This window comes from Tyto alba, unplaced genomic scaffold (assembly GCF_018691265.1).
Source record: "Tyto alba isolate M040663 unplaced genomic scaffold, T.alba_DEE_v4.0 Super-Scaffold_38, whole genome shotgun sequence".
Taxonomy (NCBI): Eukaryota; Metazoa; Chordata; class Aves; order Strigiformes; family Tytonidae; genus Tyto; species Tyto alba.
The window spans coordinates 21,797,780-22,086,137 of NW_024881313.1; the positions used below are offsets into that span (position 1 = coordinate 21,797,780).

The 288,358-nt window shown below is 39.0% G+C and overlaps 3 protein-coding genes and 1 long non-coding RNA gene across 12 annotated transcripts in view; 2 read left to right on the forward strand and 2 right to left on the reverse strand.

Annotated features, from left to right (window-relative positions):
• Window positions 1-28,599: 28,599 nt before the first annotated feature.
• PIP4K2A (phosphatidylinositol-5-phosphate 4-kinase type 2 alpha) lies at window positions 28,600-149,769 on the reverse strand. Of its 3 annotated transcripts, XM_042801808.1 has the most exons (11): window positions 149,451-149,537; window positions 84,807-84,900; window positions 81,851-81,948; window positions 80,655-80,751; window positions 63,572-63,724; window positions 49,862-50,008; window positions 47,161-47,199; window positions 37,367-37,480; window positions 33,867-34,110; window positions 32,751-32,854; window positions 28,600-30,933 (listed from the first exon to the last, which is right to left on the reverse strand). In XM_042801808.1, exons 2-11 carry the CDS (start codon window positions 84,813-84,815, stop codon window positions 30,853-30,855), a joined length of 1,086 nt encoding a protein of 361 aa, XP_042657742.1. In that variant the 5' UTR covers window positions 84,816-84,900; window positions 149,451-149,537; the 3' UTR covers window positions 28,600-30,852. The 3 variants fall into 3 exon arrangements, with proteins under 3 accessions (XP_042657742.1, XP_042657740.1, XP_042657741.1); XM_042801806.1 differs by lacking the exon at window positions 84,807-84,900 and having other exon boundaries at window positions 149,451-149,769; XM_042801807.1 differs by lacking the exons at window positions 37,367-37,480; window positions 84,807-84,900 and having other exon boundaries at window positions 149,451-149,768.
• Window positions 149,770-197,087: 47,318 nt separating this feature from the next.
• ARMC3 (armadillo repeat containing 3) lies at window positions 197,088-258,668 on the forward strand. 7 transcript variants are annotated; one of them, XM_042802201.1, is made up of 20 exons: window positions 197,102-197,163; window positions 197,776-197,903; window positions 205,692-205,740; window positions 213,907-214,024; window positions 215,953-216,078; window positions 217,843-217,911; window positions 218,242-218,417; window positions 219,742-219,936; window positions 220,749-220,932; window positions 226,155-226,307; window positions 226,413-226,518; window positions 240,002-240,251; window positions 241,433-241,569; window positions 244,974-245,142; window positions 246,043-246,143; window positions 247,233-247,325; window positions 252,554-252,751; window positions 255,215-255,377; window positions 256,885-257,019; window positions 258,344-258,668. In XM_042802201.1, the coding sequence occupies exons 2-20, from the start codon at window positions 197,872-197,874 to the stop codon at window positions 258,464-258,466; spliced, it is 2,577 nt and encodes an 858-aa protein (XP_042658135.1). In that variant the 5' UTR covers window positions 197,102-197,163; window positions 197,776-197,871; the 3' UTR covers window positions 258,467-258,668. The 7 variants fall into 7 exon arrangements, with proteins under 7 accessions (XP_042658131.1, XP_042658133.1, XP_042658135.1 ...); XM_042802195.1 differs by having other exon boundaries at window positions 256,885-258,668; XM_042802197.1 differs by lacking the exon at window positions 197,776-197,903 and having other exon boundaries at window positions 197,088-197,163; window positions 256,885-258,668.
• A 12,521-nt stretch (window positions 258,669-271,189) lies between these two features.
• Window positions 271,190-280,362, forward strand: MSRB2 (methionine sulfoxide reductase B2). Its single transcript, XM_042802161.1, has 5 exons — window positions 271,190-271,285; window positions 272,318-272,424; window positions 273,417-273,493; window positions 277,475-277,622; window positions 279,286-280,362. The coding sequence occupies exons 1-5, from the start codon at window positions 271,201-271,203 to the stop codon at window positions 279,391-279,393; spliced, it is 525 nt and encodes a 174-aa protein (XP_042658095.1). The 5' UTR covers window positions 271,190-271,200; the 3' UTR covers window positions 279,394-280,362.
• A 2,825-nt stretch (window positions 280,363-283,187) lies between these two features.
• Window positions 283,188-288,358, reverse strand: part of LOC116961268 — an 8,173-nt gene continuing 3,002 nt past the window's right edge. The window contains exon 3 of the long non-coding RNA XR_004406919.2: window positions 283,188-283,370. This is a non-coding gene — a long non-coding RNA (uncharacterized LOC116961268). The remainder of the gene's footprint in view (window positions 283,371-288,358) is intronic.

Sequence of the window (288,358 nt, forward strand, 5' to 3'; positions counted from 1 at the left end):
GATAAAGACCAAACAGGACCTCATATGAAGACAGCATTCATCAGATAAACTCTGCAGCTTGATGTATCTTCTTGCCCACTTGTCTTAAAAAAAAGGTAATCCACAGATGGTGAAAGATGTTTCTCTCTGGAGGGGAAGGTTTGGGGTTTTTACCTGTAGTTTGGTGCACTTCACTTTCATTTTAAAGTAATGGCACAGCTTTTTGTCTCTTGCACTTAGGAATGGCGAGAGTTTCCAGGGTATTACTTTAAAGGATGTTACATCCCTACATGGTCTATTTACCTATGGCCAAGCCCGGAGACTATTTACTCAGTGAACAGCTCTCTTGGTCACAGAGTTCATTGCTATTTGGTTCGAATAAGGTGATAGGTCTGACTTTTTGGAATTCATAGTTATTTTGGAAAAAGGTACTGACTGGGGTTGGTGAGAATGACACTGCAATCAAACGCCAGTAATGAACAAATCAGCTAACATGTAAGGACCTTGGAAAAACAGGAAACATTGAACTTATCAGAAGAGAAGAGACATCAAAGACTTGACTTAACCCAACTACTGGGAATGGGAATCTCCATTACTGTAAAATAAATTGTCTTGAGAGGCATTTTGATAAGTAGAGGATGAAGTTACAATTAGAGATCCCCTTGAAATTAACAGTGAAAAGGAAAACCAGAAAAGAACAGGTTTATATATCTTCTATTTCCATTATTTTAATCACTACTGCACTGATTTAAATCTCACCGTGCTGTTCTCTCTACATTTAAGTAGTGCTTTTAAAAAATGAAACAAACAACCTATGTTTTGTCCATGGGTGTCCCTGATTGAGTCTAGACTATATTGTACCATACTTCACTTTTAAGTGGATTCTGAACAATATGAAGTCTTACTGCTTGACTGTTGTCCAAAAATTGAGGACTTGTTGAGAGATAATTACTCAGATTACAGAGAAAGTAAAAATTGAACTTTCTGAGAAACAGAATCAAAGGAGCATTAACCTCAGAAACTAAATGGCAAAGCTGTTTCATTTTAAAAAACATATTTAAGATCTCACTTAAATAAACATCAACCACTTCACTCATTCAGGCATTCCCTTTGAAGTCAGTGGGATTAGCCATGGATAAAATTCATCCTAAATTCTGTGTAGAAAGACAGGTACAAAGTCAGTGAGTCATTTAAATCCCACAGATTCTCAGCATTAGGCTTAAAAGCTGCAGAGGTCTCTTGTTAGTCCCTTGGACAGGAGTGTTTCATCATCTGGAAATCTGGGGGGCAGGATTTGTCTTCTCTGGAAGATACTTTAAGACTCTCCACCTACGTTCCTCTCTTCCATCGAGCTGCAGTTTCAGCATCCTATTGTCTTTCTCCATGCAGCGCTGATGAGTTTACAATGATGTTGTGATGCCTTTCTGCAGGCAGTGTAGGGAAATGTCATGCAAACTCCATTAATAAATCATCCTATTGGCATAAACTCTTTGAATGGCACAGCCAGCTCTACTAGCAAGACAATATATTTGTATGGTTGGGAGGGGGGTGTGTATATGTACAAAGCTATGCAAGTGTATATACTTACCTTTGAAACCTCAAAAAAATCATCTGCATATATATATATATTTTTTTCCCCTTCGTTGAAAAGGGCAGTTTATTCAGTAAATTCAGATGGCATACAAAAGGGTGTAAGCTGTATAAAGCCAATAGTGACTGGTATTAATGTACCTCTAACTTTCATTGTAAATGATGTAACTATTCACAGCTGTACTTCTGTCTATACTGTCCTTATTTCTAGTTCATGAAAATAAACCACAGATAGTATTTCAATATGGTTACATAATCAGCCAGGGTTTTAAAAGAATTTTTTAAAGGATAAACATAAATAAATAAAGATGGTTTTCTTTAATTTACTGGCATGTGAACTGCGAGTTGGGAATTTAACTGTTTGAAGGCTATACTGCGAGTAAGTGGAAGTCCTCCGAGAAGGAAAACCAAACAAATTATGGCTGCTGACTCCCCATATTCTACTTTAATTGGCGGGGGTTGCCTTAGAGAAAGATACACGAGCTTTTCCCGGCGGCAACATGATTTTGCCACACATAAATACAGGGCAGCCTGTCCGCGCCGAGCCATTCCGTACCTGCAGCACAGGGTCGCGCTGACACCGGGAGCCGGTGCCCGGCCGGGCCGTTCCTGCGGCGGCTCTGACCGCACCGGCAGGGAGAACCGGCGCTGCCCCAGGGCCCCCAGCTGAGCTCGGGACGCGGGACCCCCACCCACCCACCGGGCCAGAAGCGCTTTAACCGCCGCCGGGCGCCGCAGCCCCACCCGGGGAGGTTCCGTGCGTGGCACCGTGCGGAGCTGCCCGCCGCGGGCCCTCCGCCCCGGCCTCCCGTGGGCTCAGCCTCCCGGTTACCATGGGGCCGCCGCCCCGCCGCCCCCGGGGCCGCTCCGCGCTGCGGCTCCGGGCACCGGCGGCCGCCGGCCGAGGAGGAGGAGGAAGAGGAGGAGGAGGAGGTGGCTTTCCCCGCGGCTTGCCTGCCCGGCCGGAGCCAGCTGCTCGCAGAAAGGGCGCGGGGTGTAGGGAGGGGGGAGGGTGGGGTGCGTGTGGGGGGGTGTTCAGATTTTCGGGGTGTCCGCGCTGATTTTTTTTTTTTTTTTAAAGCCTTTCTCCCTCTTCTCGCTCCGAAATCAAGTGGCCGAAATTGCCGGCGGAGTGCCCCCGCCCCTGCTCTGGGTCCCTCGCCTTTGTTGTGCGGAGCCCGGCACAGGCGGAGGCGTCGCTTAATGAATGGTAAATTGTCTTTAAAAGGCGCTGGCAGGTGATGCCCCATCCATGGCGAGCTGGCGGCGGGGGGCGGCCAGCTCCGTGGCGCTGAGACAGAAGAGGCGCCTTCGGGAGGTTTGAAACGCCTTTCTTTCCTCATTTAATCCACTTCCCACCCTAATGTGACTACTTCCCCGGCACACTGCGTGCCGGGGGAGCCGGACACACAGGGTAGTCAAGGGCGCATGTGTGTAATTAATAAAGTAAATTAAAGGGGTTTAAAAATTAATTCTACTCATTTAGTCACCAATCTGTTAATGAGGCATGGAAAGCCCCCGGGATCGATAGTCGGGAGTAAAAACGAAGTAGGTGAAGGAGGTGCCTGCTGAATGGTAAAAGGTTTATAGAGGAAGTATCCGTATCTCAGGCGATATAAATATATATAAAAGGATATGTATAAATCTTTCCCTCTTCTGGCAGGGTCTGGATTCCATCAGCGCTATGGAGGCAGCCGCCGTCTTCCTGCTTGATGGGGCTCCCAACTTTCCCTTCCCCAATACCGCGGGGCTTCAACCTTTGCTCTGCCGCATCCTCCCAGCGAAAGAAGCCTCTGGCTCGTACTATAAATATTAATACCCTGCGCTAGTGCGAGGCATAATTATCTTCCCTTAATTGCAAATTCAACCAAAAATTGAGCCTGCTGTCATTCAGGCACCTCTAAATTATTGTAATTAGGGCTTTTTTTATGTCAAGTGAATCCCTGGGCTGAATGTTAGTCCTTGTATGCAGTAGTGCAACATGTAAACCATATGCTGTGCCGTGCTGCTCGGGAAACCCCACCGGCGGGAGAGGCCCGGCCCCCCCGGCCCGGCTCCCGGGGAAAAGCTCGCCTGGGAGCGAGCCGCACTGCCGGGGGGCCCGGGAGGAGCTGGCGAGCCCTGGGGGAGCCCCACTCCGCCGGGGGACCCGCCCGGAGCCGGCCTGCCCGCGGGGGGCTGCCGCCCGGGGAACAGCGTTCAGCCGCGGGGGTGATGCCGGCCGCGGCTCCGCACCGGCACCCGCAGCTGCCGTGGACCCATTTTGTCCCCGGCCTCCCGCCCCCCAGGGCCGCTGGGCAACCTCTCCTCCGACACCCCCCCGCCCCACCGAGCGCCGTCCGCGGGGCCGCGCTCCCGCTGCCCGCCCCCGGCGCGGCGGCGGGGGGCCGGGGCTCTCCCGGGGGTGCCGTTCCGCCGCTGCCGCCCGGTGGGACGGGGCCGCGCCCGCCGGGCGGGGTTTGCCGGGGGCCGCCCCGGGGCCTTTGTTCGGGGGCCGGGGGGACGCCCCGGCCCTTCTGGGGGCCCGGGCTGGGCTCTGCGAGCCGGGCGGGAGGGGCTGGGGGAGCGCCAGCCCCCCTCAGCGGAGCGTTCAGCTGGGGCCTGGTTCCAGCACCGGTGCTGTGGCCGACGGCTGCAAGTGCTGCCCAAGCTCGGGTCTGTTCCCGTCACCTTTTGGGGGTGAAAGAATGAGTCGGTCTCCTACATAAATCCTTTGACTGGCCTGGCACTGTGTAGCTGAGCTGTAGGTGGGGCTGGCAGAGAGCGCAGCGCAGTGCTGAGGTGTGCAAAGGATGTGTTGTAGTCGTGCCTCTTTCTGTGCTGTCAGAGAAGTGGGCAGAGTGCTGCTCCCCGCAGGCTGGAGCCCTTGCCAGGGAACGGCCCCCTGGGCTCTAGGTCCTTCTTCAGGCTCATAAGATAAGCCTTCTCTTTCTGCCCAGGCTGGTGTAGCTGAGAGCTCTATTCCTGCCAAGGGATGTGCATCTGTCTGGATGAAGCTGGGTTGATGTGCAGAGAGGGATACCAGGAATGTTAGGACAGCAAATAAGAAGGGAGACCAAAATCTGTGCTGAGGACCTTCTGCCAGAACAGAGGGAGCCTGGGGCTCTGTCCCCTGTGAGATTTATGCACTTCACGCATTGTTTCTCGTACAAAATACATAAGCAGCCTTTATGTCAGATGCTAGAACATGTCCGGTTGCATGTGGTCTGCTAGTGCTGCTGTCTGCGAAGCCTTAAATCCAGTGAGCTGCCTTCCAGGCTGAAAGGGCAAGAACTAGTATTTTGTATGGAAACATGGCATCAAGCTTTCAGGGAACCGTTTAAAAACACAAGTTTGTAAATTAGTGCTCAGGCAGCAATCTGCCCCAGCACCGAGTCCAAGAGCCGTGTGAGCAGCCGTGTCATTAGCGGGAAAGGATATGCCGCTGGCTCTGGTTGTGCTCTCACGTTTGGTGGTAGCGCTGTGTAAGGAGCTCTTCCCCTCTTATCTCCAGTTTATTCATTCCTGCCCTTGTGCTGCCTGCTGTGCTGTGCTTGCAGAGCTATTTGTGTGGCCGTGAGTGATGCAGACTGAAGAATTGTTGTGGTTATTTTTTATTCCCCCAGTCTAATAACTCTGAATTCTACTGGGAAATCGTGCACCTCCCTTCTCTAGGCACACTCCTACACTGTATCTTCATTAGCACAAGTCACACAGGACTCACCTGCAGCTTCTGATATCTCAAGCCAGGTGATAGAGTGTGGGATAGATGGAATTATAATCAATGAAATGTTTGCTTTTCATGATGCTTAGTGTTCTCAGTGGGAGTTTTTTCCCTGAGAAGGAAATTCACACAATAAAATACCATCAAATGAATAAGTGCATAAAATTAGTAAATGACAGGATGAAATTTTCCCCTACAAGTTAATGTGGCCTTACTGTAAAGGGCTTTTGGTCCATTTTGATTTTGAGCTTTTACACCATCTTTGCTGCAAGACCCCCTCATTTAATGCAGAAGATGCCTCATGCCCTGCAAGTGAGTCTGCGTTGTGTTTCAATCACATCCTTTCCTCGCGTGGGCTGTGGTGTTGTGTGGGCAGCAGGAACAGGCAGCCTGGGAAGGGAAACCCTGCAGGCAGCAGATCAGCGCTGCTGGGGGCACGGCTTTGCCTCTGCTGCAGAGCTCATCTGCCACCTGGGCTGGTCCTCACAACAAACTTTTCTGAGATGGCCGATCTTGTTTCTGGTCCTCAAAGAGCAGCTGAGACCTGAGCTGAAGGGGATCTGATTTGAGAAAAGCTTCTGTTTAAGTTGTTGAGAGCTACACTGTGAATCTGTGAAGCACTACAGAGTGTGAAGATATCACAAGACACAGCTCTCAGTGTTTCCAGTTGGGAGATCCAAACCTGAGGGCAATAACAGGTCTTACTGTCCCTGCCCAGCCTCACCTGGGGCCTCCCCCACCCTGCCCATGGCCCAGGACCCCACGTCAGCCCAGCCTGCGGCCGTCAGTCCCTGTCCCAGTGATGCTATAGGATGCTGTAGCCCCTGCCCTGCTGACCCCAAGGCAGCAGCCAGCCCTTGTTGCTCCCTTACAAAAACCTTTTGAGAGATGTAGCATTTCAGCTTTAAATTTTGTCTTTCATGGTCTTGCATATACAACTAAGAGAATAATGCCACCTTGCCTTGCAGTGATGTAGTGCAAATAATTTAGTATCTCTAACGAAATGAGCTAGTGAGGTGGGAAGACTAGAGAAAGCCCCGCAAAGAAAATACTAGCACAGTGAGAGGCTGGCGAGTCCCCACTGGAACATGTCAACAGCAGATCCCATTTTAAAGCATCCACACAGGAGTGGAGAACTGGATGCTTCTTGTAGTCTTTGCTGTTGTCCTGAGCAGCTAAAATGCTTAAAACCTAAAATGTCATTTGAAAGTCACCAGGCATGTTAGCTGTTCTGTAAAACTGAAAATAATATTACACTCTGTAATATTTTTCAGTGCATAGCCTGTTACTTCCCTTCTCCCAAAATTTTACTTGCTGAAAGGGGATACGGTGACAGAGATGACCCTATTATGGCCCTACTGAAATCAATGGGAATTTTCCCCTGACTCCATGAAAGCCAGCATTTCACATGGGGCAAAAAAATTTACATTCCTTTGCCTCCTTACATTCAGCCAAGGTCAGTGGGGATTTGATGAGCCCTAAGTGTTACAGAAAGTTGTTTCCTTGAGCCTGCAGATACTGTCTCTGTTTTAGGTAAACCAAATTGTGTTTTAAATTCCAATTTCAGGAGCAAACACAGATGTGATAATTACCCCCTATGAGTGAGAAACTAAGACTGTGTAAATGGGTCAACATGCTGCCTGGGCTTGAGCCAGAGAAGTGTTTTATTTAAGTTGCAGAAACAGTTTGTTTAGAAGGGAAGTTTAAGATTAAATCTTAGTCTTTTAGGAATAGGTATAGTCAGTGACGTTTATGCTATCACTAGTTCTCAATCATTCTGCAATATTATCATCTGCTGTGTATTTTATTTGCTTTGTACATTATTTGCAACAGTGTTAATAACATTGTTTGTGATAATAATATAGGATTGCTGTGAACTTGTGCTTAACTGCGTGTGGGAAAATGATTTAGTACTTATACAGTCAGTAACATATCATCTGAGGATTTGCAGATATTATTTATTAGCAAGTTCGGTCAGAAAGCCCTGCCGTGCAAGTATAATTGCCCTTGCCCTCAATTTGAGCTTTTCCCCAGCAGCAGCATCCCACCCTGATGGGTAGGAGTGCAGCAGGAGGGATCCTCAAGGGGTGGTGCTGGCTCTGCGGGGTCTGGGCTTGCTCTGACAACATGAAAATGACACGCAGGTGTCTCTGGCCTGCTCAGTAGTGGAGGAAGGAGTGAGGGTGAGCTTCCAGAGGAAAGAGGACACTTTCCCTGCAAATACCTTTTTGGGCTGATAAAGAGTCTCCGCTGAGTGCTTTCACAGCAATGAAAAGCAGTTAATGAGCTGCAGGGCTTCTCTTTGCCCAAGCTCTCATATTGTGCTTCTTGCCACAATCCAGCCCTTGGTAGCTGTGCTAGCATAGTCTCAACCCAGACTTTCTTTGGGCTGAAAAAAAGCAATTTTGGTAAGCAAGGCTTGTGCCCTGTAGCTCAGAAGAGGAAGGCGGGAGAGGAACCGTATCCCATGGAAACTGCAGGGGGCACAGTGTCATTGCTAGAGGGCCGGGATAATTAGATGCTGTTAACTTGCCTTCCCTAACGAAACACTAGGATGGGATGTTTAGTGGGAGAAAATAAAGTCCTGGCTTTGGTTACTTACCCATATAAAGGTGCTGTGGTGTGATGCTGAGTTGGTGCTTTGGTTCGTTGCCAAGTGAGAAGTGATACTTGCTGGAATCACTTTTTCGCTTGCAGTGGGTTGCTCAAGGAGCTCGGTGACCCAGGCAATCCTCTGGCCTCACGGTGTGTAGCCCAAGGTGGTACCAGTGCGAGGGTACTAGCAGCTACCGTGCCACGGTGGACCTTGAAGCACGGGCCAGCCGGAGCAGACGGCCACCCGGCCAAGTCAGCATAGTGCCCTCCCGTCAGCAGCCGAAGCCGGTGCTGAACCTGGAGGCAGCTCCACAGGCACTGATGTGAAGTGACGGCCAAGCCTGTCAGGAAACCCCAAGTCATATCAGGGACACAGCCCCTGTCATCCTGTAGCACAGCGTTTGCTCCTGGCCTTGTCAAAAGGGACGCGATGTAGGGAGATTGGCTCAACAGCCAGCGTGGAGAAATTGAGGGAATAGGTTCGCTTCACCTTTTCAAAATGTTAAAAAGCACTGACTATAAAAGAATTATTGTTAATAGAATACTTTCTGGTAATACGTAATACTCTGAAATATATTAGTTTGGAAGCTGAATATATTCAGTGTTACTTTTGGTGTATTTTTCTTACATGCAGCTGTGGGGAGCAGATCCCTTTCACTTGTTCTGCACCAGCAGGATGAAGCACTTGCTTTCGATGTGGGGACATAGACATGGCCATTCAAATGGTATCTTAGGTTTTTTTTCCTGCAGAAATGCCTTGTACAGCTGACTTCACCAGTTCAGCAATCTATGGTGCTGAATAATCATAAACATGTTTGTCCTACTTATTCCCCTGGAGGATTTTTCCACTTAAAATATTTAAAGGAATATGTACTTGCTGTGACATAAGTCTATTTTAGAAGTACTGTCAGATTATACTAATGATAAAGTTCATAGATTTAGTAATGGTTTTCCCACAATTAAAAACCAAAAGGTTTTGCCTGTAGATAAAGAACTATTTACTGGCTGAAAATATTTAACTGTCTAAGCAAAAAAATTTGTTTTATTTATAGAAAACAATCTTCTGATATTAATTATGTATGTGTGAAGAGACTGTTTTTTGGTCTTAGAACTGATAAATTAACTCTAGAAACATTTGTTTCTCAGGTGTGTCTTCTCTGTGAAGAACAGCTGGGTAAATAGGTAGTTTGATACTGCTTGAGAACTTGCTTTTTCTGTACACTTGTGATAGTATTAGATTTTGTAAACCTTTCACCTCTAATACTTGTCTGAAGTGATCAGAACAGAAAATACAGATATTTTTCAAATTATGTAAATGAAAATTAAAGTTAGCAAGAGAAAACCACTAACAATTTTGAATAATAATATAAGGATTTCTTGCTCTTGTGTAAGCTTAATGTTTATCCTTGGGAATAAAGAAGAAAAGAGACCATGGGGAAATGGCGTTTCTACAGCTGCCAGGAATAACTGTTAATAGTTTAATAGAATTAGTTGTTTAATAGTAGTAGTTGTTAGAGTTTCAACAAAAATATTAAGACTGAGTTAACTTCCTAGTTTTTTTTTTATTTGGTACCAGTGTTGCTTGCAGATTATCAGTCAAATAATGTGTCATGATTTATTCGGATACTTTACTACAGAGCTAGTTCATTAAGGAAGTTTGTTAAATATTATCTGAAGAATACTGTTTGTAACAGTATGGTGAGTTGGATCATATATCCTCCTAGTCAAAAAAAAAAAAAAAAAAAAGGATTTTTTCCAAGTATCTAGCACTTCTGTTTATATTGTACAACAGAACAATACATTTCAGTTCCTAGAGATTTCACTTATATTTAGGTGGCTGCGTTTTTAGGTAGCAGACAAGTCAAATGGAGAAGAATCTGCCAAGTACTTTTCATAGATGGGGTTATTTATAATCTGTTTTTCAACCCAGCAGTTTCCTGGAACGGCCGGGAGCTGACCAGAGAAGATAGAGGCTGGTGATTTCTGCAGGTGACGCGTAGCTCAGCATGTAGGGGAAGACAAACTCTTGCCACAGTCTTTACCCTCTGACTTGGCAGCAACACCTTGCCCCGACCTGGCCGGCTCTGTCCCTGCAAGAGCTGGAGCAGAGCCCTGAGGGGCAGTTTTCTTCCCCCCCTTCAGCACCTTTCTGCAGCTGGGGCCAAGCTCTGATATTTCTGAGGAGAACCAAACCAAATAATTCTGTTAATCTGCCTTCACCCCTTCCAGCACTTCCTACAGATTTGTGTTTTGTGATTGACTCTGAGCTTCGAGTGAAGCTTTGCTGTGAGTAGGATATTCATGTGGTGTCTCATTTAGTGCCTATTATCTTGAGGGATGGTGTTGCCACTTTCCCTTGTGCAGGGGGCTTACCGAGTCCCCCTTTCCTACCTAAACTCCTGTTCCTATGAAAATGTGTAGCAACTTTGTAGCTCAAAGCAGTCTGTACTCTGTCAAATTTGGTTAAAGCTGGACAGAGGATTTGGATGATTACTGAGTAATACACATACATATAGACATGGTGCCTGTGCGTCTCGGTTTCCTTATGAAATGAAGTTAAAAATGACATCCGTATCTTTTCCTAAGATCAAAGCCAAATTATTAAATCTGTGTGCATGGGGAAATTTTTCCTTTATGACTCCTGTACTTAGTGGCAGAAAGCTTAAATGCAAAACTGGAAAAAAAGAACAGCTGTCTTCATGGGAAGCTACAAAATTTATGGGCCTGGCCAGTGCCCATAAAAGAGCTGTGTTGAAAAGCAGTTTCAGGATCAGAAAGGACAATGGCTATCCAGCACAACCTAGCCATGCAGTTGTTCCTTCGCTCACACTTTTATGACTTGTTTTCCAAATTTTTATAATTTTTGTACAACTGTAAGGAAGATGAGGGATTTGGAGAAGTGGGCATCAGGACTGCAGATAGTAGTGGTCTCTGGAGTGAACTGTACTGTGGTAAAATCAATTCCTTTCACTCAATATTTCCATTTGCACCTTATGCCACAAGCGTGTGTTCTGGTGCTTATTTGAATGGACTCTTTGGCTTCCCTCTGAGAAGCTGATTTTCAAAGCCATCTTCTGTCCTCCTAGCATCACCTGCATTTCTGATTTCCATTTGACTTTTCTGAAATATCCTGTAGGGCTGTGACCATTTAGCAGAGCTTATAAGAATAACATTCCATTCATTAGGGAAAAGCAGGGATGGAATCTAAGATTCTCAAATCTGATCCTTCTTTTGCAGCCACCAAATAGCTGAGAAGTTTCTGGTGGGTTGTGCCTTTTGTTCCCTTCCAGTGCTGGTCCATGTAGATGTAACAACCTACTCCTGCTGCCAATTGCTTTCTTAACTCAAGCGGCAGATGTGTTTGTGGTGGATCTAGGAATGTCAGCCCCAGTGGTGAGCCCTGTGGTTCATCATCAGTCTCTGTGATAAAATCTCTGGGGTTTTTTGGGTTTGCCTTCAGTAAAATTTATTCATTTGTCATAGAGGTGGTGTAACCTTTATTTAATGATTAAGGTAGCTGAATGATGTTCTGGAGAACTGGAGCTTATCCTTGCCATTTCTACAGGGCTCTACATTTTCCTGGTCAGATTATTTAAGACAAATCTTCTATAGACAATCACTGTTTTCGTGTTTGTGAAATAAGACCTGTGGGAATGCTAGATACTCAAAGGTGGAGTCGAGTGGAGGTGAGCTGTGGAGGAGAGCTGCGCTTCGACTCTATGAAGTCCTGTACAATGTCCAATGCTTTGAAAAAGCAGGCTCCTGGCATCTCAAATTACTATTTACTTTTTGCCCTAATCTGTCTCTAGTTCAGTTCATGGTCTGTAAAATGGAAGTAATAATGGTGTCTCCCATCTGACCTAGGAGGAGAATAATAAAAAATTAGTGAAGTGTTTTGATACAGCAATGAATGTCCGTAAGGAACAGAGTGATTCCTTTTGGCTAGTAGTTTAAACAGCGTGTAAAAATAAACTCTTCAATTACACCTTGAATAACAGGGAGGAAACAAAATGGTGGGTGTCTGTTCGTTAAATCAATGCCGTCTTCTTTGCATTGAATAACATAGAGATCTTGTGGCAGAACAGTGTGTGATCATGTAATCAGAGATCATATATTAAAATCTATAATCAGGTATGCATCTGGAGGCAAATCAAAGTCACACAGAATTTTAGTTCTATTCTTTTCCCAAATCCATTGTCAGTAATCCACTAATGTGTTGAATATTTTATTTCAAGAAACTGCCCGAAATATTATTTATCAGAAAAACAAAGTAAAGAACATCATGAGCTGTTTTGTATGTCCGTGACCCCATACTCCCCTCCCTGCCTGTTGCCATATACACATCGTAAATCCTCTACATTGTTGCTCTCTAAGGAACTGTGCAACTGGTTCATTGTTCATATGTCAGTTTGCATATGCAAATGACACGACACCATACATTTCAGCAGCAGAAAAAGCTGTTTCTATAATCAGGAAAACTAGCAATTAATGAGGTGGGAGTAGGAGCAGGTATCGTTATAGGCAGGAACAGCAGGCTTTTGTGCCATTTCTCCATGAGTTTTTGTGCCTCTGCTTGGGTTTTAAAACTGTTACGTAGCTGAGACGGCCTCTGGTTGCTGTATTTCTTGTTAATTCTGCCTTCTAAGGGCTATTCTTCTGGCTTCTAAGGGCTGTGTAAACATGCAATGGAAAACTTTGACTCTGGAAATGAATTTAAAGGTGAGGAGACTTGATTTGAACAAAACTATGTAAATGAATAGCAAGCTTTTAGAACTCTCGTTTCCTCAACAGATGTGTTGCTCTTCAGGCTGCCTTACAGCTGAAGGTGGGAAAATAAGAAACAGCAACAACTGAGGCAAACTTTCACCAGAGGTGAGCATGTGTAGGAGCTGGGAGATGCTGCCTGGAGGGACTGTGAACAGGAGATGCTGCCTTCTGGACATGGGTTCTGCCATATTTTCTGTATATACTGACACATTAACCTCTGCATTTATCTACTAGCACTCTACCTTGGTATAAAGTAACGTATTTTACAAATGCCTTTGGATTGTAGCATGGTATTTAAAAGGAAACACAGATGTTAGAGAGCAATTCAGAGAGGAAATGAAAAGAGGAAGAGCATATGGAGACTTGAGTCTGGACTGGAGCTCTGGTTGTTGGTTGATTTAGTACTCCTGCATCTTTGCAATCAGATCTGGCCTTTCTGCTTTTGAGTAGGTGCCCCGAAGTATTCCCCAGAATACCTGACTTTGCTCTGGGCATGGGGCTACGCGCCGTGAGAGTTCCAGGCTCTGGAGGAAGGACAGACAGCTGAATTGCTTTGATGCCAACCCCCATTGCAACATTCACAGTCATGAGTTTTAGATCCCTTTCAGTTCTTATCAGCCTTCTGGTAACGATGGTGTCCAGAAACAGTTGTTGCTGTTAAGAAAAGTTTGGCAAAGGACAGTGTCCCAAAGAGAAGGGAGTCTGGGGACTCTTCTCTACCTAAGGGTTTTGTGTTACAGTCACTGCTTTTTGTTCAGGTAAAGCTGGTAAATCTGCTCCTTTTATAGATTTATTAGACAGGCTTCTGAGCATCTGCACAACAAACTGTTACACCACCTGTGGCGATGATAAATATTTTATATGCTGCAGAATTTGTGTCTTAACGAAACTCGTGTTACAGTTACCTGCATGTTTCTGTTGTGCTTGCGTCTGTTTGCTGAGTTTGTGCAGATTGTATCTGTACATCTGAACAGGCTTGACAGAAAATTCTTGTGTTATTCAGCTTCTCTCAGGTTGGGGAATACAAAGGTTGGGAGCAGTTATATGTTGAAAATGAAGTAGAGCAATGGTGCTGTAATTCCATGCTATTTGTTGGGAGGGGTGTTTCCTTAACATCCCCACAGCCCTGTACTTGCTCTGACTCAACCTCTCTTTGTCCCCGGTGAAATGTGAGATTTAATGAACACTAAGGCTTACACACATAGCCAGTCTCTCTTCTGAGCTACATTTTATTATTTAAATAAACATTTTTATATTTTGCACCCTTCTGTTGACTTTGTCAGTGCATACTTCTGGAAATAATGAGTTATCTTTTACTATCAGGGATGTAGTTTATGTCTCCTAATAAGTAATATAGGCATTATCTGTGTTTAATGTAGAAATTTCTTTCTTTCTTTGAGCTTTGGTGCTGTATATTATACTCTGTCTAGGTCTAGTCAAACTTAAAAGCAACATAGAAGACATTTGATGAATATCAGCCTTAAGGTCAGTTCTTTGTTGTCTTTGGAGTTTGCCGCAAATAGTTTGAGGGAAAGGGTAGAATCAGTGAGATGTGAAGGTGCAGGGATTTTTTCCCAGACTTTTTTCCAATTAAAATGATCAAAACACGTTATTAATGTAAATTGTGAAGACAGAAATTTTTTTTTTTTTTGGGTAGTGCTTTCTTCCATTTTTTTCTGTTAGAGGGACATTTTATTCTGCTCTGGGGTATTGACCGTTTTAATCCTCCAAACACACTATTCAAACCTCCTGGAGGTTTCTGCCAATACAGCTAATTTAGGCTCCTAGGACTGCAGCGAGAGAAAAGTATGAGAATACATGCAACACTTGTGGAGGCCAAAGGTATTAAAGGGTTCAGGGAGGGGTAGGTCCACTGAGGGCTATTAAATGTAATGGTCCAGATGCAACTGTGGTGTTAGTGGAGAGGTGAACTCTAAATGCAAACTGTTTGGTTAGATCAGGAGATTTTGAAGTATTACATATGTGGGGTTTTTTTAGTACGTGGCTGTTTTCTAGATAGCAAAATAATGTATGACTGTTGCAAATGTATTGGGGTTTTTATTTTGCAAAGATAGAACATAAAATGCACCCTTTATGAAACTTCCTTTAAATTATATAACATATAGGAGAGTATAATAGCTTCAGTTTTAGGCAAGCTAGACAACGCTAATTTTTGAGTGACTTGTTCTGTTATTTTTGGAAATCCAGTAGAGTTTTACCAACATGTACAGGATTGAGCCTTGAATGCTTAAAAATTAGCAATGCTAAATACATGCAATTTAGATAGCCACAAATTACATATAGTAACAAAAGTGAACCGAGTATCACTAGCAGAACATGTAAGGGAGTGTACATATGGGTTATGGTAAGCTTCAGCATTTAGAGGAAAAATGATGAAAAGAAAGAAGAAAAGCAAAGCTGCTTATGGAAATAATTTTCTGGCTATCCTGGGTCATAAATAATTTGTGCCAAAACACAAAGCACTAAAAATATTTCTTCAATGCAGGTTTGACTGTTCTAGTATCGGACCAAGCAGCTAAGTTTGATCAACTGCTGTGTGCATAGGTTTCATAATTTTTTAAAATTGTTATCCCTTCAGGTATAATGGAATATCTGTCAGCTAGGACCCAGAGAAAAGTTTGCAGCCTTTAACGTTTTACAGAAGAAAGAAGAAACTGCACACATAAAAAAACCCCAAACAAATTTTAATTCCATTATAAAACCAAATGACACCATTGTTGACTCCATGTGAACAAGAACATGTGGGTTTTTTCTTACCCTGCATTCATTGTCTTTTAAAGAGAATGCAAGTTTTGATGATGCCTTTATGCGCCATCGTTCTCTTCATAATGTGAAAAATGCTTTCATGTCTCTGATAGGGAAATGACAATTTGCAATCTTGAAGAGATTGTCATATAAAGGAGATGATTGCATGTACTGAACTGCATATGCTGCACAGATGAGGTAATGTCTGTGGTGCACACTTGAGATTAACCTGGTTGAAGCACAGAATACCATTTTAATGATGAATTAAAAAACAAAGGGAGGTGTATGTGTGTGAACATATTACTTTGGGCAAAAAGGTGAAATCCTTCTCTAAGAAGGTTAAATGTGAGAGAAAAATGATATGCTGCAGAAATGAGCTGGAGAATTAATGCATTGTCAGAGGGAGTTTGGAGAAAAAGAGTATCTTCCCAAGTTGACATATGACTTAATGAGGGGCTGAAGAAATGTAGTGGAGGTGTAGAGGGGAAGTAGATAAAAATAATTCCAGTTTCCTCTTACCATCAGACTTCCAGGTGTTACATGTTTTCTTTGCCTCTGGAGTCTAATAAAAGACTTGTGGGAGTCAATGAAAATATTTTTGTCTCTGTATTCTATTCTTCCCCAATAATAGAAATTTTGAGAAAAAAATGAAACACTATGGTAGTCCAAAAGGCATTTCTTTAGATGATGTAGATTGCAAATTGTTTCCTTACTGGGCAAGCAATGTAATTCTAGATGGTAGTTCAGCTTTTAAATGTTTTGATCTATTTTCATAAAACTAAAGCTTTAAGAAATGTAATTGCCAGACGGTTTCTAAATCAACTTACTATTGCACATGATAAGCTGTGCTGAAACATATTCTTTTGAAAATAATTTAGGTAGGATCAGTGTATATGCTACCTGAAATAAACTGCTTTATATACAAAGTGGGGGAAGAGCATGTTTCATAGATTACCACACTGAAGCTTTAGAAATGTGGCACAGTAGTGAATATCTATATATTTTTTAGCAATTTCTGAGGCTTTGTAGCCTAATAATTGAGAGTTTTTACACTTTCTAGATGTTAGGGATTTCAGTCTATGTTGTGCAAAGAAACTTTCTTCTTTAATTATATATATTTCTTTGAAATCATAAGATGCTTCACTAACATGCACCATTTATCACAGTCTTAAGAGTGCACCTGCAAAAACAGATTTTGTGTAACTGCAGAAGTGGAAAGCAAAGCTGAGAGGTAGTTTTATTAATTGAAGAAGGTTAATATTGTACAGTGAACTTCTTGTGTGGATAATCACAAATCTGAGCAAAACCTCAATTGGCTGCTGATGTGCCATTTCCACTAGTTACAATGAAATACATTATATTAACAGGATGAAGGATTACATTAATATAAAAGTCCTTAGATAAATGTTTATCTGAAGTACAATTCTTGGTAAACAAGTAGAAGAAACAGCTGTAATTAAACAACTGTATATAATGTCAATGGTTTTATGCCAGCCAGTGAGAATCCTTCCCCTAGGAAGGCAGCCAGAAATACCAATAGGAGCATGACTCAGTTCGGTGGACTCAAGGATTGCTGCTTGAAGTGAAGATGCAACTGCCAGTGAAAAGTGAGTTCAGTTAATGCACCTTCCTGCACAGCATCCAGGGATGTGAGTGGAGGGAGGTATTATTCTTGGGTTTGCTTCACATTAGATTTCAGAATATTGGTTAGTCTCCTTGTGTCTCCCAGGCCTAACACCACCGGCAACGCAGCTGCCGTGACGTGTTTCATTTTGGCCGCTGAGTGAAGCCACGCCGTTTGTTGTGTGCAGGGGATTTCCCAGACAGAAATCGCTACGCTTTTACTGTGCATAGCATGTGCAATGAGCCTGAAGCTTCTGGGAAGTGTTGGATTTACTGTAAATGTGCAATAAATTTGGCACTTGTGGAGTGTTTTGGGCTTACTGTGAATGTGTGAATCAGCCGTGCAGTCTATTAATGGCAAATCTGAAGCTTCCAGGCAGCATCTGACTTACAGTGTGTGAACATACAGTTAGTATTGCGGGTTGGTTTGGGTTGAAAGAGACCTTTTGGAGACCATCTAGTCCAACCCCCTGCCATGGGCAGGGACACCTTCCCCTAGACCAGGTTGCTCCAAGCCCCGTCCAACCTGGCCTTGAACCTTCCGGGGGGGGGGGGGGGGCAGCCACAGCTTCTCTGGGCAACCTGTGCCAGGGCCTCAGCACCCTCACTATAAAAACCGTCTTCCTTATATCTATAGCTAAATGTACCCTCTTTCAGTTTAAAGCCATTACCCTTTGTCCTATCACAGTTGATCTGGACAAGAACTTCAGAAACGCATTGCATTTCCAAAAGACAAGTAGCTGGAAAAGGGGTCATATTTCAGGACACCTGGGGTAGGGCGGCTCAGTGCAGATTGCTGCAGAGCAGGGCAGTGCCTGCTGGCAACTGGGGAGACTTCAGGCTTTGTCTTAGGTTTCTTGTTCCTTAAAGTGAAAGTTGTGACGTACTAAACTCCTGTAGAGAGATTAGTGGGCTGTATAAGGTCAGGAAAAAAAAAAAAAGGTGTTTTTTTTTTCACTATGGCTTCACATTATCTTCCTATAAGCTGTATATGAGACAGTGATGGAGTAGAAAATGTGGAGCTCCCAGAGAAGCAGTGTTTGGGGGGGAAGAGCTATGAATGTGAGTCCAGACTGGTTTGCCTCATGAAAGTGAAGTGTGCTGCTGTCTCACCGTTCATGAGCTTTGTCTGTTTTAATAAATCAGCTGGAGAATGGATTTTTGTCTTTTTTATCTCATTGGGAATCAGTTTGCTGCCTAGTCTTGAACCTGGAGGCTATTTTTAATTTTAAGAGGATTTCTCTCTTGATGAGGTGATAACCTAAAATGGCACAGGAGGATCTGATGCAGTATGTTTTCATTCAGGGGCTCTGTTTTACAGTCAAGCCTAGTGATAGAAAAAGGAAGCTTGGAAAGAAATTGTTAACTTTATAGATCTAAAGATGTTCACTTTTCTGCACATGTGTATTTATGGTTTTGAACATTACACAGTAACTTATATGCCAAAGAAATCCTATGCAGTCCTCCAATGGGTTATACATTTCCAGAATCTTATTGCATGTGTAGAAATACACAGATTGTGTAAAGAGCATCTCAGCGAAGCAGCTAGGGAAAGCTGCCCAGCAGAGGACAGGAGGGGATTTGAGGATGGACTCCTAACAAAACACTGAAGAAGATCGGCATTACTTACAAGGTCAAAGCCCAAACAAAAGCAAGAGGGCAGATGGAATATGCACTGACAGCTAACACTGTTGCTGCGGATGGACGCTTCAGGCACAATAGTTGGTAGCTGTCCCAGGACCAGCACAATTGGTGCTTCTGCCCTACAAACAGCTGGTTGTGGGTGGTAAGATTGTTGCCTTAAAATCAAGTCAGGCCACTACCATCCTTTTACTTTTCCCTTACTGTTTCTCTCCAGACAAACTGTGACTTTCAGGGACATCTTTAACAATGTTTCCTTGGCATATGCACTAAAGGTATCTCTAATTTTTTCATTTTGTTACCAGAACAGCTGCCTATTTCTTTCTATTTGCAGCCCCTGCCCTTGCCCTGAGGACATGATAGCAGGCTGTGAGCTTCTGGAGTCAAGAATTAGTCCCTTAACTGCCATAAAAAACCCTAAAAACCAAAAAACTCCGTGAACTTTGGCATATTTTTCTAATTGATGTGAATGAGATGAAAGGGATAGTTGACTTCTGTGACCTCTGCAGGATAATTGTGTATCATGTGTAGCATGAATAAAGGGGTGTGCCATAGCTGCAAAAATGGGAATTGACACCATTCTGCTCTATAACAACATCCATTGGTGTGTGTTGTCCAAGTACATTAACAGCTGTCACCCTTCATTTATCTTCTGCTCACCTCCCACATACTTTGTTCATTTGCATGGTGCAACCCGGTGAGCTAAAATGTTTGATGCTTAGAATTGTTGAGACTCTTGTTCCAACTTATTTTCATAAATGCAAGTGTAATTATTAGTCTGCTAATACTCTTTCTATCTTTATCAGAGCAAGACAGCAGAACAGGGTCAGCAGAACACCTGGGCAGGTTCTTCCTTGTGTTGCTGTATTGGAACCTGTAGGAGTGACACAGGGCTATATTACAGAGAAGATACTTATCAAAGGAATAGATTCTTCAGTGGTGCAAACTGCCATGTACATTGTTAGGACCAAGGTCTGCTCTCCAATGTTTTATTTCAATAACATTATTTGGAGTTGATTTTGTGGTATTTTTGCCTTAATCAAAAATTAGTAGTATTAAAAAGGCTTTGAGCAAAATTGGTCTTATATTATACATTTGTGAAAGAAGTATTACTCCCATATTTTAATTTCTTTAAAGCTTTTGTGTCTGCCTATAAACCAAGCTTCTGCCATGTCTTACTCCTTATGGAGGGTTTCGGAGCAATCTAAGCTGAAGTGCCTCAACTTACTACATCACTTCAGTCAATTCAAAGTGGAAATGTTCATGCTTGTGTTTTAAATTATATATTTAAGCCTCTTCTGGAGTTGAAAAGATGGTCTACCGCAGACAGTATGGGCTTGCTTTCCCTTCCCTTGGTTAGGATAGAGTTATTCTGTTGCATAAAGAAGCTGTATGGTACTAATTATGCTGTAAGAAAGCTAGCACATACTGTGTGTGTGTGTGCTGGAGCTCGACTTGTTCTGCCCTCATCTGGTCTGTGGGAATTTATTTGACAGCTGAAGGGGTGTTTGAGGTGGCTGTTAAGTACTGCGGGAGCACTAGGCAAATGGGACTGAAGATGCTGTTCAGGAGAAGGTCTGTCCAAACATCTGTCTTAATAACTAATTATACTTATGTCATGGTTTGGGTTTAATATAGTTATACTCAGTAAACCTTTTGGTGAGAAGTTTGACTCTCCTTTTACAGCTGCAGTTATGCTGTAAAGCTTTTAGTACAGGTACAGTCATACTTCTTATGGTGGTACAAAGCAGAATGTACTTCAGTAAGCATCCTAAATAACTATTGGAATATAGGCTAACAATAGAAATACTTATTACCTTGATATATTCAGATCCATGGTAAGAAAGACGGGAAATATGAGTTTATGCTGGCACTGTTAAAACAGCAACACCTTTTAATTTCACAGGGACTAATTTGTGTGAGTCACTGATGATGAAAGGGTTATGCTTGAAGAACCTGGTTGAATAACTATTGTATTTAGATGGAGCCTTTCCTGGGCTTTGGATCATATTTTAATTTCTAAGTTAAGGTATTTGTAAGTTAGAAGATATTTCAAATGCCTCTGGATTTCTTTTGATGTGTTGGATGTGTTCTAAAGTGAATAATGTTTGGAAGGAATTGATTGTGCTTGACAGAGTGGACTTCAGAAATAGTACAACTTACTTTTCACTGCTGTAAATCTTTGCTATATGAAAGTCATAGTTAAAGCCAAACCTGATTGTGATTGTAGGGAGGGCAATGCAAGGTGAGACCATTTTTTATTACAGTGATTAAAAATCTGAGCAGTGCACTCTGGGCTGTGAATTAGTTTGGAAATGCAACGTTTCAAGTTGTGGAATAAGCAAGAAGGGGCTTAAGCACTTATTGTGAGCAGCTTGCTTAAACACAACATTAAGATACATGGGAGGTCTGTTTAAAATCGCTTTGTTTAGCAAAAAAAGCAACAATTAGGATTAGAAACAGTTTGCCTGTTAACATCAAAAACTAATTTCCTGGCCGTGATTTCATGGCAATCTCTGTATCATATGAAAGACCTAAAATCAGACATTGGTCAAAAAAAAAAGAGAAAATATCCAGAAGTACATTTGTATGTGATCCCTGGCTGGTTTCTCTGAACTATCTGAACTTTTCCACCTTTCATTTTCAGGATAAGCTGTGAAATGTAGCCCTCCGGTTATGCCTGGCTGTGAAATTACATTTTCTAGCAACTGGCAAGTCCTGTAACCATGCAGACTCTTCTTTAGTTGCCCTATGTAAGGAGAGAATCTATGTTTGGAAACATCCGAGCAGGCTAAGTACATTGGCTTTCCTTCTGACCACTCCCTCCTCCCAGAGCTCTCAGATGCTGCTTGTAGGGTTTTGCTCTAGAGTGCAGCCCCTGTCTTTATTTGGGCTGTGGCTGCTTTGCAAGAGCTATGCCTGCCCTGGTGCTCACCAGGCTCAGCCAGTGCAATTCTCTCTGAGTCGGCTTTCAGCAGGGTTTCTGTCTTGCTCACAGCTTGTGCAGAGTGCAGCAACTCATTTACTCCCTGACTTCAGTTACTGTGATGCTCTTATGTCCCAGCTGCATTCTTTACATTGGCTGCCTATAAAGCACAGATTAATTTTAAACTGGTAGTTTTGATTTTTAAAGAGTTTAACAGCATAAAGCTTGGCTATGCTTGAAGATCATCTTCAGCCTTCACCTTCTGGGCATCTGTGGTTGGGCACAGTTCACTGTGTAATGTTTCCCACCCTCTTTCTCTAAATTGGTATGTGTACTCATCTTTATTACAGTGCAGTCTGCTTTGTTTCTCATCTTTTTGAAAAAGCTTCTTTTTATTTTTAGTGTGTAATGGAATTTGATTACTAACAACAGCTCTGTACCTTCTTTCCCTCCTTCTTTGAAGCCATGTTTGACAGGAATCCAAGAAATTCTGTCTTAGTAACCTTGCTAATAAATGTACAGTGGTTCAGTGGTAATGCAGGGCACAGTGCCTCTGGAGAGGGTCTGGATAATGAGCCCTGCTCACCAACACACAATGTATGGGACAACAGCTCTCCTCTGGAGGTTTGTAAGTACAGAAACCCATTGAGGGAGACCATTTTGTGTTTAAGACATTTGTATTCTAATCTTCCAGAATAGCCACACGTTCAGAGCATGAGCCTGCAACTGCAATATATACAGGTCTGACTGGGTGACTTGCAGGGCACCAGCTGTGATCTCCTTTCACTGCAGCAGTGGCTGCATCTAATGGACTGGTGAGACAGCTGATGCACCCACCCCAAGAAGGCCAGTTAGAGCTTGTTTAATAACCCAAAGGCTGGACTGAGGATCCTAACCTAACCTCCAATTCTTGAGAAGGAAAAGGGTGCTTCATAGTGGACCTAAAGAGAATTACAGTCCTTTAGTACCCATCTGATCTGAAAAAGTTTCTTTCTTTATGGATTAGCCCTCCCTTCCTCCCTCTTGCCCAATCATACCTGGGAAAACAATTATGTTTTAGGTCAGACAATGTAGCATTTTGAATGAAGCCAAGAGGTGTGTTTGTGGGGAGTGTGTCTGGTGAAGAGACTGGGTTAAGAAGGTGGAAGATCAGCAGGCTACATAATACATGACGAAATGTTTCTGGGTCTGTCAGAAGAAAATCCCATCCAAACAGTTTCCACAGACCAGTGTGGGTCACAGAAACAGCTTATTTTGATGATGAAAATGTTCCACATGGCTGTCCTCCTACTCAGTCTTTTCTGTATTAACATACTGCCATATGACATGAGCCCAGCAGTTTGTTTAATTATGTTTTGCATGGCTATCTCCTTGAAGCTTTTATTGCATTGCTTTTAAAGATTTTTTTTTTTTTTTTTTTTTTTTTAATGGGGTGCTATCATTCTGCTCTCCAGGCTGATCAGTTCTCCCCTCTGCTTTGCTATACTTACAATCTTACACTATAGCACCTTTCACATTATTTCAGGTGAGAAGGGGACTATTAGAAAATGCTTTTATGGTGTTGTCAACATAATATTTTATGCCTTTCCTTCTGCATCATAATCTTTATGGTCTGACATTTTTCTCAGCTCCTTAAGAGAAATCCATGTGGGACTGCCCTCCCTGACCCTAGAGCAGCTGCAGTTAATGCCAGACCCAGGAACATGCAGCAGACACCCCTTGCTCAGGGATCTTGCAGAGTATGGTCTCAGGAGCTTCTCTGTATTTTGTTTCTCATTCTCAGCTTTATTCCTCTACTGGCCTCAGTACTGTCTCTTCCTCGCTGCTTCAGGAAAGGTTTTTTGGTTTATGCCTTACCCTAAACCCTTGTTACTGCAATCTGTGTTGTGAGTTTCTTTTCCCCCCTTGAAGTAAATGAATCACTTACCAGATTAGTCCTTCTTGATTGAGCCCTCTGTCAGGTGATGACAGAGGTGCTAGGGGCTCACCACTGGTCCTCCTGGGAAGGTGAGAACTTGGAGCACCAGGGTGGGACACTGCTCAGTGGCTTATTCCGTGTCTGTCAGATGCCGCTGTTCGTGGAGGGCCTGTGCAGGCAGGCAGCCATGTAACAGTGTTGGGGCAGTCTTCTGCCTGCCCTGCATTTGTCCCTAGCTGCCGAGTTTTGGGTGGAGCTGGCAGTGTCTGTGTGTCCATCCTCACTCAATCCTCCCTTGTATCTTCTTTCCCACTCCTCTTCATAAATTGAGTCATCGGAGGACTGACCTGGGTGGCTTTATCTGCTTTTTCCAGTAATTTACTGGCAAACAAGACAGTGACATGTCTACCTGTCAGTGAAAGGGGGCAGGAACAGAGGGATACAAATGCAGACAATAAGCCACATGTGCATTTTCCTGAAGCGTGGGTATGGGGAGTGTGTCTGATGAGGAGAATGGTGTGGGAGATCAGCATACATAACGCATGAGAAAATGTTTAGAAAACAATTAAATCACATGGGGAGACCATCTATTTTCTTCCACTTGCTAATGCCCCAGGAGCCTTCTCTGGCCCGTGACAAACTTTGGTTGTCTCAGAGCAAAAGTTAAGAGGGTAAGCAGGGAGCTGCATTGCAGTTTTGTCAGGCTAGTGGCTGACAGGGGAAGTGCCATGAGGAGCGACACAGGATTTTTAAAGGATACTACTTAAATCCAGGATGCAATTTCAAACACCACAATTCCTCAAGTAACACTAGGTTGTACAAAAAGCACATTTTTCTCCCTCCAGGCTGGGGCCTCCAAAAGCACCACTGAACAGCTGGGTCTGGTTTTGAGGCTACAAATGCATGCTCAGTTTTCTCTCTTCCAACTCTCCTGCACCCTGGGGTGAAAGAGCAGCCCAGCACAGATATGCTGCAGCTTGCAGCATGTGAAACACAACTTGAAAACTTCTGCTGTAGAGCACTTTACAATGTAATCAGATCAAACACTACCATTTTTTCTTCTACACAGAGCTTTGCTACAACTGAAGCAGCAGAGCAGTATTAACTGCTTAGCATGCCTATCATCATGCTTAACTAAAAGCACATTCTTTCCACTGTACCCTAATAAAACGATGATCATAACTGCACAGAGTACAGTCTGATATTTTAACAGCCTCCCACCCCGAATACAAAATCTTTGGTGCAGCCAATGTACAAATAAACTTCTACCTAAGACTGGTTACTGAAGTAAGTGGAAATACCTAAGAGTAGAGCCCTTTAAGACAGAAAATATTTTGGTTTTGTTATGCGATTACACGGGGTGAAGGAAGATAGGGCCCTGACACAGAGTGTAAAGTTCAATTTATCATTATGCCCAGTTAAAGTAGGCACTAATTAATCAGACCTACATGGGTAGAAACGATTCTTATGCATCACTTGAATCAAAGCTGCTGGGATAAGCAGGCACATCTTGGGAACACGGGCCAGAGTTAAACACAACCCTGTTACACTCAGGTGGTGGAAGGCAAACTAGCATTGTTGGCAGTCCACTAGCTGTAGCTAGCCCTTGTATCTGCCTAGGTATGCCAAATATGCTGTAGACATTAGAATGACTGAGATATTCTTGTAACAAAATATTTTTATGCATCCACTTAAAAATACATAGAAAAAAGAGCAGAGTGCTCTGGCCTTGGGCTTCCTACGCAGAGGCAAGGTGAAATAGCAGCAATGGAGAATCATAATGAGTTAAATTACCTTCCAGGCTTGTATGCAAGTGCCAAACCTCTTCAAAACACAAGGTTCTCACAAACGCCTTTATTCCAATAGGATACACATCGCTAAATAAAATGAGTCACTATTAATGAATCAGATTAAGTGGGAACAATGTAGAAGCTCTTTATAGACTCAAAGCATATTGGGCAATAACTGAAATGCCTGCAAATATTCAGAGCATTAGGTAAGAATGAATTTATGCCAGCTCACAAAGAAGTATTTTTTGTATCTTAATACTTACAACCAAATAATTATTTTATGACACATCAACGATGAAGATGAGACTAGAAGCTGTGAAAAGGGAGTAACATTAGGAAAGCTAAGACCATCGTATTGTTTACTTTGGGAAAAGAGAAAAGCAGTTAGCTGTAGTTGTTGCTATAACTGCAATAAAATACTAAGTGGTAGCTGCATGCTCATTTTGAAACTGCATTCTGTTCAAACAGCAATTATTACAATTTTTTTTTATTAGATGGTAAATGGATGGGTAGGAAATTCTCAAAACAGAAAACTGTAAATCCATTTATAAAATGTGACTGAAAATCAAGAAGCACCATTTTAACAGATTTTTTTTTTTTTAAATTAGGCATTACAAAAATGGAATAGGTAATTCTGTCTGGCTTAAACCATTTTGATTATTTTGTTAAATAAGGAAAGGGAATATTCAATTTAATATGTGCAAAAGCTAATATTTACATTGTTCAGTACATAGCAGCAGGATCACATTAAGAGAAACTGAAAGAGAATAAACTGTTCTCAGGGTCCACTATAGATAGAACAAATATTATCGGGCTTGAATTGTAGTAATGTGGAGTCAGCTAAGGTATTAGAAAAAAATCTTATATAGCTACCAAAGCATGGGAAGGGATATCACAGGAAAGTCATGGAATTACCCTCCCTGGAAAAGATTAACCCAATTTTTGCCAATGTTTATCTACAGTTAAACTACTGGGACAGACTATAACTTATCTCTTCAAGTCCTTTCCAGACCTGCTTTCTAACAGTTTTAATAAGGCTATTGTTGGTGATTTTATTCTTCCACATATCGGCTTTGCCACTTGAAGATGCTGCTCCCAGGCTCTTCCTCGATCGCTTTTTCATGCACATTCCCTTGTTGTAGCATGAAAGTAGATCTCTGGTCAGTCTCACACAGGAGTAAACCAGCTAGTTGCCCAGATTAAAGAGAGCACACTGCTCTGCCTGTGCAGCCTCTGCTCTTTGCTGCTGCATTGCATTGTAAAGGAAGGATAGGCTGATTTCCAGAAACAATATCTGCCATAGAGAAATCGGGACAGAAAGGAAGAGATGAAATGGATTTCTCCTTTAAGTTAACTGCTCTCTATTCTTTTTTTTTTTTTTTTTTTTCCATTAAGTATATGAGAGTTTGAAAGAAACCAAGTGGACAGCACATACAGAGCAGACACCAGATAAAGGTGGGTATGAGACTATAGATTGGAATGCAATGATTCCACTTGATGACTTGATGCAGGGACTTGCTAACTAGTATTAGATTGGAAAAGAAGAGGTAAGCACAAGGGAAAGAGCTGGAAATTCAGATGATACATTTAGGTTAATGTAATTGACATAGGAAAATACTGTTTCCAAGACGTTTTAATTTGAGTATTTCTTTGCTGTAGTCCTTGCACTGACAAGCCATTTGGATCTCCTACCTTGAATATCGCCACTGCCTTCAGGTTTTATTCAGGTGAGAGGGAGAGAAAACATTTTATCAGAAAATGTATTATTTTCCTATGCATTGTCATATACACACTTCTACTAAAGACAAGGTCCTTCAGCTGCTTGCTGAAGTCAGCAGTGCATGTGAAGCACAGTGTGCCCTGTAGCAAACTCTACAAAGAGAAATGACAATCACCCTTATCGATGCAGAAGAGGCAGGAGGGAAACATCACCAGCTAGATGGCTTGGGGATGGTTCTGCACAAAGAGCTTGGGGTGAGCAGGGTGTCCACAAGCAGCAGCAGAGCCCTGCAGATCTTAGCTTTGAAGCTGTATGAAAATGGCTCGGTGTCAGCTACAGAATAGTGCTGTAGGGGACAGCAGGAGTAATTCCACTAAGCCACTGCTTCAAAAGACAGGGCTAGCTTAAAACTTAGATGTAGTATACTTACTGGAAAGTTAAATCTGAGCACGTCCAGAAGGCTTAGGGAAAAAGAGGGGAAAGCCCAACTAACACTTCAGCTGTTAGAGCAGAAGCAGAGCAGGTTTTTACATCTGGCACATTTTGTTGGTTTTATGTATTAGAAGCTTTCATTTTATGTTGTGAGGGAGGTAGAACTGAGAAGTTACCTACCAACAACCCATGCGCATCCGCATCTGTATTATAAAAGCAGCGCAAGAGTTTGGAAGCCTGTTCAGAGGGCACAGCAGATGGTTCGTGTGGCATGCACAGAGAACCAGCCGGGCAGCTGGCTGTCCACCGTGGAGAACAAGTCCACACAACTTGAGGAGCATTCCTTGAGCTCCATGTTCATACTAAAGCCTAAGCAGCTGGAGCAGTTGTGTGAAGTGCAGGCTCAGATTAATACTAGAGCCATCATTAAATGAGTAATTAAGAAGCTGAATCTCTCGAATCCATATCATGTCATGTATTTGTAACAGAATAGCCATCTTTCAGGTGGGGAATGTCTACTTTATCATTAATTCTGTCATGTGTATCCTGCAGGTAAGAATATTGCTGAAAATACTGTCGTGCTACATCTGTGCAATAAACTGAAAGGAATTAAAAAGTGACAAATGTATTAATAGAATTAACAGTCAGAATAAAGACAAAAAGATACTTTTCTGCCATTTGCCCACAATGTGCAGCACAGGCTGTATCATGAACTGAAAGCCCTGACAATCAAAGCCTTGAAATTCTAGAACAAAAAGCTCTCCCTCATCCTCATGAATTATCTGGGATCATTCCCAAGTACCTTTTTTTTACTGATTTAGCATAAGATCTTACACGTCAGCAAAATTGTGCCAATCCTTCTATCAATTAGCTATTGTGGATGATCTTCCTGTTTTTGTAGTAATATTAGGATTTAGCCTATAGAATCATCAATTACAAACCTCAGAGCACAGCCTAAGCCCAAAACCCCATAGGCGAAATGTTTCAAGTCACTTAAAGTAAGCATGGAAGAAGCAGTGTAAAAACTAACGAAAAAGTTTTAAGTTACTTCTTACATTTTCATTTGTGTTATAAGCTACACTTTCATTTTAACATCCGAAATTCACCTGTAAGGGATCAAAACCATAGTTGGAACACAAGAACAAAGGATTTACCTAGTGAGTCATCAAAGTGCTTTATTTTATAAAGCTTTGCTCATGTTTGGAGTGTAATCTAAGCACTAACGTATACAATAATGAGTCTTCCTTGCCCTGTCCAAATAAACAGTTTATCAACAAGCATGTGTGACAAAACTGCTATACAGACAAAAAGAACACTTTGCTGTAAATGTCTAAAATTGTCTAAAAATATACACTTGTTGGCCGCAATTAAATATGTACTCCAAGTACGTGTACCTCATTTTTACTTCAGGGTCCCCCTGTGGCCTCATACTTTAAGAAGCCACAGCATGCTTCAGAAAATAAAGCTTGGGTGAGAATGTAGACAACTGGGGTATATAGGGAGGACAAAAAAAAAAAAAAAATCAAGCCACAGTACCAACTTATTTAAATACATACAATACAAAAGTATACACATACATTACAGTGCTGCAGACATCACTAAGTCAAATGTAACAAAAGAACCTGTAGGAAGGGTCGGGGAAAGGAGAAAAAAATTAGCACACAGCAACAGGGATAGTGCCTTTGGCCACTGAAGAGAGTGGAATGGGTTGCTATTGTATAGGCTCCTCTGAAGTAAACCACTACATACATTATGCACAGTTGCAGGCTTAACAGCACTGACATCAGTTATGGAGAAGGCATGCTGGCACTTCTGATCTGAGTTATAAATGATGATGGTGAGCATTTGACTTCTCTTATGTTGCCTACAAAATCTAACAATTTCAATAAAGAAATTTTAAAGGCACAGCTTTAGCACAGTGTATAAGTAGATAAACTTTTAAGCATATGTAAATTTGTCTCTTTCAAGCATGGAGTCTTTCAGGGAAAAATACAAGAAGAGAAGAAATACAATGTTGTTGTTTAAAAATTTTAAACAAGTTAAACATGATCAGCACAGTTTTAGGCAATGTACTATACAATCAAACTTGAGTAAATGGTAGGACAGGTAATTTTGATGCTAAAAGACGACCTTGGGAAAAATCCCTCTGAAATATCCTTTCTTATTTTATTGTAAAAGAGTCTATCACGGAGGTGAACGAGACATTCACTTTAGAATACTACTGCACATTACACCTTGGAAGATGACAAATATTACTTCATTTGTACTGCAAAATAACTTTACATGTAAACTCAAAAGTCATATATTGTACACGGCTCTGAAATTCAGAAATATCCCTGCTTTCCTAATAATGTAAACAGTAAAATTCAGGGTTCATTTTTCGAGGGATAATCTATAATAAAATACCGCTGTATCAACAGTACAACATAAGCATTTAAACTTCAAATTCCCAGTAAATTACAAGGGAACGGAATTCCTATAAATGTGCACATCTTTCATGATGAGTGAAAGATGGAGCTACTATTGCCCAAAACTATGCGCTTCTTCAGATAAGCTTTTTTTCCCACTTGTAACATTATTAGTTCCCATATTGCAAGAATATAAAACAAATGAAAACTTCAGGTAACAAAGTGAAATAAGCAAAGTTTTCCCTTAACATAAGTTTACTGTAGCAAAAATGTACACATAGCATGAATTCCGTTAGCTCTTTGTAAGATAAGAGATGCCGGCTCTCAGATGTCTGAGAGGCTGAAATTCCTGATGCAATGTGCTGAAAAAAAGACAAAAACAGGAGGGAGAATAAAATGGAAAAAACCCAACTGCTAGGAACCAAATGGGAAAAACCTCCGGCACCATGGGCTGTTGCAGCTGATTTTTTAAGAAGTGCCAGTGTGCAGGGTGTAAGTGTAACATTCGCAGTAAGGTTTTCATTATTATCATCATCATCATGAAGAATACTGTCATGTATCTTTTTAGTTCAAAAAATAAACTGATCCACAGTTTACAATTTGATATCAATATTGTAGATTTAACATGCATTTACTCTTCCCCACCCCCACCCCACATCTCTTTGCTCATTTATTCCGTTTCAGCTGGTAGCATCAGAGTATTACTGTCACAGTGCACTCTGAGTAAGCTGTTCTATTTATTTAATTTATTTCAATTTTTTTTTTTTTTTTTGCACACACAAAAGAGTCAGAAATAGCTAGAACTATGCTGGGAATATCAGGCAGCTGTTAAAGCGAGTACTCCACCCCACTTCAGTCATCTTTGCCAGCAGATGTAAACAAAGGGGTTGCTTTCTGCAAGATGAGCGCTTCTCTGAGTTCCTTTTTTTCCCCTACACTTGTAGCCACTGCTGCTGTCCCCAGGTCTTGTGTCTGTCCCATGTAACATGATAGGTTACGTCAAGATGTTGGCAATAAAGTCCAAGAAGCGCTTTGAATACTGTTCAGGATTAACAGTTGAAATTTCTGCGCCAGCCTATACAGAGAATTGAGAGGGGAGAGGAAAGAAGGAAGAACCAGTGTTTTATTTGATACTTTGTCACCAACAGTGTTAATTACTCAATGAATTTCATGTGCAGTCTGAGAGCCAGACATTAGAAACACAAATTGTAAGGGCCCTCAAGCAGAATCTTAGTGATGCATTTTTAAGGTTCACATGAGCACAGTGATACTTGGTGCTTGCCACTGTAACTGTAGGACACCCATCTTCTATTTCTGAAACGTATTCTCTTTACTTTCCATACTACTCTTTACTTTCATTGTACTTCAGTCTCCCATATAATTTCTACTGCATACTTAACCATGCTACCCACTGATTCATCAACAGACTCTGGTCTGTTGAGCAGCAGTGCCTTCATATAGAGAAGACTGAATTATCATACTCAGATCTGGTGTGTCAACACTTGTGTAATGTATATTGCTATCTGAATACTAAATAACCTGGTTTGAAATATATGGTAACAATTAGCAACATTTTTACAATATATATGCATTTAAATCCAGACTCACTGAAGAAGCTGTACAATTGCTATTTCCATGAAGTCATGCTTTCATTCATATTTTTATTCGAGGTTTCCAGAGTCTTAGTCACATTTTTATTTATATTTTTCCTGTTTTACAAAAGGGGAAAATTGCATGCATGCAATTAACAAACAAACTTCACTGTCTGGTGGCTCAGGATGGAGACAGTGAAATAAACAAAATGGTTGTACAAAAGTAATGTTCTGTAGTAAGTTCTAATCACAGTCAGATTTAATAATCACAGCTGTTATTCACAATGTATTTCTATACCTTTTTTAAGCCAGAAGTGTGAGTTTTTAAAGTCTGCTACATTCAAAGTTCATTAATAATTGCCAGATAACGGCTGCATATGGTCTGCATCAACTTTCAGCTGCTCTGAGAGCAGAGAGAGTAATGAGGACATTGTTTGAGAGAGACAAAAAATACCTTCTACAGGCCTGTGCAGGGATTATTGCTGAGGATTCCACATCACTCTAAACTAAAAAGCTCTGAGCCCTTTGCTTAAACTTCCTCCCCAGTGCCCTGATCCTTTAGATACTTAGACAGAGGAGGGATTTTAGTCTCATGAACTCTTTTTAAAAAGTGTATGAATCTGAACCTTAAATCACCATAGGAGTGATAATGGTAAATATAAATCATACTTCTGGAAGATAGAGCTGCTTCATCATGTCTTTTTTGTGGCTGCTGCTAAGCAGCAACTTCAGTCAAAATAAAGAAATTCATGGGAGTCAAACAAAAGCCTTCACTTAATGGTCTCAGAGTATTTAATATGTACATTTTATGCTTAATTTTGCAAATCATACTTTTTTTTAAGTCTTGTAAAGTGAGCCACATTATATTCTGAAGAACTAACCTTCAACAGGCTGTAGCAAATGATGACACCATCACTAGGGCCCTGCATCTGAAATAAGATTCACAACAGCTTTCACAGTGCTGTATACTAATGCAACTGTCTGGTGAACAGCTCTGTTTGCAAGAATAAGGTGCATCTGACAAATTTAGGACAAAGTTTTAAAAAGGCATCCCACTAGAGTTCTTTATGGCTAAGAAAGCTATGCCTACAGCTGAAAAAGGAGATCCACTCCCAGTATATACTGTATAGCAGTTACTCTGTACTTCTGTATTACATATTAAACTAGAAAAAAAATATAACAAATTGAGATCTATTTCCCCTTTCTCTGGATTTCCTGAACTGTGCTGTATTAGTGCACTAAACAACAAAAATCAGAAGTATAAACGGAATCAGAGGAAAAAAACAGCCCAGATACTTACCCCATGCTTTACCGTTTTTGCAGCATGGGCAGCTTTCTTTTTTGCATCATAATGAGTAAGAATGTCAATAATGGCCATAAAGTATACTTCCTTCCTAGGTGCATCTGCAAAAGGCAAACACATGGCAGTAAGAATGACTTCCGAATCATGACTCCTTCTAACAAAGGAGACTTTATAAGGTTCAATCATCAGCTAAGACAGTTTAATGTCAGTCAGAATCACAGATCTGTAAAGACCACAGGCTCAAGCTGTCCTTAACTGAGAGTTTAACTGCATTCATATATAATGCAAAACCCCCTAAATGAGTGTAAAATAAAACACCAGCACACAGAAATAGGAATTACTGCTCACTTAATGTGGATTTCATCTTCCTTTGTGGAAAAACTATGACATTTTATATGAAATGTAAGGCTTCTGTGTCAAAAAATAAGATCATATTTTCTTTATGAATAAAAAAATGTATTTATCCATGTAAACGCTTATTAAAAACAAACAAACAACTTTCCTGCCTTGAACAGCCACAGGTAACTAGTTATACTTAGTTTTACACACTAACATCAAACCTGGTTTCAGGCTTCTTACACACTCCTTATGACAACTTTCTTAGCTGCAACACAGAAATTGGGTATGAGTGCACAAATTTTCAAAAAGCAGCCAAAAAAAGTGAAATATGACTTGGAATGATACATTTCTTGTTCTTTCGAGACTGTTCTTAACAGTGTTATCTTACCTGCCATGAAAAGAACAATCATAGATACTAGATTTCCTGAAAAGGATGAAAAAACCCATGAATTAACTTGGAACTGCTGTATCTGGATAGCTAGGCCAGTATATGATTTCATTGTGTAGTAGGTGAATTATTTAACTGCATCCCCACACACCACAGTATTTAAGAAATATGTTAAAGCACAATATTTAAGAAATATATTAATAACAACGCTGAGCATCACAGGTGTCTTTTGTTTTCTGCTACACCAAGGAGCACCTCATTTCCTCTTCTTTAGAGTGAATTTATATTTTGCAGTTTAGCTTTGGCTTTACATGGCTGTGAAGACTTCAGGATTCTGGTGTAAGAATCAAAACATCTTAACATAAAAATATATTATTACTGCTTACTTTCATGGGATTTTATTCCATAAACATCAATAGTTGGATCAAATTCCCCTGGAGCCAAAGGCAGTGAGCTGTTCAGCGTGTTTCCTGGACTGTCTGGAGGGGTTCCAATGGGATGGGTCCCATCACTTTCACCTTCCTCTTCTCCATCATTCTCTTCACACTCTACTTCTTCCTGTTCAGCTCTCTCAACATCATGAATTCCAACCAGCAAGCTGTAGTCCATGAGTTTTAATTGAGCAAGGAACTAGAAAGTGATAATAAGCAATTTATCATTATCATTGAAAAACGTAAGCTTCACTTATAAACAGGAGAAGTTACACAAATATATCATCAGTCGAGAAAAACAGGCACTTCTAAGAGAGAGCAAAAGGGAGGATTAAGTGATAAAGCTAGCAGAGAGATACTTGAATTTATTAAGATGTAATAACAGCACACAGGTCACTTGCAACAAAAAAGCTGTAGCCCGCTGTCCCAAAATCCTCAGGGAAAAATATTTTTTTCTGTAGTGAAGACCAGTGCCTGTGCAAGCCAATGACTGTCACTCGTGTCATGTTTCAGTTAGGGCTATCCTGCCACCCCACAACGTCCAGCCCAGCCTCTGTGCTACCAGGTGTGCGGCGTGCTACAATCTGGTGCTAAATCCGCCCCCTCATTCTCTTTTAAGCCTTATTTAAAAATTGTGAAAAAGTGTTTAAATATTCTTGCACTGGAAAGTAGTAAAGTTTTACACCATGAAGACATGAAATGTCATATTCTCTTCACAGTGACAGGCTCACATTTTAAATCATGTAAGCAAAACATGAATGTGAATGAAAAGGTGGTTTTGAATAAAGACTGAGGATGGGAATTTTTTGAAAACTGAAAGATGAATACACTTTTTGTATAGACAAAGTATTATTTTAATTGAGGGGAACAGGAAAAGGCAGAAAGCTAAGAGACGAGGATGGAAATAAGTAAGGTATAAAAGCAGGAAGATGGGATAAACAGTTCAAGGGGGTGAGGGGCAGGCAGGACAGCAGTGCTGCAGCCTAACAGCAATACTGTGATTTTGAACCTGTGGAGCCCTTGCTTATGGTATGCAGAGAGGCCAAAAATACAAATTGTTTCAGTTTTTAGAAACCGTAAATGGTTATAAAAAGGAAGTTAGAGCAGGCCATAGAAGAAGGGATTTAAGTCAGACTTCGGAATAGTGATAGTGATGAAAGAGATGAGTATAAAATACTGTGAAATGAGAAACTACAGTTTGCCAAAATCCTGATTCTGAGAAAAGAGAGGAATCAGAAATAACAAAGTGACTGTAAATTCAAGTGCTAGAAGCAATACTATGAGATTGAGAAGAGGTTTTAAGAAGAAAGAAGAAATTGGTTTTTATTAATTTCAATATAATAAAGCAAAAGACTCTTCACAAAACTATAAGAGATCTAAGTTTGAAGAGATGATGTACAGTGATATCCAAGAAGAACAATGAGATTGGCCAAAGTTGACGGGGTGGAAGGACGCCAGGCATATCATTAGGTACTTGATAAATACAGGGTGAGACAGGAGAAAAATCTACCAATAACCATACAAAAAAAGCACAAAAGATAACAGACTCTTGGGAAAAAGACTGAACTGCAGATTAGAAGAAAATGGCTCTTAGGGAGAAAAAGTGTGCTGTCGCTGACAGCAAAAAGACTTAGGTAGATAAGCACTAGGAAAAGATCACTTGATTTAAAATGGAAAAACGTGCTTTTTCTCAGGACATTTTCAATGGAATGAGGAGGCGGGAAAATAGACAAGAGGACATCAAAACAGCAGTAATAGATATTTGGCTGTTTGAACACAGGAAGGGGACATAAGACTCGATTATGAGAGAAATACAGAAACAAAACTTACTTAATGACAAACAAGAATGGATATAAAGTCATATGGTTTAGAATACTACTCCATAATATATTTAACTATAAATACTGTGTGTTAAGATAATCATATGCTAAGTGTTGTGCATTTCTTTTCACTGAAGTGAAATGTGTTTACACATTGGGTACAAAGTGTATACTATCAGTTACCTAAGAAGGGCAGAAGGATGAATGAAAGAAAAATAAGGTTAAAGAACAACTTGCCATTGTTAAAATCAGGTGCTAGATCACTTCACACTAGTGGTTTACATGGATATTTAACAATGCTCTGTATAAATTTCAAAAACAATAAAATAGCCTCTCAAGACATGATCTGGTATCTGCCATTATATTCACAATCCAGTAAATGATGTAGAAGATCACACACAATCCACTTTCTGGGGTAATAAAGTATCTTCCACATTCCTGGCACATACTTAAGATATTGTTTGCAACCTACTTACTGTAAAAGCATTAGTCAGCAACAGCAGTACACATTAAAAGAGCACAAAACTTAAACCCAAACAAACTTATCTCTAGAGCTGTGACATCGGTAGAACAGTTTTCCTGCATAATATTTTAAATCTAAAATAAACACACATTGATATTTCACAAAATATTTATGTTTTCATAATTATCATCACCATAAATTTCTCATTGTTACTATGATGGGAAATTATATTTCCTCAAAAGTAAATTAATAGGTAAATTCTAAAGTTACAGTATTTCGTTTTGTGCAACCAATGAGATTATAGATCTGAAGATCTAAACAAGTCAATTCACAGAGTCATTTTGATATAAATAGCTGAAAGTCTTATTAAGTCACAGACACATTTTGCTATCAGGTCTCTTCCAATAAGGAAAACAAATCTTAGGCTTTGAGTATAAGGGCTGCAAAATATTGTGTTTAGTGGCAATATTTTCAATTGTGGAAACTAAAGTCAAGCTGTGTGAACTAGTTAACCCAATATTTATTTTATTTGCTGAACTAAATCAGTTATACTAAAACAGTACCCTAAATTCACATATTAATACTTTTCTATTGACTATATTTATCCAATTACAAATTTATATGAAAGACTACATTAAGATAGTCATTAAAATTTGTATGCAGCAGGTCCAACTGCTGCATACAAATTAGAAGCACTCTACTGTTGCAATACTAAGGATGATTTAAAACTGGATTACTAACATGAAACAAACAGAACATGCATGGCTGTGAGTAGGGATGCTACATCCCCTGTTATGGGCTACAGTCCGTGTATGGCTTCAGCTCTGGTGTACCTCCGCCTGTAAAATACCACAATGCTCACCTCTCTCTCGGGGGCATCTGGAAATATTAGGTTTGTAAAGTGCTTAAGTACTAAGTAGTACCATCATTTTAATATCACGTCATCAAGGCAGGGACAGTGTATGGCGACTAGCTGTGGCAGCAAGCCATATCACATCAGAAAAAGCAGTGATCAACTGCTGAAAGTTTAAATTGTGTTTCATTTAAACCAGTCAGTGTTTACAATCTTATAAACAAGAGTTTTCATTAATGAATTACAGGTCTGATTTCCTGGGATATCTGTAACTTGCCACACATTTTAATCATGTATAACTGAACACGCACATTCTTACCTCGACATCCTTTTTGAGTTTCTCAAGGAACATCTTTTTGTTATTCTCATCAATATGAATCTTTTGGCCATCATTAATAAAATCATTGTCTTTGAACGTCGGTAGCTCTTTGGCCTAAAATAAACCAAAACTCCTGTAAGAGCAGGATCACAAAGAGGAGCGTGGTGAAGCTGCTGGCCCAGCGCAGCCCCCCCGAGCTGCCCCTCCAGGGGAAGCAGAGGCACCTCCATTGCACATAGCGTTCCGTAACTGCACCCATGGAGCTGTTTCCTTAGTTTATCCCTCCTGTAAATGGCCTAGTAGGTATACGTTTACTGGGCATGCAACAAATGTAGCCAACACAAAATCTCACACCCAATACCTGATTTGCATTGAACCTTGATTGGCATTGAGCTTTTTCCAAGATGTCGTTTGTCAAAGTGACTGGCAATAAGTGAAGTCGAAATACAGTCTATACCTCATAACAAAGTGCTTGCATCAGATCTTATAGATGAAGTCAGATTGGATTGCATTTTATAGCCATTGTGAATGTTCATAAGTGTCTAATACCAAATAATTATTTGAAAGCATCAAGTAGACACGAATTATGAAATGCTGCTTAGAAGTGCCAAATGCCAGAGAAGACCACTGCTTTTTAAATATGGAATTAAATATTCTTGATGTTGGAGCATTAGTTGATTATCTTAATCTTTAACTCTCCCATGAAGTGATTTGCAACAGCATTAAGGAAAGCCAGATAGAGTAACCACCAGATTCAGTACTAAGACTCCTCAAACAGGCTCTGTTTTCAAAGGGCAGTGACTGGAAGTTTACTTAAAAAAAAACCCAAACAAACAGTAAGCCAACAAACAAAAGAGCAGTTCCTTCAGGATATCTGGTCAAGCAAACTAGAAGTAACAGTAGCTTCTGCAATCAGAGCCTTTAAAAAATTGGCCCATTAAGAGAAATGACCAGCCTTTCTTCCCGCCCCCCACCTTTAATCAACAGTAGGGAAGAACAGGTTTTCTTTACAAATAAAACGTTGCAGAACAACTCAGTGCTGCAACCCTCAATAACCATGAACTAATGGCTACTTTGAATAAAATAACTTCCTCTTACTCTGAAAGTCCTTCCACTAGGAATATAAAGCTGCTAACATCAGTCTACTGGAATATCCTCCACAAGTCTAACTAGTCAGACACTGCTTATAACCTTACTGGAGATGTTATTTTTCATAAAGTTTATTTTCTTCCAAAGACACAGTAAGGAAAAGAATCTCAGAGGTTCTTTTCTCTGCTTCAAAAAGTACATATTGGAAAGCACATAATTAAAATGTGAGCACCATAGCAGACCCTGAAATGCCGTTATAGATCTTCACAATGGCCAAAAGTTCTTTTTACTGTTGGGCTGTGCACAGAAGTGGCTGAAATACTCAGTTCCCCAACTGTCAAAATTTATTTTTTGGACCCGGAATTTGTGAATTGCTCAAGATCCCACAATGCTGCTTTTGTTTAGAAAAGTGACCCTTCTCTTCCAATAACTACTCAAAACCACTTAAGCAATTTAATAGTTATGAATCCATGTTAAATCCATTGCATCCTGACACCTATGAACTCGAAAAAAAAAATAAGGTCCTAGTCTGGCTGCTCTGAATTATTACCATGTTGCATATAGAACATTCTGATGTAATAAAATAACCTCTAATAGAGACCTATTTTAATTTAAAATAAAAGGAAAAAACCCCAAGCAGCTGAGATGGAGCTATAACTGTTCATCCGCCCCAGACTCTTTCCATGGAGGAGTCATCCTGCGGTGCTCTACTGCTTTACTTAAAGATGATGTTAGACACTTCTTGAAGTTCACAATGAATCGTTTACTACAGTATGACAGCACAGCACGTATCGATTTTCTTTCTGGCCTACTCAGTAAGTGGCTCAGGATGAAAATGAGCAGGGGAAACATCAGATAAATATTCCAGACTAACAGCTGTAGAGATTATAATACACAACTGAGCAAAGTGTCCCATGGACAGAAACTCTTCTCAGAAAACTCAGAAAACTTCTGTAGAGCCAGCACTGCTGATCCAGGGATGTTGCCAACACCAGAGGATGGAATCCAGTGTGTGGGATGCTTAAGAATGGAGAGGAGATTTGGATGAATTAATTTAAGATGAAACAATAATGAAAGGAATGCAGGAAACTGAGTTCCCTTAATTTCTAGCTCAGTCACACACAAAAAAAATTCCTCCGATTATCTTTCCACCTATTATATCCATGTTATTTATTAAACTAGGCAGGGGTTAAAGTGAAACAAACCCATTAACACTGAAAAAGCCATCTATTAAGGCTGTTTAAGCTGGGGGCTGAGTAAAGAGGAAGGATGTGCTTGTGGTTAAGATGCTGACATGCAGGTTCATCTCTAGGCTCTACCACAGATTTCCTGCAGAGCACAGCATCAGCCAGTTGGACCCAGTGGGCAGGGGAAGCACGCTTCTCCACTGAAGGCAGTTCTGTTTTCAGTAAAAATAAACTTAAATTACAAGTGATGTCTTTTTTGGAAGATGCTAGAGACGGCAAGCCAGTCATTCAGGTGCCATACTCCACTTTAACCTTGTCTCTAATCTATTTTTAATAAAAGCGAGCTAGCAAAGCTGACACAACTGCATCTCTTGCCTGCCATCGCTGGACCCAAGGGGTACACCCAAGAACATTCAGGCCAGTGAATCAGCTCTGCCAAAAAGCCAGACTCTTCACTGCCTTGTGTGCAGGCTCTCGCTGTCCTCAATAATCCCTCTGAGGATTTTTATCTGAGGTCATTTTTAACTCAAATGCCCATAGCTGTGAAGACTTGGCAAGTGTAGAACTGGATAAATTAAAACCCCGTACTTAGGCATGTGAAGAACAAACAAGAAGTAAAAGCAGTGGGTTCCATATACGAAAGTGAAACTGAAAAGCTATGTGCCAGTGGTTGCTCTCACCAATTTGTCTGTATGATGCCTCCCAGCCTATTCTCTTCCTTCTTTCTAGGTGTTATTGGACAAGGATTTTTTGTGTGTGCTAGACATTATAATTCTCACTATTTATTTAATGCTGAATAGCCTAGGATACTGTTGCAGTCCTATATATTACTAATGACAGTCAGCACTAGTAGTGATTCTAGTAGTACTTTAACTGAAATTCATGACTTAAACTTGATTTGTGAATTTAGGAATTAAAATCTATAAAATACGCAACTAGGAGGGGCTCTCATAGTTATTTAGAATTAATAATATATCAGTTCATGTTGAAATATCCTAGTACGTACATTTTCTTCTTATGCACTGAAATAAATAAATACAAGGAAAACCACATTGTGGCAGATTAAAACACAATATGAATGAAAAAATTGAGACTTTGCTTTAATGAAATAATTGATACAGTTAATTTTTAATGAAGTCTCAAATATTTCCAATGAAGTAAAATCCTTGTTGGAAAAAGATCCTCCTAAGAACATATTACTATCATTAAAGACCTAAATATTTTAAGAGCTGCACAGGAGATGAACATCTAGCCACTTCCACTAAATTAATAATAGATTTTCTTTCTCAATCATCTCCATTGTTTTTAATCCTCTACTTAAAGATACAAGAAATGCACAATAGATTTTTACAAATATGAAGTATTTATTTATTAAAAAAACATGTTATTTGCACACAAAGTCTGCCATGGTCACAGAGAATTTTAATGTCAGGAAGATTTCACTGCCTTTGAAAAGGCTGAAAAGCCATAAAGATTTCTTTGACTAAGATGATGGAACACATAAAAGCCTGATTCAAAAACTAAAATTATGGTGAAAGAGCCCACTAACATTGTTTTTGAAAAAAAAAAAAAAAATCTTCAAATGTAAGAACCAGGTGAAGTTTTATTTCTATATGAACATGGAAACAGTTTTTGCAGATTTCTTAACACATCTCAATTCAGCATCCTATCTTAATATGTTGAAATAAATACTAGTGATTTTTTTTTTCCAAAGGGATTTTTCTGCCTCATGACAAAAAAGATTTTTGGTTGGCTAATATTAATGCTGACATTTTGGAAGAAGCTTGCTAAAATAACTGCAGAACAGTTAAATTTCAGAATAAGTCTTGGATTGAAAAAGGAAAAAAAAGTTGTCTTCACAACTTGGAAGCAATTTCTCACCTAACAAAGGCAAAGATTAGGTTGTAGGAGAAGTGTTGCATAGCAGTTTCATTGTTTATTTAGAACTAGCCATGAGACATTATTCACACAGCTAATCATGGCAAAAGTGGGCTTATAGATTATAACTTCTAAAAATGGTATAAAACATATGCCACGAGTGAAGTTCCACCCTGGACTCCTTCTCACAGTGAATGGCATACATACACCTTTAAAAAAAAAAATTAACTAAATTAGATTAACTTTAGACTAAATGGGGTCATCAGCATATATGGAAGGCAGTATTTTTAAAAAAGGGATATAATGCTAAATATAGTTTGCAGTAACTTGGCACAGGTGATTTTGAACTGAATCAAAAGTCTGGAGTCACTAGATCTAGAAGATGGAAGAATAACTAGAACCTTCTTTGGAAGGCTGAAGACTGAACCTTTTTCCCTCCAGTAGTTATGGGAGCTGGGTCCAAACTTGCGCTGTGCAATTTGCCTTGTCCTAGACAGGGGTTTCTAATGAAATGAGGGCCTGCAGCTCCGCTGGGCACCACAGGACTGTAAACAGCAATGGAAATAGAGATGTAATCCCAAAATGAGGTTTGAGAGGGGACACTGGAATGGTTTTAGACAGTATAACAGGCATTTTTGTAGGACAAAAAAAAATTGTGCAGGACACTGCCGATGGATTACGAATTTGGGCATGTACTAAAATAGTAACTGTCTTTTCAATGCACAGGGAAATGCATTCAGAATTCTCCCTAGAGTTAGTGTCTTCCTGCTGCAAGGTGAACATGCAACATATAAAATGCAAGAAAAAGTTTCCCTTTTATATTTTTAAAATTCTTTTAATGTATGGAAAAGCAACTTTTAAACAACAAAAAAAACCTAAACAAAGGCAAACTAGTGATTTATTTTGAAAATCAATAATGGGGTTGGTGTCATGTGAAGGCTAAATGCCAAAACAGGAATCTGAACTCTGAATGTCTATTCCTATTTTTGCAATGTGTTGCACTGTGATGTTTTAATCTCTGTATATGCAACCTTGAGATTTATTTCACAGAGAAATCTAAGGCATGCTTCACGTCTGTTGTGTGAGATCGGCATATGAAGCAGATTGAAATCACTATAAGAAATAAGTAAAGAAATGTTGTTCTGAAATTAGCAATTTTAAATAGGATAAAATAGTTCAGATTTTGGGACGATCTACTTTGAATGAAGTTTTACCTATTGACATCAATGGAAAAAAAACTAATTTAAGAGTGAGTAATCATGTTTCTATGCTCCTATACTAAAATCGTTCTTCCTTTAGTTATAACTATCCTCTCAGAAATCAGTTAATTACTATATGTTGTAATATCTAATGTAAAAAGTAAAGCTAAGAAGTGATTTGCTACATCTAGCAGCATCTTCCAATCTATCAGAGCTATGTTTTTTGCATACAATTTAATGAAGATGTAACATAGCTATCAACTATGACAATTTTTTCCAAAAAGGAACTTGAATAGAAAATCCTTTGTTCAAACATGTATACTGTAATTTTTCTGCATTTATGTTTATTTATGAAACAACACATACCACAGAGGTGGCAATGCAGTCACCTATTAAATTTAGATTAATTTAAAAACATGCAATAATCTCTGAAATTTCTCAAGAAAGATGAAATATGGTGGGCTTTGGTTCAGTTAGGTTTTATTTTTCTTCAAATTTCCTTCCAAGTTGCTCACTCACAAGCAACATGCTTAAGTTCTTTATAAGTACAAGTGGACTCAGCTGTAACTGCTAATTTGATGTTGTACTGTGAGTATAGCATAATTGTAAGCAGGCAGACCACCAGGGGAGTTCTGTATTATCCTGGTTTCACTTAAGAGGGCAAAATTGTCCAAGGAATGAATAGAAAATGCCCACTATTTAAATAATAAAAATAAAAAAATAAAGAGAACTAAAGCCTAAAAAAAAATAAAGGAGCAGCTGTCAACTGTTGACAACTGTTGAAGCATACTGTTCTTTCAAAATTCAAGACATCTGTAAGTGCTTGTTATGATACTTGTTGCCAAGAAAGTGATGTCTTTATTATTAAAAATATCACTTATAATGCAAATGAGAGGAATTGTGTGTTAAGGTGAAATCTAAGGGATGGAGCTTGTCTCCGCACCGATTATCACAAAATATTGAAATGACAGTTTCAGAGTTTCTCATCAATATGTTAGGATATTAAACAGCTGAAGACAGTCAAACAGGAGATAAACTGAAAAGTAACATTCTCAAAGTCATTCCAGACAGCTTTTCTTCCTAAAAACTGATTTTAAAAAAAATGTTTAAATACTAATACTTATTTTACACAACACAACTAAACTAGAAAAATACTTTTTTTTCCTCATTTCTTTTAGTCTATTAAATCTTTGTTTAATGGCCTCTTCTTTATTAACTTAATAAATAACAGAAGAGTAGTTTGATGGGAAAAAGATTCAAGAACATCATAATTTTAGCCAAGTTTGCCATTGCAAAGTAATTAATCTAAAATTTGCAGACTGTATTAGAATGTGACTGAAAGACTTACTTTTCTGTTTCTTGGCTTCTGCAGCTTTAAAAGAAGCTAACATACGATGCTCAATATTCTGAAAACCATTCGATTACTTGAATATTGGCATTTGTAATTAAATATGAATTACTTAAAAGCCCATTTAAAAACTACAGCATTGACAGACATTTTAGCTGTACATTTTAGCCCTCAAAGCTTCCTGTCTTTTATTACTTTTCTGTTTTTCAGATGTGAATATCAGTGGATACCTTTATAATAAGTAATTACATAATGCTGCCATTAATTGAAATTATATTATTATTAATGCCATTTAAGGGTGATATTAATAAATTAATGATTTAGCTTGCCTCTGGCTAAAAATTAGGTAATAAATTACTACACTAGCTAAGTATTTGAGATTGTCTGGTTTTGTTTAATCATTCAGAGCAATTTCTTCTAACATAGGAGACGACAAAATCTCTTCAGAGGATTTGCTGAAATGCCTTTTTTGTTTCTCCCTTTTTCAAGCTAAAATTTTCCAGACTTTTTAACATCTGTAAGATTGGTTTGAGATTCCCACAGAAGACAACAAAAAAAAAGTTTGAAATAGTGACATCAACTTAAGAGAAAACGGAAGTGTAAAAACTTGCCACAGGGCCCTCACTTGCCAGTTACGAATAATAAACCATTTACATAATTATGTCAATACAGTCCTCAGGGTCCTGAAATTAGTGTCATACATGCAGAGACACATCTCATGACAGCAGGTCTTCAGCACTGCTCCATTTCAAAAACAAACTTTCCTTGTCTATTTGTATAAATACACAACCCCCTTTTTATTTAAGCTTAAAAATAGCGTGTTAGAAACACTGCAGTAGCTTAGATGAATAAACCACTGTCATTGTAGTGACTGGTGCAGGAGATTCAGATCGCAGTGATGAGTGTTCTGAACATCAACAATAAAGACATGCGGTAGTGTATTCTTGTGATCCTTTCAAATCAAACAGCAGACTCCAAAACTTAGGCAAAAAGCATGTAATAAGGCAGAATATTATTTTTCCTTTGCTCGAATCCCCAAGAGTCTTGAAGTCTTTGTAAAGTGTTGATCCCTCTATGAACTTAGAATTCTACCCGTTAACTCCCTTTCTTAGAAATGTTTGTTCTGAGTGCTAGCTTGTGGCATTGGCGTTTGAGGGGAACGATGAGTAACAGGCGGCTGTTCTAACAGCCTCAGACTGTCTGCTTGCAACAAAAAGGTTAGTGTAGTTCTGTCTCCAAGAAATCACATTCCTTTGAAAAAAAAAATAATGTGTGAGATTTAAAATTGCAGAAGCAGCATTTGGGGGACCAGGCTTTTTTATATTTCTTTCATAGAAGTACTCAAAATAAAAGGGGAGGTTCTAGATGTGTTGGAGTTGATAGGAATTTTTGTTATTGGCCTTACTGAAATTATGATTTCACATTAAATTTAGAGAATAATTGTTGTATAGAGTAATACAAAACTACACAACTTTGTTTCAACTTAGCTATAATCAAGTTCAATAGTAATTTTGCCATGAACTTACATGGGAACAAAATTAAGGCACCATTTCTTTGAGGTTCTCACTCAATGTATTAACTACAGTATGGGTGTACTATTATTAATCTATTATTACAAGATATATTCCTAAAACTGCTCAAAACTACTGCACTAAATATGCGTATAGTTGAATAGACATAATATTGTTAAGTTTTTCATTATTATTCCAAGCATTAATGTTGCAACCTGAAGTAGTCCCATACAAATAATCTGTCCTCCTTATTTCTATCAGATTATTTTAGTACTAGCAGCAGAGGTTTTCAGTAAGGCTAGGTATCGCTTGTAAGACACTGAAGGGTTAATCCCTCTGCTTTAAAAAAACTAGAGTTGTGCTACCAAACAAGAACAAAAACAGACCACAAGAAAAGGACAAAGACCATTCAAGACATGATCTTGAGGGCCTGGTACAGCAAAAGAGAGCTAATGCTGAGTATCGTAACTGCATTTGGGACACAGTAGTTGCCTAGTGCTGGAAGAAGAATTGTAAGTGTTTGGTCATAACTCAGGATGAAGTGGAAAAACTTGCCACAGAGTTTTTCATGCAGCAAGAACTGTAGCACTGACAGCTACTGCATGTCCCTTACTCCTTATTGCAGTTGTATCTCTAGAAGACTCAGAGAGGCAGGTATGGTACAACTAACACTCAGGAGAAAAACAAATGATCTGAATGGAATTTGGGGACAACATAAAATGAAGTCTTTTAAGTGACTGATCTTGTGTCTTATGCTAATTCAGAAGGAATGTACTTGGAAAAATTAAGAAAACAAGGGTCATGGGTTCCTAGACTTCACCCAAATTTGGAAATCTAAGAAGTCTTAGATGATGGAGACTATGTTCCACCTTCAATTACCTGTAGAATCTCTAGACAAACCTCTCCTAAAGTGCCATCAGGCTATGTCACTGAAACTTCAGAGAAATGTTGATTTTTGAGAACATTACATTTTCCAAATGAACGGAAGTTGGAGATGGAGACAAAGTGATCAATTTCCTTTTAGAGCAAAGTTTCAGCCCAGAATTAGAGGGAGACTGTCTCTCATTATAGCTACATGTACATCTAAGTCTGTCAGTTGTTCGCTCATTTGTATGAGCTTTACACACCCAAAGGTTCTCACAATTCAAGGTTTGGTTCATCTTTGCATCCACTTTAGAAGTGGTGCTACGTTACATCATTCATTAACTGACACGGAGTATCCATAAATCCCAATATTAAAGAACAAGAGAAAGAAGATGAAGAAGCAGGAGGGAAGAGAAGAAAGTCCTGATGTTTTCCTACCACAGGGCAGGCCCTGAAGAAAACAAGAAGAGAAGAGAAAAAAGGAAAAGTAGGAGGTAGAGGATTGGCTCACTTACCTCTGAAATCTCAACACCACTGCAAACCAAAATTCAAAGGTCTGCAGAAAATAGAGGAAAGATAAAGGAGGGAATAAGGTAGAACTCAAGAGGGCAGAATATGACAGAAAACAAAGAAAAGGGGCAGAATGGCAGTGGTTATGTTTGTCCTGAGACTAGCTAGCAGGTTAGATAACTAAAAAAGAAACAGAAATGCACCATACCTTTTCTTTGTCACTGGCTTCTCGAGCCACAGTAGAGCCCTGAAACAGAAAAAATGGATCTAAAAATGTGCATATGTCAGAAACTAAGTTGAAAATGTTACGGTAATAGGACAAAAAGCGGATGAACTGCATCCTTCTGAACTTGAGAGCTGTTTTAAAGAAAGGTGATACAGTAGGTAGCCCAGGGCTGCTGAACTGCTGCAATCACTTGAAGATGATGTATCATGAGAGAAGAAAGATGGAGTAAATCCTCAAATGCTCTACATCTATTGTCCTCCTGACTGCTGGAACTTCTTCGTCATGTCTCATCCTCATTTTGAGACTATCATCCTAGAAGTTCAGTTTACTTGGCATACTTCTCATCATTTTGTGCCAGTTTAGCTGTATGGTTATGGAATAGCCTATTCTGTTTGGACATATGTAATACACATTTGAAAAGGATGTCACACAATTTAAACACATAAAATATTTAAAAGATCACAAACCACAAACAAGAACAAAGCACCTCACAGCAACATGAAGTCAAAAGAAGAGATGAGACCAACTGGGAATTCACAAGATTTACAGTGGTTGCCAAAGGCATTTTTGATATTTTTTTTTTTTTAAATTTATTGTTTAGCTTAAAACTAGTAGGCAATATGATGCTTTCTGAATAAGCTGGAGGCGACAAGAAAATGGCTATATATATTTTCTTGCAAATTTCTTGGAGCAGTACCACACCTTTACGTATCCAGTGTTTGTTTATTGCATAATAGCACTGCAAGAAATAGTAACTATAAACACGATAATAGGACATTGAAAGATGGGCAAATTAGCTCTATTGTTTGCTGGAAGGTGCACACTGTGTAAAGAAGTGCTGGAGTGCAGTCATACTAGTTTAAAGAACACGAGGATTCCCAATCACACTTTTTTATACCATGTTTTATTCTGTTTGTAGAGAGACACTTAGAAAACTTAGAAAATCTGGAAAGAAAAGAGAAATGGGACAGTATGTTTTAGTTATTATGAATGACCCTGTAAGCCTGGATTTCATTGTATTACACTGTTAACCAATAATAAAGCCTGGTAAAAGTCTGACATGTTGGTTTACTGATGGTATACCTTTTATGTTGATTCTGTGCTCCAACAGACTATTGGGCCTGAAAAAAGATCAGCTAAAAACCAAACTGGAGGAAAAAAAGTGGATTTATAATAGTAAAAATTAGGGACATTGCCAAATTTGACATTGATGAAATTCTAATAAAATGCCTCAGTGGCCAGGAAAATACCTTTGAAATCCTATGCTGATCTGTGATCTCTTTTTCTTAGTGTCTACACAGGTAGTCACTTGTGCTACAAGTGAACTCTGAGCTGGTGTCAAAAATATTAATGTACAAAAAAGGACTCTGAACCTACAACCACAGATGCTGTAGCAACGAAAATGAAGAAAAAGTGATTTATAATATATGCAGTGTCACTATAAATCTGCTCAGTGAAGAAATTTGTTTTGAAGAATAATACAATATTGATGTTAAATTTAAATTGCAAGAGAAGTTTACCTTTAAGGCAATTATGTCCAGCTGGACAAACTGAATAGAGAACAGAATCATTCACAGAGGTAAGTAATACCAAGAGCTGTTGACACCAATGCTAAGAACTTACTGTATATCATTTATGTTTCTTTCTGTTGTGCTTTTGTTCCTTATTTTTAATGCATCTGGACATTATGATGCTCTAAAACACATAAAGTTCTCTCAAATTAAAAAAAAAATCTTTCTTGGGTAAGCTCTGCTGCCAGTAATACTAAACACCAAAAGGCAATTGTTGACCATCTGGAAATCAGTTCTTATAAATCATGCTCAGTCAACTATCTAACCAATTGCTAGGTAGATAGATACTTGACAGTAGGCAAGGATAGTACAATACATAGCATTACAAATCTCTTAATATAGGATGGTATAAACAACTTAAAAACAAGTTTGCAGATGCACTTAGTGGTTCAACACATAGAAATTAAATGTATCAGAAAGAAGTAGGTTTCTAAGGGGAGGATTCATGGAGGAAATTAAAATACAATCCCTTAGGTAGAAAGACTAAGACTATATTTGGACATATGTTGTAAGCACTGTATATTAATTATTGGCAAAATTACAATGAGCAGATAAACCTGAAACAAAACTAAAACACACCTTATAATAAAAGCAATAGAAATTTTGTTTATTAAGAACCTTCTATTTTTCTTACTTGAATTATTTTTAAAATCCAGAATGAAATATGAAGCTTTTGTAGTAGTGATGTACTTCGTTAGTAGCATTTTACTGGTTTAAATGATGATGATATTTACTTATTTTATAATAGCCCTCTGCAGAATCAGCTGTGGCTTTCCATAATGTTGATAAAAACCTATAGGAAGCAGAATTATTGTTGTAGTTGTGTGAAGGGTTCTACCTTTAACTACTAGTTACATTTAACAAACATACCTGGTTAAATTGTTCGGTTTAAAAATGCACAATGTAAATAAATTTGTACAATTTCTATAAAACCATCCTCCAGTTTTGCTAAACCTAGATGCAGAATTAAACCAGTTAATGCTGGCTCTTACATAACACAATTTGAAATTAATTAAAATTCTAAGTAATATTCAAGCATCAGCATAATCTAACATTTAAAGCAAAGCGTTTAAAATACTTTGTCAGTTGTTTCATCAGTAGTTATTTCTTACCTTTAAATCATATTTTCTATAAACAGACAAACGATGGCTGAACACATTTCTTGTAACAATCATATATACTTCAACTCCATCAACAGTAAGCCGGTACATGCCCAAAAACTGGGGAAGAAGTGTATTCCCATGACACTCCACAATAAACTGCAGGAGCAAAAGCAAAACCAGAAATGAGGATGAATATGTATTATATAAATATATATTTATACATTTTTAAAGATAAAACACCCAGAAACAGCACATTTATTTGCTGAATATATATTGTGTGGAGACAAACCTTCAAAAAAATCATGCCAACCCCCACCCCCTTTTCATCAGGAGGTTATCCTGCTTTAAAGCCAGTGTTTAAAAATTAAAATCTTGAACTGCTTAGCTTATAATGCTTGACTTCTATAGACAATCTCACAGAAAGAACAGGCTTCATTTGACAGACCTTTCCACTTTCATGGTCCAAAATGCATACCTAATGCAGATAACATTTGGTACTGATGTCAAAAATCAGAAATCATTTTTCAAACACCCATTTGCTGTGTTTTGCACTCTGTTGTCCCAGATTATATTTAATTTGTATGTTTCTCCATTCTCAATATTTGTTTATTATGATAAATGTTATGGTGGTGTCACCAGCAAGGGGTAACATTTATTATTACCAACTTTCTGCTAGTTCCCACGTGATGGTTGCATTTCAGGGTCAACAGAGTTGAGCAGTAAAGTGCAAGATCCCTGTATTTTTTTGTTTATGAACCATTATATTTCCTTAAGGTCACCATATTCCATTACAAATGGGCTATTAACCTTGAAAAGATTTGCCACATGCACCTGAAAACCGTCTCTTTTTTTAAATCACTTGCCTTACAACTAATAGTTCGAGTTTCTATTGGTAAGAGTACTGGAGGAAGCAGAAAAAGTACAGACTACTTTGATGACGAGAACTATTCAAGAATGAATATTTATTTCCAGAATAAAAATGACCATACTGTATTAATCCTAAAACCAATTCAAACACATTCACTCATATTTTGTGGAACCAAGGAAAAGCTAAGCCACAATGATGCAAACCAGAAAAGGACTCACCAGGTTTCCTCTTTCTGTTATTACTAAGTCTCAAACAGAGGAACTTGGGGAAAATTTAAAAATTCAAGCCCCAAATAGGAAACATGAAAACGAACCAACAGTCAGCTTTTAAAGCAGATCAGCTTTTAAATATTCATTGAACACTAAAGCTGCCATTTCTTTTGTGCCAGAGAGACCTGATTATTAGAAACACGTTATTCTAAAATACAGGAGACTTTAGAACAAGTTAACTGAACAAGCCATCTGAATTGTTTAACAAAGGTAATTAGTATTCGGTAATAAATAGTATAGCAAAGCTCTTGGAACCCTGGAGATTTTCCAATTTTGGGCTCCTCTGCTAATTGTAAGGAATTTCTTTCACTAACTTTATACTGGAATCTGTACAGATCACATGCAGACTTTCCTTTTTTAAATGGCAAAATAAAAATAGAAAGATTTAAGAGTACTGAAAACCATCCTGTCCAGCAAGAAACAAAGGGAATGAACAACAAAGATGGAAACTGTTGACTGTGACTTGAACATAATTTCGACTAACAACTCTGACACATGAGCTCTGTTGAATCTTGCTGGCACCGTTTGAGCTGTAAAACTCCTTTCTGTCTGCCCTGTAGCTGTACTGGAGATTACAAGCCCTGAAGCAGAGAACACATAATCATGATGCAGTTGTGCCACTTCATAGTAAAGCATTTTTAAACTCAAGTTGCCTATGAATGGACAAAACATTTTAAACCTCTGCAGAGGCCCAGTGATTGCAAACCAGAACCTTAGGAAGGAAATGCTGTATGCCCCAAAATACAAAAAAGTTTGACAGTAAGAGGCCACAAAAGCAATGTCAGTCCTGAGCAGTGCACAAAGATTGATCAGTGTGCACCTGAGAAGACTTCTGTGTTTAACAGATGCAGAAGTATTGAGTTCTTGAATTAGACGATTTTCAAACATAGGGCTGTTATCAAATCAGTTATAACATGTTACAGGATACATAGCTCATTTTGACCATCAGTAGTTTCTCTTAGAGATCAGATCATAAAGTGAAATTAGAACTATTAATGCTGAAGTTACAGAAAACTTGTCTAAAATACTAATCCCTATTAGTCAAACTACACTGATTATTTTGTTATAAACATCAGGTACTTGCCATATATCCTAAAGGTAAATGCTTTTCTAATGCTTTATTAGAAGGTGGGAAGGGTTGTTCTTATAAACATTTACTAAATGATTAATTCTCTAAGACGATTAGGTTCTGCAAGGATGATAGAAATGAATCCAGCTTGTTTAGTGCCACAGAATTTCAGGCCATTCAACTCTTTAACAGATCTAGCCATTCCTAATTGTACGGCCCTTAACTACAGAATTTAAGTTAAAATAAAATTTATTAATTTCAATTTTCCATATGGGGATCTGAGACACAGAAATTTTATCCAAAATCATACAGTGAGTTTGTGCCACGTGAAGGAATGGCAGCTAGGCATCTTGAGTACCAGACTAATAACCCCCTGCCCTTCCTCTCAGCTGCTAGGGTCACAGTCTTGACACTTAAACCATCTCTTTAACCCTAGCTATTGCTAACTCTCTGATTTTAACCTTTCTGGTCCTGAGTGTCCCCATCTGTAAAACAGCAATGTCTTTAACACAGAACATGTGCAACATATCCACTGTAATAACAAAAAATAACTTCTTTGGTTAGCAGTACACAGCCCCCTCCCAAACTGTTCTGTATTACATAACAAGGAAACAAAGGCAATTAATGAGGGTTGCTTAAGTCCTATTTGTAAGTTAGGGTTAGCCATTTCCTAATGTTGTTGTTTCATTTAATTACTTTGCGAATAAGCCTGCTGAAAGGCTCTTCACTTGATAAAAGGGACTTGGCTTCTAAGAGACTTCTAAGAGACCTTTTCAAAAGCAGACCATCTACCACAACAGTTGGTTCCTACTTGCTGCTGACTGTGGACACTCGTGCCATTGAAATTTAAAATAAAGCCCCTAAAATGGTTTCAGTGTTTCCCATGACAGCATTTCTTAACCTGATGGGGAGACAAAGGAAAGAGGGAGGAATGCCGCTTGCTTTCAGCATCTACAAGGTTGGTCTAGAACTTCCTACCTTTGAAACTATCAATCCCCCATATCTGCATCACAGAGGAGGCAAAACGTGTCATCTGTTTGGGTGGGAGTCCAGCAGGACTTGCACTGGTGACTGCGGTTGGCAGATTTTCAATTTGTCCATCTTGATATAAATGAAGTAGTAATTTAGTCACCTCAAGGTGCTTTTTAGGAATGATTTCCTGAAGTTTCCCACTCACAGCTGGAATAAAAGTGAGCCTAGAAAATAAGCCGGTACATGCTTAACAGGACTGCTAAATTTCGGTGAAAGAAAAGACCTTCACTAAATGTTAACTCATTCTAAAAAGAACATTCAAACAATTCTATCAGGCAGCCTTCCTAAATAAAACTGCAATACTTAGCTAATACATTTACAAGTCGTTATATGCAGTAACAAAATCAATCTTTTTAATAAAGAGTGTTGTAATAAACACCCCGTAATTTTTTGCTAATTCAGACAACTTTAATTTTTCTGCACAGCATGAGGACAATATTACCATTATCAAAATAAAGTATCATCAGCACGTTGACACATTTTATCAGCTGTGCAGCATAGGTTTCATATATGTAATTTTATGAGCTCCCTTGAACTCCATGCTTAAAGCTAAAAATTAGTAAGAAATTCTTTATGAACCTATATTCTCATTAATTTTTGTATAAATACAGCTTCAAGATTCATTAATAAGAACAGAATTTCTCCTATCTCATTTTACATGAAAAGTGAGTTTCTTAGCTTCTTGCTTCCCCATGGTAATGCTAATAAGGTATCAGGATGACTAAAAGATAACACAGTGCATATAATTTATTGGCTAAGAAGTTATGCCATTTTTGGCTCTTTTTGGAAAAACACAGGGTAAAATTCCCATTTCTGCTATTGCTCCTCCTCCCCTTGGAGATAATCTGTGGCATGATTTGACATCACTGAAGACTAAATCCTGAATTATATCTATCTCTGTTTCATGTGAAAACTCAACATTCCTATTGCTCACATGTAGCCCTGTTTTGCAAACATTAATTCAGACATACACAACATACTCATTTTCTGTTATCCCTTTATATAGTATTTTCATGATTTTCTAGATCATGATTAAGGCAATCGCGCTTGAATTATCAAACGCTTATGTGTCAAGTCTATACCTTCATTAGGATACTTTAATTAAAGAAATTTAATGGAAAGTGATATAATTATTTAAAAACATTTTGGACATTGTGAAGGACAAGATGTTGATACTTCTTTTTTGGGCTCAACTTTCTCTTTCAAATCCTCTTGTCTGCAGTCAGAAATATATTCCACCACTGTGTTGTGTGCATATGCATTCACATGTGGAATCACTCCCCAAAAAGGAGGTTGAAAAGTTGTCCAGAGCTGTATCATGTTTCAAAATATTCCAATTATTGCCATTTTCTTAAACCCTAACAATTTCATGGGAAGTTATACATTGGGTACTTATGTGACACATCGAAATAATTAATTAGCTGAACTACAGCACACAACAGAAAGTTATGGATTTGAAAGGCATATAAAGTTGTTTTCTTCTAGCAAGCCATATAAAAAAAGTAATTTCATTTAAAGAAGTGTTCAGTAAATATACAGGTTTTCAGATACAAGCCCTGTGATTCACAGCCTTACACTTCATGTTGTTTCAGACATAGGCCAGTGTTAATTTTACTTCAAAGTACAACATAATCTAAATGTTACCACCACGTGTGACTATTCAGGCTCCAGATCTGCTACCAGGAACGTTATATGTGGCACTGCTACTATCAAATGAGTCACTGTGCATGCTGATTTCTTCTGAAAGTGCTGTGCACAGCATCAACAGCTTTTATATATAAAATACAATAAATATATAGAAAACATCTGCTGGTGAAACGCAGGCCTCAGAGCCAGTGCAGCCAAGCCCATTCTGCCATTTTGTGTAGTTAGATATCTACCTATGAAATGTCACATCTTTCAATGAAAATTTTCAATGCCTTTTTTGGAAACAGTTCCAGCCCATGGTTGTATGGCTCTTTTGCATATTGCCCTTTTGCAAATCCATCTAATGCCCACGCTAATGAGCTTCCCATTTACAAGGTCACCTCTCCTATAGGAAACAGTGGGCCCATGGATGCAAATGAAATGTAGACTGTTCTGATGAGAACATGTATTCTCATCTCTAATTTTTCTGCTTCTCTTGTTTTTTCATATCAAAGCTGCTTTATGAGTCAGTTATCTTAGGACAGGGCAGAGGCCATGTTCTGTGAAGCCTCTTGATTTGCACAAGGAACTGTCTGATGGGCTCTTCTCAACCATGTTTCTTTTGCAAACCTTGCATAAATTTTCACCTCTTACTATCTTAGGACATACAGAGTCAGGGTCACCATTACATGGTATGCATCCTTCTTCATGTTCATTTGTGTTTAAATAATAGTACATTATATTGTCTTGCTTTGCCTTTTTACTTACTCTTTCCCTTCTTTCTGTGATACATACAGATGCAATTCATGAAGAAATAGGAAGGGAGCTGGGAGGAAGCAAGCCATTGATAACCTGTGCAAGTAATGACATGTAGGGAGGATGACACAAACTTAAAGGTACTTCTGCTCTAGCAACATACCAGCTTGACATCAGCCCATCTTAGTGCAAAATTCCTAGACATCTAGTCCCTAGTTTCTTTTCTGGGGTATTCTCCAGCCTATGTCATCACCAATTCTGTGACAAAATTGCTTTTAGCCTACAGTAATGTTTTTCTATTTATGATTTTAATTTTTTCTCCTACTCAATACCTTGTGCTACTCCTTGATTCCTGCACAGCCCTGAACCCTGCTGTTGGTGCAATTTCCCCTTTTTTCATCTTATTGCCTACATTTTTTTTGCCCTTTCATTTGTCTTCCCATGTCTTTCATATATTCTTCCTCTCCAAAAGGTAAGGTCATTTTTCTTTCTGCTTTTGTTTTCTCCTCTATGCTGTCATCTCCCCTTTTTAGCTCATTCTATTCTTTCCTTTCTTCCCATTCACTTCCCCATCACTCCACTGTTTGCTGCCTCCGGTAAATGGGCAGTCCCTCTCCGTTACCACTATTCACTATTTCTGCTGGTTGCCAGGGAGACAAACAGGCAGTGCAATTCGTGTCAGTTCTGCACACAATTACCTGTGCAGGGAAGAGAATGTGCAGTCAACAGGGACAGCCACCTATACAAAACCTAAAGGGTACCTACACTCATGAGTAGTTTAATACTGGAAGGCTTGTACGCTAACAATTCCCTCTTGTTCACCTGCTTTGAGATGGCTTCTCAATTTCTTTTCTTTACTGAAGTCACCTGGGTGTCAGCACTGAGAAATAATAAATCCCTTTTGAAGTCCATTTTAATGAAAAAGGAAAAAACCAGGTATTCACAAGGTGTTGGTTTTTTTGGAGACACTCAAGTTGCTTTAATTTCTTTTTAAAAACTTCTATCCTGCCCATCATGTCTTCTCAAAGAACACAATTTTACACCAATTTACACCAACTTAAGATTTAAAGCAACTTTATCTCACTGGGAAGGGCAGAGTATCTTGATTCAGACATTTCAGGAACTAGAACATCTGCCTGTAGAATTTTTTACTGTTTTACTCAACTGTCACCAATTTCTACTCTTGAAAATCATATTCATAGTTTAGAAAATATCTACATATATACTAATATCTATGATAGTATGTTCTGTATTTTATGTAAATTAGGAACTTTTTGCACAGAACAATACCTCCAAAAGAAACATATAAGCATAGCTTGAATATATGCTGAAATTAAAATTTTTCCTTTAGGAGGAAGCAGGATATACCTGCTCCTTAAACACAGGGTGAAATCCTGGCAAAGCACTTATCATCACAGATGACTTTGCTAAGCTCTCTAACAATGCTAAAGGGAGCGGTAAGTTTAACTCCATTTTTCTGCTCCGTGCTCTTGGGGTCAGGAGCATAGGTTTAAAACAAAACTGCACTAGATTTGGAGGTATTTCAAATGAATATTTGATTTTGCTCTCAAATACTATTAAAGTATTTAACATGAACATGCTTGAATAACTTACACAATTTAAAATGGTCAAACTACATCTGTGAGCCCATACAGCAACAGCTTTTCTAATATTTGAAAGTCTGACCCATTTGAGCATAACAATGGTTCTAGTGCTTTTGTTAAGTAAATGATGTTCAGCTGAAGTAACACCTGAAGAGTAGTGACGAGTTCTACTAGTAACTGACAGTATACCAATAATATAAGCAGCCCAAAGCAATTGTAAATTACCATTAAAATGTGACTAATGCAGTATTTCACACTATGTATCAGAAAATAGTACTGTAGTTAGAAACTGTCTAGCACAGAAATTCACAGCATAAGAACCTAACAAATCATATGTATATGTATTTACTGTAACACTTAGAAACCTAGCTGGTTCATGCTCTGGGCCATTTTGTCTTTAAATGTAGATAGAAGGCTGGTCCACACATGATGGACTTTATAATCTAGTCATAAATAACATGAAGTTTTGCAGCTTTAAATATGGAGAGACATTATTCCCCCTGTTTGATTAGAAGTGGTGGGCTTAGTGGTTTGGTGTTTTTTTTTTTTTAATGTTGCAAGAGAAAATAATGATCTCTAGTGTTCCTACTCAGTACTAAAAGCGTCAGACTCATCTGATGAGTTGACAGAAAGTGTCAGTGTTTAGACTGAAGTGTTCACCATCTGTCTGAGGTTGTGGGCCTGACTGCCACTAAAAAAAAAAAAAAAAAAGCATCATATCAGACAGGATAAACGAATGAATATAACTCATAATTTTGGATAGCAACTATAATTTACAATTGTCAGGACTATTATTTACAATTCGACAGTTTTAATTTGGAATTGCTATGTATACTTACATGTTGTTTCTATAGTAACTTCTGACACTTATTCAAGCCTGGTTCACTTTTAGTTATTCACACATTTCTAGAACGTAGTCTTAGGCTTGAAATTTGATCTTTTTGGTCTTCCTCGATATTTTTTTTTTTTATTTTAAATAGTGGTAATAATACTGTAAATTGTGATGCACCCAACTTCATTACTTTTGTGGAATGACACATAATAATTCAATAGAACTTTACACAGAAAGGAGAAAGACAATGACTCAGTCGAACTAATTTATTTTACTTTCACTCCTAACAAATTACTAGTCATTCTGTTTCCTGAAAGTAACCTGATTTCTCGAAGATGTACGGTCACGTCCCTTAGAACTTTGGTTAATTAAAACCCAGGCAATCTAGACTTGGTATTTTTAGACTTAAAAGTGTTTACAGGCTATGCACAATTCCTACTCCTTTTGTAAATACCGAAGTATATATGTGTATAATAAGAATGTGTAACTATGACCTCAGTTCCTCACAGCTCTAAAGAACAGATGGGCTACTGCACCTTCAGACAGATGAAGAGAGGAAGGATGGAAAGAATTGGATGCATTTGTGGACTATATATCTCCATGATCTCTAGTTACTGATAAAACAACCTTTATGTCTACTTTCCAGTGGCAATCTACATATCTCTTTCTAACCTTTTGGTGACTTCACAAAAAATGACTGGTACCTGGAGTTAGATTTTGGAGGTGTTCATGGGAAAACTGCACTGCTATGTTTCTCTGATGACCACACTCCTAGATGCCTCACTGGTAGCTTTGTAGTTCAAAAAGGGGCAAGGAGAATGACAGCAATTTTGCAAGCATCAGGGATGAAGACTATTTTGATGAATGAAGAACATACCCAGTCTCTCACACTTCTGATTTGACATGGTCCCCTCCCGAGTATTCTTTGTTTAAAGATAGCTGTCCTCTTGTATTTACCGTTAAGCAGTTCAAGCAGTCTTGGAAATTGTTTGATAGGGCTTGTTTGGTCCCTAAGCAAGAACAGAGGTACTTCCAAGGTCTATAATGGTTCTATCAACTTGGAGTTGCTAGCCATAACAAGCAAACAGATGAATAAATATTATGGTTTAAATAAAACTCATTCAGAGATTCAACCTCGGGAGGAAACCTGGAATTAATTTGTAGAGGGGGAAAAAAATGAAGCCTGAGAAAGAGAGAGAAAAGAGATAATCTGTCATAAATGTCATGAATTTCACTCATAATCATGTCAGAAGTAACTGAAAGATAATTACTTCCTTCTTGGGCTGGTGAAAGAGGGTGCAAGACACCAAGGTTTTACAAGTTGCTGTTCATAATGGATAGATGATCTAACTGCTGGTCCCTTGGGGGTTCTTGATCTCAAACAAGGGAGAAACAGGCTTCTCTAAATTCACATGAATCACCTCCCTAGTTTTAGAATCACAGAATGGTTTGGGTTGGAAGCAACCTTAAAGATCATCTAGTTCCAACCCTGCTGCCATGGGCAGGGGCACCTTCCACTAGATGAAGTTGCTCAAAGCCTCGTCCAACCTGGCATTGAACACCTTCAAGAAGGGGGCATCCACAACCTCTCTGGGCAATCTGCTCCAGTGCCTCACCACCTCATGGTGATGAATTTCTTCCTTATACCTAATCTAAATCTACTCTATTTCTGTTTAAAGCCATTACCCCTTGTCCTATCCAGGTTTCCTTCTCCAGCTTTCCTGTAGCTCCCCTTTAAGTACTGGAAAGCCACTATAGTCTCCCTGGAGCCTTCTCTTCTCCAGGATGAACAACCCCAACTCTCTCAGCCTGTCTTCATAGGAGAGGTGCTCCAGCCCTCTGCTCATCTTCATAGCCTCCTCTGGACTCGTTCCAACAGGTCCATGTCCTTCTTATGCTGGCGGCCCCAGAGCTGAATGCAGTACTGCAAGTGGGGTCTCACAAGAGTGGAGCAGAGTGGGAGAATCACCTCAAGCTGCAGCCCAGGATACAGTTGGCTTTCCAGGCTGAGAGTGCACACTGCTGAGTCATGTTGAGCTTCTTGTCAACCAGGTCCTTCTCCACAGGGCTTCTTTCAATCCATTCTCTGCCCAGCCTGTATTTGTGCTTGGGATTGCCCCAACTCATGTTCAGGACCTTGCACTTGGCCTTGTTGAACTTCATGGGATTTGCACATGCACACCTCTCAAGCCTGTCAAGGTCCCTCTGGATGACATCCCTTCCCTCCAGCGTGTTGACTGCAACACACAGCTTGGTGTCGTTGGCAAACTTGCTGAGGGTGCGCTCAATCCCACTGTCCATGTCACCAACAAAGATGTTAAATGGCACTGGTCCCAATACTGACCCCTGAGGAACACCACTCGTCACTAGTCTCCACTTGGACATCAAGTCGTTGACCACAACTTTTTGAGTGTGACCATCCAGCCAATTCCTTATCCACAGAGGCGTCTATCTGTCAAATCCATGTCTCTCCAATTTAGAGACATACCTACAGAAGCTTTTCTTGTTACCCTTGACATCCCTGGACAGATTTAATTCTACCAGAGCTTTGGCCTTTCTAACCTGATCCTTGGCTGCTCAGACAGTTTCTCTGTATTCTTCCCAGGCTCCCTGTCCTTTCCTCCATAGACTTCCTTTTTGTGTTTGAGTTTGTCCAGGGGCTCCTAATGCACCTAAGAAAGGTTATTCCTCCCAGGATTGATCCCTGCAATACATAACTGGGTCTGAACATGTCTGCACCCCATGCTCCCTTCCTTGTAAGGCTGAACCTTTCAAATACAGCTTTGTTCTAAGAGCAGTCTGGTACAGGATATGATGTAAGGGCATGCTATGAGAAGTCCCGAACTAGTCTCAAGCACATTCATACCTGGGCCGTGAAGCACGCTTAGCTGGGCCAGAAATCTTCACATATGTGGGGAGTACTGCTGGCAATCAGTGAACTGAAACTGGAGAAAAACTAACCAAGCACACTTCTCCCTAAAAATCCCATATTTGGTACTTTTGTGTCTAATTACAATTAGTTTTAACTGCAGCAGCAATTACAATTCAGGAAGATACTGGACAGTAAGGTAAGTATATAAATCATTACGGGGAACTTGACACTTCCTCTACTGGCAGAAGAGAGTGTGCCAAAATAAAACTGAACTCAAGAGAACTTGTTTTATTGACAAAGATTTCCACAGGAGTACCAGTGCAGTATCTGAGAAGTCTTATACTACTGCAACTATGCCATCCAACAGAACCATAAAGTTACCAGTTAATTAGGCAGGTCTTGGACTGTTCCCTGGCATCAGTTCTGGTTGGAATGGAATAACTCACATCCAAATTATTAAGTTCTCCTCTAAAACAGGATGCTCATATTCCAACTCCTAAGTAGGAAAAGTAAGTGGCCTGAGTTAATACCTTGAACCTTGCCCGGAATTATTTGGGAGACAGCTAGCTGGCCCAAAGTGAAACCACAGTACGGACCATTAATGAGCTCAAGTGCCAGGGGATGTCATCTGGCATTGCATTATTTACTAGTAGAAAAGTAGTCTAAGGCCAATCTGTGTGAGATGACAGTTAAGAGAATTATTAAAAGCTTTCTACTAGGACAATGGGTTCTAGACATTGTCAAGTAGGTGAAGGTAAGCTTCACTTGCCTGAAAAGCTAGAAAAATGGGAGGACAAGCTACTGTACCCAATGGTTCCAAGCATTCAATTTTCACCAGAAACACATGGAACACAGTATCAGCCATCAGCAGAGTAAGTGGGATTTAATTTAGATTTTCTTTAATTCATTCAAACGATTCTGTTCGGTATATTACTGAAGATACTGAAATCAATTTCATTAAAAATTCCAATTATTAATCTGCCTCTGTACTTGAGTTCCTCTGCATTTACAGCACTTTGTAAAGTGCTCTCAATTTCTGGGACAAAAAGAAATACAAGTCATATCTTTATGAATCTTTTGGAGGCACCAGTGAGAGCTTTCTTACATAGGTGTTTTTCCAGTATAAAGTGAAATTAGACACCTGGTACAGATAACTTCCAGATCATTATCCTTTGTAATCTATCCTATTATGAACCCTGGTGTTTGACAGCATTAATGAAAAAATATTCCAAATTATTATGTTCATTCATGTTAGCACTGTCTTCATTGACACTCTTGAAAGAAGATGACTATTTTGAAAAGCAATATGACTTTTCAGCTGGATTAGGTCTCAAAATCCGGATCATTAACATTAGTTTCTAATGCCAAATATGAAACAGACTAAAACTTTAATTCTGCTGCACTGCTTCACAGATCAAACCCTTTCAGATCAAAGCTAAAATTGTAAGTTTGAAAACTCTAATGAAAAATAACCCCCAAATTACTATTACATAATAGTTTAAAATTTCTCTTTTGTAAAACTGTAATTAAAAGATGGTCTTATGAACATTTCTGATAGTGACAATATTCATCTACATTAAAACAAACACATGGTGGTCCTACATGTTATTTAAACAGAAGAACAACATGCACAGAGAGAAAAGAGTTCATAACTAACTCACTGAAGACTTCCCAAGCTACTCTGGACTTGGAGGGCATCCAGAGATCTCCCTTCAACACAGGAAGAGCAGAGAGGGAGACAACCAAGCAGCACCACAAAGATGGCTGGCAATACCTCAATCCCAAGCACCCCAAAAGCATTCTCTCACCTCCCTTCCACCTCAAAAGATGTCTTTAGAACTGGTTTTACAAAAGTAACAGTATTAAAAAAAAAAAAAAAAACCCAAACAAAAACAGTGCAAGACAAAAAATAAACTACCTACAACAACAAAAAAGCCCCATCCCCAAATGTCTTGAAGTCTACCTGAAATCCCAACCCACGTAAGTGAGCAGGAAGATGGAAAGGATAAAAAACCCCTTATATTGGGTATCATATTTTAGCTGATTTTTAGAAGCTTTTCTGATTTCTGCAGCTTTAGATCTTACTCAGACAGATCTGGGGTTAAGAAAATTAGCACTGATTTTACTAAGGCTTCTTACATTTCCTAAATTCTGCTGCCCCTCTGTGCAATCCACACAAATTATATACTGGCACAGTATGACAGCTATCAAGGCTGATTTGAGGGATCTCCACTGTTCACTCTTGACTTTAGAGTTGTTTATGGAAATTCACATTTGCAAAACCTGTTTTTTTTTTTTTTTTCTTAGCAGGAATTTTACATTAATTATATCCAATTTATAATTTCTCATACAATACAACTATAATTGTTTGAAATCTGTTGCTAGTGAAACACAGAACATTCAGTGATCAGACCAGGAAGAAAGAAGTCACATGCACCATTCACATACATTTACACAGACATCTCCAAGCTAGCCCCAGAATAAAGTAGTTTCAAGCCTGTGAGTCTGCTAGCTGAAAGAATGAGCACCTTCCTAGTAAGGCGAAGGGGCTTATGCCTCCAAATTAGTATCTCTGTATCATGTAGACATGTAATTTACTTAAAGCTAGCTGAGATATTTAGAAAAGTGCAGCCTTATAAGTTGCAGACATACCATACATTGGTCTTGCAAAAGGGAGAAAGTCTGAAGTGGCTTTTTCCATAATTATCCATTTAAACTTTTAACACTGAAAAGTTTGGCACTATAATATTTAAGGAGAGATCCCATATCCTGATAATAATTAGTATATTACCTGATGGTATTTCTTCAGTATGTTGTGCATTTCTGCTACATCTTCACTTGTTATAGTTTTGATGATATATCTTTTGTCGTAAGATGTATGAAAGCGGGCACCACTGCGTGCTTGGGAATCATTGGCAAGGGGTGCACTTCTTGTCAATGAATTCTGTCAATTGATTTAAAACAAAAAAAGCATAAAGTCAGACAAAAATATGCAACTTTTAGCTAGAACAAATATAAGCCATTAACATTTATTTTTAAATCTTTTTCAGTACATCTGTACCAAGCTGAATTCTGCAAAGTGTGTAATCACAGGCTGCCTTATCTTGACAAATCACTTCAAAAATATCTGAGAACAAAAAAGTTTGGGAGGAGATATTGCTCATCAGTGGTTCAAAAGTCATTCTCAATGCTGAATGAGAATTTATTGCACTGTTATGTACACATTATCAGCTTTTGGGAAGAAAACAGTGAGTAACTAAAAATCCAGACGGAACACTGTATTACACCACAATAACTATAAATAGAAGATTCATCTGTAGTAGCAGCATCACTTTAAAGCTGAGCAGAATTTGCACTTGAGACAGTGTGATTTGGTACCTACACAAGATCACAGATAGATTTCTGAGTTCTAGTGCCAGAGCTATACCAATGATTTCATATCTACTGCTAAGCAAATAGTATTATTGTGCAGTACCACCTTTTGTAAAATAAACCTACCTTCCTACAGACTCAAGAGGGAAAGATAAGTTAACGATGGTATAGTAGTTAGAAAAAAACCTGCTAGATATTAACAACCATTATAGACTGAAGCTTGAGACTACCTGCACTTCAACAGTAGAAAAAGAGGCCTTCTGCTTTTTTCAGAAAATAAGTAGTATTCAGATTAGGTTTTTTAATATTTAAAAGCAGTAAAAATAAATTAGACAAAGTATAACAACTTGCTTTTGGCTGGTAACGTCCTTCTTTACCAGTAGGAGTTTATGCCAATTGTTATATATTTGAATTACACCTTTTTATTATTTTTTTTTAAATAACTAGAAACAGCAGCAGCACAGCCACGAGAAAACACAGTGATGTTCTCATACCCCATGTGTACTTCCATAAAAATGGACCATACTCTGAAAAGGTTAAACAAGTTATTTACAGACTGCTAGAACACTTCTATATTTATGGAATAAACTTGCAGTACCTATGTGGTATATCCCTACTGGTAGCAGAAAACACCAGCTCCTGCTGTCCTTTCTCATCATACCATACTGCACAAACAGTTGTTGATAAATTGAGATAGACTTCTCCCCCAACTCTGATCCACACTCACACAGTGTAATGTTCTCCCTGCTAGAAGCAAAGCCACTTTCACAGAAAGTTTTAAAAAAATTTTGTATATAAATGTAAACATTGCAGATTCCTAAACAGCAAAAGTTCAGCTCCAGCAGCTGCAGAATTGAACATGATTGTGTGGTTTGAAAAGGCACCATGAACTTAAGTCACAAAACAGATTTATACTGGAACAACGCTGATGCTTTCAGATAGTAACTACAAATGGGCTCAGTCTACCACAACCAGGTACCAAACCCACATAATTTTATTCTTATAGGAGCTATTCCTGATTTGGAAGTTTTACCATTGATAGATCTGTTCACAAGCTCTATGGATTTCAGCAAGAGCTGGACATGCAGATTCAACTTCAGTGACAAAAGGTCAGTAATTATTACAAAGTAATAACCTCAACCAAGAGATGAGGACAACTATAGCCCCAATTTAAGAAGGCACTTGAACACATACAATTATGTCTCCATGTTTTGGAGCCTGCTTGGCTTCAACAGGCCTTCAGCACAGTTAAATCTTATCCTAAATGTGGCATGCTTTCTGAAATCAGTTTAATATGAAATAAAAACATTCTCCCACAAGGCTACTTTGTTCAAATGAGATACTCAGGAGTAGTAGGAATAACAGTAAATCACCTAAAAGCACACAAATCTATAAGGTCTTATTAAAATGAAAACCTTAATTGTAACATGTAGGAGAAATAACTGTGCACTTATCCCTGTATACTTCTAGGCTTGTGCCAGAATCATTACTAACGTCTATGATAAAAAGCAATGTCTTTCTCCATTATCCTCTCTATTCACTAAAGCAAGAAAGGATGTGGGTATTTTCCTAATGTTTATAAATAAACAACTTTTCTAGACTGATCAGAACAGAGCCTTAGGGACAACTACTGCAGACTCCGTTCCTTCTCTACACTAGCTTTTGGACAGCCAACCTGAACAGATCCAAGTTCTGATACACCACTACTTCACATGGTACTGAATATACAAAAGAAGAGAATTTAAGAATTACTGCAGTTTTCTTTACCTGTTTTCATATGCTTCCTTTTGGAATTCGTTTCCCACCACTCTACCACTGAAATATTTTTATTTACTGATAAAGTCTATTCAGAGAACTGGTATCATACAGATTAAATTTTCTTAATGTGACACTTGATATTAGTACTTCATTAATTTTCAAGTGGAATCATAGATGGAGTTAGTCGTAGAAACCATTCTCTGTAGAAATAATCTCTGTTCTAGAGTCAGGACTTGGCTTGTTTCCAGGGAATATATCTAATAGTTTAAGATAATAGAAGTTTTAAAAAAAATTTTGCAAATTCAGTTACCTTCATCACAAACTAGAAAATATGATGAAACTTAATAATTATTTTTAATTTTGAAAATAGATAAAGTATGGGTTACCATTAGTGTATGTAGAGAATTAAACTACTTCTAAGCTATTAGGCTGTAATTGAGTCAGCAATAATAAAGGCTACTGGGTAATTACCTGTTATTGTTCCCATCAGAAATAGGTGCATTGTTCTGAGGTTAACTGTTTCAATAAAGCAGTAACCACAGTTTTCTGAATGTATTTTTCCCAGAGAAACCCTCATCTTCAAACTGTAAGTCATGTGGTATAAATCTTGAAAGCAATTAACCTGGGGGTAGAATTAAGTTGCTTTGATATAAAAAACTGCAAGAAAGCGTATTTGCTAGTCTGCCACTGAATCTCTGAAGGAGGAAGGAAAGAAGGAAGATGGGAAGAAGGACCTGATCTATCATTATTCTCTAAAATTCCAAATATCCTTATTTTACAATTCTTCACCAAAAGACTAGTCAAATTTGAATGAAATTCAGAGCTGAGAGTACTCAGTATAATGAAATACCTTGCTAGCAATGTCTTGACTGAAATATGACACATAGGAGATGCTTCTTCTCTGGCCTTTTCAGTTACTGAAGCTCAGTTACTAATTCTGTGGTCAGAAAGGGAAAAAAATAACCACTTTTGACTTCAAACCTTCGTAATCCTATTCCTATAACCATCTGCTCATTTAAATTAAATGTCTCCTTTTGTCTTCATAAGCATTATTTGCATAGGAGAACACTTCCAAATGTTAGGCCTTAAAATAAAGTTCTTCCTGCTTTCCAGGAACCTGCTGTCATCCCATCGTTAACCAGGCCTATCTAGTATATATAAGTGTATTTATGTAGCAACTCATCAAAACAAACATAAATTTATTCAGATTTTTATTTTGTCCCAGTCACAAGTGGTGTTCCCCAGGGCTCAGTACTGAGGCCAGTTCTGTTTAACACCTTTATCAACTATCTGGATGAGGGGATCAAGTGCACCCTCGGTATGTTTGCAGACAACATCAAGTTGGGCAGGAGTGTTGATCTGCTTGAGGGTGGGAAGGCTCTACAGAGGGATCTGGCCAAGCTGGATCAATGGGCCAAGGCCAACTGTATGAGATTCAGCAAGGCTGAGTGCCGGGTCCTGCTCTTGGGTCACAACAACCCCACAAAACACTACAGGCTCGGGGAAGAGTGGCTGGAAAGCTGCCCTGTGGAAAAGGACCTGGGGGTGTTGGTCAACAGCCAGTTAAATATGAGCCAGAAGTGTGCCCAGGTGGCCAAGAAGGCCAATGGCATCCTGGCTTTTATCAGGAACAGTGTGGTCAGCAGGACTGGGGAAGTGATTGCCCCCTGTACTTGGTACTGGTGAGGCCAAACCTTGAATACTGTGGTTTTGGGCCCCTCACTACAACAAAGACATCAAGGTGCTGGAGTGTGTCCAGAGAAGGACAACGAAGCTGGTGAAGGGTCTAGAGCACAAGTGTTATGAGGAGAGGCTGAGGGAACTGGGGCTGTTTAGCCTGGAGAAAAGGAGGCTCAGGGGAGACCTTATTGCTCTCTACAGCTCCCTGAAAGGAGGTTGTCATGAGGCGGGTGTCGGTCTCTTTTCCCAGGTAACAAGTGATAGGATGAGAGGAAATGGCCTCGCATTGCACCAGGGGAGGTTTTAGATTGGATAGTAGGAAAAATTTCTTCACTGAAAGGGTTGTCAAACATTGGAACAGGCTGCTCAGGGAAGTGGTGGAGTCTCCATCCCCGGAGGTATTTAGAAGACATGTAGATGTGGTGCTTAGGGACATGGTTTAGTGGTGGACTTGGCAGTGTTAGGTTTACAGTTGAACTCAATGATCCTGAAGGTCTTTTCCAACCTAAATGATTCTGTGATTCTATGATACTTGATGCATTTAAAAATATGGACAGCATAAGGAATAAGAAATTCTGAGTTAAAAAAAAATAACAGATGTTACATCAAGAGAATAAATCAACTAGTACTCCTTTGATTAGGCTTCCTTCATTACAATTCAGAATAGATAGAAAAAATATACAGAAACTAGTCAGATTCAAATAGAAATGAATAAATTTTGTCATATTTTAAATTAACTGGAGGAAACTTTGTAAAGTCACTGACTTGTTACTGATTCTTGTTTTTTCCAGCAATAGTTATTTCTTCCATCAATAGCTTTTCTTCTAATTCTGCTAACTGCTGACTATAATGACAAGTTATTTTGCATATACAATCATACTGGAAATGCTGCTAACAAGAGAATATAATACAACTGTACATAATTATTTAGCACAGACTTTACTGTTTCTTAATGCTTTAATGCGTTAGAAATGGTGATGCATTTATTTTTTAGTAGATGGCTATTATTAGTTATCTATATCAAGCTTAATTAAGAATGCATACTGCTATCATTTTACCAGATGTATATTGTTAGAATAAACCAACGAACTTTATGCTAAGCAGCACATTTCCATATATGCACAGGTAACCCAAATGCCCCGTCTACAATACTCTGACTCTAGTAATAAACTAAGAGTTTAAGATCAGATGTTTAAACATTAAACATGTTTAAGATAAAAACAATCTCTAATTAAACAACCTCTGACACTTTATTTTTACTAACTCTCCAGTCCTGTGGTAACTCTCTCAATATAATGCTCTCTTCAGACACAGAAGGTAGTTCCTCTGAACTCTGAAAGAAGGTGGAACATGGAGGGCATTGTTAATATTACTGATTATTGTGTTATCTTTTGATACTTGCATAAGTTTATTCAATAAGTATGGTTTAAAAAGCTGAATCTAATAATATCATATTGTGCTGATTACTATAATTGCATTACCACTTTCTTGTCCTGATAAATGCATGGCTGAGTTTTGTCCATGGACAATTTTATTTGTAATGTTTAGCTCTCACTTCTGTGAACAGAGAAAAGTTCAAATTCTTTCTAAAGTAGAGCTTCCAGGTACCATGCAAAATACCTTATCTCTCAACTATATTAGTTTTATTTGCTTATAGTTATAATTCAGTCTTCCATAAAATACATATACTATTGCCTGATTAGAACAACAATGAATCTTTAAGTAAAGAGGTGACAAGAATTGGCCAGCACTGTTAAGTCATTATTAGCAACTAAGATCAAGGAATAGCTTCACTGAAAGGATCAAACTAGAATAATTTTGGTGCTTCAAAGAGGAAACACTATGGCTATATAAAATCACTAAGATCCTTCCCTTTTGATGTAGGTGAAGCTAACTTACCTGTTGGACCCAGGCTGTTAAATAGAAATCAAAGCATTTTGTGCCACATTCAACCCTGCCAAATACTAACAAATTAATCATACATATATTAGAAGTGAAGAAATTCTTTGTTGGAAAATGTTTCTCTTGTAAATTAAGACACAAAATGGCCAAGAAGGTCCTGCATTTAAGCCACTTTGAAGCACAACCACTAGTAAACCTACAAGTGGTAAGAAATCTCAGACAAAACACCTACATATGATGTTCAATATGCACTTTAAATCACAAAGACTGTGGAAAGTTTGTGGGGTTTTCTTTTAAAATTAGAATTTAGACATATCTAGATAAGTAAAAAAGTTTAACTTATTCTGAAGTTATCTAACCCAAGTTTTCAAGTCAATCATCTTAACCTTAATGCAGACAATAATAAGAAAGTTATGTAGTAGTGCAAATCTGACTGAAAATATGCATTTATTTGAATCGTACTGCTCTGTAGTTCAGACTATCTGATGCATTGTATAGACTTGTCTCTTGCTGTCAAATGCAGTTTTGTGAGAGTATATGGTAAAACATTCCTGTGATCAAGATGACTTTTGCCAGAACACAGATAAGTTTCAGTAATGGCATGTACAAAAAGTGAGTAAAGTTGTACTATAGACATCTGTGCACAAATGCCTTGGAAGAAAAACTAATCAAAGCTGCCTAGAGAAAGCAGTGTAGGGGTTTTCCTCTGCTTCTTTGATCAGCACTAAACTCAGCTAAGGAAGACCTATCGCTGTCCTCAGCAACAATATCTCCTTCTTAGGTGAGACATCTATAGTGGACTGGGAAGGAAATAAAGCATGAAACTCAAGCATCTCCCTTTTCCAGAAGGAAAATGTATGTGGGGTTGAGGGAGGAGGGGAAAGGAGAGACACTGAGAGATAGATCATGGAAAATGCCAGATTGAGTTCCCTCTGGCTCTGCTTCTTAATTAGGGGAAGACTAAGTGGAATATGAACAGATGGGAAACGAGCCACTCCTCACTTAGCACAGATCTATGAGCCACCAAACAGAATAGGGAGGATATCCTTCAGATATAGAGAAAAAAATGCCCAACTTTTACCCTCCAAAAGAGGCAGGTTTGATGATCTAAGAACCCTTTTCCCAGCACTTACTGCTACTACACAGCACTTCCATACTGTGTCAGGAACCAGTGGAGCATGTATCTAGCTGTTCAACATTGGGGCATTAGTCATAATAAGTTAACAAAAATCACCTGTTTATATTAGAGTGTTAGTGAGCACAAAACTAAAAGAAAGGAGGGTCACAATGCCTTGTCCCCTTCAGATTTTCCCAGCCTTCTCCAACTCTGGCACAGTGTGCCTCGGTCCTCTGGCACAATTAAAACATCTGTCAGCCACACATACCCTGTTCCACTTAACAGCTTCACTTAGCAACTCACTGCAAGTCTCCTGCTCCGAGTGTGCGTGTTCTGCCAATTCCCCATTCACTTCTAATTTGTGAAGTTTTAATCTTGTGCCTGCTGGTATTTTGGTCTCAGGAGAAGGAAAAGGTTTTGTACTTTTAAAGTGTGAATACTTTTATGAGGTCATTTAAAAACCACGCTAAATTACTTGTGTAATTACTTATACAACTGAAGACACATTTAACACGCCAAGCTCAGAGATATCTCTACTAGATAAATACCTCTTTCATATACCTCCCCCTCTCTCCTAAATAGTTTCCCTCTGAGAAATCACTGCCTGGAAGTCTCACTGCCCTTACATAAATCAATATAAAAAAATATCACCTATATTGTACTGAGTAGCAGGCAACCAGAAATGCTCAACTGGTCTTCAGTGCCACAGAGGCTACAAATCACAAAGAACTTGTCACATACCACAGAATTAATTTCTGATAAAATAATAAAAATACAGCTTTAAATATAAACGGGTAAAAGTAACACCATTTATTAGTCAGCACACCCAAATTGTCATCATTTCACCCAAGAACAGCATATTCTTTAGCAAGTTAACCAAAAGGTTATTTAGTTTTACTATAGACCCACTCTCCTCCCTCAGCATCTCTTTCCCAAACTCTCAGTAATCTGTGCAGAGTTTTATTTCCTACAGCAAATATATTTTAAGCAAGGAAAAAGTTTTTGATCCCCAGGTGATCTTAGGACCTGATCCACAATTCTTTCAAGTTCACAAGAGTTTTTCTGGAGCCTTCAACAGAATTTCATAAACTAGAATCCAACACAACTGCTACCCATCAGAAGCCAATTCATTTCACCCAGCTGTTCCTAGACTGAACTCCAATCTCTGCTTTTGGTCAAGGTACAGCTTTCAGAAAGGCAGTTGTGCTTTTTCCAACTTCAAAAGACCAATATTCGCCACTGTAGTTTTTCTAGTATTTAATAATCTGTGTTGCTGAAAAGGTGAGTCTAATTTTTAATTTTAATTATTTCATTTTATGGTCATTCTTATTTATTATTTTTTAAAGTATCTAGTATTGTTTTTCTGCAAGGATACTCACATACTATTTACCTCTCAATTCTAATTTTTGCAAGTGCAGCAGGTCAAACTCTGTCACTCTCACCACAAAGCATTCTCTATGTCCTTACATTCCTTTGACATAATTTTTATGTATTCCTTCTATATCCGGATTTTCAACATCTCTTTTTAAGATGACTAGCACCAAAACTATATATAGTATTAGCTTCAGGTATAAAATAAACAGATGTTAAAGAAAGGTAGAGCTCCATCTGGTTTATATTTTATACCTTCCAATTTATCCACTCAAGGGTGCAGTTACTCCTCCTAGTCAGAAGCTCACACTAGTACTAAATTCTTGTCCTCTTTGGCCTCTTGTTCCTTCTCAGAGCTACTACCTCCCTGAACACAGCCTTCACCTTTGTAGTTCTGCACTCCTTTTTATCCATATAACTATTCATCTGACCATATTAAAAAGCATCTCATTTGGACAGGCTCAGAATGCCAGGCAATCTAAGTGGTTTTTATACAAAACCCTTCTCTTTATCCCACTTTGCCATTTGGATGGATTTTGCATCTTCTGCAAGTTTTCACTACATGAAATGTCAACTGCTCATTGACAATTAAATTCTGATTGTGTAATTTAATAATCTATTACTTACATAATTCTATTTTTTTGTTATAAAGCCCCACAATAAGTGGCATTTTAAAAATCAAAGTCACAAAATATCAAGCTAAATGCTTTCTAAGAGGCATCCTCAAGAGTTCTTAGAAGCCAGTTAACATACCACCTAATGCTTTATCCCTTAGAAGTCTATTTTTACCTTGCACATTGATCAACAAAAATAGCAGCCTATTGTAATTAGGTAACAGTAATGATATTATTGATAATGCTAGTTATACCAACACCAGATATCAAAAAAAGTGAACCAATTTCCAGAGAAACTTTGGTTGTTTCTAACAGCAACACATTAAGCTGTTTGGAGCTATTTTTTCCAAATGAAACCATTTTTGCAAGGAAAACACATGGAGCAGAGCCACTAAAGTACAGGAAAAGCTTGTTCCCCCCCCCGGCTCCCTCCATAATTGCAAACTATATTTATAACTGGAAAAGTATTGCCCTCCTCTTCAAAGACAAACTGCTGGTGAGGCTCTTCCTTCTCTGCCCACTTTGCTTAAAATGTTCACAGCACGGATATTTATCTCCACAGTGGGAGTCCAAGGATTAGCCACAGCCTCCAAGAGGGTGAAGAGATTTAAAGGTCAATTTAATTAGCTCATTCTAATCTTTTACATGTCTAATGTAAATGTCATTGTTTTCTAACTGCTACTTTAGCAGACAAGATTATATTTTAGAAACTTTGAACATGTGAACTATGTGTTGGATGTAATACAAATACTTCATGTAACTAATCTAAAAAGGTAGCCTAACAAAAATTGTCATTGAGTCAGAGCTTTTCCTAAGAAAGAGAAAAAGGCAATAGGAAAATTCTGGTGCTAAAGCATGGAGAACTTTAGAACAGTGGTCTTTCAAACTGACTGGCTTAACAGCTTCTCATTGATTTAAATCTTTTCCATTTCGCGATGTCTGGACAAATGCAAATAACAGTTTCTGGTACTGTGATCTCATCTGAAAGTTGTGGAACACTAAAATGAGCTTCACAAGCCCAGCGTACCCTAAAGACAAATCAGATCCCAGGCTATTTAAGAGTGCTTCTGGGCAAGGTCTGCATGAACTAATAGGCAAAAACAAGTGCACAGATGATGCTCTGTGATGACTGAAATCATAGGTCATTGGAAAAGCCTGGCAGTGGTTCACTGCTGTTAGAGAACTATGTACACACAGGCTGGCTGTTCTGTGACAGCAGTTACAAGCGGTGCCACCTGGCCCATGCACAGCTTCTCATGACGTCAACCTTGTAGCTCCCCCCAACCTTTTTTTCTTTTTACAGCACCTCAGGAATCACGGATATGGATGAATTAGACCTGGATTACTGATTAAGAAATGTAACAGAGAGACACAGTGTCATACAACTGGACAAAGATGCTCCAAGTTTTTCTGCTGTAATTTGAAACAAGCAACCCACTTCTGGGATGATGTTCAAAACAGTGTTTTGCTAGTGATTTCTAGAGTGAAGAAAGGCAAAACACCAGTGTTTTAATGTAACAACAGAAGCACCAAACTCAGAGATGTCTGGTTTTGTCGTACGAGGATGAGTAGGGAAGTCTTTTGGGTTTACTTTGTATGATGGCACCATGCATTCTACCATTGCCATTGAGCAGGTTCATGTCTGGAAACACCAATGAGGAAATGTGAGAAGGAAACAGTGATCTCTGACACTGATGTGTTTAAGAAGTCTGGCATGTACCAAAGCATACTTGTCCAGTAACATACGCTACAAGCACATTCAGTAGTATGACCTCCCCTTGACTTTGGCAGATGTATGGACAATACTGCACAATGATTTCTTGTCAGCATAAAAGCAGGGCTCTCAAAAGTCCTATGTCACAGGACCTCCAAAAGATGAAAACAGGACATCGCTGGTCCTGTGGTATACCTGTCATAAACATTGAGTCTCTTCTGTGATCTTGTGAAGGTATGGATGTACACACTTTGAACACCTATGTACATTTATAAACAAATTGTATTCAGGGAGTGATTACAGTGGTGAAAGATATGAAAAACTTAGACAGACAAAGGCAAAACACCAAATTTTTTTTTTTTTTTTTTTTGCACTGAGCAATCCTTCCAGGATAAAGGTTATGGGTTCCTTGACTTGAATGGTCAAATGAGAGTTTAATGAATAAAACATGTGATTCTTTCCTAAATCAAGTTATTCTATTGACTCTAGGTCTGGATTTGGAGCTGTCAGCTTAAGGTATGGACTTACTTCAGAAAGAGTTGGGGCTTTTTTTCTGGGAGCCTCTCTCCATCAGCTCTGCAAAGCTTGGCTTGATCCCTCACTTTCAATGGCTATCTCCACAATAGATCAGGGAGCGCCTATCAGCTCATTGTTTTGATGTTGTCAGCACATGCTAAATTACTTTACTTTAGTTTGAATATTCAGTTGTGAATGATACTTAGTTTAGGCAAGAAACTGCTGAAAGCAAAGCAAATTAAATGTTTCCTCTAGGGAAAACTAAGAAAAACCAGAAGTTAAATTTTCTGTTGGCACGCATAATAAGGTTAAGTCCCACAGTGACTAAATTCTTATTTGGGCTCACACTTAAGGCACCAAATCCTAGAACATAATGTTCAGATTGCAAACTTCATTTTTTTATATGCTGGAAAGACCACAAATGCCACTGTTTTTGTTAGTGCAGCTAGCTCACCACCTTACTACCACTACTGCCTATGCCTTCATCAAACAAGGTGTCAGCAGTTCTGAACATCTTGGTGCCAATGTCTATTTGGGAACCACAAATGGTAAACTCTGCTACAGGAACCTCATCTGACAGATGAGCTCAAGAACTTTTCATGCACTGACAGATTTACCATGACAAAATGACCAGCACAGGAATTCTCTTTTCAAGATAGTTCTTGCTTTCAGGATTTTTTATGCATTTTTTTAAACATTCAATTAAAATATCATGTCTTAGGAAGAAGATCCAACTCTTAACATAGTTGTTGTTGACATATTTATTGTTGACCTTGTTGTCTGTAGTTTGATGTTAGAGGTGGCTTGTTCCTTCCTAAGCCAAGGACCAATAAATGAATTTCAGTGCAGAAGCACCAGCAGAGAGCTCTGATTAGTATTTGTTTGTCTGAAGAAACGATCATCTTAGATTGTAAAATAGTTTTTAAGCTCTTAATATGATGTTTTAGGATTGGTAAATTACACAAAATGAGCAAAAATATTCATAGGTTGACAAGAATTTTGGTGATCTGAAGTTTAGATACTTAAAAAGAAAATTATATTAAAGGTTGACTTCTGAAAAATTAACCTAGAATTTGCATTACTTTCCTGATGCTGTATTAGGATCCGGACTACAAATCCTCTGTATAAAAAGCTGCGAGAGATACTGAAACGTAAGGAGACATCCATAACAGGAGAAGTGAAAGACACGGAGTTCATATGGTTTGCTACTAGGGAAATTGCTTAAAAGTAGGAGTTCTCAATTTTCATTTTAGATTTCCATCTTTTATATTGAAAAATGCACAGAGACAAATAACAAGCATCTCTAAATTAAGAAGAACTTCTAGACCATCTGCTAAAAGTTCTTTATGAATTCTCTGTCCTGTACAGAGAACCTCTACAAACTGCTTCGGTCAGATCTGTGCATGTCTCCTGTTACACTAAGTACTAAAACATTAAGGGAAATAGTTCTGCTCTCCCCCGTCCCTAGTAGAAGGCTCATTAGGTACACTGGGACATTGGTGCCCTCTGGTATGAGCAACTGTATTTTATTGGGCAAGAACCCAGCCTCCCTCTTTTGCCTAGCAGAATCCAGATGTAGGATTCAGCAATAACTTTAAGCAAGAACAGATGTGTTGGAGCATAGTAAAGTAAGTTTCCCTTTCCAGAGCAATAGCAGCAGAAGCATTTGTAACAGTAGTCGATCCTATTTTTCTAGAGTTTGTTGGGGGGCAATTAAGGTAGCTCCTTGCCTGTTAATCTCTCATAATTTTGCAGTTTACAGAAGCTAGTCTTATAATTCCTGACAGATATGTACTCTTGGATTTCGTACGATAACAAGTTATGCCAGTCAAGTTGAAAAGAAACTCTGAAGTTATACCAGCTACCCCGTTTATTTTGGAAAAAAAGAGGCCTTTCAGTAGAATAACGTTTACAAAACCAATGTCTAAATTTGAGGAGGCATGTAGAAACTAAAAATTAATTTAGGACTGTAATGAGGGATTTACTTTATGACATTTGTTTTCGAATCATTTTTTTTCCTTTCTGCTAGGAACAGTTAATGCTCTCAAGTATTTTCCAGTCAATGTTAGGAGGACCTTAACAGTTAAGGATTTTTTCAATGAAATAAGAAGACACTAACAAAAACCCAAGATAAGATAATTTACCCTATTCAAGGCAAAATCCGTCATTACTTAGTGCTCTGTCTTGTGGAATTACTTTGATACTTCTAAAAATTATCTTAAATCTGAGATTTGTATGTACTTACTTGTAATATCCAACAGCACAAAGCAAAACAATAATCTTGTTCTCTTTGAAAATCTATAGTCTCTGTAAGTGGTTAAAATGCTTTTAAAGTTTTTCCATTATTCAAATGCAATTTTGATTCATACTGACTAATCATCACTTGTGTTTCCCTTTCTAAGAAAAAACAGCTAAATAATTTTTTAATTTGATGCAGTAAGTATCTTAGTTATATATGATCACCAAGAAGGAAGATCGGGGTCTTATAAAAGCCTTTTTTGACATAAGAACAAGGATTATTAACCTAGATTGAAGACTTAATTTGTCATAACAAGTTTCTATAGGCAATCTTTGAATAAAACTCAAGGTTTAACTAACTTCATACTGTATTTTCCACATTGTTGTCCATAACAAAGAATGAATCACCAAAAAAACCCCACTCCGTATTAGCAACCACACATATATCTCCATGAAACTTTAATCCTAGTTCAGTACAAATCAAAATGTCTCTTAGAAGTGCCCAACTGGCTATGAAAGACAGATAGATGTAGGACAGATTACCAATGATGCCTCAAAAAAAGGAGCTGGCTTTCATAATGTGAAGGGGGGGAGTCCATTATCGGAACAGTAATTGCCATTATTAGAAATGGCTTCCTGTAAGGCACGAACCATATACAATTTAAGGAATTCCCCTGACTCTGAAGTCAGACTACTAGGGGGAAAATCCTGTGCTTTATAAGATTTAAATTTCTCTTCAGCAATGAGAGGAGATCTCTGTAAGAGGAGATCCCTATATTAACCCTTCCATGTGTAAACTAAGCCTATGTGTTAAGCAGTCCACAAAATTAGTGTACAAAGTGAATTACAAAATGTCAAAAATTAAAATGAGTATAGCCCAGTAATTAGAGTGTACCCTACCAAATTATTTTAATGAGTTAGGGTATTTTTTAGTATCTCCTTATGAGTAAGTACTATCTGCCCTCTGGAACAACTCATCAAGGATATCTGGAGAATATTTCGAAAACAAAAACATTTAAAACGAATGTTCTTCCTGATTTAAACTGATGTGTCTGACTAATGAACAAGGTAATTGGGTTTATTTATCTAAATCAATCCTATCTTGTTCAATAACGGGAATGACATGGTTCACAATTGATTAGGACTTTCTTCCTGAAAATCATTATATAAGAAAAACTATCCAGAGAAAGCTGTTTGCCCTCTCTTCCATAAGCTTTCCTTTAGTTCAATACTGCACAGGGGTTTTTTCCAATTCATGTTTGGTTCTGAGTATAAGACAATCATTTTAACCAACATTCATTGGAGTAACTTCCTTGAAGACAAAGATTATCTAAAAAAAAAGTGTATATAGTGAGTCTCCTTTTGTCAAATTAGATTCCCTTTTTAAATCACAGAGGGTGCACCATTAAAATGAAAGCAATTTCTACTTTTATTAGAGATAATCCTCATCTTACACATGGGGTGACTTGAATTTTTGTTTATGTGTATTTCTGTAAAATATAATTTTGAAAGTGTGTGCAAAATACATTATTACTTTGATCAAATTAAAAAAAAAAATTATCAGAACAGTCCAGTAGAATAAAAACTCAGAGTGATAAATTGCTTCGATTGAGGAAAAAAAAATAGTGAATTCAGACATTGCCTTCAAAATTAATATTAACTAGCTTCTGTTTTTCGCTAAATATACTTGAAATGCTAAATATCATTGACGATTTTATTCTAACACTTAATTTTGTGGAATCAAAAACCAGGATGTGGTTATATTTTCTTCTTTTGGGTTGTTGTTTGGTTACATTGTCAAAAAACCCAAAACACTTAGCTACAAATAAGTGGTTTTGTTTTTAATCTGAAAATACAACATTTTATTTAGTGACATTCCCTTAACGTTGTTTTATCATTGTTATCATTAATAAATCCAAACAGCAGTATAACATAGTTACAACAGGAATTTCTGTTGTGGAACAGTAATACAGATGGAAACATTTTACAGTGCTGTGGAATACAGCATTTTTGATTATCCTGTTTGACAGTTTTAACTAATGACAGCATCTTAAGTCTTCTAATTTATATTTATTGAAATATAACTTTGATTGCCTAGTAATGTCATCACCCTGTCTTCTAAATGATAGCAAGTATGAGCTGACACCATAATTTTACGTTTAGGAGCAGTCACACGTCCTTCCTCTTTGACACACTGATCTTCCTTTGTCAAGAAAAAGGAAATCTTCATATAAAGGGATCAAATAACTTCCCAAACAATAGGATCCACTTTGGTCCATCAGGTGAATTGAATAAGGAATGCAATTTGATATAATTGCTGTAACTCTTGGTCTGAGTCTTGGTGTACTTCCTCTTAAACAGTTCTTCAGTAAACAAGACAATGAAAAATCATGTGATAAGATCACGACAGCTCTACCAAAGAAAACCAACCCAACACAACCCTCTTCTCCGCCTACTGGCAAAACGTCTTACCAACATTACCACGACCATATACTGGGATCCATAACTTAAACTCCATCTATACTCCTGCAAGCAGGTTTTAATCCATCTATTCATTCCTAAAACATTGCTTGATATTGAAAAGATTGATTTCAGCTGCAGTATTCAGTCTGTTCTATGTAGCAAAAATGCATTTGTACAATTTGTTTAGCTGCTTGAAACCATTATTAAATATATTCTCTTAATATATCTTAGTGACAGGCTACAAATACAATTGCAGCCCACATCAAAATAGCTTAAAAGAGAAAAAGAGCATGACAGGAAGCGGCACTGTGTTACAGACCAAGTGCTCTTTAGGACAGGACATCTTGTGGTGTGACTGCAGAAGGAATTATCCCTGTGACTGAAACAGTGTGCATTAGGAACAGTTAATAGAAAAAAGGAACTGTCAGCAAGTATTGGCAAATCAGACTGAAGCAGAGCTCAAGAACTTTCTTTTGCAAAGACAGAACGAAGCTTTGACTGCATGGAACAACCCTGCCAGATCTACAGCAATTTCTTGGTTTGCTGTATCTGCTCTCTGCAAGCAATTTGTTTCCAGATCCTCTTAACAACAGGAAAAGGAGACATGATGAAGCAGTATGAAGTTGGCAGGCCACAGGTCACTCTTTTCTAAACAAAAAGAGCGTGAAGAAAAACAAAAGGCTGTGGTCATTTCAGAAACCACATCTCACAGAGACACACCAATGAAGCAACTGTTATCTAAGTGACCCAGCTGAATATAGCATCTTCTGTCAGTAGTGCCCAGACAATATTTCTTCTTCCAACTGCAAGAGGTATCACCCTGCAGTTTTAATAACATGGCTTATGACTGAAAGGTACTCTAAAGGGAAACATGGAGGACTAAGGATAGCAGAAGGGTAGGAACAAGAGGCAGCTAGGGCAAGCAAAGATGTAAGCCAGAAATGTTCTGCTTGCAGGTGGGGGAAGGAGCAGAAAGAATGTCTTCTTTTTATCTTAGTTTTCCACCAACTTATACAAAAATAAAATAACTTTATTTCAGCACACTGGTTTGCTTGTTCACAACTGCAGCATTACTAACCTTTAAAATCTGTATGTATCACCAGTATAGGCATTTTGAAAGTGAGCTTACCTGAAAGTCCTGATCATCAATTCCAAATCTCTCTCTTAGATTACGGAAAACCATTGGACAATATTCCTTAAATTTGAAATGACTTGGCATGTTTTCTCTGAAAGAATATAAAATCAAATCAACTTCATTCACCTGCATATGTAGTAAACATGTAGTAAATAACTCCAGAGTATTCTGTCTCAATTCTGTTCATACAAAGCAGGAGATTCACAATCTCTCTTGTAATGCTTTATTTTTTTCAATGAGATTTGGTCTCACCTTGTTATTTTCTTTTTCTTTACAATGTTTATTAAATTTATACATATTTGTCCCTAACAAGCTGCAACATAAGTGGATGAAATAAACACAAACTAGATTTTGATGACTTTGGAAGCTGGACTCACAAGCAGAAAAGAATGCTTTCCCACTGCCTTAAAATTACTGGAAAGGTGAAATTGTAGATTGAATTATACAAGAATTACTATACCATCTGTGACACCAGAAAGTATTGACCATGCCAAAACTTCAGGAAAATTTGACTCATTCAGTACAGGGCTAATTTTAATATCGTAGTGTTAATTTCAGACTTATATGTGAGAAAAGTTATTTTGACCTTCATCACAGAACAGAAGACCCAAGGTAGCAGAATTCTTCCTTTCTCCAAAGATATTCTTGAATAAAATTCAGGTTATACACAAAACAGCATTAATAGTTTTATATGTCTGTACATGCTGCTCATGGAGCATTTGATTTTTAAGAGCCGTAGATATTATATGCAATGATCTTAATACTTTTGGAGCTTCTATATGATTGGTATGATTTTTGTATTATGGATTATAAAAAGCTGAACATTATTCAGCTTTGATATATACTTTAAATTCTCATTCTTGTTCAAATAATAAAAACTACATGCACATGAATTAATGTTTTTAGAAATACCCAAATAAGTGCTTATATCAGCCATAAATAATCACACCAATAATCACCTTCAATATGTAAGATACTCATAAAGCAGTAATAAACCATAGAGGAAAAATACTATCCAACAGCCCTTACTGTTGCTTTTCAGAACAGCACAGATGGTTATGTTTATTGCAGGATTAACTTAATCATCAAAACTTCAGTCCCATGAGCTGGAAAATAACAGAGTTTGTAATACTTCATAAAAATATCACTGCCACTATCCACTTCTACAAATAATTGTTACTTGTACTTACTTGTTGAAGAGGTGATTGTCCACCTTTATCTTTGAGTACGCTTTGAAATCATCTGGCATCAACATAACAGGGATTTGAACATGGCTCAGTTCATTGATCTAGAGAAAACAGAATACATTTAGTTGCTGATGTCTTTGCAAAGATGTTGCATGTGTCTTAATTACAAAAACGTTATTCAGTCTACTGTTTTTTGTGTCTATGTCCTGGGAGTGAATGTAAGTAAAAGAAGAACGCAAAAGGAGTTTTACTCTTTCCAGATTAAATGCGATCACAAGACTGACACTTTGGAAAAGAAGAAACAGCATTCTCTATTTTATAGTAGTTTTAGGAAAAAAAGTGCTTCAAAGCACACCTGGAGTGTACTTTTTATGGAAGGTCAATGAGGATGACAGCAAAATGGTCTTTAATCCCAACACATTGTTCTTGTTTCACCAATTGCTTTCCAAAGGTAATTAAAATTCTATATTTTAAGTAACTATTTATCTTTGAATCTTATGAAGTAGTTTTACATGCCTGTGTCCTGAATTATTGATAGAAAATAAAGTGAAATCTTGCTTACATGTGAATGCACACGCTTTGGGCTCAATAAGCAGAGATTTGTTTCTTATATTAATGCAGAACTCAGCCAGGTTTTTGCAAGTCACAGCATTCAGGCATTTTTTTTGTTTGTTCAAGTTTAACAAACTATATAAATAACTACAGTTTTGCTTAGAAATCAATGAAGATGTAAATTCTAAGGTCTTCCTTATTTTGTTATATTTATGAGGACCATTTATTCTTTCCAGCTTTGAAATAAATACTGTCAGTCTCCTCAAGATTAGAATTATTCATACATATTTGAAATCCACTTCTGACCACATCGTTATTATAAAATGTAGACAGCTTTAACATTACGCAATTTGTAGGTAGGCAAATGTTTTCATTATTGCACGTAATAATCTACCCTTACTTTAGTAAATTTTAATTAAAACATGATAAACATGAGACAGAGAATTGTTAGCTTGCAAGGGTGCTTTCAAATCACAAATGAGGTTCCCATTACAACATCAGTCATCAAATACCAGTGACATTCATTTTACCTATGTTCTTATGGGTCTCTGTATCCTGGTCACGCATCTCGGTTTACCTGGTCAACTCCTTCTGCTCATGCAGAGCACATTTTGCTTCAGCAGTTTTGCACAGGGTTTAGAGGGAAAACCCACTCTATATGAATACAAATGCACACCAGGGGCAGATACAGCAACTCAGGGGTGCTCCTCTGCTCTTAGCACTGCTTATCCAACACTGTTTTCCAACTGGGAAGCTGTTAGTTGCCTGTAAATGCTACTCTGCTTAAGACAGGCTTTTGGAGAAACCTTCACTGAAGCAGCTATAGGTTGTAATTATTGGAGGAGAAAAATGCACTCACTGCAAGCGTGACCTTTTGCAGAACTGAAGTTAAACAAAATAACAAAACAGTGAGGAGTCTTTTAGCTCTTAAACAGAGGAAAGAAACCAGTGCAAACAGGCAGGTCAGGCGGCCTCATCACTTTTCAGTTCTTTCAAGTCCCAGTAATGTTCCCTGCCACGTCTCATTTTTATTATTCAGATCCCTGCAGCCCACATGAAAACTGATAAAATCTGTTGAATTTACTTTATAGAATGCTTCTTCAGAAAGCCCTGAAAAGCTCTAGATAGAGGCATGGTGGTTATATAACGAAGTGGAAAAAGGAAATAGGAAGATGTTTGGCACGGGCTGAATGTGCTCTGCTCCTTGGAGTTCTGGGGAGAAGACTCCTTCTTTCTTCCAAAGGGAGAGAATGAAGAAACTCCAGTAAATTTTTGAAAACACAGCTGTACAAACCTAACAAATCATGCTGATACCTCATCAAATATGACATAACAAAATGTTGATCAAAAATCAGTACATCTAACATACGTGTTCTTTATTACAAGTTGGTGTCACCATACATAAATCTCACCCTGAAACCACAGGGCAGGTTCATCAGTCTGCCGAACTAGTCTAGCTGTTGAACAAATAAATCTAGGGACGAGTAGATCTATTACGCAGAGATATGAAACTTTAGATTTGCTTATACAAAATTACCTACTCTTTTAGATTGCCACATCGTACAACAAATTACACGCTTGAAAGGGGGATAACAGAGACCTACATGCATGTACATTCTAGCCGAAAGTGATCCTAAGAACACTTTCCATTGAATACTGTCAATAATGCTGAGTCCACACATCATCCATTACCTACAATAACAGCAAGTTTGCTTGCACATTTGGATTTTAGATAATCAAAATTGCATTGATCAATTTTTCACATGCATTTGTTTTCTTAATTTGCTGATGTAAAGTTTCTTTGGATACATCTATAGATTTGCTTTCATGCTGCAAATTTTTAAATTTGTGCTATAATGGTACATTTTAATTGTACTTGTAGGCTTAACAAATGTCATCTGCATAGCAGAATAACATAGCCAAAATGTGCTTGTATGTGCATTCTTTAGAGATTCTTTTATTTTAAGCAAAAAAAAATTCCAAAATACTTCTCCTAGGAAGTTCCCTACAAGATGTGAATGTACACCCTCCCCAGCCCCCAAATCAGGCAAAAAAAAAATGCAGACTAACAAAAGGTTTAGGGGTTTTTTGAGGGGTGTTGGTTTCTGTGGTTTGGGGTTTTTTTTGAGATTCATCTGATTCTGAGGTATCTAAAAGTAATTTCCCTAATATTTTAGGGAATTCCTCTTGAGCAGAAGAGGAAAATAAAAAAGCAGGTGATGAACACACAGTAGAAATGACCTTTGGTATAGCACACCAGCTGAGTAATGGCATGTCCCAGTGGCACAGGCCATTAATTAATTTAAACCTTTCAAGTATAAGGTCTGGTTCTTTGTGTAATAATACATTTTTCAGATAGATTTGATGAAGCCAGATTAGAAAGTGCATACAAGACAGAAAGGAATACCTGTGTCATTAGATCTTGGTGGAAACTAGAACCGCATTGCGGGGGGAGGGAGAAGAAACAATATCCAAAACTCCACCCCAAAACTCTTGAAAAGCTAAAAGAAAATGGAAAGGTCAGAGGGATCAATTCTCCATTTTGCCATCACCATGTAAAGAAACAGTCACATCTGAAAGACACTAAGTATGAAACAAAAAAGACAGCTTGAGCCTTCTAACTCTGATGAAAATTTTGCTTTTCTGTGTTTGAAAGTCAAGTGTGACATAAAAACTTTACGTAAGATGCATGTGATACCTTTGCCAAGTACTCTGTGCATCTCTTCATGTTAGCCGTTAAATACAGCTTAGCAATAGCAGATGAAATGTGACTGCGAGGATGAAAGTTCAGTATTCCAAATTACAACAGAAACTATGTTACAAAAGCTGTAATAATTACATGAGAAATAAGAAATACCCATCTTCCTCTAAGGAGTGCTTCTGAATCTAACAAAATCATAAATAAGAAATAATTTCCCACAAGAGATAATCATGATGCATAAATGAAGCCGAAAGAGCTCACTGGACAGAGGACTGACTTGTTGCTGAGGTCTTAGGGTCAAACATTCACTTAATTACTTCCAAGAGAACCCACATCTATAGCACCTCTACAATCAATGCATGTGCATCATACTGATAAAGAAAGTAGTTTTAGTCCTGCAACCTAGATCTGTTAACTGCCCTGCTTTGTTGTTGTCAATGCAATATTTTGCTGCAGTCTTGTCATTTGAAACAGACGCTTACTATATCTTTGAAGAATTTAAATCCCGTATCATAGCCTTAGAGAATGGATTATTTTAAATATGAATGACTAAGATTTTAGTTGCACAGTAACCATGCATATTATGCATAAATACCTCATGTCTATTAATAACATTTGTAAAGTCATGCACACAAGACATTAATAAGTGATCCAGAAACCTCCCTTTAAGTAATTTATTCAAGTATCTTCTGTGATGTTGGTATAAAACCAGGTGATTATGTGAGATGGAGACATCCCCCACAACTTCTGAGCTTTAAGGAAAAACAATTTAAAAAGCCTTAGACTGGCATCACCCCTTTAAACACATGGTGAAAAGAAATTGTGGCTGTAGGAATCTGCTCAGAGCTGTGGCTTGGTCATGGCAGGTGGGAGGGGGCTGAAACGAAAGGAGGCTTTCAGGCAAAAACCGACTGATTGCAACTCATTTTGCTCCTGCAGGTTTAGGATTGAATTCACACTGTCAGGAAAACAGAGGTTGTAATTAAACTGCAAATAAGGGAATAATAAAAGCCTACTGGACATTGAATAAATAGTAAGACTCAGCTGGTAATGATTCTGAAATTAGCACACACAGAGGTGTTCCCACAAAGCCATCTTATATTGGTGACATTTCAAATAAGCTTCTCTAATTTATATGATTTGAAATCAAGCAATGAATATATCATAAATTGTTAGGCATTATTAATGGTCCTTATTTAATTCAGATACATTCACCCTAAACACCACATTACTAGGCCAATGCATAATTAAACATTAGTTTTCATTCTGTCAGAACATAAGCAGCAATAAATTGCTTGTATGCAAAGCAGACAATGAGATATTTAAGCAGCGTATAATAAAGGCAATTTACAGCATATATTGCATGTTTAGCTAGAGGAGCCAGAACAATGATCTTGTTCTCCAACAGATACAAGCTGATGCCTATCACTACGATGCTGCAGCAAGAAGCCTATGTAACACACTGCAGCTGGTATTACTCATTTAAAAAAAAAAAACAACAAAAAATGTACAAAATCAAAGAAGCCATGTACAACGACGTCCAAAATTCCATCCCAAGCACACCACAAATCACATGCAGGCTACATAGCAATGCCTGGTGGTTCCTTTTGAAACTCTCCTCCTATTTAAAGCATTCTGTACCTGGTTTCTTATATTTAGTATCTCAGCTTTAATATACAGCATAGATACTGTTTCCTTTTAATTTAACATATCATCCAGCCAGACTTGCTGGCTATACCTATGGAAGTATGAGGTGTTTTCACACTGAATAGCTTGATAAAACACCTCAATTGCAGTTACAGCTCTTGGCAGTTTCACACAGAGGAAAATCTGTGCTCCTCCTGATGCTGGATGTGGCTGAAGTTGTGCAAGTGATACTTTCTTTTCAGCTCTGTTTATCTCCAAACTCTCGCTCTGAACCAAAAGCCAATTCACAGCAGTCCGATCTGCCGAGACAAACAAGCTACAACTGTTTTGTTACTCTGAGATAAAGTGCATTTTCCACAAATTTGTGTAATTTTAAACACAGACTTTGGAAGAAGTGGGAGTGGAAGAGACTCTGGAAGAACAAAATTACTGATGTCTAAAAATAGAATTGAACTTTTAACACCACCAGAAGTTCTGAGATTTTTATGTTCATGGTTCACTTTCTGCATCTCAGCTTATTCTTTGGCAAGGAAACTTGCACAGAGCTCTCAAAGAAAATAAAAAATCAGATACTACTTTTCATTCAGACATGGAGTCACCATTTTGACAGGGCCACAGAGTTCTTCAATGGCACAGTTAATTCATTTGCCGGTAGGTTAACACTTACAAAAGCAAGCCTATTGGCTTCTAATGGATTGCACTTACAAGACAAGGCTGCAGAACAAGAATCCAACAGAGGAAAACTGTTTGGGGTATAAAATTTTCACATTTAGATGACTATTATCCTTCATTCTTCCAGCACCTTCTTGATAACTGAACACCCTGCAGGTCTTACCAAACACAGCATTTTCCTCATTACTGGAGCACAATCACCTAGAAGATAGAGTTTCTTAATCTTATTCATTCTATTATTCTGTAAAAAGCCATTTCCAAAGCTGCTCCTATTTTGCAAGGAGTAGGGGTTTAGGTTAAAGCACAACGGGCCGGGTGGTGACAGGCAGAGCTATAGGCAGGCATTTACATCCTTTCCTTCCCAGATGTGGAATACGCTGCAGTATCGCTACTAGGACAGTAAACGCCTTGTGTTGAAGTATAAACTGAAAGTGAAGTGATTATTTTACAACTCTTTGAAATCTACCTTGAAGGGTCTGAAAAGGGTGGATGAGGTCAGCAGCTAATCAATTCTGTGGAAGACATTTGCCTGTTACAGGGCAAACCCATCATTTGATAAATGTCATTTGACAGTTTAAATTACACTCAAAGCCATTCTTGCAAGAGAAATAAAAGGTTAAGCTAAGTTCTGCTGTAGAGAAATAAATCAGTTCAGCAAAATACTCCTTAATTTGTTTTAAATGAGGTTTTCATCATTTCAATCACACAAAAATTAATCTTTTTGCCCCCCTAAAAGCACAAGGTAAAAATATCTACCCAGATCCCGGACTTTTTTTTTTTTACTTAACTACACTATGTGCTAGGAGTTTAAATGGCATAGGAGACTTCTCCTATATAAGTAATTTGTGGTTACCTATTCATAAACAAGTCCTGAAATTAAAGCAACCATATGACTAATAAAAACACAGGGTAAAGTATTTAATTTTCTCTGAGCCTTTAGGATCATTTTAATTTAAGGTATATGGAGAGAAAAAATCCCAAACCAACATAAAAGCCCACCTAGCTGCCAGAGTAATAGGCACTGAAGTTTTACATGTCTCAAAACATCTACCAGTAATTGCAAGAGCAGCTTCATGTTTTTACAGTTCAGATGATACCTGTCACTAGATTGTTGGCATTCAATGAAATTCAATAATCTAATGCTAGGAAAGTATGCCAAATTGAATCAAATACAGATATAATGGATATAATGCAGAAAGATATACTCTTCCAAAAGTACTACACACAGAATGGCTGAAATACTTTGCAAAAATATTAAATACGAATAATGGACTTTGAAATTCTGAGAAATTAACACATCAACTACAGCTTATTTACTTTTTATCAAAAAAGTAGCACAACTTCTCAGAAGTCTTATGCTCTGCTTTTGAATTAAAAAAAAAAAAAAAAAAAACACAAAACCAAAACCAAACAAAAAAAAGCTGAAAAATTTCACAGCAAACCCCAGATGTTTTTGTGAGGCTTTTTAGTTGCTCTTTTCAACAGTAAAAGGGTATCTGTGGGGATGGAAGGTCTGTAGTACATGCATCCACATGGAAAACAGGATATTGTGACATACCCGAGAAAGCTCTGAACAGGATATTGTGACATACCAAATACAGTCACAAAACAGAGGGAAAAAAATGTTTTGAAGAGCATTCATTTCTTGTTTCTATCTTTAAATTTGGAATATCAGGGCCCAAAATCAAAACAAAGGATTTTATAGCTTGGTTATCACTCCTGTTCAGAGAGCTTGAAGTGACAGTGTTTAAAGAACCTACAACAAAAGCAACAAAATCACATTCCCTTTACAATGTTTTGATGTGAGTTTTTAAGTCTCTTAGACATTTGCAGTCTAGAAACTCCAGAACATCTGCTGTATACTGTCAGACAAGTGTAAAGCCACATTTCTACAGATTTGGTTAAACTTCTTGTGAATCTGCTTACACCTTTCAATGAGTGCAAAAATTAACACTTCATAATGTGCCAAATAATCAAAGATCAAATATAAATTAAGCAGCTCAGATATAATGTCTGTCATGATAATCCCCCATTCTCCTAAAAAGCTAGGACAAATGCAATAGTACATACAAAGATACTAGTGCACATTAATGAAATGGAAAATAGAGTCATAGAAATGTGATTTACTTGCAGTGGAGATTTTTAACATGCAAAACAGTTTGAGTAGCAAATGCCATACAAAAATAAAGTGCGGTCTCAGTCCAAAAGGAAATTGTAAAGCAATGGAAGTTCACTGGATTTGGATGAGCTGTGGTGCACACAATACAGATGAGCTCATCCTTGTTTGCGAATGTAATGGTTAAGGAGAAAACAAGACAAAGCATACATCTCTGACAGCCTAACAATTTGCAAGCTATTAGCTAGTGGGCTTGCCACAAAATTGATAAAAACATTTTAATTTTTGAGCAAAAATATCTCAAGTAATATTTTTTTAAGCTTAATTTATTTTTTGCTGTGAAGTTGATGCATTTTAATAGAATCTTTCATAGCAATAGGTATCTTCAGTTATTGTTTGAAATACTGATTTAAAATACACATACTTGTCATAAGGTCTGATAGCAATCTGGTCTATATTTTTCTAATTAAGGAACAAAATGCTTATCTGGCAACAGATAAACTTTAATTTCGCTTGGCTTTGTCCTGAAAGTTTCACAAGAGAATACCTAAAAAGAGGAGAATGCTAGGAAGCACCAAGTTTACGACACAGGGAAAGGTTTAACGAAAACAAGTTCAATTCTATATACAAAGTAATACACAACTCACAGATAAATGTTCTGCTGATTTTCTAAATGATCTATTGTGGATTCTGAAAGAAATGCTCAACAAGCAGGAACAAAATGAAATAGAATTACACTTGTATTCTGTGAATCATGTTACTTAGATTTGGAAAACAACTAAATCAACCAACAAATCAACCAACCAGAACACAGATTTAGAGGAGTCTACTAAATAATTCTCATCTCTCACAACAGCTCTTAAGATCATATTTTTCAAGTATAACTCTTTTGAACAAGAAAAATGGGTCTATGCCGTTAAACATAAAATTCCAGTATGCAGTTGAAAAAATACAGAGATGCTGTAGCCTTACCTGACTGCTGTAACTGCAAAATGAAATTCCATAAAAAAAAATTCTCTTAAACAAAGAAAGGCAAAGTATAACGGGAGAAGAAACCTAAGGAACTATTTCACATATAACACGTGCAACTCAGCTGCTTAATAAAGAGGAAGGCTTTAACAGCATCCTGCCTAAGAACGACAAACTGGGATGGCTGCAGAACAAATGCCATAAAGCAACAATTTAAGGCATCAGATGGGCTTCATTATTGTTCAGAAGCACGAATGCAGAAAAGCCAAATGTTTCGGTTATTTTTCCACTGGCATAATGAAGGCAATGTTTTTCACATTATTATTATTATTGTTATTAAGGAGGAGGAATATCAACTTGTAAATAGGCTTTTTGGTGACACACTTTAATGTGCTATCATACATTCCAACCTCACAAATACGTTATTATTTAGGGAACTGTTGACTTGTGAAAAGGTGACATTAAAACATGATTCCTTCTAGCCATTTCTGACTATGGATTAGGTGAAGGCTGAAGCCGTAAGGCAAATTTTCTGAAAACAGAAGCAATACCATTTGCATTATATAAATATAATTTATGAAGTTAATTAACTGAACACAAATGACACCAGAAGCAAGTATACGAAGGTCATACTACAAGTATTTAACTGTTCTGTAAAGCAGCACAGCAGCTGTTCTTGGTAACAGGGACCTTACAGAGTAATTGGAGAGCACGATGTATAGAATGTGCTCTTACCAGCATGCATTAGCCTTCAGCTAAACCAACATTTTTTTAGCTCTCAACCTGTATGCTCCAGGAGAAGCAATAATCTCCTGTACAGTACCATGCAAATTATTGTACTGTAAGTCCAAATGGGTAGGCATTGCATTTCCTTGGTTTAGAGAAATTCCTTCATTTATCTCCCTGATGCATCTTGGTTGCACTGTACTCCTCTTGCATTTAGCATGTAATTTTTTACTTCAAAGCAGTGTAATGCCTAAGGTCAGGCTAACAGGTCTGTAGTCACCTGGGAGGGTCACCAGTCTTCCAGATTCTATCAGGATGCCATCTAGACATTTTTTGCTGCATGAAGCCACTGCATGGGCTCTGCTTATGAAGGTGCTGTCAGAGCAAAAGCAGAAGTTGCTGCTGGTCTGGACAGTGTGACAGCTCCTGGGAGGAGATATGAAGGGCCTTAAGTCCCAAGGAAACCTAGAAGAGCCTGAGCTGAGGGTAGCAACCTCAGAACAGACATTTGGGATTGTTTAAGTGTTGTTTTAGCACTTTCCTGTCTACCTCTTCTGTGGTCATGGAGGCAAGAATCCTTACTTGTTCTCCCATATATAGTTTATAAACATGCATTACTCTCCCTCTCTCACAGATACTAAAATACACATTAATTCATATATATACTCTGCAGCTTCTGGCTACTGAAGCAATGAGTTTACGTGCCAGTTCTTTTCTGTTTGGGAAAGAACAATATCCTGATGTGTTTATAATGAGCTGGGTTTTGCTTCTGCTCTGGATATCCTTTTTCCACACAGAAACACAATTTATTTTGGCAGTAATGCTATATAAAAAATTTCATGGATTTATTATCATTACTTGTCAGATATTAACTGCCCAGATATAACAACTACAATGTTAATTTTGATGCAGGCCAAGAATTTACATTACTGCCTGGTATCTCATAACTCCAGAAAGCCTTCCAGGCCTTGAAGAAGAGGGGTGTGAGAGGAGGGTACAGCAGAGCTGCTGGGGCCTCATCAACTCTCAAGTCCCATCACCCTCCTACTCTGATTACATTGGGAGTTGAAATGATTATACAACTCAAGGTAAAGATCTTTTTTATCCCTTGATGTGAAATAGAATATAATTTGTTAAAAGCAATGCAATATAATTGCACGATCTTTTTCCTCAGTTTACAGGTCAGACTTTTGTTACCGGAGGACTTCACAAGCTTAGAGGGACAATACAACACTTTTAATAGGCAAGAGGACATAAATCCGCTTTCTATTTATATTTGTTATAGTAATAAATAAAAAGCAACTCTGGTGGTTTTAGTGCCATTAATCTGAACATGCACCAGTGTCACGGTGCTTCTGAAAGGAGATCAAACTGAAATTACCAATCTTGTCATTTGGTAAGCATGGTGACAACAAAACATCACTTTTACTGTAAAGATAAGGACAAAAACAGACTGTAAAGAGAAGAAATTTTCTGCTGTAGTTTTTACTACACTATCCATGGTAACACAGTTCTGAATCCAGTCAAAAAGCATTTCCCATGATTAGGCGGTTAATGTCAGTATTTGATCAGCTGCCACTCATTTCCTCTCCTGGACTCCAGAATCACATTTCCAAGACTCAGAGCAGAACCAGCCCACAGAAACTCTCTCTCATTACTGACGTTTGATTCAGGTTATGTATTGTTGATGAACAGTATGAGAAAGAAAATACAGCTTTTTGATTACTTTCATACTTGGAAATCCAAATTAGAAACATTTAACAGATTTAATTTATCCCTTCAGCAAGAATTTCATACACATATATATGCATTTTACACACACATACACATATACACATAAATAAATTAATGAAAAAAAGCCTTGAGCTACCAACAGGCATTTTCAACCATTAACGCTTATCTTAATATAGGAAATACTCCAGTGCAAATTAAAAACAAAAATTAAATAAAATTAAAGAGTTCTGATTAATGCACCCACAGTGAGCACAACACTGCATTTTTGAAGAGTTGAAGTCACATAGTAACAAACCAAGCAATATTTTTGGGACCAGAGGCATGAGCAGACTGCCTGTGCAGTACAAGGGCCAGTTAACTCGACTCACAGCTGCTTTGCATCACCGCTCCAGCACAGGCAATCTGGAATGTGCACCCTTATGCCCTCCACATTCCTCTGCACACACACACTCATTTTGCCATTTTCAGTCTTACTAAGAAATATTTTTTGAAAAACAATGTTAAAACGGAAGCACTATCCTTAGTTTTAATTTGAATATAAACATAAAGAACTGGGAAAAAAAAAAAAAAATTTTAAAAGAGAACTCACAGTAAAAGCTATTGCCATTTTTCTCACAAGAGATTGAGACCAAAAACTGCCATACCTTATAAAACGTATCATAAAACGAGAAATAACAGTAACCTGCACAAATGACTGGACTTCGTGCACGCAAGACAGCCATTAATTTCTACTAGTAATTAAGTCCTACAGTGGCAGAAATGTGGAGTGGCTGAAGGATAAGATGGTGGCCCTCCAAGCCATGAGGAGTCAGAGGGAAGTGCACTTGCAGAAAGTTAAGGAACATACTTGTCGTTTTTTCTGCCATCAGGAAAGATACAAAAACTAGGATGGATTAAAAGTATCTACTTCAAGCTTTAAATGCAGGCCTTTTTTCTTGCATTTGAATTTTTTCCTCCAATTATTTATGGAAGCATTTATGATTTTATACAACTTTTGACTGAAAATGCACTGTTAATTCAGAGGTATTTTTCAGGAAATCTGGAAGAGACACCTCTGCCTAGTTACAGGAAAGGACTCAAGAGGAAAACAGGTTCAGAGAGCCACAGGTGTTTTCAGAAAAACATAGAAAGGCCCATGCCTCAAACAAGTCAGCACTGCCAACATCGCCCCCAGAAGCAGCCCTTCTTATCTTCCCCATTTTCCCCTGCTTTTCTACCATTGTTTTTCCTCTTCTAACCTACATGGGTGTGAGGTCAGTCATGTGATGAACCAAAGCCAAAACCTAAACCAGGCCGATCAAAAAGGATTTTTGCTCCTTTGGATCATTTGCCAATCCTGCTCACTGTGAGGTCGCAGTAGAGCAGAGGCAGCAGAGAAATACTCCTCTGCAATTCCTAAATTTAAAAGATTTGGAACTATGACCCCTCAAGTTGGACATGCTGCCTGCAGTCTTAGAAGTGATTATTACAAGGTGAATAAAGATTAATCAAAAAATGTATTTTTGAAATTTAAATGAGATTTTAACTTTAATACCTTGTAAAATGCATCATAAAATGAGAAGTAGCAGTAACTTGCACTAATGACTGAAATTCTTTCACACAAAAAAATTTGGGCTTTTTTTTTGCTGCCAACATTTAAGTACTTAAGAAAATCAGAGTTTGTTGAACTGCAAAACCAGCTTTGGGTAACTAACTTGTTTTTCAGGTGTACGCAGAATATTTTCTTCATTTCCGCTAATAGAGTTGAACAGATAGGTCATTCAGAGTTGAGAAAACAACTGGGAGTCAAAAAAGCAAAAAGATTTGTTTTCCTTTTCCGGTTCCCTAATTAAAAAATATTATGGAAGATGAGATTTAGTTTTGAAATCTCAAGGCATATTTGTGAGTTGAACTGGTTATAGACTTCAGATAATACTTCCTTTGTTTTAAAAAAATATTACAATGTCAAGTATAAAACTTGGTTTAAGTTATGTTCCACTTTGTTTATCCAGGATATTTAAGGTTGTTTTATTTAACTTAGGAAAAAGAATGCCGGTTTAGTGCATTGCTTTGCAGTTTCTCAGATGGAGCTTGACAAAGGGGATTTAAAAAAGGATCTCTCTGTTAAAAAACAAACTTTTGCCTGACAGCCCACTGTCAAGACTCTTCAGAGGAGATAGGCATGCAGTGGACCTTCCTACTTAGAAGATGGTACTCACTTTGTTAAATACAAATGCAAAACAGAATTAAAATTGATTGCATAACAACAATTAGTTGCTTATCAACTTAAACTTCTGTTTTAAAATTGACTATAGTCTTCTGCCTCAGCTCTACAGGTTCACCTAAGGAGACATGTTTTTGTCTGATGCTACCTTTTGGAATCTCAATGGATGAGATTTCTCTAAGTCCCAAGTAAACAGAATTTTATCTATTCACAGCAAGAATATGTACAACTGCTAAGAAGTTGTGAAGAAAACTAAATAATCCTTAATGCTTGGCTAAGAACTGCCATGCCTAAGCCTCAACAAGACTGAAGTAGTATACATCCTTCAAAAGAAAAGCAGTTAGATTTCTTTCTAAGTCTTAAAATATTGTCATTCTCTAATTCAAGCCTGTATGACAAGTTTTCAATATCTGCACATTTTCCCCAGGTAAATTTACTATCCTAATATAAAAGAAAACTCGATACCAAGTTTTGTATTATTTATCAAATGCAAAACAGAGGTATCCTATCTTAGACACCCAGATATAAGAAAAAACCCCAACACATTTACTCCAGTTAATTTAAGTATAAAAAGAAAAACTTACAGGCTTTTGAGTCTTGTAGGTTTGTAGAACTTCAAAGTGTGAAGCAACAAATAAATTCTGAAGTGCACTCTATCACTGCCTTGGCTTACAGTTGTGGTTATGTATGACCTTCAGATCATCAATACGCTCTTTATCAGTCAGCAAACAAACTTCATATCACAAACCTCAAAATATGAATTCAAACAGCAGTAAAATGAAAATCTCTACTGAATTTTCAGTTAGGAAGATTATCTTTCCAGTGCTCATGTTTTTCTTCCTTAGACTGAAGACTTCACTGCAGGCTTCAAACACAGGAAGTCTGCCAGCAGTGTAATAATGTCTTCTTGTCTGCAGGATTTCTGTATTGTCTTTGTCTTCCTCCCGCTTCTACTGTCTAATAGTAGAGAAGACCAGAAGGCAAGACAGATCAACTAAAGCCCATTTTCAGGAGAGCTGCCCTTGGCACAACATGAGGAGTATGTTGCTTTTGTAGGGTCATACTCCAGGAAAAAACAAAACAAAAAAAAAAAAAAAAAAAAAACAAAACAAAACAAAAAAACAAAACAAAACAAAACAAAAAAAAACCAACAAAACCAAACAAAGATGGAAAGCAAGAAAGAAATAAAAAGGGAGGGAGGGAGGGAGGAAAAGGGAAGAAGGAAAGAAGGAAAGAAGGAAAGAAGGAAAGAAGGAAAGAAGGAAAGAAGGAAAGAAGGAAAGAAGGAAAGAAGGAAAGAAGGAAAGAAGGAAAGAAGGAAAGAAGGAAAAGAGGAGGAAAGGAGGAGGAAAGGAGGAGGAAAGGAAAGAAGGAGGAAAGAAGGAGGAAAGAAGGAGGAAAGAAGGAGGAAAGAAGGAGGAAAGAAGGAGGAAAGAAGGAGGAAAGAAGGAGGAAAGAAGGAGGAAAGAAGGAGGAAAGAAGGAGGAAAGAAGGAGGAAAGAAGGAGGAAAGAAGGAGGAAAGAAGGAGGAAAGAAGGAGGAAAGAAGGAGGAAAGAAGGAGGAAAGAAGGAGGAAAGAAGGAGGAAAGAAGGAGGAAAGAAGGAGGAAAGAAGGAGAAAAGAAGGAGGAAAGAAGGAGGAAAGAAGGAGGAAAGAAGGAGGAAAGAAGGAGGAAAGAAGGAAAATTTTAGACCACAATGTGTAAACTCAGTGGCATAAAGATGACTTATACAACCCTAGCTCGTTCAAGTGACCTCAAATACTAACACAGTTACCATCAAAGAAAACACTAAATAAATACACATTCTAAAATAACATACCCTCTATCTGCCAGTGCTAAAAATAGCCTTGTATTAATTTCTGTTAAAATACTGAATGATGGATAAACAGATGCTGTTGTACTGTGATCACTCTAACCATAGTGCTTACCAGATCTGGGACTGAAGAGACCTAGAAACAAGAACTAGTATTTTGTTCCATGTTTGTACAATGCCTAAGTGGGAAGGTCCTCCATTTCCTCCAAAACAAGGGCCCCTGAGCATCACCTGCAGTGCAAATAGACCATCATGGCATAAGCTCTAGAGGGATCAATGTATAGGCATTCACAAAGAATTGAGGTAACTTATCCCTCTCTATAAGTAGAGGTTTTGTTCCTCAGTGACTCATTAATGAAATAAAACATGTAAAGGAGAACTGAATATGACTAGTTCAGATGAATCCCACAAGGAAAGCAAGTAAGTTTCCTCAACAGCAAGGTGGAATTAAGGACTAGTACCACCCAGAAAGACATATGAGCTACTTCCTTTGGGGTTTTAGTACACATGACAATTGTATATGCAAAATGCTGTATTCTCATATTATTTCACTTTGGCTTACCTCCTGGAAATTATTAGTTTTATCCAGGTTGTAATGAAGTTAGAGCTAGCTCTGCACTTGAAAAGTGTCACCAGTAAACCACAATGTAGGTCTAATTTATGCCAGCAAAAAATTGCACTTTTGCCACTGTAGCTTACTTCACCTCATGCAAGCTAAAGGCATTGGTACAAGATGTTTTGGAAGGAGTGTGGTTTCACAAGCAAATTGAAAACACATAGCAGATCTGTCCATCTGCTATGCTTGTCAGAAATCAGTTCCCATTAGAAGCATGGCTGGTACACCTGTGTCTTCAGCACCCAACCTTCCATGGATTTTTGAGTGGCCACGTTAGAGTACTTCTAGTCTGTTTTTGAGGAATGTCCAACAGAAACAGCTTCAAATTGACTTTTGTTCAATTTGGGGAATCTGACACTCCTAAGAACTAGCTAGATGATGCTTCTAATTGAGGTTTGAATATGAAGACAAACCTTACCAGTGGTGATATACTTAGCTCAAAGTTTTCAAAGTGAAGTAGCATTAATTGCTGTTGAGATCTTTTTCCGATGAAAACTGTGTCAGTTACAGACAAAATAAAAACCCACAACAGATATTAGGCAAACACTTGTGTAAATAAGTCAGCATTAAGTGATGAATTTAGTGTTGACTAGTGGTACTGTGAAAGCCATGATTTTCCTGTAAAATATACAGGTCTTAAAGCCTAAGGAAAGTATTAAAAAGCCAGTGACATAGAACAGGAGCAACTTGAACTTTAGAAAGCATGTATTTTGATATTTAAAGAATCTCCTGATAGAGCAAGCACTGGCAAGAGTGTTATATTAAAACCACTGCTGTCCAGTTTCCCTTTCTGAACCTCTAACACACAAACTGTCACCAGCTGTAAGGTTTTTCTGTTGTTTCTGAAAAAAGGAACAATTTCCTAAAACTAACATCACTGCAATAATCTCTCTTTCAGTCCTGAGACTATATCAGCACACCAGGCATTTGAACTTCGGTTTAATGAGTGCTCTGGAGGAAGTGAAATGTCCAGACCATGAGAAGAGCTTAATGCTCGACTCAGAGAGAGAGAAGAAATGCATTTGCAGTAAAACTATTGAAAATGCTTATGTGTCTCTAACAGCATCTATCCCTTCTTTAGACTATTGGTCATTCACATATTTTTTGGTAGTAGATACTGTGAAAGGAGAGTGCTTAAAGAAAATGTTTCTGACTTCACAAATTACTGTATTTGCTGTTTCATAGAATTTAGTGAAAATTACAAGCGTAATTTATCCTTAAAGCCTCCACTATATTGTTAACACTTTAAAAGTATATTGAAAGCATTTGATGAAATAAAGATGAAAATAATAGCCAAAACATTAAGTAAATTGTTTCAACAAAGAAATTTATATAACTTGCTTTTTACCTTACTATAAGTTACAGACTGCCTTCTTTCCTTATGCTACTGATGTCTCTGAATAGTAGGCTGAATTTGGCAACAAGGTGCTTTTTAACAGTATGCTTAAGTACCCTGCTCACATGAATGTCTCCTGGCATGCAGTAAAATCAAAAGCAAATCTGGCATTCACTAGCTAAAGTGGGGGCAATGCCAAAGGAGTTTGTGTGGTTTTACTAAAAAAGAAACACCGCACCCCCAAAACAACCAGGAGACACTTTGCTAGCATCTATTTACCTTTCAAACTCGTTGCTCTTTCAGTTGCTATCAAACAGTTCCCATCCACAAGCGTAAATAAAATCCAAGATCTGACCTGCCAGAGGCTGTTACCAACTCACAGTTATACCTGGACCAAAAAGCACCTCAAGTGTTCATACCGAGTTGTCACTAGCCTCAATCTCCTGTCTTCTTAGTCCACTCCAACCAAAATCAGCCTGTAATAACTCCTGATTTACTAGGAAATACAGCAGACACCTAAGTAATTTCTCACTTGCTTTACTTCCCTTCCTCCATCCTCATTCAGCAAACTTTGGTCTTCCCCAGACAGAAATTACATTGTTTGAAGGATTTAACTGTAGGCTGCCTTAAGATTCAAGGCAATCATTAAAGTTTTAAGTAGTTTTTGCAACTATTAATAAAGCATCAGAGCAGCAATACTTAAACAAAGCACAATTCAACTGACTATGGAAATACCATGAGCTGAGGCACAAGGATCTTACCAACAACAGAGGACTGACTGATCTTGTCAAGCGTTTAAAACCAGACATAAGATAATGCCCCTAAAGCACATCTTTCTCTGCGTTAATTCCAAGGGGAGCAGAGGGTGACTAGTTCGGCTCTAGACATCTGCTGCTGAAGAGGCGGGGTGGATTTCACTTATCATTCCTTCACTACTCTGCTAATCAAATATTTGCAAAGCACCTACTTACTGGGAACTATTATGTAGTATGAACAATTTTTGGTGACTAAGGATAAAGATTGTTGACTCTTATGCAAAATACATTCCACCTCACAGAGAATATAAATACAGATAGTCACATGAGCAATAGCAAAGAGCACATGCAACGGTGCTAGGAGAAAAAACTCAAACCATCAGTGGTGGAAAGACACACTACAAGGCGGCCTGTGAGCAGCTGCTCTTTTTTGCAATAACTAAACCTGGACAAGCACTTTGAACTAGTAGTAATGCTCACTGCAGGCTGAGGAGAGGGAAGAGAAGGAAGGAAGAAGAGAATAATTGCAAAGCCCCCATTTTCTTTTTTTAAGCTTAATTTGATGCGACTTTTATACATAAACACGTGTCTTGTCAACACACTGCAACATGAAATATGCAGTGTTATTGACAGAAGATATTTTCCTGGCCCTAAAACTACATCTGAATTACCAGTCATTTACACTGTAACAAGCTTGAGATTTGGTCTCCTTTTAAATCAGTCTGTTATGTTTCCTGAACATTTTTATATTTTTCTGATGTTTTGTTATCTGGTTTTTAATAAAAAGGCAGGTAGGGAAAAGGGAAGTCAATAGCCAAAATAATCCTAGACTGGAAGGTGCAACCAGAAAACACATTTATACCACCAAACATATTTATTCATTTCTGAGGTCTTAACCACCCCAGAAGACTTTCCACCTCACGTGGAGGGTGTCTAATTCTTTGATTAGTAATATAATTACTATCATACAACATTTCCATGTAAAATCTTTTATATTTCATGCACTAATTCATTCTTACTTTCACTGTAATTTTATAAAGGCTTCCAAATATTTTAAATATAAAATCCCAGGCACACTACTTAACCTATGACCCCACTGACTTTGATTTAGTGAGATTTTTATGTTCATTAGTTAGGAAATCTGAGTTACAAAAAATGAAGAGTACTGCCATTCAAGGAGAAGACATGTTTTTCTCATCTGTCACTGTCTGGATGAAAATATTTACTTATAGCAGAAGCATTACCCATGAGAAATGGTTAATGAACTGAAGGAGCTTAACCATACCTTTAGGAAGGATTTGACAAGACTCAGATCAAATCTTACAAAAAGCAACATGTATATCTTAAGAGCACAGTGGCAAAAGCCTGCTACCACATTTGTGAGGAGCCATTTAACAACATGGTGATGAACAGAAACCTGGAAAGCAGGCTTAGTGCTAAACATAACCACTGTTTTCTTTCTCTGGAAAAAGCAAAACACGCTCAGCCTCCAGAAGCAGAATTCTATCTTAACAGTAAAGGAAGTATGCAACAACGATAAAGTATTAAAGATAGTTTCTACGTGCAATATAAGTAACTAAATGATAACAGGCTGGATTTGCTCTTTGAGAAGAAAGATCAGAGCAATCCCAGGAGGAAGTTCTGTTCACAGTGCATGGTCACTCACCTCCCAGTGTTACAGCTCCAGTAAAGACCTCTGCCTTTTGGCAAAACAGTATTCAAGTTCAAAAACCTTCATTTCCTTCTCCCTCTCTTTCCCAAAATGTATTCTGCAGGAAGCCTTGCACTGGGTGTGACATATAAATATGTGGTTGTGGACATAATCAAGATGAGCAAGCAATTATTATAAAAAGCCTACAAAAGTTTACAGTCAGAAGAAAGATTCCTCACAAACACTTTTTGGCATTCAAGAATGGGGACTCATCTCAATGGTGTCTTTTTTAAATGCATATCAGGGTCTCTTCCAAAATAATCGCTTGGTTTTCTGCTGAACTACCAGTAATCAAGGAAAGCAGAACAGATTAACACAGCAGGTTTTTTGTGGGTAGCCTTCCCCTCTCTCCAAAATGCCACACCAAGACACTGGATTCAAGATAAAACAAGCGAGTCTTTAAAACAGAAAGAAAATAACAAAACAATGGTATTATCTAGTAGGGAAAAAAAGTCAGTTTTTTTTGCACTATAGAAATAATGCTGATTCAGTTTCAAGACAAACCAACACTGCATGAAACATATGATGTAGGCCAGATATTTTAAAGATAAGAGATTCGAAGTAAAGGTACCTTTGACTGGAGTCTGAAGTTAGGTGCTTGGGCAGGTAGTAGTGCTGAAGACACCCTCAGTGTTTCGGAGTTTCATGTAACTATACCCATGAGTGTCTCAACTAAAATGAAGGAGACTTCGGTGTCTCCAGATACCAGACAGGATGCACAGTCATGTTACAAGCTCCTGCTGAGGTTCACAGGCTTGACTGTCCTTTCAGCCCAAGGCTGTGGATCAAAAATATCTGCAGTGATGTCTATGGAGTTGCCTCATAAACCCCCTGAAATAAAAAGGTGAATCAGACTCTCAGTGTTTGTCTTCCCTAGAGACAAATTTCCAAGAAAATAAGGCCTAGGCTGCAGTATTTGAATGGAACTTCACACTAACATTGACAGGTTAACAGGAAGAAAAGCCAAGAACTGTATACAGAAGCTAAATGAAGGAAAGAGAAACTCAGCAGTAAGAAGAAGGCAAAAAAAATCCAGGCAAAACTCAAGGTATCAGCATGACACAACCCAAACCATCTATTTTTGGGGTTACAAATTGTTCTGGGCACATCATCTGCCCACCTATCTTTGTAATTGTGTATGTTTCTAAATAAATAAACCGATAGAAGAAGGTTACCTGGCCTTTCATACACAGTGGTTTGGAAAGGAAAAGAAAGGAGACTGTTGACTGAGGTGAGGAGCTACAGAGAGCCCAGGACGATCTGGTGCATCCCCACTCTGTGGGTTTCCCCCTTGCTCCCTGCCTTGCGCCCAAGCCAGGCCTCCCCAGGGGCTTTGCTCCTGCTGAGCCACAGGAACAGCTCCTGTGGGTTTTCCTCCTCCTTTCAGTGAGTTAACAGATTGAAATGGCTCACTGCTGTGCCACATCTGCGCCAAAGCCAGCATGAGAGAGTGGGATGGGGTGATACACGGCAGGATGGCAAGCAGTGAATTAAGCAGAATATTACACTGTTGTACAGTATCTCATCTTGAGCATAACTTTGCAGTAAACCTTCAGTCCATATCAAGGCTTTTCATTCATTTATTTCTAGTGACAAGTCATCAACTGGATCTAAACAAGTAGTGTCTTGCCTCAATTTGAGGGAGACTTTCTCAGAAGACTGATGGGACAGGACTGTGACAGTCTAATTTGTTGGACCGTAGTTGTAAATAAGCAAATGACATAGCACACACCACAAAATTTTCAGAAGCTGGAGAAGTTTTCTGAGATCTACTTACAGGTTTCAAACACCGAATTCATAAAACTAATTCTTCTCATACTATCCTGACAATTTTAGTTGGAACAGAATGATAGCAATAGGTTCTAGTAACTGGTTATTCTGGGATCTCTCTGGTTACCCAAGAAAAGCAGGGATGCTTTCCCTCTACATCAAAAAAAACCCAGCCCCAAACAAAAATAAATGCTTGCACCAAATCACTCTATAACCTGCTTAAAGAGGGGTTTTCAGTGCTCTACAGGGGGTATATTCAACTTTTTGCTTTACCTCTTTAGATTAGTTATGTTTATTTGAAAAGATATAGAATAAAAATCTTTATGAACCACATTTACTGGTTGGTACTAAGTTATGTACTAACTCCCATTATACTACCTACAATATAACTATAATGCATGAGTAATACTAGGAAAATCACGCTTTGTTAAACAGTTATGTCTCACTGCCTGATATGGAGTTCAGTGTTCTAAGGCAGCATAACACCAAGCAATATGGAACTGCAGACTCTTGAGTAGTAAGCTACCCCTATTTCCCTGAAAAATACAATGAGAACAGGGAGTCTCATGAAAAATCCTATATTTAATTATAGAACTAATGTTTCTGAAAGTTTAAAAATGTGTTTAAAAGTAACCCCCACCCCACGCTTGAAAATATACAATGTGTTAAAAGCCCCCCAGCTGGCTCAGATCTTACAAATCAATCCAAAACTGGTCTTCAACAAGATACGGAAACACAAGGCCAGTTTTTCAGGTTTACTCCAGCAGCAGTTGGGAAGCAAGTTGCAAAGCTAAGGACATACACACCAGTAATTTTGACCTTATCAGACCTGAAATTTTACTTAGGTCTAGACAGATCCAATAGGGGCTCACACAGGCATATATTTAATTGGCCCATGCAGGAACAGCAGTGAAACTCTGCCTACTTAGAGCCCCACCCAGGCTACAAAACCCACTCCAGGAGCTGTAAACCTTGCACTTCTTGTAAGCACAAAATTATGCATTGCTCCAGCAGTTGCACTACTAACAGTAGCAACAGATCAGTCCGAGTTACTAACACCACTGTCAACCAGAACACAGACGCACCAGTGTCCATAACTGTATTAGAAATCCCTAACCAAGCAAGGAGAAGCATTTGGGCTGAATGCTATATTCCACTGATGAGGTAATCTCAAAGCAAAAAGAATTAGGACAAAAATAGAATGGTAGAGTCTGCCTTCAACTACTGATATTTCATTATTTTAGCACATTAAAAAAACAACAACAAAGCCCCCCCCCCATCTCAAGACATTGAAACTATGCAACAGTTATGTTCTCACAATAAATATTTACCACTGCAAACAGATACAAGAAACTTACAGTGGACTTTTTAAAACAAGTCATTTTATTCTCACTTAATTCAGTTGTGTTTTGTCTTTTCAATAGGATTTTCTCTTGTATGCAAATGGTATTACATTTTTTGGAGATCAGTGAAAAAAATATCATAAATTCAAGCCCAACGTTTTTTTCCAGAACTGCTAGAGAAGATAACAAGCTATTTTGTGCCAGCGTACCAGATCATACTGGCACACACTCTGCCAACTCCTGACTGTTACACATCCCTACTGTGGGTTTCAGTAACTATAGGGTGTTGCAGCAAAACATCTGCAATGACTGAATTAAAGGTTTAAAGACTGCTACTTGAAAAGGAAAAATGCCAAGCTTTACTTACTATCCCAAAGATTTTAAAGTAACAAAGATATATATAAAATTATGAATAGTAAAATCACACCAGAAAATACTCTTCCTGTGTCCTTGCCTGCAGATAGGAGCTAGAGTAGATGTAAGACAGGACTATAGAGGTTGACTGTATTTCACTCAAAATACTGTTCCAAACTAGTGTCTGATAAACAGGAAACAGATCTAAAAAACCTGTATTTTACAGCTTTGCATACATACTGAAGTGCAGTTTATGAAGTTCAGAACAGGCAATATAAAAAAATATTGCAAACCTGGTTTTTGTCCTGTCTTACCAAATGCCTGTTAAATAAAATTAATACCACTTCTGAGGCTCTTTCACACAATTTCTGTTTGATATGGAGAACTAGGCACATCAGATTTAAGAAGCTGACTGTTCATTACACAAATTGTTTCTTCCACATGGAGGAAATTCCTTTATGCCTTCCTGAAGCCCCATCACCACTGCGGTAGGGTGTCCCAGGCTTTTCAGAGCTCACCCCAGTCCCACTACCCTTTGGATGAGTTACCAGCAAGCACAATACAACACAGCAGCAGTTAGCCACTGGTCTCACCATCTAAGGAAGTTGGGGGTTATTCACTGATTGCCCTTTTTTTCTTCTAGGGGAGAAAGAATCATTTTCCAAACCTCTAAGATTACTACAGATGAGATTGCTATTCATCCTACAGTATTGATGACAGGGAAAACACAGCAGTTTGTGCAGCTCATGTGAGGCTGCTGGATGAGGGCAGTTTCGGGAGATTAACTCCTATGCCATCGAGAATTGTGAGCTGCTAGAACAGCCAGGACCACTGCCACTTGCCTTTCTACTCTCTTGCAGCCAGTCTTGGTACAGCAAGAAAGTGAATCATGGCAAGGACAATGACAATATTCATAAATTACCTTAGAAAGATGCAGTGGCTTTTTTTTTTTAAAGCATCAGAGATGAGCATAGGCTAACAGAAGCAGACTATGCTGCTCTGATCAGCGGCTACTGCACGAAGCCAGAATGATAAGGAGCCTTTTTCTTCCCCTCTGCACAATGCTGAGCTGTAGAGATCACACAAAACCGTAAGAATCCCTGTTTTGTTTCATGCCAACTATCATCAGCTGACAGCATGGTAGAAATCAAAGGATCCATTTAATTGCTAACCACTTGTCAGATCAGCTGTAGATGCTTCTCTGACAAGGATGCACATAATACCACAACAGGAATTACTTGATATTTCTTAGGAAGATGACTGCTTGTGTAGGATTTTTTTCATTGACACTACAGAATTTGCTATTTTTCTTACATTCTTCAACCCATATAAACAGAGGTGTATTTTGTGGGCTCTGGTGCTTGATCAGCTGTCACGTTTTCCAAACACTTCTATGGAAAAAATGCAGAACAATAACATTTAAAGGAGCCTTGCCTGCTTTCCTTTAAAACTTTACAGCTCACTAGCAGCTAACAGCAATATTCATATGCTCCAGCATTCCACCTTTTGTCCTTGGAGTCTCCGCTTATGCTCTGTGATCAGATGACTAAAGAGATCTCTTTCCCTGTTATTTGTATCATACCAAGAAACCAACTTTTACAGACTGTGATACAAATGTATGCAAGAGTAGCAGTAGGTGACAAGAAACCAAGAAGCATGAAACTCCTGAGATCTACCTGCAGTGAATTATAACTCCATGTTATCTCAAATATTTCACAGAATATAAAGGGAAAACCTTATGGAGGATTAATCAGGTGAAGGTACAAAGATTCAACTCTCAAGTAATGGGACACCTCCTGCTACAACACAAACTACCACTACTGTGCAAGGTCCCTCTCAGTAAAGCATATTCACTCCTAAAACATCTACTGCTGGTAATGGGAACAGTATCTTTTTTTATTTACATCCTCTTTCTCAACATGCATTATTTTCTGGCAGAATGTGGACTAAATGGATCTTTGGGAGGTGGCAGTCTACATGATGAAGCTCTGATCTGCCTTTACTCCTTCAGCAGTTACTGCATTGCTGATAAATTCCAACTCATTTAGGCTCTAGGGTTAATAAGCAACTTTTAAATATTTAAAGACAATATAAAATAACATCTATTATACATACAAAAAAAAAAACATCCAAAAAGTCCATTATGTTAAGAAAATGAAAGGGGGGACTGAGGCCACACAAGCGTATAAATAATGTAGGGAAGGAGAAAAGGAGGGAAAGCACAGTGAAGAAACTTCTCTCTCCCTCCTTGCATCCTGTATTTTATTATCTAGCAGGAGACATATGGTGAGTAAGGAGGAAAATGAAGAAAGAAAAGGTATTTACAGAAGGAACAAGACCTTTCAGTTATGCTTTTTCTGGTACAAACAATTATATTAATATAGCAGCAAACTTCAGGCAAACAGATTAAGAGATTGAGGGTTTTTTTCTGACTTCACACAAAACCCCTTCACTGATAAAGCTTCCTAAGGAAAGAGCAAAGCAGAACAGATAACATAATTACTGTGATATGCCATTTGGTTAATTAGCATTTTTAACCTCTAAGGAAACAGTAAAAATGGGAATTGCATGCTGTTTCAAGCACAAAGAGAGAGCTATGCAGTAAGTTTTTCTCAGGTGTTTGTTGCTAAGCAATCTCTATCTCCAAGATGCTTAAAAAAGGATGAGAAAACCTTATCATACATGTAATTCAGAAGTAGCCAAAACCAGATATCAGAACAATTAATAACACCATTTTTTGATTATAATAGATATTTAGGATAGGGAACATAAACTCAACCCATTATCAGGACTGCAAACTGACCTACTCACTGGGGTATATCCTGTGAGTAAAGACTATTCAATAAGGAGAGTCTGGGCAGCAAGCTTCTCATCTGGCAACCACTCGTTCTTTTCTTTCTGGAGGTGTTTGAAGGGGTGGGGTGGTGGTAGTGATGCGATCACCTGTTGCACAAATCTAAAATGTTTGATTGCACTCCCATGCGTGCTGTCACAGCAGCATCAATTCGTGCTGCAGGAACCCGTGCTATTTACTACAGAAACAGATTATCTGGAAGGACAGCATACATTCTCTGTGCAAGCAGTAACTGATGTTCCATTCCACTTCCATCAGACTTCAAGTCTCTACAAGCTATTTAACTCTGAATTTCATACTCCCTATGTTTTTAAGTTTCCACAGAAACTTGTGAGCAAATCACTATATTCTGAAAAACAATCAATTTACCGAGTAAAGGTTGTGCTACAGCTGGCTCACTATTGTTTCCTATGTGGCCTCAATATTTAGGGTTTAAAATGAGATTTCAATGGAAATTATTGTCAGTTTGAATTCTTTCAATTGAAATCTTCAATTGCCTCCTTAAACAAGGGTGTTTTTTCATTGGAGCTGGATCTGTACTAGCCATTCCCATCTCGGGAAGAACATGGTGTCATTAACCATCACACAGTACTCTGAGGCTGCATAAACATAGACAAGCTTGTCCAGTTTCTGCTCTTCTTCCATCACTATAGAAGCAACTGTAGGATCTAGACTAATTTATGTGTTAAAATATTAAAGTGCTGTTCTGTAAGCTAGATTCCAGTTCTCCTGTCATACAAGGATGTTTTTCTAAACACTCATCACTTGCAAAAAGCATTTTAAAAGGGAGGCATGATTAAATTGTTACAGATGTTATTTATGATCTGTTTAAAACTCCTGCAATATTATTTTAATCCAAATTGTCCACTGTAAGAAAAATGTGAAGATCAGCTTCCTTTTAATGGCTCAAAAACACGCACTATAAACAGTCAGTAACAAAATTAGATTAAAATGCTTTATGGGCAACGATACAGAACTGTAATCCTTCAGTCCAAGATAGCAAATTCCAGTGTAAAGTGATTATAATCCTAAATAGAACCATGGTACAGTCTGACCCTTTTCTATTTACAGGCAAAAAAAACACCACAATGCAAACTTTGAGTCAGATGCTGTGATAAGAACAACCCCACATGGACAAGAATTTTGCAGTAAAACTCAGCTGAGAAAATCAAACAGGATATAATGCTGGCATTACAACGTAAAATTTCTGTTCAGAAACATCTGGTCAATGAGCACTAGCAAAATGACTTAAAACTTCTGCGTTTTAGGTTCTAATGCATGTGGATTAAAATGTACAGGTGATGGGAATTTAAAATATTAAACCCACCACCACTGCAATACTATCTACTCCAGTTCCCCTACATAAAGTGGCTAAACTTGAGCTTGTGCAGCAGCACACTGACCTGACCTGAACCGCAGTGGTTAGCAGGACTCCAGCTTCACCTGTAGACCAAATATCTGTACTGAGTAACCACTGCATGAGCGTGAATTCTCTTTCAACAGAGATAACAAGTTTTGAGCCTGTTGCAGGTAGTTCGATAAACCAGCTCTGTGGTCTTTCAGGTTTTTTTAATAAAAATGCTTTATTAATACAAGGAAATGGAAAGTAAAACTTTTCTAATCAACTTCCCCAGGGTTGTACAGAACAATGTCCAATGGTTTTGTTAGAGAACTTTGGTTTATTTTTGTTTTCTTCTTCTTTCTCAGTCATGATGATGACAAGTAGGAATTAGATAGTTCATCAATATTTTTGAGTACCTGCAAAAGTGTAACACTTGGAGAAGATGCAAGAGCCCTCAAGTGCTTTGCTGCATGTTATTCTTGGAGTTCATAAACCATCTTTACATACTTATAATCCTGCTATAGTAATATGATCATTTTTGATTCTACAGAAGTATTAAATATTCAGTGCTTTAGTAGATTTGACTTAAGTATTTGCTTTTAGCAAGAAAAAGAAAAAGGTTATTTCCCATGAAGAGATACAGCTTTCCTCTCTCCCTGTCCTTATATTCGCCATACTGTGTCTTGGAAATGCAGGTCCACAGCTAGTGTTTGTTCAAGTATTTGTTCACTGGTCCATCAAGAACCACCTCTTCTCCCCCACAAATTAAAGCATATCTCTTTTTTTGGAGGTTGAAAGTTTTGGAAGTTCCTGTACCTGCTTTAATTATTTTACAGTTTAATGTGGCAGTTTCACATGCCAGTACGTCTGGCATGTCTTTATTATGTCACTTGGTGTTCATCTCTGCTTTTAGTAGGCTCGTGTAATGCACAAGGGCAGAAGTATACCACTTAGAGAAGACATAAGGGCCCTCAAATGCTTTACTGAAAATTGTTCTCCAGAGATCTTTCAGAACTAACATACTCAGGCAACAACTTAGATGCTCTTAACCTCAGTCTTACCCTCAGCTCATCATCGTAAGTGCTACTAAGACAAATTTTGAAAGTTCAACAAGATTCACCAGGAGCATTAGAATAGCTGATCTCTAGATGAGGATGGCAGAGAAGATGAAACATGAAGGATGAGGGTCATGAATACTTACAGTATAGAGTAAGGAAGAGTATCTTAACAAGGCACAGAGGAAATCTTAGCCTCTCCCACAGGACACATACTTCCCTGCAGTAAGCACTATCAGCATGACAACCCAAAATATAAGATAATTTCTTTTTGTGTGTAATAAACCCTATAGAGTTCCTACATATCCGTGCTTGCATAAAGTTGGATTTCATAAGTAAAGATACTTGATCCTATTTTTCCCTTCACATGGGTGGGGGTCTCAACCTATTTTTAACAAACTTAAATTTCCCTGACAACTTCAGCTGTCAACAATAATAAAATAGAAACAAATTATATATTCAACATCTTCCAGAAAGCTTCTGTAGGAAAATTAGTACCATACATCTCAGTACAAGGTTTTTATATGAAGGATAAAAGAGAGAGTGGTGAGGTTTTTAGTAGCAGGGGAAGTGGCTACAGTGGTGGCCCCTGTGAGAAGCTTCTCGAAGCTCCCCCAGCTCCAAGTCAAACCCACCTCTGCAACAAAGCTGAGCCAATCAGCTGCACCTCTGCGATAACATATTGAAGAAGGGACCTGGGAGGAGGAGTTGGAGTTGTAAGGAGGAGTCGAGACATCTTTGTGAACACCAAGGTCAGTGGAAGAACAGTGAAGGAAAGGAGAGGAGGTGTGCTGGACCAGAGACCCCCCTGCATCCTGTGATGAGATGGCTGGGTGGCTCCTTCCCACCCCACCCCACCCCCATGGAGGTGGACGGTGGAGCAGTCTGTGGAGGACCCACACCATCTCAGGTGACAGCACTCGAAGGAGGCCAGGATCCTGTGGGAAGAAGAAACCCCCGCTGTTGTAGTTTGGCACTGGGAGGACTGCAACACGCGTTGGTGTCCCATGCCAGAGCAGCTGTGGAAATGCTGTATCCTGTGGGAGGGACTTAAATTGGAGAAAAGTTGTGGAGGACTGTCTCCTGTGAGAGGGGGAACATGCTGAAGCAGGGGGAAGAAGTTCCACAAGTTCCCCCCTCCCAAGACGGAAGAAGTTGCAGCACTGACTGCATGCCCCATTCCCTGCCCCTGCACCACTGCAGCGAGGAGGTGGAGATACTGGGAGCAAAGCTGCACCCAGGAAGAAGGGAGCGGTGAGGGGAAGGTGTTTTTAAGATGTGGTAATGGTTTTCACTGTCTTACCCTGTCTGTTAAGTGGTGTTGTTGTTGTTAGTGCCTGTATTAAATTTATGTTACTGTTTTCTTCCCTTAATGAGTCTGTCTTTTGCCTGTGACCATAATGGCTGATTCATCCTTCCCTGCCCTTATCTCAAATCCTGAGCCTTTTGCTTATTTTCTCCTCCCCAGTGCTGGGAGGGAATGGGCGAGTGAGTGGCTCCATGGTGCTCAGTTGCCCTCTGAGCTCAAACCATGACAACCCTTTAGGAGTCACTGATTGATACTGGGTGGTCCTTTGTCTCAAAATCACTTTCACTTCAGTTTCCCTAAGCAGTAGGTCAGGCGGCATGCCCATTAATGGTTTTCCTCCCCAGCTGAGAGGAACAGGGAGAGCACAGGGGCTGTGCTGCAGCTTCCCTACTGTTCTCTTGGTGCTGGGATGCAGCATCTTCTGGCAGCCTTGCTTTTAGCCCTTCGGTCTTGACATAAACAACACATTCCTCACATTTTACAGATGGGAATTGTGTCCTTGCTTATCAACACAGGCCAAATTTTTAACCCTTTTCTCTGCAGGTTTCTATGGTCTTTACCACACACATTTCTATTCATTTTGCATTTGCATCAATGTTTCTGTAACAAAACTCCACAATTCCACAGCTTTTTCAAATGACCACAGAGTTCATGCCTAGATGAGTTTAAAGGATTAAGTCTCTAAGACATCTTCAAGCTTTTCTGTGGTCTAGTTTTGCTACAGGAATGAGAGAAAACACAACACACCTTGTTTTATCTCCTTTTCCCTCTGCATATACATTCCTAGTAGTATATATACACTATTTAAATCTGAAAACCATATTTGTGATGTCACAACTAACCACCTGAAGTTTTGAAGCTTGCCTGTTACAGAACAGACAACTTCTGTTGGGTAAAACAAAATTGAAAAAAACCAAAGGACCACAGATACAACATGAACGGATGCATCACATACATCAAAAATACCTTGATTTATATAATACATATTAATCTTAATGATTGAGCTTTAACTATTATTTTCATTTACCACTGACTAACTATACTCTCCACTACTATTTTTTTTTCCTGTGCAATAGAGTGCATGCAGACACAAACATAAACCTGTAAGGCACAGAGAAATTAAAGACTTCCTTGGTTTTTGAGAATATTGGAAATGATAGTTGACAATTATTTACAAAAAAAGCAGCTTTTTAATTCAGAATTTGTGTAACACACTGAAAAATAAAGGGTTAAAAATGGATGCTTAAACAGGCTTGACTATATTTTAATGACTTCAGCAAAGCTGCTTTTTTAAAGTTATCTGTGCTTTGCTATCCAACCTGATTACTTTTAATCACCATCTTTCAAGATTTTTGAGGTAGCATGTTTCACTCTTATACCTCAGTTTTATTCACGTGTGAAGCAAGAAAGACAAACTCTCACAACTTTAAATTGCCTAGCTAAATAAGCATAAATTAAAAAAAAAAAAAGTCCTACAAAACAGGCCTCTGCCAAGCAAAATTTTAGCAGTAAAGTTTGGATCAAGTCACTTACTGTAAAAGAGCTCTTATTCCAGTTTAGTACTCTGATCTTAAAATCTGAAGAAATAAGCATACAATAGTTTAAAATTTCAACTAGTGTAGCTACTGGCACTAATACTTTCAACTTTAGAAGAAGACTGTGCCTGTGTTGCCTATTTTGACAATTAATCACTGAAACCCCACATTTTAAAATGGGTTATTAACCGTATTGTATAAGAGATGACTGCTTGCTCGAGTAACCGGTTGGGATGAAGGCATTAGGTTATGAGTTCATTGGCATCTCCTTCTAAAAAGGCATCTATCTTCTCCAACAATTATTATTTTAAAAACTCTAGGTAAACTGTTCTTTTTTTTTAATTCTTCAAGCATACACTTCACTCTCCCCATGCCTAGGTGGGGGTGAGCACTTGGTCTAAAGAGGCTGGAGTAGAGAGCCCACCTTCCCAAGGCGGGTGGCAGCCAAAGGGGATTCGCAGCAGGGACGTACCTTCACATCTCTGCTTTAAATAAAGCCAGCACACATCTGAAGACACTTTGCTTTTGCAATCCAAACCCTAGGTCCAGACAAAGCTGCTAACTGTCCATCTGGCAGCAGAGGCAGATCTGGGACAAGCAGGTAGTGCCAGAAATAATTTTTACATCGAGATAGGAGGCAAATCAAGTCCTTTGTGTTCCCAAACCCATCAGCAAATGAGCAGAGTGAGAACCAAAGCTCCATTAGGATCAGTTAGTCTTATTGATTTAACTGGAAACTAGATAAAGCCTTAGATATCTGATTCTGTAACAGTGCTTTCTACCATGCTTCAATCAAGCCATGGCTTGCTCTGTATGGAAGACATGGTGCATCTTCTCATAAGAATCACTATTTTGCTGTCATTTCAGTTCTCCTGTATTTATATCCGATAATGGTGAACACATGTCAAATGGGAGTATAAATTTCCTAGATAAAATAAGCAGTATTTATGCTCCTATGACATTCTTTGTTCTCCTACTCCAAAATGAAGTTACATGACCATTTATGTGTTCAAGAATGTTTCTTTAATATTAAAAGCTCAGACTCTCCAGCTACACTTTTAAGCTGATGGTGATGGTTGCTAGAAAGACACAGGCAGCACTGGCAATCAGGCGAATGCACATCTTCTGCCAAAACAAATCCTAGGCAAATCCATGACAAACTGACAACCATTGCTTGCTGCATTTTATTTCTCTGTTGTTTTATCATGAGCGCTTACCCTCCACCATCTGTTTTGTGCAATCATCTCTTGATAAGTATCTAAAATGTTATAGTTGCAAGAGGTTAAAAGAGTTACTATCTTCAAAAAGTAAGAGAATGTCTTTGTTTTTCCCAAGACAACAAAATTGTTTCCATTATTACAAAGATCTAAAGCAAGAACCCACAATAGCTACATACACTAAATAAAATTCTTACTTGCTCTGATGACATACAAAAATCTGTTACTATTGGATTTTAAAGTGCAGCAACATTGGTTTGAAGTTACTAACTCCTGCTAATTTATAAAAAGTCTTATATAGGAAAGTTCTAGTTTCTAGGACAACTGTTGGCATCTGTTTTTATATAAGAGCAAAGTTAAAATGTCTAGCCCACACACTTGCAGAAAGAAGCACAAGTATCTAACCCATACAGGTTTGAAGCTAAAAACAACCTCTGAATAAGTTTTAATTTTTTCCCCCAGGTCTTATTTTCATGCACCTGGGAACTGGCAGTGTTGGTCTTATTGATGTTTAGTCTTCACATTTTCCAGATGGAACTAGCCAGTTGATGCTGCTTTGTAGGTAGTAGGAACCTGAAGTGAATTTAAACAGGATGATGATTTTCTTCCAGGTTTTAAAGCAGTACTTATCTAAAAAATGGTCTGTTTTATTTTTCAAACAGTCCCTTTTATCTTTTGCAACTCAGTCTCTCCACTAGGAAAAGGCCTGAGCTTCTGGCCACATCTGCTTTGTGCACTCAATAACTAGCTGGATACAACAGGATTAATTCAGATCCTCAAAACAATACAAGTAGATACTAATGCTTACTATTTTTAAGTTTTAGAGAAAAGTATGTTTGGAAGAGAGAAAATGTCCCATCCCACGCCCCCCAAGCTTCATGTGAAATCACTCCGATGTCTTCAAATTAACCTTTAGGAATACAGATGGGGAACGGGGATGGGGACCATGACAGTTGTTTTTTCTAAGAAGGGGGAGGAAGAAGAGAAGGGCAGGAGAAAGAAGGCAGTGAATGGTTTGTTGCTTGTCTGTTTTTAAATCACCAGCCAAACAGTTTTACTGTTGGTGCAGCCACAAAAAGGATGGAATAGGTGAGATCTTTTAAAGTATTTTCTCATTGCATATGTTTAAAGCCCCTACACTATCAACAGCACTGTTACCTATGTGTTTCGTAAATGTATTTCATACAACCTCCAAAAACTGAAGGAAACCATCTGAATGCTTTGATCATCTGGAAAACTGGATGGGCATGTTGTGTTGAGGTGGGAGGCGGGGAGGGCAGAGCCTGCTCTCTGAGAGGAGGGGCTCGCCTTTGCATCAGCTCCTCAGGGAACCAATGCTCACCTGGTTTCTACATCTGCCCCTCAGCTGCAGAAGTAGCATTTTAAGAATTAAAGTTCCAAGGCATTATAAAACTCTTAAATTTTCTTTTATTTTTGTGGGTTTTGTTGATTGTTTTTCTCTCTAAACAAGGCATGGGTATTTTTCATTTTGGAGGGCACTTACAACTGTTACTGCTGTATTTGGGCTGTAAAACATTAAGGGGAAAATTCCTAACTCAACCAAATCTCAAAGTGAAAATATCTGTAGGTGTAACATCAGACTTAAACCTTATAATTACATGTGTTTGTACATCTGTCAAGGAGGAACAGAAGACAGTGACTTAACTTGCTTTATTATCAGGAAATTAAATTTTATTTTTTTTCTAAAGATTTGTTCGTATCATGAAATTTAGAACTAATGTGACCTTCTCATTCAGTTCAACAGATGTGTTCAACACACAACATTTTGAAACTGAGGCATATTTCTCCACTGCACTCCAGAGCACAGTAATCAATAACTAATACGTGAAGACATACTCTGATTAATTTTGCACAGGAAGTCTTGAAGAATGCAAGCACAGCTTTCTCTTACCTTAGACTCAAACTTTTAAACTTCCCAAAATGTTTCTGAAATCCAAAAATACTTACTCCTCGTTAAGCTTGGTTCTGCTGAGGAACCAGTCTTGCAGTATCTCCTCCCTTGCCCTTTAGCCACCACCCAGTGAGTGTATTCTACCCACTCCAGCACTGTTAAATGAAATTAAGCTTGTATTCCTTCTAGAGAAGCCATCAGATAAGACTGTATGTACAAGTAATTTCCTTTCACCTTTTCTTGATTATGATAAATAAATCTGCACTAGAATGTTTTTCTTTCAAATTATGAGAATTATGTCAATCATAGGAGTTCAACGCAGAGTTTTCATGGCCAACAGTTACCAAATGACTGGATCAGCTTTGCCCAGATGGAATTCTCTAACCAGAGAAACAGAGCTGGTATTCCTTCTACCACACCATGTCACAAGAAAGATTTCATCCTCCATTTGCTTCTTCCAATGTCTTGCATTTATGCATGGAAAAAGAACAAGAAAGTAGAGACTTCTTTTTTTTAGAGATAGGTGTCTGGTTTCAAATTTTACCAACAGTTTAAGTTCAGGATTCAGAAGGTGCTAAATTCTTGAAAATCCATAAGGATTTTAAAAGTATGGCTCATTGTGTTTTATGGAGCCTATATAACAGCTCAAGCAGTGCCAAAAAGGGAAGTTCTTGCTACCTTCTCCCACCTGCTTCCATCCACACACTCCTGCACCCCTGCCTTCTGCCCTCTCCTCATGAGCTGCTTAAACTGGCAAATGGGGAGGAGGAGCAGGATACTTTTCTGCTATTCTGAGGAGTTAAAACAGCTTACGGGAGCCTGTCTGTTTTTAAGCACGATCAGGTTGGTTAGCAATGCAGCTTGACGTCACTCATGCGCTCCCATGCAGCACATAGTATAGATGTATTCTGCCGAACTAGTTTGCAGATTACTTCCATGACTCACATATCAAATCTGAAGTCAAAAATACATTTGTCTCTCTGGAAAGTCCCAACAGATTCTTCTCAGTACCATGAAGGATGGATCTTAAGAGAAGCCTAAGGTAAACCCTAGGACATTTTATTAAAATCCCTTTATGTCTGAGGTATTTTACAATTTGTTAAATTTAAGTATTAAAAAATTATTTTGGGTACAAAATTCAGGACAGAAAAACAAAGCTATATGCATTCACATTTACTGGGCTCACTAGCAGAATAGACAAGGAATAACAGACACAGTTAAAGCAAAGAAGAGGGTAAGAGGTAGTGCATACTAGACTAAAAGACTTACAGATATGGGTAGGAGGGAAGGTCAAGGTATTAGGGCTTAGCAGTTTCAGTCTCCCCTCCCACATGTCCTGGCACTTGGGAGTGAAGAAAATCTAGCTTTCTTTCCTGCTGCTACTGTACAGCTACCTCAAGACATCCATTTGTTTCACAGTGCATACTTAAAAGAAGATTAACTATCCCCTCTCCTAGGAAAGATTTTCCTCCTACAGACTTAGTGATATATAGATATCAATACTTTTTTTTTGCAACTGACAGTTATGGTCTTAATTCAGGAATAAGTGAATTAATTTGTACAGCAAAAGCCATCAAAAAGTCTCTTCAAAATGTTATGGATCTTTAACAATCTCTTAAAATGGAACAAGGTCACACAGCATTAATTTCCCAGATGGCAAGTCAATACAGATGTCTTCTGACCTTCTTCCAATGACCCTGGTCAACAAATATTGCTCTTATTGATCCTCCTAAAACACTTTTTTTTTAACTTAGTGTGGAAACCTATACCTAAATTATTATAAACATAAACATTACGGGACCTAACATGATACTTCAGAATATAAGTGAGTAAACTACAACTGTTAGAACTGTATCCCAGGTTCTTCTATACACTTTGAAGCCTTAAAGCAATTTACAACAAACAGCAGAAACATGATCAGCTATCTGACAACATAACACAGCAGCCCTCTGTGAGGCAAAGAGGTGTACAATCATAAATTAACTGCTTTAGAGTATGAAGTATGCATTAAGGGACAAGAGAAAGGGATGAGGCTCTTATGATCCTAAAATACACCTTAAATATCCTCAAATAAAACTAAAGATTAAAAGTCCACTGATGCAGACGGTATTTTTTTTTCAGGACAACTAAATGGAACAGTTTTTCACATTTCAGTAATATGCTGTGAGATTCCACCTCATCAAGGAACAGAACCAATGATGTCCATGTCAGCAAAACCTGACACTGAGGAGCTCACAGAAGCAACTGATGCCTCCAATTGTCCTGCTGGGCCAGGAACAACTCCCTTCACTTTCAGGCAGTCAAGGAAGATCCAAAGGCAAATTTTCCTTCTGCATATTTAGATGATTCAAGTTGACTAAAAAACGTAAAAGCGCTGTGTCTCAATTTCAGTTTGTAGACTCATCAGTAGAACTTTTGACACAGAGCACTTGCTCACAAAAACAGACCCTAAAAAGCAAAATTACAGGGCAAACCAAAGATGACAAAATATGATAGGATTATAGTGCCTCAGTGTGTAGGCAACGTTTGAATTTCAAATAAAATAATAAAAAAGAAACACAGAAAAAAGGAGAAGTTATCACATAAAGGAAGATGAAGAACATCTTCATCCTCTCTTGGGCATAGCAACTAGAGCGACAGACTGCAGAGAATACACAGAAGTTTATTATATACTGAGACTGCATATGGTAATACCAGTGAGATTTAGAGGTTTTATATCAAGATGTATGTCTTTAACTTCCAGCAGTTTTGATTACTAGTTTTTCAAGTAATCTCTTCCTATAAACTCAATCTAACCGAGCAACTTTAATGATAGTCCTACAGGGCACATAAGATGTGTTGTATGATAAGAGGGAAACAGAATCTGATCACAAACTGTTCAGAAACTTCCAAGTCTACCATTGTGCTGGGTTTCTGTGGCAGGGTTTTTGGTAGCAGGGGAGGGGGCTAGAGTGGTGGCCCCTGTGAGAAGCTTCTCCAAGCTCCCTGGCTCTAAGTCAGATCCACCTCTGGCCAGGGCTGAGCCAATTAGTGGCGGTGGCTGTGCCTCTGTGATAACACATTTAAGAAGGGGAGCCTGAGAGGAGGAGTGGGAGTTGTGAGGAGATGCAAGGAAGACACCTGTATGAATACCAAGGTCAGTGGAAGGAAAGAGGAGGAAGGTGGGGGTGGTACACTGGTGCAGAGACCCCCTCTCCTGTATCCCGTCTTGAGATGGCAGGGCCACTCCCTCCGGCCACCCATGGAGGTCACTGATGGAGCAGAGATCTGCCTGTGAAGGGCACCCACACTGGAGCAGGTGGCTGCGCTCAAAGGAAGCCGGGACCCTGTAGGAAGAAGCAGCCCCTGCTGTTGTAGTTCGGTGCTGGGGGGACTGCAACACACAGGGGTGACCTGTGCCAGATCAGCACGGGAATGGCTGCATCCCACGAGAGGGACTCATGCCAGAGAAAGTTTGTGGAGGACTGTGTCTCCTGTGAGAGGGACACCACGCTGGAACAGGGGAGAATGTGAGTATTCCTCCCTCTGAGGAGAAAGAGGAAGCAGGACTGATCGTAACACCTATTCCCTGCACCCTGTGCTGCTGTGAGGGAGGAGGTAGAGAAACTGGGAGTGAAGCTGAGCCTGGGAAGAAGGGGAGGGATGGGAAAGAAGGTGTTTTCAGGATGTGGTGGCACTTCTCAGTGTCCCACCCTTCCTGTTAAGTGTTGTTGCTTATGTTTGAATTAAAGTGATGTTCTCTCTTCTTTACCTAATGAGTCTGTCTTTTACTGTGACTGTAATGGGTGATCCACCCATCACTGTCCTTATCTTGATTCCGGAGGCTTTTACTTAATTTTCTCCTTCCCAGCACTGGGGGGAAGGGGGAGTGAGCAGCTGTGTGGTGCTCAGTTGTCCTTTGGGCTCAAAGCAGGACAACCATTAACATAACAAATGCAGGGTGTCTAAACTTCATGCGGTCGTATGAAAACCTTTTATTAAAATATTCGTATAAACAATTAAAAAAGCCTTCACATAAATAACAAGAAAAATACACCAAACAGAAAGCCTTTAACTATAGAACAGACTTTATATTGAAGTAGGTAAGTAATCATTAATTACTTTCTTTTAATACTTTGATGTTTTATGTCATAAAAGTCAGGATAGTAACTCTGCTCAGATCCTCTTAAAGCCAAAGTAAAAGCATCAAAGCAGTTTTACTGGATTTGTTAGATACTGTATAGAGATTACATAGTGTCCACCTCTGACCACTCATTACAGTGCGTCTATTTCACTTCAGCCTCACATTTTTTCATTAAGATTCAAATGGAACAAGTGGCAGCTTTGGACTTTGATAAAAGGTCACTTCTCATAATTTTGTACTTTATTATCTTCAGCTAAAAGCTGTAGGAAAAAATTGAATTTGCAACTCATTCTTACACATCTCAACACACAAAGTAAATGACAATGATATCCCTCCATGTGATGAAGCTAACACAGTAGCAGAAATATATCTATCTATATGCTGAAGCAAGCCAGTGGTCCATGTATGCAAGCACCACCACTGCTGGATGATGCAGCACTTGAGGTAAAGGTTTGAAACTTATCAAGTGTAAAAATCCTGTGTTTGAAAAAAGCTATTAACCTATCTGCTGATTACATTACTTGAATCAAGGAAACAATCTTTAACTTTAGCTGAGGTGGTGTGTCGAGGGCAAGGAAAATATTTACTTCTTAAAACAAACTCTTCAGCAGAGCTTTCCCTCCATCTGTCCTTTTACAGTGGAAACTAAGGTTCATCATTTCGATTATCCAGGTGGATAACTGAAAGCACCAAGGTTAGATGGTAAACCAGACTAAACACAGGTCTTGATTATCAGTTGCCTCCCTCAGTGATGAACCTTTCATAGAGCGTCTAACAAAATTGATTGAAGTCTCACAGGTTAAACTGATGAAGGGAACATTAAGCTTTATCAGTGACATCCCCTGTGTGAACTTGTACGAGTAATTACATATTGCAACATTTCTTGATCTGTAGTATTTTTATTAATAACAAATATTAAATGCATAACCAAACTGCGAAGAATTAGCTAGAAAAGCCTTTAAAGCAAGCAAAATAAAAACATTAAAAACAATAAGTAGCACTATATTTGGACTGGCATCAAATTCACTACAGCAAGATCATTAGAATTCAATTAAGTTTCTAGAGTGCTGTAAGGTGTTTAAGAAATAATACAGAAAATATACATTAATTTTTAACTGAAGTAGCAATAACTTGTCATTGACAAAACAGATGTCTACCACCATGATAGTTTAAAATTCAGTGCTCTTCTTGTAATGTAGACAGCAAGTCTATAGTATGTCACAATGATTGGTGAACAAAGATTAAGTAAAGACTGTTAGCTTATATTCTGTAAAAACTCAAATTTGCTTCATGAATAACAACTTGGTTGTTTTGAACCTGGCTTCTATGTCTTTCAGGGAAAAGGGCAAAAATCACCTCCTACCCAGTCCCCAGTTTAACTCATGACTTTTGAGACTTCACATCATCTTCAGTCATCTTTTTTCCAGCCCGAGAAATCCTGACTCTTAGTCAAGCCTTTACATCAAAGCTGTTCCCTTCCTTGATGCCTTCAACCGAGCTTCAAGCTCTACTATACCTCTTAGCAGGAGGAGAGGACTGCACATAGCATTCAAAATGTGGATGCAAGCTGGATTTACACAGTAGCACAGCAACCTTTTATGGTTTACTCTTAATTCCTCTTCTAGTAACTCACAATTACTTGTTTGACTCCTATTGAATGCTGACATAATATTAAGAGCTCACTTCTGAATGGTTATGGCCAGTTTAGCCTCCATCACTTTATATGCAAAGCTGGGGCTGTCCTCAATGCATCGCTTTCAGGTAGCTACCCTGACAAATGACAACACTGGAAATTCAGTTACTTGAGCTCTTCTGTGGCCCTTTGCAGCTGTACCTCACCCTTACTATCCTCAAAAATTTCCTATCATCAGCAAATTTTCTTCCCCACTGGTCACCAGGGCTCTTCCAGGTAATTTAGGAAAATGTTAGTAATTTGTCCTGCTTAGAAGTGACCTGCTGGACTGATAGAGTCAAGCATTTAGTTCTACCCTATGTTCTTTATCTTTTAGGGAATTATTTATCCACTCAGAGGCCTTACCTTCTTATGCTATGGCTAACTATCTCCCTTTAAAGCTAATGGGGGACGCCCTCAAAATCCACTCAAAGTAAACACCTAAATTACTCTTATCCACAGGGTTATTGGCACATCAATAGCCTCCACAAGGTTGCAAGACAGGTGTCCTTACAAAAGTCACATTGACTTCTCACACAGAGACTATAATAAAGAACAGAAGTGGTGGATATCTGCATAAGTAACACTACTAACCTGACTTTTTCAGACATTAGGATTACAACCTTGCAAATGTTACAGTCTCCCTTACCTGAATTTTGGCATCACACCTGCCATTCTCTATATCCCTGGTACCACGGTAGATTTAGACAAGAATTTACATACCAACATCAGCAATTCTGCTATTTCATCCCTGCATTTTTAGAACCAGAGTGAATACCACCCTGCCCTGGTACTTTGCTGCTGACCATGTTGTCAGCTACTCCCACAAACTCTTCTTCTGTCTTTACTGTGTTAAATCCACCAGTTGGAGTCCCTCACAAAGAAGAGTTCAGAAACTAGAACACCATCAGTTTCCTCTGCACTTAACAAAAACATAAATAATTTCATTTCTCTGCAAAAGCTGTATCTACTACATGTGCTCCTGATCATCAGCAATTCCTACAGTCAGTCTGGAAACCTCCTGATCTGTAAGAACGCATTATTATCAGTTTTGATGCCTTTTGTTAACCACAAACTTTTCAGTCTGCTTCTACATTTAGACTACTAGACATAACTCATTTGAACATTCCTTCTGCTCTTTTTTTTTGTTTCAAAGGCAGCTGTCTTGCCTCCAGTTGTCTCCTTCATGCTACCCATGTTTCTTCTACCCTTTTGTATTCTCTTGCTAGATGGCACACACTGGTGCTCTGCTTCAGATACAATCTTCATGTCCTCCATCTCCTTCACTACACTCCATGTCACCTTGAGAGACTTAGGTCTTAAGAGCTGTCTGGTTGCTTTCTTTTTAGGAAGCTTCCCCTCCACCCCGGGTCTTTTTTTATAGACTCTCTTTGAATGAGATAGACTTTGATACATGCACTTAAGATGTACAAAAGATTAGAAAGGCTTAAATCTTCCTTTAAAGAATACAAGCTAGTCTACTCTTACCTACCATTTCTTTGAGCTATGCTGTGTGATGAGAAGATGAGAAGTGGTCCACATCACGGCATTCGTGTTACACAAGTGGACACTTCCATTGACTCTTACATTAGGTCTCAATCCCCTTAAAAAAAAAAAAAAAAAAAAAGAACAAGGGTGGGGGACAAAAAAATCCAAACCCACAGATGCAGGGATTTGATAAAGTTAGATTTACTGTTCTCCTAAAGCTCTGCCAGGCTGGTTTACTTGGAGTTTTGTTTTGTTTTGCTTTTTGGTTGGGGGAGGGGAACCTCAATCCATCACTCCTACCAGTTTGATGCCAGTGCCATTAATAGTTGCCCAGAGCCTGGAGAGGGATCAGCAGGAGAGCACCTGAAGAGCAGCACAAAGGAATCCCAGCCAGTAAGTCAGCTTCATTGGGGGCCCAAGTTAAATGCCTCTATGGAAACACACGCAGCATGGGGAATAAACAAGAGGAGCTAGAGACATGTGCACGCCTGCAGGGCTATGATCTTATTGGCATCATGGGGACGTGGTGGGATGGCTCCTATGACTGGAGTGTTGGAATGGAAGGATACAGACTCTTTAGGAAGGCAGGAGGAGAAGAGGAAGGGGTGTCACCCTCTATATCAATGACTACCTGGAGTTCATAGAGCTCTGCCTGGGGGTGGATGAGCAGCTCACCAAGAGTTTATGGGTCAGTATTGAAGGGACAGCAGGGACAGATGACATAGTGGGGGTCTCCTACAGGCCACTCGACCAGGAAGACCGAGCAGATGAGGCCCTCTATAGACAGACAGGAGCAGCCTCACGTTCTGTTGAACACCACTGATATCTGTTGGAGGAACAACACAGCAGGGCATAAGCAATCCAGGAGGCTCCTAGACTGCACTGATGATAACCTCCTTCTCCAAGTGATAGAAAAGCCAATGAGGAGAGGTGCTGTGCTGGACCGTGTTCTCACCAACAAGGAGGGGCTGGTAGGGAATGTGAAGCTCAAGGGCAGCCTTGGCTGCAGTGACCACGAAAGATCCTTAGGGCAGCAAGAAGGGTGCACAGCAAGCTCACTGCCCTGGACTTTAGGAGAGCAGACCTTGGCCTCTTCCAGGATCTGCTTGGCAGAGTATCACGCGATAAAGCCCTGGAGGGAAGAAGGACCCAAGAAAGCTGGTTAATATTCAAGGATCTCCTCCAGGCACAGGAGCAATGCACCCCAATAAAGAAGTCAGGTAAGACCATCAGGAGGCATACATGGGTGAACAAGTTGATCCTAGACAAGCTCAAGCACAAAAAAGCACAAAAAGGAAGCATACAGAGGGTAGAAGCAAGGACTGGTAGACTGGGAAGAATACAGAGAAACTATCTGAGCAGTCAGGGATCAGGTTAGGAAAGCCAAAGATCTGATAGAATTAAATCTGGCCAGCGACATCAAGGGTAACAAGAAAAGCTTCTATAGGTACATCTATGATAAAAGGAAGACTAGGGAAAATGTGAACCCTCTCTGGAAGGAAATGGGAGACCTAGTTACCTGGGACATGGAAAAGGCTGAGGTACTCAGTAATTTTTTTTGCCTCAGTCTTCACCAGCGAGGGCTCCAGCCACACCACCCAAGTCCCAGAAGGCAAAGGCAGAGACTGGGAGAGTGAAGAACCACCCGCTGTAGGTGAAGATCATGTTTGAGATCATCTAAGGAACCTGGAGGTGCACATCTCCATGGGTCCTGAGGGAATTGGCAGATGAAGTTGCTACGTCACTATCCATCATATTTGAGAAGTCATGGCACTCTGGTAAAGTTCCTGCTGACTGGAAAGCGGAAACATAACCCCCATTTTAAAAAAGGGAAAATCTCACGTCTGTGCCCATCAGGATCATTGAGTGAATCTGCCTGGCAACTATGCTAGGGCACATGGAAAATAAGATGACTGGTGACATCCAACATGGCTTCACTAAAGCCAAATCATGCCTGACAAATTTGATGGCCTTCTTTGATGGGGTTACAGTGTTGGTGGAAAAGGGAAGAGCAACTGCATCATGTACCTGGACTTGGGCAAAGCATTTGACACTATCCCACACGACATCCTTGCCTCTAAATTGCAGAGACACGGACTTGATGCATGGACCACTCAGTGGATAAGGAATTGGCTGGACAGTCACAAGCAAGGAGTTGCAATCAGTGGCTTGATGTCCAAGTGGAGAACAGGGACAAGTAGCATTACTCAGGGGCCAGTACTGGGACTGGTGCTGTTTAATACCTTTGCTGGTGACACGGACAGTGGGATTGAGTGCACCCTCAGCAAGTTTGCCAATGACACCAAGCTGTGTGGTGCTGTTGACACACTGGAGGGAAGCGATGCCATCCAGAGGCACATTGACAGGCTTGAGGTGGGCCCATGTAAACCTCATGAAATTCAACAAGGCCAAGTGCAAGGTCCTGCACATGAGTCAGGGCAATCCCAAGCACAAATACAGGCTGAGAGCAGCCAGGAAGAGAAGGACTTGAGGATATCAGTGGAGGGAAAACTGAATATGAACCAGCAATGTGCACTCACAGCCCAGAAAGCCAACCATATCCTGGGCTGAATCAAGAGAAGTGTGGCCAGCAGGTTGAGGGAAGGGATTCTCCCTCTCTGCTCTTTTGAGACCCCACCTGGAGTACTGTGCCCAGCTCTGGGGCCCCCAACATCAGAAGGACAAGTGGGTCTAGAGGAGGACACAAAGATAATGAGGGGAGTTGGAGCACCTCCCTTATGAGGACAGGCCGAGAGACTTTGGGGTTGTTCACTCTAGAGACAAGAAGGCTCTGGGGAAACCTTATAGTGGCCTTTCAATACTTAAAAGGGCCCTACAGGAAAGATGAGGAGGGAGTCTCTAACAGGGAGTGTAGTATTACTATGATGAGTAATGGCTTTAAACTGAAAGAGGGTAGATTTAGATACAAGGAGTAAATTCTTTACTGTGAGGGTGGTGAGACATTGGCACAGGCTGCCCAGAGAAGCTGTGGCTGTCCCCTCCCTGGAAGGGTTCAAGGCCAGGTTGGACGGGGCTTGGAGCAACCTGGTCTAGTAGAAGGTGCCCCTGCCCATGGCAGGGGGGGTTCAACTAGATGATCTTCAAGGACCCTTCCAAACCAAACCACTCTATGATTCTATGACTTTTTTCATATATAAAGCAGCAGCTGAGCTTTATTTGTTCACTAACTCCTCTTGCTGCGAGATATCAGCACTGGAATAAATCCAGTTTCCACATGAGTAATTTATATGTGAATTTAAAAAACACACCCAGATCAAAACCCCCCAAAACCCCATGTTATTGAGACTGTGGAGTAGTTCAATGAAAGTCAATAAATTCAAACCACTTGACATATCCTTGTAGTCTGGGTCCATGTATTGACAAGCTACACAAAACCATTCACAAACAAGAACACTTTATTTTGTTTACAACCCTGACTATTACAGGAAACAACTGTATGGCAGTAGTTTGTTACTTGTGAACCACTCTGAACAGAGAGACGGTGCCTTTACATCGATCACACATGGCACACATGCTAAATCAAGGTTAGGTTTAAAAGGCTTCAAAAGGGTTTGTAAAGAAACAAGATTGATCTGGGAAACATGTTTTCAAAGAGATGACAGGATGAAACAATGCATTTGTGCTCAAATATATGATTACTTACAAGCATTGAGATAATGCTAATGCTATCACATTTATTTTAAAAAGTTTTTGCAAACACGTTAAATACATGTCTGCTTTCAAATACTGATGAATTTACAGTTGTGGGATAGAATACAGGAACACTAGTATGGATTTTCATTTCAGGTATGTGATGGCTCCAAAATCTGGAGCATACAGGAATTTAGGGAGGAGAGGAAGATTAAATCTCTTCACAGAGGAATGAAAAGGATTAATCTGAAAGAAAATATAGGGAAATCAGCAGTTTATAAACACACATGGTGTTACACTAACTAAAAATGTGACCAGCTCCTCTTTTAATCACGTAGGTTATATCCTAGGCAAGTGATCAAGCTACCTATTTTCCTCTTTGTTAAAGAGGTAGTTTTGGAGGGAGCCAAGTCAGGCTCCCCACTAGATGCAGAGCAAGAGCAGAGACTAGAGAGGGACAAATGTATTGAGGAATTATTGTGTATGATGTTTCATGTATGGAAAATGTGTAGGAGGGGTAGAAGGCAGCTGAGCTCTTGCTTTCTGCCTCTTGAAGAAGTTCCTTCATAATCAGAAAAGCTTTAAAATAAAGATTTCTGAGTATACCAGGAAAAAGCAGATGAACAGAACCATTCTTTTCAACCTTCTGAAATGAAGGCATGAAAAATACCTCCATCATCCTTTTTGGCAACTGGTATGTCTGGACCACTACTGTAAAAAACAAACAAAAAGACAACCCACACCACAGAAAAACAAAAAAGCCCCAGAGGCTGCAACAGTGCAGGAAGATACCAGAGCTAGTGCTAAACTAATAGCTTGCACTAGAGGCAGTCAGTGCAGAACAACTCAGGCTGAGGTGACCTGCTTACATTAATTACTGCCTGATAATAAAGTACTGCTGTCAAATCACTTGTGCCCAACACTGCAGCTCCTGAGACCCAGATCATCCGTCTGCCAGTATGAGAATCTCATTTTTCTTCCAACATAAGTCTACCTTCTAATGTTATTCCTGCTGTTGAACAGGGTGCCACAGACACAGGACAGCACTGCTCCTCATTTTGCAGCCATGCATACATTAGCTAAGCCTCAAGTAGAGCAGACGACCGGTCAAAAAAAGAAAAAAAGTACATCAAGTGAGTCAGGGTCTTGGTTTAAATAGTCCAGGAGGGAACACATTTAAGACCACTTCCAGCAGTTATTTGCCATATTTAAGTCTGCAGATCAGATTTGTACAGATTGTGAGCTGAAGTATTTTCAGAAAGGAACTACTAACTGCTTATCTTTAACCTGATCCTTTTGTATGTGTTGTCCCATAAACACTGTTTTGCAATTGAAGCCCCCATACGCTTCAGGAATTTTTGCTAACACCACTTAAAACTAATTACTCTGCTTTGAATTTATCTGTGGATATATTGCATGAATCAGTAATTTAGGTAAACAATATGAAGTTGGTTTATGACTAAAATTGATGATATGCAGGTTACTTAATATCTTTGTTTTGGTCATATACATGCACTGTGTAACTGCATGTGAACAACAGACAGTAAATGTCATGGATATGGGTGGTACTGCTATATACCATCTGGGACAATGCATACGATGCAGAAAGCTTTAGAGCTACACTAGGGAGAGGAATATAGTTGAATTTTTCATTTCCCAATGCAGTCCTTGTAAAAAGTTATTTGTTTATAAAAAGTCTTATTTAAGATGCCTTCTAAAGCAAATACTACTTTTGACTACATGTTCCACACATCACAGCAAGGAGAAATGTATTTTCAGTAAGCTTTTGGGGTCATAGTGGCTATTGCAGCTCACCAAGCAGAAGCCTGACATGCATAATAGTGTTTATTTCAATATAACTATATATGCCAGACTTCTCACAAGTCAAAGGACTGCAAAGACCTTCAAATCTCAGCACAGAGGAAAAACTGCAACCCTTATGGAACATTCATAAAGCCAAGAATTACACAGTACATGAGGAAACAGCTAAGAGAAAGTTGCATTTATGGCCAAAGTTGGGGGTTTTTGTTCGCTTTTTAAATGGTCCCTTCTTATCTTCCCTCCCCTCCAAAGAGATGGAAGCCACATACCTCAATCTGAATTTTTAACTAGGGTATTTTTGATAAAACATGTCTTTTCCAATAATTGCTAAAAGGTAGGATGGGTGAAAATGGCTTTGCTGAAATTACTAAAAAAGTCTTAAAAACTCACTTCTGTAAGTATAGGAAAACACACTTATACATGTAGATTATTTACAGACTCTTATTTGTTGCACTTAAGCATATGTTGACACAATTTGGAGTAAGAGCAGACATTCACATGAGCATACTACAGAGCACTGTCTTCATGTATCTTCTGTGCTCAACCTCACTTTTCTTTCATTTTGCATCAGTAAGGAAATAGTTGCAGTGAGTGTCCTTTAAAACATGAATGCTCTGATTAGACAAAAGGCAACTTAAATCTTTTGAAATTATAAAGCATACTATATAAAGGAAGTTGGAAATACTCATACATTAGACATACTTCTCTATCAAGCTTGCTTCCTCCAGCTACCACTGTAAATAAATTGGTATTTCTGTTCTGCCCTTCCCCCCCCACAGTGATTTGCATAATAAGGAAAAACAGAAGCCAGACTGGGAGCTGGGCATGATGCTGTGCTTTATGGTGCCTTTTGGGAGGGGAAATGGAACCAGCCAAATGCCCTGCTTCATGCAGGCCAGTGGTTTTCCAAAAGATGCTGGACTATACACATGTTGGAGGATATTCTTTCACCAGTATTCTGAAGGTAGAACACATAGGAACTGAAGATGCTCCACAAGCCAAAGTGATCACTGTGGTAGAGAAACATCAAGCTATCTGCTAGGTTAGTGCTCTAATGACGGGAGGGGAGAAGACTCCCCAAGTTATGTTTGCAAAACAGGAATTAAATCCAGGATTTATGAACAAAGAAGAAAAAAAAAAAAATCTTCATTATCATATTCACATTAACAAACTGTACTTAGTTAAGCAGCACTAAATGATCTTAAATACACACTTGCTGCTCCTTCACAACGCTAGCTGCACACAGGAGTGCTTTGTGTTATGTACTCAGGGACCTGTTAGATTTACTGAACACATCATGACAGCTTTAAAAGGGTCAGTTCTGATTTGACAGGTAGGTGAAACTCTCCTCAAAAAAACTTGATACAGCAACTACATACAAGAGCAACTGTTCTTTCACCCCGTTTCAGGTGTTAGTTCATATATATATGTCCTGGTTGGGGCTGGACTAGAGTTCCCGTTGGTCTGGCAGCGGGAGGAGCTGCAGCCCCCTGAGACCCCAGGGGCTCCCCAGGGCCCAGTGCCCTCACCTGTGTGCGGGGGCGGGGGGAGCACGGCTGGAGGGCTGGGCCCCGATTGGCCGATAGTCTGTGTCATGTGACCTTGTGCTCACTATATAAAGGCAGGAGTGGGCCAGGAGGGGCTCTCACTTCCAGGAGTATGGCCTTGGGGCCTTTGTGTTCAGGATCACCAGCTGGGAGCAGGCAGGTGTTGGTTGGCAGGTGGTGAGCAACTGTATTGTACATTACCCCTTTATACTGTTACCGTCACTGAACTGTTTTTATCTCAACCCGCAAGTCTCCCTTTGCCCCTCCGATTCCCTCCCCATTCCCAAGTGGGGGGAAGGTGGGTGAGTGGCTGCATGGCATTCAGCTGCTGACCAGGCTCAAACCACGACAATATATCATGCACACACACAGTAGCAACAAGTAACTGTCATCTTTTGCATAGAAGGCCTTTACATAAAAACAAACTATAAAGTTACATTCAAATTATAAAACAAAACTTGTGAACAACAACAGTTAAAATCTGCAAGAACTAGGAAGACCTGAACAGTGTTATGCAGTCTTAATTTTGTTCATTTTCATGCCCACAGGCTGCAGACTATACATCACTTATACAAAAGAGAGATATGAATATTTATAATTTATGGCACAACATTAAATTTGCATCGGCTATAGAATTAGTTCTCATCAGTTTCTAAAATAATGGTGCTTAGAATGAGTCCAATGCATTTCAAAACAGTTTATCTTGTAGTTCCAGAGTGTGAAGGCAGGACCTTGGTCTACCCACAAGACACAATGGAAGTTCAGAAATACTAAAAATAAATTTGATTTTTATTTCTTTCCCCAAAACCTCAGTGTTTAAAATATTTGAGTACCTGGCATTTTTAATATCCAGCTGACATTCACACTTGACTTTCAAGTATCCAATATTTCTTCAGACTAGAACATTGGCTTTAAAACACACTAAAATAAATACATTCATAATGCTCACCACATCACAAGTCATTTAACCTTACATTTTTTCAGTAAGGGACAGAACATAGCTCCCTAGCATTACTTCCCTTAGCTTTAGACTTAGTTTTAATTTCCTTAGTCTCAAGATGATTTAAGTTTTCTAGCTCTTCTTCACAATATACATTCCCATTTCTGTAACAGTCAGGGTACTACTCTGCACACAATAGCCTCCCCTCACTATACAGTCTTGGTTCATCTCTTCAGCTTAAAAGAAAACATACAAAGACACAAGAGTCTTGCTTAAAGATATAATGCAGTAAGTAATGCTAGAGTTTCATCCGAAACATTGTGAAACTTAGCAGGAACTTAGAAGCCTTGCTACACATAGATGCCTGCCTGTTTACTTCCAACAATTTGCAAGCTAACTGGAAACCACTGCAAGGACCAAAAGTAAGACAGGAGAGAGAAATGCAGCAGTGTATCAGACTCCATCATTTTTTCATAAATAAAGTAATTATTTAAAATTCACAGACCTCTCTAACATAGCATATGTAACAGCACACTAAAACATTGCACATTCTACTGCAGAAATTAACAATACTGATGGAATGACAAGGGTAGTTTAAAGACACTAAAACCTATCTATATGACATCACTGTAGTTATGTCACTATTATAAATGATATATTAATAATTAGGAACAAAACACACCTAAGCAGGAACCAAGAACCTAAAGAGTTTCTCAAAATATTCAGATGGGTGACTTCTATTTCTCTTACAGATACAGCCTTATTTGAATGCTTCTCATCAACAGTTCTTTACAAGAAGTTTACTGAGGCATAGCCATTTTTGCAGACAGTTATGCAGTTATGTTTTTGCATCATCTAAGACGTTTTCCAGAGAAAATACTACCTCGTCTTTTATTGCTCCCAAATTCAATTAGATTGACTCCTTGACCTGACAAACCCAAAATGCAAAAAAAAAATCCTAATGTATTTCTGCAGAGAGCTGAACTATCTGATATATAGCCACCTACTCTGTATGATCATACCAGCACTCATACAAATGCTATAGTAATCTACTTTACCCTTCTCCCAAACAAGCTGTGGTATCAAAGTAAAAAAGCATTTGCAAGTATTTTAACAGGAACACACTTGCAGAACTCGACTTGTCTTTGACATTAGCCTAGCAATTCTTATGGATTTATTCTTTGGGGTCTGAAGTTTGAGGAATTCCTCATTTCTTCCAAGTTAAATTAAAATAAACTCATCCTACCACCTTGCTTCAATATGTTCTTCCCTATACTGACATGTCTTGAAATAGGAGGAATCACCCTATCATTCCACTTTGCAACCATTTCAGCGGTAGTAAAATTGATGAGCAGGCAATTGATCCAGCAGACTTGTGTCCAAACTACAAGTCTGAAGTCTTGTCAAAGGCCCTGTCCACCACACCAGTTCCGCTACATTAGGTTTTATTTTTAACCAGTTAATTATGTCAACAATAGAACAGACTTCATAGAACTAATGCAGCAGTGTTTCGTGTGAGGATTTGAGGCTGCCAACACGAAAATATTTTAAAGCTTTTAGAACAGCTAGTTTTTACAGTAGTCCTACAAAATGTGATGTAGTAGATTGAATCCTCTCACATAACACTCGTGTTTCAATCTTTACTGTGCTTAACATATAGGAGACATCCGTGTTGTGAGGATACTGTACAGCTGTCATTGATTATTAAAATATATTTTAAAATGAAGTATTACTAGTTTGAAAAACATACATTTAACATACACAGAAGCATGCAGACCAAGATTTGGTGGCCACAGTTAAATTAATCAGAATCCACACTCCATTAACAGCTGGAAGAGTTCCAGAAGCCGCCTGTGCCCTTGGCCATCTGCCAAGACCACTGATTGTGTTTTAAGTCCCCTAAAATTACAAGGATGTATTCAAATACACCGTTCTCCACTATTGGTACAGTATTTACAATTTTCTTTTGTTGCACATATAAAAAATAGCTGTCTACCTCACCACCAATACATCTGCATTTTACAGACATACACAGTCAGGCATACTAAATGTGACATAAGTTTCAAATATATTTGGTACCTTTTTCAAAGATTCTACTAACCCTTACATTTCCAGACTTCTTGAACCACAGGAAAGCAAGGCACTAGTGACACCTAACACAAACAAACTATCGCTAGCATCCAGGATTTGAATTTAAGTATGAAATTTGACCTACAGAGAGAAAATGAAAATTCTCAGGCATTTACCACTGCCATCTACAAGCGTGCTAGAGCCGAGCATCAAAATTCTTGTCCAAAAACCTCATTCAAGTCTATTGCGCATCAGAGCCATGACATGCACTACTACATTGCTCTTACAATAGCATTGTACAGAAAATACTGAAAGGAGGAGTAAGCATTGAAACCAAACAACAATAACAAAGTCTTTATGATACAACATCAAAATGAGATAAGCTAGTTTGGCCACATACCAAGCAAGCTGGTGAGTGTAACATCTCCCAATAACATCTGCACATGCATGCAGTCACAATTCTCTCTGGAAACCTTCACATTATAGTATTTCATTGATTCAAGGTATCAGAGAACATTCAGGTTGTGGGAAAAAAATATCAAGGTAGATAGCCATGACAAACAACTCTTATAGAAACAATGGTAGAAAGGGAAGCAGGAAAAAAAACCAAACCCCAACACACTGGTTCAGTAACAGGTCCAGGATACTCTGGAATTATTTGATGCACCTGTTCTATGTGGAGTCAATTCAACTCTGAAGACTCCTCAAGCCCACACTGAGACCTGCTGTCATTAAAGAAAAGGAAAAGCTAGAATATTTGCACAAAGTGGATGCATCATAACTCATGCATAGCCTAGAATCTGATCTTGAAAACACTTTAGTATGTATGCACTGCTAGGTATCAGGTTTGATATATGGAAGCCTAACAGCATAAGAAAGTGAAAATACTCCTTGTCGGAATAACTACTTCAAACTCAAAAGACTACTGTACAATACAGTGCAGCACTACAGTGTTAATTTTGCCCATCATCTTCTGACTGTAGCTCCACGGTCCCCTAAGCCAGTTTGTCATCCAGATCCAGCCTCCTACCCCTCTGGCATTTGATAGGCCTTTTGCTGAGCTCAGCTGGTAGAGACCAACCCAACCAGCAGCCAGGAGTTAGATCAGCTCAGGCTGTGGGTTTCCAGACTTTTGCTTCATGGCTAAACTGAATTACATGGTTTGCCACTTGGCAAGTAGGAACACCCTTGCCTCCTCTTCCTCTGTCTACCAACGACTTCGATCAGAAAGCAAGTCCATTCAGCCTATAAACCCAGCAAAAAATGAGAACAAAATGAAAGCCCAACACACAGACTTTTTGCCAGATTAGTCTCTGGTCTTTTAGCAAGCTGAATTGATTTACTGAATGACCAGATAAATACTAGAGCCAGCATAAACTAAGCAGTAGGAACTCTGCCTTCTTTTATTAAAGCCACATACACAGTTGAGAAGGGGTTTATCAATTATTTATCCATTTACCTTATGCCACAGGTAGCAATGCTGATCTGCTACGATTTGTACTGATGGGAAACAGTCTAGTAGAAAGACCGCACAAGAAAAGACAAATAGGTTACTCAGAGGAGAAACCACTTGAATTTGAAACACGTCTTCTATTGGCGTTGCAGAGAGAAGAGTCTTATGTCAGTCTCTGAACAATGACAAATTAAAATGGTGTGTTGGAAAGCAGTAGATGCAGAAGTATTTTTTTACTAAGCCAGTTAACTACTAGATGTACCATATAAAGCACACGTCAGTGCACTGTGGCTGCACAGAAAAATGTATGTCATTTCAAGTAGAGTCCTCTTACATTTTTTTTTCCCCATGTAAATATTGTATCTGCTTGCTCAAGACAGCTATAGAGTAGTACTGCTGTGAGAGTTTGCATGTGTACCCAATAAAAGGGAAGTTAAAACTGAAAAGAATGAGGCTGAAGGCTTGAGTTAGATGCAAGGCACTAAACTCAACATCTTGCTCCCATCACAAGGGGGACAGACTTACTGCCCAGCTACTCCTGGCACCCTGCCAGTCAGTTCTACCTATCCCTTTTGCACTGGCCCTGGTACTTGTCAGATCCCACCAGGAACTAATTACTTAATTTCCTAATAATATCTTCTCCTCCCTAAAAAGATATTTTTCCTGCTGAATTAATAAGTTAAACAGCTTGGCTAAGGGTACAATACTGAGGATGGTGAAAGAAAAAAAGGAAAGAATAGGACCAAGACCAACAACTTCTGCTGCTGAACGGAGGTAAAAGTGAAGTAATGTCTAAAACTGAACCGCAAGTTAGCCCTTCCAAGGCTCCTACTGGGAGCATATAGTCAGATTCCCTAAAGACATGTAGATGCAAACAAGCTAATATAGCATTACCTATCCAGTAAATCGTCATTCAGAATAAGCATAAATTGTAAATCACTCCCTTGAGGGACAAAAACACAACTGAAAAGGGACACAGCCACAGAGTTGTAAGTGATGTACATTCAAAAATAGAAGGGAAGAGACTCTACCGGTATGTGGCAGGGTCTAAACCACGACAGCACAGAAAAAAGAAAACATTTATTTTCTGTAAAGACAACTTTCCACAGTCTTGCATAATGCTAGGAAGTAGTCTCAGAGGACTTACTGAAAGAAGTAGAATAATTTTCCGATTTCTTGACAAAGACGCAAGAGAACAGTTTGCTGAGGTTTCTTTATCACTGACTGCAAAAACACAGCATTAAAGACAGATTACTAAAATGGATTAAGCCTAATGCACTCATTTTTAGTTTCAGCAATAGACTCAGACTTGGTGTCAGTGTCTCCCATTGGGACAAACAGAAGCATTTCCAAGATCTCTGAAATTTACCATGGATATAGACTATGTATTCCAAAATGTTTTTACAAAATCCCATACAGACACTACATGCACCTTCATTTCCTTTACATTTTTGTTGGCTAGCATTTGCTGCAAGTGCATCCAAAAACCATTTCCACTATGAGACTGGCAATATCAGTCATCAGATTTTACTGCTCCTTTTCATGACATAGAAAGTGCAATATTAAGTGCTAATGGGGGTGAAACTAATTAGAAGAGACCTGATCACACATAATTTGGTCTGTTAGAGGACAACAAGCTCAAGAGTAAACTGGCTTATTAGAGAAAGTCTGTTGGTAAAGCCTATACCAGCAGAAACTTCAAGCAGCAGCTGACAGAGATTTCACTTTTTCTTATATTGCTCCTCCTCTTGATCATCACCAGAATTAGCACTTTCCAAGTTTCAAAGTCACTAGCCTCTGTGCAGGGAGAGAAACCAGTACAACCCAGAAAAGGTTCTGGTTCACAGCTGGCTTAGACTGAGACTTAGCCTTTCCTCTGCAGCAAGTAATCACACAGCCCAACTCCCAGTGCCCAACTCCTGCCAACTAACTGCTTCTTTCAGTACTTAAAAATGCCATGAGGAGAAGTAATTTTGCTTGTTATTTTAAACGAGAGCAACTCCCATCCCAACCCTGTCCTTTCCACTCTTCCCTCCCTGCCCCCAGACAGAATGAGTTTTCGGCAGGACACGCGGCTGACCTGGCTGACCACACGGCCACACTTGCACTGCTGGCCAAGGGGCCTTCCCAGGCCCACGGAAGGTGAGGTTTTAGGCAGGACCACCCCTTCACAGTACTGTTCCATCACATTTTCCCACTCTGATGATGAAGCCATGCCTTTATTTAGCAACTTTGCCAGAAATCAGAGAAACATAACTCTGTCAAAAACCATGTAAACCCCCAAACAAAATTCCCCTCTGTCCTAGGAAACACTCTTCCCTTCCAGAGTGGAAAGGTGCAGCAATAGCTTTAGATCTCTGGAAATCTTCAGGAGTGAAGCCCTTACACTGCAGCATGACTGGCTTCAGGTTAGTTATTTCATGCTTCCTGACTTTAAGTACCCTTTGAAAGGGGAAAATAAGAGAGCTAATAAATAATTGAAATAATTCATTAGTAAATCAACATGGAAAACGAAGATTAAATGCCTTCAGTTTCATAGTGTTGGAGCTAAGTGACAAAGAAAACGTCACTTCTGTAAAAGATGTTTATAGTCACACAGGAAATATTTTGTATTTCCAATAAAGCAATGCAACTATTCTGCAGTCATAGCCTGGGTAGTTAAAGATGATTAACAATGTTGTGGAGAGTTTCCATTGGTCTTTAGCTTAACACAGCTTCAAAGCAATCTTGCACTATTTTTTCTTTCATTCACATTTTTGGTGGCAATTACCTTTCCAAAACTTTAGACATCCATAGGATAAACATGTCTATATCCAATCAGTCACCTGGTAGGCTTTTAAGAGCAGATTTCACTGTCCGTAACCTGGGCCAGCCTGACTAGCCTAGTAGCACAGCTCACGGCTGGATTTGTTTGACTGCATTTCTATTGGTATTTCATTTAATATGCCTTTCCAAGGTAGCTGCAAAGCTGTCTGCTCAGAGAGGGAGCTGTGAAACAGGTAGGTAGTGCAACAGTGAATGTTGACAACTCCACCAGAAACCTCAGTCTGAGTCTCCAGAGCACTTTCCTCCTTGCATTATTTATGCAAATATATGCAAATGCACAGGATCTCAAGGCTTTAGAAGACACTTCACAAATCGATAGATTAATTAAGCAGGAAATCAGCTTTTCTGTCCTGAAAGATAGAGTAAAATTCAACAATACCAATCTTTTGACTAGTCTAGTTCTAAGAAAAAGAATTAATATATTAAAAAATTGCAGGCTCCCCTCAGTTATGCTGTGGTACTGCTGTGACTCACTGTACGCTGTTTATTTTATGTTCAATGAGTCTAAAAGCTAAGCGCTTTCATTACTGGTTTATGATGCCTGAAATAGTAGAAAACATGTAGCTCAAGGATGATGCTTTACTATCTCAGCCCTTTGTTGCTTCTTCCACCTACCTGAAGACATGGTATTAAATTTCATCTCCCAAGTGATCCATGCCAGCTCGCATCTTTCAGGCAATCAACCAGTCATGAAGGAGGAACCACTACATTCAGGCTCTTCCAGTAAATTCTTAGGTGCTCAGCCTTTAACTGTGAAACAAGTCATGTTCAGTCAGAAAAACTTAGGAAGTCATTCACAGGAAAATGAAAAGTTGATGACTTAAATATGAAAGCCTGGGATATTTCCTCAACAAGATAGGAATATTTAAAAATATCCTACCAAATGACACCTTCCAAGGAGAAACTTGCAATATACCTTTTCTGAAAAATTCAGCAAGTACAAAAATAACATCTGAAGAATAATTAGTTTGAAAAGCAAACTAAACACACCACTACCAACCACAGATAATTCATGTATGTGGGGACAACAAACCCTAAAAAGTGGTATTGGGAGATGTAGTGGAAAAGGAAAAAAAATCTACCACACTCCCACCAAGAAAAAGGCGTAGAGCACTAGCAAGGTTCAAGACACTCAAGGTTTCAATACTGTTTTGCTTTGATGTACTTCAACAGAAGGAGCTGAGGAGAAATGGAGTGCAGGATTCTGTGAGCCCAGAGACATCTGAACCCTGTTAACATCCCTGAGCCAACATAGCCCGAAGGGCATTGCTCACTCAAATGAAATAACCAGCTACAACGGCCTGCAGCTGTAGGTAGGAAAGAGAAAGCAGCATTGTTGAATCAGCTGAAGCCCAAAATAACAGCTGGAGAAACTGTTACATCAGGAACTCCTGATAGAAATGACAGATACGTAGAAATGGGCAAGAGGTTCTGAAAACAGTGGTTGCAGTGCTTTTTGTCCCGAGTAGGTACATGTGTTTGTTAACAAGAACTATTTTTTCTTTCTGAAAAATAGTTTTACCACCTGTCTTCTGTGGGCCTGGGGAATATCCAGAAAGCTTTTCTTGTTTATCTGGTCCTGTCCACTGTGCAAGCACAGAAGGCTGGTTTACGTATCAGAGATCGCAAGTGAATCAGGAGTCAGACTGAAAACTCACTAATATGACAACTCTGCTTAAGACCCAAAAAGAATAATTATACCAGAAAATTTCCCTTCAATCCTTCTGTACTAGCTTTATTATCAGAGAGGGGAAAAACGTCAAGAGCAGCAGGGAAACCCTAGTTTGCAGCAGCCTCAAGCTGCTGCACAAGAGGGTGGTGCTGAGCTGCAGCACCTCTCTAAGCATCTGACACTGCATTTCAGTTCGAGTGAGTAATTTCTGAGTCCTCCAACTGCAAGTTTGTGGTGACTGAGGAGGAGGTGGTGGTTGGGTATGGGCTTTCCAGCGAAGTCAGCTTGTTTGAGATTGCTATCTTTCCCAGAAAGACAACTAGCTCTTTTCAATAGCCAGCTGAGACAGAATGTGTTGATAAGTACTTCCTCTTCAAGGACTTACTGTAAAAATAATTTCATTTCAAGTACAAGCCTTTAAATATTATCATTACTTGGACCAAGCAGTCTCAGACATATACTTTGTGAATCAAGAACTCTTTAAAACTGGAGTTGTGTATCTTTATATAGGCTGTTTGAGTAAGTCTGGAAGACACCACATTATTTTTCTTTCAGGATTGAAAAATGTACAGAAAACCCTTAGAAACATAATAGAACATAAATACAAGCTCCAAAGAAGAGTGATCTAACTAAACAGCATCTTAGTGACCATTTTCAGTATTTGCAAAAGAAAGTAATGCAGTACTTCATAAAAAAGGGATACTCAGAGGCACAGATTTTAGAACCGCTTCCCTGAATGCACTGTTCTTAGAATTACATAGAATCAAAAGGTAAACTGTCTACCATTAGGCCTTTGTTAAAAAAAAAAAAAAAAACACACAAAACTAAACAAAAAAACACACACACACACACAAAAACAAACAAACAAACAAAAGATTAAAAAAGCAGTATTAGGATCATAACTTTAAAATCAAAAATCAAAATAATATATCCCATTCCTCATTCGACTGCTTTCTCAATTTTTGGTAATTTGCAATTTGGTCTCCCAAAACTAGCTCTAGATTCAGATCAAAATATAAAAAGTCAGAAAGACTGAAGCAGGAAGCTCAGAGATTAGCAACCTTGCTTTTGTTATGTCAATCTTCCAATTTTTGCTCAGCTCCAGGCAACCATAATACATCAGATTTGCACGATGTAAAGGCCCTGACAATTACATACTTAAAGAGTATTTCTCTCTGAGCTTCTCTAGAAAGTTTTCTGTTGTATCATCCAGAACCCAAGCCACAATGAGGGCACACCATACCATAATACCAATAAATACTCTCTAACTACAGACAACTTACATGGCTGAGAGAGAAAACAAGTAACCTGAGCAAACAGAAACACAACCAGCAACACCGTGACGTCAGAATATACTGTACAAAAAATGGTTTTGGTATCTAAAAGCCCTAGCAAGAGTCTACAGAATACAGGGCAACATGACCAAAGCAGAACTAAACTCTGCAAAACAGCCTGTAGTCTACTTTGCAACAGATATGCCACAGATGAAGGGCATTATATCAACTATTAGCTTAATAACAGAATTATTGAGGCTTGCACCACAAGCTAATCAGATATTGCTCAGTTTCAATTCAGTATAATAAAATTGCTACTAAGCTGTTTTCTTTCAAATGGTATTAGGCTAACCAAGTTGGTTATTTTCCTCTTTCCCTCCTCCAAAAAGAAAAAAAAGAAAAAACCCCAAAAAGTTAGTGACTGTTACAGGCGCATGCTTGATAAGCTACAAGAAAACATTTAAAGCAGGATTCTCAGGAATTACTATTGCTTAGAAGGCATTCCAGATGTTGGCGTTTACCTCTAACAGCAACTTCAAAAAATTCAGCCCCTAGGAATCCATTACAACTTTTCTGAAGACATTTACTCTCTACCTGGATAGGCAAACTATGAGGTTAGATGCTTCAGCATGTTCCAAAGACCAGGACTGAAGAGATGATCAGAAACCCACAGGTACTATATAGACAGTTCTGTCTCTTACTAAATACATGACTATTTTAAAAGGTTAAAATAGTTGAGGAAGTTGAGAAGTCTCTGTGTTGACAGTGCAGAACCCACAGTGAGAGTTCTCTACTCTAATAATTTTTTATTATGGGCAACAGTGTAACTCCAGGCTACCAAATACAAAATTGAGCTGTAGATCTGTCACTGGTCAGTCACAGAGTACACCCCCAGAGCTATCCAAGTCTCCCCAAACTGTTCAAAGCAACTTTAAAAACCTCACCTTAGAGTACTCATACATCATCCAGCCATTGTCCCTGCAGTGTTTGCAGCTCCTCTTTTAAACTGGGACTGACACTTGCGGACACATTTGATTGTGGTATAAAAACCCTAACCTATTCACTCTTCTGCATCAGTGTTTCCTCCAGCACATCTCCCCAAATGAACACACCACAGAAACAGATCAGTGCCAGAGAGAAAGTGGAAACAAGTCTGGCAGCCCCAGCTTCATCTGGCTGCAGTATTATGGAAGCTGTGGTTTGACTTATGCTAGCTTAAACTGGCACTTCCTTACAAAGAAGTTATTTTGCCCCATCTTTTCTGCCTTTGCACTAATTCTGTGTTCTTTCTGCTGGCACAGCTGTTTGCAAGGCTGGATGACGAACTTCAGTGAACTGTGGTCCATCTGAAAACTCTTCTAAATGTATGCTTTTGGATGGATCATTACTTTGGAGCTGGGCAATTACTGACTAGTAAAACATATATGGCTGAACTTGTCAACCAGGAAGACTAGAATGGCAGAAACTTGATTGATAAAATATAAACACAGGAATAGCAGAGCTGAGAGATGAGACACCATATGACTGAGACACCAAGAAAGAGACTCAGAGAAGTGAAAGACTAAACTAGTTAGTTCAAGCAGCTGCAAGGTGGTTCTGTAAGTCTCAGCCTCACCAAGGAGCTCCACAGGCTTTCTAATAATGCCACATAAGGGAATGTGATTTTTTCAGTTTTGTTGTACAATCTAAAAGGATCATGCATATACTCACAGCTGTGTTAAGAATATTAAGGTTGCCTTGGGAACTTACAATGCACACAAAAGAGCTGGATTAGACTAATTACCTTGCCTCAGTACACAAGGCAGTTGTTTTCCAAGTCTGATGAAAAATAAGTACTCTAAAAGGTGTATGGCCATTAAGTATTTCTACTGCAAACTATTCAGCCCTGCTCTTTGAAGATAAAGCTAATGTTTTCTTTTCAGTTTGTGACATCCATCACTACAGCATTCAGCTACTTCAAACAATTTTCACAACACCCTTATTAAGCAATCTCTCAACACAAAACTAATTAACTTATTATAGAACAGCCTAGGCTCTATAGGAGGATCATAAGACAGATGTTCACATGGAAACTTCTTGCCTGTGGTTTGCTATCTCAACAATTCAAAGCTAACCCATTTCACCACATACCGGGATGCAGACCATGAAAACTAACAAGGTTTGTCATTAACATCCCATAGCCAAGGCAGCAATTCCTTAGACTGCTTCAGCTATTTTGCTAAGTGCAAACACGTGCTTTTGCAACAGTGAAAACAAGGAAGAGAAATCAGGACTTTTGTTAGACATCTAAATAGCAAGCATCAAGTATAAACATTAGAAAAACATGGAAAGAGGCCTTGGGAGTAAACATAAAATAATGAATTCATACTGAAGTCCATTACCCACAACAGCAGTCATTATCACTTAAAAATCATGAGAAAATTAAGATGAACATGCAGTTCTTTCAAGCTTTTAAAACCTCACAGTTCAACAAAGACAACTAACCCTTCAACAAGTCAAGATATCTGTAAGACAACATGACTACAACTCTGAGCACTTAGCTCTGGCAAGAATACACTGAAGATCTGTAAATAACAGATAGTTTCACGTTACTCTAAAGTTGTCATGAAGTTGCATAATATACAGCTAGCTTATGGAACCCTACAGCACAATATGTTTTCAAGGAAGAGCAGGAAACAGGACTGTACAGCAGGAACTGCATAATGGGATGAGTCGATTATATTAAAGTTTGTCACCCTGAAACTACAGGAGGAAAATAAACATCTGCTAGGCTCTGGCCAATGGGCATAATGCAAGTGTCTGCTTTAATGAGCAAGGAATACAAAAATAATCTGTTACTCTTTCTTAAGAGATCTGGTGCAGGATACTCAAATAAGAGGACTAAGTTGAGTCAGCAAAACAACTTGTGCCACCTGTTTGCTTCGTTGAATGCTGTCCAGCCCTCACTGCTGTGGTTAATGAAATTCAGTTTCAAAAACCTGTAGGCAAGAAAAAACCCTAGCCTTTTCAGGACCTTATCTTGTAGAGCAGAAGCTACAGAAAGTAGCTTTGAAACTGCTGTCAGAGCTCTTTCCATCTCATCCCTAATAGAAGCTATTGTACATGTTCCTTTCAATAGTTCATAGAAGGACGTATTACTCCCATTTGTACTTCGTGCAGGAATGTTTACTACCTTTAACCTAAGCACGATAAATATTTACACAATTTGTATTTTTCCTAGTCCATCCACTCAGTTGCAAAAGCAGTATTAACTTAATTTCTGCAGCACACAGAGCTTGACACCCAAAGAAACCCAAGTTTTCAATAAATAGCTCTTCCTGTTCAACTTCCTTCTACATACAAGCATCTGGGCTGAGTGCCCGTCTGACTTTATTTTAGAATAGTTTTAATTGCTTTATTATCTGCTCTGTTGTAATCAGCGCTTTTTAATACATTGTTTCTTCCTGCTTCTCAGAAAGAACCTTCTCCGGTGTAGTTTACCACCACCTCTATTAAACAATTAATAAGGTCCGTTGTTTTTTTTCCAAGCTCACTGTTACAAATCTCAAGTTAACTCAAAGATCAGTAACCTTAGTTTTACTTTGTCATTTTGAAAAGCCACTTAAAGCACAACTGCAGTAGTGATATTCTGCATTAAATACAAATACTAGCAACACAACTGACAACACAACTGATGAGTAGCCCTCCCCATTTCAAGATGGTTTCCAACCAACCTGTTATGCTGACAGCTGATACCATGAGTCAACATTACAGTTCCATATCCTCAGGGTGTCACTAGTCTCATCATCATTTAAGAGTATATTAAAAATACAGACCCAGAAGTTATCAACTCCCATAATTTATGAAGATATATTGCTAGTAGTATAGTAAGTGCTGTGGGTTTGGTTTTGTGGATTTTTTTCCCCACTATTTAAAGGAAACTGATCATAAATGTAAGTCATTAGTTTACATTCCATAGGCCATAACCCAGCTTTTAATTATTTTAGGCTTCATCTTTTAATGTCCTACTCAATAAGCTCTCTTCAGTGTCATTTTCCTAAATGTACAATGCTTCAGTAAAAAAAAACTTAAAGAGAAGCTAGGCAAGTCAGTACTAAGAAACCTGATTTATGCCAAAAAATGAGAGGGTACACATTTACCTAACGAGCTCTCCAGTGACATGTTAAAAACAAAGACAGGTATAAATAAGTGAGCTATTTACATATTTGTCTGGATAAAAGTTTGTAACAGGAAAGACTAGCATGCTAACGAAGAAAAAGCCCCAAACCAAAAACTGACAAGAACACAGACATTTTATAGCTTTCTGTGGAGATACAGGAGCTCTCCTAACATAATCAAATATATCCTAGTATGTATGAGGGAGAAAGATATATTTACTTGTCACATTTTTTTTTTCCTCCCCACTTCTAACTGTAACAGTGCACGAATCCAGGAGTTACGCTGGTGGATAGAGGAGTCCCACAGCTCTCGCCCCTTTTATTATTCTGTCCTGGTGTTGTTCCACTTTTGTTAAAAAGATCAAACCAGATTACAGCCAAGAGTGCAACAGTAGCATCAGGCTTACAGTGCTTCATGTGAGCAGCTGAAGGAGATTGTGGAGTTTATTATCTGTTGAATTCTTCACCCACAGAAAGTCCAGTCTTCCTGACGCACTCTGCAATATGCAGGCAGGGAGAGTAGTAATGTGATCCCTGTATTCTTATTGTTCCACTTGCTTATTAGGCAGCAAGTGCCATTGAGAAGTCAGGCGCTGTTAAATTTTTAGATCAGCCTGTAATCATCCAAGAAACAGATGGCAATTACAGACTCCAGGGGCTGGGGGGGCAGGGTGTATGTGTTTGGTTTTGGTTGCCTTTTTTTTAAAAAGAAAAAATAAAAATAAAAACAAAAAACACTTGTACAGTATGTTCAATAACCTCATTATGCATTCATTCTCTTCTAAATATATTTAATTTAACAGTTGACACAGTAGATGGTGCCCAACAGTCCATTCTTTACATCAAAATTAGTTACAAAAATCCCACTTCTATTAATTTTCTTCCATCTTTGGGAGTGATATGTTTTGAAGGACCTAAGCCTAGCTTCCTACAGATTCTCAGCCTTCTTAACAAGCTTCTAACAGAAGCAGGCAACCAGCACAAGCGAGAGCAGACTCACCATCATTGTGCCTGGCACAATCATCATAGGCTGCAGGAAACACAATCCCTGGCTTTCGTTTTTGGCACAGAAAGCAAGGAGGGAAGAATTACTTCCAAAATCACTGGGCAAAAAGTTACATGCCACCTTCCTTTCCTCTCCTTTCCCAGTTATTGGAAATCCAGCAGCAGTGCCAATATGGAGGTAAGAATAAGGATGTTATTTACATCAGTTATAAATGCAGTATTATTACAACTATGTTAACTAGCTAAAAAGATAGCTTTAAGTCATACCAACCACCGAGTTTAAGTATTTGTTTCAGTAGCACAGCCACATTATCTTTGACACGGGGTAAAAAAACAAGATAAAATTCAACTCAAAATGATGGAGACACCTGCAAGATCCAAGCATACCAACAATTAGTCTTTACTACTATAAATCATCAGTATTATAATCTCATCTACAAAATGGGACACAGTTGCTTTCCCTTTCACTTAGCAGAAAGTTTCATTCAACAGCATATTTCAGCATACCAAGGAATTAATTTACAGCTCTGAATGTGAGCACATATTTTCTTGCTTCTTAAGGTATTTGGGTAATGTTTATGTTTTCCCCTCACATGCCCTTCTAAGTTATTACTAAATTTGACTGCATTACCAAACAGGATTTTGCATTAGGTATCTCTCTACTTCTACCTAAACAGTAACTCAGGCCACCAAAGCAATTTGCTTACAGTGTCTTGTATGGGGGGGGGGGGGGGGGTGGGAGGAGGGGGAGGAAAGCAGCGTAGGGGGTATAGTTTATAAGAACCTTGGGTAACAGACACCTCCCTGCAGAATTTTTTTTTTCCTGTTAAGAGTTCACACCTTTGCAGTAAACCCTCTGCTTTGTGACACTGATGCTCAAAGATCTTCCTTTACAGAGTTGTGTTTCCTCCTAGCACAGGAGAGTTATGAGAACAGTTCTTGTAACTTTTTTCTTAGATGGAGCTTCTTCACACATTCAATTTAAAATATAACAATCCTCCAAAAATCAAGTATAGCGGTATTTTGGCCCCAAGATAAAAAAGTTTAAAAGCCTGCAGAAAAATCTGCTTTTCCCTTTTTCTTCACCAAGTGCTTCCTTCCAATATATGCTGCATCCTGTCAGAAACAGGAAAACTGCATCTCAGCCTCACCACTTGAATACATACTTTTTTTCCAAGACAGTTATAAGACTCAGAGTCTGCTATTGTCTCATTAATTGATATGCACCACACTGGAAGCAATCTTAAATACAATTTTTCAGATGACTATGTTCTAAGTTTATTTAATTATTATCATCATGAACTATGATCTGTGCTCATTTCCTAGTCTAACCTTTGCTTACGGATTTATTTATTCTGCTAAAAAATCTAAGGATCCTTAATGCCTGTTCTTAATGAATCCATGCATGTAATTTTTATTTCTTCCATGAGAAATTCTTATTCATGATAAGAGAGTCCAGCCACACTGAACACTTTTCATTTGCTGGGCAGGGCCACACCAAGCATTACAAACTGACATGGTAAGCATCTGACAGAGAAGCCTGCAACACTTCCATGCTGCGCTAAGAAGTCGGCTAAGAAGAGATGGTTAGATTTGGACACATTGAATTAACTTTTCCCTCGTGCTCTCTCATTCAGAGGGATTTTGAGTTCATGGGGCTCAAAGCATTATTCACGATTACACCTTGCAGCAGGGTAAAGAAATGGAAAAATATATGCAGAACACGCAGCGGATTCTCACACCTACAACCATTATCTTCACAAGAACAGGGAGCTGCATTTCTCTGAGCCTACTGTATTGCTCTTTGAGCCCTCCCATGAAAGAACTTCAGTTTACAATTTTTAATGATGTGCAGGAGCCAGTACACTTCTTTATTACATTTTCTTATGGGAACAGCTATGTACGCCACAGTACATGATCATAGGAATCATGTGCAGTGTTGTGTTTGTCACTAGTTTGTTATTATCTGTACTGGAAAGGTCTTTCCCCCGAAAGTACACATGTATGAATAGCAATGAGCTGTTATTGCAAGAGGAAGATCTCTGTTCTCCTCAGAGATCTTTTCTCTCTCTCCCCAGGGAGACAGCCGATCGCTAGGGCACTGCCATTCAGTAGAAGTCTCTCACTCTGTAATTATCAGCTCACTTTCTTTCATTAAAGAGGCCTATATGGGAATTTTTCTGTAAATAATGCTAGCCACTAAAGAAGTAGCCAAAGAAACTCGTATATTTATGCCCAATTCTGGCAAACAGCATATGGTGCACTTCAACAATTAGAGGTCATTTTGCTTTGTAGATAAATATCTAGTTTCTTATCAGTTCATGACATAGGATGTCACTGCTTACAACCGACCTACAAAAAACTTGAAATCCTTTGTCACCACTTCCTACTGATTCACAGGGCTATCTTAAGCAGGCTAATTTAACCTCACTAGAGCTTTTCCTCTGCCATCCATACCACATTGGTACACACAGTTAAAGCATTTCCCCTAGATCCTCACTTCAGGCACTGTGCTGTTTCACACAGATCTAACAGTGCTTAGCCTCGATGCTCAGCCTTCAGGCTTTGGGCAAAAGCTACCAACATGTACACAAAGAAAAAAAAACCCACAGGATTTGGATGTGCAGGAAACAAAAGGAATAACAAGTTAATACTACAGACTGCTTTACCTGTTTCATGAAGCTGTTACAAAATCTGTAGTCTAATCTCAAATTGCACAGTCAGTTATTCTTGCAAGACCTTACGCAGCAAGAAGAACTAACCCATATAAACCCACCATTTGGACATACAGACTTTGCACCATCAAGAGAAGATAGTAAGCTTTTGGCTTAACTGCCTGAATTTTGGTGATCTTTGGGCTCTACACTTTTAACCTGCCATGGCAGCTATTTAAAGATGTAAAGCTGCGACTTGAGCCTCATAATGCCCAGACCATGTGACATCTTTACCAGGCTCCTAATTTTAACGCTTGACAGCAGCAGTTCAACACTACCGCACCCGGTACAGGGACTCTTTTGAAGACAGAGCAGCCCATCATCCGCAGGGTGATATAGCACTCCGCAAATGTTGCAATTCTGCTGCTTTACCACATCAAAAAATCGGCCCTCCTCCCCTCCCCCAAGCGCACGGTTTTGTCAAGAGACACTTGCTTAAGAGAACTGCGCGGAAGACGGTAAAAACTTCGCCAGTTACACGCTAATAACCGGGTCGTGAGGGGGCTTTGGGGGTGCTTTTTTTTTTTTTTTTTTTTTTTTTACCCGCAGTACATTTATGCAACGCCCGCTCGCGGGTGGCGGCAGGAGCGGAGCGGCTCAGGCTCGGCTTGCAGCACCGTCCCCGCACGGGCACCACCCGCCCGCTGCTCAACGAGCGGGACCGCGGATCGATAGGACGCGGGCTCCCGCAGGCATCCCGCCACGCCACGCCACGCCGCGCCAGGACACCGCAGCCTCCCCCGGCGCCCCCCGCCCGCGCCCGGTAACTCGCTCCCAGCCCCCCGCCGAGGCGGAGGGCGACAACCGGCGGGCGGCTCCCGGCGGTGCGTGCCCCCCCCCCCGCGGTCCTGTCCCGTTTCCCCACCCCCCCACCCCGCGGGGGGTGATGCCCCGGTGGGACGGTCGGTCGGGTCGGTCGGTCGGCGGGTTGAACCGCGGGCGCTTACCGAGTGGTTGACCCCCCACATGAGGACGCTGAGCAGCGGGTCGCTAGCCCGGAACAACTTCACTTTTTGCGCCACGAAGTGCTTTTTCTTGGTCTTGGTTTTACTCGCCATGACGGGCACGATGCTGCTGGGGGCCGCCATGGCGCAGCCGGCGGCGGGAGGGAGGGAAGGCAGGAGAGAAAGGAAGGGGCGAGTCAGCGCCCCAGCCCCGCGGGCAGGCGACCGGCGGCGACGGGCTGGTAGCCGCGGGATGCCGCGCGCATCCCGGCCTGGCCGCCGGTGCCGCGCGCTGAAATGGCCCCGCTCGCGCGCCGCGGCCCCGCCCCCTTCCTCACACCGCCCCCCCCCCCCTTCCCCACACCCCCACCCGCGCGGGGGAGCCGCCGCCCGCCACGCACCGCGCCGCCGCGCCCCGCCCCCGCAGCCGGCGCGGGAACGCCGGCCGAGTTTCGGTTCCTGCTGCCCCACTGCGCATGCGCCGGCCTACTCTCCCCCACCACCACCACCAGCCGGGCCCGCGCCTGCGCGGCCGCAGCGGAGAAGGCGGCGGCCCCCGGCACTCGAGGGGGGCTGAGCGCCGGGGACGGGGGGAGCGGGGAAGGGGAGCGTGGTCGCCCTTGCTCCCTTCACTGAGGGGAGAGGGGCCTTTGGAGACAAAACCCAGCTTGGCGCCCACCCGGGGAAGAAGGTGGCTCATGTCCCCTGCCCACGGCCCCACTTTCCACCCTCTTCTCCAAGCCCGCTGGGAAACAAAACCTACCATCATCCTAACCTTTATCTAACTAATCATACACACTGTCGCTTTGTGCGGTTTTTGTATTATCAACTCAAGTTTCCAGGTCCCCTCCCCGTAAAGAGACCTCTAGGAGCGAGAAGGGCTCTCTGAGGTTAGGGCTGTGCCAATGGCTCCTGACCTCACTCTGCAAGCTGAGCAGCTTGCTTCAGCTAGCATACCCCAAATACTGAAAATTCCATCTCCTGCAGAAGTATTGCACCCCTATAAACGACCCACAGCAAAAAAAAAAAAAAAAAAAAAAAAAAAAAAAATCTTTCTTAACTGCTTTTATGGCGACAGAGGATGTGGTTAGTGACAGCATCCTGCAAGGACACACCTGCCCAACTCGGAAACATTGTGCACAGCATCCACTTTCCTCCCCTGTATAACAAGGAACCCTAATGATAACTGCAGTCACTGTTCAGGGTTGATACACACAGATCGTAACACAGTACATACATATTCTGTGCAATTACAATAAGTCAACTTCTGAATCATACGAACTGACCTGCCTTGCTGCAGATCTTGCGTTGTCCATCGGCTGAGCATTCAGCAAGGCAACCAGATCCTTGGGGACCTGCAAAAGCAGGGCTGCACCATGAGGGTGGACAAACCAGCAGCTGAAGGTCATTCCAGTCCAAGAAGTGCCCTCAGCAATGGGGCCCAGTCCCACAGGGTCCACTCACAGCGGGTAGAGCCAGGTACTGGCAACAGCACACATCAGCAATCCCAGAGGATCTGAAGCGGTGACCAGGTCTGTCCAGGAAGGCACAACATAGGCACAGGGTCCATCCAGGAGGCAGGCCCAGAAACAGGGCTGCAGGCGAGCTACCTACATTATAAGGTCAAGGTACAGCCAGAATATAGTGCTGGAGACAGGTATATCTGCAACATAGCTCAGGCAAAGACCTAAACTGAGCTCTCCCTGTGCTTAAATGGATGTCCTGGGCAGGGGGTGCTCCCAGGTGAAGCTGCTCAGGGCAACTAAGGTCAGTCAATAGGTGAGCTCAGGACCCTTTCACAGCTGCTCATAAATTTAACACCTTGGTGCACCAAACACAGTTGTTCAGGTGTCTTGTCCTCTTGATTTCTCTTCTGCCTTGGAGACCTCAATAGCAAAGTTATCTATCATGTTGGAATCCAAACCAGTAGTGTTTAATCTCCCTCCTGCATAGAATCAGTTACTGGGTTTTATTATATGATTCATTTTCTGCACCTTCTGGAGAGTAGGAGAGAACAGAGATGCTATATTTCATTTCTATATTTCATTTTCTTCTGATATTTTTTTTTTTTTTAGAGCAAGGAGTTACTTAGGAGTTACAGAGAGACTAAACTGTAATTTTTGTTCTTGAGAATAGATTCAACAACAAAAAATTCCCTGATATTTCTACTGCAGTCAATGGAAGCAGTTGAATAGTCAGCACCTTTGAGTAAAAGCAGGTCACTTAAATGTCTAAATATATATTTGAAGTCAGACTTTCAGAAGAGTTCAGTACCCATTTTATTCCTTACATTATGCTTAGAACATGACATCTGAGCATGGTACAATGCTGCACATATGAACGTGACTAACATCTGTCACATACATGTCTTTCATCTTCTTTACAGAGTAAATCCACACAGTGAAACATTTTGGTTTATAAATGTGTAATAAACCACAAATATTTTGTTAGGTTTGCTATAGAGAAGGCAAGGCTGAGGAAGGAAGTTGTTCTTTTTTTCCAGAAGACATTCTTGTCATCTTGGCCTAGATTCTAAAGAACTCTTCCCTGAAAATATGAATCCTTACCAAGGAAGGTTGTCTTATCAGAGGAGCAAAAGATGTTGACCATAACCTTTACAGCAGAATTAAAACAAATCAAGGGCCTGGGCTATCTTCATGACAAGGTCTGGGGCAAAAATTTGTTGTCTCCAGTTTTAAGCACCAAGAACAGGATGGTTGCCTGTACCTGTCTACTTTGTATGCTGTGGGCACAGGTTTTCCACTGAATCCGTGGTACACATGCAGCTGGACACAGGTACTGCTTGAAGAGGCAAAGCTTGATTGCACTTACAGCCTACACTCCTCTTGAGAAGTCTTTCTGGCTGTTCTTTAACTGGAGCCCCAGGCTCGCTCTTTCCCTCAACTGAAACCCTACCTCTTAGAATAAAACTAACCAGAAGCTGAGTCTGGGACCAGGTCTTCCAGACAGTGCCCTCAGTGAAATGTTCTCTCTGCCCCATTTTCTCTAACCCACAACTTTTCTTTTCAAAGCTCCTTTCTAGTTCCACTCCAGCTGCAGCTCTAGGCCCTCTCTTTCTCTCAACCCTAAGTTTAACCTTCAGAGAAACCATACGCTGGGCTTTGGACATGGCCTCCAGCCAGTGCCCATACCAGGAAGTTCTTGCAGCCAAGTTCTCCTTGCAGCCTACACTTCCCCAGGACAGTCACTTTCTAGCCCCAAGACAGCTGCAGCTCTTGTTTCTTTCTTTCTGTCAACCATAACCTCAAACCTCACCCTAAACCTTACAGTTGTGTTGAGCCTTAGACCTGGCCTCTCAGCCAGTTCCTCCACCTAAAAGTTTCTGCAGCCAAGTTACCTCTGTGGCCCAGCCTTTTCACTAGCAGCTGCCTTCAAGCCTCCCTCCAGCTGGAGCTCTAGGCTCTCCTTTTCTCCCAACACAAACCCTAATCCTCACACTAGCTGTACACTGGGCCTCAGACCAGGACTGCCAAGCAGCATCCACAACAAAATGTTCTTGCAATCGAGTTCTTCCTGCACCCCACACATTCTAGGCCCATTCTAATTGCAATACTAGGCTCTCTCTTGTTGACAAATTTTACCCTGAGCTGTAACTCCAACCACAACAGTAGGCTGAGCCTCAGACCAGACAGCCCTGCAAAGTTCTCCTTCAGCTTAGGCCACCTTCAAAGCCCCTTTCTAACTCCTCTCCAACTGGAATGCTAGGCTCTCTCCCAGCCCTGACTCTAACCCTGACATAAATCTTACTGTATGCTGCAGCCCTCCTTTTAATGTCCACACCGAAACATTCTCCCAGCTGAGTTCTCCTTGCAGCCCAACTCCTTTCTAACCCCGCTCTTCCTGCAGCTCTAGGGTCTCACTTTCTTTCAACCCTAATCCTAACTCTAGCCTGTACTGGGTTTGCATGGCAAGGTTTTGGTAGCGTGGGGCTACAGGGGTGGCTTCTATGAGGAAATGCCAGAAGCTTCCTCTATGTCAGATTGAGCCAATGCCCGCTGGCTCCAAAATGGGCCGGCCACTGGCCAAGGCCAAGCCCATCAGCGACAGTGGTAGTACCTCTTGGATAACATACTTAAGAAGGGGAAAAAAAACCTCTGCAGCTGCAGAAGGAGAGAGTAATAAAAATATGTGAGAGAAGCAACTCTGCAGACACCAAGGTCAGTGAAGAAGGAAGAAAAAGAGGTGCTCCAGGTGCCGGAGCAGAGATTCCCCTGCAGCCCGTGATGAAGACCATGGTGAGGCAGGCTGTGGCCCTGCAGCCCACGGAGGTCCACAGTGGAGCAGATATTCACCTGCATCCCAGGGAGGACTCCACGCTGGAGCAGGTAGATGTCTGAATGAGGCTGTCACCCCATGGGAAGCCTGTGGTGGAGAAGGCTCCTGACAGGACCTGTGGAAAGAGAAGCCCACGCTGGAGCAGGTTGTCTGGCAGAAATTGTGACCCCTTGGGGGACCCACACTGGAGCAGTCTCTTCCTGAAGGACCGCACCCTGTGGAAAGGATCCATGCTGGAGCATTTGTGAAGACCTGCAGCCCATGGGAAGGGCTCACATTGGAGAAGTTTGTGGAGGGCTGTCTCCCATGGGAGAGGCCCCATGCTGTAGCAGGGGAAGAGTGTGAGGAGGAAGGAGCAGCAGAGAAAATGCATAATAAACTGACCACAACCCCCAATCCCCATCTCCCTGCACCGCTCGGGGGGAGAAGGTAGAGAAGCCTGGAGTGAAGCTGAACCAGGGAAGAAGGGAGGGGTAGGGGGAAAGAGGGTGTTTTTAGATATATTCTTATATCTTATTATCCTGATCTGATTTGATTGGCAATAAATTAAATTAATTTCCCCAGGTCAAGTCTGTTTTGCCTGTGATAGTAATTGTTGAGTGATCTCCCTGTCCTTATCTTGACGCACGAGTCTTTCATCATGTTTTTCTCCCCCTGTCCAGTTGAGGGGGAGTTGATAGCATGACTCGATGGGCACCTGGCAGCCAGCCAAGGTCAATCCACCACACAGCCATATCAATAAACCCAACCAAAGGTTGAACCTTGACTAGAACGCACCAAGCCAAACCAAAAACTTCTGGCAACCAAATTCTCCTTGCAGCCTACACATCCAGTTATCCATTCCTCCCTAGTCTCACTGCAGCTGGAGCTCTTGGCTCTCTCTCTCAAGCCTAGCCCTGACTTTAAGCCCAACCAGAGGCTAAGCCTCAGACATGGCCCTCAGCCAGTGCCCACAGCATAAAGTTCTTGAAGCCAATTTCTTTTTGCAGCCCACTCTTCACTTTGAGCCCCCTCCAATGGCAGCTCTAGTTCTTCTCTTGACTTTCTCTTTTTCTCAGCCCCAATCATGACCACAGGCTGAGCCTTAGACCAGGACACCCCACCAGTGCCCACACCAAAACGTTTCCCCTTCCAAGTTCTCTCTGCACTCCACTGTTTTTCTCTGAAGCTCCTTTGTAACCCCATTCCAGCTACAGCAGCAGGCAGTGCTTCCCTCAACCCTAATCCTAACTGTAGCCCTAATCCTTACTGGAGGCTGAGCCTTGGACACAGTCTCTCTTCAGACAGAAACCTCACAGCCCAGGTCTTCTCTTTGTTCTTTTATGCCTTATGGACATTTTTGTGCATGTGTGAGGGAGATTTTTATTCATACAGCTTGGCATAACATGAAAGTTATATTTCAGTCCATTAACAGTTTTTTACAGCATGACACTGTGAGTATATGTTGCAGTCAGCATTCATGGTGCATATACTGTATTGGGAGATGAAAGACCTTCTGGGACAGCATTAAAAAACTTAAGAGCTAAGACCAAACCTGGTTTAGTGTTGCCTGTAATGCATACAGAGAGACATCTCTTAGGCAGTGTATCTCCACAGCTGCATTTATGCTGCATTGCAGATGAAACTGCTTGTTTTACTTCACAGATAACTCATGAGCAAACTAACTTAGATGAGGTGATGATGGTCCAGGCACTGACAGGAGACTAAAGGGCCAAATTATGACAGTAAGACCTCTTCTGAGGTTGCAGTGGGTCCTTAGCTGGCTCTTTGAAGTTTACTCAGGATCTATAGGTTCCCATGTTAGTAGGAACACTTACAAAAATAGAAGAGGAGATTAATTCTCTGAATTACTATGCCTTTCAAATCCTAACTGGCACTTCCTACTCAACTTTAAGGAAATCCACCCCCCACAGATACAGAAGTATTTGAGACTCCTTCAGTGTGTCTAGAGTTTTTTGATAACTGAATGTAAAGCTTTTGCACTCCATAAGGAGTGAAGAGGGGAGCACAGTCAGGGTCAATTCACAGTGCATGGAGACTTCATTAAATAGGTGTGATATCACCAGTAGACTAAGCTAATCTTTTTGCAAGCACAGAACATGCTCTGCCTCTGATGAAGTAGTTTACTGTCCTTAATAGAACAGAACGTATTTGGAAGCTTCAGTGGAGACCAAAAGGAAGATCCTCTGGGCTCGCAACAAGTTTCAAGATGGGCTCAGGGAAAACTATTTTGTTTTGTCCTGTCTGCTTCAGTTTTTTTCTGCCATTGGTACTAAAATTTCTGCTTCATCCCACTTTGGGTGCAAGTTGCGCTCAGCTGGAAGCTGGTAGACAGTGTAGAGAGAAGAGAGAATGATCTAGCAAGACTGTGCTAATGAATGGCTGTCCTTGACTGACTTCATCAATAGTCAGAATAAATTAAAACAAGGGTGCGAGCGCTCAACTTGAATTTTAAGAAAAGCCTAGCATTAACCATGACTAGCAAGCTCACTTCTAAAATCTATTTGCTCTTTTTGATGCTTGCCACAAAGTTTTGTTTAGCATTATTATTTAAATATAACACTTGTTAATTTGTTACTTTATTCCAGTATGAAAAAAGTGTATGAATCACTTGCTTTTTGTTTCACTGGTCATCAAGAGCAATTCTACTGGGGAGTTAGGGTCTCTAATTTTAAGGAAGGGGATATCACATAGTTTGTAAGTGAGGCTTTGCCTAGCTACTGGAAGGTAATATTTCCCTTTACAATTATTTTCTGCAGCTGCAAAGAACAGAAGGCCCACAGAGTTTCCCTGGGCCAACTGCCATAGAAACTAATTTCAGCTAAGGCAGACTCATAAATTGTTCCATTACTCTATAAATTGGTCTGGGCACATGTCACTTCAAGCCAAGCTGGTTTACTTTAAATATTGCCTGTAGTTCTAAAATACTGCCACTTTTTTAACAAACACATCTCAAAGACATGACAAAAATAAATAATATTGGGAGTAAATCTTCTACAAGAGCATGGAACCTACAGGGATGTCAAATTATTAACCATTTTATTGGAAATACATAAAGACCAGACTAAATATTTTGAAGACAAAGCCTTTCATTTGTAAAACAGAAAAGGAGAAATTGAAAACCAGTATCTATAAACTATTTTAAATGCAGACTCTTTAATTGCCCTGTACTCAGTAACAAAAATACAGTCTGTGTGTGGGAATGATTACTGGCAACATGTGTTTACAGGCAGAAAGCATCACCTGCCAGTTTTCAGGTGTGCCATCAAGAACTACAGCATTCACAGAATTTCACATTATTACAGAAGATTCCCAAGAGTCTATGGAACAAAAGTTAGAATTATTAAAATTAATTTACAAGCATCAGTGTGGTAATTTATTAAGCAGAAAGGATTTTGATATTTCATTTTGAGTACTACCAATTTCCTTCTGTTCCTCAACACTACATAACCAAAGGCCTGCAAAGAGACTATCAGCCCCAATTAGAGATCAGGCATCTCTTTCTTTTTTTGTTTGTTTGGGTTTTTTTAAAGGTGAAAAAATAGACAGCCTACTCCAGTCTAGGCTTGGGAAATTAGCTCAGCCAGGCGAAGCTCCTTTAGTCACAATCCTAAAAACAGTGGAAGCCAGGACAGCTTCTTTTCACCTTGTTCAACCCTCCATAAACAAGTCACCGAAAAGTCTCCCTGCGATCAGCATCCAGCAGTAGCAGCGTCCATTTTAGTTCAAAGAAAGTCAATTCTCCCCAGGCAGAAAAAGGCTAAAGCCCAACTATCCCACTCCCTCTGGGGCCCTCCGCTTCCCTTTTATGACTTCCCCCACTTAGGCAGCACAGCTGTCAGTTCCACCTCCCAGCAGTTTAACAAGCCACAACTGCCAGGTTTTGCAGCTTATATAGTCTTTAAGGGCTAACCTCTTCCTTTTTCTTTAGTGAAGGCTTTTAACCCTTTCCAGGTTCATAGTGACTACAGCTCAAATGTCTGAGCTGTTTGTGTACAGCTTTCTAGAGTAACATGGATTTTCTAATATCTCTCTGTCGATCCAAACTCCTGTTTTATCAGGTGTAGTGAGCTGGGAAATTGCAGAACTATTCCTGCACACTGTTGCTCCATCTGGGGCTGAGAGGGCAGTGTATAAAACAATATATAAACCTTTTTTTTTCCCCAGCAAATAAATAAAAATTAATAATTTCACTACTGAAATTGTGATATTTTATGAATGGTATCAAATACAGGTAACCTTAATAAGGACATTTTGTACATAAGTGTTCTTGTTTATTCTTCAACTTGAAAGGCATTTTGCTCAACATCAGGTAATAAATGTCACTTTGAACAATCTATTAATTGCACTTGTGCCTGTCTAAAAGCTGATTTTTTTTTTCAAAATTTGCTCTTTTTCTTATTGAAAAGATTTTAAGCTTCCTGTATCTGGTTTTAATAACCTTTAAAACATAAAGGGACACACATTTTAATAATAGATTAAGAAATGAAATGTAGTATTTAATTTCTTTAATTGCTCATCCTCTAATTAAAAAAATGCTTGGTGCAGATCTTATGTTATTTGGTAAAAAACACTGTGAGTTCCATTTTCCTCTAGCTGTTATTATTTGTAAAGTTTCAGAAGAGTTTTACTTCCTGCTACAGCACTTCAGCAGCCTTTTCCATTTGTAGCCCAGAAATACAGCTTCCTTAGCATGTGCCATTTTAGCGTTTCTTGCTTACTGTGGTTAATCACAGGAACTACAATAGCTGAAGAACTTAGAGAGCTACAGTCATTCCCAGATGTTCTAATTTAGACAGTTGTCACTTACTGAGGCTTTTGTTTTAAGAGAAGGTTATGTTTGCACACTCTTCCAATGCTGCTATAGGACTTTCTAGCATTTTTCTTGTGGAGACATTGAAAATCTACACTAATGCCAATTAGGTTAGCCCTGGAAAAGTCTAGTGAAAGTCCTGGAAAAGTAAGATACAAAGTTTTTAAAGCTCAATTTACAAAAATATTCTCTTATTTTGGATGCCTCCATTTTGGACAGAAAACACCGGATACAGTGACCCTGAGCACTGACAACAATAACTGAATCTTGAAGCTCCAGGGGCACAGTCCTTCTGAAAACCAGGTCTTACATGTATCCATGTGGTATCTAAATGAAGTAACATTTAAAACATCTGGCCCTACATACATTTAAAGAATTCACATGGTCAGCATTTCACCACACATCAGTTTGCTCCAGACTTCATTCCAGTTCTGAAATCTCCACAGAAGGAAATCCTGCAGCCTTCCCCTTTTTGGGGTGGTTCAGCCTTATTGCAGCCTTTCAGTACTTAAAGGGGGTCTTATAAGATGGATGGGCACAGACTTTTTAGCAGGGTCTGCAGCAATAGGACAAGGGGTAATGGTTTTATACTAAAAGGGGTAGGTTCAGACTAGATGTAAGGAAGAAATGTTTTACGATGAGGGCGGTGAAACACTGGCACAGGTTGCCCAGAGAGGTGGTAGATGCCCCATCCCTGAAAACATTCAAGGTCAGGTTGGACGGGGCTCTGAGCAACCTGATCTAGTTGACGATGTCCCTACCCATGGGCTGGCCTGGATCACCTTTAAAAGTTGCTTCCAACCCAAATTATTCTATGATTCCAGTGTTCAGCCACCTGCACAGGGGCAACATTTTTCTCTATATCTAATAATAATTCCCCACATTCTGATTTGTGTCTGTTACTGTTTGTCCCGAGAACCTCTCAGAAGAGCCTGGTTCCATCTTCTCTATGCTCCTCTCCCATAAGGTATTTGGAGGCAGCAGTAAGACCTTCCCTTTGCCCTTATTTTTCACTGTTGAACAAACCCAGACCTGTCAGCCTGTTCTCACGTAGCATGCCATGCAGCCCCACAACCATCCTGGTGGCCCTCCACCGGGCTTTGCTGGTATGTCAATGCCTTTCTTATCCCAGCTACCTCCAAACTGGACACAGCACTCCAGATACAGCCTCACAAGTGCTGAAGAAAGGTGAATAAACACTTTACCCAAACAGGTGGCTGCACTTTTACAAATACAACCCATTTATTCTGTCCCAGATGCAAGATCCCACATACTATTTGCCCTTGTTGAACTTCAGGAGTTCCTGTCAAATAGTTCTCCAGTTTACCCAGACCTCTTTGAACAGCAGCCCTGTCCTCCCAGCATGACAGCTGCTCCCTCCAATGTTATATTACCCACAAACTTGCTGAGTGCACTCCATCCCACCACTCAGGTGATGAATAAAGTTATTAAACAGTATTATCCCCACTATGAATCCTTGAGGGATGCCACTTGTACAACCAGTCACCAGTTCTGTTTCATATTGTTGATTACACCTCTTCCAGCACAGTGGTCCAGATGATTTTCTACCCATGTTATCACTCACTTACAGAGTCCATACCTCACTAATTTGGCTGTAAGGAGATAATGGGAGACTGTATCAAAGGCCTTGCTAGAATCAAAGTAAACAACCTTCAGTGCTCCTCCCTTCACCCCAGAGCAAGTCATCTCATCACAGAAGGCAATCAGATTGTTCAGGCATAATTTGTCCTTGATAATTGTGTGCTGGCTGTTCCCAGTGACCTTCTTATCTTTCCCGTGCTTGGAAATGCCTTGTAGGAAAATTCAGTCCATAACATTCCCAGGGAGCACAGTTCATCTGAGTGGCTTGTACTTCCTCAGATTCTCCTTCTTGTCCTTCTCTAAGACGGGTGTGAGTTTACATTCTTCTTTCTTTATGGCTTGTTTGTAATATCTTATTATTTCAGTCAATTAAAAAAATTACAGTGTGACCCTAATATGCTATTAGAGGGTTAGAATCTATCAAGTCTCCCCTTTAAAGAAATTTTATATTCTAATGTAAAAAACTTGCAATACTTAGGTTTCGGTAAATTATGATATGGTTCTGTTAGAGAAATTTTTACCCTAGATAACAATCTTGTCTCAAATTCTTTTGATTTGCATAACAAATACACATTTTTCCAAGAAATGAAAATGGAAATTAGGCAAAGTCAGTTCCTTAAATCTATTTTAATTACTGAAAAGCTTTCCTGATGCCAATAGACATTTAAATTATTGTTTTATATAAAATAAATGCAAATAATCAACTTGATAAACACCAGACTAGAGGAGAAAAAAACAAATTATATGAAGAAAAACTTGTCCATCTTAACTACTTTGTAATTACTATGTAAAACTCAAAGGAGTTCAGAGAAAATTAAACTCATTTCACGTGAGAGCAGAAGGAAGATTGGTGTAAGAGCTGCTTAGGCACAAGACTGATAGAGATTCTAGCAGCATCTCCAAGAAACTGCATAAAATTCTGTAGACCTGAATAAAAAGAAAGGGTTTTCAGTGTATGGTAATGTGTTGCAAACCTGTGATTGGACTTATCTTTGATATGATGAAGCAGCTGCAAGCCACAAGACCACCACTGTTTTATGTGAGGCAGTGGTAGGTTGAGTTCAGTTTACTTAAGCTCTTTCCTCTTGTACATGTTTGAAAATACATGTGTATGAGGCCTGATCAGCACAATTCCTTTTTGTTAATGTTTTGTAATTAAATGAGCAGTGTAACTTTTAATGTATATAGTTAAACAAGTGCAGAGGTGACGGCAGCTGCTTATACTAAACAATTTTACTAGCCAAGGTTGGTTATTTCCTGTGCTTAGGAGAAGCCGCTACACCATAAAAGCACCTTTTTACACGTATGACATCCTCTACACTAAGAGATTGTAGAGCATTGCCTATTCTGGTTTTAAAAAGTAGGTTAAACCAAATAATTGCAGCTATTGTAGAGCTGAGGAGATGCCTCTTTGCCCAAGGTTTCTTCCTTGGTAAGCTTTAGCAGTGGAGGTGGCACTTCCTGGCGATCATGGGGATGATAACATACTGCTCAGTCTGCACATGTGGCTTGGTGTCAGTAACCAGAGTCCTGGTATGAGATTAATTAGTAGAGATTATTAGTGTTGTTCAAACAATGTGACCTGTGTGCCGGCAAAGCTTTGATCATTATACAGTGTCATAGAAAACTTCATAGCAGTCGTCAGCAGCGCATCTCCCAGGTTTGTTATCAGAGCTAACAACAGGCTTTAGGTTCCTTCAGTTTCACTAAGGGAGCATGGTAATTCCTAGGCGTTCAGCTTTGGAGAAAGCCAGTGGTCCCATCATGAAAAAAGAGCCATTCTAGGCAGAAGACTGATCACTTTGCTCCAAATTGATTGTGTTACACCACTATCAAAATTTATTCAATATTCAGTGGAGGGCTTGGGAAGGCAGATATGGCCAGGGCTAGGGCCAGCACCATTTACGTAGTAGTTAATGTTTTGACAAGTGAAGGTAGATTCCCCCCATTTTTTGGTGGTGGTAAAATTATGGTTAAATAATATGAGCCATGCTTTATTTTAAACTTAAAGTGACACAATATATGTATGTGATTTATAACAGCTTATAATTGGTTATTAGTGTATTCCACATTATTTTTAACTACTTTTCCTACCTATTTTCTTTTTCAAATGTTCAAGAATCCAGTTTGTATTTATTTTGCATGAGAGCAAAATCCAGCAGAGAGTAGATGTACAACTGATGTAACACAGAGGAAGGCAGGGTATAGAATTATCCATGTGAGTTACTACAGGTAAAAGGGAATGCCTTTTCTATGCACGGAATACATCTCAACCCTAGCTAATTCCTTTTCTTACACAAAAAAAGCATAGTTCTTTTAAAATCAAAGAAGTTACAATGATTAATACCAGAAGAGCATCTTGTCTGTGATTACATATGAAGTAGGTTTGGTGATTAATTAGTGGGGAGGAAAAGGACAGAAGTCACAGATGAACAACTGATATATGCCCAAAGCTCTCTCTATAGTTTTACATATACGAGGCGGGTAGGATTAGAGTGGCAAAAAATGGAAGCAAAAGAAAACATCCCACAAACCACAGCTAATTTGGCCCTCAACTTTCTTACGCTGACACTGCTTCTACATTTGCAGATGAGGTTGCATCCACATTTACTCTGCAAGGCAGGCAGAAAGGGCAGCTGAGAAGCTTGCAAACTGCAGGGTAGGTGCAGTGCTGCAGGAGTTTTCATATTGATATAAATGACAGCTCTTTGATGTTAGGTACTGCACAGTCCTGCAGATATTAAGGCAGAGTTCCCATCCTGTGTTGAAGAACACAAGGAAGCCAAGAGGCTTTGTTTTGCTTTGAAGCAAGTATGAATAAAGACTGTCCATGAATGAAATATTCATGCATTCCAGTGTGTTTTTAAGTTCCTGGAACAGCTATATTTTGATTTTAGCTCAAGAGCTTAAGAAATGTCTTAAACTACTGCCCCGTGGTAGGGAAAGGCTCCAAGGCCTAAAGGCTGTGCTGAATACAAGAGGCAGAATATTGGTGACACCGGACCAACACCACACTTACTGTTGCAGACCCTACTTTTCAGTGCAGAACCAGTATTTACTGACAGAAAATTGTCAAAACAAAAATGAAAGTCAGATATGCTTAAATATTTGTGACAGGGGAGGAAACTATTTCCATGCTGTTCAGTTTGCAGACCACATGGTTTCTGTTCAGGTTCCCACAGGGAAAGCAGGGGAGGAAAGAAAACCTGTAGCAGATTGTGGGGTCTCCTCCATTTCCAAAGCAGAGAAAACTCCGGCAAACATAACCATGTAACCTGATATTTGCATGTCCTTTTCCCTATAATTTTGTCTGTTTAATATTGCAAAGGAGAGGCTTTAGCCATTCTTACACATGGCAAACAGGTCAGCTCTTTTCATGAATTGGTGGGCAGAATCTTTTTTTTTCAGGATTATTATCTGACTGCTCAAGAATAGTGTGAAGACATCGTTTAAAAAAAAATCACAAAAAAATATTGTTCCTTGTCATTTATTGCTTGCACAGCTATGCAGACACACATACGCAAATACATTAGCCAGAAAGAAGGACTGTTGCAGGAAAGAGCTGACAAAAAGGGAAATGAAGGAGAGACAAGTAAATAATACAATGAAGAGGGAGGGAGGTGTTTTCTTTCCTCTTCTACACGTTCTTTGTGACAAGAAAATTACTTTGGACGTTTAGGCATTAGATTAGATATTTAAAAAGGAATAGCAGAGAAAGCATGAATGAGACTGATCTTTTGAAACAAGCACTACCTTATAAATGAAATCAAACAGCTTCTGCTCGGACAGTAGGTCTCATGAAGTATGCCATCAAAGTGACCTACTCTGTCAGATAGCAAGTCGTGTTTCTCCTTTTGCTCAGAGCAAAGAAACAATTTGTATGACTTATCATGTCAGTATTTTATTAATTTGTTTTCTCATCCATTACTGGGATATTTTCTATCAGTTACCAGGTTCCTCTTGGCTCTGTCCTTTGTCACATTCTCTGGCAGAAAGTAGTATTAGCTTGAAACAAATCTCTCAGGGAGGAAGATGTATTTCTCTAGGCATTTCAATAAGTCTGAAATATTGTTGCTTCTAACAGTCTCTAAGGAAAAGTAGGAAAAATGCCAAGTATTAATATCTTTTGCATGAGGAACTATTTAAAAATACATGTAATCTTTTGTATATTAATTTGGTTCCTATGAAGAAAATAGTATTTGCACATCAGAGAGCATAGGGTATGGTAAAGGAGTGGTCCATGCTGTGGTTACACATAACAAGCTGGAGAAGGCAATGGAATCCCCTCTCTTCCATACACGGAGAACTACACTGGTCAGCTCTTCACTGCATTTTAGGAGTGTCACAGACACCATCCCCAAGGCACCATTCCCTGACAGTACCTGCTGTCTAGATTGAGAGTATCCCAGCTAGTACATAAGGAAATTATATAGTCAGTTCTTAATGTTCTTCCAACTACCATGCCACTCATTAGTTACTAATAGTAGTAATACTTAAGTAGTAATTACTAATATAGTAAAAATTCAGAAGAGGAAAATATCATTACAAAAGCAGTTAGCAATTTATAGGAGAAAGTAAGTCATTTCTCTGTACTGTTGCTGTGAGATTAGTCCCACATTTAAGTGTTTCAAGAAGTATGCTTTAACAATTTCAGGCATCAGTCTAACAAAGTGGGTAGATGCATTAAGTATAAGAATATAGGATATTGGTGAAAATTTACAGCCTTGTAAATAACATGAACATAAGGGGATTAAGGCTGTTGGCTGAACCAGTTAAAACTCCAGTTTCTAAAAGCTTCACCACTGTCCTGGAGAGTTTCATAACTGATTTCCACGGGAGTAGAAAATTTTGTGGTTTAAAATCTCATCCCGAAAATTGTCCATAAATAAGCAGACATATTTTCCATGATTTCCAGGTGAAATTTGTCAAGTTTACAAGTAATGATCAATCTCAGAACTCAACGTCCAATCTGAGGATTTTTGGGTTTTTGTTTGTTTTTTGTTTTGTTTTGCAATAATTTCTGATACTAAAAATTCAGCAGCATAAATGATACCCTCATTGACTTCACCTGGTCAACTGAATGGATCGAACCTCAGTAAAAAGTTCTGATCACACACAAAGTCCTTCCAGAAAGATTAGCTCTGTACTGCATGTACTCATGAAGCACTGTAACAATATTTTAACCACTTCAGTAGAGGGTCATCACGCCAAATGTATAAAAAGGAGAAAACTGAGGAGAAGGAAAGTGTCATTGATGATATATTTATCACCACAGCAGAAGTGCACTTGAAAAACATTCAGATAAAAAGAACTACCTGAAAAATAGGTGTTCTATAGTAAAACTACTTCAAACTGGTAACTAGAGAGAAGAAAATGTGAATAATGACACCTGAGGACTGGTTCTTTTGATTTCACTCAGAAGAACAACTCTGTGGAGAATTTTGCCCAGAGAAGCATGAGACTGCTTGGGTCACTTGGGATCTACTTACACTGGCCTTGGTAAAAACATATATGCCTTGGAAATGAAAATGAATGATTTTAAGGAAAGGCCATAGCCCAGAATGAAGGGAGCACTGGAACTGGTATGGAGCCAGGTACAGCTGGACCTCAGGGCACAGCAGAAGCCCACACCATGGCACACTGCTGCAATGGGAGGAGGGAAGAGAGAAGAGAGGGAGCAAGCTGCAGGCAGCCTTAATGTCTGAAATGGAATTAAACCCTGTGCCTCCTACCTCTAAAGCTAGAAACTACTGGCTTGGGCACTCTTAGCTTCCTGAAAAGGAGAAATTTCCAATAATTTGGTCCTTTCCAAAATGGACATTGTGCCTGCTGAGCCTTGTTCTGCTCAGAGAAACTTGAAGTTTTAGCTATTGGGTCGTGTGTCCTTTGCTAGGCAGAACCTTGTTGCTATTTTAGGAAAAGTTTTATAAAGTATCCCAAGGGTATTTACTAGTATTATTTGACATTTATAGATCATATTAGCTTTTTAAAGCATGGAACAAATTGCAGTTGACTTGTTAATTAACTGATTTTCAGCAGATGGGGAAAACAGACATTGAGAGGTTAGAATAATTTGGCCGTACAAGTTAATGGCAGTCAGGAACATGAATCAGTATCTTCTGGCAAACAGGGCATGAGTCTCTGCCAACTGTGCCACTGTGACAATATGGGCTTATCTGGTATCATGTGCTCTCTCTCTCCATGTTAGCCTCCTGCCAAGAGGCACTGCGTTATGCCTGTCAGGAGGGCCCTCATCCTGGCACGCGGTATGGTCTGGCCGTAGTCACTGCCCTGCCCCAGCCCTCTTTACTCAGTGAAGGACTATTTTTCATGTACAAAAAAGCCTTAACTGTTGACCTTTCAAGGCTTAAGTTCAAGCTTCACATTACCGTCAAAGGCCTTGCAGACCTGATCCATGGCAATTAGGTTTACTTACTAATGCATTTTAACCCTCAACCCTTTTAGTCACTTTCCAAAAAGTCATTTAGTTTATGAGATGATTTACATGATTCAAATTAATAATTTCTTGAGATCTCTGAATTTCAGCTAAAGCATTTCAGGTATGATGGACGACTGTTCAATACATCCATCTTAAACAGTTTATAATCTATGACTTGGTCTGCCATCACTTTGTTAAAAGCTGTCAAGTCTTCAGGCTGGAATCAGACAGTTCATTTTGCATGTCTCTGGATGACACACAACCTTCAAAGACAGTTTAAAAAAACCTCTCTGATGCACTACCCTTTTCTGTAGAGCAGGCTTACCTCATCAACATCTGTGGAAGCCAACACCAACACTTACCCTACCTACTAGGAAGGATGACATTTTGCAAGGTCAGCCCCTTGTGCTCAATTTCCACTCAACCAGCAGCAGGACTAATTGTACCTACAGGGACAATTGCTGGTGGTAGAGAAAGCCTTGATTTGGGTTCCTGAGCATTGATGTCTAGACTAAAATTGAGATCCTTGAAAACAGTTTTCCTGAACTGAAACTGGAGTACTCAGTTGTCAGTACTTTCCCATGTGAGGGGAAACCCAACTTCAGCAATTCCCAAATCTGCACTGTTTTCACAGGCATTCAAAGCATTTCTCTTAAGACCACTTGGCCATACTCACTTCTTCCAGGGAAGCAAGATATCATCTATCTGTCAGCTCCACACGAGTTCACTTTACCTCTAGAAAGTTTAATACAAAAATAACAATTTTATTCTTCACATAACTACAGAAGAAAAGCCTCCTTGGAAATAATCAAAAGCCTTCTGGACAGGTTCCTGGGCTCTAGGTGACCCTGCCTGAACAGAGGATTTGGACCAGATGGCCTCCAGAGATCCCTTTCAACCTCAACCATTCTGTGATTCTGTAATTGCAAGTATAAAATGTCTCAATACCAATCTTTTGTCTTAACTTTCACTTATTCTGCAGTTTTGTCACAATTTAGCAACTCTTCACCCCTACCTGCCTGTTCTCCTTTCCCTCCCTTGTGCTACCACTGGTGTGTGCCTCAACCTGCGGTAATCAAGTTCAAGAAAACATTTTTTTCTCTTTGTTTAAGTCCATGAATGTGGATCAGATGAGCACCAACACCAGCATAAGAGACAGGAGAGGAGGCAGGCAAGGTTAATTTATCTGGGAATCACAGCCCTAGGCATGCTCTGAGGTGACTTTTGGCCACAGTAGCCAACTCATCAGCACTATGCCTCTAAAATCACTCTTCAGGAGTGGGATCCCTTTCAGTAAACATATATTCAACTTCAAGGTTTTCTGGTTGCCACTGGATATACAGAGAGTGTAGTTGTGAGAACAAAATGGAATAACCTGAAAATTGCTTGAGACTGCCCCTCCTGTGAAATGCAGAGTTCTGTTTCTTCCCGTCCTTTGTCTTTGGTATTGAAATTTAAACATATTTCACTGTAATTTCACTGATTTTGAGAATCACATATCAAAAATGTTCTTACTGTGAAATTACTGGTAAACTTCAGCTGCTTTTTGGGATTACTGGCATCTTACATATATCATGCATGCCATGATAATACCACAGTTTTAGTTTCAGGGGCCAGCGTGTCATGCTGCCTCCATGTCCAATTTGTAGTATTTGAAACACTGCTGCTTTTTTGCACTTTCAGAGGCTTGAATGCATCCATCCCATGCAAAGGGCCAAACTGGGACACCTCATTCCCCAAATACCGCTATTAAATTCAAAAAGTGCTAATGGCTAAATAAGGTACAACTCAATATTAGTAAACAAATGAGAATATATCCTCTGCCTCATGCAATATAGGAACCTACTACAGTGCAGGCTACAAAGATGTCAAAAGATAGTCAAAAAACCTGAGAACCATACTGGTACATAAATAATCAGAATCCCCCTTAGCCACATGAAAACAAAGCAGCTTCTTCATGTCTTATTTTAAAGAAATGGTAGAGATCCACAAAGACTCCCTCTCCCACCATGTGCACAATAATATTATGCTCTACCCTTTCTGAAGGTTTTGCAAAAAAACACGTAATAATTCAGTATTACTTGCCACAATGTATATATTGCTATTGAAATGGCAGCTTCTAGAGCAGATATATTCAGACATGCAGTGGCATCGAGGAATTACTCATATGCTAACTGTATTTTTCACTTTGTATTATCTGTATGCTGGTCTCTAGCACTTCAATCATACTTCATCCTTTTGCTCTGTTCAAGTCTGACCCCAGTTTTTAAATGGAAAAATATATTAAGAGAGTCATAATCATAATGTTCCCTCTGGTTCCATTAGCTTTGGAAGAACTGCGTTTCATACATTATACGTGACCAAATTAAAAGGCCCAAGTTTTTTATGTGCGATTCCTGGCTTACAGAGGCTGGGTATAATTATTTCTTCTAGGGTATTGCATTATACTATAATTTGCACAATGGTCCGAAAGCCTTCAAATGTGCCAGCAGAATCAAAAACTCCACTACTTTATAGTCAAGTGCAGTGCTGCTGCTCTGCTTGTTTCAGCATGGGCAGGCAATTAGGTAATTAGGGTAGAATTAACCCTCTCGTTCCCACATTAGGGGTTGTACTAATATATAAAAAGAAACACAGAGTTTGAGACATAAACATATCGATCTCATTTCATCAAAATTCATAAACATAATATTAAGTTACACATAAAGTAATTATTTTTAAGTGTGCAACTTGAAATGTTGAAGAGGTTCTACATAAGGTCTTCATACTGAGATTGATAAACCTGTTTTCTCTGCAGCCTTTGAAATCAGAAGCCATCCTTCCTGTTCTTCTGTACATGTAAAATTAGGTACCATTGAATCACAGCCATCTAAGTGGACAGAAAACATTTTTATTGTGACAAAAAGTGCCTTCATATGAAGCATTTAAGTAATGTCACCATTTCAGCTGCCAGCTGACATTCAGCTTGACATTTATAAGGTGACTTCAGTGACATTTCTGTAATTTGACTAATTAATGAACCTGAATAATCAACGAATGATAGCTGAGATCAAACCCAAACATCTGAAGCAGATCTTCAACTTACATTTATGTTACAAATAGCTGTGAAAGTTTGATGATTCTAAATAGTTTTGTAGTCTGTTTACATCTTGACTGCATAAGGGATTTCACAGAAACAAAAATTATAAAGGAAAATTCTTATCAAATAAATTGCAGAATCTGTGTAAGTGGGCTCACCATTCACTTCTTGCAGAATGGGGCTATCTTGTTCTCCACACCATGGGCATTTTTTTAATAGTTTATAATAAAGCTCAGTAGTTTTTCTGGTCCCAGATTAAATTGTGCTTTCTTGAGATTGGATGAATTCAGTGAATTGCCATTTCCAAGAGATTGGTTGAAATGGAAAAGATAGCTATTATGAAATAGTATTAAAGAAAAATACCAAAAAAAGAAGGTTTAACTTTTTTCTTTAACTTGTCAAACCAAGTACTTAAGCTCTCATTTCAGGAATTTTTGATGCAATTTCAGAGTTTCCCATTACATTCAGAAAATTATGCCAATTATTCTGCATTATTACCTTTTGTTAGATAGAAAATAAATGCTCAGGGAAACATATCATACTTCATATTTCATATGCTGAAATATATAATTTCATTGATAGTTTGTAATAATGTTCTGAGTTCATATAGTACTTAGTCTGCAAGTATCATTTTAAGGATGTCCTGACCTGAAAAATTAAAACATGTCACTGCAATGAGTTACTGTCACTCATTCTTTCTCTTGTTATAGCATGGCTAACATCAACATTACAAGACATTACATCTATGCTCTTGTATATGTTTATTCAGATATACCTTTTTTTTTCCCATTGGAAGCTAAATATATCACTTACTATTATAATCTTCTAAAGAAATGCAGTTGCTTTTAATAATTCAGAGAAACTTGATAACTCTTCAGCAGTTCCCTCAAGCTTACTTTCTTTCCTTCTTTCTTTTCTTCCTTCCTTCCTTCCAACTTGGGAGAATGTAATTCTCTAAAAGCTTCACTTGTGTGCTTAGAAGAGCATTGATTCTAAAATCTGTAGAATAGCAAATATCAGGGAAATTTTAATATCAGAAGAGATTTTTTTCAACTCAGAAGAGTTGTCTTCTTCATCTGAGCTAGTCCTCTGGACTCCTTTCTGAGCACTGAAGACCCAGTCATCCTGTTCTAGAGCAGGACAAGTGGACCATGCCCTGAAAGTTTCTGTTTCCTCTCAGCTGAATATAAAGGGAGATTAGGATGACTTGGTCTGACAGAAACCTCTTGCTGTTGCCATCCAAAGTTAGGGGACATGGAGCCCTCACAAAGCCCCTATCTGTATATAAGCTATAATAGAGCCACTGGAAACTGTCGGGTTTGGCTATGAAGAAAGATCAGCCTACTTAAAAAAAAAAAAAAACCACGTGGGGAAAGATTTGTTTCTGATGAGGCAACCTAGAAACAGTAATGCTATCAGGCATCTGGCATTTGGTTCCTATTACAGGGAACAGTAAGGACAGGTCAATGATACAACTAAGAGACATTAACTTCCTTACAGAAAGTGTACTGGCTGTCTTTTTAATTACTTCTGTTTCAAATGTTTTCGATTTATGACTTTGAAAATATGCACTTCATTTTTATACTTCATTGGGTGATCATGTGCCTATCTAGAGTGTTATCCAGAGTGTTTTTTTCAAGGGGGAAAAAAAACTCTAAACCTCACAGTATTTTGGTAAAGTTAGTTAGAACTTTGGTTCATATTATTGTTCTATAAAATAGTCTATATTGGAATAGAATTTTTAGGGGCTCACCCCAACCCAATTTGCATGACTATACTAGAATGTAGCTGCTTTTATGTAACCAGCCTCATTCTTCTTGTACCTAAGTTTCTCCCAGAGGTGCAGTAGCTGCTCAACCAACCAGATATAACCAGAGAGAAAGAACCCCTTATTAGAGAGAAGACATTCAGAAGCCCTCTTGTCTTGGAATATTATTTATAGGGCTGAGTGGTAACTTTCTGAATAGACTGTTTTGCCGTGAAATATTTATTAGTCAAAAAAAGGAAAATTTTTCTGCAGGAATATTTGTACCACTTTGAACAAGATTTCAATGTCTGACCAAAACCACCTGGTCATCTCCCAAGAAGCCAATAGCCTAGTAGTCACAGCTCTCCGGTGTGGTATAGGAAACTAAAGTTCAAATCTGTACTCTGCCCACGGCTGACCAACACCTGTGCTGGACTCACACCTCTTGTGATTGTCCCGTCATCTGGTCTAACAGCTGTTAAGGAAAGGCTCTCTCATTCTCTCCTGTTGTAGTCATTCCATTTTATATAAATAGTTAATTAGTCATTGAAACAGAGACCTGAGCCTTGACTCGCACATCCCAGGTGAACACTGTAACACTCAGGGTACAGAGCCAGTCTCTGACCCAATGAATATTTAATTTATACAAGGTGGAACTGCTCCAACAGAAGACAAAAACAAAAGAACAAGAGAGAGACTGAAAGGCTGATCATTAGTTGAATACTATGCATCCTAGGACCAGAAAAATAAAGTCTTTTTATGAAAAATATAATATGTAAAAATGAAATTAAAGACTGACCACAAGATATATACACAGAGGAGGAAGAGGGCAGGGTAAATTGATTTTAATCCTAGCTTTGAAAAATTGGCAATGTAAATTACAGAGAAATTTGATTGTAAATTTTGAATGACACAAGTTTAGAAAAGTAATCTGAACAGATAGAAAACTCACCAGTTTCTTACCGAGACCCACAACAGACCAGTAGAGGGTGATTAAATTTAGATTTACTCCAAAGACACCTGCCATTTAATTTAGTGGAGTAATTTGCATTCAGAAATTGTTTGTCTCTGAATGGACTGACATCAGAGTGGAATAGGATGGGACACACACCTTTGTATGGATGCTGTTGATCTTTGTTGGGAGTGACTAAAGACTTAAAAATCTTACATTCTTTTCCAGTCTCCAGAAAAAGTAAGTGTGGTTTAATTGAAACTGCTGCTTCCTATTGCTCCCAGGCCTGAACTGTTTTCTGCTGCCCCTTCAGCCTGTTCTTACCTTGTCCTCTTCTCCACTTCTCACTGCCCACCACCATCTCACACTCCTCTACAAGTGACTGATCTACAGGCTTCTGAGACTCTTACCCCAGTAAATCCCCAATGTAATTGGTTTAGACTGCCAGTCTCCCATTTGCCTGTTGTTGTTTTTTTGTTTTTGTTTTTTTTGTTTGTTTGGGGTTTTTTTGTTTGTTTGTTTGTTTGTTTGGGGTTTTTTTTGTTGTTTTTTTTTTTTTTTTTGTCCATACTTTCCTATTCCACTGTGCTTTTTTGGCTCATTATCTTTGGCCACTGATGGGGTAGATGCTTAGGAAACCACATGAGCACAGGGCAAGCTTGCATTCAACCAACAAGTTTCCCAGTAAAATACTCTCAGCTTTCAGTACTTGTTATTTATTGGGTATCAATGGATTTCACATAGGATAGGATCAGCTGCAAGCTCAGCCTCACCTCTTCCAAAATGTGGATCATCATAAAGAAAGTTCAGCTTTGTCCCTGTCCTCAGGTTGGAAAGAAGATGCTCACTTCTTTTGTGGAGGTAGTTGTTGTGAAGTCTTGGCAATCCTGGGAGCTGTCAGACACCTGAGCATGCTAGGAAAGTAGAATCTTCACATTTTTTAGTTTCAAAATGCAAATTTCTCAACTGAGCATGAGCAATCTGTAATTTTATAAGAATTAACAAGTCTTACAAGAAGGAAAAATTGACTAGCTGGATCTTTTTTTTTTTTTTTTTTTCATGCAAGATAGACAATTTCAGCCCAAGCTGCTGGAGATGTGAAAAGTTACAAGTAATGGGGGGGGAAAAATCTATAGGGGAAGGTAAAGGTAATCAGCTAACTCTGATTACTGTGCTGCTCTTTGCTCTGCCTCACAGTCATCTGCTCACCTATAGGGCACAACACTTGCAGCACAATGAATTAGATAGCTCTATGTTCTCATCAAACTAGGAATTTGAAACATTGTATACATGTTTGCTATACACAAAATCAACATTGTACCACCATACTAAGAATGAGATCATTCTACTTCCTTCTCTTGACACTGTGAGTGCTGGATGCATGCAACAGCTTGACTTTCTCATGCCACCCACTGTGATCTCTCTTCTTTCTGCTCTAGTCACTCAAAGGTCAGGAACGATTCGAGTCCTTTTCACTGGGGACTTAAGGCTCTTGCACCAAGCTCCATCCCTCAGCTTGTGATGTAGGAGGCACACTTGAGTTATAGTGGATTTGCATCCTGGCCATTTCAGTTGATATTTCATGGATGGGAGGCTACACCTAACTCTGTTCCTACAAAGCATCATCTTCTAAGGCTGGGGATAATATGGAATCAGCCTTGAAACCAAGTTGCTTCAGCAGATCCAACAAGCCTCATCATTGTTACCCTGCTTTGCATCAGGAGACACTTCATGGACAGACAGTCCAGATCATAAAGGCCTTCTACACCATTTATGAGAAATGTAGACATGGGCAGGGTATGCTGGTGTTTATGCTGATGTCATGAAGCAACATAATATATTCATCCTGAAAATAATCACAGCTGATAAATGATACATTTCCGGGGGGTGTGTGAAAGTTTCAATAATGGCTTTCATCACAAATTTTGGGACTCTATTCTCCCAGCTTTCTTAAGAGTTTTTTCCTAACATTTTCTTATCCCTAACATCCTTGCAATAGCTCAATTAGTCTTTTTGCAAAGCCTTATAATTTCAAGCAAAGTCTGTTTCCACAAGTATGCTCCATATTATTTATTGCAACCTCCATATCAAAGCCATGAAGCTCATATAATACTCTACTTGCTTTTAGCCCTCCTCCCATACACACAATTGCATGTGGAGAAGCAGTAATTTAAGGACACAATGGATTTTTGTCTACTTCTACAGAAGTCTGTACAGCTAGCTAGTAAACTGAAAGCTTTAAACTATGTATGACTTGTTTAAATTAATCACTCTGGCAGTCTTAAAGTTGTATGTTTATTACAATGGAAAATCAAAGTATATTAAATTGCTATCAGTATGAAACATTGCTTGCAGTCCATGGTCTGATAATATTTAATTTGGTTTAAAAACATAAGTAAAACCAAACCAAAGACTAAGCCAAATTCACCCAATAGCTCAGTGGGTCTCAACTTCAGACTTACAATCAGTGGTGTTCTACCAAAGGAAAGTATGGCCCACACCTTTAATTTTGTTTGATATTAGCAGTTAGCTAATCTAATATTCCATATGAAAGGATATATCTTACATTAATACAAATATGTTGAGTAAAAAGAAAGAGAAATGGTGATGCAAGTAAGTTAGCAGAAGTTAAGAAAAATATGAAGCAGAACATTTGTTCTTCAGATTTGGACAGTGATGGCTGACCACACTTATGAATAATTCTTTACAGTTTTTTATCACTTTCTGGCCCAGAAGCTAAATTAGTTTTACAACTATTAATTGAATTGTCTAACTTGACTACACACTGGGAGATAGAAAGGATTATTAACTCCACTTTACAGATAAGGAAACTGAGACAGGGAGAGAAAACGATTAGCTGGAGGTCACACAGGGAATCAGAGACAGATAAATCCCAGATCTCTCCATCCAATGCATTAAGTGCTGAACATTGTTCCTTCTCCACAAAAACAGTCATCAGAAATGAGACACATTTCAAAGAGAAACAATTAAAGCAACATTTCATCAAAGATAAAAGCTTTTGAAATTCATCCTATGCTGGTGATCCCAAACGTTGTTCTCTTTTGTCTCTGTCACATTGTTTTAAATGCAGATTATCCCTCTTTTGCTTCCTGCACTATTAGGCCAGCACATGTACTCACATCACTCCTGTAGCCTTCCTGCAAATATCTGCCCTACCTATGTACTGTACACTGCTTTGTATGCACGTAATCACCATTTCCATTGTCATAAGTACAAAAGCTGATCATTCCTTAGCATTCATGGTACATGAAGTATATGTCTGCCTCTCCAGAGACCAGCCTTTCTTTACATTTTACAGATACAGGATGGTTTTTCTTTTAAGAAGTTAATGGGCAAGTTCCTAAATAAATTGTGCAAGGTTTAACTCTCTGAGAGGATGGGGGGGGTCGGTAACAATAAAGCAAATACCTCATACTTCTGAGACTTGTTTGGCCTGACCTCATTCATGCTCTGGGTGCCTAGGAAAGCTCTAGCATACTCACCTTGCACAGCACATTTACAATTTCAGCTATCACCACTCTGAATAAGGTATTTGATTAAACTAATTAAAGTGGTGTTAATTAGCTGACAGCCACTAATAAGTGAGCTGGTTAAACACTTGCCACAGTGTATCAATCAACAGATTAGAATTTTCTTTGTTTCATTTTAAGCCTACATGTCTTTGCCATAATTACTTTAGTACTTACATGTAATCCTGAATTTCTGTAAATCAACAGACATGTTGCTGTTAATTGCCACAAGAAAAACATCAGGACCTCTATGAAAAACATTTCATAAAGCACTGTATGTGAGCAAATCAGGGCTCTATAAGTTTATGGTTTTGAAACAACCTTAGTTTCTGGGTTTAGCATTTCTCTGCATACTTTTGTCTCCACTTAATACTTGTACACAAATTATTTGCTCCATTTCTAAGAAAGTGAACGAGGTCTCGTCCTGGTTTCAGCTAAGATAGAGCTAATTATTTTTTTTACCCCTTTCTTAGTAGCTAGAACAGTGCTGTGTTTTGGATTCAGTGTGGGATTTGATACGAGAAGAATGTTGGTAATACACTGACGTTTCTAGCTGTTGCTAAGAAATCAAGGACTTTTCAACTTCCTATGTCCTGCTAGTGCACAGGTACACAAGAAGTTGGGATGGAGCATTGCCAAAGGAACAGATCCAAATTGGCCAGTGGAATAGTCCATATCATCTAACATCATGCTCAGTATATAAATGAGAGTTGATTGGGAAGCTCACTCTTGCTTCCAAGATGCTGGTTTCAGGAATTTCTCTTCTCTGGGATTGATAGTCAGGAATGGGCTGGGCATTGGGTCAGTGGGAGGTTAGCAATCACATTGTGCGTTACTCGTCTGCATTTTCTATTACTATTCTTATAATTATCATTTTTTTTTTATTTTATTTTACTTCAATTATTGAAATGTTTTTATCTCAACCTACAAGTTTCCTTACCTTTACCCCTCCAATTCTCTCCCCCATTCTCTGGGGAGGGGGAGGCTGAGTGAGCAGCTGCATGTTGTTTGGCTGCTGGCCGGGTTTAAACCATAACAGGCCTCGTGACTTTAGTTTAACAGGGCAGATCTATGCCACTAAAGAAGAAAATAGAATTAATACATCATCACAAACATTAGGGTAGAAGTGCAGATTCACATAAAACAAATCAAAAAACTTCAAGAGGTAGCATTAACTACCAAAAAATCTTGTTTGAGCTATAATGTTTTCATTGTTAAAAACCTTTCTTAAGTTCTCTTGCACAAGTTTGTAAAATAGAGTTTCTAAACAGCAGCATGGATCAAAAATCATTGTATTTTAAAAATAGTTCTTAATGACTGCTAATTCAGTACAGAATTACCCTTCAGAATTTTTCAAAGTTAAATAAACAATATGTTTGTCTGGATTGGTTTCAGTGGAATCACTGGGAATACTATCTGAGGAAGGATTTTATTAGCTGTACTTGAAGTCTAAAGCTTCAAAAACCAATCTAGAATTCAAGAAAATGCAATTTGATAAAACTAAAAAGACTGACTAATTATTACTGATTACAGTGGTTGTCTCTGCCCATGACTAACTATAATTATACACACTTTTCTACTGGATAGTCCTGATGTCTCTTACAAGACCTGGAACATGAATGCATTGCAATTTACCTATGGCATTCCTTAGCTGAAAGGTATAATGCATTAAATATTTGGTCTAGATACAGAAAAAGTATTTATTTTGCTTGTGAGGTGAATACTCCTTTTATTTACTTATAATTGTTCCTGGGGACACTTGTATTTTCTTGGAACAGACTATAATGTATAAAGTATGATAGATGAATATTTGAAAAATAGCCAAAGTGAGTTTAGTTTATAATAAGACTTTTTATGGGTATTTAAGAAACAGAATTTATAATGAAAGTCTTTTGTCTTCTCAATGACAGCTATAATAATCTTTCTTAAACTTAAACCCACAAGTTTAGACTACAGCTGTAGGCCATTAAACACCAGTGACCTTATCCCAAGAGCTGCTGAAGGTCTTTGAAAATTACTCATTCCCTAATAGCAACTATGTAGTCAAAAAAAAAAAAAAACAACAAAGCCAAAACTAAAATTCACCACCACCACCAAAAACAAACAACCAAACGAAAAACCTCCCAAACCAATCCAAAAACTCTGGAATGAAGCACTGCCCCTCTTCCAAGCAGCACTGCTCCTGATCTTCCAGGCTGGAAGGGGGAATGTTGGCTCAGGAGCCCAGGGAAGTTCCTCCGCCAGTGGTATTCTACAGGGGACAAATTTGCTTGTTGTATGATCTCACTAAATGGCTAGGGCTGTGTAAGGGTACTGGGTTGTCATGTCTGCACACTAGATTAATTTTCAAACCCATCTTCAGAAATTCTTCTAATTCTCATCTTCACCTCCCGAGTCCCAGCACAGAAGCTTGGTCTGCTTTGGCTCCATTTTAGATGCCGAGAGGAACTGAATGTTCTGCCACAAATCAAGGCTACCACTGGATCTGTATTAGTGTTGTGTTTTGAGGCAATGCAAATCCCAACAGTCCTCATTTACTGTGCAACAATGTAGTCTGCAGAACAGTGTTTATACTAACTGGGCTTCCTTTCAGAGAAATCTAACCCAATGGCTGTCCTCCATATGGCCACCAACTGCACTTTGGTCCCTAATGGGGACACGTGAGCCTATAGCAGTGCTTGCTGCTTCAGGGTATGTCTACATTACTGCTAGTTGGTTCAGATCACAAGTGTGCATTTGAAGCAGATCTCTTGGTTGTCCCACTGACTCTTTGATTCATACTGCAGAGGGGTCTCAGAGGGATCCCTTGTAGGTGAAATTAAACTGGATTTTTCAGTTTGGTACTCCAAGAGTTTCTCCTAGCGCACTGCAGCTACTAATGGACATTCAGTACATAAGACCAGATGAGATCTAATTTGAAGTAAACCCTTTGAAACACATACAATGCAGTCCTCAGCACCAGTTGCTTCAGTCTGCAGGCCTGCTTTTCTTGCAGCACGCTACTTGCTAACTTAAACACCAACTCAGATAGCTTCAGACCACATGTGTGGTGATGATTGTGGTGGTTCAGGGGACCAAATTAAAACTGCTCCAAGGTATAACCCCTGAACTACACATAATGTAGATGTACATGGCTCAGTACTGATTACTTCATTAACTGCTCCTTTTATTGCACCAAATTACTTGCTAATGTGGACATAGCAGAGTGCTCTTTGCCATTAGACAGTGGCCTCTGATGCTTAGTCATGCTATCCAGAACACAGATATTTTAGCCCTTTTAAAAAATATATGCAGATTTATCACAATTTTTACACTTGTACACTTATGTTCATCTCTCTGTTGCTTTAACTCTATGGTGTTACTGACAGTGAGGCTGCCAGTGAGGAGAGGTGGGAAACACGCCACCATGGACACCCTGAAATGGGCTGAGAAGGCCTGTCGGTTTTCATAGCGCCGCTCAGTTAAGACTTAGATTCCATCATACAGCTTTTACTGATGGTTTATTTAAATCCTGCAAATGCAGTTTTATTTTATTAATGTGCTCTATATCCGATTACATTTTGTGTATTTTTTTATCTCTGCATATCACCTAGCATTAAATGTAGAGTCACTGGAATATAAATAAATACATAAGTGAAGTCAAATCCACCATAATTCTGCTGGTCTGATTCTGATTTCATGCTAGCATTAATCAGATCTAAAACAACTGAAAAAAATCAGGGCCATATACTTCCAGAGTTTGTAATAGTGCACTTGATAGTATCAGAAGGTTGTCCTCTAACAGCATAGCAACTTCTGCTGTTACAGATTGTAAATACTAAAGTAAAGAGGAAATCACAATAAAGCCTGAAATTAAACTCATGCCAAGCCCAAGACATATCCTTTATGGTCCTTGTCAAAAGGGAACACAACAGATTTGACCAAGTGTTATTGGTCCTAATTTTAAAAGTGGAAATTAAGGTTTCCACATACCTCTGACTTCTGCCTTGTGATTTCAGTCTGTAATAGAATTAACCTACAAAGGAAAATAAATTGTGGCAGGACTACAGACACAGATCAAGGCTGCTTTAGATTAAGTTCTCTGTATACTTCATGAATTTGTGCCATCTGTTTTGTATTGAAAAATAATAATATTTTAAGACACATTTATTACAATATATTATGAATCTTAAGAGCTGACATACTCCTTTAAAATATATATTGAAATTAAAGACAAACTCCTACAGTGGAAACAGCGTCCTGAGCAACTTTCAAGAGACATACAACAGTTTCATGATAGCACTGTAAATGGAAAACAAGCCTAATATACATGATTCTTGCCTGAATCCTGTAAAAATAATCACCATTACTTCTACTGCACTACTCACATATTTTACATGCATATCCTGTAAATTACAAAGAATAAACTTCAGTCATAATATTCAGTGATAAATTTCTGTTATACAACTATATAAAGAACTTTATACATGCACTGTATATGAAATTCATGCACTTTTTTGGGGGGGGTGGGGAGGGGAATGTTGTATAATCTTTATCTTACTATTCAGATTTCACCATGTCCTTGCATTGTATGCCTCAGTGAATTCATTATTTTAGGGTTTTACTAGCCAAAAAAAAAAAAAAAAGATAAACAACTGCATATTATCCTTGAGCACTGCAGTTACAGTTTCCTTTATACAATTTAGACTACGCACCCATGCTAGGGGAACTCGCAGTTGTCTGTTTAAATGAGTTATCCAATGTCATGATAGATATAAAAGGGCCCTAATGGGATCTGGGATTTTTTAATGGTTCTTAGAAACCAGAATTACAAAGACCACTTCTCATCAGATTCCCTGTTCTCTGGCTCTGAATATTAGTGCAGCAGCAATGCTAATGCCGTACTGGGCTGCACTAGGAGCAGCATAACTGGTTGGCTGACAAAAGTGAGTGTTCTCCTTGATAAAACACTCATGTTCAGTTTTGACAAGCCCAGTACAAGAAAGACATGGGCATACTGGACCAAGTCCTGCAGACAGTCACTGTCATGTTTAAGGGTCCAGAAACAACATACAAGGAGAAGCTGAGGTTTGTTCATCCTGGAGAAGAGATGGCTAAGTGGAATCCAGTTACTGCTTTGAACTGCCTAACTAGGCTTACAGAAAGGATGAAGCCAGACTCTTCTCAGAGCTGCACAGGGAAAGGACAAGAGACAAACATCACGTTGCAACGAAGGAAATTCTGAGTGGCCACAGTAAAATATTCCTCTGTGAGGGTACTTAAGGATGGGAACAGGTTGCCCCAAAAGGGTAGGAATCCATCCTTGAAGATATTCAGAATTTAGCTGGACTGCCAACGGCAACCTGAAAACTGGTCATGCTTTGAGCAAGGGGCTGGATTTGATGACCTCCAGAAGTCCTTTCCAACTAAATTCTAAGCCTATGTGCATGGGTTGCTACTCCTACCACTGTAATACTACTTTTCAAATCTAGCTTTTCTGCATCTATACACTAAATCTGTCAACTAGATCCTCATAATCTTGCATCCTGATTAATTCAAAACTGCTGTTTTCAGGCCATCTGTTATACATATCCCCCCCTCAATTGAGTATGTACAAAATAGTGGCTGTGATATTCCCTGACCACAATTCTGACGTTACTGCCTTTTTGTATCTCATCACAGCATTGCTTATCTCCCCACTACAGCACAGCGGATTTGCTTGCCCATTTGTCAGATTCTGCCACCAGGATCTGCTTGCACTGGAAGATCTGCATGGCAAATCATGTGCTGTGACCAGTCCTTCTGAACTGGTGCATAAACACCTTCCAGCCTCCCACATTCTCCCACACAGAGTTCAATTATTGTGATATTTTGAAGAAGCTGCCAGATGATGCATAATGAGAAGGGTCATGGTGTTTGTCAGTCTCTTTCTTTAAAGTTATTATATATTCTACATATTCCCTAATAGCTCTAACCTTGTATGTCTTACCTGAAATTAAATAATTACAGCAGTTTTTCAAAGTACATAGGTTCCCATAGATACTACGGGACATGCTCTTTTCTAAATGCCTAAAAAGGGTAAATGTCTCATTTCCTGAAATATCAGTGAGAGTTAGGTGTGCCTTCTTGCAGCATATTTATCCTGACTAAGTGTTCTTCAAAGTCCCACCAGGCAGAAATCTACACGCTTATCTAAGCAAGTCTTGAAAATTCGTTTAACATGACATGACACATAACAACAGTAAAAATACTGCAGAGAATCATAATTAATCTTCAAGTTGTTTTTCAGTCCAGTTTTTTTTAGGGAGTTTGCTGACTGTGTTTATGGAGAGGACTATAGGATGCTGTACTCTGTGTAGATACATAAATCTGCAAACTAAAGTCCATCACATAAATTTGATTCACATACTTGTACATGGGCACACGATGATGTCATTTGAGATATTCTAGCTTCCTGCATATCCCCTATGGCCTCTAGCTGGGCACTATAAAAAAAGAACCAATCATACACTGCTTTTGGCAGCTACCTGGGGATATCTAAGATCTTCTAGGGTGTCTGAAGAGATATGGAGTGCCTTTATGTGCAGTCAGCTAAATTGGAGCCCTTAGTCCCTAGTTTGTACATAACTTGTAAAATAATAAAATAACAATAACAAAGGAGCTAATCCTAGAAAAGACACTGAAATGATTAAAAGAAAATTGTAAGAAATCCAGAGGAGAAAAAAAAAAAAAAATCATCAGGTATTCAGTTTCAAATGCTAGGTGAGTCAGTACTAAGCACACTGGTATGGAAAGGCCTTCCAGTGTTAGTGAGTCCAGTCCCTGCTGTCACTGCCACAACAAATGATAATCTTCTCAAAACCCACAAGTTTTGTCTCTAAGCACGTATCACCTACTGCTCTTCCAACTAACAGCCAAATGTGCTAATCAGTTATAACCCATAGATATATGGTAGACATATGGGCAATATTTCACTGAGGAGACCTACATTTTGGTTGTTTTTCATGCTCTTTCCATTCTTTTGGAGTGTGTTTAGACCATGATTTTAAATAAATATATCAGTCAAGCTGTATATCAAGATGCAAGTTATGGGACACTTGTCTTCAACTATCTGTCCACAACTTTGTTAGAGAAAGTGGAAATACTTACTAGACAACAACTCTGTATTTTTCATGTCTTCAGAATAGAAACAACAAATAATGACATTTCCTTTTGCACTATCTCTGTCCATTTTGGACTGGCAATCAGCTGTCTAAAAGCTGACATTTATCTTTTCCTAAATAAAAAGCAAAGAAATAAATTCAGGACTGATATATCAACACAGAAAAAAAATATCCTCAATTTCAAAGTAGTCTAACAAACAATAGCTCCAGTAAGGGAAGATTAATAGTATAACTAATAAATTAGCTTTGTACTGGACTCTCTGCATAATGGGAAGTTAGAAATGTTTGTGGCTGGACCTTAAACTACACAGCCAACAGAACTCAAACCCACTGACTGGAACTGAGATGTGGGTTTGATTCTCATTCATAGGAAGTGAGCACTGGTCACTTCCTATATCTTTGGTCATTTTTTGCTTAAAACTCTTTACTGGAAAATTCAAAATAAGGTAAAGAAGGAGGAACATGAATGCAAACTTGGTGTTTGGAAAAAATGAATGTAGTGTTCATCACAATTATAGAAAGCTTTTCCCACCAGACAGCTACAAAGTGCTAGACCATAAATAACTATATAACTCCGTATAAGTAACTGCGTAACTCTGTATAAATATAACCACTGGAAAAATCTTAAATAATATTGGTCTATATTAGTCAAAACATTTGCATACCAAACTTACCAGAATACCCCCAAATGTATCCACATAATCATTATTCAGCAAAATGTATTGATTACAGATTGAACTTGACAGCTATGACCAGCTTCATAAAAGCACTCTGACTTAAAGTTTAACCCATGATTATAGTTACAGTAAAGGATTCTTTTCTGGTTTTAGTTCACTTGTTATAACAGTCTCTATCTTTTTTTTTAATATTATTACTATATCCTCTCCCTTCTTAGTAGGGAATTTGAAAATATCCAGTGGTGTTCTGCTCATTTTCTTGCTGTATGTTGCTTCTGGCATAGTAAGCAGAATGTAGTGATAACCTTCTACCTTTCTCATCTGAGAGGTGTGAGTGATTGTACAAGATGCTAGTCTGCCGCAATCACACCCATTGCATCACTGAATTTAGACTTCAGACCTGCCAAGTATTCCACCCGCCTTGCTGGGTTCATGCAGTGAGCTCCCGCCTCACATTTTCTTGCAGCTGGGGATCCAACACACACATTTATTCAGTATTTACACAGATCCTTTGATTTGGTGCATGAGATCATGGAGCAGGAATGAAGCTGTCACAAGCCCATGCCATCCTAATGGGGCCTTCTGCTCACAGAGTTCCTGCTAGGGGATATACTCTCTGGATGCAGCCCAGTTCCCCAGCTCCATGTTAGCCCATCATTCAGCACTCCCTGTGTCCCCTGGCCTGGCACAGCATTCTCACAGGTACTGAAATAAATGGGACCTGAAAGCACTGATATCTGATGCCATACAATGCACAGAACTTGCAGTTTATTATAAACCAGACAATGCAATAAATCCCTCTGTATTATATTTAGTAATGGTATCATTTGTGTCATTCAGGAAAGTAATCTTGATAGTTTTGTAAAACCCCATGGCTTTGAATAAATCACTTCCATAGTGAAGTATTTGACTGATGAGACACTAACTGTCCTACAGCGAGGAAATTATTCAGGCTGGGAAGATGACAGGTTCAGAGCACAAAAAACAATAAGCCATAGAGATGCTGGAAAGAACAACATGTACAAAAGACCAAAGGGCAATTGTCACTATCCCTGAGTAATGACCATAACAACAGGTGCTAAAACATACAATACAACTATATAGTACTAGCCAATTTCTAAACTGGCAGAAAGCTCAATAGCCAAGTGAAACCCTTTATAAGCAAGAGAGTCTCATTAGCACAATGAAAGGGACAAATAAAAATGGCTAGGTTTTGTTTGCAATGCCCATTAGTCGCCTGCAATGTGAAAGAGCTTCCTGTCTTCTATTTCCATTTGATCTCCCTGTGCTGTAGCTAACATAATAGTTGCCAAGTGCAAAAATAAGTAGAATTTTTAGTTAAAATTGTCTTTGGCCTTGAAATTGTTATAATTTCCTTCCTCATCCTTCTTTCCAACAAGATTCCTGTCTTACCAAGTACAATATATAATTACTTCAATTTTCCTCATGAAGATGTTTATCCTTTCTTATTTAACCTGCCTGTCATATCTTGTTATAATTTACAGAAATCTGAAATATGTTGTTCCAATAAACCTGTCAGAATAATAACAAAAATACATAGAGTTAATTATTGTGATAGAGTTTCCATAGTATTCTGAGATAGAACTGAGTATTATGAATAACACTCTAAATGTAATTTATATGAATATATATATCCTTACCAGTGGTTTACATTTTCTAATAATCTTGAAATCTTATCAGATATTAATTGCTAATAAGCATGATTCATTATGACTTACTGTGCACAGATTTAGTGTTTGTGACAGTGAAGTAAGCAAAGAGACACTGGCATGGAGTATTCCTGAAAGAGAAAAAAAAAGTTTCAGTTATATATAGGCCTGCCAAATGTGAAATAATACTTGTTCTAAAGAATGTCAGTATGTCTGTGTTGGTCTTCAGGACCTACATTACTCTGATCCTTTTTTTAGTATATATTTACCAACACTTTAGAGAGGAAAATAGAGGAACTCTGTTGTAACGCTATGCAGCAGAGCTCAGCTGGCTAGAGATAAGAAGTGGTATCAAGCTCTCATTTGGGAAATGTTGAACCCAGATTCTTTAGGTCCAGTCAGGGCGACCTGAAGGGAGATTTATCTTCTCCTGTATAACTGCTAATGACTTTAATGTTGAATTCAAGACTTCTGAGAACAGAAAACATAAACCCCAGAGAATGATTTTTTGTTTGAATGGCACATTAGCTTTAATCCTAAACATATGTCCCTGCCTCCTACACAAATATAGGAAAATCTAACTGAATAAGCAATACCATCCTTTGATTTATTTCTCTGACTGCTCATGCTTCAGCTTTGTCATCAAGCAATCCATTTCAGCCTCCTCTGTGCACCTCACGTCTCTTTTCTTTTTGCTGTTTCTCATTGCAGCTCTTCTTGCTGCTACTGCCTCCTCAGTCACACACAAACACATTTAGGCATGAACATTTAATGGCAAAGACCTTTGAAAATTATAGAACTAATTTTTTTCAAATTATTTTTGTCTAGTTGATAGCTTGCAGCACCAAACCAAACAGAATCATTAAACGGTTCAGTGGACAAAGATCGAAGACAGACACCTGTGAGCAAAATCCTCTATTATCCTTTCACTGTCAAAAGTAATTGTTGCTAATTGAACAAGTTTGTTTAATTCTAATATAGCTCAAGAGACCATATCCTGAGCTGCTGGAAATAGATCTGGTTCTGCTGAAGTCAGCTCCACTGATCTATAGCAACTGAGGAACTGTCACAAGGAGAGAAACTGTTAACCCATTGCTTAACTGCATGGGCTATGTGACCAGCTATTGCAACTGAAATACACGTCTCAAAATTTGGGCTGATCAAGAAAAAAAAATTACCACAGTTGTCTTTGCCTAATTTTATGTGAGAAGCTATTAAATACACACTCTGATATCAGTAGACTAGAAGACATCCAATAGAATTTGATGAAGGTAAAAATGAAAATATTCTGGAAGGTCTGCAAGCAGACACCAGCCATCATTTTCTAAATGCATTTAAAATCTGATTTCCCTTTGCAAGAAAGAAAGCTTGTCTTCTCCATACTCAATTTAATATGTAACTACAATCAACAAGCAAGCAACAAAAAGCAGTGCTAGTGTAATGTTTAAATGTTTATTAAGTAAATAATCACAAATCCAGCACATCTTCAAATCAGGCATCTTTCTAAAAAGAGCTCAAAATAAAGTGTGGGTCTATCTGTCACATCTTAATTCCTGGCACAGTGAAAGGAAAAAAACCAAAAAACAAAAAACAAAAAACAACCAAGCAATCACCAAAATTACTTCCTGTAAGGGCAAATTAGATAGAGCTGTAAGATATAGGTTTGTTACACATATCACACCTGCCTGATTATCAACAGTAAAATTATAGACAAGCAATGCTTTCTGAGGTAACAGTGCACATTAAAAATGAAAGAATGTAATTTAGGGAGAGATTAAAAATAATTGCAATCATAAATACAAATATTATTTATTTCAGAATTAGTGCTGGTTCCTTCACTCAGCTAAGTTAGGAGAGTCTACAAATAACTCCTGTAAAACCCCAACTTATTCTATTTCTCTATCTGGTGTCTCGTGCTCCTGTTTTACCAGGGCTTGCAGCAGTTCACAGATACAGTAAGAATGTCAGTGCAACACTGAACTGCTGTGCAGATTGTCGAGTAAATCCCAGCATTTAAAAGATGCCATGTTATCAAGGCTGATGCAGATACAGTCTGTAGAGAGATAGATTGGTGCAACTACACAGATGTATAACAAGCAGAACAGCACTCTGCATCACGGGTGCTAAAGATGGCCAAATTCCACTTAGTCCCCTTGCTAACTCCAACGCTATTTACTTACAATGATTATTTTACTATCATTATTGTGGTTGCTTATCACTTATTTTCTATCCTTTTGCTTGAGCTATTCTAAGTCTCCAACCATTAACTTTAGCTCGTATTACCTTGCAGTTACATTGTTTAAAAAAAAATAATAATCTATAAACCAGTGAAGAAGAGAACATATTATAAAGAGAGCTTGTTAAAACTCACTGGTGTAAGTGCATGGGCATGACAGATGGCATACATTCAGCACACATGCAAGAAGGCACCAAGTCCCTTTTTTTTGGAGCAAGAGATTTTCCAAAACCAAGAAACATTAAGAGCCATTGCCCAAACTGCAGGACACAGCTAGAACCTACCAACAACTGAGCTACGTGCATACGAGATGTTGGGCCCTAGATGCAGGTGCCAATAGTAGGGTTTATTGAATGGAGTAATGGATTGAGGATCCAAAAAGCAGGTACAAAAAGCGTCAAATAAAACAACATGTAGCAAGTAGTAACATAGCCCAGGGGTGAAGAGTTTTAGGAAGAGGGCTGTCTGGAGGGAGGCTTGGCAATATGAGCAAAGAAACTTCTGCTGTTGTGGTAAGAGGAACCCTCAAAACACACAAGATTCTATAAGTGTGTGTTTGTTTTGATTCCAGTATACAGAACCTGGATATTAACCAATTGCACATCACAGGGGAGACAATATAGAAAACGTACAAACAATATACAAACCAGCAGTATTTAAACACTGGTTAGCAATTCTACATTGGCTGTGATGGCATCTCTTACTCCAGTGTTACCACAATGGAAAAGGAGACAAGACCTAGCCTAAAAATAGCTTTTTGGTACAGAATTGTTCATTTGCTGGTGGCTTACTGGATCAGTTAATGAAGACATAAGGTGCATACTATGGAAATAAGTACAATTGCTGTGTTTATCTTTTAGTTCATCTCAGATGACTTATAAAATTTTACAGGTTGAGATGCAATGCCATGATACTGTGTCATGTGCCACAACACATTTTCTGCAAAAGTTGATCTATTATGAGTACATGTTATATAAATAAATTATTTTAAATGATCATCAAAACACAGAGACATGCAGTTAGTAAGTAACTTTTCAGATCCTGCTCTATATTACAGTAAAAGTATGATGCACAACACTAGACTCCCAAGAACAAAAGTCCTGGGAATCGGAACAGGGCCAAACTTCATTAGCTTAAACGAGGGGCCCAGGAGTGCTTCTGAACTCCCTGATTTGAGTGTGCTCAGCTGCACATGTCCCGAGTCAGGGACTAAAACCCATGAACTCTCCAGATTGCATCCTTCCCCTTCTCACCCCTGCTTTGGTTTCTGCAAGACAGTCCCTGAATCGGAGTATTGAAAAAAACAAGATCCTGAGGTACCACAAAGACAGCTCTTGTTCTATGTACAGTTATTTGCATGTCTACCTAATTATAAGGAAGGTAACCAAAACACAATTACATGCTCTAAAAGCCTTTTTCAATGCCATTACCCTCTGCATTGGAAACCACACTGTCAGGTCATGGAATTTCCAAACTGTTTGGAAAGTTTTTGCTATGTTCATATTATCTATTGGTAAACCATGTAAGGCAACTGAACTCAGATTATTGCTGCTCTGGACAATAGTGATTTTGCAAAACCACAGAGCATTTAGTCCTCTTGTGATTTAAGCATAGCAAAAGGTGCATTAGGATGTAATGGGTTTTTGGTAGCAGGGGAGGGGGCTACAGTGGTGGCCCCTGTGAGAAGCTGCTTGAAGCTCCTCTGGCTCCAAGTTGGACCAACATCTGGCTAAAGCTGAGCCAATTAGTGATGGTGGCTGCACATCTGTGATAGCATATTTAAGAAGGGGAACATGAGAGGGGGTTGGGACTTGTGAGGAAGAGTTATGAGAGGGACACCTATGCGAACACTGAGGTCAGTGGAAGAAAGGAGAAAGGGGGGAGGTGTGCTGGAGCAGAGATCTCCTGTATCCAGTAGCGAAATGGCAGAGCTGCCCCCCCCTGCAGGTTGCTGGTGGAGCAGATGCCCACCTACAGCCTGTGGAGGAGCCCACACAGGCGCAGGTGACTGCACCCAGAGAAGGCCAGGACTCTGAGATGAGAAGCCCCTGCTGTTGCAGTTCAGCACTGGGAGGACTGCAACATGCGGGGCTGACCCGTGCTGGATCAGCATGGGAACGGCAGGAAGGACTCTCGCTGGAGAGGGTTTAGGGAAGATTGTCTTCAATGAGAGGGGAGCCATGTGGACCAGGGGAAGAATGTGCAGCACGTTCACCCCTGCTGCTCTCGAGAAGCAAGGAGTGACAGGACTGACTGCACCCCCCATTCCCTGTCCCCTACACCGCTGGGGGGAGGAGGTAAAGATATCAGAAACAGAGCTGAGCCCTGGAAGAAGGGAGGGGTAGGGGGAAGTGTTTTTGGGATGTGGTGGCACTTCTCACTGCTCCACTCTGTCTGTTAAGCATTGGTTTTGTTGATGTTTGAATTAAAGTGATGGGTTGTTAATTCCACTAGCGAGTATGTCTTTTGCCCTTGACCATAATGGGTGAGTCACCCTTCCCTGTCCTTATCTTGATTCCTGAGCCTTTTTGCTTCATTTTCTCCTTCCCAGCACTGAGGAGGAAGGGGGAAGTTAATAGCGGTGTGGTGCTCAGTTGCCCTCTGGGCTCAAATCATGACACTGGGAAACTACAAGAAGTATACTTCTAGAGTCAAATGGAGTGCAGGATCCAACAACCCCTAACTGAGCATAGAAAAAGATAACAAAGGAGGGCTGTGTTGCAGAACATGTTAGTTAGCATCTTATTCATCACCCCAAACTAAACACAGCTCTGAAACAAGCTGTGCAGATGCCCTACCAAACGCTCCTGAATGCACTCTGCCAACCACCTAAAATGGCTGAGCTGATGACCAATTTCTTAATATCCAGAAATAGCTAACATTTTGCTAGGCTGTCAACACGCCAAGGTAATTTTCAACGCAAATAATGCCAAAACAAGAATTGGATAGTAATCAAGCTAGGAAATGTGTGAAATTCAAAAGTAATTTCAAGTTAAAGCAAGAACCTCATTCATTGCCATGCAGTTTCAAGGTCATTGACCTAAAGCACAGCTCATCTCACTTTTTGTGCTCCCCTTCCACTTTGTCTAGCTTTTATAGGAGCAAAAATGTAAGAAGAAATTGGTTGATAGATCTAGATTTAATTCAAGTAGTGAATTACACTATTCTAAAAATAAGGCCTGGCAATGCAAACAGGCTTCAGAGTCAGCAGCACTGGCATCTTTCAAGTTACCCACGGGCTCATTAAGTGGTTGGCCAGCAAGATGCTGGATTCTCATATCTGGTCTGAGTCTGGCAAAAGCACTCCAAAACAAGTGTTTCCTTAAAAATTACTAGGGTGTGGGAACAAATAGATTCTCTGATTTTTACAAAAAAAAATTCCCCTAATGACTGTAAGGGAGAAAGAGAGAAAAACAGTTTGAAGATACTTAGGTATCCCTAAATGCATGTATCTGACTTTAATATACTTCAGTAACAACAGGCTATTTACATATTCTCCCAACTTAACATCAGAAAGCACAAGAGAGGGAGGTATCCCATCTAAGGTTAAGGAATGTGATAAATAATATTTAAAAGCAATATATAAACTGAGAGTTTAAATAACTGTTAAATACAATTTCTCATCTCTGAATCCTTTTTCTAGATGTAAAGGGAATTTTCAGTTAACAAAAAAAATCACAACAATAAGTGGGCTTTCATCCAAGCTAGTATCTTTCTCAGGAAAATTTATTTGTATGACTTGTGTGCATAATTTCAAACTTAAAAATGTTCGTTTCTTTTCTGATTTCTAAACTAAAAAAAAAAAAAAAAAAACCTTACATGGAGGATTTCTCTCTCAGCTGCAGACCTATTTTCTCAAGTTTTTAAAAGTTACACAGTAAGCAAAAGGAAAATGAAACTGTAAGTCTGTACTCTGTACTGTTTTCTGAGTTGAGAGAGTTATGTAAATTACAAAATAGATTAATGAAAAGGAACTGAAGAAAAGTGAAAAAATTGCTCAATATCCCCTCCGAACCAGAAAGAAACATACGGAAGAAAAAGGAACTGAAATCTCAAATTTTGAGAATTCTAAATCTGTAATTAAAAGAGCAAAGACTCTGATCAAGAAACATTTCCATTTTGAATGCTACAATATTGAAACAACTTAAAAATATTCATTTAACTGTCTTCTATATTTTGTGGCTCTAGCCTTCAAATCCAAGATAAGAACAGAGTTGTCTTTCCTTGTTGAAACACAGCCTTTGTCAAGGCTTCAAAGGATCAATGCCATTAAGAATTAACACAATACAGCACAATTTTTCCTGAGGACCCTACAGAATGTTTCATATTTGAAGACTGAAGTTGTAAATTGAAACTTGGGCAAGAGAACTCTTGGGTTTTCTAAACACAATCTCTATATTCTTTCATCAGCACAAAAGATTATGGCCTCTGAGGACACCTGATATCAAACTTAGCATGTCCAGGATGACACTTAGTAGTATCCCAGAGAATTATCCTGGGATAAATTATCCCACTTTAGGCTTAAAAAGGATCTATGTCTTGGGAAAATAAGTGATGTTTTAAAATACATTTGCTAAGAGACTGTGAAAATATTTAGGCAGAATTATCTGATCTGTGTTAGATGTAAGGTGATTTCTTCAGTTATTCCTTCCTTCAGTCATTCCTTACAGTCAACCCTTACCATCTCTGATAACATCCACAGTTTTCAAATACCACTTTAGATAAAAAACACACTTGTATATGTTCATTTATGTTAGCTGACTGGTCACTCCTAACCTATTGGTTTTCAAAAACAAAAAATGTGATAGTCATGGTGACCTAAAACACAGTCTCCTTCTCTTAGGAAAAATATGCCCTAAGAAACAAGTGTGCCACCTATTGATTTACCAGATATGACTCAAACATACCCTTCCCAATTTTGTAATGCTTATATGCTCCAGCAACAGTATTTGATGACCTTAATGAACTTCAGCTCAAAACACTGTGTATGATGAAGACTTCAAAAGTGTCCAGTTTTATAGGCAGAAATTAAAGTGTAGAAATACTAAGGTATTTGGTCATTCCAGTTAAACAACAAAATTGGTTTCATTTTATGCATCTTATTCAGGATTATATAGGAAGCTACGGTCTCAACTCCTGTCTTAAAACTTTGACTGCTGAACCACCTCTCCTCTTCTGAATGTCTCTGAAGATATTAAGTACATATGCACTGATGTTATGTACCACTACCAGCAGTCAGAGATCAAGGCTGTAGATCTAGGTACAAGCTGCGGCTGCAACTCATAAGTTTCTAAATGATAGTGCCATGTAATTTGCTATTTACAAACGATTATTAATACATTTGCTAAAAATAATCATCCATTAATTTAGTTTTAATGTGATGTTAATGAAAAACTGGCTAGAGAATACAACTACACTGGGAGGGCATTTTTCAATACTCCCTCACCATACACTTGGTGCAGGCAGGGTGCCTGTGAAAAATGAAGACTTACAAATCTCACTTGCAAGTCAAAAGAATTAAAGGCTTGTTCTTTGTTTTGATTTCCATTTTTTTTCCTAGAGAAAGAGGTCCATTTACATTGATATTGAGTATTTTAATGTGTGAAGTAATACAGCAAACTGAAATGCCAAGATGATATGTTGTAAATTCATCACTCCCTAAGCCAGCTGCTTCTTGTCAGAAAAGGAAAGTTCCTTTTAAGTGTCTTTTGAGACTGATATAAAACAAGTTATCTGACAAGACTGTTTGTACTGTATGTCATCAGGTATTTCTTAAAGCATAAATTATGACTGATTTTATTTTTTTTTTTTAAATTGGAAAAAGAATTATTTCAGACAAGCAATCCAGCAAATAGTAATTCCACTTCTGATGTTTCAGGAAATGAGAAATGACTCCCCCAGTGGTGCTTTCAGTAACACTAGAAAGATAATTTCAAACACCTCAACATGAAAATTTCCAACACTTAAATTCAACAAATAGTTTGATTTAGCAGTAGTGAATGTATTTTGAAATTAAATATTTAAAATGCTGTTCCACAATATTCTTTCAAATACATTTTTAGTCCATATTTGGTTTATTTTTGCAGAAGCCATAATTTAATCAAATTGATAGGATATTTGGCCCCATTCCTTCATAGGAAAGCACACAAATTCTATAATGGCCTTATCAAAAGCTAAGTCATGAAATTTCATTAAAATATGTAGTTAGTAAAGTCCTTATTCACTTTATTACATATTTAGTATCCAGACAGCTCTTTAATTTCATAATCTCCTATCTTTAATACAATTTTTATTATTCTGGTTTGTGTATTTTTTAGCATTAGAATAAATTATGTTTCAATCAAATACTTCTGTCATTTGTGACAATTTGTCAGTTGTGAATTCTCATGAAATTTTGTAACTGTTCTCCTCATTAGTCCTTTTGCTTCCTCATTGGTACATTGTTACTTAATGACACCCTCAGAATATTTTCACAAAATTAAATTTTAAAATATTTTTCGTTATATATTTGCATGATTGTGCCAGAACATAATAAAAATACTACAATTATATGACTATCACACAGTGCTTGATTGCCTCTACCCATGGCAAACGCAGATAAAAATAAATACAGAAAGGATAATCTCTGCCGAATTTATTTCCACAGAGTGGTAAAACGACATTTATTTAGACTATGGAGTAGGTAGGTACCCACAATGTGCTCATGGTCCTTAACTCCCAGGCACACAATCAAATAGAAAATAACACTGGACTAAGGAACACAGAAAGGATGTGCTCAAATCTCACCTGTCGTGGAGTCAAAATGATGCAAAAACACACACCTGGAGTTGCTTCTGGGTCCTGAAGATTAGACATGTAAACATGGTACGAATAACAGAGCTGAGGAGGGAAAAGCATGCTCATCTTTCTCCTAGTCATTTGCTGTTGTCCTTCCTTTCTGTCTGTTTGTCTGCTTCACAATACAGATGCATACTCTTCACAAAATTTGTGGGAAGGTGCTGATTATGAGTTTGAGACTACCCACTCATTTCCTATCTGCATAAGACACTCTAGTCTTCAAGGATAACTAAGCCCTTTATTCCAGGAGTGCATTGAAACACATGGTCACCATGCACCTAGTTACCATGTCCCCTCTTCTTTCACATGGTTCCTGCATGATCATGTCTTTTATGTGACCATTCATACAAAATAAAGACCTAAGCAACTAAAGTTTGGCCAGAATTATGTTTGAAATAGCCATAAGAACTAACATCACTGAAGACAAGAAAAGCTTCCCTCGTCATGGAAATCATTGGGTTTGTGGTGAGTAGATCCCAACCAGAAACCAAGCACTTGCCAGCTGCTTGCTCACTGACCCCCCACACCCACATCAGGATGGGGGAAAGAATTAGAAAAGCAAAAATGAGAAAAACTAGTGGGTCAAGATAAAGACTGCCTAACAAGTGAAGGAAGAAAATGTTAAAAAAAAAAAAAAAAAAAAAAAAAATGATGCAAAGGCAATCACTCACCACCTCCCACAAGCTGACCAGTGCCTAGACAATCCCTAAGCAACAGCTACCTCAGGAAGGACCACCACCCCCACTTTATTGCTGAGCCTGACATTATATGGCATAAAATAACCCTTTGGTCAGTTGGGACCAGCTTTCCCAGCTGTGTCCCCTCCCAGCCTCTCACCCACCCCCAGACTACTCCCTGCCAGGGCAGTGTGAGAAACAGAGAAGGCCTTGATATTGCAAAAGCACTGCTTAGCAATAGCTGAAACGTTGCTGTGTTATCTACACTGTTTTGCTCACAAACCTACAACACAGCAACACACAAGCTGCTGCAAAGAAAACTCTCCATCCCAGCTAGACGCAGCACAGAGTTAAAACCAAATCTTTGCCTTCATTAGTTACATTCATCTCTTCTTTCATTTCTATCACCTGCCCACCACTGCGGTGCCTGAGCCTGTTTAGAGAAATAAGCACCCACAAAGAAGGTTGAGAAGTAGATGACTTGCCTCTACCAAGCTGCTGCAAAAGTTTTCCCTTTCTTCCCCGCCAGTGTGAGCCTCTACTAACCATCGTAGGCATGAGAGGTTGATCAGCCAGACTTCACGGAATGTCAGTCAGAAACTGGCCTTATAAGTTCAGTGTGATTGCAGAGATATGGGTCAGTATAAATGGTTCTTGACTTGTCATTGCAGCTGCTTTCCAGGGAAGGTGATTATAAATCTCCATGAATTTTCTGTGGGAGTGGTGATGTTAAAAGTAGAATGAGACACCTTCACACAAGTGGCTTGTTTATACCTAAAAATGACGCACCAACTCTTCTGTTATGATGGTGGCCACATTTCTCATAGTATAAACCAACAAGGCCAGGACCTGTTTGTGCTAAGATCTCAATGTTTGATATGGGTTATAAAAATTGAACTAAATTTATACTTGCAGTACAACATTATAAGAAATGTGTAGAGAAACCAATGAGATTTGTGATGAAAGGGAATCACAGGAAACAGTTGATAGCAGCTATAATTTCTTTACCTATTATTACCTGACTCTGAGGCCCCAAAATTATTATATTTGCCTGTTTCCTGTTACTTCTGCAGTTACTGATGGCAATTAAGCTGCATTTCTTCAAGCTAGAAAATGTTATTTGTTTTCAGAATTTGGCTTAGTATTCCCTCCGAAATAGCCCTGGCTGGAAAAAAGGAAGTATGACAATGAATTATTATTCTGAGAATAGCACAATTATCTGTACAGCATGGCTTTCTCCATCATCAACCCAGAGCTGATAATAGGAAGGAGACAGCTCTTCTGGCCCCCTGACAAAGCTCTGTGCTGATGTCTGACCAGCGGGCCACAGGAGCTGACAGAGATTTGCCCGTGCCTTGCACCAAATTGTGTAACTGTTTTATCCATTTGCTCCCAAGAGTGCGTGGCTTTTTCAACTTCTTTCTTTTCATGAATTCACTGAAGATAGATAGTGAAACAGGAACAACAAGAGAAAAAATACACAAAAGGAAGGCATGAACATGTCAACTTTCAGGTTTTGGACAGTGTAAATGTTTATTAATTTTCAGAAATTCTCAGTGTTCTTTGGCTGAGAAAGTACCATTTTCCTTTAGTTTTGAGGAATAACTGATTTATTTTTTAATTGCTACCCTAGCCCATCAGTGTTAATGCTTCCACACAGATGCGTTACCAGCACTTTGGAATTGGGATAAATTGTGAAGAAATGGATTAATGCATGTGTCAGGGCGAAATCACTCCCCCAGGGCTCTGGAAATTCCTATTAAACGAAGATGCTTGATACCGCTGCCCGGGGACGACGGGGAAAGGCGAGAGGAGGGAAGAAGCAGCGACGGCGGCGGGCGCGCGATCCCCCTCAGGCGGGCCCGGCCCGGCCCGCCGCCTGCCCCACCTTCCCGCCCGCTCCCCCGCGCGGCGCCCAGCGCATGCGCCGCCGGCGTCTCCTAGCAACTGGCGAAACAACGGTGCGGGCCGCTGTTGCGTGATCGCCCCCGGGCGGCGCGTCCTGCCCGGCCGCGGCGGGTGAGTGCGGCCGGTCCGCCCGTCACTCCGGGGTGTCGGCCGCGGGCCCGGAGCGGGCAGGGGGTCGGGGGGAGGGCGGTGGGCGGTGGTGGTGTGCGGTGTGTGTCTCCGCAGCGACGGGTGGTGTCGGTGCGGCGTTAGGCGAAAGATGGCCGTTACAGTCCGCTGCACTCCGGGTCGGCCGGCCCGGCTGCGCCTACGCCGGCTGCCGGGCCTGCTCCCTCACCAGCGAACTGAGGAACACGCCTCTGCAGGCTTTCAGAAGTCAAAGTTAAAAAAGAATCATTATTAAAGTCATACTTTGAAGTTTCCTCTGGCCACAACCAGAAAAACCTAAAAACTTACGTCTGCTTGAGAACGGCACCTATACCTTTAAGAAAAGCAGTGACAATTGCGAGATTTATAATAAAATTGTAAGGTTTAATAACAGCTGGAGTATATCAGAATGAACATAAATAATATTTAGCACCAGGCAGAGCAAATCCTGCTCTTAGTGGCTCCTGAAGCTACTTCCTACTAGAAACGGGGAGCTTAGGAATTGGGGCCACCAAAGGTAGAGAAAGACATGGGTGGACTGGTTCAGCAGAGAATAACTGTGACCACTATTTTTAGATGTGAACTGGGAAGCAAGAAATGGCAGTGGACCCACCCTAAGGAAACTTACCTGTTAGAGAAAAATAATTTTATTTAAAAATTTGGATAGGTCATATGAACAAAGAAGGAACTGTACTACAGATAAGGTATGTGTGACAGTAACATGAAAGGTACGAGACCTAAAATTCTATGGATAATAAATGAGATGGGGGAAAAAAATAAAAATAATCAAATTTTAAGATAAAACTTCTGTATGTAAAGAACCTGAACAGGTGATTAGGCTATTGGGGAGGAAATAGAACCTAATTTATTCATGTTTCAAAGGTTTTTGGACATCTGCAGGCAGGAATTTCAAAACAAAGTATGGATATGCTGGCAGGCTAGCATCATCTGTAGAACAGAACTTTTATAGTTTTACCGCTAATTTGAAATTATCATCTATATAAGGTAATCTGATATTGTATTATCTTAATTTATGGAAGATAAACACATGTGCTTTCTGTTGTTCATTGGCTGTGAGCAAGCTCACTATCTCACCATTGTTGATGGAAGCAACATTTCTGGCTGTTGGGGTGGGGGTGTTATTACTTTTCATTTTTGTGATTTTTATCATGCTGCCATTTTTTGATTATCTAATGTTCTGCTAACATGGTGAATGCCAAGGTGGGTTTATATGTCCTACAGTTCCTACTTTTGTTTGCAAATCTGCTACCTAAACTTTTGTCCTAAACTGTAACAAATATCTTTTTGGTTTGTTTTTGGTTTGTTTGTTTGTTTAAACTATTAATATACTAAAGCCTGGTAAACGAGCAGTTAAAATTACATGATAGGGCTACTCTTGTAGTTTGATGTAACCATGAAAGTCTTGAACATGATAGTAACACAGCTGAGGTATTGCCAGTGACGACAAAGAAGTATGAGTACAGTTTTGTACAAGACAGGAAAGGTTCCATCTGGGATGCTGTGTTCAGCTGAGGTCATCCATGTTTTCAAGAGGCTGACTTAAAAAAGCTTATGAGGATGATGTGGGGAATGAAGAATCCTTTTTTTTTGAGGAAATTAGAAGAGTTCTTTAACCTGACAAAATGAAAACCAAGTGGGGATATGTTTGTTATCTTCAAGTATATTCTGATTCTGTAATGTAAATATATATAGCGTATATATAAGATATTATATAGTATGTATAGAATATAGTAAATATATATTGTACAGTATAAATATTCAGTATAAATATGTTTTGATACCTGCCAGCAAAGAAAGTAATTGACAGATGTTTGAACATGGCATGAATACAGTAAACTGGTCATGATTAAATGTAGACTGAAAATTAGAAAAGGTCCTTGGCTGTCTGAGCAATCGGCTTGTGGAACAGCTCTTCAAAGAGGGAAGTGGGGACAAAATACCTAATGGTTTTCAAGACAGAGCATGGTAGGTATCTGGTGGGATTAATGTGGTGGTGGCTGTGAGGAGGGAGGGGAATGAATCTTGATCATTCAGAATGTCCCTTTCACCTGCTGGCCCTGTGAAACTGGCAGAAGGAGGCATTAATTTTAAGTCATATAGATTGGTACAGCTGGCTAAAAACTTAGGAGTGTCTTTAATTTTTTACTAGTCTTTAAAACTTCTTTCTTGCTAAGGCAGACCATCTTTGACTTCTATATGAAATGTGTCCTGTTATTATTGCTCAGACAGTGGTTGCATAACTAGTCTCTCTCATTTGTTTTAGATTAAGTCAATTTTTCTTCAGTCTCTTTCTCATGGGATGAGGAATTTCACTATGTGTCGCAGTGAGACATTTAAAATCACACACATGATTTCTAAAAATCTCCTTCATTCAGGCTGTCGCAGCTTGGATTCTTTAAGGACAGATTCTAGATCCGATGTTATTTAATATCTTCATTATAATTTGGAAATGAGGAATAGCATAGAGAAATCAGAATTTTCTGGTGAGAGACAATAATTTATGTTGAAGCTAAAGAAGACCGCTAGAAGCTTCTGAAAGCTCTTTTGCAGTTAGGTGAACTAGTAACACCGTGACAGATAAAATTCATTGTTGATGAAAGCAATGTAATTTGCACTGTGAAGAATATTTGGAACAACATACTCTTCACTAGTGAACCTAAATTAATTGTGAACAACTAGGAAAGTGACCTGTTTACAGTATGTGCATAGTTTAGTAAAAATCGTCAGTGAAGAAATTGAGTAAAAATTAATACCCCAAAAAGTTATAATATCAGTGGAATAAATCAGTAGTGATCTAGAATTGATTATGGTATTTCAGGTTAGGTTCATCGTGTCTGAGAAAGATTTAACAGTCACAGAGGGACTCTGAGACAAGAAACATATATGTCTGGAAAAACTGTATGGAAAAAATAATTAAAGCAGCTTAGAAAGGTGATAAATCAGAATGTACAGGGAGTTATAAAAGCAAGTAGAAAAGATCAAGTTGGAGCATCTTTTAACTAGAGTTGTAATACAAGAACAAGGGGATGTTGTTTTGAATTGAATAGCACATTTAAACTGTTTACATATTTTTTTAAACCTGAAGAGTGGTTCCTTATGCAGTACACTTAACAATTGGACCTGTGCCATAGTATGTCAGACTAAGAATGAAGATTAAAAGGATTAAACATATATGTGGACAGTAAAAATAGCTACTATTGTTAGGAAGAACATAAAAACTTCAGATCTAAACCTTCGTACTTTAGGGAAATAAAAAACCTGTAACTGATGGAGGAAATCTGACTTTGGGGATTGCTTTCATGCATTTATCAGAAGCATTTGGCTCTTACCACTCTGGAGTCAGGATACTGATCTGCCATGGAAGACTTCTTATTCATTGAAGGAGGACCCTTGTGCTGAGGCCTCTTAGTTATTCTGTTATTAACATTCACACATCATCTTTTACACTGTACAAATTGGAAAATACATTCTGCCCCAACAGCTTAGGATCCTAACACAACTGAAACACTCCTGACTTAGTACACCTCTTACTAGGTGTACCAAGCTGTTCAGCTTCAGAAAACAGCGAAGTATGGTCCTTTGGCAGTATGAAAAAGAGACTTCTATCAATCAGAGGCTGTAAACGAGTCAAAATTTTATTGCAAATTTTGCATGTTTTCACAGCATCAGGTTGTGGGATCAAATACCTGAGAATCTTAGATTTTATTAAAAATCTAAGCATTTGTCCTTGGGCTTTTGAAAGTAAAACTCAGCTGAATGTTAACATGATATCAGAATGCAAATAAAAAGTATCAGTGTATCTTAAAAGTTCTGACATTTTAAATAAATAATTGTATTATTTTTTAGCTTACCTAGAAGCCCCACCTTTTCTCTCTCATAGCTATTTCCTCAACCTGGTATGTAACTACTGACTCATTTTGGTTTTAAGGGTTTGTCTGCAGACTGTTCCATTCTGCATCCCTCAGTTTCTTTTTTTTTTTTTTTTTTATGATTCTTTGTTTTGTGTGTGTATAATTTATAAACACATAGATAATTTGAAAAAATTGAATTTTTACATGAACTCTCGGAATGATTATAGTATAGTCTTTTTTTTCTGCAGTGGGATGAACTTTGTCTAGATAAATCAAAATAGAACTCACAAAATATTATTGTCTTTAAGTGTATGCAGCAAGACTCTGATAGTATAGGTATACACTCTGTACTGTAAAGAAAGTGCTTATAAGGTTTCAGTAGTTTGAACTGAAAAAACACCAGAAGACTTTCCTCATATTTCCAAGTATGATTTATAGACTCTTTTTTTGTTAAAGTTCACTTGCTAGCCATTATCTTGGGGTTTTTTTTAAAAAAAAAAAAAAAAAAGTATAGCATCTATAAATAAGTGAATATCTCAGATTTGCAATCTACGAAACTATTCACAGTGAGCAGAGGGATTCCTAGAGCGCAATGATAAAATGAAGTGAGTACAGGGATCATGGCCATCTTTACCTTACAATCTAGTACTTGGAATCTGCTCCTCTGGGCAGGCATCTGCAACAAATCTTTCAAAAACTAAATAAATAAATTTTCCTTATATTATTTGACAAGGCAGAAATGACATGGCATAATAGCCAAGAGGTCAGAGGGTTCCACTTTTGACCTAAAAAGTCCACATTTGTGACCTTCCTCAAAATCATTTTCCACTTATAGGCAAAATGTTCTAGTTGCAGAGATGTTACTGGAGATAGGTCTATTCCTTCAGCCACTTTTAAAGAGAGAGGGTGGCTGTGTTTTGTCACATGCCTATTTCTGCTAATGTTCAGTCTACTGTGATGGTATCTGCCAAACTTAGCCTGGCACGTGGATTCATGTGGAGAAACAGGGTAATAAGTTAATCTCAGTAACTTTAGATGTCAGTGTAAATGTCAATACCCAAGCTAGCAACTCTTGACTCTGTTTTAGGTCTGAGGAAAAAGTGGTTATTTTTAAGGTGCAATTCAGTTTTAGATACCTATTTTAGGATGAATATGCCTTAAGAGCTATTGAATATGTTGACTAGATCTCCATCAATTATCAAGGACAGTGACTAACATAAGTACGGATGCCTAATTTAGTTTCGTGGACACCGCTTGCAGTTTCTGGATACTGATTCAACTTCAGGATGCTCACCCTGGGGTAGTTCTGGTCCTATGGGAAAGTTGGAGGCCCTAATGAGGTTCAGAGTGAAACAGGGATGTGTCTGCTGAGTTTAGGCACCAAGAATAGCCAGAGCTGAGGGAAAATGTTGGGGGTTGTAGTTCTGGATTGAGGATTTAGTTAGACATAATGACTGTCCTGCTGGATGAAAGACAACACCTGATTAGACCACTGCACTGATACTGGGTAGGAGCAAAGTAAAGCAGGCTCATTTGTTTACCACTGAGGCAGTAAATTCCAGGTGAAGGACAGGAAGTAACGTAGAATGTTAACTTCATAGATTGCTTGACTATACGTTGGGTACATCTGTTATGTCAAAGTCTTTTTACCTCTATATGATTTAAAACAATCAACCCTTTAATCTTGAAAAACATGGGTGGAAAAAGTATGCTCCTATAGTTCTAGAAACCTGCAGTACATGAAGTGGAGAATACTATTAAAATGATAATATTCTTTATTTTGTCTTTAAGATTTAATTCATTACAATTCATTACTAGTTAATAGAGGCATTTAAAGACATTTTTCAGGTAACATAGACCCAGGATTTAATCACATTTAAAAATCTAAATCCTGCTACAAATTTGTTCTGAATTCTAAATATTTAGATTAATAAACTGAAAATCAAAGATATGCATTCTATAAATTGACTGAGAAAAAGTCAACATGCAGTTATCATGGAGAGGAAGGGATTTGAATAAGTTCTTTTATGGGTCAACAGCCTTTCAATACCTGTACACATTGATTGTCTGTGATAATTAAAATTAAATGCAGAAGGCACATTTTTAATTATCAGTAGGTGTTGTGGTTTGAGCCTACTCAGCAGCTAAATGCCACACAGCCGCTCACCCACCCTCCCCCTACTTGGGAATGGGGAGGGAATCGGAGGGGCAAAGAGAGGCTCGTGGGTTGAGATAAAAACAGTTTAGTAACAGAATAATACACTGACAGCAGTATCAACGGGTAAGGTACAATACAGCTGCTCACCACCCACCAACCAACCAACCAACCAACCAACCAACACCCACCTGCTCCCGGTCAGCAATACCAAACACCAAGGCCACACTGCCAGAAGTGGCAGCCTCTCCCGGCCCACTCCTGCCTTTATATAGTGAGCACTATGTCACGTGACATGGACTATCAGCCAATCCGGGCCCAGCCCTCCAGCTGTGCTCCCCCCGCCCCCACACACAGGTGAGGGCACTGGGACCTGGGGAGCCCCTGGGGTCTCAGGGTGCTGCAGCACTCCTCCCGCTGCCAAATGAACATGAACCCTATTCCAGCCTGTACCAGGACAGTAGGCTAAAGAATTCCATGTGCATTATTGCCTCAAGCCAGAGAATGACCACTGAATACAGAGAGCTTTATGGGAACAAAGCTAAAACCAATATTTGATGGCAGAATGCATTGAAATCCAGAATAGTAACTGCAGCAAAGAAACAGACTGAAGGACATAATCCACAATAAAGTAACTGTCCTGTTCTCTGTGCTTGTTGCTACAGATCATAATGCTTTTTTAATATTACCAAGGAACCAAATATTTCTGAACATGCAGAAAAACGTATGTTTCCTGAAAACATTCTCAGAAGTTAGATGTATCAATACAGTGTGAAGAAATACTTACAATTAAAGGCTTTAGTTATTCACACTCTTGGAATATGTGTAATTATTTGTAAACATTAGTTGTACAACATTATAAATACTTTTACATGAATTAACTTTCTTAATTGTTTGCTTTAAACCTAATTAAACTCATTCAGAATTAAAATTGCCTTTTATGACTTTAGCTTAGTTTATATCTGAAATGAACTGAGATTAACTGAATAATTATAAATAAGTGTCCATATCTCCATACCAGGATTCAATACAATTTAAATAACTCAGGTTTCCTGAATGTCCTTGTAAGCCTGATTCTTGTATGTGTGCATGATGGATGCTTTCTACAGTGACTGCATAAATTGAAAGGTAGTATGACCATCACTTTTGTTGAATATACTGTCAGTAATTTGTCCTTATGCTTTCTCTTATATAAGTTAATTTGGCCCTAGCCAAAGCTGCACTTTCTGAAACACTGAATTTTAGCATGTGTGTGTGTATGTATGCATAAGGACAAAGCAGATAGGAGGTGAAGAATCCTTGACTGTATGTGTCTTCCTCTCAAAACTATAATTAGTGACCTGCCTATGAAGTTTTAAATTTCAGATCAATTTTAAGATGTGCTTATCAACTGGTTTCACTACTGTGTGTTACAGTTTATTTGAGAGACCAGTAGAGGAGCAATACCTGAAAAAATTCAGAGGATTCAAGAAGAGCTCAAATTTTTTGTTGAACACAACAACCAATAGCCCAGAATTCTGTAACCAGCCAGGCTACAGCTCATAGTGCCCTAGAAAATAATCTCTCGTACCACAGGGAGGCTGTCAGGATAGTCCTGGCTGAGAGTGAATGTGTAGTTTGAGAACTAACCGAGGAGGTACTAATGGGTACTAACAGTGTACATTTCACTTTTACAGAGTATTAAAACATAACCCAAGTTATGCCAAACTTAGGTTTGTTCTATGCATAGCTAGTGCTAGTGGGTCGTATTGCCCTTTACTTTTGCCTGTAGCTTAACTGGAAGGCTCTGCTGAAGTTTTGCAAGCCACATGAAATTAGGTCCACATGAGGTATTACATCCATATGCTTCAGAAGCTACTATTAGATGCAGCTGAGAAGGTCTTTCTGGTTCACATGCACATGTGCTAATACCAAAAAAAGCAGAAGACAGGAGCTAGACTTGGTGCAAATAGATGTAATTTTTTTAAATCAGTGAAATTTATACTGTGCAGAACTTTCTTAATACCTGCAGACTTGATTTTTGTCTTCTGTGGAATATGAACAGAGAATTCAAATTGAATTTGAACCCCATTTTCAAGGTAGAACATAAGATGTATAGACAAACAAGGGGAAATACCCCAGTAGGACCTTCAAGCTCATATATGATTTGTCGATGCAGATAAAACTAATTTACAGAAAAACATGTCCTGTGTATTTGTACCACGTTACAACTTGAGCTGTGATATCTCAGATCTTTCTTCTTAGTTATGTATTTTGACAGATGTATTTACCAAATATGTTTGTTAGAAAGTTTGTTTTGTTTATGAGGGACAATCTGCATAGAAATCTTCAGACTGATCTAAGTGGGACAAATGAATGAGAAAGTCAGTCTTACAAGTTTTCTTAAGTCACTGGTAAACTGATTCCTAAAATACAGAAGGGAGTTTGTTTGTCTGCTTTTATTTTTTTGTTGTTTTTGTTTTTAGAATGGGTAAAAAAATAAAGAAGGAAGGAGAGCCTCCACCCAAGGATGTGGTAAGTTTATAAACTGTTATGTGCTATAAAATAAACATTACACAATTACAGGCCCAGCTCTGCCATCCTTACATAGTTCCTTACTCTCCTAGCTTACCCACATTATTCTAAAAATGTCTTTTAAAGATGATTCTGTTTCTGCTTTTCTTGGACAGCATACAAACCAGAGTGACTGGGCATGTGTAGTTCTTTGTGGAGATTGTTGTCTTTGGCAGGCTTTGCAAATAGTAACGTATGAAACAATCCAGGCTTCTTTTTATTTGAAGAAAAGTATTAGCTTTCCATTTGTAAAAATCAAAGGAGAAGGGTGAAGAGCGACTTGAAATCTGCCTGTCTTTTCAACTATGGAGACATTACCTTTCTTTAAGGATGAAAGACTTAAGAGCCTAGGAGGATCTGCAGAGTGTTTTAATTAATACAAAATTTTACAGATATTTTGAACGACAGTACTTCATATTCCAGATCTTTTGCAAAGATATATACAGTCTTTAGCAGTAGTTCAGGTTGTTTCTGGTATCATTGGAAGTGCTGCAGTGAGAAGTACAAGAGCTGAAGCAAAATATGGAACAATGGTGCTAATGTGACTTTTTTTCAAAAGATGGAGATTAAGGGTCTGACACTAGCACACTTTTTCAAGAGTTTCTATAAATTCACAAGGTACAAAGAGACCCCTAAAAACATAGAGGTTCAAAATATAGGCATTTTTAAAGTTTGATTGGTTTATTCAGAAGGGAGTAGAGGAAATAAGACAGAGACATTGAAGAGAGTATAATATCAATTCTGTGCCAGATAATAACTAAGTTAATGAAAATCAGGACTTTAGCAATTCCCACAGAGGAGCATGAAACTAAATGCAAAGTTCAGTATGCTGTTTTAAAAAAACAATGCATTTGTCTATAAAGAGTGGTGGTACTGCAAGAGCTTTTTCAAAGGTCATAAACAAGTTGATCAGCAAAACTACATCACAATTTCAATATTAAATAAGCATAAATAGTTTTGAGTAAGACAGTAATATCCAATAGGCATGATGTCACTGAGGCATAGCAATTGATATCAGGTTTTCCAAACTGTTCTGTGGAAAGATAAATACTACAGGCAAAATTCATAAGCACTAATCAATAGTAAATCCTTATGAAAGGGGACTTGACATAGAACTTTAACATGAGAGGATAAATTGATCTAAAGCCCTTTCTGTATGGGATAACCTAGAAAACCAGGAGGAGACACAAAGAAGATATATATGGATAGGACTAATTAAAACAGTCTAAGAAAAAATTGAAAGGCATGACAGTGGATTTAAGGCATACAGATGAGCTAACTCATTCCAGAGTAATAAAAGCTGACTTTTTCAGTACATATATAGAAAGTAGAAGCAGCAACACTATTTCTAGATCCAAAAGACACCATTAGAGTTTCTGGGGAAAAATATAGTACTAACTACCACAAAAAGCTGTGAATAATGTTAGAAAAGGTATTCAATAATTGAAAAAATTAGACTTACAGAAAAAGTCAGTAAACCTATTAAAAATGAAAGAATTGGAAAGAGTGAAGTCCAGATGTCATCTTCAGTTTTTGCCTTAGTTTTTACGCTTATTATACTTCAGGCTAGTACGTCTCTTCTAGCAGTCCTGTCAGGAGAAAAAAACCTGAATGTTGCATAGCAAAACAGTATTAAAAATGAAAATAGATCATGGATTAGTTGTAACTATCAACAAGAAAATCTTCTAGTTATGAGAATATTGTTGATAGTAATCATGTAAAATCAAATCTCAAAACTTTAAATTTCACCTGGATATTTCAGATGGCAGGAAATGAGATGCAGACAAAATAAAAGATGTTTTAGCTATTATCTTCTGATTGATACTCTGCTTATGAAAATGTCAAGTTCAAGAAAAGAAGCCTTGAGATAATGTGGACACACTTATAAAACAGGGCCTTGGTGCATGAGGAATGCTCTGTAAATATATGGCACTGCAGATGACCACTAATTTTTATAGATTTCTAGGAACAGGTGGGAAACACATCTCCTAGCCTAGCCACTGATTATATGTTTAAGAATGTATTCCTGAGGACTCTGTTTTCCCTGCCTTTCATAATCTGTCTTTTACTATTATTTGTTCTGAGAATTGGGCCCCTCCAAGAAGAGGATTGCTTTGAGCCTCTATATGGATGACCTTAGACAGTAATTTAGGCAGATAAAATATGCTAACTTTGACATAGATTGATAGGAACTTTTCATACAACATCTTCGTTAAGTTTGGTCTAGATAATATTACTATTTGATCATCAGCTAGGGCATAAACATTAAAAGGGAATCCTAAGATTACCATTAGATAAAATACTGAGGCATTATCACTGAAAGCAAGCTGTAGATACCTGAGTATTTTTGAAGATGGCTTAGTTCACAACATGGATGTGAACTGAATATATGAAGTGGCACTAGCAACTCCTGAAATTTAGTCTCCACAGAAACACTTTTTGAGCGATTAATGCCTAAATATTAATTTGACTTGTCTTTAGTAAGTCTTTCAACACTGTCTCTCATAACATCCTCATAGATAAACTGATGAAATACAGGCTAGATAAATAGACAGTGTAGATGAACTGAAAACTAGCTGAACTGCCAGGTCCAGCTGAAGATCAGGCAGTGGTGTTTTGTCCCAGGGGTTGATCCCAGGGCCAGGACTGTTTAACCTCTTCATTAGTGCCCTGAGTGATGGAACAGAGTGCATCCTCATCAAGTTTGCAGAAGATATGAAATTGAGAGGAGTGGTTGACAGACCAGTTGGTTGTGCAACCATCCAAAGGGACTGCAGCAAACTAGAGAAATGGGAAAATGAGGATTTCATTAGGTTCAATAAAGGGAAATGCCAAGTCTTGTACCTGGGGAGGAATAACCAGTATAGACTGTTTGATAACCAGCTAGAAGGCAGCTCTACAGGAAAGGACCTGGTGATTGTGGTGGAAATGCACCATCAATGTGCACCTGGAGCAAAGAAAGCTAACAAAATCCTGGGGTGCATTAGGCAAAGTGTTGCCAGCAACCTGAGAGAGGGGATTATTGTCTTCCACTCAGTGTTGGTGAGTGAGACCACACCTGAAGTGCTGTGTCCCGTTCTGGATTCCCTAGTACAAGAGAGACATGGTCTTACTGGAACAAGTCTGCCAAAGGCTAGGAGCATTTGTCAGATGAGGAGAGACTGAGGGTTAGGACTGTTTGTTCTTGTGAGAAGGCTTGGAGGGGTCTTGTCAATATGTATAAATACCTGATAAAAGGGAACAAAGATGTCAGGCCAGGCTCTTCTCAGTGGTGCCCAGTGAAAGGATGAGAGGCAACGGGCACAAACTGAAACCCATGAGGTTCCAATCAAACATAAAAAAAAAAAAAATCCTCTTTTACTGTACGAATGATGGAACATGGTGCAGGTTGCCCAGAGAGGTTATGGAGTCTCCATCCTTGGAGATATTCAAAGTCAGACTGCATACCAGCCCTGAGCTCTACTGACCCTGCTCTGAACAGGGCAGTTGGACCAGATCAGCTCCAGAGGTGCCTTCTAACATCAACAGTTTGTGATTCAGAAAACCAGAATATCTTGGTTTTATATTGTTAGTATAGGACATCAGACAATGACAGAACTGAAACAATTAACATTACTAGGTGTATATTAACTCTGTTTTCCTAGGTAAAGGGGTTACGAATATGAAAGATATCTGTAATACTACTAAAGGGTCTATGAAAGGTGAAAGGCTAAAGCAGACCTATAGTAAGTTAATTAAAATTTAAAGGATATTTTTTTTAAATGACAGCACAATTAAACAATAGAAGAATAGCAGATAAATGCATCCTTCAAAAGATGGGATTTGTATCTAAATGGGAAAACAAAAAACCCTTGCACTCACAAATGGGAAATAAAAGCAGAATTTTACAATGCACCAAAATATTTTGGGAGAGAACTAGCAAGGATACAAAAACTAGCAATAAAGCTTTTCCAAATTGGTTAGAAGCAGAAGCTTCTTAGAGGGACACTATGGGGTGATTAAAGTCGTAAAAGAAGAGCAAAATTATTTATTTTTGTGTCAAAAGACAAAGTTATATAGCAAATTACTAAAACAAATATGAATAAATTGCCCAAATATGAATAAATTGTATTTGCTCAGGTCTTGTCCAACTGAAAAATAATTAAAATCTGAAATTGTGGTACTGTTACTTATATTATTTAATGCGTAGCCTTTGTACTAGAGGAATGGAGAGTAGAAAATTTCATTTTCAAAAGAAATACATCAGTAATTACAGAAAGTTTGTCTTCCATGCTGTGTTAATTAGTAGAAATAGTTACACGTAAAAAAAAAAAAAAAAAGGAAAAAAAATGCATGGATAAATATGATAGTAATGGAGGAGGATCAATACTGCTTGTGTAGAGGAAATTTTGATCTCTGAAATCTATTTGAATTCTTTCAAGGAGTCAGTGAGCAAATAGATAATGGTGATCTGGTTGATACAGTTATTTAGCTTTTTCAGAAGTTTTTAGACCAGGCTTTTCACTCACAGAAACACCAACATGTGAAAAGAAATTCTGTTCCTCACAATAATGTCTGGTTATAAAATAAAAAGCAAAGTTGAGAAAACAAATTACTGTTAAGGTTTCATAATGGAGGGAGGTTACCAGTGGAATGTCATGAGGTTTTATTCTGCAACCTGTGTCATTCAGTCTATCAGAATTAATGTAGATACTTTCATGAAAATGGCAGCCAGTTCCTAAGTAGGCAGAAGTGAATAAGTACAACATTTCAAATTTCAGAAATAAAAGGCAAAACACCGTGTCACTAACAAATGCATTATACATGCACATGTTGAATGCCATTAACAGTTCTGGTGTTTCCATCTCAAAAAGGTACAGCTGCACCATAGAAAAGTACTGAGAAAGACAACAAGAATAGACAGAGTGGTTTCTGTATTAGGAAAGATCAAAGAGAGTAGGTTTCTTTATCCCTGAAAGGAAATGACTGTGAAGAGGAATATCGTAGAAACTTAACAAAAGGATGAATATACAAAGAAGGCAAATGGGTGTAAATTATTTCAGTGTTTCTTATGGTGCATGAACTGTGGAGGACAAATAAAATTACCAGGTGCTCATTCTAAAACAAAGAAAAGACATAGCTAGCTATATGACTGTTAAACTGTGATACTTGTGTCTCAGACTATTAAAGGTGGCTAAAATACAGATGGCTTCAAAAATTATTTACCAAATTAACTGGTGGAAAATTTTTCTTGGACTTTTTGAACACAGATATAAAATAGCTATCTCACCACTTCTCTAGGTTCCAGAGTGCTGGAGTATGGGGGGGAATATAAGCAAAGTTTAATAGTCTGCTTGCCCATACTTGTTACCAAGCTTTGTCAAGGACAGGATGCTGGGCTAAGTGGGTCTTTGGTCTGACTGGAAACATACTTTGTATTACCTTCAATTTCAACTAAGTTGATGGAAGCCAAAAAAAAAAAAATCCTGCAAATACTCTGCAGTTTCTAATGGCTTTGAAGTCAAATGTACAGAAAAATCATGATCAAAGTTATATAGAAGTTTTTTACTTACAGCTTTCTTTTTCATTTAACTTACTTGTTCTTAATACAAACTGAATGTTGGAAATGTTGTTTATAAACCAGTTCAATTTCTGTGTTTAATTCAAGGTTGTTTGTAACTTCAGGCATGTTATTCTAGCACACAATCTGTCCTGTATGTGCCATTAAGGGAAAAGTCTGCAACGATGTATGAAGATTTAGGAGCAAGCCTTGATTTTTTTAAAAATTTTAAAAGTTTTTTTTTATAAAAGGAGGGGGTACTCTAGCTATGCTGGCACTGTGATAAGCAAAAGTCATATCTAGTTCTGTGATAGTTTTGACAAGCAATGTTACTTCCCAGCAAATCACTGTCCTGCTCAGGCCTTTGACTTCTTAAACATACATTGATCTCAGTGACTCTTCTTACCAGGTTTTCAGCAGAAAACTGCTACTAATAGGAAAGTGCCTACTGAATATTTCAGACAGTAATGGTGATGTAGTATGTAGTAATGTCTATACAAATGGGTAGAGATTAGACCAATTTCACTCTGCTCATGTGCCAACCTGTCATTAAATCCTAGGAATCACCACTGAATTGTAGTTTATATGACTACTTGTGAACATGAGAGGCAATGAGAATGGAGCAACATAATAGCATCTTTGGTATTAAATCAATGTAAATAAATACATGAGATTTAAAACTCTTATTTCATAATTAATTTCTTATTAAACTTCATCAGACATCAATCTTTGTGTTTATTTTTCTCTGGAGGACTAACAGCCTTTACTAAAAATTACAGTTTTATCTCATCACCAAGTCATTTGGCCAGACTGAGGAGATCTGTCTGTGCTTAAATCATAGCACTTACCTGGAGAATCACGTTCTGTCCACACAAGGACACAGATGTGCAGAAGTAGAGAAGTATAAAGGTGGCTAAAGGGACTTTCAGTCATCTCTTAATTCTCCCTCTCATAGGGGTATAATGAATGAATGTAAACTGAATTTTTTGCCTCCTTACAATCCAAAAAGAAAATTCCCATAAAGAATTCCATCATTTTAGGCCTATCATTAATATGTAACTTGCACCACTCTGCCATTATTTGATTTAATTCTTGTTGCTGAGTCATTAAGCAAAATTACTTATGGTACAGCAAGCTGATTATATTTTCTTTAAAAAGGAGCTTTGTTCCATGACCTATCCCATGCCTCCAGCCTGGCACAGCAAGCATGAAGTTGGACATGTCTTCAGGTTTTCAGACCTGCTTGAAGCCAGGGAGACCAGTTAATCACATTAACTGTTAATGAAATTTGGATCTTGATCTTGTAGACTGTTAAATTGGGTGATATGCCTCATGAAAGATGATGAAATTACTTAGATTTAAAAACCTACTAAAAATATTAATTTAAAAGTCTGGATACTAGTATCCTATTTTGCCTTATTTTTAAACAAGTCAGAGGAGGCAGAAGAAAAAATAGACTCCTCTTTGTTCATTTTCCTCCCAGCTCACTCATATCTTTTTTGAAGATTTGCTCAAAATAATTTCCTTGCTTGACAACTGGCTTGTATGTATCTTCATGCCCTTATTGTTCAGCAACATGTGCCTCTGATATAACTATTACACGGGTTTTAAATGAAGTAAAACAAACAACAGACAGTTAAAAATATATGTGGTATAAATGTACATTATAATAATATTTTAAAATAATCTGTATTGCTACCTTAAATGCTTAATCTGCTTTATTTTAAGGATAAATACATTGATATTGAGAGACTACATGACTCCAGTATCTAGTAGTTTCTGTATGTAACAGAGATACTCTATGGGCCTAAAGTGTGAGGACAGAAGAGATTTTTTCCAGATTAAAAAATCATTTTAAATCCAAATAAGCATAAAACTTTTTAATGGGTAGAATTTTCAGAAAACCTCAAGTCTTGTTAAAGAACAAAAGGCTTTTTCAGAATATTCCCTTGCTCAAGTGAACTTAGTCCTAAAGAGTCTATGAAGAGGGTGAAACCTGCCAGATTCGTTGGAAGATTTATTTCTGTATGAGAGAGGTCAGAAATAGAAATGAACACTTTGTATCGTTTCTAGATGGATGAGCAGGGATTATATCACTGAAATACTTCAGATAGTACCAGGTCATGGAGAGCAACCACAAAGTGTTAATGCCACAGAGTAACCAAATCCTCTTCCTCCTACAACACCTAAATTCATAGGCTCTACACACAGCTACTCAAAAGAAACTTCTCCTGTTTAGTTCTGAAGCCACAGAATGCTCTTACATTTGTAACAGAATTATATACTTTGTTGCCCTCAAGACTTCCTAGGGGTACAGGGAAGTGTCAAGGTTTTCCCAAAATCTTCATAAAGGATGAAGTCATTATTATATTTGGAAGTCAATTATTCTTTCTTATTTTTCAGCAATATCTCAAATTGTTATTAAAAAAAATAATTTTTCCAGGTAAATAGCAACTTATGTTAATATTTATTATTCTGTGTAGATCTTAAACTAGATTTTTTTTTTTTTAATGAGATGTGGGAGTGTACTGCAGCACATAGAAAGGCTCAGTATAAATCAAGTTATTCTTTTTTTTTTTTTTTTGTAGTTTGATCCTTTATTGATTGAAAGCAAAACAGCAGCAACAGTTGTGCTAATGCTTAGCTCTTCTGAAGAGGAAATTTTGGCCAAAGCATGTCATGCTCTATATAAATTTGCATCAAAAGGTTAGTCTTTTTGAAATGAGCTTTCCTTTGAGTTGCGTAGATTTTGATAGTAGTTCACAAGGTCTCTGTCAAGGTTTTTGGGGTTTTCTGAAATATCTATAAAACTTGTATTTTCAGTTATAAAGAAGACCTGTGATTTTTGTGAAAGAAATTTTTATAATTTTGTTGTAGAATTTTATATTCTCTGTTTAATAGAGCTTGGTTTAAATATAATCGAAACCTGTTTTGTTATTAGCAACAGACCTGCATCTGGGAAAGAATAATAATTTTTATGTTACAGTTTGAAACTTCTGTACCAGTGTAGTTATTTCAAGGTTTCAATGAAAATTACTTTTTGGCTCATTTCTGTTATTTTTGCATATAATTCTTGTGTCAGTACTTCTGTGACAGATGATTTATTGGAAACTGCTCAGCCTCCTTTATCAATCTTATTCCTATAACTGTTTGGAATCTAAGAAGTCTCCAAGATTTCAAACCTTCCAAAGGTCCCCATATTCTCTATGGCTAAGCATCATGTTCTGGGCACCCACAAGATAACTGTCTAATAGAGGCTCAAAATTATGTAGCACGTAATTTCCAAAATTGCCTCCTACTCATTCAATGCCAGCCACTCAAATTGGTATACACTGGTAGGATGCTTAGTATAATTAATCTGGTTTAATATTAATTTTCATTTAGCTTATGTTTTCTTTAAAAATTATGGGTTTATATGCTGATTGTTGTACTGATGGCAGTTTGTTGTACTGATGGCAATTATCAACACTGCTGAAGTTGTGAGAGAGGAGCTCAAGGTTTTGACAGTTGGCTAGGGATCATTGGTTCTGAAAGATGTTTAGATTCATCTTAATATGGCAAGCTTGGCTGAGGGCATGCAACCAGATTTTCAATATGTGAAGGGAGATTTTGGACTGTTGGGAGACAGCTATAAACTGCACACAGTAAACTCTTGTTGGCTCCTTCCCGGCTGTCCACAGTAAAATATGGCACACTGCAAGAGGACATAAACTTAAATTTTCTGTTTCTACTAAATTAATATTCCTTTAAATTGTTAATGTAGATATTCCTGCAATCTTCCAGAAGACTAGACAGTAACTTTGCAGTGTGGCACAAGAGAAGTTGTTTTCACTTTGCAGTTTATTTCTTTCTTGAATATTGCTAGTAAATTAAGTCCCATCCCTCAATAAAAAATAGTTGTATTTAGTGTTTTGGCCTGAGAATGAGCATAGTACTTCAGTTTCTTCTCACATTGCTCACGTAGCTAGAAAGGGCAGGCATGGTTCATTAGAAAATTAATTACAAAGCACTTGGGGGAACTGAGAATAGGAGTAGATTTTGGATTTTGTTTGTTGGGGTTTGGGTGTTATTTGAGTGAGCAGGAACAGAAGGCTCTAATCACACAAAATACTTGTTTTTCACATAGCCAAAGCCTATTCAGCTACAAAGTGCTCCATTCTCAGGTGGTAGAAATCTCAGATGGGATTTAATGATCCAAATCCTGGTAGTTGTTTCAGTTGAGGGGTACTGCAGATCCACAGAATGAATTAACTCTTATTTTGAGGAAAATAAAATTGGGAGGCAAGAAAAGAGGAAAATAAAATCAGGTTCTTAATGATATCATTCACCCATACTTCACTAAATAGAATGCTGTCCTTTGTACTACCACTGCTGTTTCCAACAAATGAGTTGGGTGCCCAATAGACAAAAGCATCTTTTGCATTACAAATGTGAATTAATCCTAGATACTATTAATCCTTGATACTATTCGTAGCATGTTTATTTGGGGTATAGATTAGACAATCTCCCAAGATCCTGTCGGGGCCTTTGCTCTTCTAAAGTCCAATAGAAGTTTGGTAGCTGGTTTACTTTGTTACATTAGAACTGTGAGCTTGTTGCATTTTTATAGAATTTATAATCTAATTACTCTTAAGGTGATGAAAACAAAGTGACACTTCTTGGTCTTGGAGCAGTAGAACAACTGTATAAACTGATCTCACATGAAGATCCAATTGTACGGAGAAATGCCATCATGGTGTTTGGGATCATGGCTTCTAATAGTAAGAGTCTCCATTTTTTAATATTTTTCAATATGTAATTTTGAACACCAAACATGAGCAATAGGTAGCTCATGTGAAAAAATTCTACAATAACAGCCCAGAATAAAGGAACAAATTCAGGAGTGAACTCCACTGATTTTGAAAAAAAAAAATTACAAGATAAGTTAATTTTCCTCCAACCCTTATTTTTGTTTTGACATGCCCAAATTGAAACAGTTTAATACTGAAATTATGTCTATTAGGGAAAGCTGGACTACATAAGATGTCCATCAATGTGGACACAACACTTTACAAAAGTTGGAAGAGAAGGATAAAGTAGTATTTAACATCTACAGAAAATGCTATCGTTAAATATCTGTTGTTACGAGGGGCATTAGTGTAACTACAGTGGTAAGGAAGAAAATGTGTTAAATTTAAAGTAGCTAACTCGAATAGTAATAGCAAAAAAAGTCCTGAACTATCAAGCACTGGCATGCATATTTACCCAGCTTCTTTGGCAGGTCATCGCTGCTGTAAATGTTTTGTTATCTGTATCTGAACCAGTGAAGTTCAAGTCATCTTGAATATCTCTCAGAGACATTGCATTCTTGGCAAGGTAGTATACCTACTGTAGCCATACCATTATTAAATGATTTAACCACAGTATATGCAGATTTTCTTGTACGTTTTTATAAGACGAGAATGGGCGTATTACATCCATGCCAGGTGACTGAGTGTCAGATGATCAAGCTGCTGTAAGTGGTAGGTAGACATACCTGAGGATGAAAGAGTAAGTGACTTAAGGTTGAGTTTCAGTGGCTTGTTATTTTTACATTGCTTTAGAAACCTACATTAATATGACTAATCAGGTCTTATTTTGGTAGTTGTTCTACCGAATTGTCTTCCATGGTGGTATCCTAACCACTGTTTAAGTCTTTTCATCAACTGCTGCCTGTGTTTCATGCTGCACTGGACCTTACGCTCTTTACCTTACTTTCAGCTCAACACTAGCATATACTTACTCCCTTCAGACCTTGGCTTCCAAAGCTGCTGCACAAACGTGGGTTTGAATGACTGAAGATCTTCCATTCATATTCACATCTAAATTGTTTTTTTCTTTAAAAGTAAATTTAGCCTATGCCCCTTTTCTTATGTTTCAACACTGTAATGTGTTGATAGTAACAACACGGCCCTGTAAGATCATATGAAATCTGTCCCAAAGAATGTTTTTTGGTTATTCTATCCAGTGGTTGTGGGTTTGCTAGTTTGCCATTGACAACAATAGAAATGTGTTCTAAAAGTCTTTACTGTGATTTTAGTAAGACCTATATTATTCATGTTTTCAGTTTGCAGTGTGGGCTGTGTTAGCATAAAATTAGAAAGTGATGGCTTGAAAATTAAATAACGGAAGGATTGCTTTTAGTTTGATAATTTTAACCACAAATAATTTTAACTATTGGGGTGTGACTTCTTTGACAACTAAAACTGCGCAATATTTAATCAGAACCTGATAGATGCAGGTATTTTGAATGAAGTTTCAATGTATTGAGGAACTTCATATATATCAAATGTCAAAGAATGTTGTCTGGTACTTGAAAATCTCCTCTCTGTTTTCTGAGTACATTATGATCTTGGTATAACTTCACTTGTGTGTCATGCCCAGTCAGACCTTTTTGTCACTCGGGGGGTAACCATGAATACATTTCCCTTGGAGCAGAATCTGTTTCTTTACTCAGCCAAGATTGCCAAATGAAAGACTTCATATTTGTATTTATTTCATTGTAGATGATGTCAAGAAGTTACTGAGGGAACTAGATGTCACAAATTCACTTATATCACAGCTGGAGCCAGAAGGTAGTTTGCAGTATTCATTCCTTGTGCAAAAGTACACTCAGAAATAATTTGTGGTTGCCATTTGATTCGACAACTTATTAAAATCTTCCTAGTAATTTATGATTTGTCATACTACATGTTAAATAGGTGATTGCTTTTATAGAACTATCTCTGTTACTCACTGAATAGTGTTTTATGTTGTACAGATGGAGCAACATGTTTATGGAGATGTCAGGTATGATTAACAGCTATTGTTTATTGACTTCAAATAATATTCTGAACCACTGGATTAGTGATCATATACTGGGCTGAATAAAACTTGATCAAAATATTTCTTTTTTTTCCCCATAGAAGATGTAGTGATCCATGAATTTGCTACTCTCTGTCTAGCACATATGGCTGTTGAATATACTACTAAAGTACAAATATTTGAGCAAGGTGGATTAGAACCACTTATCAGATTACTAGGTAGCCCTGATCCTGATGTTAAGAAGAATTCAGTTGAATGTATCTACCTCCTGGTACAGGTAAAGTTTGTTGTTGTTTTAAATTACAGAGGCAGATGAGTACTTCCCCTACCCCACCCCTGCCATCCTCTGTGAGGTTAATTATTTTAAAATATTTGGTTCCTTTACTCCTCAGTGTTCATCAGTGTATTTGAAAACGTTACACCCAAGACCTTGAGTGTTACATTAGTTATGAATATAGCTGATTTGACTCTAATTCTGTTGAATTTAATGCAATTACCCATTCTATACAGCAATGTAAGTGAGATCAGAATCAGATTCAGATATTTTTAATTAAATATGAATTTGTTTTCTTAGTTGGAAAATATTAATCTCTGTAATGAGAGTTATAACCTGTCTATCCAAAAGGTTGGACTAATCCTGTAAATTAAAGAACTAGCAATTGCATTGTGCCTTATTTTGGCCAGCAAGTCCTTAGTCCCAATTTTGAACATCTTTTTAACGATAGGTGAATGCTGTCAACAGCTACTTTCCATGCTGGGAGGAATAGATTTGTTATTGGCTACTTTTACACTCAGCACTAATGTCATCCATATGCTGCTTAGCAAAAGAATGGTGCATTTGTATGGCAGTTCTCTTCCATGGCTTAAGCGAATCAATTCAATAATGAATTCAGTTTATAACTCTATCTCTTTTGGGGCATCAGAGCATGTCTATTCAGAATCACATTTTACTCTTTCTCTTTTTTTACTATCTCGCTGTCTTTGTTGCAGGGTATATCTGGATAACTGCACCTGGTGCTTGCTTATATTGATAAGGATAATTGCATGCTGCACATGTGCAATAAGCTATTTAAAAGCAAATTGTATTTTATTTATTTTTTATATTTTAATACAATCTACTACTGTCTTTTTATTAAGCTGCATATAAACTGTTTAAAGTTGAAATTTTAAATTGTCACATAATTACTAAAACAAAAGACGATATAACCAGGCGACCACAGTAGAGTGCAAAAACTATTTTCCCTCCACTGAGGTAAATAAAAATGGTGAAACTAAATTTAAAAAACTTTCTCAAAGAAACATGTATGTTGAGACAGCCATGGCAAAAACAAGAGTAAATAGGCTTCCATAGATAGGACTAGATTCCATAGTGTGTACTTCAGTCATGCAAAAAATTGGAATTTAAGGTTAGTGGGGCTTGATTATTTTCAGTTTGATTCTTGGATGAAAAGAAAGAAATCTTCGAAACTGGGAGTTATGGAATATTGACTCAGTTTTGTATGTTTGAAATCATATTTTTGGTGTTCTTTCTGTGAGGTCAGGTATTGATGTACTGTTATATTCTCTATCACTAACATTCTTTGTTGAATATTTTACTGCAGGATTTTCAAAGCCGTGCTGCGATTCGTGCACTGAATGTAATTCCACCCTTGCTGGAACTACTGAAATCTGAATACCCAGTTATTCAGTTATTAGCCCTTAAAACCTTAGAAGTAATTAGCAAAGACAGAGAAACCAGGATAATACTGGGAGAAAGCAAAGGATTAGATTGTCTTCTGAAGATACTGGAAACCAATGTACAGTTTTCTTGCCTTAAAAGTTTTTTGTTCTTGCTTGCTAATGTTTGTATGACTAATTAAAAATATTATACATGTTATGGAAGAGTAATAAAAGAAGAAAGAGCTCCTTACTTGGAGCTAACTATGATGGAAATAGGATAAATTAGGATACCTAGTTTAATAAGAAAGGGAGCAAAGGGATTCACCAAAATGTTTGTTTTATTGCTGTTATTAATATTATTTTGCATTTACTGTCCATTTCTCAGACTGTTGTAAATATCAAAAAAACTCACCTTTGCTTTTTATACAGTTTTCTCAAATGTAGCTTTTTATACAATGTTTTCTCAAAATTTTTGATTATATGCTGAACTCTGGTGCTGGTTCCTAGTTCAAATACTGATTTTTTTTTTTCTGAATTTACTTTGATATCAATGGCCTTAAATATAATTTCTTACCTTAGAAATTTTATTTTTATGTTGTTATTATCATTTTAGTGCTTCTTGAGTTCAGATGTCACCATGGGAAATATAATGCATAGAGAAATTTGTGAAGTTTTTGAAATTTTAAGATGACAGGTCCTTTCTGAATACCTGTCTAACCCACTTCCATGTAAATTAGAAACTTTTGGGGTTTTTACTGTTTTTGATAAATTGTCTTGCATCCTAAAGCACATCAAAGAAATTATACAAATATATGAGTATAAAAAGATGTACTCTGCTGTATGAATAAACTCCAAAAGAAAGTTATTACAATTATCCTACAAAGTTAAAAGCCAAAGATGTTTTAATCCTGATTTGAAGGTCCTTTCTTTGGGATTTTTTCCTTATTAGGAATTCAGCGATCTACATGTGGAAGCTCTTGCTGTGTTGGGAAATTGTCTTGAAGATGTGCATACTCTGCAACTGATTCAGCAGACAGGAGGCCTTAAAAAGCTACTTTCATTTGTAGGAGTCTCTACTGTTCCTGATATTCAGAAGGATGCAGCAAAGGCTATTACCAGAGCAGCTTATGACTGTATGTGAATTTTTAAAAATCCATGGACATGAATTTGTTTATGAAGTAAATTTTCATCCAGAATGAGGCCATCTTATCTGGTTGAGGATAGTACTTGTGCTGAGGAAAACACTGACAAGAACAAATTGCTGTGATGGATCTTGTCGATCAGAGCAGCAATTGGATGCTAGGCTATATATATATGAAAATGTTAAGATTTTGCCTCAATTTATTTTTAAATGTAACATATTCCTGCAAAATTCTATCCTCAAAAAGGAAAATGGAATTCTGAAAATATGATCTTTATTGTTTGTTTAGTGACACCAAGTAACTGCCGTTTTAAGCCACGTTTGCTGGCACTATTTCTCATCGCTATCAGTTAAGACTTAATCGCAAGCTTACTTCCTTTTGCATACAACTGGTCGTCTAAATGTCAGGCAATTTCAAATACAAATTCCTTTAACAGGGACATGAAAAAAAGCCTTTCAAATGGCTTGCAGATTAATATTCCCAGTGGAGTTAAATAGTTTCTTTGTCATCTTTTTATAATTATTCATCCTATAGTTTTTTTCTTTATACACTTTTCTTTAATTCACCAAGGAATTCTGAATTAGGCAGAACATGCTCATCATTTTTGCCCACAAGGATGCTCTTTAAATAAATCTGCATTTGAAATTCCTTCCATACATGGGCTTCTGAGTTGCAAGGTATGCCTAGTACTGCTATGTAACAAGATGCAATGTAAGAAATAACACGTTTCTGTCTATAGAAGATTTTAATTCTGTCAAGGGATTTTGCTGACCGTAACTATTACAGTAGAGCTTAAATATTTCATTTATATTTCTATCATCTCGTGGTTGAATCATGGCATTAATTTATGTGTATTTTACAAATATGTTATTGAATTTAATACATGGCTAAAATAATCTCTCTTTTCTACAGTGATTAAGAACTCCTTTCTTCTCTCCCCATACTATCTTTCTGGTTCTTTTCTCACCTTCCTTAGTTTGACATCCTGAATATTTGTAATTATTTGGATTGCAAATGATACATGAAGAGAGTGGAATCTACCTTTCCTAGTATTCTGTGGCTTTCTGTATGCTTTTATCATTATCTGTCGAAAGCTTTGCAAGTCAGTGAAAATTATTTTCATTAATGTTTAGGTATCAAAGATAGGAAGGGACCTTTCTTTGCGTATTTTTCTGTATTGTTATTTTACTGTACAACTTAGGAGTGTCAGTATCATTTTTATACTCCTGTGACAGGCTTGTAAGTAGTATGCTAAGCAGATTTATATTTGCTCCTACTACTTTCTACTGCATTTTACTCCTTTTCCATATTTATTTTCAAATATGCATAGCCTTCTTTTCCTCTTTCACACCTTTTTCAGTTTTTGTGGCCTAATATTTTAGCAGCTGTTAGTAGAGGCATGTCTGAATGCAACATTTTTAAAGCATGGTGGCAAGAACTACACATAATATATTACAGTACTGCCTATGATCTTATATCATGGGACGTTAGCATCAGTGAAGATGCATCTCCTTGTCATACTTCTTTACAAATGTGGTTTCATTATAAAGGTTTGCTCTCTTCTTCAGCCTATGACGGTATAAATGCGGCAAGCTGGGAAAATAGATCAAAAGAAGATTTTAAATATTTGCTTTCAAGCTGTAGAATTTGGGTGACAACCAGTTAGACAAAGGGCAACATGTTGTACTGGTTCCATGGAGAACACAGCCCAATAAACCTGCAGCTCAACATGGCCCCCCAGAAGTATTGAATTTATTTCAGATACAAAGAGCTACCGGTCTAAAGTCAGCCTTCCAGTAGAAAGAAAAGCAGCACTGGGGCCATTATAAGAAATAGTCCGAGTGCAAAAAGAAAACAGAAATATTGCAGTTCTTGTTTGTTTGGATTCTGGCTGTAAATATACTAAACAGCCTATCCAAACTGCAGCGCTAATGTATACTATACCAATACTTGCCTTGATGTAAATCCAATCCAATCCAATCCATCTCTAAGTTTTTTTATGACTTTTTCATTAAATTTGCAGTAGCCATACAGTAGCCCATATTCTTCAGGTTTGATGATCGTGGTTGCAGTTTACCAAAATTTCCCACATGCTTGAGAAAAAAAATGCTGCTTTTCACTGAAATGAAGAACTTACTTCTACTATGACAGAATATGCATCTATCTATTTTTATAATCATGGCAGCTGAGTATACAGCAGCGTCTGGTTTGAAATTATTGTTGTTGACAGTTGGACTTTAGTTTTGTTTTTTTCCTGATAGATGTAATCAAAGCAAACGGGTTTGGTTTATATCCCTTTCTGCCCTTTGGAAAGGAACTGCTGTACCTTTTTGTTGTTGTTGTTATAAGATGGAGGTCTCCCTTAAGACCTAGTCTCAATATCAGTATAAATTATATGGTACAAACACTATACTCAATTTTAAATAGCATCTTTAGGATGTTGTTCTGTTTAAGTGAATTAAAACTGATCATATTTCTATACATAATCATTATCTCTTTGCCCCTGAAAATTTGTTTTCTTCTGTAACGTAATTTTGAATTTAATATATTAATTTATCAATGGTTTTATTTTGTATGCTCAGAATTACAGTGGTGAATTTTACTGTGATTCCCACCGTGCCCAGCAAATAAAGCAGTCACTTCAGAATGAAAAATATAATTTAATGCTATAAATTATTGAATATCTCTGAGTGGATTATCTGGACTGTTGATTAAGGAGGGCCTGACTTTCTCCTGGCAATGCTAAACATGCCAGCGACAACAAAATTCTACAGAGTGTGTATGGAGAAAGTGATGATCATGCTTGCTCAAGTTTGGCCTCCCTCTGCCAAACTTCTGGTTTGAAGCTCTCCCTGTTCTTTACATGTATCTCAATGCAAATCCTTTCAAAAGGAAGCATACTAAACATGCTCTGTAGCATGATTAACATAAGCTTTTTCATAATACAGGTTTTTATTTATCTGGGTTATCTCAACCCAAGATCAGTGAGAGGTCATGATATTATTTAATATTAACATTTTTCATTTGAAATTGGTATAAATAATTCCATAAGATGATGACAGTGAGCCGAATAGGTAATCCGTAGAACTCTGATCATGCATGATTCTGGAGTAAGAAGGGGAAATAGGAAAATAAATTGTAAAACAAAGGTTGGCTCATGATGGAGTCAGTGCATGAAAAACTGGACAGAAGTGCTAGTACTCCAGACTCTTTTAGTTGGGTGTGCCTGAGTGTTCTAATTCATGTTAAATCAGTGTATTCAAACTATTTAAGGGTCAAGAAATTCATCACTGTAAATATGCTGTTGGCACTGACATGAGAAGTGCTTAAGTACAAAGGATGCTTTTCAGTTGTACGTTCTTTCTTTTCTATAGTAAAGGAAACAAAGGAAACAACTCATACAAACAGAGAGGATCATCAGAAGATATTAATCCCTTAAATAGAATTGGCACCTGGATCTTAAAATATAAATGATTTTCATCTGTCCAGATAACTAAATATAAGTACATACTCTTTACCTTAAATTCAAATCCAAAATCTGTTTTTCCACATTATTGAAAAATACTTTATCCTGTTTAAAATATTTAAAATCACTATTTTCACTCATTCAAATGAGTTATTCATATTATTTCACATTGGCATAAATTATCTTTAAAATGAAACACACATTATCATAACTGCCTTTAAAAGCAAGAATCATTTTTAAGAAAATCTGTATAACAAGTAACGTGCTGTACAAGAACAAAACTACTGAGGCATGAAGAACCTCTCGAGATCATTATAGGGATTATGGACTACTTTGGCAAGCAACAGGCCAGTGGCATACTTGATAACTTGTCAAAACGGTCTGTAATCCCAATTAAGGCCTTCTCTTGAGAGCTGGCTGATGTACATCGATGTTGTGGCCAAGGTTCTGCTGATGCTTAAAATCCTCTCTGTTTTATTTATTGCATCTTTTGCTTTGAAAATTCAACTGCATATCTCTGATGGTTCTAAAAATACTTAAAATTGAGCTAGAGAGGAGAAAATGGCTGTCTCGTGTATGTGCATTGGGTCATTTCTACTCTAGCTAGATTTTTCAAACTTTCTTTTCATTGGCTTTGGGGACTTCTGTTTGTTTACTTTTATTCACTATAGATTCAGTTTTATTTAAAAGAATACCTGCAGTATTTTTCTTTCAGTTTTAAACTTTGTATTCATAAGACAATAGTCCAAATAAAGGAATGATCCCTTAAAGCATTAGTAAGCACTGGTAAAATTTCCGAATGGGTCAAAGTCCTGCTGACTTCTCAGTTCCTGAATTTCTTTGATATATTTGAAAATTTTACCATGTAGATATAACTTCAAGCTCGTAATTAATCTGTTTTAAATTATGCACGTGGTTAAATGTTTATTGACCCTCTTGTAAAGCTTCTATGCTGTCCAGTGCCTTTTTGGCTGAGAATGTTTCAGTCAGGGCTATTTCTAACACCTGCACTTCCGATCTCATCCATTTTGGGATGTGTGAGTTTATTAGTATAGTCAGGTGTCTGTAGATAGTTTGTAGACGCTCTGTGTTGTTACTTGTACAGAGGAAGGGAACATCTATGTTCTTTAGCTGCTGATGATCATAGCAGTGAACACTGTGTCACCAGGCTAAAATACAAAATTGAAATTCTCTGCAAAGTGTGCATTAATGGAGAACTGCAAGCTGTGCAGAACTTAAAATACAATTTTTAGCACCCCTTGCCTTTCTTTGGCTATTGTAGTATGTTATCTGGTTCTGTACCAAGTTCAGTTGTACATTTACGTGTACGCTCTTCAACTGGATGCATTTCGACTTTGTTAGGATAAACCAAAGTTAAGCATGATCCTGCATAATTATGATCTGTTTAATTGGAAAAGCTGTTTTCATGAAGCCTGTATGCATTCTGTGGTTTTAAGTCTCATGGAGAACAAACTGCATTCTGTTGGGCTATGTATGTTTAAAGCTGTATTTAATAGTCATCTTTTGGGCTTGATTCAGAGTTCACTGAAGTTTCTAATAGGTTTTGGATCAGGTCCTTTGTGCACACTTCTTAATTGCTGGTGCCTTTGTTACCAAAATATTTCCATTTCCATGGTATCAAAAGCAAATGTTATGTTGGAAACAGCTATATAAAATAAAATTCATGTCCTTTCACTGATTTGGAAAATGAATGCAGATTAATGCTATTATTCTTCTTCATTTAAAGCTGAAAACAGAAAAATCTTAAATGAGGAAGAGGCTGAGAAGTGTCTCATAAACCTTTTGGAAATTGATAATGACGGAGTTAAAGTTGCTGCTTCCCAAGCAATTTCTGCCATGTGTGAGAATTTAGCTAGCAAACGTGCATTTGGACTCCAGGGTAAGCAAGGTGGGAAGGGATGAACTGAGAAACTGTGTATATTACTATTTTGCAGATTGCCATGGTTTATTTAAAGGTTCATGTGTACAATTATTTCTTTCAAAGGGATTCCCCAGCTAGTACAGTTGCTAAGCAGTGACAGTGAAGAGGTAAAAGAAGCTGCAGTGACAGCATTAGCTAATTTGACAGCAGCCAGTCCTAGTAATGCAAGGTGAGTCTGCAATGATTAAATTATTATCCAAAACACTAATCAGAACACAAATTATAATATTTTGATTTTTAAAGAATGCCTTATTTTGTCCTTATCCTACAAGGCAGGTCTGTTTGATTTTGACGGTAAGGCACTTTTTGGTGATCGTGAGTCATCTGGTGTAGGTTGGTTCTCATCAGTGTTACAAGAGTTATGCTATCTCTACTAATGTTTGCTTTACCAAGGAAAGGTATGAAGCAGATGTAATGAAAGGAGAGATATAAATCAAGTTTTGAAGAGAATATATTAGGCAAATATGCCTCATAATCTAAGACATTCAATGTGGGAAACTTTCTGAAAATTCAAAATCATTAAGGTATGCTTTAAAATTTGATGGTTCATGCAACTTTTTTGACTGATTTAAACCCAGTTGTTGAAGGAGATAGCACTCAGATATTCTAAATCTTGTAATTGTCTTTATCTTTCTTTTTTTGTTTCCCAAGTAATAGAGAATGTTCAGAGTGCATTCTCTAAAAGGAGTGTAACTTCAGTATCCAAAATAACTAAGAAAGGATGGTTATCTAACTGTAAGTTCCAGAATAATTGTATCAACTAAATTCTACTGTCAGTTGCAGAGTTCTGTTATCCCAACTCTATTAAAAGTTCTGTTCAGGGAAAAGAAACAGAGCAGTCTGACGTATATGAGCAATCACATGTAACTAACAAACCATAAAATAAAATTCTTTAAAAGTTTCCTGGAATATACTTAAGGAAGTTGTAATCCATTCACAGGCATTCTTTGAAGTGAAAAAGTAAAATAACTCACCAAATAAATTATTTGTTTCAATTTATTGATTCAGCTCTAACAGTCACCAGTATTCACTTAATGTTACCAGATGGAGCCATAATTTGACACAAGAGAATAATACTCTGTTCTCAGATTCACATAGTAGATTTTTTTGTCTGATATTCTGCTCTCCTCATGTGCATGACTCTTCAGTTGGTGTCAGTGGGAGTCATACACACATAAAAAGAGCACAGTACTGGAGTCTAGGGGTCAAACTTTCAGCTCTGCTACAGCTGTTTTTCATAGCGCAGCCCTTTGAGGTTTCACATTGTGAAAAGGGAATCTCTGGAGAGTTTTGCGTTGGTATAGCAGCTTATGCCAACTCATTCAGTTTCTTTTGCCAAGGAGATAGTCAGGACATTGTTTAGCTCAACTGCTAGAACAATTCTCTGAGACCACAGGCAGGGAAATAGCTGTGTCTGTTCCTCTGCATTATAATGGAGTCTGTATTTGTTTCTTGCTGGGCAGAGTCAGGAAATTGTAAAGGTGGCTTACATATACTTCTCTCTGCAATCCAGCTCCAAGTACAATATGGAAGCACCAGATAATCTAATCACAGGTCTTCTGTGAAAAACAGGAAGCAATAATTTACATTAAATATGTATATTGGATGAATGCCATGTGACTATATAATTACTTCAAAGCTTCATTTCTAAATCAAAACCATTAATAAGTCATAGAAGGGTCCAAGTTTGTCTAGGATCTATAAATGAATATATAGAGTTGAACCCTCAGCTGATACAAATTGGTATAGTTCCAGCTCACTGACTGAGTATCTGGCCCATATTTATTTTACATTCACATAATAGGAAAAAAATTGTTTGGAGAAAATGCATTCCAGATTGAGTTACCATAATCATATTTCATTCTGGAATATTTTGTGTGTGTGTCTTGTAAACCACTGAAAATAAGTGTATATATAATGAAGATCCTGATATACTTTTATAAAAATGTGACTTTGCTGTGTAATTATGTTGACAATATTCTGGTCCCAAATGAGACTAATGAGACTAGTGCCCTTTTATTGGTTATATATTAGATTCTTGTTATAAACCCTTCAAGAATATTAAATCATAAAACTAGTAGTAGCAGGTAGACCTTATGTGGCAAGAACAAAATGACTACAATAAAGGGGAAGACTATTTACTATAAATGTTTTCACTTTTTACCGTCCAGCCAAACATTCAATCTCATTGAGCACTATATATACATGTGTTCTGCCATATTTCATTTCATGAGCACTTTTGCATGTATTATATTGATTGAAGGATGTGTACCTTGCCCTTTAATTTGGTACAGTATATATTACTGAATGTTAACAGAGTACAAGGCACTGCTATTTTTGTTGGAGATTTGTTGTTGTTGTTAGGTATATTTGGTCAAGAAATGTTGTCTGCTTTTCATATAATATAGGAGAAAATACAGGTTAAAACAAATTGTGTAATTAAGGCTCCCACAACAGCTAGCTCATAAGGATAAAGTCTTTCATTGATTAATAACACAAGAACAGCATAGGCAATGGGCAATACTACTCCTCACTAATGTATATTAACCTTGACCTTTAGGTGCTTCCCCACAGCAATGAAAGGCTAGTTCTATACCCCTACCCGATCAATCCTTTGTTTCTCAACTGAGACAGCTAATAAAGGTGTCAAATATGGTGGAGGTTTTGTAATTAGAACACCTGTTCACGATGAACGGGACAGAGACCAGCTTGTCATTTCACACAAGTCCCCAAGCAACCACAGTTTGGCAAAAATAAATAAATTAATGAATGACTCTGGCCTCCGTAGTATTTTAACCAAAGATCTAGTGTGGAAGAGAACATGAGTCCCGTACAAACAGTTTGAGTTTTCAAGTTTACTGGAAAACGTGGATTTTCAATACAATCTTTACCAGAACACATAAAAAATACTATTAATAACTCCTAAATTATTTCAGCATTGAAGTTTTTGCTGCAGAGCTGAAGCGTCATGCTTCAGTAGCACAAAGAAAAAAGGACGGTGGTCAAATGCCTCATTAGTTTACACACTGACACTCTCAGATGATGCTTTTATCAGAATCTTATCATAAAATAATGACAGAATTTTAATGCTGCTGTATATTGGTGATAAATTCTTTGTAAACTTGTTCATAACTAGGCTAAATAAAAATAAAATTGCATACTATACTGCAGTTTAAAATCCCATGTACTTATTCTAACATGTGATAAAGAAATTGTTTTGTTATGTTACTATGTGTATAGCTCCGAAGCCATCCTTGATATATGTGTCAGAATTTGTTTCTGTGGTCTGCTTCAGGGAAGAAAATAATTATGTTCAGCTGGGTATTTGCATCCGCTTCGCATTTTTTAATCCAGAACACTAACTTGCTTTATTGAAAACTGTATACAGTTATTTGGACAGCAGAATGCCATTTTAAAGGATCTATGAAATCTGTCTATTTTTGATGTGTCCAAGCATTGGGAAATGTAGGCACAGTCATTTCAATAATGTACATTATGCACAAACTGAAAAATTACACACAAAGAAACATCAGTGCCATCTATTGGACAGAAAAATAAATTATTCTGTGCTATACAACTAGCTACAGAACAAATGTTTTACTTCAGCCTCTGCCTATTTTTTCCCATTTAAAGTATAATCAGTTATTTTCACTGTTCATGTATTTAGGATAAGCCAATAATGTTAAATATAAATATGATTAGTTAGAAATAACACATAGAAATAAGATCTCAAGTGTACCAGTTAGGCCAACATTAATTTGACCAGCTTTTTTCTGCAGTATTGTTGTAGCACAAATGCCATTTCTAATAGCTGTCTTCATAAATCTGGCAATGTCTGAATTCTGGGCACCTAATGGAGTTACCACTAAAGAAAAACATATGCTCTGAAATTTAGACTTTTGTACTGGACATGAAAACTAATTAACAGCCTCAATAATATTTGTCCTAAATTGTTTATTTTAAGTGCAAAATTTATAGCATTGAGTTAGAGTTTGGACTGGGGGAAGAATGAAAGGGATGGTTTTTGTTCAGCTGTACTAAGGGCTGCAGGAAATTGTGGTACATGACAGACTTATGATCTGGCAGAATATTTCACCTGGGTTTATAATTAGTGTCATGTTACATATTTCTAAGAATTATATCTGGATTCAAGATAGTAAAGTATCATCCTGAAAATTGCAAAGTCATCAAGTTTGATATTATTTAATTTTCTAATTCTTTAATTCTTCACAGGAACTAGTGGACCTATTTACATTAGCAAAATTATGTCCATATAGGCAGTTACAGGTATTATCACAGCATTTGAGTGTATGCTTTCTCAAATGTATCGAGATTTCCAAGATTTGGAAGTAGGTTAGGGATAGGAAGATAGGCTGGGAACTGATTGGTTATGGGCAGTGCCTAGTGAGGAGAAAATGAGTTGTTCCCTTGACTTCAGTGGGTATTGCATCTATTCCAGACTGAAGTCCATATACTGATCTAATGATCCAAAATACATTCTCAGTCTATTCCAAGTGGATAATTCTCACCTGTAGTGAGAATCTCTCACCTTCTTAAATAGAGATTTTCAGTCTCCACAACATATTTTTATCATTTTAAGATACATATGGATGTCAAGGAATAAATATAAAGAATGTTCAGTTTTCTTACATTTCAAGTTTTGTTATTATCATTAGGAAGTAATGTTTATTACCATTAGGTAGTAATATCACTAGGTAGTAATCTTCCCTAATAGAAAATGGAAAACTTATCATAACTTTTCCTCTTTCAAGACTGTAGATGGAACTTAATTCACATAAATGGATCAATATTGAAGCGTTGGTATCATGTAAGATAATACATTTGCGTGAATATATGTGTTAATTTATGAGAACAGGAACAAAAATTCTAGTACGAGAGCTACATTTAAGAACAGAAATAGGTAATAAGCCATTGTATAGGTTTTGTGGTTTTTATGGTTTAGCAGTTCTTCATAATGTAAGTTTGTGTTTCTGAAGGAGGGAATCAACAATAGAATGCCACTCGCTGTATTGTGTAAAGGTAGTATGTTTTAATACTGACCCCTAGTGACAGAACTCTATTTTTGTGCTACTGTGCTGCGAGGTAAAGGGATTTTGTTGGGTTTTGTGGTTTGTGTTGTTATTTTTTACATTAGCACCCCATCCTGCTGAGCCCTCTATACAAATACGGTTAACTCGTGCCATGAACAGATTCCTGTTTTGACTTTGTCTTACTGTATATCCATAGTGTGATTGGTACTTTCTGAAGAAAAAGACAACATGGTCATTACCTAAGACCTCACAAGTTTTTTCCTTACCAGTTACATACTGGCTTCCCTTGAAAACTGCAAAATGTTTTATGGTAATTTTCTCCCTTGGCAGAAAAGCTGAATCAAGGCCCAATGCTGGGATGTCATTCAGAAATGGATTCCCACTATGACTTTAACATCACATCAGATGACCCATGGACAGTGCCCTAAATCATGCCCTGCTGGCAGGTGCAAAATGTTTCACTCAGCCAGCTGTTGGGTTTTCTCTCTTAGATTTGTGAAGGTGTGGCTATATGGAAAAGTCCCTCTGTAGACTCAGACACTGTAGCTGCATTTTGTTCCCAGTATAGCTCTTCTTTCACAAAAAAAATGTTATTCATTTTCTTGTTTGTTTCTTTCTAAACTCTGTTGCCTGTCAGAGGTTATATTGAAGACAGAGACCAATACAGAGCATTCATCTCTGTCTAACACAAGTCTCATGTCACAGCATCCTGAAGTGCATGAGGACCTAAGTATATCCAAAGTAGTTTCGGACAGAAACCAGAACACTTCTAAATTGGCATAATGGTAACTAAATAGAAGTTCTACCCCTTACAGATTTAGCAAAATGTTTTGGGCTGTCTGTAGTCTCCTACCTTCAAAGCGTTGCAGTATGATTACTATTCATCTTAGCTGTGGAAGGCTGGAATTTCACTCAGAGCACGTGTGTTGTCACTCGTAACTTCCCACGGTAGATTTCTGTGGGATCAGGTGAAACCTTTTTCTTCCTGAATGGAGACACCTAAGCCTGGGAGAGAAAACTGTTTTATATAGTGGTATGAGTATAATGATTTCTCTTGAGTGTGTATCCCTACATTTACAGTCAGTAATGTGCGCTGAGATCAATCATACTTTTTATGAATTAAAAATGGCAAGGGTTATTTTACATTTGAGTAAATTTCAGACAAGGATATTGGTGCTTTTACATGCACATTTTCTTTGTAGCATATTTCTAAATTAAATGCATATTATTTAATTATATGTTTTAACTTCCTTTAGTGTGAAGTATATACACTTATTTTAAGTGTGTATAAGGGAATTGCAGGTTTATGGCTGATCATGCAAACTTAATTCTGTCCTGCTGTGAATTTAACCTGTGTGCTGACTGTGGCACATTGTCTAATTGGACTGTCATACACACAAGAGGGTAAAAATAAGCTTTCACAAGTAACTTTAAACTTTTGACTTGCAACCTCAGTAATTTTATCTTAACATGGTAGTATAAATGTACTTTCTTAGATATTTAATTTTAAGAGAGAAAACTAAAAGCATAAGTTTCTGCATTCTGAATCATGGCAAGAGCTTGAGCCTTTAGCGAGGCAAAACAGATCGCTGCCATTTGAGGTAAATTCACAGTTTTCCAGAAGAGACTTCTCCAGAAGTGAAAGATGGGGTCAAGTTTCATAGTCCAAGTACTACCTGTAAAGGGACTGACTTGGCATAGCTTTTTTGTCCTTCCTCAGCTGGTGCTTCCAAACATTAGCTCCTCCCTATGTTCAGATCAGTTGTTGTGAGGACCCTGCTTTGGCTTTCTCTTTCTTCCCTTACACCTCCATGAAGGCAGCTCTGGCAACTCCTGAATGTTCCCTGTTATTTTGCTTTTGTAAAAACGTGGATGCCAGACTCTCAACATTTCTACTGAGTTACTGATTTATGCGTGCACTACTTCTTGGATCAGAAAAAAGAAAGAGGGTGATAGTGTCTTTTTCATGAGCTTATCCTCGCTGAAGAGACGTGGTATCTTTAAGGGGCAAAAAAGGGTTTATATTGCTGAATTTCAAGCCTTTTTCATAATAGTGGAAGTGTCAGAAATTCTTAGTAATGGTTGCAAATACTATTATAATTGAAAGGTTCACATATCACGAGTAGATAGTTCATTACCAGTGCCCCTGTAATATTTTAAATTCGATTTACTACACTTTTAGAGTCAAGATCTATGTCACTTGGTCAGATTAATTCAGTGACAGACAGAAGATCTCTGTGTATCGCTAAGTGAGAGTCAGGTATTACAGTTTCTGCTAACCCAGATAGTTTAAGGTTTTATTGCTTCTAGACCATGAGGTTTATTGAGTTTTGGGTTTGTTGATGTTTTAACAATACACTTGTAATTAATAAATAGGAATAGTTTAATTCCTGAAATGAAAAATTAATATTGTTTATTGATATCATCAATATTTTTATTGTAGCCCAAATTGTGGATCAGAGTCTCTTGTGCTAGATTCCCTTACCCAGAATAAACATACTGACATTAATTTCCCTTGTATAGTGAAGAAAACTGAAGTAATATTAGCCTTTAAATAAAATACGAGTGACTATATACAACAGTCAAATGCTTTTGAAAATAATTAAATCGCAAAGTGAAATTTTTGGTAAATGCAAAAGACATTTATTGGATGTGATTATTCTGATGTCATAGCAAGGCAAATGACGAATATTAACACATCTAAGGGATAAAAAAAGAAGATATTTCTTGAGGTTTTTCAAACTTCTAGCTATATTCTTTCTCAGTCAGAAATTATGTAATAGAGCTGAATCAAAAATGCCTTGTGTGAGAAAGAAGTCATGCGATTTAACACAGATAGAGTTGATTTTAAGAAATGTGTGTGTAATTAGATGCATAATTCTTATGCATAATTTACATGCAATTATGTATGAAAATTAGATATGCACAGGCATAAATGGCTAGCTAAGCATCTCCCACACAATCACAGTAATTTTGCACAGAAATTAAACATGCAGTTGTAGATACATTTGGAAAATGAAGTCCATAAGGAGTCCAATGGCCTTTGTGATGAGGAAAAATTTGAATTTTTTCTAAGCAGAAATTGTGTTCAATCCTCATGCAGAAGGGGGAAAGTAAACAACACACAAGTGAATAAAAATATAATTTAATATAAACCAGTTTATGTTCAGTTGTGGTAGAAGCAAAACCAAACATACTTCAGCATTTTTATGAAGTGTCACCCTCACCAGTGTAAATTAAGCACAGTCCAGAGTAAACAGTGGTGTGAAGCTGCACCACTGCTTTTCCCCTCTGTCTCCCTCCCATGGGAGGGTGCTTAGGTCTGGGGTTTGGAGGGGCAGTCTCAGGGGTTTCTGTCAGCTCTTTGAACACTGATAGTTGCTTTCTCATTTAGGCTAGACCTTCTCTTCAGGAGGAAGAGCTAGCTGGACCATTCCCTATGCACTAAGTAAATAGTTATCTTTCTTGCCATGGCTAGGAGCCTTGGTCAGGGACCAGAGCTATTATGCTTGATGTTATATCAAGAAAGAGGTGGCTCCTGCCCTAGAGCACTTACAGTCTTAAAAATAAAATTAAAAAACCTACAGAGATTTGCTCCAATTTTTACTGGAGCTTGTTTTCACAACACTCTGCTAATGTCTGAGCTTTCCTATTGCATCCCAGACAACTAAAGCAACAAAATATTCAGTTTAGTGAAATTCATATGCATCTCCAAATTAACTGTTTGAAAAAGAGTTTGCATTGTGAAACTTTTGATAGCGATTTTATTGTCAACTTTTAATTTATTTTTGCAGTAAAAACAGTAAAGAAAACATTTGTTTTCCCTCAAATTCTCAGCATTTATTCTTTGAGTCTTGAGTGAATTTTCAAGAAAATCTCTTGTTACAATGTATATTTAAAATTAATGTATTAAATATTTATTTTCTGACCTTTTAATGTTTGCCTTTCCAATGACACTTGAGTAAAATATTTTAGCTATTCTTAGATACAGTAATTTGAATTCAATTGTAATCAGAATTTTACTGTTTCAGTACAGGGACTGGTTAAGGTCATTAGGGTACCTGAACTGTGTATATCCTGGTTAAGGTAAATGCCTAACCTTGTTAGGTTACGCACTCTAATGATCATAACCATGTGCTTATAAATCATAACATTTGAATTATTTTAACTCTAATTTGAGCTCTTTAATTTCTACACTTATCTTATCTGGTTTTTCTTGTTTGCTTGTTTGTAATACCGATAGTCAGCTGCCACTTTTCAAAAAACCATGGGGATATTGCAAATGCAACATCCTTTTTTTTTTCACCTTGTCATTGTCTTCTTTCCTTTTCCCCTAATGTTTTCTCTCTATGATTAGGAAAGTTGATGTATTTTGAATCTTTACCCAGTGTGGAGGGAAAAAAAATGTGGATTTATATAATTTACTCCTTTTCCACATCAAAAAGTATATGCTTTTTTTTTCAGCTAAACCAAGGCTCCCTTCTTCCTTGAAGATGTAGTCCTGTACTGGGAGCACTGATAAAGTACACCGTCTCAGCAGGATGTGTCTGAAGCAGTGTGTGTTCTGGAGGCAGGGAGAGAGGCTAGTGCTGATCTACATTAAGCAAAGACAGTGCTTCTTCCTCTGACTTTTGTTTCCTTGTAATAAAAAAAATGACACAGTGCGTATCTCTGCCCAAGACTGAAGGGAATGAAGACTTCCATACATGCATCTTAACGTAGTATTTCAGCACCTCAAAAACTTAAACATACTCATTCTTTCAGCTCTCTTCTGAGCTCAGGCACTGCCATCTCTAGCAGCTGGGGCTCTGTGGCCCAGGGTGCCAGCACTGTTTCTGTGCTCTTCGGAGGACTATGGGGTAAGAGTGAGTTGAACTGTGGATTCCCCATTCTTTCTTTTTCCCTCACAACCTCTTCTGTACATATCTCTGTTACCGGGACACAGCTCTGTCCTTAGATGTTCACACCCTCTTAAAATCTTATTCTCAAAGGTATTGGTTACCTTCAACTATCATTACCTGCTGTTGTCACTTCTAACATGAATTCTTTTTGCCTTGTGATCCATTGTGCTACTTGATTAAACTATACTCATGAAAATGTGATTCAGAATGAATCTGTGCAGAAGTAGAACGCAGGATTGAAATAAATATGTATGATCTTCTAAATCAGTGGTTCTCAACCTTTTTGAAGTTGAGTGGCACTTGAGAAAATTGGCTGTGCTCTGTACTTCGCTGAGGTCAGCTCTGAACACACAAGGAGCTGTCACCTTGCTCTTTTGTTAAGTACTTGTGTACTTGCTGGCTTTATGGAAATTACAGTAAATCTGCTTATAATGTGATTGGCTACGTCACTCAGTTCCATGTATCATCCTGGAATCAGTCTGTTAGGGACTATATGTTTATTAGGATTTCCTATGGGACAATACATGTGTTTATTGGGTGTAGTATAGGAATAGTAAGTCCTATACTTATTGCAGAAGTATTGGATATACTGCACCTGTGAGATGCAGTGATGCATTTTGTGAGGAGTGGATCTGTCCCATAAATCCTGGAATTTTTGTGTATCCATTGTACAGGAAAAACTGATTTGGAGTGGATTTTTTTCCTGGATAAGGTATGTATGTATGTAGTGTGTAATGCTGTAAATCTGAAAGCTTATGGACATGCCTTACTGTTGTCAATGGCTCTGTGCATGTGTGGTGAGACTCTCCCACAGGTTTTCCGGTAAACTTGTGATACATGTGGTGTGTAGCTGATCCTTACATGTGCAATCAACATGTTCAGGATTTCCTCATATACAACAGCCTGGATAGAGCTACAGCACTCCTGAAGCTGGAAATCAGGATAAAATTTTAATGGGGAAGAAAATACAATGTAAACCATAGAACCTAGAGATACAGTGGCCTTACCTAAGTAAAGCAAAAAACAACACCTCCAAGCAAAAACAAAACAAAAAAACCCCAAACAAAATTTTTTTCAGCTCTTCTTTATCTGGTCAAGGAGGGAAGGGGAGGGAGGACACTAAGATAAGGGGAAATCCAGCTAATAGAAGACAGTCTGAGGAGTGCAGTGCAAGGACATCTGAAAACATGGGATTCACTTCTGAACAGAGACTAAAATGCTTACATTAAAGTTACTGGTGCTCCAGGAAGATTAATTAGCCAACACCAAACTGGCCCTATACTTTTATGCTGTACCCAAGATAATAACCCTACTCACCTTCCATCCCTGGGTTGCTGCCTTTTCCCTGTTTTTCCAAACTGGGAACTACTGCCTGCCTGCCAGCCTTCCTTACACCCATGCTCCCACTACATGTGAGCTGCCATCGCCTTGTCGCTGAGGCAGAGATGAGACTAACAAACCCTGTTAGCCTTTGCCAATTCATTCCAGCGATGCTTGGGAGTATCTGCATCCCCCTCTCCAAAAATCTGGTTTGGAGATGCTTGTGCTGAGTTCACAGCAAGATCTACATCATGTTGCCCATGTAATTTGGTTTATATGGCACAGGTTGGCATGTACACTGCTTTCTATTCTGTTTGCATAAGAGCTTGACTACCAGCATTCCTGAGGCTTTTTGTTTTTATCATTGCCTTGACAGTCTTTGATAGCATAACTATTTCTCATATATGTAATACTTCTAAGCTTATGTTTATTTTGTAACTGTGAAAGTTATCAAAAGGTTAGTTAGATTTTGGTAAGACGTTGTTACAGTAAAAGTAAGATTTTCACATTCAGATTTCTCTTATTAATGCGTTGACAGAAATTTAGCAAGACTTATAAAAATGTACATTTTTCTGTTGCTGAAGTGCTTAGATATGCTTGTATAGAGGTGGAAGAGTTTGTTATGGTTTTTGGTAGAGACAAAATGTACTAAAAGAGGGTATAAAGCAGTTGCAAGGAAAATTCAAATTGCCATCTGCGCATTTCCATTGCTAACAATACTGCCAACTTTTGTTTAACAAACAGATGAGCCCAATGTAAAATTACTAAGAGGAGATAGTAAATTGGACATATGCCTCAAATCATTTGATCAAATTTTATATACAAACTCAAAAGGAAGACAATTCAAATTTTATAGTGTGCTGGTTTATAATGACACTGAAAAAATACCACAGGAATGAATGTAAGATGATACAGAGAAAGAAATAAGTTATTGTTGTTTAGTAGAAAGCAAAGTTTTGGCAAGAAGATCAACGAAAAGTTACAGAATATCTTATAGCATTTGAAGAATGTAAACTACATTTGTATTGGTAGTCCTGTTTGCCTATGGCAAAGAAACCAAAGAATACATATAAGGAGGTGATAACTCAGAAACTTCTGCTTTTTCAGATTTGTTAGAGCATGGTAGTTTTCTCTCAGCCAGGCCAGGTTCTCTCTTCAGGGTCTGCACTGATTGTAGTCAGGAGTTTACTATCATCATAAACCATCTCACCAGCTGCTTTCAAATATATTCTTTACCTCAAATATTAAATAGTAAGTTGACTGTTTGTTTTTTTTTTTTTTTTTTCTCTTTTAAAAGGCACTATCCCGATGAGTGCTGGAAGCAGAATAGCAATGTTAAAATGAAGTGCTTATAGGCCAGTTCCTTCTGCTGTGGCTGAGATGTAGGCCCACGTGACCATTAGTTTTGCAGCACATCAGATTTAAGACATTTGCTAAATGTGTCCTCTAATAATGCAGCTGTCTGTACCTTCTGCTGTCTCCTGCCTGAAGTTGCTATTTCCTTACCAGTGCTTCTTCAACTGTTCTTTTTCTTGGCTGTTTTCTAACCTAAATCTATTAAATGATCTTTAAAAAATTCTGAACAATCTTCCCTAATTTTATTTGCAAACAGGATGTTTTGCATGCCTAGCTCAGAACTTGGCCACACCAGCATTTATCCCAGCACTGCTGAGGGGCAGCATCCTTCAGTTGTGGCTACAATGTCATCTGGGAGCAGAAGGAATATTTAAACTGGATCTGCTGCTAATGGAATAGTTGACATGGAAGCACAGTCACAGCCAGCCCTGAGCTCTGTGCTGATGTGTCTGTTGTACTCCTGCTGTCTAAATCAGCTTGTATAAAGCCAGCTCAATAATTTCTACATTGCACTGGACTGCACTATGTACACCTAGTCTGTAAGAATGGCAGAAACTTGGTGTACTATGTTTATGCCACCTACGTATCTGATCACAGAATTTTACAGAGACAGCACAGAAAACAATGTGATATTCCATGCACTATAATCCTCATTAGAAGTAGTACTAGAATGATTATGGGGAGAGGCAATAAGATCTGTGGAGGCGTTTGTGTGGAACTAAAGATACAAAAATTATGCATCTTTGAAAAGATGCAAGGTTTAATTCACATGTTTGAAAACTCAGAAGGAATCTATGTCCTGATAAGTTAAAGAACCCAGAAATCTGTGACTTGGTTTGTCTGCTTAGGTTATGCCTCTTGAACTTCACACCGTGAGTCATATATAAATGACATATATATATATATATATATCTTATATAATCTTGAAATGTAATATTAATTTATTTAGTAAATACAGCACACTAAGAATAAAAAGTGCTCCTAAAATAACAAAGATTTTTTTTTTTCTCTTTCATTTTCTTAGTGCTGTTGCTGAGGCTGAAGGAATTGAGCCATTGGTAAATACCTTGAATGCTCAGAGAGATGGAGCCATTGCTAATGCTGCTACAGTGCTTACAAATCTGGCCACGCAAGAGCCATTCCGTGTAACTATCCAGAGCCGTGGTATTATGAGGGCGCTTGCAGAACTTTTGCACTCGAACAACAGCCAAGTGCAAAGCAAAGCAGCATTTGCTGTGGCTGCGTTTGGTTGCGATGCTGATGCAAGAACTGAGGTAAAACTACTTTTCAAGGTTGTGGTTATTTATAACATTTCTAGATCCTGAGGTTGGTGTTATACTTACCTTGAATATTTGTATTTTGCAACTGTCCTAAAAGTTCCGGGCTTTCTAGATAGTAACTAATTTTTCACTTTCATCGTAGTCTTGTTCAGCTGAATTTAGCCCAGTTTGTCATGTGAACTTGGAAAGGGTTTTCCTTAATTTGTATTTTTACTGTTGTATTTCCTTGCACCAAATTAATGTTTTACAGCTTTCCAGTGGCTTCAGTGAGCTTTAACCAGGGCTATACCTTAATCCCCATGTTTATGAGCATTACACGCTGAGGTTTCTTTCAGCTCCAACTGTCAGCTGAACTTTGAAGATGAGAAGTTCTATCCTCTTTATTCTCCCGCAGTGTTGTTCTGCTGCCCATTTTTGAGGCCTGAACAGCAATATTTGACCTTGATTAATAAGACACTGTATGTGCATGGAGTAAATGTAATTCAGACAAAACTCAGAATCTAATTAAACCCTTGATCAGTGGCATCCAGCAAGTTGAACTTTTTGTTGTTTATCAATGGTCATACTATTTTCCTTTCATAAATAAGGATGGTGCTGTGTGCATTCATAGATCATAAGCTGGGCTTTCCTCATGGGTCAAGGCTGTTAATTAGGACATGAATAAGGGACATAGATAATTATTCTGCCTCTTTCAGTGTCCTTAAAATGTCTTTCTCTTCAAAAATCCAAATGAGCAATATTTCCTCCAGCATGTATAGAAAAGATACTGTAGCACACAAGAGAATAGGATGTTAATAAGATTGTCATACATACAATACAATACAAATTCAAACATATTGTGATGTAAATTAGTTGCTAGGAGGCAACAGAACACATAAAAAGCTGTGTAACTCTCTGTGGCAGTCTTGGATTGCATAGTCTCTTCAGTTTTCACACCACAATCTAGTAACTGAAAAACAAGGCAGAGCCAGAAGGGATGTGTGCCTTGTACCACTCTGAAGCTTGCTTCAGCTCCAGCCTATGCAGAGTTCACAGAAGCACAGAACCCCCATATAAATGTCCTTTCTACCAGCCCAGCATAGCTTGTCTGTGAGGCTTGAATGTTTCAGAAGGTGAATTTCACAGACTGTTCTTGCTGGGATAGATGAAGTGGCAATGTCTTCATTTTTTTATAGCTAAGAAATGCAGGTGGACTGGGACCACTTGTTGAATTGCTGCATTCTAAGAATGAAGAAGTTAGAAGAAATGCCTGTTGGGCTGTTATGGTCTGTGCAAGTGATGAACTAACTGCTGTTGAACTATGCAGGCTAGGGTGAGTAGAAATTGATCAAGGGGCTGAGGGAAGATTTTGATGCAAGAACTCTATTAAATTGATCTTTACATATTTATAATAGAATAACAAAGTTAAGCTACAATTTTTGGTAAGCAGAAATTACTTTTGCACCACAAACATTACAGATGCAGTGGTATGGATTTTAAGTAACAGAAGTCTTAAGAAAAAATGTAAGCTTGAAGAGAGAAATGTCTGGAATTATAAAAACATGTATTGTTTTTGTGACTGAATTAGGCTTTATATTGAAGATGTGCTTATATCAGTCAAAATTAGTGAGTACAGTGCCCCATATATATGAAACTGAATTTAAAGTTTCAGGCTAAATTCAATATACAGTAAATTGCACTTATTACAGACAGGCTAGATTTGATTTACAAGCTCTGGTTATCTGCAGGTGTGCTGAAATGTCATGTAAAAGAGACTCTGTTGTATTCCTTCTTAGAAACTCCAAGTTCCATATATTAATAACTTAATTACAAAAGCTATTTTAAGTTATAAGAATTACGACACAGGGCTCCTTATATAGGGTGACACTTTTAGTTATTGTTAAATTAAAATATATGTAATTGCCATGCTCCCTCTGCTGGACACTTTTCTGATTACTGCACAGATACTAAAATCCATCTAAGACTGAATCAGGTACACTAACATATTTTTGTTTGTTCAGTGTAAATAGCATCAAAAAAGTGTCACAACTTTTGGAGATAACCTGTTCTAATGCTGAAGTATTCTTACGATTAAAAGGGGCTTTTGAGTTCTAAATACCCATTACAGAAAATCAATCCAACTACATGTTGTCCTACTTTCAGTGGGGTTAAATAGCCACCTTTTTGTAGCAATTTGAGTTTAACATATTGAATTTTCTCATGTTCCATGTCCCTCGGTTTCCCAAAGTAAAATGTTACAGAGTAAAAATGTTACGTTGCTTTTTGTCTTGAAATCTTAAGTCATTTTGTCACACCTCTTAGACTTTCTCTCATGTATTTATGCCTTTCTGAAGTGCTGTCTCGTCTCCCAGCCTGGATGAGGTACTTCAGCTGAGGTCATACCACCATCAAATAAAGCTCAGTAATTATTTTCTATATCTTGCATATACCACTGTTCTTATTTAATCCCTTCTTTGTGACAGTATCGGAGTAGGATGTTCATTTATGTGTCATTCCAGTTTGACAGCATATTACTGATAATAATACATTAAGCATAGTTTTTCAACCAGTCAGGTACTACTTCATGGTATTTTAATGTAGATCATATTTCCCTGACTTGCTCCTGAGTATTCAAGTAGGAATATGTAAAAAGACTTGTTAAAGTCAAAACATACCTCAAAGTCAACTTGTATCTCACATCTACTTCTTCTGCCTATATATTAAATCAATTACCCTATCACAGAAAGGATTAGATTGGCTTTACGTGATTTATTCTTGACAAATACATAATGGCTATTTCTTATCTCTCGTTGCTTGCAAACTGATTGTTTAATAATTTGATGTTGTATTATTTGGACACTGAAATTTTGCTGAATGATCTCTATTATCATTTCCTTGTCCTTCGTTTTTCAAATCTAGATACTATCTTTGCCCTTCTCCACTCTCCTGCACCTAACCCATCCTCCCTAAGTTTTCAGATACAATTATAAACAGTGCAGAGGTTGCTTTTGCCAATTCATAGAGTAGTATGAGGTAAGTGTCCTCAGGGAGTGCTAACTTTTTGTCCTCAAACTTATTCTAGACATGTTAAGCTTACTGTTTCTACCTCCTTGTTAATATTACTGCCAATCATCTGCTTGCAACCCTTTTATGAAAATTGAAGCAAAAAAGGCATCAGACACTTCAGTCCTTTCTGTGCCATCTGTTATGAGTTTTCTTCCCACATTGAGTAGAAGGCCTACATTTTCCTCTCTGACTTCTAGCATATGAAACATTTATTTTAGTTTCAGTCCCTGAATAGTTGTGTCTCACTTTCCCAGTGGGTCTTTTGGGTTTATCCCTTACTTCTTTTCTGTTGGAAGTGTCAGTGTTTCCATTTCTGTATGAATCCTTTTTTTTGGTTTTTGGGTCTTCACAGAATCTTTGGTGCAGTCATATTTGTCCAGTTTTGGCTTGTCTTTCCTCCATATGAGGGGAAGGTGCCACTGTATCTGCAATGTCTTCTGTTTTAGACACTGCTGTACATATTAGGCTTTCCTTATTAACTTTCCTCTTCAGAATTCCTCCCTGCATCACTTGCTGGTTACCTGACTTAGTTGCAGTATGCTGTATGACAAATAGCCTGGTCTGCCCTTCCACTATTTTCTCCCATTGCTCGCTTCTAAAAGAGAAGGCTGTCATTTGCCTTGCCTGAAAATCTTGTTCTCTGGAATTCGACTGATGTACCTTCAGAAGTCTACATTGTAAATGTCCACAGCTGAGGCTCCCTGTATAGTTCATATAGAGAAATGGGCAGTCTAAACATGGAGTTCCTCTCTCTCTCTCTCTCTCTCTCGATACATATATATATATAAAATGATTCCTTAGGATGTGAAGAATATCTGCACGTGTGTATAGACACACACAGATATAAACTTAAATAGGTATACACACACATATTAACATATTGCTCTCTTTTTTTGTGTGGTTTTTTTTTAATACCTAAACAGTTCCAAAACTACAGTGTGCTATGTTCTCCTGACTCATCTTCCTTTATCTTCTCAGTGAGCTTTTCCTAAGTTTTTCAGGTCAGAAGTTATCAGTATGTGGGTTTCAGCAGCAGAAACAGCTTAAGAAATTAATTCCTGTCCTCCTGTGGCCCTACATGACTGTTTCTACCTCCATGCTGCAAAAATCCTGCCATCCTGGTGGTGCTAACACAACTGCTTGTGTTTCTACACTCATCCGTGTTTAACAAATCTCTGCCAACTCTGCCTCCCCCAAACACAGTAACAGTCCTAAACCAGAAGGATTCACAAATTGCTAATGCAGAACTGGAACCTGCAAATTACATTGCAAGCTGATGGGAGAGAGAGAGGTTCCCTGAACTGTGTCATATGGCCAACTCTGAACATTATTTCTTTTACTCTACTTTTACATCCTTTTTTTTCTCAAGTTCTCTGTGGTGCCTAACATCCTTCTCATAAAAGGTTGTGGCATCCTGTCCACATTTTTTTATGTAACAGTTTAACTGCCTAAAGGAACTGCTTTTGCTTTTGAGCACTGCAAGGCATTTTCTTCCCTAGAGAAAGAATTCTGTGCAGCACAGCCAGCTCCTTGCTGGCCCAGAGGGCACAAGGCTAGCACTTAGAAATGAATCTGTCTTGGCCTTGGTAATGCTGAAAAGTAACTCTGAACTGTATAATAACAATTAATTGGTATTTAATGATTAATTAGCCTTTGTATTTTCTTTAATAGTGCTTTAGACATCCTAGAAGAAATTAATCTATCAACAGGGCGCAAAAATAACTTTAGTGAAGCTGCTCTGGAAAAGCTACTTGATAACAATCTTTCACAAAAATACAGCCAGATGGGATATTTATCATCAAGTAATATCATTACTGATGGATTCTATGATTGCGGTCAGGTAAGCTACTTTAAATAAATGACTCTAATTAGAGTAAAATTTGCTTCTTGATTTAGAAAAAGTAAGAGTACTATAGCAAAAGCCAGAATCTGACTACATATAATACTTTGGTTTTTTGTCCTGAAGTTTCCCAGCTTTTATACTAATTTCTTTTTATTATCTTTCTTCATGGATGAAATCTCATCATCTTCATGCTATCCCCCGGTTGTGATCTTCTTCCCCATCCTATGTAAGCTGTGTAGACCTAGTTCCTTCCCAGATCCTTTCTCAGACCCTAGTTCTTCTGGTCTCTTTCCCTGCAGTATACTTACTACTAACCTGACACTGAATGACCTATGGACCTTTTTTTTGTTTATTTTTGCATAAAGAACGAAAGAGTTCATATTTTTACCTTGGTCATGACCCTTTCTCTCACAAAGTGTTGTTTATATGTAAAGGTTGACTCCAGTATCATCTGTTAGCGCTGTGTTCAGTTTAAATCTGAGGAGGACTTTTCAAAATGCCCAAATGAAATAAAAATACCAGTCTTACTGAAAATCAGTGAAATACCTGCTCCTAAAGCACATGGTTGCTTTTGAAAATTCTGTCCTATATTGCAAAGCCTTCAGTGGCAGGAGGACTTGCTTATTCTAGAACTGTTTGGAATGACATAATAACAATAACTACAAGTTAAATAATTTATAAACAATAAATTTTCTTTCTAAGAAAATTGATGAAGAAAATGCAAATTAAGAAGAAAAAAATTTCACATATTTTGAATGGCTTTTTAAGTTCTTATATAATTCGTCTTCTAAAGATTAGGAATTTTAAATTACTCTTTAGATATCTTTTAAATGTATTTTTTTCTCTTCATCTTTAACTGAACAGAACACCTTATATTTTATGCTAATTTTCTTGTAGATAAGACCTGGAGTGAAATTTTTATCTTTGGAAGAACTGAGTATGCAAGGGCTTACTGACCGTCGGGCCATAATCTTCATTAATGCTACACCACAAGAAGAGTGAGTCATGCTTGATCTACTAGAATTTATTGCAATAGCTCATTTTTTCCATCATTTCCACTGTTTCCAGTACAAACTGCATAGTATAGATATATATACACATACATAAAATAGATCTGTTTTAATCACAGCACAGTGCTTCATGTCCTAGAAGGCAAGAGATTTGTATTTTGTAAAATAAGAATTTGGAAAATAACTTTTTTTTTCCCCTCTAGACATAAAAGATTTATTCAATTGAGTGGATTTTTTTAACTTAGCCATTTAGACTCATTCATTTAACACCCTTTGATTCCTGATGTTGGGACACCCAGTATTTTATTAGTTATAACAAAGCTTGTCATCTGCAATAATAATTATGTCATCTAAGCTGAATGTCAACATGCAGCAATGAAACCTATGATTTGATTATCTTCTTGTACAGACAAATACATGGAATTTTAAGCACAACATCCCAAGAGGCAGGACAAAGCCAAGCATCAAGCTTTCAGGCTTGATAAGGAACCTGTGTCCATTTCTTCTCTGTTTAAGTTGAAGCCAGCCTAACAAATCTTCTTCGATTTGAACGCAGGAAGTTGGTCTTGGGCTTGTTTAACTGGGAGTCATTTCCTGTAAACAGTCTCACAGATCAAAGAATGCTCTACCAATATTTTGCAAGTCCAAAACCTTCTTCTCTGTCAACACATCACATATTTGGTTTACAGTGTCATTAGCTTCCCTTTTAAGCTTGTATATGACACCATAAAGATGTCTGAGAATATCTATGACAAATTAAACTTTCATACTCTTTGTTGATCTCTAGAGTCATCTTTAACTATCAGGTTTTCTTTCTTTGACTTTGATACAGCTTCTTGCCTTTGCACCTTGGCAGCAGTCTTATTCCCCAGTTACTTTTGTGTTCATCATTTGATATTCTATACATCATTTTTGATCCCTAAATCAATATCTGGTTTATTAGTGGTTATTTCTGCCACTTATATACTTCGTAGGAATTTATTTACTGTCCTTTAAAATCAGAACTCCATTTTCATATCTTAACATGCAAATACTAACTCTGCAAATAACATGCAAAAATATCTTGTTCCATTTCAGTCTTACAGTAGAGGAGAAGGCACAAGATTCATTTTATGAACAGACTACCTTGTCACCTTCTATTTCAAGAAAAAGCAGTAGAGAAAAAGCAAGGTATGGTTTTAAGATTTACTAGTTGTCAATGTTCTGTTATTGCTCTAACATCAGAAATAGAATTCTGATTGAAAATACTGATAGACAGTTTCCTAACAGAGTACAAATGCTCAAATACAATGTTAAATATGTTTTTGGAGTCTTTCTTTTAACTCCTAATTGCAGTAATCTTCCTTTGTCTGTCTTCGTAATTATTCGTCCTCCCTCCCCATGCTGTATTTGAACATCTCCCATTTACTTGGCTGTTTTTTCTTTCAGTATCCCTTGGAGTCAGTGAAATGCTGTTACTTTACAGCTTGACAACCAAGACACAGGATAATTAGGGTAGAAGTTCTTTCTCAATTTAGAATCTAGACCCATGAAAGGTTTCTACACTGCCTACATGCATCCTTATTTCTAGAATAAATTTCTTCCAGTGAAATTCCATAGATGACTAAAAGCTAAGAAAGGTGTGCTTAGAACTGTCCCAGTTTTGACAGCAACAAACCTAAAAACGTCTCGGTCTTGCAAAGCTCGCTCTGATCCATACAATACACTAGGTACAGTCCTGCAGTCCCTTCTGTGGAACTGATCTGGTGGGCATGTCTGCTCATACCAAGCTCAGAACCTCTAACCTTGTAGTGGGAAATCAGTTTCTTCTACAGAAAGATATTTGGGATTTAGCAGTCTCCTGGTTTGTTGTAGCTGTTCACTAATGATGAGGTGTAATGAACTGAGCTTTCCACGTCAGCTCTTAGGGCACTTACCTGGGAGAGTAGAGACCAAAGTTCTAGTCCTTGTCTTGATGACTTTTAATATAAAATACTTAACCCTTAGTTTGTTCCTGTGGAAGAAAACTGAACCATGGTCTCCCAGCTGTGCTTCATGTGAAACAGTAGCACTATCATGACGAAAATGGTGCCTTTCAGAGAAGGCGGCGGTGTACATGCTTAATCCCATGGAATGTTCAGGATTCCCAAACTGGTCCAAATAGACCCTCCTTGCCATCAGTGGGATGGTATCTAGTCCTTTATAGGAACATGATGTAACTTACAACTCTCCTTGTCTTTTCTGTTAGCTAACTTAGTGAGCTGACCATTTATCACTCTGGTTTCTGTGGGTCCTAGTCCTGACTTACGGTAGTTTTATGGTATAGCAAGTCTTGGCCATGTCTCAGGGCTGTGAATTCTAGTCAGTGGTGGGCATTGCAAAATGCTAAGTACTGCAAGGTTAGAAAAAAAAGGAGAGATGGCATGCCTGTTGTAGGAACTGAAGCACTATGTTTGCAATTTTTATCTTTGAGCTCATCCATGAACTGTAATATGCTACTGTCTATACAGGCATTTTATTGATAGAGGTAATGGTTTATTTCTTAGGCTGATTATTTATTTCTGTGTATGTATGTATCTGTGCTTGAGTAATGAAACCTGCAGTAGGAAAGTCAAGAGAAAATTGGAATCTGCTTTGTGATCTCAGTAGTTTAATGGTATCTCCAGTGGAGGAAAAGCAGGACTTACCTGGACAATGGTGTTCCCTCAGCAAAAGCAGCACTAGAGAAAAAGGCTGAAGATATTATACTTTGAATTATGTGTATCCGTTTGTTTAGAACTGACATGCACATTGTTGACAGATAACAGCTACTGGCTCTGAAGGTTTGAGGTTCTGACTTAAATCAGGACCTGAATTGTGAGATTAATCTATCCAAAAGTTATTGACTTACAAGGCAGACATTTACATTTGACTAGTTATTTGGACTGCAAGCACTTCTGGAATTCAGTTAAATCATTTCACAGTACATACCTGAAATGAATCATATGTATTGAATTGTGGAAGGTTCCTGTTTCAGGATGCAAAAGAGTAGATGCTGCATCTTGAGTGTTTTACCAGGCCTCTTCCAGCTTCTGCTCATTTAGCAGGTCCTCCTGATGCCCAGCATGCTCTGGTCATGACCCACCACACCTATGCCAGTTTACTTCAAGGGAGCAGGAGGCAAGGGGAGATACTGAGCCCCAGTTATGTTTCCTCTGCACCAGTGAGGGATTTCTTCATCTAAGGAGATGCTTTAGAGTCATAAATCATTTTGCATAGTCTCAAGCAGCTGTGCAGAGCTTAGAGACCTGTTCTGACAAGATGCTATGTTTGTTCACTACAGCGTGAGCTGAGGATACCCTTGGATAGTTGCTTTTTAATGCAATTTATGTCAATTACACGGTAAACGACTGCTTTTTAGCAACCATAACTCTTTCGAAAAGCAAAATACTTTATTTCGGAAAAAACAAATACCTGTCTCAATTTCCCAAAGTAAACTTGCAGGAATACAAAGACTTCTTTCTTCAAGTATGAAATAATTGCTTTTGAATGTCATGATCAAGTTGTGTGATTTATAACTCCATTGTCATTCATTTTGAATCCATAATTCATACATTATTATTATTAATTTGTGAGATATATGGGAGTTACTTGAAGGTCAGTAGCTGACTCCAAGTCTCAAACATGCTTAGACTTTTTCTTATATATTTTTTCCTTTGATCATATGTTTCTGTTCATCATTATTTTGCAAAGTACTACTGAACACATTTTAAAGCCATTGTTTTGAAAAAGTGATACTACTTTATATAAACCATAGTTGAAAGCTAAGAGAAAGGACAGTTGTAATTGTCTGCTGGAATTGTTTGAATTAGATCTAGAGGAAGTGCCTAGTTGATAGTTTAACATATATTTACATAGACAGATAGCAACATTTTTGATCAAACAGTTGTATATCTGACATACACACCGACTGAGCTAAAAGATGATATTTAATGTAGACTGATAAATGTGCATTTATTCCATGCTATGTCCCAGTACAGCATTTAAGGCAATACTTTCCAATGCTCATTTACTCCCTACAGACAGCCAAGGCAGCTACACAAAAAAAAAAAAAAAAAAAAAAAAAAAAAAATAGAAAGAAATTAGGTGTCATGGCTGTCTTTTGGTGGTAGAATATTGTATTAACTGCCTTCTTCCTCACACTGACTCTCTGGTGACCTACTGGACTTCAGTACTGAAGCTGCAAGAGGAATCAGAAACAGCTTGGAGACTATTAACTGTCATGAGTTCTTTGCAGTATTCCTCTGCATTCGCAGCAAGGTTGTCTCATGAGTAATAAGTTAGTTTTGGGAAAGGGGAGAGATTTTTTTCTGATGTCACAATTCCCAATGGTAAATAAAATGGGGATAAAAAAAGAGGACAGGAAAAAGATAGTAGAAGTCTACTGTAATGGTTACCGGTTATTTTATAGCACTGAGCTGTAAGACAGCATCTCCACAGTTCCTTATGATGTGAGTATTAGACAGACATGATGAACTGAAGAGTTGAGGAGCAAGGTAGAGACAGGTGTGGAAGACAACCTTAAAGCAGCTTTTCCACCAAGGAACATCATATAGTCATACCTGAGAGAAATAAGCAGCAGCAAAAAAACACACAGACCACTGTTCAAACCCATCCCTCTCAAGTGTTTTCTTCCTGAAAACTAAAAAGAAGTAGAATAAGAATGATTCAAGAGTCATTTCAGTAGATAGGAATAGGGAACAAATTCTCCTGCTGTAATTTAGCACTGCACTTTTCATAGGGAAAAGAAAGTATTGGGAGGATAGAAGAGAACAAAGATAGAAGGGGACAAAGAAAGAAAATGGTAAAGGAATGAGAATTATATCACTTGTAGAACTTGTTGCTTTGAAAACCTGTTAAGTCAGACACCAGAGAGGTGGGAATAATTCAGGTTTCTTTAAACAGGGTATTCTTAACCATAAGGTATAAGTGTATAAATGGAGAAGTAAGTAGCTGTTTGATCTAGCATTATACGGTTCCCTGGCTACAGTTAGATAGAGTCAAATTGAAGAAAACTGTTGTCTGCTTTTTTCAAGTATAAGTGTAATTAATAACCAGAATGGATTATTTAAGAGGGTGGTGAATTTTCTATAATTTTAAGATTAAATCTTGATTGGTTATCCTTCTAAAATAATGTGCTTTATAAAACCTATGAAAAGGGCTTTTTGTGAATATGGTAAATCTCAATAGGTAAAAGTTTGCAAAGTATTCTGAAGACAAATTGCTTGAATTAGACTACTGATAACGGTATATGCCCTTCTGCTTTGTCCAATGACTTCTGTCTTAAGAGTGCTGTTCATTGTTAAAATTTTCAGAATAATTTGAAGAGCATACACTAATGACAGTGTGCCCTGGAGCCATGTACTCTAGTGGTCCTTTATTTCTTTTTTTTTTTTTTCCTTCTAAGGATGCCAGAAGTATTATGGATTTTAAAAAAATAAGCCAGAACTGTTAAGCAAAGGGAAGAAATTTTGTCATATTTCACAGTAGAATTATTCAGGACCTATGCTGAAAAAAGATATAATGTTTTCAAAACACAAGTTCCATGTGCTTCCATGAATGAAAAATCCTAAACTGTCTGATTGCATAGATCTTAATGATACCACTGGTGAGATACTGATTTTATGGTTGATACATAACTTGTGAAATGCACAGTATTCAATCTAAACAGAACAAGCATTTCATTTATACTTCTGCTAGGTGCTTATGATGCGTGTTCAGGAGCACAGGCATTTTGCAAATCCTGAGCATCAGTGAAATATGTAGCATGTACAGTGAAGAAAGTCAGCAAATACAGAGACTTCTTATAAAATCTTCATCTGACAAACCATGTTGTAGTTTGCATAATGCTTGAAGTACATGGATTTGTAACTACAGAGACTACCGCTTGGCATGTCCTATCAAGATTTCAGCCATGCTCTTGATACCATTTGTTCCTTTTTTTGAAGTCTATATGTCTATCAAGTAAAAACTCATTGGAGTTCGTGATCTTTGGTTCATATCCATATGGAACCAAACCATAGCTGTCTAAAAATGCTTCCTATATGTATCTAGGTAAGTGTCTTCTCCCCTAGATAATCCATATACAGAAAAGGCATATCAGAGCCACAGACAAAAATAAAATCAGAATTTACAGCAATACTGTTATGGAGCTAGTGGCACTTGTTTCCTAACCATCTCCTGAGGGCATGTTCCACAAGTGTCCTCTATGGCTTTGCAGATTTTTAAGTATTCATTATCAAAAAAAAAGATTTCTCCTACCTTCCACCCCGCTCCCAAATCAGTTTGTCTAAAATCTCTTGTTGAAGAACTACTGTATTAGAATTTGGACTTTAGATATTACAGTATTCTAAATAAGTGTATATTGTTTTCTATGTAAGGAAAGGGAAGGGGAAAAAAGAAGAGGAAAAATCAAAAGAAGATATTCAGATTACATCTAAAGTACAAGATGAAATAAATCTAGAACGTTTACATTGGCTACCACCACCTGACTTCATGTTACTGGATTACATTAATGATGCTTCCAAAACAATTCTACCACTAACAACTACCCGGGAACAGGTTGTGGCTCTTGCACAGTGAGTACCAAATTATATTTCCATAAGTAATGTAAATAAATTGAATTGGTAAAATAACCATTTTCTCAGCCAAGGACAACTTTTCCATATTTCTTATTTTTTCCATCCTTAACAGGAATCCAAATCACTTTGGTCCAGAATTTTCACATAATTTTAGATTTTAAGCTTCATGTTTCTAATTTTGTTGTAATTAGGGTGGTTTTTTGTTTTTTTTTGTTTTTTTAATAACACTTGCAACAAAAGGGTATAAATTTCTCATTTTGAAAATATTCATATGGACTATTTCAGGGGTTTTTTTTGCATTTATGTATCTGTACTAATTCTTTCCAATTAATATGTCATCTGCATTTGGCATCTATATCATCAAGGAGCAGGAGAGACCCAGCTGCTGCGGAGCCTAAATGCACAAAACTTAAAACTCTATGATAATAATCAAGACAGTTGCAACTTACATGTATCATGTCTGTCCTTATGATCTTTCTTGCCTAGTTGGTTTGGAAATCCCTTTGGGACAGGAACTGTCTTGTATTTTGTTTTCATACAGAGCCAAAAGCATGCGACATTTTCCTAACATAGTTTTTAGGTGCTACTGTAATTAATATCCTGATGATTTAATAGTGCTAGAATATTGCAATGGTGCATGTACAGACTGTTGTTATCAATGTGTGATTCATTAGTTACACTGACTACTCAACCTGGGCACCAATCACTGTCATCTCCAAGCAGTGTGTCTGCTTTCATCTTCTCCTTAGTTTAACCTTTACTGTTGTAGCAGTTTCCTGGCTACCTCCTGAATCTGGAGAGTTTGGCGTCAGATCCCACTGAGTCTCACAAAATTTGTTTCTTTTACTAACTCTTGTTTTTAATGAAGCGGTCTAACGTGATATGAGGAATGTCTTTTCTGTTGATTGCAAAATTTGACAGGTCAGATATTCATCCTTAACTATCCAGCTGTGTATAAATCATGCTGCCTTCCTCAAGGTGGAATCTATAAAACGCTCTTTCAAATCTGCTCTTCAAACACACCACTGAAATACTTGCAGGCACACAACCCAGTGAAACAATCACGGGAAGTTTAAGTAGAATGATTTCTGTGGGGATTTTTATGTGTATGTTCCATTTTAAGCGGCTGCCTGAATAGCATGTGTTGAATAGGAAGGGGAGGAGGAGGCAGCTGCAGCAGCCTGGCAGCTTGAGCAGAGTTCCAGCTGTGCTCACCAGGGAGGGAGCCGGGGTAGATGAGGGAGCACACGCTAGTGCTGGCAGTCTCCTTTTAAACAAATGCAGCACATCTTTCTGCACACACAGGAGTGGTGTGCGTGCAGGCTCAAGAAGCTTTGCTGTCTTTGCTGAGGGCTGGCTCTAGGCACAAAGCAGCACAAGTGACTGCCTGGAGCCCCCCACTTCTTCAGGTTCACCCAGTAATTCCCAACTTCAGCATACCACATCTAGCCTGCTTGGTGGTAACTCCCCGTGCCCACGCTGTTGCAAACATACCTCCTCAGGCCCTAGGTTTTAAGAAATAAGGTCTCTGAGGTTGCCTTGCATGTACTGTGCGGACGGAGCCTGTTCACAGTTACTGCAGGGGAGGTGATGCAGGTTTCAGCCCCCTGTCTGAAGCAGTGGCTTGTGATTCCCATGTCAGCCTTGCAACACCTTGGACAAAGTGAGAGGCCTCGATAACACGTGTGCCTGTGGCCGAGGGCACTGTGAGGAACAAAGGTCTTCACATACAGGGGCCACGCACAGGGGAGGTGATGGTGTGTGTATGAGGAGGTAGGGACTTACAAAACAGGGTTTGATCCTGCTTGTGCAGTCACCCAAAAGACATGCTTTTGGCAGTGTTTGCACGGATTGTGAGTTCTGATCTTCTGTGACTGAGCTGTTCTTTTTAATGGATAAATACATACCTCTCACCCCCCAAATACTGACTTCAATGTAAGAAAGCACATGTAGAAGTTGTAGAAGTACCCTTTATGGATATAGTTGCTTTCCTATGTTGGTATCATTACCTATGGCTTTATTTTTGTCATATATATTCTCATGCCTTTATTACTATTCAAACAAATGGTGGGGCTGGGAATTGTAATGCACAGCTTATGTAATCTGTTAGCTGTAAAGATGAGCACTAGCTTCTGAACTGTTTCCTCAGTAATTGCACTGTTATTGATGATTTTCTCTAAGGACTTCGTGCCTATACTAGACCTCAACAGAATCTCTTCTAACAGCTGTTGCACCTTGGTTTAGGTCTGTGACAAATGTGAATGACCTGAGTTACGGTTATCTGTATTTAACAGTGAGCATATTTAAAATACCAGTTACTGAATAAAATAAAAAAAATGTAAACATAGCAAAAGTATTAAAGTCTTCCATGTCATTCACTTATTGCTTGTATACATTTGATTTTGCTACATTTTTGTGATAAATTATAGATGTAATTGATTCCAGTATACATTGGAACAGGTTCGTTGCAGGCAAGATGGGTGGCCCGATTGAAAGAGACAAACTGCATGACTTCAGCTGGGAACTTCACATAAGCGAAATAGAATTTGAACTGAAATGCAACGTTGTGCCTATTGGGAAAGTCAAAAAAGGGACATTCTACCACAGGGCTTTACTTTTCAAGGTACATTAACATCTATCATACAACATAACATATTGATGTTAGATGAATATTATAAACTAAAGTATACTTGTATCAGTGTAATATTTATATTCATGTAAAATCTTTTGTATATACTTAAGTCATTTTTCACTGGCAAAGCTGATTTCCCAGTGAATGAAAGCCAGCATTGCTTCCTTCTGTAAACATTCTTGTTGTCATTAAATTGTCTTAAGTGATATCAGTGGAATACTTGATAAATGGCAAAAAGCCAAAATATTTGATTGGGAGTCAAAACATTTTACATGTTCTGTAAACTGTAAAATATTGAATTATGCAGCTTCCTTTTTTCTCCATGCTGCAAATGTAAACTTGTTGGGACAGTTTTTATTTGGTATCTATCCAGTATTCTATGATAGTATATAACAGCTTTTATGTTCTACTTTCTTAAACTGGGAAGATAAATTTCTTCTGTCTTCATGTGAAGATGTACTGGTGCAGCCTGCTTATCTGTCCCATCCTTTTTCCTTGGCTGTTGGGTAGCTGGTCTTTTCTCCTTCTTGGATGGAAAGGAAAAGAGAAGCAGGGGCCTAGAACATTAAGCAGGAAGGACCTAGGAAACAGTACACAGGAGAAGAAGCACAATCCTAAATTTATGGTATCCAGGGGGAGAGAAAGTTCCTGACATATTTTATGGAGGTCTGAGGGTGAATTAGTTGTGCTGAAGCAGCACTGGGATTTGCTTATCCTCCACTGTCCTAAGAAACCTTTATAGGGACGGCTCATCTCTCTTAAAACCACAGCAACCTAAGCAATGGATATCCTTCTCCATTTGTAACAAGTTAAAAATCCTTCAGGATTTCATTTCTTCACAGCAGATGGATTCTGAGAAAGCAGTTCTGTAGCTGGAAACCATTATATGTCTGTCAGTGATAGCACAGCACAGAGGAAAGGCAGGTGTTTCATCTAGTGAATACTTGCCTTGCATTTCATTGCTTCTCACATTCACAGGGCTGAAAAGCAAGGAGTGTGCTTTGGAGTGAAGGAGCAGTCCTAAACTTACACTGCTAAAAATGTTGCGTTTTTACACTTAATATTTCATACTAGCTGTATGTGTGCAACATACCTACACCTCATTGCTTGAATAGACAGTTCTTCAAAATGTTATTCAGAAATAAGTTTTCCAATGAGGGAAAAAACATTTCTGGGTACTGTGGGTGTTGCACTTCATTTGAGGTCTGAAGGACTGGCTGGTAAACAAATGTATCTGTGTCTGAAAAGAGTAAAAATTACTATTTTTCATCTTGTGGATAGATTATGGTGGAAATAACATTTAAAAGCCTACACTTTCTAAGCAGAACCAACAATAAAGATTTGCAGTTTGGAACACTTCAGAAATTTACAGTCTGTTTCAAGAAAGCTCTTGGCCTTTCAGGTATTTGTTGTCTTTTTAAGCATCTCTTGGCCTTCCTGTATATCACAGAAGTTACATGTACTAACTGTGATTAACTCCTTTTTCTTTCCTTCTTAGGTGATAGCAGACAGAATTGGAATTGGCTGTAGTTTAGTCCGTGGCGAGTATAACAGAGCTTGGAATGAAGTTAAAGTGGTTGAAGACTCTCCTCAAGGAATAGCTGGGCTTCTGCTTCCTCCTCAAGAGTATATTGTAGATCTAATGTTTGAGCCAGGCTTTTTGATAAAACAGGGAAGTACAGAGGCAGATCAGTACAAACATATTTAATAATCTTGACAAATGTCACCAAAATAACTCTTTTAAAGATTTCTGCATTGCTAATATTTATGAAATATAAGGGGTTTCAGGTCCAGCTATGAAAAAGCAGCATATCTGGTATGTTGTCATCAGAGTTTAATTAAGCATATTTTAGGTATCCAACTTCAATGCTTAGAAATTTCGTTAATGTTTTGGTACTATTTTAAAACTAAACTGTAAAACTACAGATTAAAATTTGGTAGATCAAGAATATTTTGTATGTGTTAATATTATAATACTTATTTAATAGGTTTAAATTATTTCCAAAATACAGTGGATTCGGTCTTTTCTTATGTTCCTTCAACTCCCATGCACATTTATAGGAATTACATGTCCATGAAGCAAGAAAATGTGACATCTGGTGAAATAACAAGTCACCTAAAAACAACTGGACAATTTTTTGTGTGAAATACCCAAGAACTGAGAATTAGAAGAACCAAGAGAACAGTATACTTTCAGCCTCTGTAGAAGACATCCCACTTTTATTTCTTGGAACTTGGCAGAGTTAATACTTACAGATAATAACATACTCTGGATGAAAGTAAATACTGTTTGTCCTGGCACAGGGAAGACAGATGATTGATAAGTTATTGCTTGCAATTTCCTTTTAAATTCTTTATTTTTCACTTGAAGATAAAATGGACTCTGAGAAGGCAGCAGTTTTCAACAGTGAATTTGTATTTCTTGCAGCCTTGGCTCATGGTGTTGCTGAAGTGTGGTTGTGCATCTAGGAGAGATAAAACACTGAATACAACACTCTAGTAAACACTTTCTGGTGAAACTGTCAGGAATGTACTGGAGTATTTCAGGGAGTACCACTATCAAGTGAGTTTACTGTGGAAAACAGAAAAATTCCCGTACAAAAGTTAGGCCAATGCAGGCAACATTGTGCAAAACTGAATTTCAGAAGACCAGAACGCCAGCAACAAGGCATTTACTTCCTGTCCACCAAAAATGTGATTAAAAAAAAAATGGGTGTCTGTGTTCTTTTAGTTTTTTAACGTTTGTATAAGCACAGTCACTTGTATAGTCTGCTTTGGTTTGAGGAGGTTTATATCTGTTGTATTCATTACTGCTTATGAGCACGATCCCATCACTCCCCCTCCTTCCTCCTCTGACATGCAGCATGATTTTCTGGTAGCTCTTTGGGGAACATTTTCTCTTTCTGTTATAAATTCACTTATATGGCCTCGTGTTCATTTCTTTACCTTATGTTCAGCAGTACTCTCAACATCAGAATGAAGAACAACTCTGGAAACAAAATGCACAATATGCTAGTAGAACTGAGTGGAAGGTGATGATGTGTTTCTTATCATTGCTATGTGGCAGGTTAGGGGACTGATGAAAAGTGATATGCTCTCACTGACAGGCATGACTGGGTATAGAAACCTGCAACTTTGAAAGTGCAGTAAATGGAAGTAAAATAAGAATTAATTTCCTACTAGCTATCATTTCCTATAGTTTTCCTACATTGGAATTTCATTATTTTGTATTGCAACTATAATGTTAAACTGTGACTTATTCTGTTTAAGGAGGTCTTGAAAAACAAAGCGATTTCTGTTGTTTCTAATAAAAGTCAATATATATAAAAAAAAAAAAAAAAGGACAAAATGTAAGTTTTTCAAAATAAAAATTGGGAAACTTCTATTCTAGACAGTGTTCTGTGTGTGCAGGGACCATTGTGGCTAAGGGGATCCTAAGTGGATAATTCCAGGCTCTTCAGATGAATTTTTGGCCAAGACCTGTTTCTGAGGGGTGCTTCTGGTAAACACCTTGCTGCAGAAGTGGATTCTTCTATTTTTCCCCGAGCAGATGCAGAGGCAGTACAGACTCCTGGCAGAAGCAGCACCAGCACTTGCATGCTTCCCTTCTGTTGCCCTTGATCCCTGAGCAGTAGGAGCACTGAGGTTAACTTATGCTTGTTTTATCTTTATGCTAGCAGGGAACAACTGCTGTGTAATTTATAGAATTAACACATTTCAAATAGTTTCTGATTACCCACTGCTATAACTACAGCAATGGCACAACATCACTCCCTCAAACTGTGTGTACTCCCTTGCATAGCAGAAATTGAAATTAACTCTTCCTCCAGTAAATCTCTGTTGCTGATTAACTCTGGATCCTAACAAGAATCCAAGGCTCTTAGAGCAAAACAAGTGTTTCTTTTAGTATCCAAGAACTTTTATGCTGTTATTTTTTACATCAAACTTGACTTCAGGGAAAACCAAAAAAGTGTTTTATTAGTAAATACAGGTTTTTAATGGTGACATAGTATTTCATCCATAGCTCCTTTGCATGAATCTGCACCTCTCGTACTACATGATTCATTTCTCCATAAATCCAGCTCATTATCAATGCAGAGTGTCAAAATGGAGACTGTGGAGAGGCAACAGACGTTTGCTGGCTAGCTTGTCAACTTAGTTAAGACAGAAAAGTGCAGTAATACATTTATTATATTCATAGCTCTCCTGCTGGTTTTAACAAGAGTCTTCTCACCAACAACCCATTGGTAGTATCTGTTTTCCTTCAGAGGACTGAAAATAAGCAAAAAAATCTCCATATAATTCAAAGCCCAAAGACAGCATATGCTGTTGCAGCAAAGTAGAAGGAAGCATAATAATGGACATACAGGCTCAAGCCAAGATTGTATCGAACCAAGTAACCCATCTCCAGCAATGGTCAATACAGATAAGGTTAAGAACATGGCACAAATACATTGACACATTTCCAGAGTACTCTGATAGGTTCAGCAATTTGCAGTTCAGGGACTTTCTATGTGTCTAGGTATTTATCAGTTCTTAAAGTTTTCTATCTTCACTACAGCTGTGCAAAGAAGCATACCATTTTATTTATTCTGAACTTGTTATCTGCTGCTTTCATTTAATATCTCCTAGTTTTTGTAGTAGGAGACAGTGGACATCCATTTCCTACTTTGCTTCACCACAGTGCTTGTTTTCTTATGGGTCTCCATCCTATCTTCCCGCAGTATACTCTTTCCTAAGTATACTTATATGCAGGGTATATTTAATCACTTCTTGTGTGGACTCCCACCCATACCTTTGTTCATTGTGCTATTCCTCAGTTGTATCTTGTTTAGTTACACTATTTTTAGAAATGAGACTAGACCTGCATAAAATATTGAAGAGTTTGTCATGTATTCTCTTTTTTTTTTTTCTTCTAATAGCTCATGATAATCCATTTACAATTGACAATTACTGAGCATTTAGCTACATGATTTCCTAGAATGAAGAGATAAGGAGGAGCAGGTACAGCTCATTTCAAGGCTCCTATTATGGAAGGTCTAATAAGGTGTCTTTAAAGTTCTCCAGAGAAGCTGCAAAGTCAGTGGTTACAGTGGGAAGCCTAACCTGTATCAATATCCTGTATCTCAGGATGCTCTGTATAGCTCCGTGGTATTCCTGAACCCTAATGTGAGTCAAGGTTTCCTTATGATTCCATGACAGATAACACTGTTGCCATGCAATAGCTGAACAAGCAAGAGGTACCAAATTGACTCATAGCCATGCAAAAATAAAAGGTTGTGTCTGGAAATGATATGCTCAGCATGGCATTGCAGTTTATCCTCCAGGCCTTCACACAATTTCCTTGTGCAATAAAGATTTTGGCCATTGTGCCTTTGTAACATCCTGAGCTGCTAAATGCAACAGTAAATGACAGTTCTTATGCTCCATGAGGTGGAAGGTCCAAATTTCCAGGAGATGCTTGTTTGACTTCACGGACTTAGTCCATTTCATGTGTACAGTCTGTTACTTCTGACCTTAGAGGAACATAAGACACACCGGAGAAAGAGTCTGAAGAACAGGATGTATCCGATAAAGACAAGCTTAAAGTTCAAGACTTAGGAAAGAGTAATAAATACACAACTCCTATACCTCTTGTATTTTCCTTGATTAACTAGAGGAATACATCTGCCAAGCTTCATTCCTTCATTCCCATGTCATCAATCCCATGGTGTAAGGACTAACATGGGAACATGGGGAAAAAGAGTCTTTCACAGTACTTATGAATATTTTGGTTTATAGAGTCCCACAAGCTCCTGAAGGTGTTCTCCAGTTACTGCTCCTTCTCTATCCTCAGAGGCTGGTTGTGAAAATGGGGTTTCTAATCCTGTGCCAGAGTTCTCCGTGCTACAGAGATTCAAGCACCAGAACAGAGGTTCAGTGGCAGTTCATCTATAAACCTCAAGGATTTCACTGATATAGGAAAATGAGCAGTCACCAGTCACATTTATTGATTTAATCACTCAGATCAATTGGTTTTATACTACAAGGGTTTTCATCTTCATAAGCCTTTTTTTTTCCATAATAAGGTACCGCCACACGACAGGGACTGACAGCAGGGAGGTGACAGTTCAGGGAAAATAGCGGGTTTGAGCACCTGGGCTATTTAGTACTACAGCACAAGATACTGGCTAAAAGTTCCTGTAATAAAGATCAATTGTCAGGGCCCTGAGTGAAGCAACAGGCCTTAATGGCCCTGACCCGTCTTGCATGGCACCACCCCTCCCAGCCCTGCCGCAGCCCAGGACACCATTTCAGCCCAGCCCCTGCCCCAGCGAAGGGAGTTACAGACAAGGAACCAGCATGGCCTATTCGGTGACAGCTGTCACAGAGGAACAAGCCACAAACCAAAATGACAGCCTCCGCAGGCGGTGAAACAGGGAAGCACGACGCTTGCTGAAAACCATAGCCCCGAGACAGCCAAGCCATGTTCAAGAAGTTATTATTTATACAATAAAAGCACCATCAGAGATGACTGGCAAGTTATTCATGATACCGGCCTGTGTAACAGCATCATCTGTTAACCTGCTCTGTCCTTTCTTTCCTTTACTTTCCCTCCTTTTTGTTTTTATTCTCTTTTTGCTTCTTCTCTCAAGGACTTTTCCATACGCAGAAGCGCAAGTCTAGCAGCACACATCAGTGCACGTGAGCTGGAAGACCTGTGTTGGCCACACGTGTGTTTGCCGTGTGTAGTCTACACGTTAAGGCACGTCTATCCAACAAGCCGTACTGGAGGGGTGGAGGTGTCTGGGAATGCCAGGAGCTTCTTCGGAGTCATAATGTTGAGCAGAGTACCCACAGCTGGTGGTGGGATCCCAGGGAGCAGGAAAGTGCCTGGTTCAGCAGGATTCAAGCTCCCAGGGTCCTTCCTCCCAGACCCCTGAACGTGCTTGTGTGGCACTTCGCCGATGTGCTTTCAAAACAACCCCAGGCCAGCACCACTGCCCTGGAGGGGTTTCTTCTGCCTGACGATCAGTCAGGAGATCCGTTACCGGCACTGGGGTAGCGCGCGGGGCACAGGGGAGCTGCTCAGGGTGACGAGGCTGAGCTCAGCCCCACCTCTGGCTGTGCGGGCCCACTGCCGTGCGGGCAGGCGAGGGCGAGAGCTCGGGCTCCTGGCTGCTGGACGGGGAAAGCGTCCGCACTGCCACTGCTGGGATTCGGCTGTGCCGGAGCACAAGGAAGGCAGTCACAAAGTGGTTTCCTCTCTTCGCCACAGGGAAGAAAACGGTGATAAAACATCAGTTTGGTTGTGGGGTAGCGTGGTTATGAACCACAGGCATTGCTTTGCAGGAAAAAAAAAAAAACAAACAAATCTATGGCCAGCCTCTCCTCAACAAACTTTGCTGATAATGCAGCAGTGGCAAAACCCTCACCACACCTTGACAAAAGACCTCTTTTTTCCCTGTGTAAACTATTTCCCTGAACTACAGAAGGTAAAAAAAATAGCTGTCTTAACACCATGCATTGGATCTTTGTGAGGCACTGGACATTTGCAGCCCTCCAAGCCAGAGGGATGCCACCCAAGCGCTGAGGAGTGGGGCTGGCCGTGCAGTGAGCTCTGGGAGGCAGGACTGTACCTGCCGACCGCAGGGGTGGGAATCAAGTCAGCTCAACTGTGTTAACTGCCGAGTGCTGATCTACACATCCAAAACACCATGAAGCACCGCACAGAGGTGAAAACACATCATACAGCACAGATACACATGTACAACCACCCGCTGGCACATCCGGAAAGCAAACTTCTACCACTACAGCTGTGCCGAGGTGTCTCCTCTCCTCCCAGGCAGCTGCACGTGTCCCCAGACAGCACAGAGGGAAATACCGAAGGATTCTGCTCCAGCATTTTGCCGTGGGCTTTGCAATACAGCTATGTGGACTTGGGGCATGATTTTTTCACACTGCCTACCAGTACAGCTATTGCAGCAGAACTTTGCAGATAAATTAACAGCTCTTTAGCCCTCTTAATGAGCTAATTATTTTTCAATTATACAAACACTGGCTCTGACACTGAAAGATATGAGAAATATTGGAATAACTTTATCTGGCCTTCCTTGTCCACTATCACCCAGGCAGAATTTAACGTTCAGGTTCAAGTATACTACATGCAGAAATGACAGCAACACAGAGGGAAAGACATGCACACGTATGTGTCTTTGACCTATAAAAATGTTATTTGTAGGACATGGAAGAAATTAGTGTACTGGAGACACAATGAGCTAGTAAAAGCTTTTCTCTCATTAAGGAGTGAGCTGATTTGCATGCTAATGAACCAGCTAGTTCTTCCAGCTCATTGATGTTTCACTGACATGCTGAGATGCCATCTATGGAACACATATGTAAAGCATAATTGAAGCCAGTTCTTGCCTGAAGTTGGATAAATATTGGGAGAAATAAAGCAAGATGAGAAAAGCAATCATATCAAAGCAGGCAGCAGATCCTGTCGCTCATGCAGCCCTTTGCCCTGGCTATACCCACCTACTCAAACGCTGTTTACAATCAGCTCTCTTCGTTCTAGTCCCACCTTGCATGTAAGCACAGCAGAGGGTTTCTTTGACATTGACTTCCAGCAGTCCTAATGCTTGGTCTATGCCAGATTGCCTTGCCTATTTTAGAATAAGAGATAAAAATAACTCTTCAGAAACTCTTTGAGAAAGTGCAGTACCATTAGGTTTGGCATGGAGGTCTACCAGTGAACAAACCCTTCCCAGTCTACATAAAGCTTTAGAGCTGCCCATTGCTGTTTCTCCCTCATCCATGCTGCATAAAACTGCCAAAAGTAACAAACAACTCCGTGGACTCCATAGTGTGTAACATCTTTTCCTTTTAGGCTGCCCATGTTGTGCAAGTTTGCTTTCAAACAGGGTGCTAAATTCTTGTGGAACAGAAACCACTCCAAAACACAGTTTATCTATAGTAGATCATACAGATGAATCACATGCTGTGAGTGCCAGTTTCTTTTCATTACACTATTTTTACTGTAGACTTCTAATGTAAGTGGGTTTAATCCTAGATCTATCTGCTACTAACAGGAGCTGCAGTACCATAAAAGAGGGCTAGATGATGAAAAGCTGGCCCTTAGGCATAAATGTATAAAAAAAAAGTCAGCGGGTGCAAGACCAAACATTGGATGAGCTTAGATCTATTCAGGTTAAATTCCTTCAGGAATTCCCAGTGACAAGACAGCTAAGTGTCAGGAATTAACAGGGACTGAGCCTTTGCAGCACTAGGCCAAAATGTTATGGTGGGTGTAAGTATCTCACAGCAGTTTCCACAAGCCAAGCGCTGTGTAGCATGTGGTATGCTTCTAATATACAAACAGCATGACGTGCAGGGTGAGTTCAGGATGCAGTGTTACATGTGCCAAGGAGCACATTGCTCCTCCATTGGTCGGGGTGCCTTCTTCACAGCAAAACCTCTGGTCAGAAATCTGCAGTTATTTACACATGGATTAGTCTGTAGCTTTTGTTACCATGGGGTAGAAGAGAGATAAGAAAGGAGTCACCAGCAATTCAGTGTGTTGTTGCCACTTGCCATGTATTTGCTGACCACAGAAATACAGTAGTAACCAGAAGCACAGACTTCAGTCAGGTCTGTGCTCAGTTTTCGTACTGAAATGCCACTGAACATTAGGTATGCTGGGAAGGTGTCTTTGCTTGCCACTCAAAAATTAAAGCAGTGCATGCTAACCAACAAGCTAGCAATACCTGATCTACCAGTATTTTTCCCTGCTAGATAAATGGCAGTATGATGTGAAAACAAGAAATTGGTGTAAAACCTAGAGCCTGCTCTGATCCTTTCTACCCTATTCCTACATAGCAAATATAGACCGAAACATTTACAGCAGCAGCATCAACTCAGTATACTCTGTCTTTTAAAAGGCTCCTAACCTAAAGTTCCCATAGAGGTGGCTGTCCCTGCAGATCTGGCCAGTCCTTATATCACGTGAAGCTGGAGTAGAAGTTTTTGCTCAGGCCAGAGTCGCTCAGATGGGCCCTGAAAAGGAAACCCCAACCCCCGTTCCTGTGGGAGTGGGGAGCGCTGGGCCAGACTGCCACTGGGCACTCCATTTTCATGAAATGGAAATCCAGCTCATGCCTTGAGAACAGAATGCTAGTTTTTCCAACAGCTAACTGGTGACCATGCTGGAAACCAAGGAGTATAACCAGATCTTGAAGTACTGCTAAAAGAATGAGTTTAAGGCAGGCAAATCACACTAGGCAAAGCAGAACTGCACACTGTACACTTGTGAATCCCTTGGGCAATTTTTGTAATTAGAGTGCTCTCTTGCATTTCTTCCACCTTAGTACATGTTTCTTATTTTTCAAATAACATATGCATTTGAGAAAATCACAATCTGTTTTTAGACAAGGGGGGGGGGGGGGAAGGGTAAGGGGGGGGGAGGGGGAAAGAAAAAGCCTCCAAAAATCCAGATGCCAAATTCAGTTTGAGATATTTCCCCCCCTCCAGTATCCATCTACTTTACAAACAGCCCCATTCATTACTACATAATTCTTACCCAAGTGAAATCAAAGACACAAATCCAGCCTCCCTGTCCAGCCACAAGGTAGGTATCTCTTGCACAGACCCAGCAGTGTGTTTGAGTGCCCATCTAAGTTCCCTGTGAGCTGAGTCACAGTCTTTAAGGCTGCTGAAAGCTCTGCTGATGCTGCTGCAGACCCAGGGCACACCACTTCACACTGGAAAGGTGCAGGTGACAGGAGGATATACCCCAATAAAAAATACAGAGGACCAAGATATTACTTCTTGGCTACTTAACTTGTTCAGTTGCATCCATTTTTTAGTATAAGATTTCCAGAGGACAGCCGCTGCCAGGAGTCCTTATCCACACAAAACAAATGAATCAGAACTTGAACTCCCAGCTAAACCATTAACACCACTGGTGGATCAGACAGTGGCTGGACAAAAGAATTAAGGTCATTCATAAGAAGCAAGGCATGCATGCTCCCCCCACACACACACTTTTTGCCTATGTATCTTCTAAACCAAGAGCATTGCAGTGAAGATGAGTTACCAGCACAAAACCAGTGGGTGACTACCAGGCATGCATGCATCACAGCAAAAGTGAGATAGAGGAAATGCAGAGTTTGGGGCGGGGGGGCGGTTAAGGAGCATGATTTTGTGCATTCCCTGATTAGAAAATGCATTAAAAATAAATCTTTTGGGGCTCATCTAAGAGAGAAGGAAAGAAAGTTCAAAACTGCACTTATGTGAATCGCAAATTTTAAAACAGATCTAAGATGAATGAGTAGGAATAAAACCTGTTCTGGTGAGCCTTACTCCTCAGGAATTCCCGTTTGCTGGGAAAGAGGCAAACTGTTATCAGGGAAGTCAGTCTATGAAGGGAGAGTAATTTCCCCCAATCAGAGTGTGAAGCATGACATACCCCACTCTTAAATCATTTATATTTTACTTTTTTATGATGCAATCGTGAATTAGCTTTTTCTGCATTTGTAATTAGAGGATAGAACAGATGGTCAGGGCTTAGTTCAGGGTGATAAATCCATTAAGATAACCTACAGAAAGCTGCCACTGCGGCAGTTACTGCCAAATAACTGTTCATTCAATGCTTTGTTCAGAGTACTGGGTGGAAGAACCATCCCATTTCTTCACTGGCTTGAGGTACAAGGGATAAGAAATCACACCCAGGTTTGGGGACTGTATTATCACTGTCTATGTGGCTCAAGAAACTTGGATGGTATGACTGATATAGGGGATGCATGGGACAATCCAGGGAAATAGCCTGGAGTTGTTGCTTCCTAATGTCTGTCCCTTCAGATACACTTCGTCCCAGAGCACTTGTTTACTTTTCAAAGTGGATGAAATTTAGCTGAACAGGTGGCCTGACTGCAGAGTAGAGTTTTCTGTCAAGGAATGACTGCAAAATATCCACTTCGAATTCATGTCTTCACTCATTCTGCAAGAAACTTCTCAAAGCACTGAGAATCCTAAAATTATTTATACTAGACAGGACCTATGGAGGCCATCTGGTCTAATCCAACTTAAAGCATTTTTCACATTGGACCAAACCTGTAGGTCCCTTCCAAATGGAACTATTCTATTCTGTCCTATTCTGTTCAAATTCCATCCTCCTGCTAGTCCACAGATATGACCTATTTTTTTCTAAAAACAGAGGTCAGAATAATTAGGTATCCTATAGTTTATGATTAGCAAAAAGAGATACTAAATCCTAAAGCAAACGTGGCAAAAACTTTTGTGCTCATTATTTCTGATGATGTCTTTGACCTGAATCACATCAGGCTACTCCACAAATGAATCTCAGCAGAATCCATGGGTGAGCTTTGGCGACGTTCAGATCTGTGTTCGGTCTCTCTGTGCCTCTGGAAACCAGCAATATCCTTTTCCGAGATGCTTTGGCACTTCCACTACGAATAATTTTTGCTGAAATCCCTCTCCACCATTGGAATTCAGCACCAGAGCATTACCACGTATCTTTGGAAAGCATTTCCTTGTGGAAACAATATCTCCATACACCAGGAGCTCAGAGTTTCATCACGTCTCAGCAGATAGAAACTAGCTGGAGAGTTGTATCAAGTCTGTTAGATGAATGGGAAGACTCTGCTGAGGAAGGATGTGGAGTTCCTGCAATCACCCCCTATGAAACCAGTGAGGATTTCTGTGGGCAAAATGGAACTTGCCACAGATACAACCTACCCACTGAAGTGCTCATGCCAGTCCCCTTTTCTTCATTTTCCAGGGGCCTGGGCAAGCAGTACCACTACATGTGACAGGTCCAAACCAAATTTTTGTATGCTGAGCTCCCATATGTTTAAACAGGAACATCCCATAGGAGGGGACATACATTATGTATGACAAAATGAGCAGAGGAAAACTGATCGCATACAAATGCATATAAAATAAAAATACCACTATTTCAGTGTTTTCTTCCATATGCAGTAATGTCGAGGGGCTTTATTAACAAAAGCTGCTTAACCAGAGGTTTGAATTTGAACAGGGTTCATTTGATTTCTGCACCTCACTGCTTCCTGGCTGACTGCTCAGTATCTGCCAGCGTAGGCATTATGTGATGCTCTGCTTGTCCCCAAAGCTGTCAGTCAAGACAGAGCCTGGGCTGGGAAATGGTTAGAGCCCGAATAAATATTAGTAGGATAGTCTGGACCGTGACCGCTTCCCTCCTACTCTTGCCTTCACCCACCTACACACATTCTGCTGCTGCCTCAGCGCAAAGTAACGCTACAGGAGGTGCTGAGGAGCTTCTCCCCCATCCACACACATCTAGCAAGACATTGTGCTTTTGATGAGTGACCCTTCCCTGGATGCAGCTTGTGTATGTGCTGGGGTCAGGTGACATTTTTAACAATAAACCTGCTGAATTACAATTCAGGGAGAATTTACTTGAAAATTTACATAATGTAGCTAGGGGAGACTTTTAACTGCTTCCCCTTGTGCATAAGGGAAAAAAAAAGGAGGAAAAGTAAGTAACAGCCTAATTGGCTTTTATAACAGTCTATGGGGAGAAATGCAGGCCGGTTCTCTGCCTAGCTACGAAGCTTGGTATGTGCTGTAACCATGGCAGGCAATATTACAGGCATGACAGGACAATGATTTGGTTTTTCAGCACTGAAGATCTGAAAAATTAAATGCCTCCAGCCGGGGGGGTTGTTTTACGCTTGAGGAGGACCTGTCTTGCCGGTTCAGAAAACTGCAGGTCAGGCTTCTGTTGGAGGGAAAAACGGAGGATCTGATCTGCCGGTGCACCACCACAAATGTGGATTGTGGCCGCTGGGATGAGCAGGATCTGCCTCTTCCACCACCATGCGCATTTTAATCAAGGAGCAGCTTGCAATAAAATGGATAATAGAGAGGATGTCAAGGCTAGCGCTGGCGAGCCTAATGCTTTGTGCTCCTTCTCCTCCCACTGCTTCCCTCAGTGCATGGCCCAGGCACCCGCTCCCCTCCTCCAGAGCCCAAGAAAGGTGGCACAGCAACAGACCTGTGTTGGTTCAGTTCCCACTGCCTTGAAACTGCTACATTTTGGGACAATACCAGTAAGAGAAAGCTGCAAGGGAGATACTGATGGTTCATTTTTTATTGAATTTTGTCTTTAAAAAAAAGCAGCAGTTTAAATCAATGTCAATTACATTAAAACATGCAAGTTTCAGGACTAATCACTTCTTCTCGCCCTCCTTCATTTCCCAGATACTTCAGGGAGAACCCCACCGAGTACCTGTCCACCTCAGCAGCAAACACTGCCTGAGCCCAAGGCCAGGAATGGGAGGGAAATGCCTCTCTCCCATGGTTGAGCCAGAGACAGTGGCAGTGAGCCCAGGAACAACACCGTTGCCAGCCACCACTTTCCAGCCCTAAGCCATTTGCCAGAACTGGGGGAGTGTCAAATTGGGTCTCTCCTTTACAAAGGCTCCCTACAACGTTCCAATTCCCCACTAAACTGTAGCTAAAAGACTGATAGAAGACGCCATAGGGGCAAGTTAGAAGGGGTTTGGAAAGATCTTTGATCTTCACTTCCCAAAATGGCTGAACATGGAAAAATGTTGTCCTTCTGCCTAGAGCATAAACGCTGTCCTCTGCCCGCACCGAGAGACCCAGTGAAGCCCTCTCCTCCCTGCCCAGCACCACTGCTCTCCTACCATCCTGAATCATGGTCCTGAGGGCTCACAGGCATCACATCCCCAGGATTTTTACTGAGGTACTCTGGCTTCACTCCACTGTGTCTTATTATATAGGACAAAGCCATTAAATCAGCTGTGTGCCCCCCCTCCCCTGCCACCACAGACAGTAAATATGATCACCTACCAGCCTTGCTGCTGTTTGTCTTTTGGTGCACGGCTTTGTAGATCTGAGCAGAGAATTTGATTACAGCCATGGTACCAATCATATGCTGTGTTGGATGTCCTCGGCTGCCATTGAACTCACTGTCTTAAACATGAGGATGGTCCAATAAGGGTGCCTGTATACAGGATTGATCACACAACACTATTTTTTAGCTTTGATTTTAAAAACAGGCTAGAAGAATTAGACTAACGTCATTTTGTATTAAACACCCTTATTAGTTTTGTTATCTGATGCAATCAAAACATCCTCCCACATCGGTTACTAATGATAAACCAATTCCAAATCAGAAATTGAGCTATTGGAAAAAAAGCTGACAACAGCATTAAGGCTTAAGCTGGTAAATTGACCTGTGTTTAGCTCTACCTTTTAAGGACAGGAGGCCAAACTAAAATAGGTGCCCTATTACAGGTGTATTTATAGGCTAAATCAGAGCAGCCGGGACTGCAAATCACACCGTGTAAACAAGCGGCCACTTAGCACATCACCTTCGCAATTACTCGATCAATACAACTAAGAGCACTGCCTGTAACATGCAGGAAGGACACCAAGAGCACTTTTGCATGTAAATGCCAGACCGGTTCTCCTTAAAAACAACCTCTAACGGCTGCAAGCAAATGCCTCGACAGGATTTTGCTCCATTTACGGCTGCAGCGATCGTTCAGTTTTTCAGCCGATCTCTTTGCCTCTCGCGAAGAAGCGACCGAAACTTCCAGCAAATGCTGCATCCGCCTTTATGCGGGTGCTTTACTCATTGCTTTTATAAAGTGCCGTTACGTACGGTGAGCGCGCGAATTAGACGCACAACCCGGCGGGGCGGGGCGGCTCCGGCCCCGCCCCCAGGCCCCCGGCCACGCCCCCGGGCCCCGGGCCACGCCCCCGGTCCCGCCCGCCCCCCCACCCCCCCCCCGGTCCCGGCGACATGGCGGCTCGGCTGCTGCGGGCGCTGCTCGGGAGCCGCCGGTGCCGCCTCTGCTGCCCGCCGGGGAGCTCCGGCCGCCGCACAGGTACCCTCAGCCCGGAGCGGGGGGAGCGGGGAGAAAGGGCTGGAGCCGCCCTGCAAGGGGGGGGCATCCCGCCCCCGGTGCCTTCCAGCCGGCGGGGAAGGGCTAAGTCGGCCTGCTGGCGGTATCTCTCTTGAGCTGGCAGGCTGAACTACAGTTTTTATACTTGAACTGTAATTTTCAAATACCTTCCCCAACTCCCCCCAGTATCACCTTTGCATTGGAAGAGATGAGTCCAGGCAAGTGTTCCTCACTCAGGAGCTGATTTTTTTCCAAGGATCCTATGCTGATGGGAGAAAAGCATGGAGATAGTTCCCCACCTCAGACTTTTTGATTAGGAATAAATAAAAGTATTTTACTTATTGTTTTTCAGCCAATCTATTAATTCCTTGCCAATCCTTTACCACCATAAATGTACTGTATGGTGTGTACGGACTCACAGAAGGTGTTGCTGGAGGTTTGCACCGTGATGGGTGACTTCTGCTCTCCTGTTGTGTGTCCCTCACCTAACTATGGCCCCAGTTTCTCTTGGGCTGTAGGTGTTGCTTTCTTCCAGTGCTCCTTCTTAGCACTGGTTTTCACTGAGGCCTCTGAAAGTTGCTAGTCTTTAATAGCCCATAATGAGCATGAGCTCTGGTTTCTGAGGGTTTCCAAGAGGTGAACTGCCAGACCTTTCAGTGATACCCAGGGATGAGGAGGGAGCCCCAGCAGACCAGCAGTTATCCCAGGCCAGAAGAGAGGGCTGCGCTGGGCGAGTGGAAGGTACCTTGAGTCGTGGGTGCCCATTCCCGTTCAGTTCAGAGCCTTCCCAAGCGGTGTGCTGGAGCTGCTCTCCGTAGGCAGCATACAGAATGGAAAGCAGATGCAAAGTCCTGCACTCCCCCCTGCCTTTATGTCCCTGAACTGCCCTCCTGTGCTCTGGCTGTACCCTCAGAAACTTTGGGAGAATCGAGGTGGTGATGTAAAGCATCAGCAGAGTCTGTGTTTAAATGGTGTTAAAAATAATACAAACTATCTTTTTATATCAAACTGAAGACACCAGCTCTCTGACTAAACAAGCTGAAGCAACTATTGCTACAGACTGGAAAAAAAAATTGACTCCAGAGCAATTCTATGTTACAAGAGAAAAAGGAACTGAACCGGTAAGCAAAAGCGCTAATTCTGTCCAAGGTTAAGCCACCTCCTCTGCCTGCCAGGCACAGAAAACCTGCTTTGGGGAGCTGTCACCACTCACTTGCTTTACAGGTTTTCCCCTGCCTTTCCATGGATGAGAGTTAGACTCAACATACTGAACCGGGTGGATTTTGTTCTGACCCAGACTGGTTTGCAGATGAAAAAACATTCTGCATTCTTTTCTTTTTTTCTTTTTTCTTTTTTCTTTTTTTTTTCCTGGGATACTTTACTGCCAGCTTAGCCATCTGTGTGGCAGTAATGGAGGCCTCTCCAGAGAGGAGGGAGATCATGTTTTTGTCTTGTAGTCTCCTGGTTTTGACCATATGTAGATTAGCCATGAAAGTTTTATACAGAGCGCTCCATTCAGGAGCTGGGGTTATCCCTCATGGGCCAGATCACCCACCCACCTTGTCCCCACACTTTGCCTCCTTCTGAGATGGAGGCCACGTAGCGCTGTGGGTGGAGCGCTGGTGTCCCTACCCAGAGCCAGGGCTTCTGTGCACATGGAGCATGGACTGTGGCATTAAATCATGTGAACTGTGCCCAAATCCTTATCTGTAAAATAAGGATCCCAATTCCAGACTGTGGAGGGAGGAGGAGAGCCCCTTTATAGAGCCACTTTGAAGTTGTGCCACTCCACAGCAGAACCCTGGTCTTTGGGATCCTGCATATTTCACAAGTTCCTTGGAGGTCACGACTCCAGCCCTGGTACCTGGATGATTTATGAATCTGACTGGTCTCGAAGTTTCTGGGGCAGGGGGGAGTCTTCACTATTAATCCAAAGGCATCTTCCCCTTCATTTCTTTAGACTGCTAATGTTTGTTCTTCAAAGCCCCCCTGTGAAGCTCTCTTTTTATGGTTTTTCTCCTGTTTTGAATCTGATTCCTACATGCTTATTCCAGATGGTGAGCTTTAAAGACCTGCATTATTAACTTGTCTTTTTTCCTTCCTTTTTTAAAAGCCATTTAGTGGGATCTATCTGGATAACACTGAATCAGGAATATACTACTGCGTGTGCTGCAATGCCCCACTGTTCAGGTAACATCCTCCAGATTCCACAGCATCCTTAAAATGTCCTAACTGTGACAGGAGGGGCAGTGTCTTTTCACGGGAGCAATGGGAAGTGTAATTCAGAACAATGCTTTGGTACCAGAGTGCTATGTATAAGATTTCCAGGATACCTGTGGTGATACAGATACATAGTATGCCTTTTTCTTGAGCGTATGAGGGTCTCCAGTGGCCGTCAGACACCAGTTGCTATATTAGGGTCTGCGTTTTTCTCCTGACACACACACTGTCCTTTTTCGTTGATAATAATTCTCTGTTTAAGAGGTCCCTAAGCCACAAGCTGCCACAAAATGCATGTATTTATGCGTATCACAGTATGTTTGCTCTGTTCTTGTGTTCTTTCATGGTCATCTTCTGCCACTCATGCTACTGGGCTAGAGAGGCCTTTGGCCTGACTGAGTCTAGCTGTTGTTAATGTTCTTATTGCTGGGTCCCTCACACTGGAACTGAGGCTTCCTCTTCGCCCCCACCCCCTTCTTGTTCCCTAAATTAAATTCCACTATTTTTGCTTTTTTGGTTACATCTACTTTTTAAAACCTGACTGCAAACAACTGTGCTGTTAACCTCTGTGCTTGTTACAATACTATATATTTTGCAACTTAATTAAAGCCTAAGTAAAAGGAAATAGAGTGCCTTAGAGTAGGATGTGCAGAAAGTGTTCTGTTCTCTGTAATGAACCAGAAAGGGCATTTCCTCATATTTTTGATCTAGAAAATAGCCTTTATTTATTCCCAACTGAGCGTTCAATGGGATACAGCTGATATGCCCATTTTTGTGAATACTTTAAAGGATGCATCACAGATCAGAACTTCAGATGGGAAGCTGAGGAACAAGAGATCTGGATAGCAAGAAATAGGGAAAAATGTAATGGCTGCATTACAAATAAACCTAAACTAAGCAACTAAATGGTAAAATTAGAGGCTAATAATTGTGAAGAGTTAGTTTTTCTTTGGCCCACTACAGAAAACTATTGTTATGCAAATGAACATTTGATAAATATATCTTTTTCTGTAGAGGTTTGCTAATAAACACTTTTAAGTAAATTTATTTCAGAAGCTAGTGCAGCATTGCAGAATATTCTGAAGACAGATACAAGACATAAAATACCGCTGGAACATTCAGATAAATGAGAGAAATTTTAAATTACTAAGCTGTGGAAGAGTTCCTTCGATTCCTTCAAATGTTCCATCAATTTAGGCATCCTTTATATTAGACAATAGATATTGAAAGGCCAACATGAAGAGAGATGAGCACTGGAGGGAGTTGCTTCTGCTGCTAAACTAACAACAAAATGACAATATAACCAGTCATGCTGCTTTTTGCAGTATCCAACTCTCAGATAATATAGGTACTTTAGTTTAAAGCATAAAATAATGCTGAGCCTTACAGACTGATACAGGGATATAAAAACAAACAAACAAACTTACAGAAAAAGCCTTTTAAGAAAATAGAAAATTATTAAATGTGCAAAATGGTCTGAAAATATATTTTCCATTAATGCATTATGTTGTGGAGGACACTAACAATGAGGGGGAAAAAAAAGATGGTATTTGATAAGAAATTCATTCATCATGGGTTTTTTTCCTAGTGCATTAAAAATGTCCTTTTTCACATGCATTAGATCATTTGCTACAGGTAAACACAAAGCATTTCCTCCTTTCTTTCAAAGTATATGTGTGTGTATACATTTATACCAGAATTTGTTACCTTCTGTTACCAAATATTAATTTGAAAGAGTTGGAAATACATGGAACAAACCCCTAACCTTTATAGATAGCAAATTGTGGTGCTTTAATGAAATCTCAAACCTTCAGCAAACCATAAACCTACAGCTGAGACCCATACAGCAATAAGCACTTTTTAGAATTATCTGGATTCCATCCAGGATGACTGAAATAGGGATCAAAGTAAATGACATGTGCTGGAGGAATGGTGTGTCGAAGGCTAATCTAATGCATATGTTTAGGGAAAGTCCATTTATCCATAAATTAAGTGGTGAAATACTTCAAAGGACAAATATGATCTTGAACAGCAATATTTTCGGGTACTAAAATGTTTCTATTAGGGAATCTAAGTGATATTACTGTTAGTAAAACCACACAGAGGCCATTTCTGTTGAGAGCTAGTTTAACAGCCCAAAAGATTGATCCTTTAGCAGTGGAAAACATCCACAATAAACTTAAAAATTGTGAGTGGCACATAAGGGACAGAATCAGTCAGGACCAGATGCAAAACCCACACAGCATTAAAGACCTTCCTTGACTCTCCAGGGTTTCAGAGATGATCCTTGTATCTATATATGAATAAGCAGAAGGATCCCTGAGACAAAAAATTAAGAGTTCTGATTGAAATATTTTGAAAATAAAAAAGAAGTATCACAGGTATAGGTCAGTGAAACTCAGAAGTCATGTACGGACATTTGTGTTCCCCCAGGTCATTCTCTGGGACTCTGTGACTGGTAAGCACAGTGTTCATGTGGCTTTGTAGCAGGGAAGGCAGGGAGCCCTCTTTGGCTGGAAAGAAATAGGCCTGGAGCCCAAATACCTTTTCGTACAAATGTGGCCTGCAAACTGAATTTGCTTTGGTACAGCCTGTTTCTGTGCTGTGTCCTATTTCTCCCTAGTTTTATGGAGGGGAGGAGGAGGTAGGGGAGCATTCCTCATGGGTCTTTGTGGATTGATGTAAAGGACTGAGCAACAGCCCGCACAAAAACTAGGCTTTGGTCATTCTGTGTTTTCAAATCCTCTTTTATTTCCACAATTGCATTGCTCAAAGACAGCCCTGTACAGTTAATTATAAAATGCATGCTGAAGCATGCACTGTTCTTTGGGTTGAATTTTTTAAGCCTTTTGCCCAGCTTGTTTGTTTTGTCTTTCTAAAAGGCCCTGCAAGTAAGATTTTCAGATTTTTCTTCACTGTATATACATGATAGATACTAGATATTTTGCTTAGAATTCTGTACTGACAACTGGACTAATCCCCTTGAGCCCAGAAAAGCTGCTGGTGGTGTTGGTGTCTCCATCCACCACTAGATGCCAGTAAGAACACTGGGTTTGTGAAACTGGGATAAAACATGGGAAATCGGGAGGAAAAGGTTGTGGTGGGTCTCCAGACCACTTATCCTAGTAGTACATGAGTCTATCTTCATTTCTCACTCAATCTCACAGTAGGTCACCACCCTTCAGTAGGAGAAAGTACTTATTGCTATCAAAGCGTGCACAACTTTAAATAGGAGGGATTACCTCATTTTTGTATGCTAAATCCCAAAAATATTTTCTGATCGTATTTTCGAATATGCTCTAGGTTTTAATATGCAACTAATCAGGGTTGGTGACCCTGGATGTTAACAGGACACTCTCACAAGTTGACCATCTTCAGTACTGTTTCTGATGGCTGCGATTACCTCTTTGGAAAAGTAGACCTTCGTGCTGTGAGGATTTGTCATTGGTTGACTGATGGTTTGAGCAAGGCTCTTCTTGATTTTCCAAACCAGTTTGATGGCTGAGTGCAAGCCAAAGCCATCATCAGATGGGAGCCTGGCCCAGGGGGCCAACGCAGCCATCTTCCATACTTCTTTCTTCTTATAAACTCCCTTCTCTGAGGTTGTGCTGTATCGGGACAGGCTTTGAACTGCAACTTTGCAGGTGTAATTCAGCTAAACAATGTGCTCAGTTGATGGGAAGACCTTTTTTTAAGCTTCATAAAATGCCAACTTGTCAGTGAAATAGAAATGATGAGGCAAAAGCTCCCGTTGTGGGCTGACTGAAAATTCCCTTTGGAAAAGAGCTTCCAGCACATTTTGATGCCAGTGAGAAAACTTCTACTGTGCCAAGTATTATTAATAGTAGTACAATACAGGGATGAGGAAAGAAGCCAGTGTTCTTATTAAAACCAGAGTTTTTTGTAACATCTCTGTTATTAATTAACAAGAAGATCTGGTTTCCATTATAGCTCAGAAAAGAAGTACGATTCTGGGACTGGATGGCCATCGTTCTCTGAGGCTTATGGTACTTGTGGCAGAGATGAAAGTAATACCAATATAGTGAGACAACAAGATAACTCATTGGGATCAACTAGAACTGAAGTCATCTGCAAACAGGTATGTTTATTTTGGAGGTGATACCCAAATACCCAAATCTTAACAAATAAGTTTGCTTTGTGTCTGTGAATGAATCTCCCTAAATACAGCAGTGGTAATTACAGTATCACTGGAATCATTCTGTCTCAATTCTTGGTATGAAACACAGGTAGAATTTGAAGTATCAAATATAGGCAGTCAGTTCAGGGTGAAGAAAATTATATGACTGGGGAAAGTAGTTGTATACGTATAGACAAAGGCTGGAGTTTAGACAAAATTTTTTCAGAGGACCTCTGGTGAACTGCAGAATGTGACAACAGACAGTAGAAGAGACTGAGATTTAGACCATGCATTTGCCCCATCACAGGAGCAAACTGCTCCTAATTCAGTCCTGCTAAATGATTCCTGAAGCTGTTCTTAAAATATGCAGTGATGGAGACTTCACAGTCTTACTAGGTAATGAGCTGTAACCTTCATGTCTTCCTACTGTTGGTTAGACACTGGGGAAGACACTAATTTTGCTTTGCAGCAGTTGAAGCTTATTACTATTAGCCCTGCAAGGTGGTGGTGGTGCCCCGCATCTTCACAGCTATCTTCAGTGGGTTCTCTTATTTCACAGAAGCCACCTTTCTGTTTTGGGCAACTATTTTGACTCCCTCAATCATCTCTTTTCTAGACCAGAAAGGGTCAGTTCCTTCAACTGTTCCTTTTTATGCAGTGTTTTTTCAGAGTGGTGATTGTCTTGTTGCTCTATTTTGCACACCTTCCAACTGATCCTCTTCATTCTTGAAGTACAGTGCAAAGCTGGGCCTAGCCCTGCAGCTGGGCCTAGCCTGCACCAGAGATTAGAGGCTGTTTAGGTACATCATAGCATTCCTGTCCTTACACCTTTACCTTTCCACAGCCCATGACCTGTACTTGTTTTGGGACCTGCTGTAATAACCTAGGTCCTTTTCTAAAGAACTGCCACTCCTAACCATTTCTTCCCCACCCTAAATCTGCTGTTTATTACTTTTTTTTAAGGTATAAAAGTATAGAATTGAGTTTAATGAATTGCCTCTTGGGTTGTTTTTCTTTGTGTGTATATCTGTTTTTCCAAACTGTTAAGGTTGCTAACGCTGTCCTCCAGTGTACTTTCAGCTCCTTCTAGCATGATTAGGTATTATCTGCAAACGTAACAAGCATTCACTGCAGTCCATTATCACAGTACAGTTCTTGTTTGCAGTTATATCCAGCAATCACCTTTCAAGAAACCCAGCTGAAGAAAACCTTCCAATTTTATAATGAGCCACTGATAGCTATTCTGCATCTAATTTTTTCCCATCAGTAATTTTGGGGAGGAAATCCTCAGCTGACCTGTGAGAAGGACCTACAGTGATGCCTCAACTTGAAATTTTCATTATATATTGAGATAACTTGTTCCATTTATTTCCTGTACTTTCTGGCATTCATACCTTTACACTTCCTCTTCTGGGATCTGCTTGTTTTGGAGCAGATACTTGCCCACTGGCCAGAGGTGATTATTCCAGGATGTATTTCTAGTCTCTCCCCAGACTCCTCCACCCCTACAACTCAACAGTGATTTCATCATGCAAGTTTCTTAATTCAGGATAGCACAGTAGTTATCAGCATAATGTTGGTCCATTGCTGCAATGGTAATAATGGTACATCATTTCTGTTGCAGTGTGATGCCCATCTAGGCCATGTGTTCGATGATGGTCCCATACCTTCTAGGCAAAGGTTTTGTATCAACAGTGTTTCATTAAACTTCAAACCGGGCTCTGGTCAGTGAGAAGTGGATCTCTGTGGGTTACAGAACATCCTTTCACTGTTCATACAACAGGCTTATGAAAAACTCTCTTAATAAACAGAACTCAAATTTTAGTATTTATGCCATTGCAGCTTTGCTTTCCAGCTATTATCAGTGTTGATAAAATACATATTTTTGTGGTAACTCTCTGGCAGTCTGCCTTTTCATGGTTAGTGTGATGTAAGCTTTGATCTATTTATTGTATTTTTTTAATTAAAAAAAAATATGTATGCAATAGTTCACTCATAGCTATCATAATCAAGTGTACTGACACTGCTGAAATTAAGTGCTCTCCTGAACTTGACTTTGACTATGCTGAACAGTAGTTGTGGCACCCAGGAATACAGGTGTACATGGCTGATCATGCCAGAGCTTTTACTTCTTCAAAACCATTGTATTCTTCTGAAGGGAAACAAAAATAACATGAATCTCCAAACAAGGTTTGAGGGGGGGGGGTTCCCCTGATGTGAGAGACTTTTAGCCAAGCCAAGTGACTTTTCCATGAACCCATAAAAGCAAAGTCCTGAAAGAAGGCCTAATTAAAACTATTCCAGGCAACAGAGCCAGGGGAGACACGGAGTCTTTCTTCTTTTAAATCAATTTGATTCTGTGTCCAATAGCAGAGCTGAAGTAAGGTTTGCTCAAAGAACTTCCTCTTACAGAAATAATATGATAATAATGTAACAATCAGTGTAATACCTCCAGACTTCTGTCATCACCTGTGTATTTCAGAATCTGAAAATAAAAATTAATGTGAAATTTACTGTATTTGGAGGAAAAAAAAATCATCATCAAAAAACACGTTCAGTTTTTTGTGAAGTGATGCTTTTGTTAAAAACGTACCTTGTCTGTTCTTCTTTGTACAAGTTTGTAAATATTTCTGTATTCTCCCAAGCATTATCACCATGGTTTGCTGTAACAGGAAAATAAATGGTATGGTTGTTAAATTGAGCTTTCCTGCTTTCAGATTTTTTTCCAGAGAAAATAATCTCTGAGTCAGAACATCAGCTTCACTAAACTGGCTAGGTTTAAATGCTTCCCTGCTGAGAGTTACTAGGCAACATCTCATTTGGCTTTACCTACAACAGGCTGTTTCCATTCTCCCCACTTCGGTTGCCTCAGTCATAAAAAGGGTGTGTTCATTTACTAGTGTAGTCTTAAAACTGTTTAATATCTTCAGAAAACGGACCTCTACTGCACTGAGTTTACTTTGCTCCTTCCATCTTGCAGCTCTGCAGTTTTTCATTCTTCTGTACTTTCTACAGGGGAACTCTACAATTTCGTAACTTTTAAAAACATCATACAAAGACAACGATCACTGCAGCCAACCTAAACTGGAATGCCACAAAGGCTACCAGAGGTGTCAAGCAGCATAAATGAAGCAGATGCTTGTTGCTACTGGTTTATGTAGTGTCATAGATGGTGACGGTCACATTGTCATCAGAGGTGTCTGTTAACGGCAACAGCGTGCTGCTGTGTCTGTGGTGCATCATGCTCTGCCACACAAAGATGCCCTTCCATCACCTCCTGCTATCCCTGCCTGCTCTGACATGGATGTACGTGCCCAGCCTGCTCAGGTCTCTTCTCCCAAGAGTCTTCACTGGTTGTACAGAAATCACTGTCCTCACACACTCTGAATTAATGTACCCACCTATCCTGATACACTTTAATTCACTGGATGGTGGTGTTTTTTTCCTTAAAATCTATTGCGTAGCTACTAGAAAGGGGGCTTGGCCCTTACAGGCATTCTTTAGTCAGGCAGCTCTCTCCCCTCTCTTCACCTTTCCCACCAGGAGAGGGTTGTCTCAGAAAGGAGTGTGACTAGGAGGTGTCCCCAGCTGGGCTCCTGTGTTCAGCCAAGTACTGGTGCAGAAGCCAGCACCTGCCTGAGTACAGTGACTTTTGGCTGGGATGCCAAATTGAAATGCTCCTCACTTCTGCAAATGGCAGAAAGTAGGAAGAGAACCGGCAAAATTCCTGTTTCTTGCCTGTCCCCACAGATACCAGATCTCACTGACACCTATGGATGAGACTGAAAGCCATACAAACCAAAATGACCATTGAGCTGACAAAACAAGTGTCCACACACAGATTTCTGTGCAAACCACGCTTGGATGTACGTGGTTGGTAGAAAGCAACTCTTAGTGAACGGGCAAGTGAGTAACTATTACTGAGAGAGGAAGCTTGCCTGATCAGAGAGGGCATTTATTTTACACCTATAAACAATATTGTATGCAGCTGGACATTTGGGCTAAGCAGCAGCTGGTGCCTCATCACTCATACAGCAGGATGACCTGAGGAGAGTCCTGTAAGGCCCCAATTTAGCTTGTGCAGTGTTAACTACAGATAAGTAATCATATGAACAGACCCATATCTTCAAGGACAGCACCTGACCTGCACTACACTGATATGTCACCAAGCAAACAGCATAAAGCACAACTCTGCTGCCCCAGAGAAGCCAGATACTGAGCTAAGCTACCTTGTTCTGCTTATTCAAATGAAAATGGGGAAAAGGGGAAGGTTTGGCTTTCACCACATGTATAAAATCAGAGTAATAACACATCACCTTTCAGTGTATCCCACAGTGTGGAGTAGCTACTGAGAAGTATTTGAATATCCTGCTCCTTATACTTCACTGTAAATCTAAAAGTGTTTAGACATCTGTATGTACTCATGTGTATATATCAGTAGGGGAACAGGGGAAATAATTTTGCTTTGCAAGCATGGCCAGTAACCAATTTGGAATAAAACCCCAAATCAACAGAAGCCTTCTTGTCACTCCCAGCCCTCCCCACTGCAGGCAGTTTGCACCTCTTCTGTTAAAACACAGCCACAGGAATGATTCAGGATTGAGCAGAGGAAAAGGGAGGGGGGCAGGTGAGGGAGGAATGAGTGGAGGAAATAGGTATGAACTTCTTGAATTAGCTCTTTTGATGCTTTTTTTTTTTTGGTAATGTCTGGCTTGCTGTCTCTTACATTCTCTGCTGTATCAGATAGCAGCTGGAACTGGCTGCACAGCTATCTCAAGTAGCATGGTGGGGATAAGGCAGAGGTTTCTTAACTGATCCACCTTCTTACTACATTATCACTTCTGAAAAATCATATGGATCAAATGGGTTACTGCTCAGTAGTCCTTTATAAAATGGCCTATTTGACAGCCTTGTTTTCTATTGTTTGTCTTACAGTGCAAGATGGGGCAGAAGGGCCATGTTCATTTGGGTACAAGTTAATTATCTCTTGAGCTGAGCATTACTATTCTTAGGTTAACAATTAATTTGAGGATGTGCCAGGACCTTCATGTATAAAACTACAAGGTGTCTGTGTCTTTGATTTTACAATTCTCTCTGCTGGCTTTTTATTCTCTATATATCATCTCAAACTTCTATTTTTCACTTTTAAGATCTATCACAGCTTGGTGCCACCTTGTGTTTTGTCTCAGACTTGCTAATAGTACTGACCTGTGCTCTGTAAGTACTGTCTGACATTGTAAATTTAAGGTCAAGTTTTCTTCCAATATGTTTGCAATTTATCCTGGGCTGCCAAAACTGAGAAGGAGATCCATCTAAGACTCTGCAAGGCCACTTAGTTACCCTACCTCTTCCTCGCTTCCTCCCTGAAATTCTCATCTCTCAGTATGCACATAGAGCATATCTAAGCAACTGGTGTACTCTGACAGTTACACCAGCCATAATGATGCCACTGTTATCTTGTGCTTCATGCATCTTCAGGGGAAATCCATGTGACATTTCTCATCATGTATTTGAGCTTACCTCCCATGATGATGTGTTTACACAAACTAATTTTATGTCTATAAACACAGCTGTGGGCACTGGTGGTGTCATCCCCATGTGTTGTAAACTGCTGGACATTCAGGATCTCTGACCATCTCTGACCTTTGGTGCAGGGAACTTCATTATCTTCTGAGTCTGTGGTACCAACCACACCAGGACAGATCCCAGCTAAAGGACCAAAAAGATCATGAATATTAAAGATCAATAATAACGGAAGACACTATTAAAGAATATCATAGGCTACAAGAATTTCCTTGTGTATCTGACTTTGTTCCACCATAGCAAACAAAGAGCAGTTGCTTCTCTGAGCTGAATATATTCTGCCAGGCAACTGCAGATTTATGTTCCATCCTTCACATCTAGAAGTTTTTCAACATTGTTATTTCATTAATTAGTTTCAGTGATGATACTTTTTATACCACCGTATGTTTAAATAACCTTTTTATAAATCCTAATCAAGGTTTCTACATAATTCTTAAGAGATTTTAACATTTTAAATAAACTATTTAAAGACTTTCTTTGTCTTTGCAGCATCTCTACAGGGCAAGTAATTATTCTCAATTTTACTGAACGAAGACTTGATGAGAAGAATTTAATGACTTGCTCAAGACTACAAATTAAATTTGCAGCCAAGCTAGTATTAGACTCTGCATGGCTCTTAGCAGCACCCAGATCTTCAGACCCTGCTTCTTCTAAAACTTGTTTTGGTACTTGATTGTCTGGGGAGCGGGGTGAATTATCAATAGAGAGGAGGTAAAATTAGCAAATGTGTTTCCAGCTATGGTATTAAAAGCAAAGCTAAGCCAACTAGGGCAACTTTGGCACATAAAAAGCAATACTTGACTTCTTTCTCAGAGCAAAGGTGGTATGGGCTTGGTTAGGAATTAGGCTGCTGTATTCTCTGGCTGTGCTGCGTATTGCCACACAGTCTAGAATGAACCGATGTTCTTTATGGTCCAAGACATCTTTAGGTAGAAATGACACAAGGCAGCTCACAAACAGTAACTTATTTGCTTGGGAGGCAGCATGGCTTTTTTGTGAACACAGAGAGAAAACAGGAAAGAAGCAGGTTACTCTGATACTGCCAGCAGCTTCACGCTTCTTTCACCAGAAATCATAATGCCCATTATTTTAGCCATGTGTCCACAGCAGTGTAGTGATGCTCTTCTCTGTTGCACCATCCTGCAAATCATTTGGATTCTCTTTTAAGTTTGTTCACAACTTCGTTTGATTCTGTCCAGAACAAGAGAAGAGAGATTTTTCTCAGAGCAAAAGTAGGAATTTTCCACCCCAGAACATCTCCATTATGAGGTGGCTCAGGAGGTAGCCTGCATGAGAAGGAACTGAAAAAGTCCCAGTTTGGGTTTTGCTTTTTTTCTGGTTTTGAACAAGATGGTGAAGACTTAGCTAGTACTCCTAAGCATGTTTGTATTTTCTGGTCTTCAACCTTGGCCCTACTGTGTAGATGAAATGAGTCCTGTCACCACACAACTGAACTGCCTCCTCTTCCATTCACTTAATGACTTTTCGGGATGGGCAGCAAAGTGTTTTAAACCGCACTCCTGAGCCTGTCCCACCTCCTGCTAGTGATGAGCTGCAGTAACACTACCCTCAAAGCATGCTCAGCACCCCATCAACCTCATGGATTTCACAGCTCTTTACAGAGAAATGCTGCCTAGCCCCAGCCCTTTGAGGCAGTGGTGAGCCACATGTCACAGAATAGGAAGCTGAGGGACAGCTGTGGGAAGTGACTCGCCCACAGTCCCCCGGGGCAGGGCAGGGAAATCTGATTACAGAAAGGGTTCTCAAAAGCTCTCCAAGTGTGAGCCGCTGCCAAAATTCACAAAGGCAAAGTAGCTTAAAAGCAAAGCTCTTTATTGAAGAAGTGCCCAGATTTTTCAAGACTGAAAGAATTTGTCTCAAGGCAGGTGTGTCCATGGGGACTGGTTTTAGTAATGCTGAGGAATGTCTGTGTGTCCTGGGCTGAGTGAGTGGTGGAGTTTTTTGGTGGCAGGGGAGGGGGCTATCGGGGCGGCCCCCTGTGAGAAGCTTCTCGAAGCTCCACTTCTGTTTGGGAAATTGAGCCAATCGGCTGCGCCTCTGCGATAACGTATTTAAGAAGGGACGTGGTGACGGGCAGTCGGACTGGTGAGGAGGAGTTGCTGCAGCTGCGTGAACACCAAGGTCAGTGGAGGAACGGAGGAAGAAAGGAGGGGGGAGGTGTGCCGGAGCAGAGACCCCCTGTATCCTGTGGGGAGACGGCAGGGCGGCCCCCCCCGCCACCCATGAAGATCTACGGTGGACCAGACATTGATTTACAGCCTGTCGTTCCTGCTCGGCTGATCAAGGTTCTGTGCCCAAAGAAGGCCGGGGTCTCATGGGAAAAGGCAGCCCCGCTGCTGTAATTCAGTGCTGGGAGGATTGCAGCATGCGGGGGAGTCCCACGCCGGAGCAGCTCGGGAGGGGAAGGGCTGCAGCCGTGGGAGAGAATCCAGTCGGAGGAAGTTAGTGACCCACGACGGAGCAGTGTGGGGAACGCTGCGGCCCATGGGAGGAATTCAAGTCAGAGAAAGTTTGTGGAGGACTGTCTCCTGTGAGAGGGGGACCACGATGGAGCAGGGGGGAACAAGTTTTGGACACTCCCCTCACCGAAGATGAAGGAAGTGGCAGCACTGACTGCACCCCCCATTCCCTGCCCCTGCGCCACTGGGGGAGGAGGTAGAGATATCGGGAGCAGAGCTGAGCCCGGGAAGAAGGGAGGGGTGGGGGGAAGGTGTTCTCAAGATGTGGCAATGCTTCTCACTGTCCTACTCTGTTATGTGTTGTTAGTGTCTGTAATAAATGTATGTTCTTTTTTTTCTTCCCCTAACGAGTCTGCCTTTTGCTCATGATCATAAAAGGGGGATTTTCCCCCATCCCAGTGCTATCTTGAACCCCAAGCCTGGCTCTCTGTCCCTTCTCATTGCCGGAGGGGAAGGGAGAGAGAGGTGCTGCATTGTGGTTGGCTGTCAATCAGGCCGAAACCACAACAGTTTTTTGGCGCCCAACGTGGGGTAGAGGGTTGCGATTTGATAAGGATATTAATTGGGAGAGGTAATGAGCAAAATACAGACTGAACTCCGTTAGTGGAATGATCTCTGTAATGTCTGTAGTTGTAATTGGGGAAGTTTTTTTTTTCAGGTGTGGTGAAGGGACTATGGGTGGATGTTCTGTATTGTGTTCCTTTCAGTCTGGTTTTGCCTACTCTTTGTTCTGATGTTGATGTGTATACTGTTTTCTGTACTGAATGTTGGATCTCTTAATTCTTAAATATGTGATTCGCAGAGGCGAGGGTGGAATGTCCTGGGCTGAGTGAGTGGTGGAGTTTTTTGGTGGCAGGGGAGGGGCTATCGGGGCGGCCCCCTGTGAGAAGCTTCTCGAAGCTCCACTTCTGTTTGGGAAATTGAGCCAATCGGCTGCGCCTCTGCGATAACGTATTTAAGAAGGGACGTGGTGACGGGCAGTCGGACTGGTGAGGAGGAGTTGCTGCAGCTGCGTGAACACCAAGGTCAGTGGAGGAACGGAGGAAGAAAGGAGGGGGGAGGTGTGCCGGAGCAGAGACCCCCCTGTATCCTGTGGGGAGACGGCAGGGCGGCCCCCCCCGCCACCCATGAAGATCTACGGTGGACCAGACATTGATTTACAGCCTGTCGTTCCTGCTCGGCTGATCAAGGTTCTGTGCCCAAAGAAGGGGGGTCTCATGGGAAAAGGCAGCCCCGCTGCTGTAATTCAGTGCTGGGAGGATTGCAGCATGCGGGGGAGTCCCACGCCGGAGCAGCTCGGGAAGGGCTGCAGCCGTGGGAGAGAATCCAGTCGGAGGAAGTTAGTGACCCACGACGGAGCAGTGTGGGGAACGCTGCGGCCCATGGGAGGAATTCAAGTCAGAGAAAGTTTGTGGAGGACTGTCTCCTGTGAGAGGGGGACCACGATGGAGCAGGGGGGAACAAGTTTTGGACACTCCCCTCACCGAAGATGAAGGAAGTGGCAGCACTGACTGCACCCCCCATTCCCTGCCCCTGCGCCACTGGGGGAGGAGGTAGAGATATCGGGAGCAGAGCTGAGCCCGGGAAGAAGGGAGGGGGGGGGAAGGTGTTCTCAAGATGTGGCAATGCTTCTCACTGTCCTACTCTGTTATGTGTTGTTAGTGTCTGTAATAAATGTATGTTCTTTTTTTTCTTCCCCTAACGAGTCTGCCTTTTGCTCATGATCATAAAAGGGGGATTTTCCCCCATCCCAGTCCTATCTTGAACCCCAAGCCTGGCTCTCTGTCCCTTCTCATTGCCGGAGGGGAAGGGAGAGAGAGGTGCTGCATTGTGGTTGGCTGTCAATCAGGCCGAAACCACGACACTGTGGAAGATATTGGCAGCTTGCCATGGGCAGAAGAAAGAGAAATTCATGCCCATTATTGCACTCCCTTTTACTGTCTTCTCTTTTGTTTTGTTTTGTTTTTTTCCTTTTTTCTTTGCTCTGTGGTATCCTTCCCCTCTTCTCCTCAGAAATCCCTTTGTAATATCCCCCAGGCTCTGGCTTTCTTGACTGCACTCACCCTCACCTTGTGCCTGAACCCTCTAGTTCCATACACTCCATCCACTTCCCTTGGTGCCAGAGAGATGATCCGCAGGCAGTCCTGTGCCCACATCTGCGTCAGCTGCTACCTGCACATGCTGGAGCTGACTGGGGGGGCCTGGCCTGCAGGCTCTGGAGAGGTTGGCAGAGCAGGAATCAGCTGTGCTCATCCAGCTTGCGTCCTTTGCGCACACAGTTTGACAGCATTCACAAAGTGACTTCCAGAAAAATTTGTCGGGGACAGAGGAGCTGCCACAGAAATCAGGAAAAAATAAAAATAAAGAAGTCATCAGTGATGCTCAAGTAGCCAGCTTAGTTCTGGAAACAAAGACTGTGCTGCCTTGCCACATTACTAATGTATGGGATGTAGAAATGTGGACTGCAGCCAGGATGCAGCTCAGGTGCCATTTTTGGAAGTTCAGAAGATGGATCCAGACTTTTTATGATAGGAAGAAGGAACAGAAAAGGATAGCAAAGTATTTTGTACAACTGTTAGGAAAGAGGCAAAGGCAATACAGAAGCTGCTGGAGTCAAAGAGAGACAACGAAAAT

Excerpts from the sequence above, each read along its gene's own strand:
- PIP4K2A (XM_042801806.1), bottom strand. The coding sequence starts at position 149,591 with ATGGCGGCCCCCAGCAGCATCGTGCCCGTCATGGCGAGTAAAACCAAG. Across the intron at positions 37,481-47,160 it reads AAGCCAGTGACAAAGAAAAG|GCCAAAGAGCTACCGACGTT; the intron begins GTATGGTGCATT and ends GGTTTATTTTAG. Across the intron at positions 34,111-37,366 it reads AACTCAAAAAGGATGTCGAG|TTCCTTGCTCAATTAAAACT; the intron begins GTAAGAATGTGC and ends ATCACTTTCTAG.
- ARMC3 (XM_042802201.1), top strand. The coding sequence starts at position 197,872 with ATGAACAAAGAAGGAACTGTACTACAGATAAG. Across the intron at positions 217,912-218,241 it reads ATCACAGCTGGAGCCAGAAG|AAGATGTAGTGATCCATGAA; the intron begins GTAGTTTGCAGT and ends TTTTCCCCATAG. Across the intron at positions 257,020-258,343 it reads TTCCTCCTCAAGAGTATATT|CAGTACTCTCAACATCAGAA; the intron begins GTAGATCTAATG and ends CCTTATGTTCAG.
- MSRB2 (XM_042802161.1), top strand. The coding sequence starts at position 271,201 with ATGGCGGCTCGGCTGCTGCGGGCGCTGCTCGGGAGCCGCCGGTGCCGC. Across the intron at positions 271,286-272,317 it reads GAGCTCCGGCCGCCGCACAG|ACACCAGCTCTCTGACTAAA; the intron begins GTACCCTCAGCC and ends ATCAAACTGAAG. Across the intron at positions 272,425-273,416 it reads GAGAAAAAGGAACTGAACCG|CCATTTAGTGGGATCTATCT; the intron begins GTAAGCAAAAGC and ends CTTTTTTAAAAG.